The following is a 272993-nucleotide window of genomic DNA, read 5'->3' on the forward strand; positions in this document are numbered from 1 at the left end:
CCTGGCCTGCTTTGGCCTCTGCTCAAGGCTACAAAGTTTCAATTATAGAAGATAAATAAATCCCAGATACCAGGGCCTCTGCTTGGGTCACTGGGAGGCGGGGGTGTGTGGCCAGCCCACAAACCACCACAGGCTCCTCATCCAGGCCACCCCATGCCCCAAGGGAACCATCACCCTGATCTGGGACACCCTTCAGGGCAAATAAGCTGGCTGCCACCTGTGCACCAGGCCTCTATCCTAGCTAATAAAAGAATAATATGCAAATTGACCATCACTCCAACACACAAGATGGTTGCCCCATGTGGTCAAAGATGGCTGCCCCTATGTGGACACAAGATGGCCACCACTAGATGGCCAGCAAGGGAGGGCAGTTGGGAGGGACCAGGCCAGCAAGGGAGGGCAGTTGGGAGGGACCAGGCCTGCAAGGGAGGGCAGTTGGGGGACATCAAGCCTGCAGGGGAGGGCAGTTAGGGGTGACCAGGCCGGCAGAGGAGGGAAGTTGGGGTGACTGGGCCTGCAGGGAAGGGCAGTTAGGGAGGATCCAGGTCTGCATGGGAGAGCAATTGAGGGGGACCAGACCTGCAGGGGAGGGCAGTTAGGGGTGAACAGGCTGGCAGGGGAGCAGTTAGGCATCAATCAGGCTGGCAGGGGAGTGGTTAGGGGTGATCAGGCTGGCAGGCAGAAGCGGTTAGGGGCAATCAGGAAGGCAGGCAGGCTTGCAGTTGGGAGCCAGCAGTCCTGGATTGTGAGAGGGATGTCTGACTGCCCGTTTAGGCCCGATCCCTAAATGGGCAGTAGGACATCCCTCAAGGGGTCCTAGATTGGAGAGGGTGCAGGCTGGGCTGAGGGACACTCCTCCCCCATGCACGAATTTTGTGCACCGGGCCTCTAGTGTTAAATAACAGACCAGCATAAAGAAGTAGTGCATTAGAAAACATCATCCATTATGTGGAGTAGAGAAAACATGAATAATATGGAGAGGGAGTTAGCGAGGGGTGGGATGGGATGCTCTGGCCTTCCGCAGTTTTTGTGTAGAGCTGCCCTCACCTGCTCTGGTACAATGGCACCACCTTTAGCTCTGCCCAGTGGCATACGTGGGCATCTGGCATTGAGCAGCTCAGGGCTATCTGTTAGTCTATTTTTAAAAATATACATATATTTTTTTATTGATTTCAGAGAGGAAGGGAGAGGGAGAGATAGAAACATCAATGATGAGAGAGAATCATTGATTGGCTTCCTCCTATACTCCTGCCACTGGGGATGAAGCCTACAACCCAGGCCTGTGCCCTGACTAGGAATTGAACTGTGACCTCCTGGTTCATAGGTCGACACTCAACCACTGAGTCACACCATCTGGGCTCTGCTGACTCTTAAAATGTTAAACTGTATTGCCCTCAGTCAGGTGAGCCTCAGGTGGAAGAGGGTCACATTCTTGGCTGGCTATTGCCTGCCATTAAATCATTAAATTCTAAAGAATGTAGTGCAGATAGAAATGTCAGCCAATTATCCCCAGAGAAATGCTGATGTCAGGCAATAAACAGGGAGCTGTCTCTAAAGGCAACAGGGTGGGATACCCTGGATGGGGAGCCGCCCTCCCAGCAGAACATAGGAAGTGACTGCTCCCCCCTGGGTTGATTTCTCATAAAGGAGACTGAGCAAATACCATAAACAATTACTCTTCAGTGATTTTATTGTGAAACTTTTAAAACAGGAGAAGAGGTTCTTCCGTCTTCTGTGGCTCTGTGATCCCTCCGGTGGTGGGAGTTGCAGGCGGGACTCAGGGAGACCCAGGAAACCTAGAAATGGACTCAGTGGCCTTTGAGGATGTTAATGTGGAGTCCACCAAGGAGGAGTGGGCCTTCCTGGACCCAGCCCAGAAGACACTCTACACAGATGTGATACTGGAAACCTTCTGGAACCTGGCACCAGTAGTTTATGATGCTTTTTCTAGCAGGTATTTTAGAAGAAAAATGGAAAGACCATGACAGTGAGGATCAGTATGATCATCATGGGGTGAATCTTAGCAGGCATGTGGCAGAGAGACTGTACAAGGAAGCATGGTAGTCAATGCAGAGAAAAACTTCCACCAGATTCCAAATCACAATGAAAAGAAGGAAACTCCACCCTAACCAGTTTGGCTCAGTGGATAGAGCGTCGGCCTGCAGACTGAAGGGTCCCAGGTTCGATTTCGGTCAAGGGCATTTACCTTGGTTGCGGGCACATCCCCAGTAGGAGGTGTGCAGGAGGCAGCTGATTGATGTTTCTCTCTCATCGATGTTTCTAACTCTCTATCCCTCTCCCTTCTCTCTGTAAAAAAAAAATCAATAAAAATATATATTAAAAAAAAAAAAAAAGAAAGAAACTCCTACTGAAATAAAACAACCTAACTCCAGGTTGTGTAGGCAAATCTCCATGCGTTATTTATCCTTTAATAACCTCCTGAGCTCTCACATTGGACTCAAACTATACCTGTGTCAGGAATATGAAGAAAACCCTTATAAATGTAAGGAACCTGAGAAAGCTTTCAAGCATCACCAACATATTTGAAGACATGAAGGCAGCCCCAGTGGGAAAGCTTTCCACTATTCAACTTCCCTTAGAAATCATGAAAGAACGCATATTGGGGAGAAATCATATGAATGTAAGCAATGTGGGAAAGCCTTCAGTTCTCTCAGCTCTCTGGGAACACATGAAAGAAATCATGATGGAAAGAAGCCTCATGAATGTAAGGAATGTGGTAAAACTTTCCTTTATCCCTCTTTCCTTAGGATTCATGAAAGAATGCATACTGGGGAAAACCCTATGAATGTAGCCATTATGGTAAAGCTTTCTCTTATCCCACTTCCCTCCAATGTCATGAAAGAACTCATAATAAAGAAAAACCCTATCGATGTAAGCCGTGTGGGAAAGCCCTCCGTTGTCAAGTCTTATTGAGAGCATGAAAGAACACAATGTGGAGGAAAGTCCTCTGACTGTTAGCAAGGTGGGAAAGCTTTCGGATATTCCACTTCTCTTCGAAATCATGAAAGAGTGCACACTGGGGAGAAACCCTATGAGTGTAAGCAATGTGGGAAAACCTTCAGTCGGCTCACATCTTCAAAGACATGAAAGGACTCATGGTGGAAAGAAGCCTCGTGAAGAAGGAATGAGGTAAACCTTTTATCCCTTTTCTCTTAGATATCATGAAATGTATATGGGGAAGAAACCCTATGAATGAAAGCCACGTGGGAAAGCCTTTATTCATCCCGGTTTCCTTCAAATTCACAAAAACACTCATAGTGGAGAGAATCCATCTATACTAATAAAAGCCCAGGGCCATCACAAGTGGATGGATGACCGAACACCTGGGTCCCAGTGGCAGCGGCAGCGGCGACAGGAGTCAGGCCTGGGTCCCTCACCAGTGAGAAGGCATCTCAGGTGAGGACCACCACCTCAGCCAGAACTCAAGATGGTCATCTGGCCTGGCCTGGCCCCTCAGAGGCAGCCCTTTCCTCCATGTGCACTGCAGAGGACAGACAGGGGTGCCTAAGAGGCTGGGGCCATGGTGCCCCATCCCTACCCTCCTCCCCGGGCCGCCTCCACTGTGGCCCCCACAGGAGGGTGTGTCTGAGAGCCCTTCCCCGGCTACCTCTCACCTCTGTCTCCGCCATCCCTCAGCACACAGGCATATCGGCTTTCAAACGTGCCTACTCACTTCCTCTCACCCCCTTCCAGGCCTCTGCTCTGGATGGGGCCTTTGGAATCCAGGGCTCTGGGGTTTTACAATGGACCTGGGGTGGGGAAGGGTAAATGGCACCAAAGATGGCTGATATGGCCACCCACCTCTGCCTCAGCTGGACCAATTAGTTCAGCCTCAGAACGTGGCACTCAGAGGGGATCCCCACTTCCCCAGCAACGGCTCTAGGGCCTCGGCCCCAGTGCCAACCCCCTCTCCCCCTTGGCCCTCCCCACAGCTGGTGCTTGCTGCAGCTCCGTGTGCCTTACTTAACCACCCCGTCCTTCCCTGTTCCTACAAAGGAGGCTGCATCTCTGTATGTTATATTCATATAAACTTCGTAACGTTTTGGGAAAAAACAAAAACAAAACAATGACCAAGAGAATGCCTCAGTCAATGTCCGAAGTCCAGCTCAGGAGACGGAGAGAAGGAAGAATTCCATAAGTTGGCCGATGCCAAGGTATTTCTGAGTGACTGCCTGGTGTGTGACCGCAGAGCAAGGAGTCCGAGTTTCTCAGCAGAAGACCAAGGACTTCTTCCGCGTTCAGAACCTTTGCTTTGGTTTTCAGAATTCCCTGCTCCCCATCTGTCGGCTCCCTCCCTCTGAGGGGCGCTGTCATCGTCACATGGGTGCAACTGGAATATTGTATCTTGAGAGGATTGCCCGTACCTTTTATCCGACGATGAAAAAATCCCAAAGAACAAGAATGGAGACAGACTACTGTCCTTTAGGCTTAAAAACCCCCGGCAGTGTCCTGCGAAGAGCTGAGACTGGGTTCTGTCCACGCCTCAGAGAGATTGGATGAGGAAATGGCCCGGCTTGGCCCTGACTGTACCCACTTATGTTACTCTTGAAGGTGTCTTTGACACAATGTGAATACACTGCCACCTTTTGAATAGGGGCTCATACGAAAGTCTGCATTCCCAACTTTTCTTAAAACAGATCTATGTTCTGCAGCTGTGGCCACCATGCTGAGACCAGGTCCTGTCACTGGGAATCAGGGGGCACTGGAGTGGACCCCCCCCACCCCCGTGCCCTTTGACATTCAGGGATTGAGCTGAACTCACTTTGGGGGAGGCCTGGCCAGGGTGACAGGCGTCACAGATGGAAGGATGGAGAATGGAGAGGCGGACACCCTGCTCGGCCCCTCCCTGGTGGGGTCAGGCAGATGAAGACAATTGACCCGTGGGGTGAGATAGCGTCCTCTGTGTCCACCTCTCACCCCGTGGGCCCGGCCACTCCCCTCAGCTCCGGGCAGCCCTCTGCGTTCCACGACAGTGCGCTCTGCCCTCACATGCTGCCGCCCTAAGTGAGAAGGAAGAGAGCAGTTGGCCCACAGACAGCTGGCGAGCGCAGTGGCAGTGGCGGGAGCCTCTCCGGCCTCCGTGGCAGCGCTAAGGAGCAGTGAGCCGAGTGGTAAGGAGCAGCAAGCAGGTGGGCGGTAAGGAGCCAGGGGTCCCGGACTGGGAGAGGGATTTCCAACTGTTGACTTAGGTCCCTTCCCCTGGGGAACGGGCCTACGACAGCAGGCAGACATCCCCTGAGGGGTCCTGGACTGTGAGAGGGTGCAGGCCGGCTGAGGGATCCCCCCGCCCAGTGCACAAATTTCATGCATCGGACCTCTAGTAATAAATGAAAGAACTCACACTGAAAATAAGCCCTATCATGGAAAGGTTGTAGGAAAATCCTTTGACCGTCCTAGTTCTTCTTTTTTTAAATCCTCACCTGAAGATATTTTTCCATCAAGAGAGTGGAAGACAGAGAGGAAGACAGAGAGCAATATTGATTTGAGAGAAACACATCAATTGGTTGCCTCCTGCACGTGCCCAGACATGAAAGCACACACAGTTGAGAAAAGCTCTGTGAGTGTAAGGAATGTGGTAAAGCCTTCAGTTTTTCCAAGTTTCTTAGGAAGCATGGAAGAACACATACTGGGGGAAAACCTTATGAATGTAAGCAATGTGGGAAAACCTTCTGCTGTACCTCACATCTTCAAAGACATAAAAGAACTCATGATGGAAAGCAGCCTCATGGATAAGGAATGGGGTAAACCTTTTTGCCATCCCTTTCCTCTTAAATATCATGACATGCATACTGGAAAGAAACCCTATAAACGCAAGCCATGTAGGAAAGCCTTTATTCATCCCCGTTCCCTTCAAATTCACAAAAACACTCATAGTGGAGAGAAACCATATCAATGCAAGGAATGTGGCGAAGCCTTCAAGTTCCAACTAGTTTTTTCAGACACGTGAAAACAAAGTCTATCGGTAAACTGTTAATGTAAAGAATCGCGAAGAGCCTTCGTCTGTCTCTCAGCTGTGCCATCATGTATGATTACCCATATTGGGGGTGGACCCTAGAAATGTAACGGGTTAGAAAGCATCCACTTCTTCCCGTTCACTGTAAAGGATGAAGAACCCACTGAGAGAAGCCCCGCCAGGTAAAGATGGCCAAGGAGCCTTTGGCCATCCTAGTTCTTCACAAATCGTGAGGGACTCACAGCCAAGGGTAAGCGTATGAACCTCAGGATGTGGGAGAGCCTTTCTTGGACGTGTGCGCATGCCCCTGCAGAAACAGTGCCTACATGTAGCGAAGGGGGGAAAGCCTTCAGCTGTCCCTCTTCCTTGGAAAGGTCATGAAAAAACTCAAAGTGGAGAATTGTTTTGGATGTAAAAATGTAGGGAAACCTTCTTGTTGCCTCATATCCCTACAATACCATGTGAGGATGTACACTGTATAACTGACAATTAAAACAAACTTTAAAATCTTAACAAATACTTTCAAAGTAGCTTGAAAACTACACTTAAAAATCCTATTAGTGTAACTTACTGGTACATGTAAGCCTGTTGCAAATTAAGTCATATACTCCCCAAAACTCACAGCATTAAAGAAGTTCTATAAACTTTTGACAGATTTGTTCATTATCAGTACTCATTCTTTGTTTGTTATTTTATTTTAAATATATTTTATTGATTTTTTACAGAGAGGAAGGGAGAAGGATAGAGAGTTAGAAACATTGATGAGAGAGAAACATCGATCAGCTGCTTCTTGCACACCCCGCACTGGGAATGTGCCCACAACCAAGGTACATGCCCCTGATGGGAATCGAACCTGGGACCCTTGAGTTCGCAGGCTGACGCTCTATCCACTGAGCCAAACCGGTCAGGGCTTGTTAGTTTTTTAAAATCACTTTTTTGGAGTGAGGAAGGGCGAGAGAGAGGAGTAGAAATATCCATGTGAGAGAGAGTCATAGATGGGTTGTCTTCCCATGTACCTGACCAGGGATCGAACCTGCTACCCAGGAATGTGCCCTGACAGGTATTGAATGAATAGACCCTGCACACATATGTATTCTTTTTTAATTTTTCAATTGCACTTGAAAGTCACTATTATTTTAATTAATAAGTATTTTCCATATATTTGTATTTACACACAGTTCACTGTAGATTCCCATGAATTACTTTCATGTTTGGTTTTTGTGTTGCTTTTGGCTGGGAATTGTGCTATGCAGTAAGAAGAGAGCATTTTCGTTTGTGTTTCTCTCTCTCTCTCTTTTTTTTTAAAAAAATATATTTTATTGATTTTTTACAGAGAGGAAGGGAGAGGGAGAGAGAGCTAGAAACATCGATGAGAGAGAAACATCGACCAGCTGCCTCCTGCACACCCCCCACTGGGGATGTGCCCACAACCAAGGTACATGCCCTTGATCGAACCTGGGACCCTTCAGTCCGCAGGCCGACGCTCTATCCACTGAGCCACACCGGTTTCGGCTGGTTTGTGTTTCTCAATCCTTGTCCTGCCAGCTAAGAATATCCTCAAAACTGCCAGCCACTGCTCTCCTTCCTCGACGTCGGGCGGAAGCTTTCCAGTTGTTCAGAATTCAGCATTAAAGACCCAGCAAGGCTGTCTTTCCCCGCAAGCCCGCGGGCGCCCACCAGCCAACACAGGCGCCTGTCCTGGCTGAGGCTGTTTTCTGCAGGGTCCGCACTGCTCTCCAGCTTGCATTTGCATGAGCTCTAATTTGACTAGTAATCACCTTGTCCTGTTGGTACTACTGACTGTGACTCAGTCCCGCCGTGCCAGCTGCGACGGCGCGGTGCCAAGGAGCCCCGTGACAGTTGTTCTGTGCCACCCTGGGCCGGGAGGCTCTGAGCCAGTCCTTCCTGTGAGAATCGGCGCCTTCCTCATTCCAGGCAGACTCCGTGTCTGCTGTCACTCAGAGCTCAGCCTGATCGCTCAATGTTTTCGGTTATCTTTGGTTGTACGTGGTTAAAATTATGTGCACCTTTTCTCTCTCATCAATGCTTCTGTACTTTTTAAAGAAATAGTAACTGTTTGCCAAGCACTCTTATGCTAATAGCTTTTGCATTTTATTGTTTCCTAAGGATATATTGAAATATCCCATTGTAATTATGTATTTTCAGATCAACATGTAATCTTTTCCACTTAATCATACAATCTGAATCACAATTATCATGTGTGTATAAATTCAGACATGTTTTCTCAGGGAAATTATATTGTTTATATTTATTTGGAAAAAAAATGGGAGAAGAGTATAAAGAATACCCATATACCCACCACCTAAATCCAAGAATTGCCACAAATTTCCATATTTGAAAATATGGCAGCCTTGGCTCAGTGGTTAGAGCGCCGACCTCGCACTGAAGGGTCTCAAGTTCTATGCCTGTTCAAAGGCACATACCTGGGTTACCTGTGCTGCAGGTCCGATCTCCGGCCTCAGTCGGGGTGCCTGCCAGAGGCAACCAATCAATGTGTCTCTCTGACATCTCTTTCTCTGTCTCTCTCTTTCTCACTCCCTCTCTTTCTCTCTCTGCCTCCCTCCTCCCTTCCACTGTCTCTAAAAATCACTGGATCCAGAGACATAGAAGCATGGAACAGACTGTGGAATCTGAGGGAAGGTAGGGTGGGTGGGAAGAGATCAACCAAAGAATTTGTGTGCATATATACATACTAGAAGCCCGTTGCACGAAGTTTCGTGCAATAGACCTTCCTTCACCCGGCTGCCGGCACCAGTTTTCCACCAGCACCAGTTTTCCTCTGGCCACTGGCCGATTGGAGCGCCTCCCGCCAGCGCGATCGGCCACCCCGAGAGGAACTCCGATCGGGAGGCGCTCCGATCGGCGGGTGGCCAGAGGAAAACTACTGCTGGCGGAAAACTGGTGCGGGCAGCCACGCAATCGGCCACCCTGAGTTCCGCCACCTGTGCCTTTGCCACCTTTGCTGGCTCCATGGGTCCTCCCGCAGTGCCGTCTGTTGGTCCCTCCCCACCCTTCTCCCGCCAGCCCAATCAGCCACCCCGAGTCCCGCCCCCAGCCTCCCACCGGCCCAATCGTGGGCGTAGCGGAGTGATGGCTATTTGCATACTTCCCTTTTATTGGGTAGAATAATCCATGGGCACAGACAGTAGGTGGTGAAGGCCTGGGGTGGGGGATGGGGGTGGGCTAGAGGTGGTCAATGGGGGATAAGGGGGCACATGTAATACTTTCAACAATAAAGATTTAATTAAAAAAATGAAAATCGACCAGCTGGCATGGCTCGGTGGTTGGGTGTCCACTGAGCCAAACCAACTAGGGCATCTCTCTCTCTTTTTAAATGAGAAAGTAGCATTTAAAAATTTTGTTTTAGAGAGAGGAAGGGAGCGGAAGAGACAGGAGCATAGATGTGAAAGAGAAGCGTTGTCGGTTGCCTTATGTCCTCACCCCACTGGGGATAGAACCTGCAACCTGGGCATGTGCCCTGACCAGGAATCAAACCCGTGACCTTTGGGTGTTTGGGACGGCGCTCCAACCAGCTGAGCCACACCTTCTCTTTTTTTTTTTTTTTAAATACATTTTATTGTTTTTTTACAGAGAGGAAGGGAGAGGGATAGAGAGTCAGAAACATCGACGAGAGAGAAACATCGACCAGCCGCCTCCTGCACACCCCCCACCGGGGATGTGCCCGCAACCAAGGCACATGCCCTTGACCGGAATCGAACCTGGGACCCCTCAGTCTGCAGGCCGACGCTCTATCCACTGAGCCACACCGGTTTCGGCCACACCTTCTCTTGCCACAGGCTGGGAGACTTTGCTCCGGGCACCACCATCTTTGTGGCTCTGTGTTTGTCCAGTTAGTCAGCGTTCTCCATTTGCCTTTTCCCGCTGTGTTATTTGCTGTGAAGTCTGCAATGGCTACAAAGGTGTGTGTAAGAACTGGGTGCAATGTGAAGAGTAAACTGCATGTTCTCACCACTGAGCTAAAGACCTGGCACCACTAAACGCAGGGCCCGCAGATCGGAGGCCTCAGGAAATGTGACCTCTGGCCCCGTCCCTCAGGAGTGTGAACTTTTGTTCAGACACTTTTCTTCCTTTTCCTCCATCCAGAGCAAAGACGCAGGCCATCTCAGCCCCTGGAGATGTGACCTCTTGCTATTTCATTTTCCAAGAGAGGGGGACTCCTGCGACCTGCAGTTACTGTGGTCAGCGAAGGGCGCGGGAACAAATCTCACCAAAAGTAACCTCACAGGTGATCCCACCAGGAATTCCTAACTGAGCAGGTCCTGGTGGGCGGCCACACCCACGTCTGGAGATTCTTTAGTAAAAGGCTATCTTTGCCTTAAGCAAGCCTGCCCATCGTTTCTGTGCTTCTAGGTTAACACACCGTTGAAATGCATCTTTTCAGACCCTTCAAGAGAGCACAAAATTCTGTTAACTATTCTGTAATCCAGTCCCCATCCTGCTTTTAGCCCACCTTCACCTTCAGGTAATCTTCCTGATGCTTCCTCTTTAATTTCAAATGCATAAAGAAACTGCAGCCCTAGCCAGTTTGCTCAGTGGATAGAGCATCAGTCTGCACTGAAGGGTCCAGGTTTGATTCCAGTCAAGGGCACAAGCCTGGGTTGCAGGCTCCATCCCCAGTGTGGGGCGTGCAGGAGGCAGCCGGTCAATGGGCCTCTCTCACCATTGATGATTCTATCTCTCTCTCTCCGAAATCAATTAGAAAGGATTCACTATAGGTTTGGACATTCTTACGTTGACATGACCCACCTGGACTTGTCTTTCCTTCTGTATTAAGCACCTACCATGTACCAGGTGTGGTGGAGACATTCAAGATGCCCAAGGAGCTTGGCCAGCGTCTACCTATGAACCAGGAGGTCGTGATTCAATTCCCAGTCAGAGCACATGCCCGGGTTGCAGGCTCGATCCCCACTAGGGAGCATGCAGGAGGCAGCTGGTCAATGATTCTCATCACTGATATTTCTATCTCTCTCTCTCTCAAATCAATAAAAACATTAAAATAAAAGATGCCTGGGTAATAGGTAGGTTTGGTCCCTGCCAGCTATTATAGCTATTGTTTTATTTTATATTAGGGGCTCAGTGCACACATTTGTGCACCTTGAAAGGAACTGTGGGCTGCGAGGCTGCGATGGGCACAGGGGCGGGTCTCAGCCCATCCTCCGTGCTCCCACCCGGCACCTCCCGCCACAGCCCCTGGTCCCCTCTCTGCTGGCAGCCCCAGTCCTGCCGCTGCACCCACGCGCTGATGGCACCAGCCCCGCTTGCACCCACTTATGGCAGGAAGTGATTGGGGCTGGCGACGACAGTGGGTGCAAGCGGCGGTGCTGGGCAGGACTGTGGCACATGGGAGCAAAGAATTTTCAGTAACCACCAGAGGCTCATCCCCAGGACAGCGGCTGGCGCCCTGCCTTGGTCTGGTGCCCCCGCTCACCATCCTGCCGTGGCCAACGCCCGCCATGTTCCACGCGTGCTATGACGGGTTATTCGGTTGTTCCACTGTTTAGTCTATTTGCATATTAGGGTGTGTGTGTGTGTGTGTGTGTGTATATAATTATATTTTTGTTAATCCTCACACGAGGATCTATTTTTCCATGGATTTTTTAGAAAGAGTGGAAGAGAATGGGAAAGAGAGAGAAACATCGATGTGAGAGAAACACATCAATTGGTTGTCTCCTGCATGAGGTCAGGGAAGAGCCTGCAACCAAGGTACATGCCCTTGACTGAAAGTGAACCCTTTTTGGTCCTCAGGCTGATACTCTATCCACTGAGCAAAACTTGCTAGGGCAGCTATTGGTTTTTGTTTTTATTAATTGAATTTATTGGGTTGATAGTTATTGGTTCGTTTAGACAGATTTCTTCTGTAAAAAGTTCTTTTTAGTTTTTAAAAGTTAATTTATTTTTTTGTTAATACTCACCTGAGGATGTTTTCCCATTGATTTTTAGAGAAAGTGGAAGGAAGGGGAGAGACAGAGAGAGAGATACATCAATTGGTTGCCTCCCGCATGCCTGGGACCCACTGATCCAAACCAGCTAGGGCAAAAGTTTTTGTTTTTTTTAAATATGTTTTTATTGATTTCAGAGAGGAAGGGAGAGGGAGAGAGAGATAGAAACATCAATGATGAGAGAGGATCATTGATCAGCTGCCTTCTGCATGCCCCACACTGGGGATCAAGCCTGCAACCCGGGCATGTGCCCTGACTGGGAATCGAGCTGTGACCTCCTGGTTCATAGGTTGTCGCTCAACCACTGAGCCACGCCAGCCAGGTGAAAGTTTTTTTTACATATTTTATTGATTTTTTACAGAGAGGAAGGGAGAGGGAGAGAGAGTTAGAAACATCGATGAGAGAGAAACATCGATCAGCTGCCTCCTGCACACCCCCTTTTGGGGATGTGCCTGCAACTGAGTTACATGCCTTTGACCGGAATTGAACCTGGGACCCTTCAGTCCGCAGGCGTCGGCTCTATCCACTGAGCCAAATCGGTTAGGGTGAAAGTTTTTTTATTTTTTTTAATTCTGTTTAAAATTTATTTTCATCATGGTCCAGATATTTTTAAATACAAAGAAAATTAACTTTTCGTGATATGTCAGGGACTGGCACTAAAACAAATTTCCGACTGCAAATTAGTTATAGAAATGAAATATCAAATGGAGATCGAGTTGTCAAAAAGAAAGCACTCAACACGTAACGGCTCCCAGGGTTGTTTAGAGCGCGCGCGCGCGCGCATACACACACACACACACACACACACACACACACACGTCAGCTGGCGAACGCAGGGACCTCCCAGGGCAGATGCACAGGACGGCCAACCGTTTCTCTTCTGAGGTCTTTTCTTCGAATTTTGAAATCTCTTCTTCCTGCAGGCCCGGGGGCCTCCAAGGTGTCGCCTGTACGGTAACAGCGTGGCTTACTGCCGGGGCACAGTTAGGACAGGTTCACTCAGAGCTGGCAATTAAAGGGGGACGGTCAGCCCGCCGGCAGCTCAGTGGTTGAGCGTCGACCTATGAACCAGGAGGTCATGGGTCGATTCCCAGTCAGGCACAGGCTGGGCTTTGCGGGCTCGATCCCCAGGGCGTGTGCAGCAGGCAGCCGAGGAATGATTCTCATCGCTGATGTTTCTCTCTCTCCTCCCCTCTGAAATCAATAAAATACAAATAAAGGGAGACAGGCAGCATTTGTATGCCTCTCCCGTACAAACCCTGCTCAGGGTAACCCCAGCCGTGAGGAGGGGAAGCTGCCTCTTACTGAAGAATTCCAGCTAACAAATGAGGACGAAATCATGGAATTGGGAAATCAACATTTTTTTTTTTAGCAGCTAAATGTTACAATTTATTCCATCTTCATGATTACAGATATTACAGGGCAGGGTGGGTAAACAACGCAAATAAAGCAAATTCCTTTCTCCCCTAGCCAGATACAGTATTTTGGCATTTTCATGATATACAGGTTGACTTAATTCATTGACTTAGCTTGAAAGCTGGCCACAGCAGCAAATCTCTGCAATTTAGGATCTTCCTCCATAGCATACTCCAAGGATCTTAATGCCTGAACTACACTATGAACTCTGAAATGGTGTTCGGTCTAGCATTCTTGAAGCTTTCACATCTTAATCTGAGATCTGACACCTCTTGTTAAGGCCGGGAACTGTTAAAAGCTTCCTCTTGGCCAACCCAGTCCACCATTGAGCAAGCTTAACAGTTAAGTTACTATAAAAAGTAAAACTGCTCCCAGTCACTGACTGGAACAGTCGTGCTGGGGCCCTTCTCAGAGCGCTGGCTCCCCGCGGAGGAGCGGTCCTAACCAGCTGCTTCCTGAACAATGACCGCAGAACAGCGTCTCCAATGTCCTCGGAGGCGCAACTCAAGGGTCAGGCAACCATGATTATCCTGACAAGTTTGTCAGCCTTTAGATACAGGACATACAAAGCTGATCCCAGATGAAGTATCGCAACCATAATCCCCAGAAATCATTCCGTTTTAGCACAGCGAGTTCCTGCAGGATGTCAGAGCAAGTGAGAAATCATCCCAGCGTAAACAGCGGTGGCTCACAGTGAGAGGACACAGCTAGGAGGAAAGTAAGTCCTCATTAAAGTGGTGGCTATCCTCACAGCCTTCCCTGACAGAACCCACAGGGCTCAAATTTCCTGATTTGAGGAGTCAATTTTCAAGGTGACTGTCAAGGTCAAGAACCCTCAGGCTTGTCTCTGCCATGGCCCATGAACTCCAGTCCTTCAGTGGGATCTCCTTCTCCTTCATTGCTTTCTGAATGCACTGCTGGTAGCGCTTCAAGAGGTCCGTGCCCGGGTCCCGGAGCTCTCCCCGCAGGAACTTCTCGGCAAACCAGCTATTAAAATACTCGCGCTTCATGGGGTGCATCCCTCCTCCACGTGTTCATCTGGGAAATCAACATTTCACAGCCCTTCATGAAAGAACTGATTCAGGCAAAACTCATCTGTGGATGAAATTGTCAGCTGGCAGGGTGAGAGAGGGTCTGCACAAGGCGGGCGGGCCGTGGCCAGGGGGCCCCAGCCTGCGCTCCTCTCCGCTCTGCTCACCGAGGGGGGCAGCACTTGCCTCCTCAGGGGGCGCCACATGAAACCACAGCACCTGCCAAGGATCTTATCCCACAAACGGAATCTGAATCCAATCAAAACTTCAGGTGTGAAAGTGAAAATACAAGGGCTGGAGGAAGTTAAGTGGCACTCTGAGGAGGTAACTGACAAATGCAGAGTGGAGTGGTCCACGGGAGAATGCCTCCGTGTCTGTGTAGACGGTAATAAACAAAAAAGAGGAAGAGAACTACTGTCCCTTAAACTTAGGAGACTCACCATGCCATGTGTACCCAGCCGGCATGGCTCAACAGTTGAGTGTAGACCTATGAACCAGGATTCCCAGTCAGGGCACATGCCTAGGTTGCGGGCTCTATCCCGGTGCAGGAGGCAACCAATCAATGATTCTCTCTCATCACTGATGGTTCTATCTCTCTCACCTTCTCCCTCTCTGAAATCAATAAAAATATATGTTAAAAAAATAAAAGGGATGCAGCCGGGCCGATGTAGCTCAGTGGTTGAGCATCAGCCTATGAACCAGGATTCCTGGTGAGGGCACATGCCCAGGTTGCAGGCTCAATCTCCAGTGGGGGAGTGCAGAAGGCAGCAGATCAATGATTCTCATCATTGATGTTTCTAGCTCCCTCTCCCTTCCTCTCTGAAATAAAAATATGTTTTTTATTTTTTTTAATTTAATAAATCTTCATTGTTCAGATTATTACAATTGTTTCTCCTTTTCCCCCTATAGCTCCCCTCCACCCGGTTCCCACCCCACCCTCTGCCCTTACCCCCCCACACTATCCTCATCCATAGGTGTATGCTTTTTGTCCAGTCTCTTCCCACACCCCCCACACCCCTTTTCCCCTGAGAATTGTCAGTCCACTCCCTTTCTATGCCCCTGATTCTATTATATTCACCAGTTTATTCTGTTCCTCAGATTTTTAATTCACTTGATTTTTAGATTCACTTGTTGATAGATATGTATTTGTTGTTCATAATTTTTATCTTTACTTTTTTCTTCTTCTTCCTCTTCTTAAAGAATACCTTTCAGCATTTCATATAATACTGGTTTGGTGGTGATGAACTCCTTTAGCTTTTTCTTGTCTGTGAAGCTCTTTATCTGACATTCAATTCTGAATGATAACTTTGCTGGGTAGAGTAATCTTGGTTGTAGGTTCTTGCTATTCATCACTTTGAATATTTCTTGCCACTCCCGTCTGGCCTGCATAGTTTTTGTTGAGAAATCAGCTGACAATCGTATGGGTGCTCCCTTGTAGGTAATTAACTGTTTTTTCTCTTGCTGCTTTTAAGATTCTCTCTTTGTCTTTTGCTCTTGGCATTTTAATTATGATGTGTCTTGGTGTGGTGGTCCTCTTTGGATTCTTTTTGTTTGGGGTTCTGTGCACTTCCTGGACTTGTAAATCTATTTCTTTCACCAGGTGGGGAAGTTTTCAGTCATTATTTCTTCAAATAGGTTTTTAGTATCTTGCTCTCTCTCTTCTTCTGGCACCCCCATAATTCGGATGTTGGTATGCTTGAAGTTGTCCCAGAGGCTTCTTACACTATCTTCAAATTTTTGGATTCTTTTTTCTTTTTGCTTTCCCAGTTGAGTGTTTTTTGCTTCTTTGTATTTCAAATCTTTGACTTGATTCTTGCATTCCTCTGGTCTGCTGTTGGGTCTCTGTATAATATTTTTTATTTCAGTCAGTGTATGTTTAATTTCTAGTTGGTCCTTTTTCATATCCTCGAGGGTCTTGTTAAGTTTATCAGCCTTTTCTAGGAAATTCTTGAAAAACCTTATAACCATGGTTTTGAACTCTATATCCAGTACTTTGCTTTCCTCCATTTTTTCATTTGTGATCTGTTTCTTTGTCTCCTCATTTTCGCTGCTTCCCTGAGTTGGTAGGGTGGCTTTGTGTGCTAAGTGTCCTATATGGTCCAATGGGTCAGCCTCCCAGTTACCTGAGGTGGACACTCTTGGTGCACCCCTTTGTGGACCGTGTGTACAGCCTTATTGTAGTTAAGTCTTGATTGTTGTTGGTGTCACTGGGAGGAATTGACCTCCAGGCCAATTGGCTGTGAGGACCCGCTGTGTCTATAATGGAAGAATTGCTGTGCTGGCGACACGCTTATGGGGCAGGATTTGCTTCAGTGGGGCTTTGGTGCTCGCTGAGTCTGCCTCTTGAATGTGTCACTTATGAATGTGAGTAGTTGAAATCTGGTGTTGTCTCACACTGACCACTAGATACACTAGCTTCTGGATCTCCAATGGGGTGCAGGTCAGCTACTGTCTGAGGCCACCCAGCAGGAGCTACCGTGAGTATTACAGTTTTCTCCTTTGCTTGGGGTTTGGAGGTTTTGGAGCTGTCTGACCAGAGCTGCAGTTTGTTAGGTTAAGCTGCGATAGGGCAGGCCATTTATATGCAAAAGCCGCTGCGTGGAGCTTGAGTGGGTTTTTAGATTGTGCAGGGCGGGGTCTCAGGGAGTCACTAGGCTAGGGCGTGGCAAACAGCAATGGCTGCCAGTCAGCCGTCTCTGTGTCTCCGCGTTTACAATCCCCGCGCCTCGCTCCCCAGTGCAGTAAACAATGATTGCTGGGCGCACCTCTGCAAGAAAGCCACCCTCACTTCCCGACCCAATGGCAGACAGTCCAGCTCCTCCCCGTAGGAGTTTGGGTCCCTGGCATCTCCCCAGAAACTGGAGTTCAGTGTAATCGGGAGCTTGTCTCCCTTCAGGTTGAAAGAAGCAGCGTATCCAGACACCCGCCGCCAGCCCGATTCGCGCGCCTCCGTACCTCAGCTTTTCAGCGCTTGTGCACGTCTCAATGCTCTTTTCTCTTTCCTTCTAGTTGTAGAACTTCCACTCAGCCAGCTTTCCTGTGGCTTTGGGTGATAAACATTTTGTCTTTTAGTTGTAGTTTTGAAATTGTTGTGCGAGGCAGCAGTTTAGGTATTTACCTATGTCGCCATCTTGGTTTCTCCCAAAAATGTTTTTTTAAAAAGAATGCGATACATGCCTAAGAATGAAGGGGTGAGCGTAATGAGGTCTGGCATTTGCTTTAAGATACTTAGCAAAGGAAAGGAACAGAAAGGGATCAGAAGAAACAATGTGGAAATACCTTGGTAACTGCTGAAACGAGATGCTTGGTACATGGGGCTCATTAAGCTATGCACTTTTTTTTTAATCCTCACCTGAGGATATTTTTCCATTGATTTTAGAGAGAGTGGAAGAGAGAGGGAAAGACAGAAACATCAATGTGAGAGAAACACAGATTCGTTGCCTCTTGCACGTGCCTGAACAGGGCCCAGGTGTGGGAGGAGCCTGCAACCTGGGCATGTGCCCTTGCCCGGAATCGAACTCAGGACCCTTCAGTCCTCAGGCCGATGCTCTATCCACTGAGCCAAACCGTCTTGGGCTAAGCTATTCACTTTTGAGTTTTTGAAAATGTGTTCTAATAAAAAATTGAAGTATTACATTATTGAGCACAAATTCTGGATAAAATATAACAAAATTATACCATGTCTTCACACATTGCTATTTTCCCACCTCTTCCGTAAGGTAGGATAAATTAGCCTGACATTTGCTAGAGAAGCACTTGAAACAAACTTTATTTTTAAAATATATTTTTATTAAAAAAAAAAAATATTATATATATTTTTATTGATTTCAGAGAGAGAGCAATAGAAACATCAATGATGAGAATCACTGATGAGCTGCCTCCTGCACTCCGCTTACTGGAGATCGAGCCTGCAACCCCACCATGTATCCTGACTGGGAATTGAACTGTGACCTCCTGGTTCATAGGTCAATGTTCAACCACTGAGCCATGCTGGTCGGGAAAACACTTTTAACTGCAGATGAATGTGGCCCTCATCCCTTTATGTAAGTCATTCTTTCTCTTTTTTTAAATTAATTTGAGAGGAAAGGAGAGAAACATAGATATGAGAAAAACATGGATTGGTTGCCTCCTGCATGCACCTGGACCGGGGATTGAACCCTCAACCTGGGTATGTGCCCTGACCAGGAATCAAACCCACCACCCTTCCGTGTCCGGGCCAACCAACCGAGCCACACCGGCTAGGGAGTGTGAGACGTTCTTTCCACGTGTCTGGGTGTTGTCCTTTCTTTCCATCGGGAGGAAAGCGTGGCTTCCCACCACCTGCAGCCACCCGGGCTCTGTCCCCAGCATCTGCTAGGGAATGAAGATACCGTTTCTCCCCATGTCCGTGTTTGCTCCGCCAGCTGGCCCGGGGCAGGCCTGCCCTCCGCACTGTGGGCCCGGCTCCCTGCCTCCCGGAGGACAGGGCCCTCATCTTAGAAACACCAAACTTAGCGGGTTCAAGTAGCTTACAGGTGCCCTCCGACTGCGCGTTGCCCTGTGAGGGTCAATGTGCTCTCGGGTGAGAGGATGTGAAAGGGAAAGGAGTTGATTTGCCCACGTCGCATGTTCTCAGGCAGCACCCCAGCGCCCTCCGCAGACCCCATTCCCAGCCACGGTGTCTGCGAGGGACAGACATGCAGACGGGCACGGACATCAGACTCCACACATTCGTTCTCCTTCGCTAAGACAGTGCGCTAAACATTTTGATGCACAAATAGTCGAGGTCGGTGGTGCGTCTCGTCCCTTCCCCTGAAAGCAAGCATCCTGCCCGCCAGGCGCTTCAGCAACCCTCTCAGTCACCGTCCTGAGAGGAAGCGCAGCCTCCTCAAGTCCCTGAGTTCACGTTTATTCAGCCCACAGGCCCAAGGAGGGACCGAGCCAGGTCCCGGGGCAGGAAGGGCAGGGCCAGCCCAGCGCTAAGGAAAGGAAGCACTTCCAGGTGGGGCAGGACCGCCTGTGTGCGAGATGCCTATCGGAGCGATTTCCCTGTCAAAGAAAACTTGATTTTGCAAAAGGCTAGAGTCTAAAGGAAGGTGGAACTGTCCTTTGGGCGCCCGGCGACCCTCCACAGGCCATGGTCCTGAGGCCGCCGAGGCCAGGCCTTCTCGCGGTGGCAGGTGTGCAGCTCAGAGCGTCCCGTACACGCTGACTTTGGCCAGGGAGATGCTCTCTGTGCAGTAGCTGCGGCCTTTCTCATACAGGACGAAGAGCTGGGGGTCCTGGTCCGCCCCGCCCACACCGCCCTCCAGGGCTGCCAGCGATGAGTAGCCACTGGGCCCTGGCCAGAGCTGGACTGTCTCTTTCCTCCAGGAGGTGCCATTGCTGAAGCTCCAGCGCAGGGTCAAGTTCACTCCTGGGGAGAGCAGCAGAGTCAGGAAAGTAGGGTCTCAGCCCAGGCCTTCTCTAGACAACGGGCCCAGCCCCCACCCAGACACTCACGGGACTCCGGGTGGGCTGGGTTGGAGAAGAAGACAATGCCCGAGCTGGTGGCTACCGCTCCTGCGGCAACCACAGGGTCCACCAGCTCAGGGTCGAAGGTCACATCCCGGGGCCTCAGAGTATCACAGGCGTCGTAGCTGCGGAGGATGATTCGGCAGTGGCAGTGGTAGTTGTTCTGGTTCCGGGCGTTGATGACAACTGAGCCGTCCGGGAGCTCATAGGGCTGAGGAGAGAGAACAGGCTCAGGAAGACCCAGGGCGGGCTGCGCGAGGGGCTGTGCCTGAGCCCAGGCTGGCGCCTGGGAGGGGGCGGAGCCACGGACTCCTGACCTGGCACTCATCAGGGTTGAAGTCATTCTCCCGCTTGGGCTGGCCAAAGGGGATGCCGCTGACCCCACTGCCGTAGCGCCAGGAGGCGCCGTGGTCATCGCTGAGGAGGCAGAAGACCCCGTCCCGCTCCAGCGTCCCGTGGCCACACACGATGAGCCGACCCTTCCGTGGCTCTCGCTGTTTCTGTGGGGAAGGGAGTTGCGTGTCACAGAGAGACCCGAGGGGGGCTCAGAGGCGGGAAGGGGAACCACCCGGTCCTAAGTGTGGGGACACATGTGTTCCCCTTCAGTTCTGTCCTTGCTTGCTGGGGGTCCCCCGACGGATCTCACGCAGCCACCGCTGAATTACGCTCTTTTGCAGCATAAGCTCCTTTGGAACATCCCGGACCAGGGGCGGGCCCTGGGGGGTGGAGCTTGCTCTTCCCTTGGCGTGTCACTCACCACGCTGCGCCATGGCAGACGTGTGTCCGCCCAAGGAAGGGGTGTTTTGTTCTAATTTGCAGCCTGTTGACCACGACTGGGTGGGAGGTTCCGTCTTCCCTCTCCTCCCAGGAAGTCCTTTTCTTCCAAGGGACCCCACCCAAGACAGAAACTGACTTCGCAGGCACTTCTCCTGGGAAGGAGTCCATGTTGGGGCATCCCCCAGACTGTCCCCCAGGCACCCCCTCTACCCATCCCCGGACAGAGACCTGAATGCCAGAGCCCGGTCCAGGGGCAAACATCTCGGTGCCGATGTCCAGGGAGAGGTTCCGGGGTGGGCTCCAGGAGACCCCATCGTCCTTGCTCCACACCAACATGGTGGAGGCCACCTGGCAGCCGGCCTTGTGAGCACAGAGGCAGTAGAAAAGGAACACCACTCCCGTCTCCACATCGCTCACCACGGCCCCCAGGTTCAGCCCGTCAGGGGTCTCCCCGTCGTCCACGATGAATGCTGTAGGAGACCACGTGCTGCCTGAAGAAGAAAGAGACAATGGGACCACACGGAACTGAAGAGCTTCTGCACAGCAAGAAACCATTCCCAAGATGCAAAGGGCCCCCTGTGCGGAGGACACACCCACCGGTGAGACATCGGGTAAAGGCTGGTTTCCAAACGAGACATATAAAAAGTGCTCACAGCCACTGATCATCGGGGAGATGTCAATCAAAACAACAATGCGGTACCACCTCACACCTGTCAGAATGGCTGCCATCAACAAATCAACAAACGGCAAGTGCTGGCGGGGATGTGAAGAAAAGGGAGCCCTTGTGCACTGCGGGTGGGAATGCAGACTGGTGCAGCCACCGTGGAGAACAGTATGGAGTTTCCTTAAAAAATTAAAAATGGAACTGCCATCTGACCCAGTGACCCCACTTCTAGGAATATGTCCTAAGAAACCCGAAACACCAATCAGAAAGAATGTGTGCACCCCTATGTTCATAGCAGCACAACTTACAATAGCTAAGATCTGGGAACAGCCCACGTGCCCATCATAGATGAGTGGGTAAAAAGCTGTGGTACATTTACACCATGGAATACTATGCAGCAGTGAAAAAGAAGGATCTCTTACCCTGTGAGACAGCATGGAGGGACCTGGGGAGTATCATGCTAAGTGAAAGAAGTCAGTCAGAGAAAGACAAGTATCACATGATCTCACTCATGTGGAATCTAAGTAACAAAATAAACTGACGAACAAAATGGGCTCAGAGGGATGGAGGCATGGAACAGAGGGACAGATCTCAGAGGGAAGGGAGTGGGGGTGCGGGCAGAGAATAACCAAAGAACTTATATGCATGTATGCATGTATGCAAAATCCACGGACAGACAGTAGTGTGGTGAAGACCTGGGAGGGTGGGAACGAGGTGGAGAGGGGCAATGGGGGGAAGTGGGGGGCACCGGTAGTCCCCTCAACAGCACACATTTAACCATTAAGAAAGTAACAAAACGAGAGCTGAAACCCAGGGAGCGCAGCGCAGGAGCCCTTCCCACCAGGCCCTGCAACGGCCGCTCCTGCTCCTGCTCCAGCCCCAGCCCGGGCCGGGCCCACAGACCCGCTCCCTGACCTCCTGGACCCGCGTGTTCTCCGCGCTCACTCCCTCCGGCACACAGCCCTCCCGCCCTCGGACACTGCCACCCCAGGCCTTCCTCCGGCCACCGCCCCACACTGCTCCTTTAGCCTGCTTCTGTGCCCCCAGGAGAATGTAAGCCTGCCAGGCCGGGCTTTTGCTGATTTGTTCACAAGTGTATTCACAGAACCTACCGCAGTGCCGGGCATACAGTCGGCGCTGGATACATGTTTGAAGGAATGTTCACCTCCGTGGCGATCCCCGTTTCCAGATCACCGTCCGGAGCACCTCCTCTCCCCAGCGCCCTCTGCCCCGGGGCCTCGGCCGCCAGCCCCCAAGCTGCCGACCCCCGGGCCCTGGGGCAGGTCAGGCTGGACCGCCCCCCCTCCCGCCCCCACCCAGCCCGGGCTCTGACCCAGGAAGATGTGTACCCTGGTCTGTGGACCTCCGCAGAGCGATGAACTTGGCCCCCTCGTCCGACGTGGACATCTTTCTGGCCTCGGCAAAGGCAAGGAGAGTGCCCCGCGGGGTGGCCGTGATGAGCGGGATGCGGAAGGTGTCCACAGCCCCGATCTGCCGCCCGCTCACCCACAGCAGCTGCTCCATGGTCACCAGCGGCTGGACCTGCCGAGAGGGGGGGGGGGGGGGGGGCGGGGACGACGCGGACACACGTGACTGGGGGTTAGGACGGCCGGGCTGCGGCTCAGAGTCGGGCTCCCCTGGGAGAGGCAGGTGTGGGGTCTCCAGTGGGCGCGGGTCCCAGGACAAGGACGGGGAACCCCGGGGAGAGGGTGGGGGGAAGCGGGGGCTCGGAGCGGGGAGGGGCTGCGAGGAGAGAAGAGGGGCCTCAAAAGGGAAAGGAGCGTGAATGCGGAGGACAAGGGCCTGAAGACGGCGGGGCTGTGAGCGGATGGAGGGGCGGGGCGGGCAGTCCGCGGAGAGGGGCTCAGCAGCCCGCGCGGGCGCCGCCGGGCGTGGGCCGCTTGCGGGGTCGAGGTCGGGGTGGGCGGTGCGAGGGCCGCTCACCAGCCTGAAGTCGTTCTCGTCCCCCGCCGCGGTCACTGCCGCGGACAACAGCAGCGGGAAGATCGCGGCAAATACCCGAACCCCACAGACTCCCCGGAACCCCGGCCTCCGCGGCCTCTCGGGGCCGCCCAGGAGCACCGAGCCGGGCCGCTCGGCTATCATTTCTCCCCGCGGAGGCCGCGCCCCTGGCCCCCCGGACTGAACCGGCTGGAGTCAGTCAGCTGACCCTGGCCCTTTAAGCACTCAGGTGTCGCCTCCCGCCCCGCCCCACGCCCGCCGCTCCGCCGCGCTTCTGCGACTCTAATTGGCCCCAAACACTCGGACTCTTCACGTGACCCCTCAGCGCCTCTAAGCTAGCCCTCCTATTGGCCCGCTTTGAAGCGCCGCAGCTCGTGACCCGGGCGGGAGTGAGGAAGGGCCGGGAGGACTCCTCAGAGCCTTTTGATTGGTCGCAGCAGCGCGGCCTGGGGGCGGGGCCTACTTTGAAGTGCGGGGCGGGGAGGAAAGGGTCCCATTGTCAAGGACGAGTAAGGGCAGTACCAGACTTTTTGCGAAAACAAAATACGTATCCATCTTTAATAGCATCTTTTACTACAAAATCAGGACCTGAGCGGGAGGGGAGGCTGGGAGGCTGCGCGCGCGGGGCGGCGCCGGCTCAGGGCTTCTTCCTCGTGCCGCCCGGGGGCGCGTCGTTCTTCTTGCCGAGAATCTGCAGGAGCGCCTTGGACATGAAGTAGGGCCGGGCCGGGGAGCCGTCGTTCCGCTCCAGGTCTTCCACTGCGCCGCAAGCGGGCCGTTAGCGGACGGGGCGGACGGCGGCCCGCTCCGGGCTGCCCCCCGCCGGCGGCGTGGCGTGGCGTGGCGGTGCGGGGCCGGGTTTGGAACTCCAGGGGGGGTCGTGCAACTCCGTCCCCTCATTCAAGTGGGATCACGATAGCACGTCCCACCCCGTGGTCAGGTTCGCGGGGGCCGCACGCCCAGAGCCTGAGAGGTGCCCACAGCCGGGTGCGGGGATCCCGCTCCCCACAGCCCCGCGGGCAGCCCGCACTTCCCCGGCGTTTCCCGGGGGACCACAGGAGGCCTCTCCCCGGGGGAGCTCCTTGGAGCAGCCCCCCAGCTGGGCGCTCACTTCCCCTTCTCACCCAGCCTGTGCCCTGACGTTGGGTGCGGGTGCCACTCACGGAAGCAGAGGAAGAGCGTGTCCACACACATGCCAAAGACGCTGAAGAAGCCGCTGGCGATGACGTAGGCCCCCACGACGGAGATCTGCGGGACACAGCCTGTGAGGGTCTCTGGGGAGCCAGGGGGTGCGGCGGAGAGGGGAGTCACTCACCATGATGGGCAGCCAGTAATAGTTGAGGGGGCCGCTCTCAAAGTCTTTGCCCAGCCCCACGAGGCGACCGGTGAAGAAAAAGAAGGACAGGACCCCTGCGGGAGGTCAGCGTCACCCTGGGAGCCAGCTCTCCACTTCCCCGCACCCCGCCCGGTGCTGGCAGCTCGGCCTGGTCCTTACCGACACCTCCCACCACCAGCAGCTTCCCGAAGAGCAGCAGCAGGTCTGTGACCTTGTCCAGGACCACCACCCTGCACGGGGAGAGGCCCGGGCTGGACGGAACTGCCTCCATCACTTGCCGTGACAGAGGCAAATGGACATGGTTCCCACAGGGTGGAGGCCCTCTGAGCACAGCGCCCCCCGCAGGCCGCAGGCGGCGGGAGACCACGGGTGGGGCAGCCCGACCTGACAATGTTCCGCATGAGCAGCATGAAGGCGTCTCTGGCTGAGACACAGAAATTCTTCCCGTAGATGGCGATCTGGGTGAGATGGGAAGGTCAGAGTCACCAGTGAGCGCTCACCTGGGCCGGGCGGGTCGGCCGGGGCCCTGGAGCAGCTGCTCCTGCAATGGGCTCACCATGATGTATGCGTTGCGGTTCAGGAACTTGATAAACTTCTCCAGACACCAGAGGCAGCACTTGAAGCAGCACATGATGCAGCGGGCCATAGGGTTCTGGGCGCCTGGGGGCCAGGGACTTGGGTTTCAGAACCCGGGACACGGGTCCTGAGCCTCTCCCCAAGGACTCAGCTGCTCAGCTGGGCCTTCCCCAGCCCCTGACCTCGGCTCACCTCTCAGCTTGTGGTCAATGTACTCCAAGGTGACCCGCGCTATCTGCACAAGGGTCAGGATGAGGGCCCCGAAGGCCAGCGACCCGGTGTGGTAACTGCCCAGGGATTAGGCAGTCAGAGGCAGCCCGGACCCCTGGGCCTCCCAGGCTCCCAACCCCTCCCTCCCCAGGCTTACCGCAGTGTGCGGATGAAGGCGGCGCTCAGGGGGAAGGTGGGGATATCCTGGGGCTTGTGGAAGGCCCAGTAGAAGGAGGCAAAGGCCCCAGCCAGGACACACTGGCCCAGAGCCAGGACCCAGTTGAGGGTCCAGAATAGCCCCAGGACCCCGTAGATTTGCAAGTTGAAGAGAGAACGTTGCACCAGGCCTGTGGACAAGTAGCCCTGGAAGACGCACATCAGCCCTGGGCACGAGGAGTTCGTGGGCTGAGCCTGGGGAGCACAGACAGGTCCATTCCCAGCCAGCGCCTGCCACTCCCAGAGTGGAAAGAAGCAAAGCCTCCCCCGGCTGGGGAAGGGGCTCCTGCCGGGAGACTCACTGCCAGGTTCTAAGTGGGCTGGTCGCGCGTACTGTGTGAGCATCAATCTCTCCTTGTGGTGTGGGCCAGGCCTTAATGGTGTATGCGGAGCCGTGGGGCCAAGGCCGGGCTCTGGAGAGCCTGGCCCTCGATCAGCTCTCCCCTCCCAGAGCAGCCTCTGCAACTCCAACCAAAATACTTTCCAGCAAAAGTGAGGAGACTGGGTATCTGATGACATTAAGGAATTGTTAATTTTGTTGGGTTTGAAAATGGTTATAGTGGCTTTGCTTTTTTAAAGTCTTATCTGTTGCCCTAGCCAGTTTGGCTCAATGGATAGAGCATCGGCCCTCGGACTGAAGGGTCCCAGGTTTGATTCCGTCAAGGGCACATGCTCCGAGTTGCAGGCTTGATCCCCAGTAGGGGGTGTGCAGGAGGCAGCCAATCAATGATTCTCTCTCATCATCATTGATGTTTCTATCTTTCCCTGTCCCTTCCTCCCTGAAACCAATAAAAAAATACATTAAAAAAAAGTCCTTATCTGTTGAGATCCATCCTGATATGTTTACAAGTGAAATGGTATGATGTCCAAAATTTCCCTTAAACTCTAGAAAAAAAATTTGCACTTAGGGGGTGGGGGTGAGATAGATGAAATGAGAAAGTCAAAGGTGTGGAATCTGGGTATAGGAATTGTCTACTTAGCGTGTGTTTGAAAAATTTCCATAATAACAAATGAAAAGCACAGAAATAAAAAAAACCCTTTCCAGCCACTGTGACGGCCTTGATAACTGCTGGGACTGAGTGCCTGTCTGACATTTTATAACCAGAAGATGCACTTTCCCTTTGTGTGTACCTGCGGGCTGTGTCGGCCTCCACGGCTAGGTCCTGAGCGGGCTGAAGCCAGCCCAGGTCATCTGGGCTTTGCACACTCAGTGCCTGGCACACAGGGTCCTTCGCAAACGGAAGCCGGCCTCCCTCTCCTTTAGAGTGGGGGCCAATGCCTGTGGGCGGAGCCCGGTCCCGCTCAGAGCTGGTGGCCCCAGGAAAGCGTTGAGGACAGTCAATTCCCAGAGGTCCAGGCCACCCCCTGGGAACCTCAGGGGGAGCCTGGCAGCTTCCCTCCCAGACCCCGCAGGGCAGGGCAGGGCCGGGCGGCTCACCTGCCTATTGCCTAGGCCCTAGGGCAGTGTGTTCCCAGGAAGAAGATAAAAAAACTAAACAAAAGCCATAGCTACCCGTGCTAATCAGGTGCTGGGCTTGGTGCTAAGCACTGGATGTGCCCGAAGTCCCTGCACGGTCTGGCTCGCCCTGAGAGCCGGTATTCTGAGGGTATTGTGATTAGCTCCACTTTACAGAGGGGACTGGCTGGGGTTCATGGTCGGCGGAGGAATGTCCTGGGGCGGGCAGGGCCCTGGCACCCGGCTTCCTGAGGCCTGGCGCTGCCTCAGGCACAGCACACGGCCTCGGTGGCCCTCCCTGGCTCGGGCACGACTCCTGGCTCCGGAGTCCGCGGACTGGCTCCCTTTCGGGCTCCGCCGGGGCCTGTTGTGTGACCTTGAGTGAGCCTCTGTCCTCTCTAGTCCTCGGTTTCCACTGCACAAGGAGGCATTTGTCCCCTAAGGTGCCCTCAGCCCTATTGGTGCCCCTCCACGTTCACCCCCAAGCCCCTCACCATGGGGTCGCACGATGCATTCAGTGGCGCTGCCTCACAGCTGGGGAGGCTGGCGTTGGGTGCCCAGAAGACGTACTGAGGTTGTCCTGAGGTGGCCAGGTACCCAGAGGGACGTCAAGGAAAGCATGGCCACACGGGGTCTCTGCCGGCGCCTCCACAGGGCCTTCCCAGGTGCTGGTGCCCATGCTCCCTGGCGAGGCCGGACCTCTGCCTGGGCTCGTTCCTCCACTCTGTCCCCGGGCCGGGCTGGGCATGCCCAGAGGGACGGGCGCCTTCTCAGCACCAAGGTACCGAGTGGGCAAGTCCTGCCCTTCCTGCCCTCCGCCCCCACGTACACCGGAGGGCTGGCTGTGTGGGCAAAGGATACAGAGCAGTCATGGCCCAGTAGGCAATGCAGACGAGCAGGAGGACAAAGGTGACCAGCGGGTAGAACACAGTGGACATCATCTGTCCCACAGCCCTGCAGGGAAGTGAGCCCTGTCCGCCAGCAGGCCTGCCCCGGCCGCTCCACCCCGGGGCTGGGCACGCCTAGGAGCTCCCAGTGCACGGAATTCAATGGATGAGGCTCAGGGGGCCTTTAGGGGAAGTGAGTCTCAGAGAAGCCCCCTGGCAGCTTCAGGGAAAGTAAGGTGAGGGAGTCCTCACAGTGGTGTGTTGACCAACCTGGCAGGTGGGTCTTGGTTGGGAGCAAGCTGCTGCTGCCCCACCCTGCCTGGGTTCCCACCGTCCCACCCACCATCACCATGGCAACAGTGACTGCCAGGACTGCCCTCTGGAGGGCCTGCTTCATGCCTGAGGCCTTGATGAGATACTTCATCCTCAGGGCACCCTACAAGGTAGGTATGCTCTCACCCCCACTTCACAGATGGGACAACGGAGGCTCAGAAAGGCTGTCACAGCAGTATTAACCACTGCACTATTCTGCCCTTCTCCTGCAGGGCCCCGCACCTGCCCAGCCGCCCACCGGCCACACCCTGCCCCTGGCCCGCCTGTCTCGGGTAGGCCCTGACTTGCTGGCCTCCTTCAGGAGGGCGATGGCGATGCGGATCCGCTGCCGCAGGAAGATGAGCATGAGCAGCAGGAGGCCTTCCAGCACAGCCAGCACGATCACTGAGGGGGACAGGGCAGAGGGGCGGTCAGGCCAGGGCAGCCCTTGGCAGTTGGCATTGGGAGGGGCGGGGTACTCACGGGCCACCAGCCAGGTCTCCTGAACACTGCGGTAGGCGCTGAGGTTGGTGGTGAAGCCCAGCTGGGTGATGGAGGCACCCTGGTCCCGCAGCACCTGGTACTCCTTCCAGCAGTGGTAGATGCCATATGCCAGCACCCCCAGCACCCCTAGGATCAGGACCAGCACCAGGGGCCCGGCCACCAGGCGAAGAAGCAGGAGAAACAGCAGGCTCAGGACCAGAGCCACGCCGAGGGCACTGTAGGCAGGAGGAGGTAGGTGAGGGTCACCCCGGGCCCCCAAATGCCTTTCCTCACACCTCTAGTCTTCAGATTAGACCTCCTTTCTGTTATAAATCCTGTTGGCTTGGGGTCCATTCTGAGCTCTGGCTCCTCCTCCCTTGTCTACAGACTCAGTTTCAGACACTGGGCTGGAGGATGCGGATCAGGGAGGGAGAATGGAAGGAGAAAGCGGGCAATTTGGTGACTCACACAAGAATCCAGTACCAGGATTGGGCTAAATCTTCAAAGATCTTAACGCTGATGTCACGGGCATTGAGGCTGTCCAGAAGACCACTAGGGAGAGAGAGAGTCGGACGGGGCTGTGGTTGGAAGGGCAGAGGGCAGAGCTGTGGAGGCAGCGGTACCCACCTGATCCCCTGGTTGATGGAGGTGTTGCCAGAGATCCCTGGGAACTCGAACTGTGTACTATTGGGGTATGGAAAACAGCGCCCCAGAGCTGGAGGGAGAGAACAGCTACTGGGGGGTCGGGCACAGAGCTTTGCCTTGAAAGTCTCTGGCCGCACCTCAGCCACAGCCCTCAGGGGGGCAGGAGAGATGGTCTGCTCCCCTCTGAGAGCTGTTCTTGATTCCACAGCAAAAGGGAGCTCCGGCAGGGAGCCCAGGCCTCCCCGCCCGGGGCTGCCGCCCCACACCCTCCTTTGCTCTGGGCTGGCTCTTAGGAAACCTCCACTCCCTACCTTGCCGTCCACCAGCCCTCCTCTGCCTGGGTGCCAGGGAGCCATGCACAGCGTGGGCCTCGTCATCCCAGGGCCCGAGCCACTCTACTGCTCAGGCTGCTCCGAGGCTCGGCCCTGACCCTGCTCACCTCACAGCCAGGCTTCAGGCCTTCCGAGCCGTCGCTCTTGCTGCGCCCCTTTCCCTGTCAGGCTCCATCCTTGCCTCACCTTGCCTCCTGCAGGAGGCTTGTGCCTTCTCCTTGGCACCAATTACATGCCCACAGCATTTGTCGTCACCCTTACAATGTTGCCAGGTAAACTTGGCATTGACATTCTCAAGAGAAAATAAGGCTCAGAGAGGTTGAGCAATTAGCCCAAGACCACACAGCTAGAAAGTGCTGGAACTTAAGTCCAGATCTGACTTTGGAGCATTCATTTGAGGTACTTCCTATTATATTTATGGTGAGAACTGGGTATCTCTTCTCATGCTATAATGTAAATATTTTTTATTTAAAAAAATAACACTGACTGCCCCGGCAGGTGTAGCTTGGTTGGTTGAGCATTGTCCAGTATACTGAAAGGTCACTGGTTTGATTCCTGGTCAGCGCACATACCTGGGTTTTGTTTTTTAAAAAAATATATTTTATTGATTTTTTTTATAGAAAGGAAGGGAGAGGGAGAGAGAGTTAGAAACATCGATGAGAGAGAAACATCATTAGCAGGCTCCTGCACACCCCCTATTGGGGATGTGCCCGCAACCAAGGTGCATGCCCTTGACCGGAATTGAACCTGGGACCCTTGAGTCTGCAGGCCGACACTATCCAGTGAGCCAAACCGGTCAGGGCTGTTTTTTAAAAATATATATATATTTCTTTATTGATTTCAGAGAGAAAGGGAGGAGAGAGAGAAACAGCCTATCTAATAAAAGAGTAACATGCAAATTGACCATACCTCTGCTACACCTGCAAGCCACCCCAACCAGCCAATCAGGAGTGAGTATGCAAATTAACCCAACCAAGATGACTGTGGCCACTGAGCGAGCAGGAGGCTTGGGTTCCCCCAGTGATGGAGGAAGCCAAGCTTTGCACCCGCCCTGGTTTGCCCTAGCCTCCGCTCAAGGCTACAAAGTTTCAATTATAGAAGATAAATAAATCCCAACAAAAATGGCTGCAGCCACAAAGCTGGAGAGAGCAGGAGGCTTGGGTTTCCCCAGCAATGGAGGAAGCCAAGCTCATGCAGCCCTGGCCTCCGCTCCAGGCTACAAAGTTTCAATTGTAGAAGATAAATAAATCCCAGATACCAGGGCCTGCGCTTGGGTTGCTGGGGGACGTGGCTGGCCTGCAAACCTCCACAGGCCCCTCGCCCAGGCCACCCCATGCCCCAAGGGTACCCCCGCCCTGATCTGGGACACCCTTCAGGGCAAACCAGCTGGCCCCCACCAGTGCACCAGGCTTCTATACTATCGAATAAAAAGAGTAATATGCAAATTGACCGTCACTCCAACACACAAGATGGCTGCCCCCATGTGGACACAAGACGGCCGCCACAAGATGGCCAGCAGGGGAGGGACCAGGTCTGCAAGGGAGGGCAGTTGTGGGCGATCAGGACAGCAGGAGAGAGCAGTTGGGAGGGACCAGGCCTGCAAGGGAGGGCAGTTGGGGGCGATCAAGCCTGCAGGGGAGGGCAGTTAGGGGTGACCAGGCCGGCAGAGGAGGGAAGTTGGGGGTGACTGGGCCTGCAGGGAAGGGCAGTTGTGGGGGGACCCAGGCCTGCAGGGGAGAGCAGTTGGGGGGTAGCAGGCCTGCAGGGGAGGGCAGTTAGGGGTGACCAGGCCTGCAGGGGAGGGCAGTTAGGGGCAAACAGGCTGGCAGGGAAGCGGTTAAGGGGGTGATCAGGTTGGCCGGCAGAAGCGGTTAGGGGCAATCAGGAAGGCAGGCAGGCGAGCAGTTGGGAGCCAGCAGTCCTGGATTGTGAGAAGGATGTAGGGCCTAAACAGGCAGTCGGACATCCCTCAAGGGGTCCCAGATTGGAGAGGGTGCAGGCTGGGCTGAGGGACACGCCCCCCCACCTATGCACAAATTTCATGCACCAGGCCTCTAGTCAATGATGAGAGAGAATCATTGATCAGTTGCCTCCTGCACGCCCCCTACTGGGGATTGAGCCTGCAACCCAGGCATGTGCCCTTCACCGGAATTGAACCTGGGACCCTTCAGTCCACAGGCTGGCGCTCTATCCACTGAGCCAAGCCGGCTAGGGCCATACCTGGGTTTTGGGCTCGATCCCCAGTAGGGGTCATGCAGGAGGCGGCTGATGGATGTCTCTCACATTAATGTTTCTTTCTCCCTCCCCTTCCTCTCTCTCTCAAAGTCAATTAAAAAGTCATAAAAATAATTTGGTTGTTTAAAGAAAAATTTACTATTGGAAAGACGAGCATACAGAATTAAAATTAGTCAACTGCCACCCGCCGCCAGCCATCTTCATCTGGAGCACTGGGTGAACTTCTGGTCTGTCTTCTATGCACGCACCTAAAAGTGCGTGGTGCATTCGCCACGCATAGCCTTCGTGGTTGCCACGCACTCTCTGAACCTCTCTGATTCCCCACCAGCACCAGCTCCAGGGCAGCTGCACTTCCTGCCCAGCCACGCCCGCGCCCCAGGTGCAGGGCAACTGCGCTGTCCCACTGTGTGGCTTGGCTGTCCCTGGGCCTGGCTTCCTCATTTGAGCAATAAAGCACAGGCTACCTGACGCTGAGGAGGAGTGTGCTCACCTGGAGCGGAGGGGAGGAGGAAGCTGGGGCAGAGCTCTCGTTCCAGGCTTTGGAGTACTGGCTGGAGGGGGGGGACAGACACCAGTCACAGCAGGATGGAGTGACCCCCCCCCCCGCTCTCCCCTCCCCCCGCGCTACCACCACAGTCACCTTCCCAACTCCCCCTGCACCCCACCCATGTGGCCCCTCCTGATGACAGCGATGACGCTGGGGCAGCGCTCACCATATCCCAGGGCACCCCTGGCAGGCAGACAGTCCGGTTTGCAGCGTAGAAGACCTCCCCGACCGTCAGTGAGAGCTCACCCTGACTCACGACCCAGGGGGCCGCCGGACAGGAGGACACACACACCTGGGGCAGAGGGCGTGCTGTGGGGCTCTTTCCAGACCTGGGGGCGATCTGGGCAGAGGCAGGTCCCGGGCTCTGACCTGGGGCGTGGGGCACTGCAGGCCGTGCTCGGCGACTGTGATGATGTTGGTGGCCAGGATGCAGCTGAAGATGTTGAAGTACAGGAGATAGGGCTTCTCTCTGCAGGAGGGAGGACGGGCACGTGTCAGGGCCTGGCCAGGTGTAGGGGCAGGAGGGAGGGCGGGCCTCGCCTCCAGGCTGCACGCCTAGCTCCTGGCCTCAGTTGGGGGTCTGAGAGCCCAAAGATCTCCAGCCATTCAGCGCCGCAGACGGCTCAGACAGCGCTGAGCAAACCCACGCTCGCAAATGGTTAAAAGCATGAACTCTGGAGCCCGATCACCACCCAGCTTTATGACCTTGAGCAAGGCCCTCTATAGCTCACAGCCTCAGTCCGTAGTGTAACTACCAGTGCCCGCCATGCGAACGCCATGTAAATGCCGGCGGTTTGGTTGTGGATGGGCCACTCCCTGCCTGCGAGGACCAACAGCACCTGCTGCGGTCACCCCTGCGTCTCAGATGGCGAAGACGGAGCTCAGAGAGGCCGAGCACCTTGCAAGGCCACAACCAGGACCCCAGGCGGGGAGCCAAAGGCCATCTCCAAAGTCTGAAGCCTGTGCACCCGACCCTGGCTCTCCCTCCCTCACAAGCCAGCTGCCAGCCTGGGGGAGGCTGCTCCATGCGGCTGAGGGGGGCCCTGCCCATCCCCCCTCACCTCCCCTGGCCCGCTGGTGTACTCACTTGTTGGCCCCCATGCCGCAGTAGGCCCCGGTGGAGTTCCTGGGGTAGAGGACTTGCCGGGGGTCTCCATACACCCACGCTGGACACAGACACACAGAATCACCCGAGGGGCGGCACGGACGTCGTGGGGGGCAGCCCTGGGGGTCGTCTCTCCCTGGTCACTGCCCCCGCCGCCGCCGCCCGCCCCGCGCAGCCGGGAACTCACCCACGACGCCCAGCGCCGCGTAGCCCAGGAGGAAGAGGAGGAAGAGGACACAGCAGATGACGTCGGTGCAGCCCCTGCGGGAAGGGCCTGCTGAGCGCCGGCGCGGCCTCCGGCCTCCGTAGGAAGGCCTCTGGTGGGTGAGCTGCCTCCAGAGCCACCAGGAAGCTCACAGCTCCTGCTCTGCTGGTTTCCGAAGGGCACGGCCCCGAGCCGCAGCCCCTCCACCCCGGCAGCGCCCCCCTCTCCGGACACAAGCTTCTTACCAATTTTTAGCAAGTACACGGCCAAGGCGAGGCCCCCTGCCCCCAGCAGAGCTCACCTGCTCTTGATGGGGCCTCGGAAGGAAGGGTCGTGTTTGACGGGCTTCCCTGCGGGCAATGGGGAGCAGTGTGGAGAGCGAGGCACTCAGGGGACTCTCCCCATTTCCTGTCCCCACCAAGGGAAACGGACAGGGGCAGGCTGGCAGGAGGGGGATGGGGGGGTGGAAAGGTAGGATCAAGGCCCGCCAGCAGGTCTGCTGCTCACGGTGAACCCCCAGGAGGGGGAGGGGCCTTTATGGGTCATTTCCAGGACAGTGACTTCCCCTCCTGCCTCCACCCTGGCCCACCTCTCCTTCGTGCCCCTCACCCCGGTGAGGTGGACTCTGTGTCCACCACTTCCAGTGGCCCTCATGCTGCCATCCCGTCCCCCTCCTCTCCCAGGCGGGCAGATGGAGCCACAGGGAGGCCACAGCCCCTCTCCCGTCTGCCCCAGGCCGTGGGGAAACTACAGCCACCAGCCTCAACTCCTGCAGGGCCTGGGGAGGGAGGCAGCTCCCTGCACACCCACTCCCGAAGGGCCTGTCTCCCGGCCACCGCCAGTCGCCGGGCAAGCAATCCAAGCAGGTGACACCTGAGCTCGGCGGTTGAGATTGCGGCTGTCCGGTTCCTGGTCCTCCCTGAGCACACACAGGGAGGAAGTGGGGCAGCGCCAGGGTCCCTGTGGGCGCGGAGGGAGGCAGAGGGCCGGGCAGCGGGAAGAGGTGGGGTCCGTGCTCTGCAGACGCCTGGACTCTGTCCCTGCACGGCTCTCGGACATGAGATCAATGATTGACCCAAAGCTGCTCCAGGAAGTCCTCTCCTTCCGGCCCCCTTGGAACCCAGGCCTCCCCTCTGAGTCCCCTTCCCTCCAGAACAGGGGCCCAGATCCCCAAACCCGAGGGCCCTGTGCAGGCCGGCTCCCAGCCCCCACTGCTCACAGGGATCCGAGGCCGCCCCGTCCCTCTCCCTCCCCCTCCCCATCCCTAACCCTCAGGTCCTGGGCCGGCTCCCAGACCACACTGCTCAGATTCTGGACAGACACAGCTTCTTGCTGTCTCCCCTCAGGCCTTACCCTTCACCCTTCACGGGGACCCCAGGAGGCCCCGCCTCTATTCTTCAAGGTACTACCAGTACAGATCCGGAGACAGGCTCAGCCCCCCATAAAGACCCTGATCCCCAACTCCTCACTGGGGCCCCAGCACAACCCACTTCCCTGCCACTGCTCAGCAACCCCGTGGGAAGACCCCCAGCGCCCTCCCCTCAGCCCAGGGTCCGGGCTGAACCTCCTGGGGACCCAGCCTTCTGCTGGCTGGGCCTCACCCGGCAGCTGCAGGCTCCACAGCCCGCGCTCAGGACCACACCCTACCTCCTTCCACTCAGGCTCCCTTCCTTCCCAGGGCCATGCCCTGAGGGACCAGCGTCTGGGCCTGAAACCCCTGGTCCCAGGGGCTAAATAAAGCCCAAAACCCCAGCTTCACTCCCCAAAGTTTCCTTAGCAACGGCCCGAGCCCCTGCACCCCATCCTCCTCCCAGGACCCTGGCTCTGCCTTCTTCCATGAGCTCCCCAGGTCAGCCCAAGTGGCCCGCCAAGTCTCCCTCCCTCACAGACCCCTGGCCTCCCCCTAGCCTCACCGTAGGCCTCATCCCCAGCCGGCTTTCCCCCCATGGCTGTGTCTCCGGAGTGATTGGAGGAGCTGGAGTGATTGGGAGTCGGGAGACCTGGCAACTCACCTGCCGAGGCCCCGCCCTCCCACGTCACAGCCCCACCTCCGCCCGTGGTCCCCGACACACTCTAGTTCCTCCTCAAAGTGCCAAGGGAGGAGGGCGAGGCCAGAAGGCCCAGCCGGGGCCAGGGCTGTGACCTGAAGGACCTGGAATGCGCCAAGAATCCCTCTAACCTGCAAACACCTCACGCATGTCCATGCCCTCCAGCCAAGCTGATCATTTGCCTTTTAGGCCTCCGCGAGACCCTGCCCTCAGGTCCTCCCCTCCCCTCCCCGGGGCAGGTGTGCACACCAGTCCGGCAGCTTCCATCTGACTCTGCCCTTGGACCTACATTCCCTGTGTGCACTGTGCTTCCTCCACAGCACGCCCCCCGCCCCCCAAACCCAAATGTTGTTACCAAACCCAACCTTTATTGAGAACCAAGACACCAGCTGGCACAGAGGCCCATTTCAGTTCATCAAACATCAGCTGAGGACGGGGGACGGGGCGGCCAGCCCTGAAGTCACTCCCAGGGAGGAACCAGCCCTGGGCAAGGCGCTGTCAGACCTCCAGGGCCTGGCTGGGGTCTCTGGCCGGAATGTGTGAAGGGCTCGTGGGAGAGATGGCAGTGCCCCCAGCGTGGTGTGGATGTGAGCAGCGAGTGAGAGGCAGCTGCTGAGCTGGTGGCATGGGGGGCGGGGGGGGGGGGATGGTCCGCTCTCAGGGGTTGGCAGGGGGCAGGGAGCCCAGCTCAGGCAGCAGCTCGGGGTGGGGGTCCAGGCGGGCCAGGCGGCTCTGCTCTAGGGCGATGGCCTCGGCCGAGTGCTTGCACTTCTCCGAGCCACACTGGCAGGTGAAGTATTTGCTTTTGATGTCCCAGAAGCGGTCGCCATAGTCAAACCTATCAGAGGAGCACAGGAGGCTCGTGGGACCCAGAGCTGACTGCCCAGGCCACGCCAGGGCCTCCTCGGACCCTCTCCCGGAGGGCCCTGCCCCTCTCCCGACAGGCTGGCCCTCCGTGTGCTATGGACCGAGCACCAGCCTGCCTGGAACTTGTCTGAACGCAGGTGCCCGAGTCCCACCCCACACTTAGCGAAGCCGGACTCTCTGTGAGCTCAGGCCTATTTAGCACGCCCTCCAGGGACACTGCTGGACGCCACGCTGAGCTCAGCTCCAGGGCATGCTTGCATCCTGGGAGCTCTCCTCAGCTCCGAGGCCGGCCCGCCTCACCCCAGCTCCTCGCCCACCCCGGGCCGAGCCCGGCCTCACCCCAGCTCCTCCCCGGTGCGGATGTCCCGGGAACTGAAGAAGGCGATGCGTGGAAACCGCAGGTCTTGGTGCAGCATGAAGACCCGGACAGGGATGATGTTGGGGTCACACAGGTGGTTGATGAACCGGCTGATGTTGCCGTAGTAACGGGCATCGATGCAGTACACCTCTCCATCCTGAGGGGAGGGCGGCACTCTTCAGTGCCAGGCCACGGCCCCCCTGCCCCAGGTTTCCATGTGCGGACTGGGAGGAGGGGACAGCGGGACCTCCTGCCCACCTTGTTGTCTAAGTCGAAGAGATAAGAATCATCCTCTCTCACGTCAGCCTCGGCATCGGAGATCAGCTCCCCGACATACCTGTGGGCGGGGCGGGGCTTCTGAAGGTGGGCAGGGTGGTGGAGCCAGCCCAGCCGTGTCTCCCCACAACCCCACGGGCCCCCCTTCACTGTCAGACGCCCCGCACGAAGCTGGGACCTGCGTGGGACCCGAGGCCGCGTGGGCCGGAGGACGGGGCTTCACCTGGGAGGGAGGAGGTGGTGGCCCCTCGGGGCAGGATCAGGAGGACGCACATGGGACACTGGCATGGGAGGTCCCCACTGGAGAGTTGCAATAGGCAAGTGTGGGGTGGGGGGAGGTGAAGGGATGGACCCAGGCTCTGGGTTTGGGGTGAGCCTGTGGCAGCTGGCTTGGGTGGGACACTTCCGGTTTAGACACTGGGAGGTTTGTGGGCGTGGCTGATGGCAGGGGTGTCACGGCTGCAGGAGTGGATGAAGCTGCAGGAGCGGAGGGGTGGAGGGGAGAAGGGCGGCACTGGGAGAATCTGCCAGGGACCGAGGCCGAGGCCCAGGGAGCAGGGTGGGTGCAGAGGGGTGAGGGCAAAGGCAGGTGCAGGCAGGATGAGCAATGAGCGATGGTGGGGAAACTGAGGCCCAGGAAGAACGGCTGCTTGCTTGAGGAGTTGAGAGATGATATGACAGAAAACAGGTCGTGGGTTGGATCCCTGGCCCTGGTCAGGGCGCATGCAGGAGGCAACCAATCAATGTGTCTCTCTCATGTCAGTGTTTCTCTCTCTCTCCTCTCCCTCCCTCCCTTCCATTCTAAAAACCAACGGAAAAATATCTTTGGATGAACAACCACCGCACAAACGAAAGGCAGGGAGAGGGCCGTGAGGCTGGGAAGTGGGGATGTGGGCGGTGGTGACGGGCAGCCCTGTGGTCTGGGCAGAGTGGGGCCGGCGGGGCGCGTGGCTGCGGGATGGGAGCAGAGCCGCTGGCTGAGATGGGATGGCGAGAAGAGGGGGACCTGTCAGGGAGGAGGCAGGGAGGGCAGAAGAGGCAGCAGTGGCCCTGGGCCCACCCTCGGCCCTGCCCACTCACTCGCAGATGAAGGTTCCTTGGGGGATGGTGTGCAGGGCGCGGACCCCCCAGCCCATCTTGGCTGTTCGGTAGAGCTGCAGGCGAACCCTGGGGATGGGAGAGAGAGGGATGCTGGGTGCATGGGAGACAGTGCGTGTGTGTGCGTGTGCGTGTGCGTGTGCGCATGCAGGGCCAGGGCCTCACTTGATGCCGCTCTGCACCACCCGGTTCTTGCAGTTCCTCCAGCAGGAGCAGGCCTGGTTACACTCGAAGATCAGCGGGGGCTCGATCTTGTTAAATTCCTGGAGCAGCCGCCCGTCCTGGGGAGGGCGAGAGGGCGTGGTTTCTGTGTGGTCCCACCTCAGCTGCCCAGGTCCCCCGAGACCCCACAGAAAAATCCTCCCCTGGCCTCAACCCAGTCAGTAGACAGGGAGCCAGACTAGGGGACACCACATATGCTCTGAGGTCAGAGGACTGGACCCCAAGTCCCCGCCCCTTGATCTGCATGTGTCGGGCCAGGCCCCTCTGTCTTAGCAGCATCCCAGGAGTTCCAGGTCTGCCCTGCCCTCTGCCGGCCGCCCCAGGGTCGGAGGTGAGGGACAGGGCGAGGTGCGTACCTTGTCGTACCAGCAGCGAATGCTGAGCTGGCCGCACAGGCAGTTGGAGCTGGAGCAGTCGTCCACACAGGTGCAGTGCTGCGGGGAGGCAGGGTGAGCTCGGCCGGAATCAGCCCTGCCCAGCTCCCGGGCGCCTGCCCCACTGCTGCCCCTTCTCTAGGGCTCATGTTTTAGAATCAAGATGCTGCTGGAGGTTTGTCCCGGGGCTACCCTGAGCCTGAGACCCGGTGTGAGTCCTGGCGAGAGGACGTCTCCAGGGGACGGGGCCCAGGAGCCCCGGCCCTCACCTGCAGGTGGGTGATGTTGCGGTCAATGTTCATGGTGGAAGTCTCGCAGTTCTCCGAGATGTACTTGTAATCCTCGGGGCACGGCTCCCCGTCCACACCGTTGACGCAGGGAATGGGCACGTTCTCATAGCCCCGAGCCACGTCCCTGGCAAAGGGAGAGGGTGAGGGCTCCCTGGGTGCGAGGGGAGGGCTGGGCGGTCCCTGGGGCGGGACGAGGGCATGGGGAGTGAAGTTGCCAGATAAAATGCAGGGCGTCCAGTTAAATTCGGATTTTAGATAAACAAGAAATAACTGTCTGGTATAGGTATGTCCCAAATGCTGCATGGGATACTTTTACATTAAAAAAAAGTTATCAACTGTTCATCTGATATTCAGATTGGACTGGCTATCCTCTATTTTTATTTGCTATATTTGGCAGTCCTAGCAGGGAGACCCGAAGGTGGCCCTTGGGATTCTATGGGCCCTGGGGAGGGCTTTGGTGCAGGGGGCACGGGGAGGGCTAGGGTGCAGAGGGCACGGGGAGGCCTAGGGTACAGAGGGCTAGGGTGCAGGGGGCACGGGGAGGCCTAGGGTACAGGGGGCCGGGGGAGGGCTATGGTGCAGGGGGCCCGGGGAGGGCTAGGGGGCAGGGGTCTGGGGAGGCCTAGGGTGCAGGGGGCCTGGGGAGGGCTAGGGTGCAGGGGGCCCGGGGAGGGCTAGGGTGCAGGGGGCACGGGGAGGGCTAGGGGGCAGGGGGCACGGGGAGGCCTAGGGTGCAGGGGGCACGGGGAGGGCTAGGGGGCAGGGGGCACGGGGAGGGCTAGGGGGCAGGGGTCTGGGGAGGGCTAGGGTACAGGGGGCCTGGGGAGGGCTAGGGTGCAGGGGCCTGGGGAGGGCTAGGGTGCAGGGGGCACGGGGAGGCCTAGGGTGCAGAGGGCTAGGGTGCAGGGGGCACGGGGAGGCCTAGGGTACAGGGGGCCTGGGGAGGGCTAGGGTGCAGGGGGCCCGGGGAGGGCTAGGGTGCAGGGGGCACGGGGAGGGCTAGGGTGCAGGGGTCTGGGGAGGCCTAGGGTGCAGGGGGCCGGGGGAGGGCTAGGGTGCAGGGGGCCCGGGGAGGGCTAGGGTGCAGGGGGCACGGGGAAGGCTAGGGGGCAGGGGGCACGGGGAGGGCTAGGGGGCAGGGGGCACGGGGAAGGCTAGGGGGCAGGGGGCACGGGGAGGGCTAGGGGGCAGGGGTCTGGGGAGGGCTAGGGTGCAGGGGGCACGGGGAGGGCTAGGGGGCAGGGGGCTAGGGTGCAGGGGGCACGGGGAGGCCTAGGGTACAGGGGGCCGGGGGAGGGCTAGGGTGCAGGGGGCCCGGGGAGGGCTAGGGTGCAGAGGGCACGGGGAGGCCTAGGGTGCAGAGGGCTAGGGTGCAGGGGGCACGGGGAGGCCTAGGGTACAGGGGGCCGGGGGAGGGCTAGGGTGCAGGGGGCCCGGGGAGGGCTATGGTGCAGGGGGCACGGGGAGGGCTAGGGTGCAGGGGTCTGGGGAGGCCTAGGGTGCAGGGGGCCGGGGGAGGGCTAGGGTGCAGGGGGCCCGGGGAGGGCTAGGGTGCAGGGGGCACGGGGAAGGCTAGGGGGCAGGGGGCACGGGGAGGGCTAGGGGGCAGGGGGCACGGGGAAGGCTAGGGGGCAGGGGGCACGAGGAGGGCTAGGGGGCAGGGGTCTGGGGAGGGCTAGGGTGCAGGGGGCACGGGGAGGGCTAGGGTGCAGGGGGCACGGGGAGGGCTAGGGGGCAGGGGGCACGGGGAGGGCTAGGGGGCAGGGGTCTGGGGAGGGCTAGGGTACAGGGGGCCTGGGGAGGGCTAGGGTGCAGGGGGCACGGGGAAGGCTAGGGGGCAGGGGGCACGGGGAGGGCTAGGGTGCAGGGGTCTGGGGAGGGCTAGGGGGCAGGGGGCCTGGGGAGGGCTAGGGGGCAGGGGGCCTGGGGAGGGCTAGGGGGCAGGGCCGTTCGGGGATGGAGCCCGCACTCACCGGCAGATGATCTTCTCGGTGCGGATGGCCCGGTTGCCCACGCCGAGCCGCAGCTTGCGGTTGAGCTGGAGCGCGAACCACACGTCCGAGCGCTCGGGAGTCAGGTCCCACGCAGTGTCCCCCTCCTTGTTGCGCAGCTCAGGGTTCGCTCCACGCGACAGGAACAGCCTGGGAGGGAGAGGACGCCGTAGGCGGGGCTTCCGGAGGTGGGGGGGTCGGGGGGGTGGCAGGCGGGGCTCACAGCACACAGTCGTGGTAGCTCTCCCGGGCTGCGATGTGCAGGGGCGTGTCCCCGTGGTAGTTGACGGCGTGGAGGTCGCAGCGGGCGTTGAGGAGGACCTCGGCGATGGCGGCACTGCCGGTGAAGGAGGCCCAGTGCAGGCAGATGTTCTCCTCCTGGGGAGCCCGGCAGTGAGGCCCTGAACCCCACCTCACTCTGGCCAGGGTCTGGGCCAGCCCCAACTCCCCACCAACAGCCAAACTCCTGCTCACGTTGTCTGTGAGGGTGACGTCGGCGCCGCGCGTCAGCAGCATGCGGATCACCTCGATGTGCTTGTGCTCCGCGGCCCAGATGATGGGCGTCCACCCCCCGCTGTCCTGTGGGTGGGAGGGAGAGGGGGGGAGGGCTGGGGGCAGGCCACTGAGCCCAACCATCCAGAGCAGTACTTTTTCTCTTTTTTTAAAATTTGTATTTCCTAGGTCTGCTGACTCAGAAGTCCTAGATGCAGGAACCAGCAGCGACGGCCGCCCCGTGGCACAGACTGCAGTGTGCCAATGCCCGGGGGCCAGGACGCTCTGAGGCTGCTGGGCCACGCCGGAGGCCACGGGAGCCAACTCCAGGGGCTCCTTCCGACAAAGGATGACTCGAGAAGATAAGAGAGTGAAACATGTCTACCATGTGAAAAACGAAGCGTTCATAAAGAATCGCACTGAGCCCTAGCTGGTGTGGCTCAGTGGGTAAAGCATCGGCCTGTGGACTGAAAGGTTCCAGGTTCGATTCCGGTCAAAGACATGTGCCCAGGTTGCGGGCTCGATCCCCAGTGGGGGGTGTGCAGGAGGCAGCTGATCAATGATTCTCTCTCATCATTGATGTTTCTATCTCTCTCTCCCTCTCCCTTCCTCTGATTAAAAAATAATAAAAAAATTTTAAAAAATCGCACTGACACCTCAGAGATTAAGGCAGCAACTCAGTACTCAGTGATAAAGAGAAGAAGCAAGAAAGAGACGCAAATGAGGGAGAAAGGTGGGGACAGCTGGAGCAACACGGGTTGTGGGAGGGTCAGAGGGGAGCGAGTGGAAAGGGGCTGCAGCCCAAGGCTGAGCCTGGGACCCCGGGGCGGCGCCGGGCCTGACCTGGGCGTTCACGTCCACCTGCCCTGTGCTGAGCAGCAGGCTGACCATCTCCAAGTTCCCGATCTTAGCTGCGTGGTGGAGGCAGGTGGAGCCGTCCTCCTCCTGGGGAGACGGGCAGGTGAGTCCTCGGCGGCCCCTCTCACCCCCGCCCGCCCGGCCCGCGGCCCCTCTCACCCCCCCCCGCCCGCCCGGCCCGCGGCGCACCTTGCTGTAGACACACCCGCCGCGCTGCACCATGTAGCGGGCCACCTCCAGGTGGTTGTTCACCACGGCCTCCATCAGCGGCGTCCGCTGCTGCTTGTCCACGGCGTTGATGTTGGCTCCAGCCTGCAAGGAGGGGCATGTGGCTGGCACAGGGCGGGCGGGCAGGGGTCCGAGGCCTGGGGGGGGGGGGAAGGTGCGGGGGCGGCCGTGCTGACCTGCAGCAGCACGTGGCAGATCTCCACGGAGCCCTTCTGGGCGGCCGCGTGCAGGGGTGTGCGCTTGCTCTGCTGGTCGCTCTGGAAGTTGGGGTCCAGGTTGTCCACTGCGGGGAGAGCCCGCCATACGGGAGAAGGGGGGACACGTGTTGAGCGAGCGCGGGGCGGCACCTGCCCCAGGAAGGCTTCTAGGGCACGTGTCAGAGTAGGGAGCCAGGCACCAGCTCGGCCCCAGTCGAAGCGGCCCTCCCCCCCCCCCCCCCCCCCGCTCCCCCGCTCCGTGCTGCCGGCCTGAGGCACCTCGGCGAGGACGCAGGCTTCCCCGCACCCCTGGCCAGCCCGGCGCTGGGCGCAGTGGAGCTTTGCTCCCTGGGGGGGGTGCGCACATACTCACACAGCATCAGGACCACCTTCTGCAGCTCGCCCTGCTTCACGGACAGGTACAACTGCCGGGGGTGGAAGCGGAGCTTCTTCCGCCTGCCAAGGTGGGGCTCAGACTCCAGCAGCGGCCTCACCACCGACGGCCCCCCAGCCCCCCCAGCCCGTGCGGACAGCAGCGCCCACTCACCGCTCCGACTCCTGGATGACCAGGGCCTTTTCCAGGGCCTCCCGGCCTGGCCCAGGTGGCAGCCCCACGGCCGAGAGGCAGCCCCCACTGGGCAGGGGCAGGGAGGGCCCCGAGCTGTCGATGGTGTCAGCCACGGGGTCGCAGGGTGTACGCCGGGGCTCCCCCTGCCCGCGCATCCGGGCGCTGTGGGAGCAGGGGCTGATGTCACAGGGGCGACGGGGAGCGACAGGGAACAGACGGGGGAGGGGAGGCCAGTACCTGGGCTGGGAGGTATCCGCTCTCCCAGGGGCATCCTGGGCCAGGGGCGGGGGCGCGGGGGCCGCAGGGCCAGCCGGCGGGGTCACTCCGTCCCCGCGGGGGATGGTCACCTCCTGAGCCTCGGATGCATCCTCCCCACAGTGGGGACAGAAGACCATGCCGTTCATCTGGGACACACAGGCCTTGTGGAAGCGATGGGCCACACGGAAGTCGGGGTGGCACTCCAGGAAGGTGCCCTGGGGCAGGGAAACAGCGGGTGAGGCCATGGAGCCCCCGGGGGCGCTGCCCGCCCGCCCCACGCCCACTCACCACAGTGCAGAAGTAGCCGCAGCCCGGGCAGCAGTGGTGCTTGACCATGCGGGCCCGGTGCGCCTCGCAGAGCACCATCAGGGCCACGCGGCTCGAGGGCCTCATGGTCTCCCGCTTGAGGATGGCGGCGTTGCAGCCCGACAGCTGTGGGCAGGGAGGGTGGGCGAGAAGAGGTGAGGCTGGGCCCCGTAGCCCTCCTCCGCCCTCCCCACCTCCCCGCCCTCCCCACCTCCGCCCACCTCTCTGCCCTCCCCACCTCCCCGCCCTCCGCCCACCTCTCCACCCACCTCTCTGCCCACCTCTCCACCCACCTCTCTGCCCTCCCCACCCTCCGCCCACCTCTCCACCCACCTCCCCGCCCTCCCCACCTCCCCGCCCTCCGCCCACCTCTCTGCCCACCTCTCCACCCACCTCTCCGCCCACCTCTCCGCCCTCCGCCCACCTCCCCACCCACCTCTCCGCCCTCCCCACCTCCCCGCCCACCTCTCCACCCTCCACCCACCTCTCCGCCCACCTCTCCGCCCTCCTCCTACCTCTCCACCCTCCTCTCTGCCCTCCACCTACCTCTCCACCCTCCAACCCTCCTCTCCGCCCTCCGCCTACCTCTCCGCCCACCTCTCCACCCTCCAACCCTCCTCTCCGCCCTCCGCCCACCTCTCCACCCTCCACCCCGCCTACCTCTCCGCCCTCCACCCTCCACCCCACCTACCTCCCCGCCCTCCTCCCACCTCTCCGCCCTCCACCCTCCTCCTACCTCTCCACCCTCTTCTCTGCCCTCCCCTCCACCCTCCAACCCTCCTCTCCGCCCTCCACCCTCCTCTCCGCCCTCCGCCTACCTCTCCACCCACCTCTCCGCCCTCCGCCCACCTCTCCACCCTCCTCTCCGCCCTCCGCCCACCTCTCCGTCCACGCTCTCCGTGGCCATGCACTTGTGCCCCGCTCTTTCGCTGATGCGGTCGATCTTGGGCGCCTCCATGCGGCAGCTGCACAGCGGCAGCTCCTCCAGCCCGCGCTCCGTCTCCAGTGAAGATGTATCGTTGGACACCCCTTGGACAGAGGAGAAAGGGAGCTGAGGGAGGCCCTGCCCCTCACCCACCGGGACCCCTGGCGGGGCCGTTTGCCCCCCACCCTGCCTGCCTTCCCCTCCATGCTCCGGAACCCCCAAAGCCTGGCCATGAACACCCTGGCTCCAGTGGGGTCCCCCTCCTCCCCTTTCCCTCCAGTCCTGACGGTGCCCCCTAGCGGCTCCCTATCCCAGCAATTGGCAATTACCAGCGTGGTTGGGGGAGAGGGTCCCCTCGCTGGGCAGCTCCAGGGACCCCAGAGGGACCTCCATGTACTCACTGGGGCCTGAGGAGCCCACACCATTCACTCCTGACACAGAGACAGAGAGAGTGAGAGTGCGAGCTCACAGGCGCCTAGATGTGTGGGTACATGCGTGAGCGTGTGCTCGTGCACGCTCTCTGGGGCCGGGAGGGGGGCTGACGGAGGGCACCCCAAAGCAGAGGAGCCTCCTCACCTCGTGGCTCCTTGGCCCGTGGAGGCTCCCGCTTCCGCCGTTTCCGGGACGGCTTCACCCAGGGGCTGTCCTTCCGCCATTTCTTCTTGGCTTTCCTCCGGCCGCTGGAGCCACTCTGGGAGGAGGGAGCGTCAGCGGGCCCGGCCCCCCTGGGACACTCGGGCCTCGGGCCCCACAGCCTCCGGCTCTCACCTTGTCAGACTGATTGCCAGACTCCTCGTCTTCCTCCTCCTCCTCCTCCTCCTCTTCTTCTTCCTCCTCCTCTTCCTCCTCCTCCTCACTCAGTTGTTCAGCCAGAGCTTCAACCTCAGACTGGACCAGGGCAAAGTGGGGCTGAGGAAACAGTGACCCCGGGCCACACTCTCCCGTGGGGGGACATGGGAGAGGCGGAGCAGGCCATACCCAGCCACCGCCACCACCCAGGATGGCTCTCTCCTGGGGCGGGGCTTACAGGGAAGGAGTTAAAGAGCCGGATAAAGAGAAAGGATGTAGAATGTCACACAGCAACAAAAAGCAAGGTGCAGTGTTAGGTGCAACAACACGTGTGAATCTTGGCACAGAGGCGCCCAAGAAAATATTAAGTGAAACAAAAACAACAACAAATTAAAAATGGCAGCCGAGTAGGAGGATGCGGCATGGACATGCTCCCAGGAACAAGCTGGAATTAGAACTGAAATACGGAAAGGATTCCTGAATAGATCCCTGAATAATCAACGGAAAACTCGCAGGAGAGAACCCTGACACCCAAGGACTGAAGGTGGAGACGCAGATACTGGTAGGAGGGGTGGAGGCGGGAAAGGGCTGGCTGGGTTCCCACAGATGGCAACCGAAGTCCCGGAGAGATATCTCAGCTGTGGGGGTGCCACTGAGAACTCTGGAGTCTAATCCCCAAGCTGGGCCCCCCAGCAGAGAGCACCAAACTGAGGAGGGTACCCACATAACATCTGGCTGTGAAAAGCAGTGGGGTGCTGTCTGCCAGGGAGTGGCCTCTTAAAGGGCCAACGCACAAAATTCCCTGTGGAGCCACCCACCTTGTGCTCTGGCAGTGGGAGGGTGAAGTGGACTGGAGCTGTGAGAGCAGAACCCAGGACTGGGGACCCGGGGATGGAGCTCAGAAGGCAGACACCCCAAGTTTCCTGGGCTGAGTCATTCCCTCCTGCAGCGGAGGACATCTTTCCCACATAGATATCTGCCTTGCCTGGGGGAAGACAGGTGACACACTCTATTGGAAAACACCTTGCCCTGAGGCCACTTAAGAGACTAAAAATGACAATTAACCTCCAGGCAGAAGCAACCGCCCCACCCTGTTGAAAAAACTCTCGCCACACCTATGGACGATTGCCTGGGGCAATTCAAGTCAGAATCCTATTAGTCTATAGACAGAGGCGGTCTCTGGAGGCTTTGAGTCTTTGCCTGATCCAAATAGTCAGAAACAGCCTTTAACACTGTCCTGCAATAGAGATTGAGAGATATAGAGGATCTACCTAATACAGAGCACAAACCCAAACAGACAACAAAAATGAGGAAACAAAGAAACAACCCCCAAATGAAAGAACTAGGGAATTCTCCAGAAGAAGAGACAAATGACGCAGAAATAAGAAATTTACCTGACTTAGAGTTCAGAGTAATGATGGTAAAAATGCTCAACAGCATGAAAAAAGATATAATAACTATGAAAAAAGAACAGTCTGAGATAAAAAATGACATAATACTAATAAAGAATACATTGGGAGGAATACACAGCAGATTAGGGGAAGCTGAGGATGGAATCAGTGAATTAGAAGACAGAGTTGAAAATATCACTCAATCAGATAACCAAAAAGAAAAAACAATAAAAAAACAGGAGGACAGCTTAAGGGACCTGTGGGACAATGTGAAACATAACAATATTAGAATAACAGTGTGCCAGAAGAGGCAGAAAGAGAGAAAGGAATAGGGAAGGTTTTTGAAGAAATAATGGCAGAAAACTTCCCTAACTTGGTAAAGGAAAAAGTCACACAAGTTCAGGAGGCACAGAGAACCCAACACAAGAAGAACCCAAACAGACCCATGCCCAGACACATCATAGTTAAAATGCCAAAAATTAAAGACAAAGAGAGAATCTTAAAGGCAGCAAGAGAAAAGAAAAATGTTACCTACAAAGGAGTTCCCATAAGGCTGACACCTGATTTCTCATTAGAAACTCTACAGGCCAGAAGGAAATGGCATGAAGTACTCAAAGTAAAGGAAAGCAAGGATCTGAAAACAAGATTACGATATCCAGCAAGTCTATCATTCAAAATAGACTGTGAAATAAAGAGCTTCCCAGACAAAAAAAGGCTAAAGGAGTTCATCACCACCAAGCCAGCATTACAAGAAATGCTAAAGGGAATGCTGTAAGGGATGGCTGCGAAGAAGAAACAGAGAGAGAAACCTAGCCATACAGAATTAAAATGGCAATAAGTAATTACCTATCAATATTAACCCTAAATGTAAATGGATTAAATGCTCCAATCAAAAGGTGTAGGGTAGGATACAAAAACATGACCCAACTATATGCTGTCTACAAGAGACCCACCTCAAAACAAAAGACACACACAGGATCAGAGTGAAGGGATGGAAAAAATTTTTCCATGCAAACGGAAAAGAAAACAAAGCTGGAGTAGTAATTCTCCATATCTGACAAATTAGACTTCAAAGCAAAGGCCATAAGAAGAGACAAAAAGGGCACTTTATAATACTAAAGGGACCAATCCAACAAGAGGATGTAACCCTGGTAAACATATATGCACCAAATATAGGAGCACCTAAATATATAAAAAAAACTTCTAGAGGACTTTAACAGAGAGATAGACAACAATACAGTTATAGTAGGGACTTTTAACACCCCAATGACTTCACTGGACAGATCTTCCAGACAAAAACTTAACAAGGAAACAGAGACTCTAAAGAACACACTGGACCAGATGGATTTAATTGACATTTATAGAATATTTCATCCCAAAGCTGCAGAATATATATTCTTCTCAAGTGTACATGGATAATTCACAAAGATAGACCACATGTTAGGACACAAAACAAGTTGCTACAAGTTCAAGAAGATTGAAATCATATCAAGCATCTTCACAGATCACAGTGGAATGAAATTAGAAATCAACTACAAAAAAAAAAAAAAAGAAAAAAAGAAAAAAAAATCAACTACAGTAAACACACCCCAAAACATTCAAACACATGGAGGCTAAATAGCATGTTATTAAACAATGAATGGGTTACCAACAAGATCAAGAAAGAAATCGAAAACTTCCTGGAAACAAATGAAAATGAACACACAACAACCCAAAATCTCTGGGACACAGCAAAAGCAGTCCTGAGAGGGAAGTTCATAGCACTACAGGTCTACCTCAAAAAGTAAGAAAAATCAGCAATAAACTAACCCTACAACATAAAGAACTAGAAAGAGAACAAGAAAAGTCCAGAGTAAGTATAAGGAAGGAAATAATAAAGATTAGAGCAGAAATAAATGACATAGAGACTTAAAAAACAAAACAAAACACACACAAAAATCAATGAAACCAAGAGCTGGTTCTTTGAAAGGATAAACAAAACTGATAAACCATTAGCCACACTCATCAAGAAACAAAGAGAGAGGATAAATAAATAAAATCAGAAAGGAAAGTGGAGAAGTAACCACGGACACCACAGATATACAAAAGATTGTAAGAAAATACTATGAACAACTATATGCCAACAAGCTGGACAATGTGGATGAAATGGACAAATTCCTAGTAAAATGCAATATCCCAAAACTGAATCAGGAAGGATAAAAAAACCTGAATAGGCCAATAACAACCAATGAAATAGAAGCAGTAATCAAAAACTCCCACCAAACAAAAGCCCAGGTCCAGATGGCTTCACAGGGGAATTTTTCCAAACATTCCAAGAAGAACTAACACCTATCCTCCTCAAACTATTTCAGAAAATCCAAGAGAAAGGAACACTTCCATCCCTCTGGCAGCCCGGGAGTCCTCAGGGGATGTCCGACTGACGGCTTAGGCCTACTTCCCAAGCCCACTGCCCATGGGGAGTGGACCTAAGCCGCAGTTGGACATCCTTAGCGCTGCCGAGGAGGCGGGAGAAGCTCCTGCCACTGCCCCTGTGCAGCCGACAGCCCGGCTTGTGGCTGAGCTGAGCTCCCCCTATGGGAGCTTACTGACCAGCAGGGGGCAGCTCCTGTGTTGAGCACCTGCCCCCTGGTGGTCAGCGCACATCATAGCGACAGGTCGTTCCGCCTTAGGGTCAATTTGCATATTACCCTTTTATTACATAGGCTTTTTTTAACACCCATTTTGATAAAAACTCTCAACATGATAAAGGCCATATATGACAAACTTATAGCCAACATCATACTCAATGGGCAAAAACTAAAACCATTTCCCTAAAAACAGGAACAAGACAGGGATGCCCACTCTCACTACTCCTGTTTGACATAGTACTGGAAGTGCTAGCCCTAGTGATCAGACAAGAAGAAGAAATAAGAGGCATCCAAATTGGAAAAGAAGAAGTAAAATTGTCATTATTTGCAGATAACATGATATTGTACATAGAAAACCCCAAAGACTCCATCAAAAAACTACTAGACTTAATAAATGAATTCAGTAATGTAGCAGGATACAAAATTAACACCCAGAAATCTATGGCTTTTTTATACACCAATAATGAACTCACAGAAAGAGAAACTAAAAAAAAAAAAAAACCCAAACATTTACCATTGCACCAAAAAAATTATACCTAGGAATAAACTTAACTAAGGAGGTAAAAGACCTGTACTCGGAAAACTACAGGACGTTGAAAAAAGAGATAGAGGAAGACATAAAAAATGGAAGAATACATTGTGTTCATGGATTGGTAGAATCAACATCATTAAATGTCCATACTACCCAAAGTAATCTATAGATTTAATGCAATCCCCTTCATGATACCAACAGAATATTTCACAAACCTAGAAACAAACTCTCCAAAAATTCATCTGGAATAAAAAAAAAAGACCCCAAATAGCTGCAGCAATCCTGAGAAAGAAGAACAAAGTAGGAGGGATGACAATACCAGATATGCTCAATTAATATTTGACAAAGGAGGCAAGAGCATACAATGGAGTCAAGATAATCTTTTCAATAAACGGTGTTGGGAAAATTGGACAGATACATGCAAAAAAATGAAACTAGACCACCAACTTACACCATACACAAAAATAAACTCAAAATGGATCAAGGACTTAAACATAAGACAGGAAGCCATAAAAATCTTAGAAGAATCCATAGGCAGCAAAATAGCAGATACAGCTCCTAGGGCAATGGAAACTAAAGAGAAAATAAACAAATGGGACTACAGCAAAATAAAAAGCTTTTGCACAGCAAAGGAAACCATCAACAAAACAACAAGAGAGCCCACTTCCACTCCCTCTAAATATCAATGGAAAAAACATCCTCAGGTGAGGATTAACAAAAAAACACAGACATCCTACTGAATGGAAGAAGATATTTGCCAATGATACATCTGATAAGGGGTCAATATCCAAAATCTATAAAAAAATAACTGAACATCAAAAAAACAAAAAACAAAAAATCCCCAAACAATCCAATTAAAAATGGGTAAAGGACCTGAATAGACACTTATCCAAAGAGGACATACAGATGGCCAAGAGACACATGAAAAAATGCTCAGCATCACTAACCAGCAGGGAAATGCACATTAAGATCACAGTGCGATATGACCTCACACTTGATAGAATGGCTGCCATCAATAAATCAACAAGTTCTGGTGAGGATGTGGGGAAAGGGAACCTTCGCGGACTGTTTTGGGGAATGCAAATTGGTGAAACCACTGTGGAAAACAGTATGAAGTTTCCTCAAAAATTAAAAATAGAACTACCATATGACCCAGCAATTCCACTTCCGGGTATTTATCCAATGAAACCCAAAACACGAATTCCAATACATATATGTACCCCTATGTTCACTGGAATGTTATTTAGAACTAGAGGCCTGGTGCACGAATTTGTGCATGGATGGGGTCTGGCTGGTCCGCCCAATCGGGCTGGGCTGGGGGGTGGGGGAGAAGGGGATGCGGGAGGTTGGTGGGCCAGCCCCGCCCCCTGGTCGAAATCTGGTAGAACTCTCGGTCGAGGGGACAATTTGCACATTACCCTTTTATTATTTAGAATAGGCAAGATATGGAAGCAACCTAAGTGTCCACCAAGAGACAAGTGGAAAAGAAGACGTGGTACATATATACAATGGAATACCACTCAGCTGTAAAGAGTGAAATCTTGCCATCTACAGCATGGATGGACCTAGAGGGTATTATGCTGAGGAAAATAAGTTGGAGAAAGACAAATGCCATGATTTCACTTATATGTGATTTAACTAAAAAACAAAATAAATGAAGCAGAAACAAACTCAAAGATACAGAGAACATTTTGATGGTTGCCAGATGGGAGGGGGGTTTGGGGGGGAGGCTGGGTGAAAAAGGGGAAGGGATTAAGAAGTACAAGTTGCGTCCTTGCTGGTTTGGCTCAGTGGATAGAGCATCGACCTGCAGACTGAAGGGTCCTAGGTTCGATTCCGGTCAAGGGCATGTACCTCGGTTGCAGGCTCCTCCCCAGCCTGGGAGGCAACCAATCAATGTGTTTCTCTTACATCAATATTTCTCTCTGTTTTTCCCTCTCTCTCCTCACTCTCTCTAAAAATCAATGGAAAAATATTCTCAGGTGAGGATTAAAAAAAAGAAAAAGAAGTACAAATTACCAGTTATAAAAAGTCATGAGGGTGTAAAATACAGCACAGGGAACATAGTCAATAATATTGTAATAACTATGTATGGTGTGAGATGTGTAATAGACTTATTGGGTGATCACTTTGTAAGGTATATAAATGTTTAATCACTATGTTGCATACCCAAAACCAATATATTGTATGTCTACTGTTACTGAAAAATAAAATTAGTTTAAAAAATGAGCTGTGTTGCAACAGCAAAGATGGACCTAAAGGGTATTATCCTAAGTGAAATAAGTCAGAGAAATACCATAGGATTTCACCTGTACATGGAATCTAAAGAACAATAGAACCAAAACAGAAACAGACAGATACAGAAAGCTGATGGCTGCCAGAGGGGAGGTGTGGGGGGTGGGTGGGGGTGAGGGCCTGGGTGAAAAGCTGAAGGGATGGAGAAGTACAGATCTGTAGTTACAAAACAGTCATGGGGTGGGGGGCGGAGAGGGGGCTGCCCTGGCCAGTGCGCTCAGAGGTTAGAGTGCCCGACCACCGACCACCGAAGGGTCTTGGGTTCAATCCCCGGCCCCAGTTGGGCACATGAGGGAAGCGACCAATCGATGTGTCTCTCTCACATTGACGTTTCTCTCTCTCTCCCTCTTACTGTCTCTAAAAATCAATGGAAAAATATCCTCGGGTGAGGATTAACAACAATAACAGAGAGTCACAAGGGTGTCAAGTACAGCATAGGGAATCTAGTCAATAATATTGTGATGACTGAGTACGGGGCCAGGCGGGAACTGGAAGTATCAGGGGGGAACTCTTTGTAAAGTATATGATTGTCTAACCACTACTAATATTGGCCCTGACCAGCGTGACTCAGTTGGCTGGGTGTCGGGGCAGGTGACAGGGGGCGTTCAGGAGGCAGCCCATGTTGATGTTTCTCTCTCACATTCCCTTTCCCGTCCTCTCTCTAAAATTCAATAAAAACAAACAAAAACCCTAAATAATGTTGAATGTAAAAAAATTAATTAAAAAAAGAAAAAAGTCCGCTATATATTGATGGTTACATGGGGCTCACTCTTGTCTTCTTTCTTTCTTCATTATTATTATTTTTTAATCCTAACCTGAGGATATTATTCCATTGATTTTTAGAGAGAGTGGAAGAGAGAGGGAAAGACAGAGAAATATCGATGTGAGAGAAACAGCAATTGGTTGCCTCCTGCATGTGCCCCGACCATGGCCTGGGGGAGCCTACATGCCCTTGACCGGAATCGAACCCGGGACCCTTCAGTCCGAAGCTCTATCCACTGAGACAAACTGGTGAGGGCCACTCTTGTATTCTTTTATGTATACAGTTGGTTCTTGAACAACACTGGAATTAGGGGTGCAGTAAAAAAAAAATCTATGTATAACTTTGATTCCCCCCAAAATTAACTAATAGCCTACTGTTGAACAGAAGCCTTACCAGTAACATAAACAGCTGGTTAACACATATTTTGTATGTTATATGTAATACATATTGTATTCTTACCATCAAGTCTGCTGGAAAAAATAAGTCATAAGGAAACGAAAATACATTTATGGTATTTATTGGGGAAAAAAATCTGTGTATAAGAGGACCCATGAAGGTCAAACCTGTGTTGTTCAAGAACCATCTGTATTTGAAAGTTTCCATGATCAAACATTAAATAAAAAGCAAAACAGGTAAGATAAGAATGATAGTCACAGGCAAACGTAGGAGATAAACCAAAACAAGAGCAAAGGAATAAACACCCAAACAAACAACAAATAAATCATAACATGGACGTGGTCCCTGTGGGAGGGTCGGGTGGGAGGGGTGCAGCACACAGGGCAGTCAGTTATAGAGAGCACGGGGCAACGCATTAGTAGGTGCTAAAAAGGAAAGAGTGAAAAAGGGGGGGCAGGACTGACTGAAGAGCGAGCCCTGGACGCGGCGCCCTCACCTTGCTGTCCGAGTCCACGCGCTCGTCCACAGAGAAGGAGTCATAGTAGAGGCTGAAGTCGTCCCCCACCACCGTCTCCCACTCCTCCAGGGACCCCGCATTCGCCTTCTCCAGGGCCATCTCTCCTGAGCCCCGGGCAGACCCCAACTCCTCCAACTGGAAAAGGATGAGAGCGCCTGAAGCTGCCGGCACCCCCCAGCCCACTTCCCCAGGCTGGGACACAGCCCTCGTGTGGGGCTCCCCTGCAGCAGCCCCCGCAGGAGAGGCCTGTGCCCGCCTCGCCCTGCTCACCAGGCCGCCTCCGGAGTTCAGCTTCCTCCTTTTGGCCACATCTGGAAGGAGAGAAGACAGGGGCCAGGCTTGCACTCTGAACTCTCAGCACAGGCCTCGAGCCGCAGGTGGGCGGGCGGGACTGACCTGAGGCCACCGTCCCCAGGGGGTGCACGTCGTCACTCATGCGGAAATGCTGTACTTCAGGGGGCCGCTTCTCGGGGACGGGGGGCTGGGGACCGAGACGGAGCACACTTAGGGTCAGGAGCGGCTATGGTTTGGCCTGGACTAGTCTGGAGCCCCAAATGGGGGTGGGGCGGTAAGCCACACCCTCAAAAATGCCATCCACAGCTGCAGGAACCAGATGGGCTCTGAGGAGAACTGCTGTCTCCCGAGCACACCCCACACCCAACCCTCACTTGTTTCTTCGAGTGTGCAGCGGGCCCGCTTCCCATTTCACAGATGAGAAAACAAAGGTTAAGGCCTCGACCAAAGCTACTCTAACCACACGCAGAACTGAATGCTACCAACACCCTGAAAACCGCTGCCACAGGCTTGAGCGACTCCGGGGCCTGTCATTCCCGAGGCCAACGGGAGCACAAGCCTTACAATGGAGCAGGGGCAGTGTCTCTGGGAGGAGGATTCCCTGGCGCTTGCTCTGAGCTGAAGAGACAGAGGGGCTGAAGTTTCCTCACACCATCATTGTCTTAAGAGTAACTAGGACATTAACCACAGACATAAGTCTTGAACAGCTGTCTCTCCTACTCGGCCCAGGGCTGTAAACTGCAGGGACCGGTCGGTTCACACACAAGTCCCAGCCCAGAATGTGACACAAAACCGCAGGGGCAAAGCCGTAGGGCTGCGACCCCATCCGAAGCCCTGAGGCGACACAGAAGCCCTCCAGAGGCTGAGCTCTGCACCCCACAGCCCTCCCCGCCTCACCTGTCCATTTCCCGGCTTGGACATGGTTTTCCTGGCTCGGTGGACCTTGGGCTGCCCCTCGGGGCTGGTTGTAGCTGGAGCGGGTTCAGGCCCTGCTGCTGCCCCCTGGGCCCCAGGCATACTCAGCAGCCTCATCGCCAAACTCTGGACCGAGGGGGGTGATTTCCCCGCCCCGGTCATTGACATCTTGGCGCGGCTGGGACAGGCACCCCCTTTGCTGGGGGAAGAGGGGAATGACTTGGTGGCATGGCCTGGAAAACAGCAGGCAGGTAAGCAAGGCAAGATCAGAGGGAAGGCCGAGTCAGAGGATGCCCCACCTCAGCCCCAGCCTCCACCGCCTCTCACCCAGCAGGAGGCGCCCCCCTTGGAGGTCCCCATCGCCCTCAAGATTCTCAGGTTCATCCCCAATGAGTGGGGTGGCTCCTGCAGGGGTGTCGGCCCCCTCGTCGCCAACAGTCACGGTGACAGAGGCTGGGGATGAGGGGCCAGCAGGCTCCAGGGAGTCGGGGTTGGCCTTGGGCAGGGTCTCCTCACTGCGAGGGGTGTCCCCAAAAGAGCCATGAACTGTAAGGGAAGAGAGAAAGTTCGGGGCTACGGGCCAGGGGGCCTGTGCCTGGGGAGGTAATGGTCCGGCGGGGCCGTTTCCGCTTCACTCACCTCGCTCGATGGCTCCTCGGGGCTCCTTGTCCAGCACCAGAGCCCCCATCTCAGCAGGGCCCTCCCCCTGAGAGGCGACACAAGGGACAGGAGGGCTGGTCAGCCCGGTAGGAAGTTGGGGGGCCCAAGACGCCTGGGCCCTGGGAAGAGAGAGCAGGCTCCGGGGCCTACCTCTCCCTCTGTGGGCGCCCCCCCTCCCGCGGCCCCGGCTGCTCGGAGGGGCCGCACGGCCCCTGCCCCGGGCCCGCATCAGCCCCCGGCCTCTCGGCAGACCCCGCATCTCCGGGACGGAGAGGAGAGGAGGGGGAGGGGGCGGGGCCTCCGCGCACCGGCCCCGCCCCCTCCTCCCGGCGGCACGCGCCGCTCCCCCTTTGTCCCCCAGGCCGCGGGGACCCCGGGCACCAACCCCTCCAGCACCCGCTGCCCCCCAGCCCGGCGGACGGCCTCTCGCGCCCCTCGCGCGCGCTCCTGGGGCGCCGGGGCCAGCCGCCCACTCGGGGACGGCCAAAGGCTGCACGCGCGCCCCCGTGCCCACTCCCCCCACCTCCCACCCCCTGGTCCCCTCATCCGCCCCCGATGCTGGCCCTCCGGACGGCTGTAAGTCCCGCCCGGGCCCCCCGGCCCCGTTGCACCCCCGGAGCATTGCACGGGCGCGCGCTTCCCCCGGGCGCGCGCGCGGGCATGCACCCGCCTCTCCCCCTCCCCTTCCGCACCTCGGCGGCCGCCGCTGCAGCTCCCGCCGCCGCCGCCATCGCCGCTGCGCTGGGGCCCAGCCGGCGCGGCCGCCCCGGGTCACGTGGGCCGGGAGGGCGGGCCGGGAAGGGCCTTAAAGGAGCCACCGCGCGCTTTCTGGCCATTTTCCCCGGAGAGCGGCCTCGGCGGAGGCTGCGGGCAGAGGCCTGTGGTTCCTGCTTTCAGCTCCGCGGCGCTGGGGCGGGGAACCACGCGGGCGCGCGGGTCCAGGGGTGGCCTCCCCCGGTTTTGGGTACAAGCGGAGCGCCGGCCTCCGGACCGTGGCTGTATGTCCAACCTGGCCCGCGGTGCTGCTCCCACGTGTAGGTGCTTTCCAGTGTTGGGGTCTGCAGATAGCAGGTTGGGCCTCCGTTTGGGCCTGGCTTCTCTAGAGCACCAAGGGGCGATGGGGACTCGCTGTCCCTCCCCAGCAGGCGGGCGCCTTCCCCTCCCCCAGGCGCCGCGCCTTGGCCTTTGGTTCCCCTGAGCTCCAGGGGCCCTTCGAAGGCTGTGTAACCCGTTTCCTGCGCCTTCGCAGCCCGGCTGGCTCACGCCACCTCTGTAACTTTCTAAATAAACTTCCTTATAATTGGAAAAGAAGGGGGCTATGGGGCGCACAGACTCGGCTGGTTCTAGCGGGCTGCTTCATGTCCCCTTTGGCGGGGGAGAGGTGTCTCTTCCGTTTATATCAGACATCTCGCCCCAACACATGCACTAGGAATCTCCATAAGCCCCCCAGGGCCCCAGAGTCACTACTGTCCGGTGACACTCAAGTAAGTAACCTTTTTTGCCAAACACTTCACAAGCATAGCCAGGCGCTCCGTGCGTCCCAGCCCAGCAGAACGTGGAGTGTGAATATTAGGCCAAGACGGACAACCTCGATAGAACTAGTCAGGGTACCGTCCCTTTAGGTCAGGGGTCCTCAAACTTTTTAAACAGGGGGCCAGCTCACTGTCCCTCAGGCCGTTGGAGGGCCGGACTGTAGTTTAAAAAAAACTATGAACGAATTCCTATGCACACTGCACATATCGTATTTTGAAGTAAAAAAACAAAAGGGCAAAAACACCCGCATGTGGCCCGCGGGCCGTAGTTTGAGGAGGCCTGCTTTAGGTATTACATCTGGTCGAAGTTGGGAAACTGATTTCACAAACAGTATTTGACACAGACAGGTGGTTGGGATGTAGGCCAATTCAAGGCTTTCTGGGAACTGTAGTTGTTTTTGGTTAGGAACTATTCCAGTAGGGCTTTCTGGGAATTGTAGTTTCCGGGGACCTACACTTCCCACCTGGTGGTTTTTAGCTTTCCTTTCCCCAGACCAAACACAGGCTCCTGCTTGCAACTTCGGCGGGCACAGTGATCACACCTGTAGCCCACCCCGGCCTCGGTACCAAACGCCTGCGGAGCAGGTCACGGCTACCACCACCGCCAGTCACAGGCCACTCGTGCTCCAGGTACCTGGCAGGTGTTGAGGGTTAACTGGAAGGGCCCCGGCCAGAGAGCCCACTGGCGACACTCGCCTTCCCTGTCAGGCCTGTCTCGGGCCTGGGACCTGCATGAGTTGTGACCTCTGGGTATTGAGCACACAAGAGGCTGCTGAGGGCGGGAGAGTCATTTACAAGCAGTTGCCAGACAGAGTATAAAGAAAAAAAAAAGATTTTTTTTTTTATTTTGTGGAAAACAAAAGCAAAAAAAAAAACCTAAAACCCCAAACTCCAGAAAAAAATCCTAAAAAATACGTGTTTTTTAAAAAATACTGTATAAGTCTCTACTCCTCTCCCTCCCCCTAAACAGCTCTTCTTGTGTCCTTTCATCTAAGTGCCCTCTCCCCACCCCCTTATTCCCGTTCTTGCTATTGTACCCCACTTCCCGATACTACCCAGGATGCTCTCCCCATTTCTCTTACTGCCACCTTGTTCTTCCTAGAATTTTGGTGAGCCCTGTACCCACAGTCCCATTCCCCAGCATGCAAGACCTGTCCCCCTTCCTTTTCTGGGGTTCAATAATCCTTCCCCCTACCAGTCCCTCTCCCAAGAATCTATTCTAAGCAGGAGCATGTACGGAATCCCTGCCAAATCCCCTCCCCGTTCCCACCCACCCCACCTCAAGAAATGGCAGACCTCTCGCTGGGCAGCTTGGCCAGGAAAAACCCATTTCCAGTCCCTTTGCCTCCTCATTCCGGAGGGCCCGTTCCCTCCCTCCACAGACCATGCACCTCGAAGAGAAGTCCGTCTCTCTGGGGTCCCGTACTCCCTGGGCCTTCTCAAAGAACAACCCTCTCCCTCTCCCCCCTTTTCTTCTGGAGGCAGGCTCTTCTGTCCATGGGATCGTGGGCCCCTCCCTCAGGATGTGTGTGTCTGCTCAGGCTCCCCACCATCCCTGCGTGTCCTCGACCCCCAATTCTCCTGGGCCAGGGGACCCCTTCCCACCGACCCGGAGCCGGGCCAGCGCTAGCGGATGAGGACGTTGATCTCCGCCACGCTGGCCTCCAGCACGTTCTCGGCCGTGGTCTTGCCGTGCTGCTCCTTGAGGTGCCGCCGAATGGCAGGCTTGTGAGCAAAGCGCACGTCGCAGTAGGAGCAGCGGTAGGGCCTGGCTCCGGAGTGCAGGTTGAGGTGGTCGTGCAGCGTGGACTTCTGCGTGAAGCACTTGCCGCAGATGCCACAGGAGTGCGACTTGACGCCGCGGTGCACGTTCATGTGGCGGTTGAGGTTGCTGCTGTGGTTGAACTGCTTGCCGCAGCGCGGGCACATGAAGATGAAGTGCTGCGCCCGCATGTGGAAGACCAGCTTCTCCACGCCCTGGAACACCTCCGGGCACTTGGTGCACTTGATGTTCTTCAGGGAGCTGCCACTGGAGAAGCCCCCGGGCAGGGGCCCCCGGCTGCCCCCCGACCCGAGGCTGCCCCCCGCCCCCCGGGCAGCCATGGCCACTGCTGCTGCCTCCACCAGGCCAGAGGTGGCCCCCACGCTGGCCCGGCCTCCAGGGATCAACAGCAGGCCCTCCCCTTCCGCATCCTCGGACAGGCTGTAGCAAGCTTTCACCACGCCCTGCGGTGGGGCCATGGTGCTGGGGGGCACGCTGCTCTGGGCCAGCTCCCCCAGGTGGCTGCCCACGGCGCCTCCGATGCCCAGACCTCCTCCCAGGCCTCCGGGAGGTTTGAGGCGGTGTGCCACCTCCAGGGCAGACTCCACCTTGACGATGCAGATGTCGGACACATCCTCATCCTCATCCTCATCCTCTTCCTCAGCCTTCAGCTCCAGATCCTCATCCAGCGGGAACTCGAGCTTCACAGGCCGAAGGAGGGGAGGGGGCAGAGGGGGTGGGGGTGGGGGCTTGGGGGCTGGCTTTGGGGTCCTGGCAGGAGGGAGGAGGGATTTGGTGGCACTGACACTGCTCACAAGGCTGGCATCGCTGACCCCATCCTCTTTGAGGCCTATTTTGGGCTCGATGAACTGACTGAGGGCATTCCGGCATTTCTCCACCACATGCTCCATCTGCAGGTAGGAGGCGGCCGTCAGGTAGTTGACGATGTCCCTGACGGCGAATTCCAGGGCGCCCGTGTAGCAGGAGAGCAGCAGGTCGGCCACGATGCGTGCGCTGTGCATGAGCGAGACCTGCAGCTCGGAGCTGGGGTTCAGCAGGAACTGGTCCCGCAGGAAAGGGGAGCAGGCGGCCAGGATGACCTTGTGACCTCGGAACTTGAGGCTGTCGGCCACAATGGTCACGTCGCAGAACCGCTCCTCTGCGCGGAGCTGGTTCATGTTCCGCAGTGTAGCAGCCTCGTGGCCCGGCAGCTGGAAGCGCAGGACTTCCACCCCAGAGGCCATTGTGGCGGGGGGTGGGCAACCCTGGTTGGGAAGGAAACCGGTCAGAGACAAAGGTCTCTGGCTCTCCCCAGACGAGGCTCCAGGCCCCTCGTCCCCATCTTGCCCGGCCCCCCGGCATCACATCTCCCAGTCTTCAGTCCTCAGTTTCCCCAGCCCCGGGGTGGGGGTGGGGGCGCTGTCCCTCCCCGGAGAGGGAGGCGTGGTTCCCGGGGGCGGGGCAGCGGCGTCCATACCCCCAGTCCAACCGCCCGCGAGGATGGGGCGAGCCCGAGCGCCCACGGAAACAGGAGTAGAGGCCTGAGGCTCTGGGCTCCGGGGTGCCCGGGTTGCAGGATCTTCTCACCCCGCCCCCTTTACTCGCTGCCTCCTTCCTCCGCCCCCACTTTGCACGTTTGCACGCGCCTTTCACGTCCTCCCCCCCACCGCCTGCACGCATGGTGCACGCCCCCCCACCCCCCGCTCAGAGCTCCGTGGCACGCCCCGCCAGCCCCAAGACCCTGAGTGCACGCGCCTCTCACCTGGCCCTGGTCCGCGTGCTGTTTTTTTGCCCCCCTACTTCCCCACCCCCCCGGGGCCGCCGGCGCCCCCACACTTGGGCCGGGCCCGGGCAGCGCGCAGGCGCGGGGGTGCACGGGGCGCGCGCGCGGGGCTGGCTCCGCGTGGGCGTCAGGAGGGAGGGGCGGGGGCGGCTCGTGCCGAGTGTTCCAGGCTCCGCGCGCGGCGGCCGCGGCGAGAACTCTGGGAGGAGGAAGAGGGGAGGGAATTAAAGGAGCAGGAGTTCCCCCCTTTCCGACCCCGCTTTCAGCACCGGCCCCCCCACACGGTTAAAGGGCCGGAGGGCCTGGCCTCCCCTTTGGCCGGTATTATTTGTCCGCCAGAGCGGAAATACGCTCCACCCCCCTCGTCCCCGCTCCCCCTCCTCGGTGCCTCCGGGCGCGAAGGCCGGTCTGCGCGTGCGTGCCCACTGCCGCCACGGCCCCGCCGCCGCCCGCCCCGCCCCGCCGCCCGCTGGGCGCCCTCCAGTGCGCGTCCCCGCCCGCCGCGCCCCGTCCCGGGGCTGGTCTCCCGCGGGCGGCGCAGCCACCTGCTGCCAGGGCGGTACCGCTCGGGCCCAGCCGTGCCCAGCGGCGAGTTAGAGCCACGGCCCCAGGCCGCCCTCTCTGAGCGCTGGTCCCTGTGGCCACGCGCTCGTCCCCTGCTGATGGGTGGGCGCACTTCCAGATTCCCCCAACTCCTCTGAAGCTGGTAACCACCCGCCCTGCAGGCCCCACCACCCAGTGCCCTCAGCGTTCCCCCACCCCATGTGTAAAATCCACCATCCTCCCTCCTCTCCATTTGAAAAAATATATATATTTTTATTGATTTCAGAAAGGAAGGGAGAGGGAGAGAGAAACACCAACGATGAGAGAGAATCAACGATGAGAGAGAATCATTGATCGATGAGAGAGAATCATTGATCGGCTGCCTCCCGCACACGCCCTCCACTGGGGATGGAGCTGGCAGCCGGGCATGTGCCCTGACCAGGAACCTTCCCCGGGACCCTTCGGTCTGCAGGTCCGCGCTCTATCCACTGAGCCAAACGGGCTAAGGCTCCCCATTCTTATAGCTGAGCCCAGGCAATGGCCCTCCAGCCTTCCCCTTGAATTGGGGATGCCCTCCCCCATCCATTGCACCCTACTACACAAGTAGCCCTAGAATGTCTACTGCTAATTATGCGGTTACTTACGTTACTAAGATTCCACTATCTTTCATCTTCCCAACTGCAGCCAAATTGACAGGGTCAGAGCTCCACCGCCCTAAACAAGACCTCCCCTAACTCTCCACCGCTGCCTTCCCTTTCTCTGTCACTCCCACACCAGGCATCCCAGCCACAGCTTTTAGTAGCACCTGGAAGAATGGCCCTCCCCAGCTCTCATACCCACACTTCCCCACCCATCCAAGTCCAGTGCGAAGCCCCTGTCTCCTGCCAATTGGATTTACTACATATTCCAGAATACTATAGCATTTTCCTTACACGTCAATTAAAATATTTTTTATTGATTTCAGAGAGGAAGAGAGAAGGAGACAGAGGGAGAGAAACATCAATGATGGGAGAGAAATCATTGATCAGTTGCTTCTGGCACGCCCCCTACTGGAGATGGAGCTGGCAACCCAGGCATGTGTGCTGACTGGGAATCTAATTGTGAATGCTCAACCACTAAGCCACACCAGCCAGGCCTTACATATCAATTTTGATGAAACTGCTTGATATGTAATGCGTTTACAATCTGGTCTCCCCAAGTAAACACCCTGATTGCCAGAATTAGTCATGGATTATGTTTTGCAAATAAAAGTCATGCAATAAATGATTGACTGTTGAAGTCATTCCTCTTCAGCTCAGCCAGCAGCCACCCACAAAAAGTTTGTTCCTCACTTAGACTGAACTCCCGAACCCAAGGGACGCAGCAGTGTTTAGCTGGTGCCTGGATTCTGTGCCTTTCCCTTTTGAATTCTCTGACTTGTATGCCTCCACCCAGTTCTCTCTATTCTAAAAGCCCTCTGTAGAGATCTTTGTAGTCAGGCAGTGTGGATTGGAGGAAGGGCTGTGGCTTTGTGTGAAACACACCGGCTCAGAGTCACATTTGACTGCTTACTCCGCGAGGGCCCTTGGGAAGTTACTTAGTTCTCAGAATCTTTATCTTTGAACTGGAGACCCCGATTCCTTACAGGGCTAAGGTGAGGTTTAAGCAAGCCTGGCAGGCGGGTAAGTGCTGAGTCAGTGATGGGTCCCTTCTCATTTGCCTAACTGGGAGACTACAAATTTTTCAAAAGAACTTTAACTAAAAATGATGTTTTCCTATTTCATCCCTTCTTTTTCTCACTGCCAACCTTCTCAAAGACTAGTTCAGCCCTGGCCGGTGTGGCTTAGCTGGTTGGGCGTCATCCCATGCACCAAAAGGTTGCTGGTTTGATTCCTGGTCAGAGCGCATGCCCGGGTCGTGGGCTCCATCCCCAGGAGGGGGTGTGCAGGAGGCAGCTGATTGATGTTCCATTCACATCAATGTTTCTCTCTCTCCCTCTCTCTCTCTCTCTCTCTCCTTCTCCCCTTCTCTCCCTCTCTGAAAAATAAATTTAAAATCTTTTTTAAAAAGAGAAGAATAATTCACAGTCCAGTGAGAGCAGAAATATGAAAACCTGTCAAGGTAAGAATTTAAGTTTGTAAGGTTTTGTATCCTGTCCCTTCTGGCTACTTCTCTCTCCTGGGAGTGTGAAGGGGGCAGGTGGCCCAATCTCAGCTTAGAGCGTAAGACGGGTGATCCTCGGGGGCGGGTGGAGTAGAGTCTTCAGTGCACAGCCCACCTTGTCACAGTTTTATATGGAAACAAGTAGAAGCCCGATGCACAAAGATTCGTGCAGAATGGGCCTTCCTTCCCCTGGCTGCTGGCACTGCCTTCGCTCTGGCCAGAGCTGCCTTTTCGCCTTCCCACACTGCCCAGAGGCCCGGAGCGGCAGTGGTGGAGAGTTAAGTGTCCCGCTCAGCCCCAGCCGCTAGGGGTCTGTGCATGCAAATTAACCGACCATCTTTGTTAGGTTAATTTGCATACACACTCCTGATTGGCTGGTGGGCGTTGCGAAGGTATGGTCAATTAGCATGCTACTCTTTCATTAGGTAGATTTATTAGGTAGATAGTGCAGAAGGCAGTCTTTTCTGGTACAGGCGTGGGGAGATGTGGCTTTCCCATGGAGGGGTATCCAGATTCCTGATCCTTGGTCCCCAACTTCTGCCAGTGTGAGATGAGGGGCCCTCCTGGCCTTGGCTGACAGTACTAAAGACCCTAGTATAGCGGCAAATTCACAGATAAATTCAGGATTCCTAGTGGGCCTGAGAAATAAAATCTGACCAGGGATGTCAGGAATGAGTAGGAGACAGAAGGTCTAGGTTCTAGTCCCCCTTTTAAGTCCTGGGAGCCCCAGAGGTTTCAGTATTCTCTTCAGTGAAACGGAGGGTGGTCTTTTCCCGCCTGGTGAGCCTACGACAGCTCATTCTGGAAGGATGTGTATATTGTTATGTGTATCGGGGAGAAGTGGTCAAGGGTAGCGGCTCAAGGCTCAAAGCACCACTCTGGGTTACTGAGGGGCCAGCAGTGGCCTAGGACGTGCCACGCAGGCGGGAAGGCTGGCAATCCGGTGGCAGGCCAGGCAGCTTGGCCGTGGGTTTCCCTCTGCACTTGCGCGGAGCCCAGACGGGAGGAACTGTTCTCTGAGCACCCAGTGTGGAAGGAGCCGAGAAGTCAGCACGGGCTTTTTCATCTGTAGGCTGGAAAACTTTCCTGTTACAGCAAAACCTCCCCTCCTCCCCTTCTCCTTGGACTCACACTCAGCTCTGCCTCACGGAGGGGCCCTGGTGGAACGGCAGCGTGTTCGGCCAGGCTGACGGCTCACAGCCCAGGAAGAAACCGCCTAAAAACAAAGGGCCACACCTCTCCCAGCCATTCGCAAACCTCCTTTCCTGAGTGCCATCCGCCTCCGGCCCGGACTCCGCTCCCTGAGCATCCTTCCTCCTTTACACATTCTCCCAGCTCAGCCCCTGACTACTCCGCCCTCCTTCCCACTCCTCTGCGTCCTCACGCTCTCCCCACCCTGCTCACCCGAGGTCTGGGACGTGATGAGATGCTCCTAGCTCCTTGGCAGTCCCAGGAACAGGCCCTTGAGGCTAGATGCCTGTCCCGCCCATCCCGGAGGCCTGCCCCGCTGCTCCCTGCCTCTCCTTGTGGCCAGGAACAACTGACCCCAGGCCTGGGAACCTGGGAACCTGCGTTCCTGGCTCAGGCCTGCAAATGACCTAATCTACACCCCAATTTTCCTTTCTGCCAGGCTCCCACCTCCTCCCCCCACGCCCCCCTGTCCAGCCAGTACACCAGTCAGGATGTGGCACATCAGCTGCTCTGGGTGCTGCCGTGGGCACCTGGAGGAGCCGTGCTTCCTTCCAGCCTTGCCCACTGTCCTGCGTCCCCTCCCCCACTCCCAACCCCCTCTCTCCGAAGACAGCCTGTTTCTTGCCCGAGGCTCTGTGAGTCCCTCTCTCACCCCTGAACATACCTTCCTTTGCTCATCCTGTTTCCCTTGCCTTAACTTCAGAGCCTGTCGAAGCCAATCCTCCTTCTGACACTCCACTCCTAATCTTGCTTCAGCTCCCGCCTTCCTGAGTTTCACTCTGACTCCCTGTGCTAGAACCTAGACACATCTTTCTATGTTAAAAAAAAGAACTGCCCTCGCCGGTTTGGCTCAGTGGCTAGAGCGTGGGCCTGTGGACTTAAGCGTCCCGGGTTCGATTCCGATCAAGGACACATGCCTGGGTTATAGGCTCGATCCCCAGTGGGAGGCATGCAGGAGGCAGCCAGTCAATGATTCTCTCTCGTCATTGAGGTTTCTAGCTCTCTCTTCCTCTGCCTTCCTCTCTGAAATCAATAAAAATATATTTAAAAAAAAAACACAAAAACCTTCTTCAACCCAGTCCTTCTCCAGCTGCTGCCACAGCTTACTCCCCCTTCTCGGCACAGCCAGCACTGCGAGTGTTTGTCGTTTTCACTGTCTCTGCGGCACTCTCCCTAAAGGTATCTGTTGTGGATACATTAAACACTCAGAAGAGGTCTGAAATGACAATGAAACATTTGGGCCCTCACCGCGCTTCAGAAAGAAATGCCCAGCCCCCGAGACCTTTCCTGGCTCCACGCTGACCGCACCCTCACCTCCCCTCAGCGGCCTCTCCGGGAATACCTGCTTCCCGGTGCTTCCACTGTCTCTGCGTCTTGGAGGGCAAGCATGTCAAACTCGGGGCCCGCGGGCCGCATCCGGCCCACAGCCAATATAACGGTATGTAAGAAATGTTTTAATAAAATTTTCATGACTTAATTTTTACAATATCCTGTTATACATAATCATTAATAACAAAATACAACCTTCACTAATGACTGATTACTATAACCATGTTGCATTCATTCCCCTTACGGTCCTTACGCGCAGGCGCACCATTTCTCTCCACTAAACCAGCAGCGAATATTTTAGCAGCCGATCGCCATGTCATTAGTCTTGGACTGACTTGTTGGGTGTGCGCAACAGGAAATATTTTGCTTTTGGAGAACAAGAAAAATAGGTTTATTTGCGTTACGCTTGTTAATTTGTGCAGTTATTCAGTGTCTGGTAAGTTAATGTTCAAGAAAAATATTAATCTTTATTAAAATGTTCTATTTTATGTTAACGATGACTCACTTATTTCAGCCCTTTGTATTCAGCATGTCTCTATCGAAATAAACCTACGTTTCTATGAAAATTGAAGCTTTTGTTTTTTGCGGCCACATAAACTTCAACCTTGTTTATTTGGCCCATGTTAGCCTGTGAGTGTGACATGCATGTTGTAGGTATTCCTAAACAGCCTACTGTTGAGCTTTGCCTGTTCCATCTTCACATGAATGGAATCACACTCTGCACTTTTTCTTGTGCTGGCTTTTAAACTCAGCATTATGATTTTGTTAACTTGAATCGTTAAATTCATTCATTTACTTTCTGTCTGCTTGCTCACACACTATTTATTTATTTACTTTTATATGTTTTTATTTATTTTTAGAGAGAGAGGAAGGAAGAGGAATAGAGAGATAGAAACATCAATGATGAGAGAGAGACATTATCTATCGGCTGCCTCCTGCACACACACCCCCCCCCCCCCACCACTGGGGATGGAGCCTGAAACCCAGGCCTGTGTGCTGACCAGGAACCTAACTGGTGACCTTTTGGTTCCTGGGTCAACGCTCAACCACTGAGCCACACCAGCCGGGCCCACCACAATTTATGAGTCGCTGCCCTGTGGAGGGACATTTGTTCTGTTGAACAGGTGGCCATCACCAAGCTGCTGGACTCCCCTAGCCTCTTCTCTGGGTACCACCTGTAAGCTTGCCCAGGGCAGCGTCTGCACCGGCCATGGGTCCCTGCAGCGTGAGGACTGTCCTGGGGGCAGGGGGGGTGCACCTGAGAGATGGCAGGGAAGGGCTCTCAGCTCTGACACTCCCGTATGATGTGTGTGTGTGTGGGGGGGGGAGGGGGGAAGCTGGTGGGCCCGAGGGCCCAGGAGAAGGAGGAGCAGGTGCCCTCCCTCCTCCGTCACCTGACCCTCCCTGACCAAGGACACAGGCCCCCGGGGGAGTCACCTGACCCTCCCTGACCAAGGACACAGGCCCCCGGGGGAGTCACCTGACCCTCCCTGACCAAGGACACAGGCCCCCGGGGGAGTCACCTGACCCTCCCTGACCAAGGACACAGGCCCCCGGGGGAGTCCAGGAGCTCGGAATCCCAGGGCAACAAAGGGGCAGACAGTTCCAAAGGCGGTGTTGTTCTAAGAAAGTGAGTGACCTAGTGAGGCAGGTGCTCTCCCCTCCCTCCCTTCCTTCCTTGGTATAAATAATTCATTTATTTAAGGCCACACAGCTAATACAGACAGGTCTTTTTCATTAAATTGTACTTCCAGATTCTCCTATCTGATGAAACCAAAATGTGAGGTTTGAGTCCGAGTTCCTTGTCTGGAGAAATGGAAGAACGCAGTTGCGGACAGAAGCGGTGGGCGGAGCCAGTTCGTTGCGAGCAGCCAGTCCTGGAAAAGGAGCAGCCAGCGGCCAGCACTTCCTTCCCGCCTTCCGCCCTGCTCCCCTCTCCTCCCTCAGCCCCGCAGCCCCGCATGTGCTCCGTTCTGTGGGTTTGCCTATTCTGTATATTTTGTGTTTCTAATACAATTTGACTTTTTTATGCCTAATCATTACTTAGCAAAATTTATAATATATTCATGTTATTTTGATAAACTAATTATTATGGTAATCATAATTACTTAATCCAGTGGGGGAGTTTAACAATTAGAGCTTTAATGCCATAAGAAAAGTTTAAAATTCCATTTTTATTTATATACATATTTTATTTTTAAAAATAAATTCCACAGCTGCTCATCAGGCTAAGGAGAGCTACTTTTTTTTTTTTTTTACAAAATTTTAAAAATATATTATTATTGATTTCAGAGAGGAAGGAAGAGGGAGAGAGAGAGATAGAAACATCCATGATGAGAGAGAATCATTGATTGGCTTTCTCCTGCAAGTCTCCCACTGGGGATTGAGCCCACAACCTGGACATGTGCCCTTGACCGGAATCGAACCTGGGACCTTTCAGTTCACAGGCCGATGCTCTATCCACTGAGCCAAACTGGCTAGGGCAAGAGAGCTACTTTTTAAGAAAAAAATATTTTTTTATTGATTTTACAGAGAGGAAGGGAGAGGGATAGAGAGTTAGATACATCGATGAGAGAGAAACATTGATCAGCTGCCTCCTGCATGCCCCCTTCTGGGGATTGAGCCTACAACCAAGGTACATGCCCTTAACCAGAATCGAACCTGGGACCCTTCAGTTCGAGGGTCGATGCTCTATCCACTGAGCCAAACTGGTTAGGGCTACTAATATATACATACTCTTGTTGCAGAGAATAGAAGACTTTCTTTTTAAAAAATATTATTTATTTATTTTTATTTTTTAGAAATGGAGAAGAAGGAAGAGGTAGAGAGAAACATCGATGTGAGAGTGGGACATTGATTGGCTGTCTCCTGCCTGCCCCCTAACGGCAATCAAGGTCGCAACCTGGGCATGTGCCCTACCCAGAAATCAAACAGGCAACCTTCCAGTGTACAGGACGATGCCAACCAACTGAACCACACTGACCTCAGCATAGAAGACGTTCAAGCACCCTATCTAATGTAAGAGTAACATGCAAATTGACCATCACTCCAACACACAAGATGGCTGCCCCCATGTGGTCAAAGATGGCTGCCCCCATGTGGACACAAGATGGCCAGCAAGGGAAGGCAGTTGGGAGGGACCAGGCCTGCAAGGGAGGGCAGTTGGGGGTGACCAAGCCTGCAGGGGAGGGCAGTTAGGGGTGACCAGGCTGGCAGGGGAGCAGTTAGACACCAATCAGGTTGGCAGGGGAGTGGTTAGGGGGTGATCAGGCTGGCAGGCAGAAGCGGTTAGGGGCAATCAGGATGGCAGGCAGGCGAGCAGTTGGGAGCCAGCAGTCCTGAATTGTGAGAGGGATGTCCGACTGCCCATTTAGGCCCGATCCAGGTAGGATCAGGTCTAAACGGGCAATTGGACATCCGTTGAGGGGTCCCAGATTGGAGAGGGTGCAGGCTGGGCTGAGGGACACATACCCCCATGCATGAATTTTGTGCACTGGGCCTCTAGTAAAATATATTAGGATAATGAATTCAGAAGAAATGTAACAACATGTATTTTTTAATGAATCATAGAAGCTATTATTAAAAGAGTAAAATAACACTTTTTAAAAAGGTCAATGTTTACAACACACTGGAAATGGCATCTTTTTGTAATAACTGAAGCATTTGAGGAAAATTAGATAGCAGCATAAAAGTGTGCAAGAGAGTACATTGTTTGCAAAGTTCTTTTCTTTTTTCAAAACAGATGCATCTTTTTAAAAAAATATTTTTTTTATTGATTTCAGAGAGGAAGGGAGAGGGAGAGAGAGATAGAAACATCAATGATGAGAGAGAATCATCGATCTGCTGCCCCCTGTGCCCCACAGTGGGGATCAAGCCTGCAACATAGGCATGTGCCCTGACGGGGAATCGAACCGTGACCTCCTGGTTCATAGGTTGGTGCTCAACCACTGAGCCGCGCTGGCCAGGAGCAAAATTCTTTTAACATGAGAGGGGCAGTTTGAAGATTAACTGGCTCTCTGCCTTTCTTCACGTGCAGGCCCTGAGTCAGGGCCGGAGCGAGGCCTGAACGTCCACGTCCACCATCGCTGCCTGCGGACCACACGTTGAGCAGCGAGCACCAGTTTGTTCCTCAGAGTGGGATTGCTGGTGATGGAGTCTGCACGTGTTCCGCTCCCCTGACCGGTCCGGGGTGTTTTCTGAAGCAGGCGTCCAGATTTACCCCCACATCGGGGCTGCCGCCGCCTGCAGGTCACCAAAGGCTTCCCGATCACAGACCCTCGCCCACCTGAGCTTCCCGCACCTGTGGCCGAGCCACGCCTGTTTGACACCCTGCTTTCCCCTGGCTTCCGGCCACCCTTCTTCTGGTTCCCTTCCTTCTCAGCCTCCGTCTCTTCCACCCCCTCGCTCTCCTGTGCACACCTTCTAACTGCCCGTGTCCCTGGCCACCTTGGCCTGATCTCGTTCTCCCTGCGTGACATCACGTGCTTCCTCCGAAGGAGCCTTGTGACTGGAAAATAAAACAAAATGTTATCTTGCAATCCAAGAAGAAAGCATTTCCTACCCTCCAGAAGACTAGGTAAAGGGGCGATTACAGGTGAGTGCTGATATGGGGGGGTGGGGAGGAGCGCGCAGGGGAGGGCCAAGCGGGGGTGGGGGTGTGGGGCTGCTTCTCAGCACTTGTCCTGGTCGCTCGGTCCCCACCTCTCTGCTTGCTTTTAACCCCTGGTCTCTGCCAGGATAGAAAAGTCCCCCAACTGGTCTTCCAGCCCCTCCAATGCACCTTCCGCCCTGATTTCGGAAGAGTGCTTTTGAAATTCAAATGAAATCATGCCACTTCCTTATCTACAGTGTCACTTACAGTCGGCCTTACTCTCCTCCTGCCTCTCACAGAGGCCTCCCCTTCCCTCTCCCACCTTCAGACTTGGGGATCTACTTGTAAGGCCGGTGATGTTCTCTGGGGTCCCAGACACCAAGCCCTCGCTCCATGGGTCTCTGCCTGGAGGACCCTCCTCTTCCTTGTCAGGTGGCTGAGCAGTCACCTCTTAAAGCTGATCCCCAGCGCCCCGTGAACGTCCCGAACCCCTGGACAGGCCCGGTGCTCCCCTTTGCGCCCCGGGAACTTTACGTGCACCCACCTCAGCTGTGTCAGTCAATGGCTCAGTAAGGCCGCAGTGTCAGTAACCAGCAGCCGCGTCTCACCAGTGCTACCTGTGGGCAGTGGGCGTGGCGTCGGGGCTCTGCTGGCACAGTCACTGGGAGAGGAGAAAGGAGGCTCCACCAGAAGGGGCCTGCAGGGTCTCACCCACCGGCCAACCGGCAGCTCCTCTGCCGGAGGCAGCAGCCGGCGGGGCGGGGGAGAAGCCCTGGCCGGCTCACCCGCAGGAGGGCCTGGAAGGCAGGAGATGGGCAATTGGTGAAGGGCCGCAGTGACTGCCATAGTTTGGTGCCAGGCTGACGGCTTGCAGCTCTTCCCACTGGGGGATCCGACCAGTTTGTGCTCCAGGAAAGGGAGAGACTAGTACACCGACAGATCATCATTTTGTGTGTGAATGTTACAGTCCAGGCTTGGCTGGAGGGTTAGTGGGGCGAGTCCATGAAAGACGAAGAATGGATTATGGGAGTGGGGGATGGGAAACAGACCGCCTTACTTTGACTGTGAGCCTGAGACCTGGGTATGAGCGATTGGTTTAGGTGATTCCAGAAAGCTGAAGTGAGGCAGCAGGGAGCATGATATCGAAGGAGAAGAAGTCCGCCTAAGAGATAGCAATGTGGCCGATGTGCGGGGGTATTCGATCCACCGGAACCTCCTGAAGGGAGGAGCGAAGTCTCCAGGAACAAGCCCTGGATGGCCAGGCCAGGAGCACTGCCTACCATCTCCGTTCTCTGATGGGCCTCAGGTGAGTCTGGCCATCACTTTGCCTTTCCCTCTGTGCTTGCCCCCTGGGCACCGAGGCCGGGAGAAGGCCCAGGCTGGGACGAGCTGGCACACAGTGAGCCTGAGCGCCCACGGGCCCACCCGCCTCAGCCACAGCTGAAGTCAGAGGTCGGCAGAGGGGGTGTGGTGGCCACAGGGGCCTGATGTTTCCGGAATCACTGCCGCCTGCCCGTTGCTGTGCGAGCTGCGAGCGATGGACCTTGTCTCACTGCGTACAGCGGCTCTGGGAAGCAGCCTTCGAGGGTTTATAAAGAGACAGTGGCATGTCACCTGGCGAAGGAAACAGGTGGCTCTGACATGGCGGCTTTACCTGTATGTGGCCATATTTCAAACGGTCTGATTCTTCGCTTTTTGGACTGAGAAAGTGGGATTTTAAAAATACAGATATTACTGGGCTCCAAAGGATTGATGCATACTGATAAAACTCACAAAAGACTAATGTACAGCCCTGGCCGGTGGCTCAGTTGGTTGGAGCATCCCCCATACACCAAAAGGTTGCAGGTTCGATTCTCGGTCAGGACACATACCAAGGTTACAGGTTCCATCCTGGTTGGGGTGCGCTCAGGAGGCAACAGATCGATGTTTCTCTTTCAAATTGATGTTTCTCTCTCTCATCAATAAAAAAATGTTTAAAATCAAACATATCCTCAGGTCAGGATTTAAAAGAAGACTAATGTACAAATGTCTCATTTAATAATTTCAGTGGTTATGTAATTGGCAGGATGCTTCAATCCTTATGTTCCCTGAGCTTTATCACTCATTCATTTGATGCTTTTGACAGTGAATATTGTGTACCAAGGTCTCGGTGTCCTGTCTAGTCTTTTTATTTACTTGTTTAATCTTAATCACTTAATGGTCAAAGGGGTTGAGATGCTTTTAAAAACTGTTTATTATAGAAACTTTCAAACATACACCAAGATAGGGAGAAAAGGATGCAGAGTGGCCATGTGCAGATCCCAGCTTCAGCAGTTCTCACAGCTGGCCAGCCTTGCTTCATCTGCTCTCTCCCTCCCACTGCAGGACTTTTAACCAAATGCCAGGCATCAAATCCATCCATCTATAAATGCTGCTGTTTGTGCACCCAACTTCAAAGGAATTTTAAGACAATATCACAACTCCAGGATCACACCTAATAACATTAAACAGAATCATACCATCTGCTCCATGGTCTATGCTCAAATTGCCTTGACTGTCTCAGAAATTTCCTTTTACAGTGGTTTTTTAGAATTAGGATCCAAGCAAGGGCCACCTGTTGCATTTGGTGATTTTTAAAAATATATATTTTTTATTGATTTCAGAGAGGGAGGGAGAGGGAGAGAGAAACATTAATGATGAGCGAGAGTCATTGATTGGCTGCCTCCTGCATGCCCCCCACTGGGGATCAGGCCCATAACCGGGGCATGTGCCCTTGACTGGACTCGAACCCAGGATCCTTCAGTCCGAAGGCTGATGCTCTATCCACTGAGCCAAACCAGCTAAGGCTGGTCCATATGAGTCTTAATTAATTCACTCTATAATCATTCCTCTTCCTTTCGTTCATGACAATTATTTGTAGAAGAAGCCAGATCCTTTGTTTTGTTATTCTGTATACTTTGAAGATGGAAATAAAACTCTAATTAAGAGAACAACTAAACATTTTATATATTTGCTAGAGGCTCGGTGCATGGATTCGTGCACTGGTGGAATCTCAGCCTGGCCTGTGGGGATCAGGCTGAAACCGGCTTTCCGACATCCTCTGAGGGGTCCCAGATTGCGAGAGGGCGTTTCTCGGGTGATGCACCTTGGAATCGGGCTCCCTCCTCTCTTGTTGTGGATGCATCACCTGAGAACCCCAGCTGCCAAGTCACTGCAGCTTGGCAGCTCCTATGTTGAGCGTCTGCCCCCTGGTGGTATTTGCGCATCATAGCTACCAGTTGGTTGGTCGAACAGTTGGACAGTTGCTTAGGCATATATATATATGGTTCAAAAGAGGCATTTTATTTGGGAAAAGCAGAAAAGAACTACTTAGAAGTGAAAGATTTGAGCTTTCACATAAAAATTTATAATAAAATTACACTTTAACATTAAACTGGGGGGTAGGAGGGAAATTACTGGGAAGGGCACATGCCAGGGAATGTTCTGTCTTGATCTGGGCAGTGGTTACCTAGATGACAACCTATGTAAAAGGCAACGAGCTGTACACGTAGGACTTGTGCACTTTGTGTGTGTCATATCTCAATTTAAAAAAGAGAATGCAGGTTGATTGGTCAAAAGAGACATGTCACATCTTATTAAAAATAGATTGACCATTTCATCTGGGTTGTCCACTTTGTTGGCATGTAGTTGCTCATAGTACTCATTCAGAATCCTTTTCCTTTCTGTAGAATCAGGAGTCCCCACTTTCTTTTTTTTTTTTTCTTTTTTTTAAATATATTTTATTGATTTTTTACAGAGAGGAAAGGAGAGGGACAGAGAGCTAGAAACATCGATGAGAGAGAAACATCGACCAGTTGCCTCTTGCACACCCCCTACCGGGGATGTGCCCGCAACCAATTACATGCCCTTGACCGGAATCGAACCTGGGACCTTTCAGTCCACAGACCGATGCTCTATCCACTGAGCCAAACCGGCTTCGGCAGGAGTCCCCACTTTCATTTCTGATTCTAGTAAGTTGATTCTCTCTCTCTCTTCCTCTCTCTCTCTCTCTCTCTCTCTCTCTCTCTCTCTCTCTCAGCCCATCTACCTAAAGGTTTGTTGATTTTTTCAAAAAACTAAGTTTTGGTTTAATTGATGTTCTCTATTGTTCTTCTAGTCTCTATTTTGTTTTTTGTTTTTTTCTGCTCTGATCTTTATTATTTCCTTCCTTTTGCTAACTTTGGATTTAGTGTGTTCTTCTTTTTCTAGTTTCTTGGGTTGTAAAGTTAGATAGTTGATTTGAGAACTTTCTTGTTTTTTAAATGTATTTATAGTTGTAAATTTTCCTCTTTTTTAAAATACATTTTTATTGATTTCAGAGAGGAAGGGAGAGGAAGAGAGAGATAGAAACATCAATGATGAGAGTGAATCATTGATCGGCTGCCTCCTGCACAGCCCCTACTGGGCATCGAGCCCACAACCCTGGGCATGTGCCCTGACCAGGAATCGAACCGTGACCTCCTGGTTCATAGGTCAATGCTCAACCACTGAGCCACTATGGCTGGGCTATATTTCCCTCTTAACACTGCTTTTGTGGCATCCAATAAGTTTTGATATTTTGTATTTTCCTTCCCATTTGTCTTTAAGTATTTTCTAATTTCCCTTGTGATTTTCTCTTTGATTCACTGATTGATTAAGAGTCTATTGTTTGCCCTGGCTGGAGTGGCTCAGCTGGCTGCCTCCTGCACACGCCCTGAAAGCATGGTGTATCCTCTCATTTATTTGTATCTTCTTCAATTTCTTCCTTCGATATCTTACCATTTTCAGTGTACAGGTCTTTCACCTCTTGGGTTCTTTGATGCAATTGTAAATGGTATTGTTTTCTTAATTTCTCCTTCTAATTGGTCATTATTAGTGTATAGAAACACAACTCATTTCTGTATATTGATTCTGTGTCCTGCAACTTTCCTGAATTCGTTTATTAGTTCTAATAGTTTTTTTTGTGTGTGAAATCTTTAGGGTTTTTTAGATATGGTATCGTGTCATTTGCAAAAAAATGAGAGTTTTACTTCTTCCTCTTAGATTTGGATGCCTTTTGCTTCTTCTTCATGTCTGCTGTGGCAGGGACTGCCAATACTGTGTTGAATAGAAGTGGTGTTAGTGGCTCTTGTCTTGTTCCCCCTCTTAGAGCAAAAGCTATCAGCTTTTTTTTTTTTAATCCTCACCCGAGGATATTTTTCCATTTATTTTAGAGAGAGTGGAAAAGAGAGGGAAAAACAGAGAGAAATATTGATGTGAGAGAAACACATCAATTGGTTGCCTCCTGCATGTGCCCTGACCAGGGCCCAGGACGAGGAGAAGCCTATAACTGAGGTATGTGCCCTTGACAGGAATCGAACCCGGGGCCCTTCGGTCCACAGGCTGATGCTCTATCCACTGAGTCAAACTGGCTAGGGCTTTTTCTGTAATGTCTTTGTCTGGTTTTGGTATCAGGGTAATACTGGCTTCATAGAATGAGTTTGGAAGTGTTCTTTCCTCTTCAATTTCTTGAAATAGTTTAAGAAGGACAGGTGTTCATATGCTTTAAGAGAGGATACCATGCACCACTGGCCCACCAGCCCTGTGGAGACCCCAGAGGGATGGGGTGGACAGGGGTGAGGTAGGGGCGATGGTGTGGGCAAATGGACACACGGCTGCATCCAGGTCTGGCTGTCCCCAGGGACTGAGTTTCCATCTGAAAGAGATGTGGCCTTTAGGGGAGGCCAGGGACAGGCCTGTTTCTTGGAAGGTCCACTCTCTACCCTTAAAACATGTTTTTATTTATTTATTTATGTTTAATTTTTATCAACACATTGCAGTTTAATAGAAACATAGATTACACAGTTCATTCAAAAGTATGTCACTATAAGCATCACTGATGAACAAAATCAAATGATGTTGATATTTTCGTTCTAAAAAATTCATGATTTTTCTAAAACACTAAGATGCCACCTCAATAGTGATCGCTTCACATTTTCCAGTCTCTTGATCTGTGCACGTCACATGTAAAGATCCATCCTCCGCTGCCATTTTTAATCTGTAAAAAAATGTTTTTATTGATTTTTAGAGAGAGAGGAAGGGAGAGGGAGAGAGAGGGAAACATCGATGTGTGAGAGACACATCAATTGTTGCCTCCCGCATGCACCCTGACCAGGGCCGGGACCCCGCAATCAAGGTATGTGCCCTTGACTAGAATCAAACCCGGGACCCTTCAGTCCAAAGGCTGATGCTCTATCCACTGAGCAAAACCAGCCAGGGCAGGCATAACTCTGTTCTGAAGCTCTAAGGACGGTTTCTATAAACATCTCTCAAGGTTATACTTGGGCAATCAGTTCAAAGTAAGTAGGTCAGTGCATAATAGAATGGGGCTGTGTGGGTACCAAGCGCCTTAGCAGTGGCCTGTTAGGGGAAGTGGGTGGAGTCTGACCTAATGTAAATATTTTTATTAAAAAAGAAGTGGAAAGAATAGAAACCACAGCCGCTCTTGTTGCTGATCTAAAGGCTGCTATTTACTTGAAGTGAGGCTAGGCCAGGGGAGGGAGTTGGCTTTGAGCTTACTGAAGGAGCTCATTGTTTCAACAAAAACTCCTGGGCTCCTTCTTCTGGGGAGGCTGAGATAAGCACACAGATAACGCACAGGCAGGAAGTCCTCTGAGCAAGGTCCTGTAGGAATCCGGGAGATGGAGAGAGCTGCTTACAAGATGAGGGATTTGCGCCCTGGCTGGTTTGGCTCAGTGAATAGAGCGTCTGCCTTCGGACTGAAGGGTCCCAGGTTCGATTCCAGTCAAGGGCACATGCCCAGGGTTGCGGGCTCAATCCCCAGTAGGTGGCGTGCAGCAGGTAGCTGATCAATGATCCTCTCTCATCATTGATGTTTCTATCTCTTTCTCTCCTGTGAAGCCACAGCCCGCGTGGCCTCGGGCTCAATGACTTGGAGAAAGAGCTGACGCACTAATTAACCACACAAGACAAGAAATATAAATTTGGAAATTATGGGGGAAGCCAGTTGTGATCTTAGTACAAGGGACCAAGTTCCACTGAGTCTCCGTTCCCATCTGCTTTCATTTACTAGAATACACAATTGCCTTTTGGAATGCAAACAGACATATCAAAGGTGATGTTTGGTAAACAGTAAGATTATCAGGTTGGAGGAGTTTGCTTTAGGCCATTGAGTCAGCAGTAGGTAATGAAATGCAGATATTCATCCCTGTGAATATCAAAAAGCCCCATTCAGCCTTCTGACCAGACTTCTCGAATTTATATTAATTACTTGATCTTGGTTCCCAGCACTCTCCCTTTCTCTCTGAAATAAATTATATATATATATGAGGGATTTGAGAAGAATGGAGGATAAGGTGTTACAGGAGAGGGGGTGGAAAGAGGCAAGCATCTAGGGGAGAGAGGGCTTGGGAAGGCACAACGCAGAAGGGTGGGGTGGAACTGTGACTTGAGGGAAGTTCAGGGAGCTCAGAAGAGCCACTTCAGAGATGGTGGAAAGAGGCACCAAAGCATCCAGGTTATGAGCCACGCTGCCGGGTTTGAATCCCAGCTCTGCCACGCGGTACCTGTATGAATCTGGGGCAGGTCATTTAACATTTCTGTGCCTCGGTTTCCTCATCTGTCAAGTGGGGATAATGATAAAAACCTGTGTCATCAGCTTGTCATAAAGACTAAGTGGCACCTACATGTAAAGGGTTTGGGACGGTGTTTGGCACGTAGCCGTTCCTGTCATGTGGGTTCTTCTTCCCCCAGAAGCAGCCCTGAGACAGGATTCAAGTGCAAATAGTGCACCTGGGACGTGGTCCTGGGAAGGGGAGGTAGGAAAGGCGCCATCAGGTGAAGTGGCTGTGATGGGGGAGTGGAGGTTGTCCCAGTGAGGGTCCCTGGAGTGGTGCAGGACACGCACATCGGGATGACCCCGGGGGGGGGGGGAGTGAGGAGCTGGGTATCTATACCCCCATTCCACGCAGCCACAGGGAGAGGGCTGACTTCAGGGGCCGTAGTTCTCAGCATTTCCAGCTTTCTGGGCACAGGTAGAGGACGCAAGAGGAACCCTCAGGCAGACAGAGAGAGGGGCTCCTATTGGAAGTCAGTGACATAGATGGATGAGGCCCAATGGACGTCAGTGGGGCAAGGACAGATCCACTATGACCAGAAAGAGCCTCGCTCAGGGCCGCTGAAGCCTCCACTCGCATCACACCGAAGACTGGGGACCAGGCCTGGTTTCCTACGTGGTGTTGATCTGGAAATGGAGTCGGCTCCGCAGCTGCATTGGGAGGTTGAGGGAGGCAGACCCTAGTTGAGTCCATGTCTAAGTGTCCAGACTGGAAAAGGAGACCGTGGCCAAATGGAGACCACGTCCCCATGGCCCTGCCTGTCTTCTCTGCCAGACCCTTCTATGACATTTTCAGCAGCGAGGCCATGAGCTCCTTGTGGGAGTAGTAAGGCATCTCGAGAAGCCATCACACCATCCTTTCCTTCTTTTTTTTATTTTGTTTACTAGAGGCCTGATGCACGAAGATTTGTGCAAGAATGGGCCTTCCTTCCCCTGGCTGTCGGCACTGCCTTCGCTCTGGCCAGAGCCGCCTTTCTGCCTTTCTGCCTTCCCATGTTGCCCAGAGGCCTGGAGCAGCTGGGGTGTTATGGAACGCCTGCGTCGTTGCCATGGCGACGGCAAAAGTGTCCAGCTCTGCCCCTGGCCACTCTGCCCCTGTGTATGCAAATTAACCCTCCATTTTTTGTTGGGTTAATTTGCATACTCACTCCTGATTGGCTGGTGGGCATCGCGAAGGTATGGTCAATTAGCATGCTACTCTTTTATTAGTGTAGATTTTTAAAAATATGTTTTTACTGATTTTTTAGAGAGTGAGGAAGGGAGAAGGATAGAGTGATAGAAACATCAATGAGAGAGGAACATCATTGATTGACTGCCTCCTGCACGCACCCCCACTGGGGACTGAGCCCACAACCAACCGGGGCATGTGCCCTGACTGGGAATTGGACTGACGACCTCTCAGTTCCTGGGTCGACTCTCAACTGCTGAGCCACACTGGCTGGGCCATCTTTTCTTTTTCGAAGCCGGTCACTAGGGTGGATGAGGTGCAGATGGTGGGGTGTTGATTTCTTCTCTTTGGAATTAGTCCCTGAAAGTAAATATTAGGAACCTTGAACCGATGAGAAGAAATTTGGACAAGAGGGAAGAAGCTAGCAGGAGCGGAGGTCTGTCATTTTAGGCATCACTTACCTCCTCCCTTCCGTGGGAGGAAAACAAAGGCTGCATTTGTTTTGGTGATGCAAACACTGGACAAGCCAAGGTCACCTTCACCAAATGGGTCCACTGCACGTCTGTGTGGGAGCGTGGGAAGGTAAGTGAGGACCTGGTGACTGCAGGCCCAGGGTGCTCTGTTCGGTCCTTCCGCACTGGGCAGGTCCCCCGGGAGAACCGGAACCCGGACCAACGCCGGTGACGGCCGGTTTTCTGTCCGGCTTGCTCTGCCACCGTGTGATGCGGTGCTCCCCTGGGTAGCTTCGCAGAGTGGCCCTCTGCTTGCACATTGCTCCTCGTCTCCCCGAATCCATTCTCTGCCCATGCGGTATTGGAGTTCTAGCTTTGCACACGGTAGGCAAACTAGAGGCCGCATTCCCCAGCCTCTCAGATAGTCAAGTTTGTGCCAACCGAGCATGAGTGAGAGAGCTGGGTGAATTTCCACGTCGTTACTTGTCCCCTGTTTCTTCTTTCATTCCACATCCTGGGGACTGGGAGGCAGCCCCAATGGGGACCTGTTTCAGCCAAGTAGGCAAGAGCCAGCTCTCAGGGTGCCGCGAGCCAGATGGGAGCACCCTGCCTCCCCAAGGGCGCGCTGAGCGCTCCGCCCGCCGGCCACGGCCTTGCCCATCCGCTGCCTGCTGATGCGGAGGCCTTTGTTCGAGAGCAATGTCAAGGGCTCCCTTATTCCAGTGCCTGTGTTTGGGTCCTCTTGATCATGCGTGTAGGTAAAGCCTGGTGAACACGTGTCCCGGCCTTGGTTTCTGGTAAGCATCTTGGTTAGAGGCAGGTTTGGCCGCTAAGACCAGGCTAGAGTTAACAGCTTCTGGAATGGTCGGGCAGCTGTGGTCGCCTCAGGCTTGGGGAGCAGGGCTGCTGAAGTTAGCTGCTCTGTCGGTGCGGACATGTGACTTCCCCGTGTGGACTAGGTTGCACGCCAGCCAGGGGAAGCGGAGAAGAAAGGGTAGGAGCTCACCCCTTTCCTAGGAGCGCAGGCTGTGGGCGCAGCGAACAATGGGGCTTTATAGCTTAAGGAAGAGGGTGGAATGGGTTCGGACACACTCTGCCAAATTTATTTAGCTCAACAAATATTGGGAGAAACTCATGAAAGAAAGGTCCTTCCTTTTAAAGACTTTGTTAGACATGAATGGGCAGGTGTCTTAGTCGGCTTGAGTCCCAAAACGTGATGGCCCCGACAAGGCAGCCTAGACAGCAGACATTTATTCTCCCGTTCTGGAGGCTGGAAGTCGGAGATCAGGGCGTCGGGGGGGCAGTTTCTGGTGAGAGGCCCCTCCTCGCGGGGCCTTCCTCTGTGACACAGGGTGGGAGGGAGGTGTGGGGAGAGGGTGGGGCGAGCAGGACCCACCCTTATGACCTTGTTTAACCTTAATTACCTCCTTATAGGCTCGATGGTTTCCACATATAGTCACCTTGTGGGTCAGGGCGTCACGCAGGAATTCTGGGGGGTGCGATTGTCGGTAGCAGTCAGAGAGGCACCGAGAGCCAGTAGCTGAAGGACTCAGTGGGCTGCGGGCTCTGCCGGAGCAGACCAGCCCCAGGTCTGGTTGCTGCAGTGGTGTGCAGATTACGGACGTGAATGTCTCCTCTACACGGTGCGGGCCTCTTTGCAATGGGACTTTGCCACTCCTCCCATCAAGAGGTAAACTGTCCCCCATCTTTATTTATTTTTATTTTTTAGAATTATTTTTATTTTATTTTAATATATTAATTATTTTGATTTCAGAGAGGAAGGGAGAGGGAGAGAGAGAGAAACATCAATGATGATGAGAGAGAATCATTGATTGGCTGCCTCCTGCACGCCCCCTACGGGGGATGGAGCCTGTAACCTGGGCATGTGCCCTTGACCGGAATCAAACCTGGGACCCTTCCGTCCACAGGCCGATGCTCTACCCACTGAGCCAAACCGGCCAGGGCTCAGTGTCCCCACCTTTAAACTGGGGTGGCCTTGTGATGCGCTGTGACCAACAGAACACGGTGGGAGTGATGTCGTGTGGCTTCTGAGGATAGCGGCATGGGGCATGCCGCCCCGAGAGCCAGCCCCTGAGGGGCTCGGCCGGAGGCCCCGGAGGGCGAGCGGCAGCTGTCCCACCCCCACTGAACCGAGCCCTCGACCACTGCAGCTGCATGCGTGACCCAGGCAGGCCCCGCCCCAACCGCCTGGCCCACCGGAGTCAGCGCCCGAGAGAACAGCTGGTTCGGGGGCCCCTGCACTTCGGTCACGGCCACGCGCTGGTTCACGGCAGCAGCGGCCTGTGCGGGGCGCGGGCCCCTCCGCGAGGCGGGCAGGGCTCTGCTCCCGGTGCCCGGTGCCCGGGGCCAGGCTGGCGCCCGCTCAGACACGGCCCGGGAGGGAGGGAGGGGCGCGGGGGCACGTGATCTGTGGAGGGCGCCTGGAGCCGGGGCACCCACCCACAGCCAGGTCTCACTGCCAAGCGGGGGGCGGGGGAGGGGGGTTCTTCCTCCTGTGTGAGCGGGAGGAGGCAGAGCCGGTTACCGGGGAGCACCGCCTGCCCACCCCCAGGCAGTTTGTGTCTCTGCTCTGTCTGCTCTGTCCGCCCAGGGTGTTGTTCTCACATCACCATCAGGTTATTATTTATTTATTTATTTATTTATTTATTTATTTATTTATTTAAAAAAATATGTATTTTTATTGATTTCAGAGAGGAAGGGAGAAGGAGAGAGAGATAGAAACATCAACAGGCTGCCTCCTGCACACCCCACACTGGGGATCCAGCCCGCAACCTGGGCATGTGCCCTGACCAGGAATCGAACCCTGACCTCCTGGTTCATAGGTCGATGCTCAACCACTGAGCCACGCCGGCCGCACTAACGTCTCTTCATGCAGAAGAGGGGAACAGATGCTGGGTTTGGGGAGGAACCAGCAGCTCTGGGCCTCCCACAGCCAGGGGTGTCCCACCTTCCCACCTCCAGTCAGTGGGTCCAGGGGCCCCTCTTTTACATGTGGGTTTCTGAGGAGTTGTTTGTTTTGTTTGCTTTTTAAATTTCTTTATTGATTAAGGTATTACATATGTGTCCTTATCCCCCACACCCCCCCACACTCAGGCCCTCACCCCCTGGTGTCTGTGTCCATTGGTTAGGCTTATATGCATGCATACAAGTCCTTTGGTTGATCTCTCCCTTAACCCCACCCACCCCTACCTTCCCTCTGAGGTTTGACGGTCTGATTGATGCTTCTCTGTCTCTGGATGTATTTTTGTTGTTCATTATAGTCCACAAACGAGTGAGATAAATATCTTTATCTTTCTCTGATGGGCTTATTTAACTTAGCATAATGTTCTGCAGTTCCATTCATGCTGTTGCAAATGGTAGGAGTTCCTTCTTTTTTACAGCAGCGTAGTATTCCATTGTGTAGATGTACCACAGTTTTTTAATCCACTCATCTGCGGATGGGCACTTAGGCTGTTTCCAAATCTTAGCTATGGTGAATTGTGCTGCTATGAACATAGGGGTGCATATATCCTTTCTGATTGGTGTTTCTAGTTTCCTGGGATATATTCCTAGAAGTGAGATTACTGGGTCAAATGGCAGTTCCATTTTTAGTTTTTTGAGGAAACTCCATACTGTTCTCCACAGTGGCTGCACCAGTCTGCATTCCCACCAGCAGTGCACGAGGATTCTTTTTTCTCTGCATCCTCGCCAGCACTTGTCATTTGTTGATTTGTTGTTGATAGCCATTCTGACAGGTGTGAGATGGTACCACATTGTCATTTTGATTTGCATCTCTCGGATAACTAGTGACTTTGAGCATGTTTTCATATGTCTCTTGGCCTTCCTTCTGTCTTCTTTTGAAAAGTATCTATTTAGGTCAGTTGCCCATTTTTTTTTTTTTTAGAATTTGCTCTCGTTTTTATTTTTTTTATTTTTAGTTGCCCATTTTTTGATTGGGTTGTTTATCTTCCTTGTTAAGTTGTATGAGTTCCCTGTAAATGTTGGAGATTAAACCCTTATCGGTGATAACATTGGCAAATATGTTCTCCCATGCAGTGAGTGGGCTTTCTTGTTGTTTTGTTGATGGTTTCTTTTGCTGTGCAGAAGCTTTTTATTTTGATATAGTTCCATTTGTTTATTTTCTCTTTAGCTTCCATTGCCCTAGGATCGGTATCAGTGAAGAAATTGCTTCGGGATATGTCTGAGATTTTGCTGCCTGTGGATTCCTCTAGTATTTTTATGGTTTCCCGTCTTATGTTTAAGTCCTTGATCCATTTTGAGTTTATTTTTGTTTATGGTGTAAGTTGATGGTCTAGTTTCATTTTGTTGCATGTATCTGTCCAATTTTCCCAACACCATTTATTGAAGAGACTGTCTTGACTCCATTGTATGTTCTTGCCTCCTTTGTCGAATATTAATTGAGCATAGTGGTTTGGGTCGATTTCTGGGTTCTCTATTCTATTCCATTGGTCTATATGTCTGTTCTTGTGCCAGTACCAAGCTATTTTGAGAACAGTGGCTTTGTAATACAGCTTGAAATCTGGTATTGAGATCCCTCCTACTTTATTCTTCTTTCTCAGGGTTGCTGTGGCTATTCGGGGTCTTTTTTTATTCCAAATGAATTTTTGGAAAGTTCGTTTCTAGGTCTGTGAAATATGCCATTGGTATTTTAATGGGATGCATTGAATCTGTAGATTGCTTTGGGTAGTATGGACATTTTGATGATGTTGATTCTACCAATCCATGAACATGGTATGTTCTTCCATCTGTTTACGTCTTCCTCTATCTCTTTTTTTCAGTGTCCTGTAGTTTTCCGTGTATAGGTTTTTTTTACCTCCTTAGTTAAGTTTATTCCTAGGTATCTTAATTTTTTTCGTGTGATAGTAAATGGGATTGCTTTTTTAGTCTCTCTTTCTGTAAGTTCACTATTGGTGTATAGAAAGGCCATAGATTTCTTGGCGTTAATTTTGTATCCTGCTACAGTGCCAAATTCATTTATTAAGTCTAATAATTTTTTAAAAATATATTTTATTGATGTTTCACAGAGAAGAAGAGAGAGGAATAGAGAGTTAGAAACATCGATGAGAGAGAACATCGATCAACTGCCTCCTGCACACCCCCCATCGGGGATGTGCCCACAACCAAGGCACATGCCCCTGATCGGAATCGAACCTGGGACCCTTGAGTCTGCAGACTGACGCTCTATCCACTGAGCCAAACCGGTTTCGGCTAAGTCTAATAATTTTTTGATGGAGTCTTTAGAGTTTTCTATGTACAGTATCATGTCATCTGCAAATAAGGACAGTTTTACTTCCTCCTTTCCAATTTGGATGCCTTTTATTTTTTCTTCTTGTCTGATCGAAATGGCTAATATTTCCAGTACTATGTCAAACAGGAGTGGTGAGAGTGGGCATCCCTGTCTTGTTCCTGTTCTTAGGGGAAATGGGTCTAGTTTTTGCTCATTGAGTATGGTGTTGGCTGTGCATTTGTCATATATGGCCTTTATCATGTTGAGGTATGATCCTTCTATTCCCACCTTGCTGAGAGTTTTTATCAAGAAAGGGTGTTGGATTTTGTCAAATGCTTTTTCTGCATCTATTGATATGACTATGTGATTTTTATCTCTCAGTTTGTTCATGTGATGTATTATGTTTATTGATTTGCAGATATTGTACCATCCTTGCATCCCCAGGATAAATCCTACTTGGTCATGGTGTATGATCTTGCTGATGTACTGCTGGAGCCGATTTGCTAGAATTTTGTTGAGGATTTTGGCATCTATGTTCATGAGGGATATTGGCCTGTAATTCTCTTTCATTGTGTTGTCTTTACCTGGTTTTGGTATTAGGGTGATGCTGGCTTCATAGAAGGAGCCTGGAAGTGTTCCTTCCTCTTGAATTTTTTGGAATAGTCTGAGGATATGTTTTAGTTCTTCCTTGAATGTTGGGTAAAACTCTCCTGTGAAGCCGTCTGGCCCTGGGCTTTTTTTTGCTGGAAGCTTTTTGATGACTGCTTCAATTTCTTCCATAGTTACTGGCCTATTGAGCTGTTTAGATTCTTCCTGATTGAGTTTTGGAAGGTTGTATTTTTCTAGGAATATGTCCATTTCCTCCAGGTTGTCCAGTTTGTTGGAATAGAGTCGTTCATCTGAGGAGTTATTTGTAAATCAAAAGAGTTTTCACAAACTTAATTGATCCCTGAGAAATCTTTCCTCTTCCTCTGACTGATGCTCTGCATCTCTGCCTTCACAGCTTGACGGAGCAGGGGTTTCTGGGGGATGGAGGCCACGCACTGCTCGGGGCTCTTCGCTTCCTGCATTTCCTACAACGCAGGTTCTCATTCAACCCCGCCCCCAATACGTTTACTCCTTCGAGTGACCAATCCAACATTTATTTATAAGTTGGGAATTTTATCCACTGAACTTCCTGTAAAAATATTCTAAAAGTTTTTGCAGTCTCTAAAACGAAATTTTTTTCTTTTGTGTTTTAAAAAATATGTTTTATTACTACCAGCAGGAGCGGCCTGCCTGGAGTGGCAGGTACGCTGGGCTCAGGGTGTGTGTGGTCTGTGAGAAAATGATGATGACTGGGAAGCTTGAAGGAAAGGGGCTGGGGCTGAGGCCAGCTCCAAGGGTTCTTCAGACAAACTCCTGGGAACGCCGAAAGGTATCATGGCAAGCTACCGCCAAGCCGCCGACAAGATTAAGAAATTCTTGGAAATCTGGCTGCCCATCAGAGCTGAGGTCCAGTTTCTTCATCATGCGGTCAGGGACACGGGGGCCTTCTGGTTCTGTGAGGGCAGCCAGCTCCGTGCTCACGAAGGCGAGGAGCCCCGTCTTGGGGAGTGTGGCGCTGTTCCTGTCCTTTCCGGCGTACCCCTGGGAGACAGCAACCAGACTCGGTGCCGCTCGCTCTCTGCAGGGCTGGACATTCTTGCCACGTCGGAGTGGAGCGAGGCGCAGAGGCTGTGAGCGGGACGCGATGTGGCGATGGTTTCGTGTTTTTGTCCCCAGATTCTCTCTGGGAAAAAGATCGTGACTACCCGTATGTGTCAAGAAGTCCTGAGGTCTCACTCATTGTGGGACATAATGAACAACACAAACTGAAGAGCAAAAATGGATCCAGAGACAGAAGCATCGAACAGGCCGTCCAACCTCAGAGGGAAGGCGGGGGGGAGGATGGGGGGGCAAGAAAACGACCAAGGGACTTGTATGCATGCATATGAGCATAACCCATGGTCACAGACAGTAGGGGGTGAGGGCATGTGCGGGGGGGGGGGGGGGGCGGCTGGGGAGAGGTCAATGGGGGAACAAGGAGACATGTGTAATACTTTAAACAATAAACAATAATTAAAAAAGGAATAGTAGGGGGAAGTTCTGAGGCCCTGGCTGGTTTGGCTCAGTGGATAGTGTCGGCCTTCGGACTGAAGGGTCCTGTGTTTGATTCCGGCCAAGGGCCTGGGTTGTGGGTTTGATCCCCAGTAGGGGGCGTGCAGGAGACAGCCGATCAATGGTTCTCTCTCATCATCGATGTTCCTGTCTCTCTCTCTCCCTTCCTCTCTGAAATCAATAAAAATATATTTAGAAGAAAACAAAAGAAGAAGTTCTGAGAAAATGCGTCTCAGTGTCTTGGAGGTTATGTTCAAGAAGATGGCAGTAGCCCAGGCTCTCCAGAAGCCACGTGGCGGGCGAAGCCCAGAAGCAAACAGAAACTGAGTAAGTGGTTTTGCAACGGCTTGGATGGCCGCTGGGTTTGTGCACCTCAGACAGCTCCCGCCACAGTGTGTGCGCGTGGCCGTGCGCGTGGGGCGGTGGCGCGAAGCCAGGACCCTCCGGTGCGGAGGCCTCAGCTCGGTGCCCTGCCTGTTCCCTCCCACAGGAGGCCACCCCCCTGCCACTCCCTAGTGTTCTTGTCTGGCAGCAAAAGCAGCTGCTGAGCCAGCTCCGTTTTCGGGAAGTCAGGTGACCTTTCCCCTCTCCCGCTCACTGCCGCTGCGGCCGAAGGTGGACACCATGGGCTCCCTCAGGGCTCTGCTTTGCCTGCTGTCCCTGTGCCCAGGTAGGAGCCGGGAGCGGGGCGGGGCGGGAGGGTCCTGGGGTGGGGCCACCGCCCCCCCCCCCCCGCCCGGGTGTCCACGCTGGAAACAGCCTCTTTGCTTTCCTTTTCTGCCCCCGCTTTGGGCTCGTGCCTTCCTCCTTCCCCATGTCTGCGTCTTGTCCCCTTCCCACAGGCTGGGCTGCAGCGGCCCCCTCCTGCCCGCGGAACGTGAACATCTCGGGGGGCAACTTCACCCTCAGCCACGGCTGGGCCCCTGGGAGTGTCCTCGTCTACTCCTGCCCCCTGGGCCGGTACCCCGTGCCCACGTCCAGGCTGTGCCTGAGCAGCGGCCGCTGGCAGACCCCGCGATCCACCCCGCTGACAAGGGCGGTCTGCAAACGTGAGGGTCCCAGCTCGCCCAGGGGAACCTCTACTGCGGGTCTTAGCCCGCCCGGGGCGTGGGAGGGGGGAAAGCCTTTTCCGCAGGGCTTCGCGAAATAGCGGATCGCCACTCCCCTAGCAGGGTATTGGAGGCAAGCTTTAAAAAATATATACTTTTAAAAATATATTTTTATTGCTTTCAGAGAGGAAGGGAGAGGGAGAGATAGAAACATCAGTGATGAGAGAGAATCATTGATCGGCTGCCTCCTGCACGCCCCCCACTGGGGACCGAGCCCACAACCTGGGCCTGTGCCCTTGGCCGGAATCGAACCCAAGTCCCTAGGCCGACACTCTATCCACTGAGCCAAACCAGCTAGGGCGAGGCAGGCTTTGATGGCGACGGTGGGGTGCTACAGGCCAGACGCTTTCCAAAATACTTAACAGTTGACCGCATGGTACTGCCCACTCCTGGGGGGCGGGGGCCCGGGGTGGGGGCGGGGGCCCGGGGGTGGGGGGCGGGGGCCGGGGGTGGGGGCGGCAGCGGAGCGAAGGGCTCTCACCAGCGCTCCGGGTTGAAGGGCGTGAGACCGCCAGCGGCAGCAGCAGCACAGGCATCAGCCACGGGCTTCCCCCCGCGTCCGGGCGCGCGCCCCACTTGGTGCCAGCCAGGTGCTCCCGGTCCCCCCACATCCCCACCCCTCTCTCCGCAGCTGTTCGCTGTCCCGCCCCCGTTTCCTTTGAGAATGGCATGTACACCCCGCGGCTGGGGTCCCACCCCGTGGGCGGCAACCTGAGCTTCGAGTGCGAGGACGGCTTCGTGCTGCGGGGCTCGGCCGTGCGGCAGTGCCGCCCCAATGGCATGTGGGATGGGGAGACGGCCGTGTGTGACAGTGGCGGTGAGTGCCGGGCCGATGGCCGCGTGGGGCTGGGGACTCCCCGGGAGCCTCTGGGGGACAGGCCTGGCGTCCCGAGGGTCAAAGTGACGTTCCTGGATTTTGGTCAATTGGGCTCGGCAGGCCCCACATCACAGGCCCGGAGGGGGCCGGGGCCAAGGCCGCCGGCTCCAAGCTTCGGCTCCGACGTACGGGCTCCACACCGTCCGGCTTTCCCGAAGCCTCAAAGCCTGCCTGGTGTTCGACCCCACGGGGCTGAGGACGGACGATAGGCCGAGAGGGTCGTGCTGACGTGGCTCGCCTCTGGAACCGGGCTGAGTTCCAAGCTTGCCTTTGACCTTGACAGACCCGGGGCAGGTTATGTATCCTCTCTCTGGCTCAGTTTTCCCATCTGTAAAATGGGTTTGTAAGGGTGCTGGCTGTCCTCGTTTCCCAGGTGAAAGCTGAGAGGATAGACGGGGTGTCGTGGGGACGGGGTGAGCTGACGTTAGTGTGGGTCTAGAAAGCCTCGGCACGCAGAGGCCTCTGCTCGACAGAGTGGCGCTCCCGGGCGTCCTGGAGCCGCATTTGCCTGTGGGATTTGGGAGCTTCCTGGGCATAGTTCTGGGCGCAGAGTTCAGAGACAGTCCGTGAGACGGCAGGGCCGTTCCGCCCCCGGCCCGCTGTCGGCTCCGGCGCTGCCCTGGACTCTGCCAGCAGCCAGTCATTCAGACACAAGTTTAATCCATTTGAAAAGCGAGGCAGAATCTACCTGCAGAAAAGTCTACCAATCTGAAGTTGCAGCCCGATGAATTTTTACACACGGGTCACCCATGTGACCACCGCCGGAGAGAGGACCCGCCGCATCCCAGCAGGCCCGCCCTCCCGCTCGCTCCGGGTTAGGCAGCCTCTCCTCGGCCTGGAGGAGGCGTCACACGGGTGGCTCTTCCGCGCCTGCGCCTTCACCCAGCACCGTGCCGGGGTGCCAGCCTGGCGCCGCAGGCTGCTCTTCGTGGCTGTGGATCCCGGCGCCGTCTGTGCCAGGCCGTGCCTGCCCCGGTGCTGGGCCTCGGGCACTGCCAGTTGGCGGCCCGAGTGGCGCTCCGTGAGCGTTCCTGTGCCTCACTCCGCGCACGTGTCCTCGGCGCGTGTGGTCTGGGCGCGCATGACCGTCCCGGCGGCAGGGGCAGGGGTGTCACCGACATCGGCGATGCCGCGGGTGGGTGGCCACACCCTCCTGACACTTGGAATCGCCCACCTCGCTAGTGCTGGCTCCCGGGGCTTCGGCAGAGGGCGGCCCGAGAGGGACTTCTCTGCTGGCGCTGCCCGGTTCTGGGGTGGATGCAGCCGCTGAGCTCGAACATCTGGCCTCCGGAAGGCCCCCCCCACACCCACCGGAGACCACGGCCCCGAAGAGGCCCCCCCCACACCCACCGGAGACCCCGGCCCCGAAGAGGCCCCCCCCACACCCACCGGAGACCCCGGCCCCGAAGAGGCCCCCCCCACACCCACCGGAGACCCCGGCCCCGAAGAGGCCCCACCCACACCCACCGGAGACCACAGAGCGGGGGGCGCACGGGAGGGAGCGGGCAGTGAGCAGGGCCGGGCCGCGCAGGAGGGTCTCTGCTTACTCCTCTCCCTCTGCTCCCTCGCAGCCGGCCACTGCCCCAGCCCAGGCATCCCCGTGGGCTCGGTGCGGACGGGGTCCCGATTTGGCCTTGGGGACAAGGTCAGCTACCGCTGCTCCTCGAATCTGGTGCTGACAGGGTCGGCAGAGCGGGAGTGCCAGGGCAGTGGGGCCTGGAGCGGGAGCGAGCCCATCTGCCGCCGTGAGTAGCTGCCCTGCTCCTCCCGAGACTCTTGGGCACCGGCCCCCACGCTGACCCCGGTGGCTCTTCCCACAGAACCCTACTCTTACGACTTTCCTGAGGACGTGGCCCCTGCGCTGGGCACCTCTTTGTCCCACCTGCTTGGATCCACCAATCCCACCCAGAAGAAGAAGGGTGAGTGCTGGTGGCGGGCGGCGGGCGGCGGGCAGGCGGCTCTAGGCCGAGCCGCTTGGCAAGAGAGCAGGTCAGGAGTAGAAACGAGCCCCCTCCATATTTCTCCCAGAGGGCGTGGGCCGGAAAATCCAAATCCAGCGATCTGGTCACCTGAACCTCTACCTGCTCCTGGACGCCTCTCAGAGCGTGAAGGAAGAAGACTTCCGCATCTTCAAGGACAGCGCCGCCCTCATGGTGGACAGGGTGAGGGCCAGCGCGGCGGAGCTGCCCTGCTCGGACCCCCGCACAGCCCACCTCCTTCGAGGAGTCTTGCCCGTGCACGAGGAAGCCTGGGTTCACTCAGAGGGCCCCGTTTTTGTTCCACAAACACCGGCTATGTACCACGCACCTTGGTGGGTGCCGGGTGTGTGCTGGGGACACCAAAGAGGAGCCGCACGAGGTCCCCGTTTCCCGAGTTCCTCTCTGGAACAGGGTCTCCCCGGAGGGGCACCAGAGAGCCCACCGGGTGTGGCGGAAAAATACTGCTATCCCTGTTGAATAATTTTAATTTAAATCAATAGCTTAATATTTAATAATTTGAAAACATTTCAATAGTGTGTGTGTTTACCGTGATACACGGTATGAATACGTGTAGTTCACAAGCACATTTACCTTTATGTGTATCATGGCTACACACACAGAAGGGTTTGGAAGCCATGGTTTAGATCGTTGCCCACATTTTGCTTGGTATTTATGCTTCGCACAGTAGTTTATGTAGATATATGTGTCTCCTCCCCGCTACTCTTTAGAGAAGGAGTTTCGGTGTTCCTTAGAGTCTCTCTTAGGACCTAAACTTAAGTCACCTAGTCACGGGGCTGCAAAATAGGACCATTGGGTGCCTTGGGGCTGCACCGACAGGTTCAAATCCTCCTTCCAGTGGGTGGCCCGGGGGAAGGCAACAGCCTCGGTTTCCTCGTGTGAGAAGCAGGGACCTTCGTGCTCCCTCACCGAGTTCCTGGGAAAAGTAAATGAGGCCAGTGGCTCCGCGGGTCGGCGCGTCCTCCCAATGCCCAGGGCTGCGGGCTGGGTCTCCAGGCAGGGCGCAGACGGGAGGCAGCCAATGCATGTAGAAACGGCTGGTCAGCCTCTCCCCGCCCGCCCGCTGCCTCTAAAATAAAAAATGAAGAAGGTGAAAGAGGAGCGAGCCCATCAGAGAGAGCAGGTGTCCGGAGCTCTTCCAGGCAGCAGTGTCTTCCCGGTGATTTTGGTTGGTGTCAGAGAGGAAGGGAGGAGGAGAGAGACATCAGTGATGAGAGAATCATTGATCGGCCGCCTCCTGCCTCTCACTTCCCTTCACAGATCTTCAGCTTTGAGATCAACGTGAGTGTCGCCATCATCACCTTTGCGTCACAGCCCAAAATCATCATGTCGGTCCTGCATGACAACTCCCGGGACGCGACCGAAGTGATCTACAGTCTGGACAACATCAACTATAAAGGTGTGGCGACCTCCGACGAAGGTGGGCGCGGGAGGGGCGGCCTGCGGCAGGCCCATCAGGACGAGTTAGAGAGCGGGGGCTCTTGGTGGCAACCACGTCTCAGGCTCCAGGGCTCTGGGTCCTCAGGCTCGGATGGGGGTCCCAGCCCGCCAGCCCCTGCCTCCCTCCCGTGTGCTGCACAGCCAGGGCGTCGCGCAGGCCGGTCCCCGGTGCCAGAGCCACACGCCTGGCTTCGGCGGCTCAGTGCTGGTCTCCCAGGTCGCGGTAAGCTCCCTCCGGTAGGCCGCAGACGCGAACAACAGCCAAGTGTGCACCTGGAACCCCCATCTTTGCATCTGGGGACTTCAGCGGCCGAGGTTGAGGTTATGCAGTGAGCACTCAGGGGAACGGCTCGGAATGCCAGGGTCTGAGTTTACCAACAAGCGGGTACTTTCTCTCCAGCTGGCGGGGAAATAGGGTGATTTTCTCTCCCCTTTGCTTTGCATATTGCAGACCATGAGAATGGAACCGGGACCAACATCTACAAGGCGCTAGACAGTGTCTACATCATGATGAATAACCAAATGCATCGCCTGGGCATGAGCACCGCGGCCTGGGAGGAAATCCGACACGCCATCATCCTGCTGACAGATGGTGGGTGCCACCGTCTCTGTGGGGTCACCGTCTCTGGCACAGTAGCAGGAGCGTCATGGAGGGTCAGAGACCTGCGTGCTGACTCTCCCTGGCCACGTGGGCCTGTCTCTCAATGACCGAGTAGAAATAGTGACAGCAGGGATGACAGGTCAGCAGGGATGACGAGGAGAGCAGGGATGACAGGACAGCAGGGATGACAGGACAGCAGTGATGATGAGGACAGCAGGGATGACAGGACAGCAGGGATGACAGGACAGCAGGGATGACAGGACAGCAGGGATGACAGGACAGCAGGGATGACAGGTCAGCAGGGGTGACGAGGACAGCAGTGATGATAGGACAGCAGGGATGATGAGGACAGCAGGGATGTCGAGGACAGCAGTGATGACAGGACAGCAGGGATGACAGGACAGCAGGGATGACAGGACAGCAGGGATGACAGGTCAGCAGGGATGACGAGGACAGCAGGGATGACAGGACAGCAGGGATGACAGGACAGCAGGGATGACAGGACAGCAGGGATGACAGGTCAGCAGGGATGACAGGACAGCAGGGATGATGAGGACAGCAGGGATGTCGAGGACAGCAGTGATGTCAAGGACAGCAGGGATGACAGGACAGCAGGGATGACAGGTCAGCAGGGGTGACGAGGACAGCAGTGATGACAGGACAGCAGGGATGACAGGACAGCAGGGATGACAGGACAGCAGGGATGACAGGACAGCAGGGATGTCGAGGACAGCAGTGATGTCAAGGACAGCAGGGATGACAGGACAGCAGGGATGACAGGTCAGCAGGGGTGACGAGGACAGCAGGGATGACAGGTCAGCAGGGATGACAGGACAGCAGTGATGTCGAGGACAGCAGTGATGTCGAGGACAGCAGTGATGTCGAGGACAGCAGGGATGGCAGGACAGCAGGGATGACAGGTCAGCAGGGATGACAGGACAGCAGTGATGAAAACATTAGCTGCCTTCCGTTCCTTGCACAATTTTTGTGGAGAGAAGCAAGTCGTTTGCGTAAAGGTGCTTTGTGATTATAAATCTAGTTATTATCACCATCTGGAGGTCCCCTCGTGTGCGCTGGTAGGGGGCTCCGGACCGTGACGGCCAGGCGCCTCGGAAGGCGACCCTGCCGTGGATCTGGGCTCTGCCATCGAGCTCGTGATTTTGCCCACATTATGCCCTCCATCAGGACTGTGCTCTTGTCTATGAAATGAGGGTACCCACGCCCCCTGGGGCTTTGTGAGAATTAAAGGAGATAAGGGAACGAAGCTCGGGGCCCAGTGCTTTTCAGTAAACTCGGGTAGAAGCGCAGATGCTGCGGGTCCCAGGGGCTGCCTCCCACGCCTCCTGGGCCACGGGGTCCTGAGAGATCCACCCGACGAACAATTCTTTCCCTCCCGGTTCCAGGAAAGTCCAATACCGGGGGCTCTCCCAAGCTGGCTGTTGACAATATCAAAGAGGTCTTGAACATCAACCAGAGGAGGAGCGACTACCTGGGTGAGCCCCACCTGCCCCCAGCTGTACTGCCCCCAGGGGCCCGAGGCCCACAGCCTGGGTCCCAGCATCTCTCGGAGTGAAGGTGGCGAGTGTCCACCGTGGCGTCATCTTCGGTTGGCTGTGGCTGGCCGCAGTCTGCGCTGGGCAGAGGGGGCCCTCTAGGCCGACAGGGCAGATGCGCGCACAGAGAAACCGCGTGCTGGGGTCGCCGCCTTCCTCCTCCCCGTCCTTCCCCACGCTCTGCGGTGCCGGTGCCAGAGCCTCTCAGGAGGAAGAGCCGGGCCTGCGGGACTGTCCCGGGGCGCCCCTGGGCGCAGTGCAGATAAGCCAGGGAAGCCTTGGCAGCTGCAGGCGCTAACGGACAACTGCTCAGGTTCCGAGGAAATACAAATTGCACTGCCCTTTGGCCACAAAAGAATTCAGAGAGAAGCGCTCCAGATAAGGGAAGGCCTTGAGCCTCCAACGCCTCCCCCACCCCCCGCCCCCGCCCTGGCCGCGTGCCTCGCCCGACCTGGCCCTCAGTGGAGACTGGTTCCTCTTTGAAACTCTGGCCCGGGGAAGGCAGAGCCCAAACCCCACGCCTCATGCTGTAGCGCCGCTGGGCCAGGGTGAAATGCTCAAAGCACTTCACTGAAAAGAAGCAGGAGCTGACGGGAGAGAGAACTCGTGGGGCTAAGCGTGGCTGAGAGCAGGTGCTGCCGGAGGGGACCCTCTCCCGGTCTGAGCATCCCCCCACCGCCACAAACAGACACACACACACACACACACACACACACACACACAAACACACACAAACACACACACAAACACACATGCACACGCACACACACACAAAAACACATACACACCAACACACATACACACGCACACACAAACACACACACATGCACGCACGCTCCACCGCCCTCTGGGAGCAGAGGGCCAGGAAGCGTGGGAGGAGGGGGGCAGCGGTTCCAGAGGCGGCTCCCGGGAAGGGAGGGCTCCAGGCCCGGCCTCGGTGTGCGGAGGGGAGGAGCCCGGCCCTGGCTCCTGTCTGCCCAGCCGCAGGAAGGACTGCGAGGGCCGGAGGGAGAGGCGCTGAGCTGAGGGTGAGCCGGACACATGCCTCTGGCGGGCAGCGCTCCGGAGGAGACAGTGCGTGGGTTTGCCAGGACGGGTGCGGCCAAGCATACAGGCCTGGGGGCTCAAAACCACAGGGAGCGTTCTCGCACGCTGAAGAGCCTCGAAGTCCCAACGCAAGGTGTCCGCAGGCCAGGCTCCTCCGGGGCCCAGGAGGGTCCTTCCTCGCCTCCCAGCTCCGGGGGCCCAGGCCCTGCCCTGGGGCAGGGCCACCGGTCTCTGCTCTGTCTCCGCATCCCCTTCGCTCTTCTTACAAGGACCCAGCGCAGATCAGGGCCCACTCTAGTCCAGCGCGACCCCATCTTAACTAGATCGCATCTCTAAAGACCCTATTTCCTGACGAGGTCACACAAGTCCTGGGAGTTAGGACGTGAGCATCTCCTCTGGGGGACACAGTTTTCCCCACGGCGGGCATTAAACAAGAGGGGTAAGGAAGCCACAGGGCACGGCAGTGGTGACAGGGGCTCAGGACAGTGGCTGCAGGGCACAGCGTGCCTGGGGCACTGCGCCTTCAGACAGAAGGCGGGAAGGACGGCTGAGTAGTGATGTTTGAGTCAAGGCTTAAAAAGCTCAGGGAGTGAGCCCAGTGGGAAATCGGGGCGGAGCAGGCCCCTCGGAGGCACGGCCTATTCAGAGGCTGCAGCGGGAGAGCTGCAGCGTGAGGGCTTCACGGAGGCCCTGCGGCCGGAGGGCGAGCTGTGGAAAGAAATGCAGTCAGACAGGGCAGAGTTGGGGGGGGGGGGGGTGTCATGTAGGGCTTTGCAGGACAGTGAGCTCTGAATGCAGCCTCCCGCCTCGGCGGGCCCCCAGCCACAGATCTGGTGATTTCCTCCCCCATCAGACATCTACGCCATCGGGGTGGGCAAGCTGGATGTGGACTGGCGAGAACTGAACGAGCTGGCCTCCAAGAAGGATGGCGAGAGGCACGCCTTCATCCTGCAGGACGCACAGGCTCTGCGCCAGGTCTTCGAGCACATGCTGGGTGAGCGACTCCTTCACCCGCCGCGGGGAGGACGGGGAGGGGGGACGGTGGGAGGCGGCTGGGAACCGGCTCACAGTGCCCCTCCCTGTCTCCTGCCCCATCCGCTCCGCACCCCACAGACGTCTCCCAGCTCGTGGACACCATCTGCGGGGTGGGGAACCTGTCCGCTAATGCCTCTGCCCAGGAGCGGACGCCCTGGCACGTCACCATCAAGGTAGGGAAGGAGGGCCGGGCCGGGGCCAACAGGCGAAAGTGCCGTGGGCGAGGGTCCCTGAAGGCCCCCTGCTCCCCTGCAGCCCAAGAGCCGGGAGACCTGCCGGGGGGCCCTCATCTCGGACCAGTGGGTCCTGACAGCTGCTCACTGCTTCCGCCACGCTGACCAGGACCGGTCCCTGTGGAGGGTCACCGTGGGTACGGAAGGGCCGCCCTGTCCCAAGCCCCTGCCCCTCAGGAGCCCCGGCCCGGCCTAACCCGCCACACCGTTCCCAGGGGATCCCAGCTCCCACTTGGGCAAAGAGTTCCAAATCGAGCAGGTAGTGATCTCCGACGGCTTTGACGTCATTGCCAAGAGGCCGCAGGGCATCCGCGAGTTCTACGGGGACGACATCGCCCTGCTGAAGCTGGCCCAGCGGGTGAAGATGTCCACCCACGCCAGGTGCTGGCAGCGGGCAGCGCTCCGGAGCCCGGGGGGGTGGGCACCACGCACGGCCCGTGTGACCCCCGCTTCTCCCCAGGCCCATCTGCCTTCCCTGCACGGTGGGGGCCAACCTGGCCCTGCGGAGACCCCCGGGCAGCACCTGCCGGGACCACGGTGAGTGCTGGGGCGTCAGGTGTGAGGAGCTGGGGCCGGGCGAAGGGCCAGCACCAGCGCTCTCTCCTTCCTGTAGAGAGCGAGCTTCTGAGCAAGCTGAGCGTTCCTGCTCATTTTGTGGCCTTGAATGGGGACACACTGAACATTAACCTCAAGACAGGGTCGGAGGTGAGCGGCTCAGGTCTGGGCTGGTGGGGGGTCCCCGGGTCACCCGGAATGTCTGTCTGCCCCTGCAGCGCTGGCTGCTTTTCAGTCTGAGAGAGGCGCCCCGCTGCTCACCCCAGCCTTCCCTCGCTCCACTCCTACCACAGAGGACACGCTGTATTGAGGTCGTTTCCCAAGACAAAACCTGGTTCCCCAACTTGACAGACGTCAGAGAGGTGGTGACAGACCAGTTCCTGTGCAGTGGGATGGAGAACGATGACCATCCCTGCAGGGGTGAGCCCCCCGCCCCGTCCCGGCATTCTTGCAGGCAGGCCCCGGCCCAGTGGCCAGCATGCGGCCCGGACGCGCCCTGCCCTGCTGGTGCGAGCAGAGCAGCGTGAGACGGCGCCATCGCCTCTGTCCCTTCTTTCTGCAGGAGAATCTGGAGGCGCGGTTTTCCTTGAGCGGAGATTCAGGTTTTTTCAGGTGAGGAGAGAAGGGAGAAGCGCGTGGGCCTGGGTTACAGGGTCTGGGCCTCGTGGGGGGCACAGGGAGGCCTTTGCAGGGGCCGGGAGGATGGGCTTGGAGCTGGGGCTGGGGCCCCTCCTGTCCGTTCTCTCTCCCAGGTGGGCCTGGTGAGCTGGGGTCTCTACAACCCCTGTGGCAGTTCCGGTGGGAACTCCCGCAAGAAAGCCCCCCGAGACAAGGTCCCCCCGCCCCGCGACTTCCACATCAGCCTCTTCCGCCTGCAGCCCTGGCTGCGGCAGCACCTGGGGGGCGTGCTGCACTTCCTGCCCCTCTAGGCGTCCTCTCCCACGCCCTCCTCTGCCTCTGCCTTCAGACCCGGGACCTCCTCACTCCTCGCCCGGGCAGCGCCCACCCACCCTCGGCTTTACCCACTCACTCCTTTCACTTGCACGTGGAATTTCCCAGTTTTAGACTTTAATAAAAATCTGATTTCCACATTGTCTGTGCCTCTGCCTGGGGGCGGGGAAGGCAGGAGTGATTCCAGGAAGCGCAGGAGCAGGTCAGAGACCCTGCTGGACAAACAGGACTCTGCTCCGCACCGGGTCAACAGGGGGGCGGGCTGGGCTCTTTGGGGAGGAACTGTGGCAAGGGAGCTGTTGAAGGGAGAGTCCTGGATCCTGGGCAGCAAAGGGTGGGGCTTGCCGTTTCTAGTTCCTTGACTGGCAGCTCCGCGGGGCTCTCCCTCTTGGACGTTCCGGAAAGTGATGTGGGCAGGGTGGGCAGGGCGAGCGGCAGGTGCCAGCACTCCGATTGCATAAAAGGCCGGAGGTGTGGGGGGCAGGGGACGGGAGCGCGCCCTGCCCAGGTCTGCAGTCTCGGCCCGGACGCTGAGCCAAGTGGCCATGCAGCCCAAGCCGGGGAAGGCCGCGCCGCCTCCAGCACCAGCCCCGCGCCCGCCTCCCGGGGCCCTGGCCCTGCGGAGCAGCCCCGGGCCCTGGCTCTGCCTCGCAACCCTGGTCCTGGGTCTCCGGCCGGCAGGTAAGCCAGGGTCACTGCCCGGCTCCTGCTGCCCAGCCTCCCTCCGGGCCCGGCTTCACCAGCCTGTCTCTTTAGGTGTGGGCACCACGCCGTTGCCCGCGGCCGAGCCCCAACGCCCCTGCTCTCTGGAGGGCGTAGAGATCAAAGGTGGCTCCTTCCGGCTTCTCAAGGAGGGCCAGGCCCTGGAGTACGCGTGTCCCTCTGGCTTCTACCCATACCCTGTGCAGGCTCGCACCTGCAGGTCCACGGGGTCCTGGAGCGCCCTGCAGACCAAAGACCAAAAGATTGTCAAGAAGGCGGAATGCAGAGGTTGGAGGGCAGGGAGGGTGGCATGGCCAGCAGAGGGTTGGAGCCGGGCGGCCGAGGTCCCGACGAGGCTGAGAGCAGAGTGTGCGGCCAGGCGGGCTGAAAGTTGGGCTGAGCAGGTGTAGGAGCTGTCTGGGGCTGGAGCGGGGAAGGCGGAAGGAGGGAGGAGGACGGAGCCAGCCTGTCCTCAGCACCGGCCCCAGCACAGGGCCCAGGCGGCCCTGCGGCGGACAGACGCTCAGGGTGGGAGGGAAGAGCAGTGGCCCTCCGGGGGCCGGGGCAGACGCCGCTCCTGTGGGACCAAGAAGGCGCGTTCTCTCAGCGACGGGGCCTTGAGACCGGGAGGGAGGCTCCAAAGGGCAGCCCTTCCCTCTGGGTGACTTCTCCTCGTCCCTCCCCCAAGCGATTCGTTGTCCGCGACCACAGGACTTTGAGAATGGGGAGTACTGGCCCCGGGCTCCCTACTACAATCTGAGCGACGAGATCTCTTTCCACTGCTATGATGGCTACACCCTCCGGGGCTCCGCCAACCGCACCTGCCAAGTGACAGGCCGGTGGGACGGGCAAACGGCCATCTGTGACAACGGAGGTGAGGTGGCTCCCCGCGGCCTGTCCCCGCCCGCGCCGCAGCCCCAGGGACCCTCGTCGCTCCTGGGCGCTGCCTTGCCCGCGGGCCTCGGCCCTCACGCTCTCCTGCCTCTGCAGCGGGGTACTGCCCCAACCCAGGCATCCCCATTGGCACAAGGAAGGTGGGCGGCCAGTACCGCCTGGAAGACAGTGTCACCTACTACTGCAGCCGGGGGCTCACCCTGCGTGGCTCCCAGCGGCGAACCTGCCAGGAAGGTGGCTCTTGGAGTGGAACAGAGCCTTCTTGCCAAGGTGACCCTTGACCCATGCCTGCCCTCAGGTCAGGTCTTGCTCTCTTGGCCTCAAGTCCCCGTGCCAGGGCACTGTCTCCTTCCCTGCTAAACCTCCCTGTACAACTTACTGCCGAGCCCTTCCCGCTCTGGAAACCCACCACCCCGCGTTCCGGTCCCTGTGCGGCCGACCCTCCTGGACATCTGACCTGCTTTCTGACCCCTCCCAGACTCCTTCATGTACGACACCCCTGCCGAGGTGGCCGAAGCCTTCCTGTCCTCCCTGACGGAGACCATAGAGAGCGTGGACGCTGAGGACGGGCACAGCCCAGGTGTGAAGGCGGATGGGAGGGGGGCGGAGTCGGGAGGGCAGGGCAGGGGAGCCTGAGTGTCTCTGGGCGCACGCAGGGGAACAACAGAAGAGGAGGATTGTCCTGGACCCCTCGGGCTCCATGAACATCTACCTGGTGCTGGATGGGTCCGACAGCATCGGGGCGCGCAACTTCACAGGCGCCAAGAACTGCCTCCGGGACTTCATTGAGAAGGTGGAGCCCCTCCTTCAATGCGGGGACCCTGAATGGCCCTCACAGGACTAGCTCCCCGGTTTGCAGCCCCTCTGAGCCCCAGGGTTTCAGAAAATCCTCAAATCCTATTCCGTCCTCCCTCCCCTTCACTTGAAGCAGTTTCTTCACCTTTAACCCAGACGCCCCTGAAAACCCCAGAGTGACCAGTTGGCCCTTGAGTCTCTTACCAGGACCTGCCCTGTCTCAGCGAAGTATTCTACGTGCAATACCATTACCCTTGATTCCCTCAGGTGGCAAGTTACGGGGTGAAGCCAAAATATGGTCTAGTGACATATGCCACGGACACCAACATTTTGATCAGAGTGTCTGATGCAGAGAGCAGCAATGCAGCCTGGGTCACAGAGAAGCTCAATGGAATCAGCTACGAAGGTCAGAAGTCAGGGAAGTTCGCTCACTTTGGGGTCAGAGAGGTCAAAGGTTCAGGGGTGCTGTGTGAGACCCCCGGGGTCAGGGAGGACCACTGTGCAGGGCGTGGTTGGCAGCAGGCCCACGGGGGGTGAGTGGGAACCTGCTGGGGCTGAGAGTCACTTGCAAAGGGGAGTCAGTGGGATGACAACCAGCTAAAAGGCTGGGAAATGTGGGATGCTGACAGGCCTCAGGGTTCAGGGGTGGCCTGGAAGACGGAGGTGACAATCCCTTCCTGCCCACAGACCACAAACTGAAGACGGGCACGAACACCAAGAAGGCCCTGCTGGCGGTGTACAACATGATGAGCTGGGCGGGCGACACCCCTCCCGAGGGCTGGAACCGCACCCGCCACGTCATCATCCTCATGACTGATGGTCAGAAGGGCTCTCGCCGGCCCGACTCCCCACCCTCACTCGCGTGGCCCTTCAGTCCACATGTAACATTAGACTCATGGTGGGGCCCTGAGCAGCAACAGGCCTGAACCACGATCTTTTCTGTGACATTTTACAAGGGACTCTGTGATCTGTCACTTCCAAACCTGCCTCCCAGCCACCTGCCACTATCTGTCTGGGCCCTCCCTTGCCCCCCTCACGGTCTGTCTCTTCTGTAGGCTTGCACAACATGGGCGGGGACCCGGTCCCTGTCATCCATGACATCCGGTCTTTGCTGGACATCGGCAGAGATCGCAAAAACCCAAGGGAAGAGTACCTGGGTGAGTCCCATTGCCCAGGACCAGCACCGCCTTCTCAGCTCCTGCCCCCACCCCCCCGGGCGTGGACCCTCACCCTCCCCTTTCTCCCGCAGATGTCTACGTGTTTGGGGTTGGGCCTCTGGTGAACCAAGAGAACATCAATGCTTTGGCTTCCAAGAAAGATAAAGAGCAACATGTGTTCAAAGTCAAGGACATGGAAAACCTGGAGGATGTTTTCTTCCAAATGCTTGGTAGGCAGACGTCAGGCTGAAGGATGGCCAGGAAGCTCAGCTCTCCCAGGCCCCTCCTTCCCGCTCCCCCCACCGCCCCCCAGCCCTGGCAGCCGGGAAAGCCTCTCCTGGGCTCCACCGTAGTGTCACGATTGCTTCCTGGCACATCCACTTAGAATCAGAGCTGCCAGCGACGGAGCCCTTTGTCAAGTCCGTTTCACAGAGGCCACGGACAGCCCACTAGTGAGCTGGGCCTAAAACCAGCCAAGTCTCCGACCTCAGGCTCAAATTCTCTCCACTGTACCAGTGGTTTCAGGTCTTCAGTAAAAAGAAACGAATGCCCTTGCCTCTCCCTTCTCCTCACGGGCCTCGGCACCCGCCCGAGGTGCCGCCGTTGGGATGAGCGCCCCAGCTCTCAGCGCCCCCCTTTCTTGTAGATGAAAGCCGGACTCTGGGTCTTTGCGGCATGGTCTGGGAGCACAAGGACGGTACCGATTACCACAAGCAACCGTGGCAGGCCAAGATCTCCGTCACTGTAAGCATGCGTCCTGGGGGGTGGGGGTGGGAGGACTCTGGCAGGAGGGCAGCGTCCATGCTAGAACTGGGTGTCTGTGAGCGAGCGTGCCCCCTGCCATCATTGCCAGCGCCCTTCGAAGGGACACGAGAACTGCATGGGGGCCGTGGTGTCCGAGTACTTCGTGCTGACGGCGGCGCACTGCTTCACAGTGGAGGATCAGCTGCACTCAATCAAGGTCAACTTGGGTAAGGGTGACGCACCCCTTTGCACCAGGGGTGGGAAGGGCTGGCCCTGGCCCTGCCAAGGCATTAGGGAGGAGTTACATATTTGAGCAAATATAGCAAGCTTCTTTCCCCTTGTCAATCCTCACCTGAGGACACTTTTTAAGACAGAGTGGAAGGGAAGGGGAGCAGACATGGAAGTGAAAGACACCTTGATTGGTTGCCTCCCAGGGGCTGGGGATCAAGCCTGCAACCAAGGTACATGCCCTCGACCGGAACCCAACCTAGGACCCTTCATTTCGAAGGCCGATGCTCCAACCACTGAGCCAAACCAGCTGAAGTTGAGCAGGCTGATTTTTAATTTGATGGTTTTGTATGGGTCATGAACGATGTTATAAGTATCCAAACGGCCCTTGGCAGAAAAAGACCCCCGCCCGCTTTACACGCTGAACAGTAAGGGATGGCATGGGGCCAGAGGCAGGAGGCTGCCCACAGAGAAGTGGGTGGCCCAGAGGCCCTCTCCCCTCCGACCTTAGGAGGAATGAAGCAGGACTTGGACATAGAAGAAGTCCTATTTCACCCCAAGTACAACATCAATGGGAAAAAAGCAGAAGGAATTCCGGAATTTTATGACTATGACGTGGCCCTGATCAAGCTCAAGAAGAAGCTGCAGTTCAGCAAGACTCTCAGGTCAGGCGTCTGGCTCCCCGAGGAGTGTGAGGTGGGGCTGGAGGCCTCGGGGTGCCATGTGCCATCCGTGTCCTGCCTCTCCTGCAGGCCCATCTGTCTCCCTTGCACTGCGGGCACAAACCAAGCTTTGAGGCTTCCACTGTCAACCACTTGCCAGCAACAGAGTAAGACATGTCCAGGGAGAGGGGCACTAGGGTGAGAGTCCGGGACAGTGGGGCGCGAGGGAAGCTGGAGGCGCCTGCCTGAGCCCAGCCCTAGGGAGGGCGCGGGAGCTGCGGAGATGGTGGGGAGAGGAGTGCTGAAATGACCCAGGCCGTCCATCTGTCCAGTGGAAGAGCTGCTCCCTGCAAAGGATGTCAAAGCTCTGTTTGTGTCTGAGTTGTCCAACGACAGGAAGAAAAAGATGCTCACTCGGAAGGAGGTCTACATCAAGAATGGGGATAAGGTGAGAAATGTGGGACCCTAAGGAGGTCCTCGGCTCAGACTCTCCCTGAGCAAGTTTGTTCATCCTTCTCCCCACACTTTCCTCCCCACCTACAGAAAGCCGCATGTGAGAGAGATGCTCAGAAGGCCCCGGGCTATGAAAATATCAAGGCCATCTCCGAGGTGGTCACCCCCAGGTTCCTCTGCACTGGAGGGGTGGATCCCTACGCGGACCCCAACACCTGCAGAGGTGAGGAAAGGCTCTCTGGTGGAGCTGCTAGTTCGTGAGGCCCAGGAGTTTCGCTGCAGCTTCTCCTCCCTGTAGGTGATTCCGGTGGCCCCCTGATTATCCACAAGAGGAGTCGCTTCATTCAAGTAAGTCCCCTTTCCCAGCCTGGGGGAGACACCAAGTGCTCAGCACGGGCCCCAAGCAGGAAAGGCCAACCGGTGTGGCTAGAAAAGGGAGGGCAGAGCTGCCTCGCCTTAGGACTCCCCCTGAACCGGCAGGTCAGGCCCACGGGGCGGCCTGGCTGCTGCGGAGGACAGGACTGAGTGGGTCCCTAGTCTATTTCTCCCAGGTCAGTGCAGGTGCCATGGGGGCAGCTGTGCTTCCTGGGGTGCAGAGGAATTCTACCAAATGGTCCATGGCAACCCCGTGCCCGCTGCAGGTTGGTGTGATCAGCTGGGGAGTAGTGGACGTCTGCAAAGACAAGAAGCCGCAGCGTCCGGTACCTGCTCACGCCCGAGACTTTCACATCAACCTCTTCCAAGTGCTGCCCTGGCTCAAGGAGAAACTCCATGATGAGGACCTGGGTTTTCTATAGGGGTTTCCTGCTGGAAAGGGGCATGGGATCCAATTAAAACAGCTGTGACAACACCTGTGTTCAACATCCTTGGGGGTAAGGGAGTGGGAAGGTGCACTGGCCATCTTGCTACAAACGAGGTAAAATCTAACAGCTGTTGTAAAAGGCTCAACCCAATCCCAAGTGCTGAGAAACCAGAGGCTGAGGGAGATGTGTGAGCTTCCACCTCAGTGCTTTACTGAGACCAGTGTCGGGGCAGGCGGGGCACAAGCAGTTCAGCTCCGCCACCTAGAAACCATCCACCAGGTTTTCCTTGTAGACATCGTCGTTGTAGACAATCTGGGTCCTTTTGTCCCGATGGCAACCCTTAGGACTGTTCTGGACGGCTAGGGAGGGAGGAAAGGATTAGTTAAGGCCAGAAGGAGAGCACTGGTGAGACCCAGACGGAGTCTGACCACCTCACTTCTGGCCTCTGGTTCCTGGAAGCTGTTTCTATGCTGCCCTCTGGTGGCCGGGACGGCCTGTCTCCCTTTAGCCCCTTAGGCTGCCAAACCATCCCATCACCCCAGCAAGCAGTGAGTGGTATGCCGTTATCTTGGCACATCTGAATGGTGCTTACTACTGCTTTGAGTCAATACATCAAAAATTAAAAATTATCCTGGCCCGGTGTGCTCAGTGGTTGAACGTCGACCTATGAACCAGGAGGTCACAGTTCCGATTCCTGGTCAGGGCACATGCCTGGGTTGTGGGCTCGATCTCCAGTGCAGGGCGTGCGGGAGGCAGCCAATCAGTGATTCTCTCTCATCATTGATGTTTTTATCTCTCCCTCTCCCTTCCTCTATGAAATTAATATTTTTTTAAAAATTAAAAACCTCTATAGCCCTTTGTTGACATGCTGGTCTTTTCTGAATCCTTCCTTTTATCTGGAAGGCCACTCTTGCTCTGAACCCCCCATTCTGCCCCACTCCTTGGCCAGGAAAATCTACACTGAGTGGCCAGATTATGATGATCTCTGAACGCATAATCATCTGGCCACTCTGTGTGTGTGTGTCATCTGGCCAGTGTGTGTGTGTATTGAATTTGTGCATGGGTGGGGTCCAGCCAGCCTGGCCAGGGGAAGGGGACATGGGCGGTTGGCCGCCCTGCCTGCTGGTCGAACTCATGGTCGAGGGGACAATTTTCCTATTAGCCTTTTATTATATAGGATATACACTGAGTGGCCAGGTTATTATGCGTTCAGAGATCATCATAACCTGGCCACTCAGTGTATTTCCGCTAAAATGAGAAGCACTACGCTCCCCGACAGAACTCATTCTGGGGGTAGCTGTGGCTGGAGCATTCTCCCTTGAGCCTCGAGCTTTCCTTCTGTTCCCTTCCTCGTTCCTCCCTGTTCCCAGTGTGTCCCTCTCCTCACTCCAAGGATTTCATCCCCGCCACTCTGGGGCTACAGTGAACCCCCGACAGCAGCTCCCAATCTTTGGGGTCTCTGTACTCTGGCAATGCTGACCATGCCCCCTTTCTCAAAGCGGGTGGCCTCTGTAAAAGGCCCTGACCCCTCCTGCTGTCTCCTTTGCTGCATTCACCCTGGCCTAACATGTCGAGGACTGGGACGAGCGGGACACGGAGAACAGCGCCCTGCTCCCACCATATTCCCTGAATGTTACCCAAGCCCAGTCCTGTCATTTTTCCTCCAGAAGTCAGCCTCCCCAATGATACATCATTTTGTAGCCACCTGAGATACAGGTGACGATCTTTCTTCATTCTCACCTCATGCCGGAGGCCCAGTTCCTATTCCAAATATGTATTTTATAAAACCAACTACGCTTCACCTCAAAATGAACAAGGCCACGAGATGCTCATCTTCCTCATGAACCTGACCCTGCTCCAGTTAGTTATTTTCAACCATTTTCCCTTCTTTCTCCTGACAGAGGGCCTGACCACTCTCCTTCCCATTCCCAGAGCCTCCCAGACCCAGACCTCTAGGGAACCCAGGACACGCAGGGGAACAAGAAGGGGTGAGCGGTGGGGGACAGGATGAGGAAGAATCTCGTTCTTACCGAGGGAGCCCCAGACAGACTTGCCGGTGGCGGCATCCAGCATGGGCTGTTTGCGGGCAATGCTGACTTTGAGCTGCACGGACTCCACCTGGGTCCCATTGAGCTGGGGCAGAGGGGAGGGGCAGAGGATGGGGAACATTACAGACAAACCAAAGGAGACTTTCCATGAGCTGCCATCCTAGGGGGGGACTGAGCAGGGATTGAGAACAAGGTTTGCTGGGAGTGGGGAGGGACTCTCAGGAGGAAACGACTGCCTCTGGCTCCCAGGACTTTAGAGAAAACACGAGGACGGCAGGAGGGGGGGAGACCAGGAAGCCCACCTCAGCAACGGCCTGATCTGCTGACTCCATCTTTTCATAGGTGACGAAGGCACAGCTGGGAGGAGGAGACAGGGTCAGTAGAGGGACGTAGGCTCTTCTCAGCGGAGCCCGATGCTACAGGCTGCTGGGGACGGGCCGGCCGAGGCCGCACACCCGTTCCTCCCGGGACTGACCATTTTGCCCGACGTCCTCCTTACTTTCTGGGTGGGTCCATGGAGAGGTCAATGATGTTTCCAAAGGGGGAGAAGGCCCCTCGGAGGAGGGTGGGCGTCATGTCTTCCCCATACACGTAGAGCGTGTTCCCCTTCCGAGGGGCCCGGCGTTCAGGGAATGAGTCCGACCCTGTGGGATCGCAGACGTACCGTGTCACCCTCCACTTTAAGCGTCCACGTTAGTTGGAGCCACCTCAGTCCTCGCTGCAGCCACTTCCCCACCAGCCACGCTCACTCACTGCGGAAAGGGCCCTCTCGGTCTCGGTCTCGGTCTCGGTCCCGGTCTCGGTCCCGTTCGCGGTCCCGGTCCCGTTCGCGGTCTCTGTCCCGGTCTCGTTCTCTGTCCCGGTCCCGTTCTCTGTCCCGGTCCCGTTCTCTGTCCCGGTTCCGCTCACGACTGCGGTCCCGGCTGCGGCTTCGGGGAGGGGAGACTGAGGAGCGGGCGTTACCACGTTCTTCGTAGCCCCATTCAAAGCTTCGAGGAGGGCCATCACCAGCCCCGGGGCCTTCTGCCTCCTCCCCATCTGGCCCCAGGTCCCGAAGCCGGTCACTGGAAGACACAAAGCTAGGGAGGCAGACAGTGAGCATCAAAGGGGGCCTTGACCTTGTCTTCCGAGACCCTGTGGAGACTCAACACTCGCTCTGGAGCCCAGCTCCTTCCCCTCCAGCCCCATACCTCCCAAGGACCAGGCAGACCCCTCCACCCTCCGGGACCCGGTCCCATTTCTAACTTGCTAACCTCTCATATAGAGATTTCCTTTGGGGACGTCTGGACGACTGAAAGAGACCAAGTTTCAGTTAGGAGAATCCCGTTTCGGGCATGTGGACCCCTTAGGGACAAAGGAGTGGGAGCCGTTACCTCCTGCAGATCATCATCAGCAGAGATGCTCCTCTGGAATGGCTGGAAAGTGGGGACCGGCCCCTTCTCAGGGTCCTGGAAGGTGGTAGAGACCTACCTCAGAGTGGGAGCAGGAGGCGGCCAACCATGGGACAGAGGGAGGGGATTCCTCTTCCCTCACCCCTTCTCGCCTTCCGCTGGCCTATCTTTTTTTCCTTTTAATTCCTTTGTACTTTTCTTCTTTTTTAAAAAAAATATTTTATTGATTTTTTACAGAGAGGAAGAGAGAGGGATAGTTAGAAACATCGATCAGCTGCCTCCTGCACACCCCCTACTGGGAATGTGCCCGCAACCCAGGTACATGCCCTTGACCGGAATCGAACCTGGGACCTTTCAGTTCGCAGGTCGACGCTCTATTAACTGAGCCAAACTGGTCAGGGCTGTACTTTTCTTATTTGATTATGTGGTATTTTAAAATAAGTGACCCTAATATATCCGTAAAGTACTTAGTGTATCTCAACATTTCTTGAACCTGCTAACATTTCAGCCTGCTCACCTCATGAGAACACAGCCCAAGGGCTCCCACACATGGACTGGAGCCAGACTGTGCAAAGTGCAGAACTTAGGAGCCACCCACTGTCTTTACTTTCTGGGCAACAACCGAAGCTCGGAGTGGCAGACAATGTGCCCAGGACTGAGCAGGCATTCCCTTTCCCCTCAACCTGCCTCCATTCCAACACAGAGGGATGCCCCTGAAGTCAAGGGTCCCTGGACTAGCTTTCTGCTTGTGCTTACTTTTAACTTTCCCTCTAGGGTTCGGGAACGCTTGAAGCCCGAGTTCTTGGTCTCAGCCTTGATGGCACTGATGGCTCCTGACTTCACCAGCTGCTTCGCCTGCTCCGTTGCGGTGGCTGTGTCCACCACGGGCTGCTCCGACAGCGCTGGCGTGGGCGGGAAAGAGCGTTAGGTCGGCCAGGTGGGAGAGGCCAGCCCCCTGCTCCCGTTTCCCGTCACTCACAGCGTTTCACACCGCCTTGGCTGGCTATGCTGCTGCTACTTTGCTTCTTCAGAGCCAGCAATGCCTTTTTCTGGGAATAAGAATGAGAGAGGGTTGGTGAGGGCCACCCTGAGCAGATCCTTTCCCAAGGCCCCTGGCCACCTCACTCCAGGGGCTCCCTTTCTCAAAGAAAACAACGCAAATGGTGCTGCTGGAGGGCCGGCTGAGGCAGCCCTAGAGCATCTGCAGCGCCAGGGACAGCTGGGCTACCCAAACCACGGCATCCAGTGACTTCCCGAAGGATCACGTTTCTGAAGGTGAAGACGAGGGATTCAATCACGGGCCAGAGCTCCGGGTAAAAGCTGCACGCACAGGCCTACGTGCCTTTCTCGGGGGCTTCACCCACCATCCCCTGAGCACTTAACAAGAACACGCCTCCCACTACTTCATAGCAGGACATGCAAACGCACGCGACACGGTTCCTCCTGCACAAGAAGTTCACACTCTGAAAATTAGAATGTCTGCACTAAATTGTCAAGAATGTTTATGAGATGCAAGCTGCTTGAGAGCAAGTAAAATTTCCTGATGTCAAATGGCTATTAAACTGGACCCTGGGTAAAATCTGTACAACAGAGACTGAGAAAAAGAGCATTTTCCACAAAGAAAACAGTGTGGAAAAAATGCAGATATAAGAAGGCTTTGGGAATGCATGTTTTGGAACTAGGGAATAGTTCTATTTTACTAAAAAGCAACACCAACTTAAGATCTTGTTCCACAAACAATGTGAAACTACTTAAGGATTCTGAGAAAAAGGACAGTCTTGTGTTTCCAATGGATCATTTTAATAAGAGTGAGAAATCTGTTAAAAACACACACTAAGAGCCGAAACCGGTTTGGCTCAGTGGATAGAGCGTTGGCCTGCGGACTCAAAGGTCCCGGGTTCGATTCCGGTCAAGGGCATGTACCTTGGTTGCGGGCACATCCCCAGTGGGGGGTTTGCAAGAGGCAGCTGATCGATGTTTCTCTCTCATCGATGTTTCTAACTCTCTATCCCTCTCTCTTCCTCTCTGTAAAAAATCAATAAAATTAAAAAAAAAATGTCTGAAGAATTAAAACAATTCAATACTGGGTCTAAGTAATAATTTAAAAACAAAAAAAAAAAACACACACACTAAGAAACGTGTTTAGAGACCATTACAACAGTCTAAGTGAACATCAGCAAAGACCTGATTTATGGAATACGCAGGAAAGAAGAAATGGGAGAAATTATTTTCAAGAAAGAATCAAAGAGCTTGGCTGGTGTGGCTCAGTGGTTGGGCATTGACCTATGAACCTGGAGGTCATGATTCCATTCCCGGTCAGGGCACATGCCCAGGTTGCCGGCTCAATCCCCAGTAGGGGTTGTGCAGGAGGTAACAGATCAATGATTCCCTCTCATCATTGATATCCCCACTTCTCTCATTCTCTCTTCCTCTCTGAAATTAAAAAAAATATATATATATGTACTAGAGGCCCAGTGCATGAATTCATGCACCAGTGGGGTCCCTCGGCCTGGCCTGCAGGATCGGGCCAAAACTGGCTCTCCGACATCCCCCGAGGGGTCCCAGATTGCGAGGGTGCAGGCCAGGCCGAGGAATCCCACTGGTGCATGATTGGGGCCGGGGAGGGGCTTGGGAGGTTGGCCAGCTCGGGAAGGACCGTGGGAGGGCTCCAGGGTGTGTCTGGCCCATCTCGCTCTGTCCAGATCAGGTGGACCCCAGCAGCAAGCTAACCTACCAGTTGGAGCATCTGCCCCCTGGTGGTCAGTGTATGTCATAGTGAGCGGTTGAGTGGCCTTAGCATATCATTAGCATATTACACTTTGATTGGCTGAACAGCTGACTGGACACTTAGCATATTAGGCTTTTATTATATAGGATATTTAAAAAAAGACAGCATCTGTTTGTCTACGCAAATGGCAAAGTCAGAGATGAGATTTAAAAAAATTGATTTGAGAGGAAGAGAGAGAAACACTGATGTGTTGCTCCACTTACTGATTTGATTCTTGTCTGTGCCCTGACCGGGGATTGAACCTGCAACCTTGGTGTATCAGGACAATGTTCTAACCGGCCAGGAGCAGAGCTGAAATTTTTGATTACAAACACATGGAAGAACTGCATGTGCTCGGTCCGTATTTGGAAGACGAAGAAAAGGAACAAGGTTAGAATAGGAGGAAGATGACAGCTTTATTTTGGATAGGTGAAGGGTATCAGTAAGACACCAGACCGAACGGGAAAAACTACACTTGGGGATCACCAGCTTTTGGGGAGACAACTCCATGGCCAGCTGATAGGAGAGACATGCCCGCCTCTGAGCTACCCCTCAGGCTGAGCCAGAGCCCTCCATCCCGCACACCACGCCGGCGGCCGGGGGGAGCCTGCGCAAGTCGGGCCCTGCCCACACACTCCCTCACCTTTTTCTTCAGTTTGTTGAATTTCTTCTGCAGAGCCTCCTCCTCCTCGCTCAGTCCGGGGGGTATCACCAACATGGTGGTCCTGGTTCAGGGGCGGGCCCAAGACATCTTTCTCCACGTCACCGCCCAGGCCCGCTTACTCCTGGGGGCCGCCTCTCCCTAGCCCTGGCTTAGGCTCGGCCGCCGTCCAAGCCCGCTCGTCGGGGTCCCCCAGCAGCCCTCCTCGCGGGGAATCACGGACACCAGCGGCACCACGTGGACCGGGGAGAAAAACCCCTCCGTCGCCAAGACGATGGCACCGGAGCCCCCCTACCCCACGGGTTAGTAGGGCGACCGCGGGGTCCCCACTGCAGAGGCACCTGCGCAGCCTCTCAGGACTTGGGAAAAGGGAAGAGGAAGAAGGAGCTCGGGAAGAGGGCGAAGGGAGAGGGGGAGCTCCTTACCTGAGGGGCGTCAGCCCGGCCGCGGTCTCGGGCGACGGCCCGCGGGCACGGTCGGCGGCTCGGAACGATGACGTAGCGAGGGGCGGAAGCGCGGTACCCACGGCAGCCGCCGCGCAGGCACTTCCGCCCGGCCTTCCCGGGGGCCGAAGCGGGCGGCCCCTCGCAGGCACTCGTCCCCGCCCGCGGCGGGTGGGTGGCGGAAGTCGCCTTCACTTCCGCCCTTTCGGGGGCGGGGCTTACCCCGCGGCTCCCTGCTGCACTTCCGGCTGCGGGGCAGCTGCTGTGGCTCCCAGATGATGGAGACGGAGCGACTCGGTGAGGGGGAGGGGGTGGAACGAAGGAGTAGACAGGAATCTACCCTTGACCCCTGACCTCTGGTCTTTCTCCCGTAGTGCTACCTCCCCCAGACCCCCTGGACCTGCCTCTTCGGGCTGTGGAGCTGGGATGCACTGGGCGCTGGGAGCTGCGGAACGTGCCTGGGCCTCCAGAGAGCACAGTGAGTGACTTTTGACCCGCGGTGAGCTTAAAACCTTTTTGACCCGCTTTTCTGTCGACACCTGTCATCCGGGCCTGGCCTGGTGCCGGACAGACTCCAGCCTAGCGCTGCTCTGGGTCGGAGCCCCTTGGGGACCAGCAGGGAGCTCTGGGGATGTCTCAGCTCTGGGAGCTGCTCTTTGCAATGTGTCTTTTCTCAGTGCAGTCCCTTCTGTCTCCAAGCACTTGCTGGTGGCTGAGATGCCAGCCCACTCTTCATCTTTGGAAATTCTCAAACTTCAGTGTGCCTCATAATCAGTGGGGGAGCTTTAAAAAATACAGATTCCTAGGTCCAGCCCCAGCTTCTGAAATCCGTACTGTTAGCCAGCAGGTCCTTTGCCCTGTAAAGCATTACAGCCTTTGGAAAACACCGCTTCACTTTGATTGTCCTAGCCTGTCTGGGTCATCTGCCATTGCCAACACCAGTCCCAGCCCGCTCTCTCGTCTCGCCCTTGTTCCAGCTGCCCCACGGCCTCCCTCCCTGTGCCCCAGATCTGCAGCAAGAAGCAGAGCAGTGGTTCCTGTCGTCTCCGGCCTGGCTGCCTCTGCACGGCCTGGAGCACCCAGCGCGGTGAGGGTCGGAGGGGCCTGGACTAGGGAGATGGGCCATGAAGGAAGCGGAGACAGAGGAGAAAGAAGACTTGAAAATTACTTCCTTCTCTCTAGAAAATGGCAGAGGAAGATGGATCCTTGGTCTCTCCTCACTGTACTGGGGGCCCCAGTCCCCTCCGACCTGCAAGCCCAAAGACAACCCACCACGGGCCAGATGCTGGGCTTCAAGGAGGTAAGCACTCAGGGGCCACGAGCGGAGAGGTGGGGAAGGAGGGTCGGAGGCGAGCTCAGCCTCGGGCTCTGCTCTCTCACCTCAGGTCCTGCTGGAGAATACAGACCTGTCGGCCACGACCTCCTTATCTCTTCGCCGGCCACCGGGGCCCATCTCCCAGTCCCTGTGGGGGAATCCAACACAGTACCCTTTCTGGCCAGGTAATGGTTGTGGAAATGAGATTGTAGGGGAGGGAGCCCTCAGTCTCCAGGGAAGGGTTCCCGTGTCCCCCTCATGAATCCTCGTGTCCAACCTCTCCCCAGGTGGAATGGATGAGCCCACCGTGACAGAGCTGAGCGCTCGGGAGGAAGCTGAGGAGGAGATAGACTTTGAGAAAGGTGAGGTGGTGCCAGGATGGACCTTGGGAGGCGGGGCTCCAAGCCTGGGCCCTGAGGACGAGGGGCAGGGCCTAGCACTGAGCTGCTGCCCTCCTGTGCCTTTGACCGAGTGAGGAAGAGGCCCCCTTCCATAGCCAACGTCACTGTCACGTGTTGGAAACTATGACAACGGTCCCCAGCTACGACGCCTGTGCTGTGCAGGCATTCTTCAGTCGGTGTGACGGATGACTTGCCACGAGTGTGCAGTGGTCCTGACTCTCCCTGTCCCTGTCCTCCAGATCTCCTTACTGTTCCACCGGGCTTCGAGAAAGGCACGGACTTTGCAGCAGAGGGTGAGTTCTGAGGTGGGAGTGTAGGAGAAGCGGTGCCCTTCTCCTGTGGGACAGAGATGGATGGACTGGGTCTCCCTTTTTGCCTTGCTCCTCAGCTCACCCAGCTCCAGCTCCTGGGTTGCTCAGCCTCAGCCGTCTGCTCGAGCCCCTGGATCTGGGTGGGGGCGACGAAGACGAGAGGGCGGCAGTGGGACAGCCGGGAGGTAGCAGAGGAGACACTGTTCCAGCCTCTCCCTGCAGTGCTCCCTTGGCCCGAGCAAGCAGCTTGGAGGACCTCGTGTTGAAGGTGGGTGCTTCTGGGCCGTTGAAACAGGAAAGAAGGGGGCCCGGCCCCGGGAGGGCGGGCTGGCTGGCTTGGATCTCAGGGAGACTGGACATCTTTGGGAGGAGGGGGACGGGGAACTTCTGGCTGTATCTTTATCACTCCTCCCCCTTACTTTTCCAGGAAGCGTCCACAGTTGTGTCCCCTTCAGAGCCCCCCAAACCCCTTCCTCAGGAGCAGTGGGCCATTCCTGTGGACGTCACCTCCCCCGTTGGTGACTTCTACCGCCTCATTCCCCAGCCCGCCTTCCAGGTAGTGTGGCCCAGTCCTCACATCTCCCCCTCCTCCCAGCCCGCTGCCTGGTCTCTCTCCTCCCAGAGGCCAGACGCCTTCCAGGCCGGTCTTGGACCGCAGTCCCAGCCTAGCTCACTCTGGCCTTCCGCCCTGCGTGCCCCAGGAGCCAGAGGGAGGAAGGCCCCCTCCCTTCCTTAGCCCTCATCCGGTTCTCCCCCCCCACAGTGGCCGTTTGAGCCTGATGTGTTCCAGAAACAGGCCATCCTGCACTTGGAACGGCACGACTCGGTCTTCGTGGCGGCTCACACGTCTGCAGGGAAGACGGTTGTGGCCGAATACGCCATTGCCCTTGCCCAGAAGCACATGACGCGGTACGCCCTTCCCTTCCTCAGCCATCCCTGCTTTCTCCTGTGTCCTTTCTGTCTCCTCTCTTCCCATGTCTTTGCTTCATCTTTTACTCATTATTGAAAAATACATTTTTATTGATTTCAGAGAGGAAGGGAGAAGGAGAGAGAGAGAGAGATAGGAACATCAGTGATGAGAGAGACTCATTGAGCGGCTGCCTCCTGCATGCTCCACCCTGGGGTTGAGCCTGCAACCCGGGCATGTGCCCTGACTGGGAATCAAACCCTGACCTCCTGGTTCATAGGTCAGTGCTCAACCACTGAGCCACACCAGCCTGGCTTTACTTCATCTTTTCGATGGGAGATTTGGGGGAGGAATTGAGACGGGCCCGGGAGGAAATGAGAAGGAGTGGGGAGAGAGTGTAGAAGCGTGACCTGCATGCATTTCGTTCAGGAAGGGGTCGTGGGACAGAGTTTTTCTGAGATCACATCATGAAGGAGAATGTGGGCAGCTTGGGGGAAGAAAGGGGGGCACCTGAGCTCTGCGGCATGCTGCTGGGGGGGCTCAGGGCGGGAGAGGAGGTGCTGACCGCAGTCTGTGTGGAGTGACTGGCTAACCTCACACCCTCTTCCAGCACCATCTACACTTCCCCTATCAAGGCTCTGAGTAACCAGAAGTTCCGAGACTTCCGAAACACATTCGGGGACGTGGGGCTGCTCACGGGGGACGTGCAGCTGCACCCGGAGGCCTCCTGCCTCATCATGACGACAGAGATCCTTCGGTGAGAGATGGGCCTCAACTCGGGTGGGTTCTGGGTCAGGAAGGTGAGGCTGCTCTGGAGCTGTGGGCTGGGTTGGTGGACACAGGAGCCACTGGGGAGTCAGCCTGCGGTCTCCCCCAGCTCCATGCTGTACAGCGGCTCGGACGTCATCCGGGACCTGGAGTGGGTCATCTTTGATGAGGTTCACTACATCAACGATGCCGAGGTGAGGAGCAGGAGGCCCGGGGGCCCCAGACCAGCAGTTCTCTCCTGGGGGCGAGCTCGGCAGCTCCCTCCACACACCCTGAGCCGCCCTGCCTTTGCCTCCGGTGGGAGCTGGGAGCAGGACAGCCCTGAGCCCCCTGACTTGTCTTCCCTCTGCCCAGCGTGGCGTCGTGTGGGAGGAGGTGCTCATCATGCTCCCTGACCATGTCTCCATCATCCTTCTGAGCGCCACTGTCCCCAACGCCCTTGAATTTGCTGACTGGATTGGGTGAGATGTGTGTCCCGGCTGCTGGGTCCTCCGTTGGTTGGGGTTGGGGGTGAGGACGGCCACAGCAGGGAGTGGCCAGACCGTTGGGGGGAGGGGAGGGTCGGAGTGGGGCTGGGGACATGGCCCACACCCATTTGAATGTTGGGAGATACGATGACGGGGACAGCCTTCCAGTCCGGCTCCCAGGAAAGACTGGGGAGGCCAGAGGGCGGAGGTGGTGGGGATGTGGGCTGACCCCACCCCTGACCTGTTTCCTTCCCGCTCAGTCGACTGAAGCGCCGCCAGATCTACGTGGTCAGCACTGCCGCCCGCCCCGTGCCGCTGGAGCATTATCTCTTCACGGGGAACAGCCCCAAGACCCAGGGGGAGCTCTTCCTCTTGCTGGACTCCCGAGGCGCCTTCCACACGAAGGGGTAAGCTGGGGCGGGGGGGGGCGGTGGTCAGTGCTGGGCCCAGCAGGCGGGACTGATGGCCACCCTCTGCACACCCAGGTACTATGCAGCTGTGGAGGCCAAGAAGGAGAGGATGAGCAAACACGCCCAGACCTTTGGGGCCAAGCAGCCCACGCATCAGGGGGGGCCTGCACAGGTGAGGACCAGCAGGCTCCAGACCTCTCACCACCTGCTTCTTCCCTCGTCCCCCGGGATCGGACTTGCGCTGTGAGCACTGCCCCAGCGACACTTCCTTCTCCCCGTGACTCCCCAGGACCGCGGTGTGTACCTGTCCCTCCTGGCCTCCCTCCGCACCCGTGCGCAGCTGCCCGTGGTGGTGTTCACCTTCTCCCGGGGCCGCTGTGACGAGCAGGCTTCGGGCCTCACCTCCCTGGACCTCACCACGAGTTCAGAGAAGAGCGAGATTCACCTCTTCCTGCAGCGCTGCCTGGCTCGCCTCCGCGGCTCTGACCGGCAGCTGCCCCAGGTGTGGAGGGCCCTGGGCTCGGAGGCTGGTGGGGTGGGTGCTTGACGCCCCCTGACCACGGCCTCGGTCCCCGCAGGTGCTGCACATGTCGGAGCTCCTGCACCGAGGCCTGGGCGTGCACCACAGCGGCATCCTGCCCATCCTCAAGGAAATTGTGGAGATGCTCTTCAGCCGCGGCCTGGTCAAGGTGCACGCCGCCGCCGCCTCCCTGCGGCCCTTCTGTAGCTTCTTCATCTCCCAACTTCACGTTCCTCTTCTTAAATGGGGATGCATTCAGGAGAGAAACCCAAAAAGCTAGCAAGCAGAGAGGTCATCAGAAAAATGCAAATTGAAACTCATGAGATAAGACTTCAGTGCTTAGACGGTGGAACTTAGGAAACTGGCTGATCCAAAAGCGGCCGTAGCCGCGGGCAGACCTCGGGCTCATGGCGGCTGGGTCCCGGGCCACCGCAGTGAGTGTCGCGTTATGGCGAGGCCCACGGAGTTTCTGGCTTCTCAGTGCGTGTAAAAGTTAAACTCACACCACACTGTGCTCTGTTAAGTCTACACAAGGGTTATGTCTGAAAACAAGGCACGGACTTTAAAGAATATGAACGCTCACCATCTTCTGAGCCTCCAGTGAATTGTAATCTTTTCGCTGGTGGAGGGTCTTGCCCCCATGTTGGTGGACGCGCAGTATCTGCGAATTGCAGTCAGGCGAGGTCTGCCTGCATAGGACTACACGAGCCTCCGTCAGGGTGGCCAGTCTGGCGTGTGCCCTGGCATTCCTTAGGCCAGAGTAGGTATAACATACTTGACCCTCAATTCCATTCCTGAATGTAAACCACAGAGAAGTCCTCACCCTGGTCCCGGGGAAAACGAGTCTGCTCTTTCTTTGTTGGCCAGTCTGGCCGGGACTGGTCCCTGCCCCTCAGGGGAGAGCAGGTGGGTAGCTGTAGGGATGCTCCCCAGTGTCCTGCCGCCGTTGGGAGCGAGGGGTTAGGTGCAACCACAGGAACGTGGGTGGGTGCTGAGAACACCATGTGGAGGAAAAGAAGTGAGGAAACAGGATACACACAACTGCTTTCCATGTGAATTGCAGATTACACGCACACAAGACAACATGCAAGAACATGTTCACACAAAACGATACTCATTAAAGACATCGGACGACTGACGGTGGGGGGTGGGGTGGACATGGGGCACAAAGAAAGGAATAGGTAGCTACGTAAGTAAATGCGGGAGGTGGTGGTCCCCACTCGATCCATTAGCCCGGAGTGGAATGGGCTCCTGGACCGCGCAGCTGCCTACGTGCCTCGCTGGGTGAGGCGTGGGCGGCTGCGGGCCTGTGCTGATCCTCTTCCCGTGTCCCAGGTCTTGTTTGCCACAGAGACCTTTGCCATGGGCGTCAACATGCCGGCCCGGACGGTGGTGTTCGACTCCATGCGAAAGCACGATGGCAACGCCTTCCGGGACCTGCTCCCGGGGGAGTACGTGCAGATGGCGGGCCGGGCGGGCCGCAGGGGCCTGGACCCCACGGGCACCGTCATCCTGCTCTGCAAGGGCCGCGTGCCCGAGATGGTGGACCTGCACCGCATGATGACGGTGAGGCGGCCAGGCCCGGCCCTCCCCCCGCCCCCCCCCTTCTTTCTGTTACTTCCTTTTGCCTGGGGATGCCCAGGTGGGAGTGAGCAGATCCAAGGGCCAGACCGGTCTCCTCTGGTTCCACCCTGAGTGCGGAGCTAGCAGGACCTTTGTGAACCTGTCTGTTTTGCTCCCTTATTTGGCACAAGAGGGGGGCGGGCAGGGTGGTCCACAGAGGGCTGGCCGGGGAGCAGCGGGCCCAGCCTGGTCTCCCCGCCCCCGCAGGGTAAGCCATCGCAGCTGCAGTCTCAGTTCCGCCTCACGTACACCATGATCCTCAACCTGCTGCGGGTAGACGCCCTCAGGGTGGAGGACATGATGAAGAGGAGCTTCTCCGAGTTTCCGTCCCGCAAGGACAGCAAGGTGAGGGGTCGGTGACCAGTACCCTGGCCTGGACGGACGGGGGAAGCCAGGCTGGGAAGAGGTGGCATGCGGAGGCCAGTGGGTGCAGGTGGGATGTAGCGACTGAGCCTGGAGACTCAGCTCACACCTGCCCTTGCTCCTGCCCAGGCCCACGAACAGGCTCTGGCTGAATTAACCAAGAAGCTGGGGGCCTTGGAGGAGCCTGACCTGACTGGCCAACTGGCGGACCTGCCCGAGTATTACAGCTGGGGAGAGGAACTGACAGAAACCCGCAGCCTGATCCAGGTCAGCAAGGGTGTGCTGGGGGGACGGACAGGGAGGAAGACAGGTGGCACTCGGGGCGCGCCTGAACTGGTCCCTGCATCCCTGACACTTCCTCCTCCATCCCGTGTGCACATCCCCGCTCTTCAGCGACGTGTCATGGAGTCTGTCAGCGGGCTGAAGGCTCTCTCGGCCGGAAGGGTGGTGGTTGTGAAGAGTCAGGAGCATCACAACGCACTGGGTGTGGTCCTGCAGGTGATGCAGGGGGTCTGGGCCCCAGAGGGAGGAGCAGGTTACACTTGGCAGTGCCCTCATCTTCCCTCTGCCTTCCTTTCCCTCCCATCACCACCACTTAGTGCCCTCTGCCCTCCCCTGCACCCCAACCTGCCTGCTGCCTGCTTGACTTGGTCTCTATTGGTGGGCTCTGCGTGGCTACTCCACGGTCCCTGCCTGAAGGCGGGACCTGCTCTCGACCTTGTTCACGCCTCACATTGCCCCGTCCTGGCCTCCCCTCCCCCAGGTCTCCTCGAACTCCACCAGCAGAGTCTTCACCACTCTGGTCTTGTGTGATAAACCCGGGTCTGAGGAGCCACAGGAGAGGCGCTCGGCCGCCCCAGGTGTGCCCTACCCAGAGGACCTGGTGGGATTCAAACTGTTCCTGCCTGAAGGTGAGAGGCAGACGCCCGGGTCCCTAGGGCAGTGAAGGCAGGGTTCAGGGCGAAGTCTGACCCGCTCGTCCCTGTTCCCAGGGCCCTGTGACCACACTGTGGCCAGGCTGCAGCCCGGAGACGTGGCTGCCATCACCACCAGAGTGCTCCGGGTGAACGGGGAGAAGGTCTTGGAGGACTTCAGCAAGAGGCAGCAGCTGAAATTCAAGTCCGATGCCGGGGAGGCCCTTCCCGGGAGGGACCCCGTGGCGGGGAGTGGGAGGGGTGGTTGGGAGGCCCGCAGCCTGAGGGGTGCTCTTACGGACCTGCTCCTTCCTCAGGAAGGACCCTCCCCTCGCTGCTGTGACCGCTGCTGCCCAGGAATTGCTGCGCCTGGCGCAGGCCCACCCGGCAGGACCCCCTACCCTTGACCCTGTCAACGACTTGCAGCTTAAGGATGTGTCAGTGGTTGAGGGGGGACTCCGGGCCCGGAAGCTAGAGGAGCTGATCTGGGGGGCTCAGTGCGTGCACAGCCCCCGTTTCCCTGCTCAGGTAGGGCCGTGGATGCCAGCTTCTAAGCCTTGTCTCTGGTCCCCTGTAGGCTGCCTGCCCCCATGTCAGCCCTGGTCCTCAAGCCCCGTGGAGGGCGAGGGAGGCGCTGACCCGCCCCTGCCTTGGCTCTCCACAGTACCTGAAGCTGCAGGAGCGAAGGCAGGTACAGAAGGAGATAGAGCGGCTGCGCTTCCTGCTGTCAGACCAGTCGCTACTGCTGCTCCCCGAGTACCACCAGCGAGTAGAGGTGAGAGCAGTGTGGGGGGCTAGTGAGGGAGAACGGCAGGCTTCCGACACCCGCCATCTTCCGGCCAGGTGCTCCGGACTCTGGGCTACGTGGACCAGGCGGGCACGGTGAAGCTGGCGGGGCGCGTGGCTTGTGCCATGAGCAGCCACGAGCTGCTCCTCACCGAGCTCATGTTCGACAACGCGCTGAGTGCCCTGCGGCCGGAGGAGATCGCAGCCCTGCTCTCCGGCCTGGTCTGCCAGAGCCCCGGGGACACTGGGGAGCAGCTCCCAAGTACCCTCAAACAGGTACTGCCCCCCCCCCCCTCCGCTGCAGCATTCCCAGGCCCCGCCCCCAGGCCCCCCAGTGACCTCTCCAACCCTGTAAGCGCCCCTAAGAGCTGGAATGGCTTCTTCCCTGACCTGAGCCTCCCTAGTCCTGGAGCAGGAAGGGGGTCTTAACTCGTCCCTCCCCCTGCAGGGAGTGGAACGTGTCCGCGCTGTGGCCAAGCGCATTGGTGAGGTGCAGGTGGCCTGCGGCCTGAACCAGACAGTGGAAGAATTTGTAGGGGAGCTGAATTTCGGGCTGGTCGGGGTTGTGTACGAGTGGGCCCGGGGCATGGTGAGTAACTGGATTTGGGGTTTTGCGGGTGGTTGGGAAGAGCCTGCCCAGGTCTATCAAACTGAGTCCCCACCTGCCTCCCCACAGCCCTTCTCGGAGCTGGCAGGGCTCTCGGGGACGCCCGAGGGCCTGGTGGTCCGCTGCATCCAGCGCCTGGCCGAGATGTGTCGCTCACTGCGAGGGGCGGCCCGCCTGGTAGGCGAGCCTGTGCTGGGTGCCAAGATGGAGACGGCAGCTACCCTGCTGCGGAGGGACATCGTCTTTGCAGCCAGCCTCTACACTCAGTGACGGAGCCCCGGGGACAATAATAAACCAGTAAACCGCCTCTGTGTACTTGAAGTGCTGGGCAGGGGGACAGCTCAAAGACACAGCAGGGAGAACCACCTGGAAGTCTGCCTTTAACTGCACAGAGACAGGACCAGCCCCCCGAAGTAGAAGTCCTTAGGGGACGGTGTCTTGGGGGGGCGATGGGAGCTCCTGAGTCATGGCTTCCACGTACCACGTGGGCAGGAAGACGTGGGGTGCATCCCGGTGTACAGACACGGTGACTGGGCCGCCAGGCTCCCAGGAGAAGAGGTGGACAAGCCTGCGGGGAGGACGGGGAAACCAGCTGAGGGCTGGAGCCGGGCTCCCGGGGCCCAGAGGGGAGGGCAGGGCCGAATGCCTCACCTGGGGTCGTCCTGGACGACTGTGTTCTGGGCAAAGCTGAGGAAGGCGGCACAGAAGTTCATGCACACGGAAGGGTTCCAGCCGTCACGGTCATTCTGGAGAGGGCCGAGGAGGAGGCAGAGACGAGTGAGGGCAGGCGTGGGAGAGGGGACGCTACAGCCCTGGACACGGGACCTGGGGTGCTGGCGGGGGGGTGAGGTACCACTGCCTTACCCTGACGTGTTCAAACATCTGCATGGTGGGAAAGGTCTTGAGGGAACAGACAAAACCCTCCGGGTTGCGGAAGCCAGCGACAACATTTGGGACGCCCAGGAGGAATGACTGAGCCCACCATTTCAGGAGCTTGTGTCTGTGAGGAAAGACGGGCTCAGGGGGGCGCCGCCTCCTCTGCCCCCAAGTCCCTTTCCCAGCTGTCAGTTCTCAGCCCTGGCCCCAGCCCACCCGCTCCTGAACCTGTAGAAGCTCCTCCATTGGCCCGGGCTGTGCATCTCCTTGGAGGTCTTGAGCTCCACATAGCAGGCGGGGGGCTGCGGAGAGGGGGCCTGGGGGTCTGTGCAGTCCACCTCCCCCGAGAAGAGCAGAGGGTGGCTTCCCAGGCGGCTGCGTAGCACAGAGCAGAAGGCCACGTTGGTGTTAACCTCCCCAGAGGGGTCGGGGGAGCCTCCAGGTTTGTCTGTACAGAGAGAAGCAGCAACAGGATGGGGCTCTCAGTCTCTGGGGGCGCAGGGGGGGGGGGGAAGGGGGACGACTGCAGAGCAGGGGCAACTCTCACCTGCACACATGTACTGCTCGAACTTGTACCCCATGTACATCAGCTCCCGGAGGAGGGGCGGCCGGGCGAGCCTCTGCGCCCGGGCGGCCGGCGTCTCCACCTCACTCAGGTACAGTGTCCCCTGGAACCTGGAGGCCGCCAGCTGCCAGCCCTCCTGCCGCTCGTACGGCGTCGTCAGCAGTTTTGTCAGGTGCCCCCGCCACGTCACGATGGCTCCTGCCAGCCAGCCGGGACCCCTGGGAGGAGGGAGAGGCTGAAGGCCACCCGGCACTGGCTCGGAAGGCTCCCGAGAGTTCCCGCCAAGGACCGGCGCCCTCCATCTCCGCGCGCGCTCACCCCTCCAGCCCGCCTCGGTGCTCCAGGAGCCAGCGCAGCAGGTGGTCCAGGCCCTCTCGCACCTCCTCGTCCCGCGGCTGGTATCGGTCGGGGTACCCCTCTCTGAGGTCGAAGTTGGGGCCCTGACCCTCGGCGGGCGGGCTGTAGTAGCGCAAGGCTTGGGCATCTCCGTGGTACCGGCGCTGGGCGTCCAGGGAGAAGCAGCCCATCTGGGAGGGGCGCCGGTAGAACGGGAAGGGCCCGGAGTAGAGGGCGGGGTCCGTGGGCAGCGAGGGCGCGGGGTGCGGGAGTTTGCTCCGCGGCTCAGCTACTTCTATCTTCCCAGCTCCCCGCTTGGTCCCTCGGGGCTCCATGAGCAGAGGAGGCGGAGAAGGCGCGGGCCTCCCGACGGCCGGCTCCGGCCTGGAACCGCGGGGGGCGGGGGGCGCGCCCGGCAGCAGGTCCCGCCCGGGCTCCCCGCGGAGACGGCGGCAGGTGCGCCGGCGGAGCCCAGGCCGGTCCCCGCGAGCCGGACGCCGCGCAGGACCGCGGAGAGCGAGCGGGTTTCCGGCTCGATGACGCGATCATTTTGCGCCAGCGGAGGGCCCAGCCCGCGCTCCCGGGGCGGCCGCTCGTCCGCGGCGTCGCCCACGCGCGCGGGTCGCCGGCGTCACCGCGGCGCCGGAGCCTCCGTTCGCGGCCGCGGCGCCGGGTCCGCGACATGAGCCGGAAGAGGCCGCGCCTGGGCGCGGAGCCGCTGGGGCTGAGGCGGCGGCGCGGAGGCGGGCCCGCCGAGGCCGACCCCCCGAGGGGCGCGGCCGGTGCCCGGGTGTTGGGGGGCGGCGCCCCGCCGGGCAGCCCTCCCCGCCCGGGGTCGGCGCGCGCGGCGGTCGCGGAGCTGGGGCGGCTGTTCCCGCGAGGCCTGTTCGGAGACGCGCTGCCGCCCATCGCGCTGCGGAGCCAGGTGTACAGCCTCGTGCCCGACCGGACGGCGGCGGACCGGCAGCTGGTGAGGGCGCGGCGGCGGCTCGCGGGCCTCCGATCGGCACGCCGGGGGCCGGGGGTGCCCCCGCCCTGGAAAGCACCCGCAGCGGGGAGCGAGCCAGGCCCCCGCAGGGGGAGCCCACCGGCGTGACGTGTGTGGAATGGGGAACGTGGCCTTTCCTTGCTCTGCGTTGGCTGGCTGCTTCCCTAGGTTTCTCCCCTCGGTCAGGCTCACCAGTGGCTTATCAATGTTAATGTCTTTCAGAGAACTCACATTTAGCCTGTTTCTCTCTTGTTTGCATGTTTTCTGCTTCATTAATCGGTTTCCCCTCTACTGTGGGGTTTATTTTACTTTTCCCCACTAACTTTTATCCTTTTTTCTAATAAATGCATGGCAGGCTGTAGTTCTCCGCTAAGTATTGAGATTCATCTATCTATCCTCCCAAGTTTTGGTATATGTTTTCATTATCATTTATTTCCAAATGTCTTCTAATTTTCCCCGTGTTTTCCCCCTTTGATTTATTGGGTTGATTAGTAAGTATGCCTTAATTTCTAAGAGTTTTCTTATTCCCTTACTAGAGGCCCGGTGCACGATGGATTGGGGAGAGACACGGGAGGTTGGCCAGCCAGGGAGGGAAGGGGAGGGCTCCAGGGCCTGTGGGGCCCATCTCGCTCAGTCCCTCTCCCCCACCCCAGCAGCAAGCTAACCTACAGGTAGTAGAGTCTGCCCCCTGATGGTCAGTGCATGGCATAGCGAGTGGTTGAGCGGCCTTAGCATATCATTAGCATATTAAGCTTTGATTGGTTGAACGGCTGACCGGTTTACTGGACACTTAGCATATTAGGCTTTTATTATATAGGATAGGATTATATAGGATAGGATTGTTACTTATTTCTGGCATAAGTGATATAGTGGCCAGAGAGTGTTCAATATGATTTTCTTCATTTGAAACTTGTTGAGACTTGCTTCATGCTATGTGGTCAGTTTCGCTAAATATTGTATGTGTAGTTGAAAAGAATATGCGGAGAAACCAAGATGGCGGCATAGGTTAAACACCTAACCTGCAGCCGGGCACAACAATTTCAAAGGCACAACTAGAGGTCAGAACGGACATCGTCCAGAACCACAGGAGAGCTGGCGGACTGAAATGCCCACAGCTGGGGGGAAGGAGAAGGCCACGGGGACAATCGGGGGAGCCGTAAAAGCCTGAGGTATGGAGAAACTGGCGGAGACACGAGCACGCGCGCCTGCGGGGAGGATGGAGCCGGAGAGGAAGGGGCGGCTGACGGCCTGGCCGGCGTTCACTGGCAGGAAGGAGATAAAGGCTCCGGAGTGCGCTAAGCGCCGGCTCCGACTGCACTGAGCGCCAGTTCCGGGCAAAACCCTGGGAAGCCAGGCGCAGGCTTGGGGAATGAATCTGGGCTGTGGGGCGCAGGCACAGAGGAGCGGTGGAAGGCAGAGTTCCAGAGGCGCGCACGGGAAGGGGCGCAAAGGACGGACTGTTGCCTGCGCCACTGAACTGCCCTAGCGGGAAGGAGACATAAGCTCAGGACCGTGCTGAACCCCAGTTCCGACTGCACTGAACCCCAGTTCCGGGCGAAACCCTGGGAAGCCAGGCGCACGCTGGGGGAATGAATTTGGGCTGTGGTGGCGGAGGCACAGAGAAGCGGCGGCTCCAGACGCGCGCACTGGAAGGTGCGCAGAGGACGGACTTTTGCCTGCGCCACTGGGTGGCCCTGCTGGGAAGGAGACAGGGACGCCAGACTGCGCTGAGACCCAGTTCCAACTACACTGAAACCCAGTTCCAGGCGAGAATCTGGGAGTCCAGATTCATTAGGGGAGGGACTGGACTGTTTGGCAGTGGGTGAAACTCCAGGGCGCGTTTCTCTCAGAGGTGTTTGCAAGGAATACAGAGGGACACAGACGCAGGAGCCTCATAGGGCGGGGCTGACAGGAAGCCAAGGTTGTAGGCTCCACCCTGTAGCTCCGCCCCAGCCAAGCTGAGCAGAAGCTTTTTCCTGCTGAGTGCCTCAGGTAGTGGCTGACCCACACTACATTGGAGACCCAGAAACGAGGGCATCTAGTGGTTGGTGTGAGATGACACCAGATTTCAATCACTTGCATAAGGGAAGCATTCTAGAGGCAGACTCAGTGAGCGCCAAGGCATTGCTGCATCAAGACCCGGCCCACAAACATGTCTCCTGCACAGCAACTCTTCCTATATAGACAAAGAGGGTCCTCACGGCCAATTGGCCTGGAGGACAATTCCTCCCAGTGACACCAACAACAATCAAGACTTAACTGTACAAAGGAGGACCAAGATGGAGACATAGGGCGGCAGCCTGATCGTTGCCTACCACAACAATATTGAGACTACGACGGGAGAGCAGAGCAGACACCAGCCAGAAAGACCGGGGGGCTGGCTGAGCAGATGCTCTACAACTAGAATAAAAGAGAGGGGTACGCAGGATGATGCTGATGCCGGTGACCCAAAGTCCACACTTTAAGAACTATGGCTCAGGCGACACAATGGCGGCCTGGAACGTGCTCGGCGCAGTTCCCCCGGCGGTCTCCGGCTGAGGGGACGGCTCCACTCGCTGCCGAGCACGGACAGACGAGCCCCTGGGAGACATGGGGTGGGAGACTCCGTGCTTGCTGACCTCCGAGTCCTTCAAGAATCTCAATGCCCCGAAGTGGCCAGGTGCGCACGCTCAGCGACCGGCCACCGTTGCAGACCCAAGGGCCGACGCAGCGACACCGGACCAGCCCACCGCCGTGCACCGGGCACACCGGAGCCTTGCCGAGCCCGCCGCCCAACGAGTTCTGCGGCAGCCGCCCTGGAGCTCTGAGAAAATGACCGAAGGAATTGCTGAGAGGGAATTGACCAACAGGAATTGGGATCAAGAAGACGAAACCCCGCTGAGACCCGAGTCCAGGCGAGCCTGCGAGCCTCTGGGCTCAGATGTGGTCACACGCCTCTGGGTCTAGGTGAGGCCTCACGCCCCTGGGTTTGGGTGAGGCCACGCGCCCCTGGGTCCAGGTGAAGCTGGATTCCGGGTTCGGGTGAGGCCATGTGCCCCTGGGTCCGGGCGAATCTGAACCCTGGGTCCGGGTGAGGCCGTGGGCCCCTGGATCCGGGTAAGGCTGGGTCCCGAGTCCGGGTGAGGCCGTGCGCCCCTGGATCCGGGCGAGACCACATGACCAGGCGTCTGAGAGAGGTAACGTCCCCCTGGGTCCGGGTGAAGCTGAACCCTGGGTCCGGGTGAGGCCGTGGGCCCCTGGATCCGGGTAAGGCTGGGTCCCGAGTCCGGGTGAGGCCGTGCGCCCCTGGATCCGGGTGAAACCACGCGACCAGGGGTCTGAGAGAGGTAACGCGCCCCTGGGTCCGGGTGGCTTCGTGCACCTAGGTCCGGGTGAGGCCACGTGCCCCTGGGTCTGAGAGAGGCCACGCACCCCTAGGTCCGGGCGAGACCATGTGTCCCTGGATCCGGGTGGGGCCTCGTGCACCTAGGCCCGGGTGGGGCCGCGTGCCCCTGGGTCTGGGGGAGGCCAGGCGTCCCTGGGTCCGGGAGAGACCGTGTGTCCCTGGATCCGGGTGAGGCCTCGTGCGCCTAGGCCCGGGTGAGGCCACGTGCCCCTGGGTCTGGGGGAGGCCAGGCGTCCCTGGGTCTGGGAGAGACCGTGTGTCCCTGGATCCGGGTGAGGCCTCGTGCGCCTAGGCCCGGGTGAGGCCACGTGCCCCTGGGTCTGGGAGAGGCCGGGTGTCCCTGGGTCCGGGTGAGACCATGTGTCCCTGGATCTGGGTGAGGCCTCGTGCACCTAGGCCCGGGTGAGGCCACGTGCCCCTGGGTCTGGGAGAGGCCAAGTGTCCCTGGGTCCGGGTGAGACCATGTGTCCCTGGATCCAGGTGAGGCCTCGTACACCCAGGCCCGGGTGAGGCCACGTGCCCCTGGGTCTGGGAGAGGCCAAGCGTCCCTGGGTCCGGGTGAGACCATGTGTCCCTGGATCTGGGTGAGGCCTCGTGTACCTAGGCCCGGGTGAGGCCACGTGCCCCTGGGTCTGGGAGAGGCCACGCGCCCCTGGGTCCGGGCGAGACCATGTGTCCCTGGATCCGGGTGAGGCCTCGTGCACCTAGGCCCGGGTGAGGCCACGTGCCCCTGGGTCTGGGAGAGGCCAAGCGTCCCTGGGTCCGGGTGAGACCATGTGTCCCTGGATCTGGGTGAGGCCTCATGCACCTAGGCCCGGGTGAGGTCACGTGCCCCTGGGTCTGGAGGAGGCCAAGCGCGCCTGGGTCCGGGTGAGACCATGTGTCCCTGGATCTGGGTGAGGCCTCATGCACCTAGGCCCGGGTGAGGTCACGTGCCCCTGGGTCTGGAGGAGGCCAAGCGCGCCTGGGTCCGGGTGAGACCATGTGTCCCTGGATCCGGGTGAGGCCTCGTGCACCTAGGTCCGGGTGAGGCCATGTGCCCCTGGGTCTGGGAGAGAACAAGCATCCCTGGGTCCGGGTGAGACCATGTGTCCCTGGATCCGGGGGAGGCCTCGTGCACCTAGGCCCGGGTGAGGCCACGTGCCCCTGGGTCTGGGGGAGGCCAAGCACGCCTGGGTCCGGGTGAGACCATGTGTCCCTGGATCCGGGTGAGGCCTCGTGCACCTAGGTCCAGGTGAGGCCACGTGCCCCTGGGTCTGAGAGAGGACACGCACCCCTGGGTCCGGGCGAGACCATGTGTCCCTGGATCCGGGTGAGGCCTCGTGCACCTAGGCCTGGGTGAGGCCACGTGCCCCTGGGTCTGGGAGAGGACAAGCGTCCCTGGGTCCGGGTGAGACCATGTGTCCCTGGATTCGGGGGAGGCCTCGTGCACCTAGGCCCGGGTGAGGCCACGTGCCCCTGGGTCTGGGGGAGGCCAAGCACGCCTGGGTCCGGGTGAGACCATGTGTCCCTGGATCCGGGTGAGGCCTCGTGCACCTAGGTCCAGGTGAGGCCACGTGCCCCTGGGTCTGAGAGAGGCCACGCACCCCTGGGTCCGGGCGAGACCATGTGTCCCTGGATCTGGGTGAGGTCTCATGCACCTAGGCCCGGGTGAGGTCACGTGCCCCTGGGTCTGGAGGAGGCCAAACGCGCCTGGGTCCGGGTGAGACCATGTGTCCCTGGATCCGGGTGAGGCCTCGTGCACCTAGGCCCGGGTGAGGCCATGTGCCCCTGGGTCTGGGAGAGGACAAGCGTCCCTGGGTCCGGGCGAGACCATGTGTCCCTGGATCCGGGGGAGGCCTCGTGCACCTAGGCCCGGGTGAGGCCACGTGCCCCTGGGTCTGAGAGAGGCCACGTACCCCTGGGTCCGGGCGAGACCATGTGTCCCTGGATCCGGGTGAGGCCTCGTGCACCTAGGCCCGGGTGAGGCCACGTGCCCCTGGGTCTGGGAGAGGCCAAGCGTCCCTGGGTCCGGGTGAGACCATGTGTCCCTGGATCCGGGGGAGGCCTCGTGCACCTAGGCCCGGGTGAGGCCACGTGCCCCTGGGTCTGGGGGAGGCCAAGCACGCCTGGGTCCGGGTGAGACCATGTGTCCCTGGATCCGGGTGAGGCCTCGTGCACCTAGGTCCTGGTGAGGCCACGTGCCCCTGGGTCTGAGAGAGGCCACGCACCCCTGGGTCCGGGCGAGACCATGTGTCCCTGGATCCGGGTGAGGCCTCGTGCACCTAGGCCCGGGTGAGGCCATGTGCCCCTAGGTCTGGGAGAGGCCAAGTGTCCCTGGGTCCGGGTGAGACCATGTGTCCCTGGATCCGGGTGAGGCCTCGTGCACCTAGGCCCGGGTGAGGCCACGTGCCCCTGGGTCTGGGAGAGGCCAAGCGTCCCTAGGTCCGGGTGAGACCATGTGTCCCTGGATCCGGGTGAGGCCTCGTGCACCGAGGCCCGGGTGAGGCCACGTGCCCCTGGGTCTGGGAGAGGCCAAGCGTCCCTGGGTCCGGGTGAGACCTTGTGTCCCTAGATCCGGGTGAGGCCACGTGCCCCTTAGTCCGGGTGAAGCCATGCCCCTGGGTCCGGCCGAGACCAAACCAGAGGGAGTCGGACCTCCGTTACCACCATTTGTCCACCATCCAGAGCTGAGGGGTCAGTGCTGACATGTACACATAAGGAACTGGTGGACATTGAAATTGGGTCTCAAAAGAACTGTTGGTCCAGAAAGAAACTCACTACAGACTGATTCATTTGCCTGTCAGCATAACTATTATTGCTTGTCTCACATTCAGTTCTCATAAGTATATATCTAGTGACATATGATCTCGCTCATCTAGGGGAAATGATGAACAACATAGACTGAGGAACAAGAACAGAACCAGAAGCAAGGAGGCATCGATCGGACTATCGGGCCTCAGAGGGAGGATAGGGGAGGGTGGGGGGAGGGGGAGAGTTCAACCAAAGGACTTGTATGCATGCATATGATCCTATCCAACGGTTAAGTTCAACAGGGAGTTGGGGCATGCGTGGGGAGGGGGGGGGATGGGAATGGGGGGATGAGGACAAATATGTGACACCTTAATCAATAAAGAAATTTAAAAAGAAAAAAAAAAAAGAAAAAAAAAAAGAAAAGAATATGCATTATTCAGTTATTAATTTCTCAGTAACTAGAGTTGAAGTCTTCTTTTTTTTTTTAATATATTTTATTGATTTTTTACAGAGAGGAAGGGAGAGGGATAGAGAGTTAGAAACATCGATGAGAGAGAAACATCGATCAGCTGCCTCCTGCACACCCCCCCACTGGGGATGTGCCTGCAACCAAGGTACATGCCCTTGACCGGAATCAAACCCGGGACCCTTCAGTCCACAGGCCAACGCTCTATCCACTGAGCCAAACCGGTTTCGGCAGAAGTCTTCTGATTCCTCACTGGTTATTTTGTCTGTTCTATGAGCTAATGAAAGTTGGATTAATATACTTTTGTGATTGTGGATATGTTATTGTCTTTTCAAATATTTCCCCTACCTTATCTCTTTTCATTCCTCCCCAGACTTCAATTACACATACATTGGATCTTCTCTTTGTATCCTTTACGTCTTTTAGCTTCTTGTCTGCATTTTCAATCTTTTTGACTGTATTATATTTTGGTTAGTTTTTTAGAATCTGTTTTACAGGCTAGTAGCTTTTTATTTAGTTGTGCCTTAATACATTAAACCCATCCATTGAGTCCTTAATTGCACTTGCCAGTTCTAGAATTTCTATTTGATTATTTTTAACATATTATGTCAGTTCATATAATTTCTTGCTAAAAAATTCTATCTTGACTGTTGTTATTTAAGCATTATAAACATAGGGTTTTTTAGTAGTCAGTTTTTGATAATTCCCTGACAACATGTCTTTTGGGGTCTGTTTCTATTGTCTGTTTCTTTTGAATTTTGTTTTCTTGTGTGTCCATATATTTATTTATGCCCAGTTATTATTATTTTTTTAAATATATTGTTAAGATTTCAGAGAGGAAGAGAGAGAGATAGAAACATCAACAATGAGAATCATTGATCGGCTGCCTCCTGCATGCCCCCTACTGGGGATTGAGCCTGCAACCCGAACATGTGCCCTTGACCATAATTGAACCTGGGACCCTTCAGTCCACAGGCCGATGCTTTATCCACTGAGCCAAACCGGTTAGGGTGTGCCCAGTTATTTTTGACTGTGGTGGACAGATTTGCCTATGGTTGGCAAACTGCGGCTTGCGAGCCACATGCGGCTCTTTGGCCCCTTGAGTTTTTAGCAAAGGCCAGCTTAGGAGTACCCTAATTAAGTTAATAACAATGTACCTACCTATATAGTTTAAGTTTAAAAAATGTGGCTCTCAAAAGAAATTTCAATCGTTGTACTGTTGATATTTGGCTCTGTTGACTAATGAGTTTGCCGATCGATCACTGGCCTAAATCATCAAATGCCCTCCATCTTCCAATTACATCTTTGTTGTTGTTAATCCTCACCCGAGGATATTTTTTTCTCCATTGATTTTTAGAGAGAGTGGAAGGGAGAAACATTGATGTGAGAGACACATCGATTAGTTGCCTCCACCGGGGATCGATCCTGCAACCCAGGGATGTGCTCTTGACGAGGAATGGAATCTGCGCCTTTCAGTGCTCAGGCCAATGCTCTAACCACCTAGCCACACCGGCCACAGAGCCCAATTATTTCGATGAATTCTTTTGTTGACGTATTATTTGTGAGCTCTTTTAATTTTAAAAATATTTTATCCAGCATTTTAATTAATTTTCAGCAGGTGAGTTGGTTCTTGCTATATTCTTAGAAACACTAGTCCTGGTGGATTTTTATTTGTTTTAAACATTTTATCCCATATTCTTCCCTATTTTCTCTGCCCACAGTCTAGACTGTTAATTCCTTGAGGGCAGGGTCTGTGTCTTTTTAAAATATACATATATTTTTATTGACTTCAGAGAAGAAGGGAGAAGCAGAGAGAGATAGAAGCATCAATGATTGGCTGCCTCCTGCACGCCCCCCGCCTCCTGGGGATTGAGCCCGCAACCCGAGCATGTGCCCTGACTGGGAATCAACCGGTGACCTCCTGGTTCATAGGTTGACGCTCAACCACTGAGCCACACCAGCCGGGCAGAGTCTGTGCCTTAATCACTATTTTATCTTACTTAGTGTCTGGCGTATGATTAGTCTTAGAAAAGGTGTACTGATAGTTTCACGTAAGAGATGAGGTGGGTGGGTACCCAACTGGGAAATACTATTTGGTGATTCACCTGATTCTCTCTCCACAGTTTTCCTTTACTTGGAGAAAAACTCCCCAGCATGGGCATGTACCAGGGTATGGTAGAGCCTCTCACCTGACACCCTTCTTCTCACCCCATCTTTCTGGAAACAGAAAGAACTTCAGGAACAGGGGGAGATCAGAGTCATCCAGCTGGGCTTCGACCTGGATGCCCATGGGATTGTTCTCACCGAGGACTACAGGACCAGGGTGCGTGTGCTCGGGGCGCGGGCGGCCGGCGGCTCTCCCACGCCACACCTCCACCTCCCAGGGCACAGGGCTCTGGTTGGTCGTGACGGGAGGGACGGGAAGGAGGGGGAGGAAGGGTGTGAGAGGTGGAAAGAACGGAGCAGAAGGGGATCCCCAGCCTCTCTCCCTGGTTCCAGGTCCTCAGGGCCTGCGACGGCCGGTCCTATGCTGGGGCCGTGCAGAAGTTTCTGGCTTTGGTGCTCCCAGCCTGCGGGGACCTTAGCTTCCAGCAGGACCAAATGACGCAGACCTTTGGCTTCAGGGACACAGAGATCACGTGAGACTTGGGGGGACCAATCACATCCGGCATCTGGCACCTCCCTGCCTCCCTCCTTCCAGCCTGGCCCTTTTCCTTTTGCTGAACCTGCCCAAAAGGTTGACTTTTTTTTTTTTTTTTAGTAAAATCTAAATTTGTATCCTTCCCCCAAGAGAGAGGCCATCTCACTGGAGCCTTGGACTTAAATTCAGGCTGCCTGGGTGGCCAGTGAGATGCATGTGGAGGCCTGGCAGGGACCACATGCCTGATGTGACTCACCTGAGACAGAACCGAGTGGCAGGCACAAGGCACTCATATTCCAAAGCAGCACCCAGGCGCGGCGCGGCGCGAGGGAAGCGTCCGGCGGGCTGTGCCTGACTCCGGTCCCTGCTGGGCACCATGGGCCATGGGGAGGCATTTCAGGAGCTTCTGCTCAGTAGACGTGGGAGGAGCTGTGTGAGGCCGGCCTCGGCAGTGGCAGGGACACAGGAAAAGACCCTTATTGCTCCCCTGCGGCGGGACTGAGCGTGCGTCAGGGCTTGTGGTCAGGGAGGTATCCAGACTGGTTTTAGGAAACAAGTAGCAGGAAGAGAGAGTGCGGGAGGGCAGCTGGGTAGGCGAATGGGACCAGAGACCTGCCGGGCAGGGGCGGGGAGGAGGTGTCTGTTACCCGGTCCCTCTGCCTGGTTGCCCATGTTTCCAACATTAGCAGCGAGGAGAGAGGATTCTCAGAGCCACGGCCTCATCTCTCCTGGCTTCCCACCCGCTTAGGCAGCTGGTCAACGCCGGAGTCCTCACTGTCCGAGATGCCGGGAGTTGGTGGCTGGCTGTGCCCGGAGCTGGGAGATTCGTTAAGTGTTTTGTGAAAGGTATTCTGTCTGCAGCTTAGCCCCCAGCCCTCCAGAGCACCTTTCCGGGGCTCCTCTGGCCGCAGGCCTTACCCCGCTCCTGTCCACCCTCCAGGGCGCCAGGCTGTCCTCGGCATGGTCCGGAAGGCCAAGTACCGGGAGCTACTCCTGTCGGAGCTCCTGGGCCGGCGGGCGCCTGCCTCGGTGAGACTCGGCCTTGCCTACCATGTACACGACCTCATCGGGGCCCAGCTGGTGGACTGGTGAGTCTTGCCCCCAGCCGCTGGCAGTTAGAGCAACGACCCAAAGCAGAGGTGGGTTTCCTTCACTAGGGAAGCCCAGCTCCTCTCTCCTGCGGAACCCGGGAATGTTCCTGGCCAAGTTCTGAGTTCTCCCCAGACCTTGGGCCCACGTGTCTGGATCCAACCGTGTCTTTCTCTTGCAGTGTCTCCACCACTTCTGGGACCCTTCTGCGCCTGCCAGAGACGTGAGGGTCTGCTCACCGCGGCAAGCCTGCCGGAGCCGGCCTGGGGCCAGGCGCGCTGCCCAGTGGTGGCTGAGCCAGGGTCACCTTGGGAAAGCTCGGCCAGGAGGATGCGCGATGGACCCGAGGGCGTGCAGTGCCAGGCGTCACCGCTGCTGTTGACCTGGGCTCCGGGCCAGGGCGGGCTTTGGGCAGCGTCTCGGGGGCCTGTGGGCGTGGAGCCAGACCCCATGCCGGGGCCATGGCCGCTGCCTCTGGGGCAGCACGGTGCTGCTGTTACTGTCGGGGGAGGAAGGCGGGTGTTCGAGGGGCAGGTGGGGGCGGGTTCTTTGCCCTTCATGTTGGATTGAAATAAAGGACTTGTGCTGGTGCTCCCTCCTGCTGTCTGGTGTGATGTGGGGGGTGGCGCCTCGCTCGGGGGGAGGTAAAGCCACAATTGGGCCTAAACTTGGCCTCATTGTTCAGAGGAAGAGGGTGCTGAGGTCAGTTTTCCTTGTGGGTGGTGAGGGTGCCCGTCTAACCACGGGTTCTGTCGGCCTGTGAGAAGCAAAGGCCTCACCAGGCCCCGCTGTGGGGGTTTTAGTGGGAGGCCCGCGTCCCACCGCCTTGTTTTGTCGGCCTGGCAAAGGAGCCTTGAACCTCCGCTGGTGCCCCGCCCAGGTACACAGACACCACATTCCCAGTAGGGGAGGTGCCCAGGCACTGGCATGGGGTTAACAGGGGGGCGGAGGGGGAGGGGAAGGGGGAGAACAGGACCTCTGGGCCATGATTTCCTCAGTGACCCAGGTGTCCGGGGTGCCCCCCGCCCCCAACACTGGGCCTGGGGCCAGTTGCATTTCTTGGTTGTCACGTGGTTTCCCGGCTTTAGCTGGCCCAGGGGAGGAGCAAGGTCCAGAGTCTACTCTGCTCCGAGCACGAGGCCGGCCAGAGAGGAGCAGACAGACAGACGGGTCTGATCGCTCCTGGTCTTGCAGCCATGCGGCTCCTCTGGGGGCTGATCTGGGCGTCCAGCTTCGCCTTGTCTCTGCAGGAGCCCAGGTCCTGGCGCGGCGCGGGGGCTGCTGGGCGGGCGGGCTGGGGGCCGGTGGGGCCGCTGCTGACCTGCCTGTTCTCCCAGGTTGCTCCTGTTTTCTCCTTCCGTGGTTCACCTGGGGGCCCCCCTGTCGGTGGGGCTCCAGCTCCAGGACGCTCCTCGGGGACTGGAAGTGAGAGGGTCCGTGTTCCTGAGAAACCCTTCCCATCACAATGCCCCCTGCTCCCCGAAGGTGGACTTCCTCCTCACCTCCCAGGAGGACTTCGTTCTCCGCAGCCTCCAGGTAGCTGGCCGCCCCGTCCTGCTGCGCTGAGCCCGCTCCGTCGTCCCACCTCGGGGTCGGTCTGCTGGCGGCCTCCTTCCCTGGCTGTCTCAGCCTCTGGCTTTCTCCTGCTCTGTCTCTCACCCGCTCCCTTTCCCTCCCCCTCGCCTGACAGATACTCCCCAACGGTGCCAACAGCTGTGGCCTCAAAAGCCTCCTCGGAGGCCCCAAGATCCAGCTGGTGGCCCAGTCACCGTGGCTGAAGCGCTCTCTGTCCAAAGAGGTGGACACTCAGGGCGTCAACCTGCTCTTTTCCTCGCGCCGCGGGCACCTTTTCCTGCAGACCGACCAGCCCGTTTATAACCCTGGCCAGCGGGGTGAGTCTCAGCCCCAGGGCCCCCCCCACCCCTACCCCCCATCCCCTTACGTGCAATAGCCGGAAAGGGCCGCACGGAAGGCTGCCTGGCAAATGTCTGTCTCCCCCCACTCCCTCCCACGTCCCTCACTGCTGCTCACCCCGCCCTCCGCTCCAGTTCGGTACCGGGTCTTCGCTCTGGACCAAAAGATGCGCCCGACCACAGACAGCCTCACGGTCACCGTGGAGGTGAGTCCCTGACCTCTGACCTTCCTGATCAGCTAGGGCTACTGATGTGCCCCCCCCCCACGGCCACTTTTCCTCCCGTCGCAGAACTCGCATGGCCTCCGCGTGCGGAAGAGGCAGGTGTACGCTCCCTCCTCCATCTTCCAGGATGACTTTGTGATCCCGGACATCTCAGAGTGAGCTCTTGCCCCCAGTTCCCGGTTCCCCTGCTCCCCACGCCAACACAGTGTCAGACCCGAGCTCCCTGAGCCTGTGGTTACCCCGCATCCTCCCCCAGGGAGCGTGGCTGGCTCTCCCAGGCCCTCTGGCACCCGAGGGCTGAGCCCCTCCCTGTCTGTCCTCAGGCCAGGGACCTGGAAGATCTCGGCCAGATTCTTGGACAGCCCGGACTCCAACTACAGCACCCAGTTCGAGGTGAAGAAGTACGGTGAGAGCCCGGCCGGTGTGGATCAGTGGATACAGCGTCGGCCTGCAGACCAAAGGGTCCCGGGTTCGATTCTGGTCAAGGGCAGGTACCTCAGTTGCAGGCTCCTCCCCCGCCAGCTCTGGTCAGGGCGGTGCAGGAGGCCACCAATCGGTGTGTTTTTCTCACATTGATGTTTCTCGCCGTCTTTCCCTCTCCCACTCTCCCTAAAAATCACTGGAAAAATGTCCTCAGGTGAGGATTAACCAAACAAAAAGAAGTACAGTGAGAGCTGGACCACAGGCCCAGAAGGGCAGGAGAGGTGGTGGGAGCAGTGTGGGGTGGGGGGACCTGGGTGCCGCCACCCTGCGGGGAGGGAGTCCTCAGAGGCCCTTCCCCTGGAGTCTGACCAGCCTACCCCTTTGCTTGGGTCAGTCCTTCCCAACTTTGAGGTGAAGATCATCCCCGGGGAGCCCTACATCCTGACAGCACCTGGCGTTCTTGGGGACATCCAGTTAGACATCCAGGCCAGGTAACTGCTGCCAGGGCTGCCCTCAGTGTGAACATCACTTCCCTCCCCCCCCCCCCCGCCCCCGCCGCCCAGGCCACGCCCTCATCCCCTTCCCTGTTGCTCTGTGGCCGCAGGTACATCTACGGGAAGCCGGTGCAGGGGGTGGCGTACGTGCGCTTTGGGCTCCTGGATGAGCGTGGTGTCAAGACTTTCCTTCGGGGACTGGAGAATCAGACCAAGGTGGGAAGGAGGGTGAGGTGGCGGCGGTGACCATGAGGCGGAGGGGTGGGGGGACAGGTGTCACCTGGCCGTTGTCTTCTCTGCCCAGCTGGTGGAGGGCCAGTGCCACGTCTCCCTCGCCAAGGCTGAGGTCCAGGGCGCCCTGGAGAAGGTTGGCGTGCAGCCGGCAGACCTCCCAGGGCTGCGCCTCTACGTGGCGGCGTCCGTCATCGAGTCTCCAGGTGAGTGCTTTGCCGGGTTGTGACTCCAGACCCAGCCTCTGACCTCTGAGCTGACCCTCTGTCCTCCAGCACCGCCCCGCCCCCTTCTGACCCGCATGTGGGACCCGAAGCCAGGAAAGAGCCGGAAGCCTCTCTCCAACTGGGCTGCCGGGAAGCCCCTCTGTTTATTGTTCTCGCTCATCCGCCCATCCGTCTGTCCTCCCACCCATCCCCTCGCAGGCATGTTAGTGTGTGCTGGCCTTGGGTCGCTCAGCAAACTGATGAGGGAGGGACGGCCTGTGCCCCCGAGCTCGCGCCTGGTGGGCGGAAACACGAGCGCCCCCTTGCTCTCCTGCCCCTTCTGGGTCTGCCTCCTCCCCTCGTCTGCCATGTCTTGCAGGGGGAGAGCTGGAGGAGGCCGAGCTCACATCCTGGCGTTTTGTGTCATCTCCCTTCTCCTTGGATCTTAGCCACACCAAGCGACACCTCGTGCCTGGGGCCCCCTTTCTGCTGCAGGTTTCCTCTGCAGGGGAGGGGCGTGGCGGGAGGGCGCGGAGGGTGCCCCGCAGGAGGGCCATGGCCCCTCTTCTCTCTTTGACCTGCCCCTCCACCCACCCAGGCACTGGTCCGCGACATGTCAGGCTCCCCCGCCTCTGACATTCCCGTCAAAGTTGCTGCCACGTTCTCTCCGGGATCTGCTTCTGAAACACATGATAAGCGAAACACAGATGAGCGCGGCCAAGTCCTTGTCTCCATCAACGTCCCTCCCACCACCTCGGAAGTGCAGCTCTCGGTAGGACTCCGACCACCACGGGGGCACAGGGCGGGCAGGAAGGGCAGGGGGAGGGGCTGGTGCCTGGGTCCTGGCCACTGACCCTGCTGCTCCCGCCCCACCCCTTTCTCCAGGTGTCTGCAGGCTCCCTCCATCCAGCCACAGCCAAGCTCACCGTGAGGGCCCCACCCTCCGGAAGCTACGGGTTCCTGTCCCTTGAACGGCTGGATCCTCAACCCCCTCGAGTTGGGGACACTTTCCGCCTGAACCTGCGAGCCGTGGGCGTCCGTGGGGCCAGCTTCTCCCACTTCTACTACATGGTGTGCAGGAGGGCGGGTGCAGGGAGGGCTCGGCGGGAGGGAGCCCTGGGGGCGGTGGTTTCAGGCTGGGCACCGGCAGTGAAGAGGGAACCACTCTCGCCCCAGGTCCTGTCCCGGGGACAGATCGTGTCTGTGGGCCGAGAGCCCAGGGGGGCCCTGACCTCGGTCTCCGTGTTTGTGGACCACCGCCTGGCACCCGCCTTCCACTTTGTGGCCTTCTACTACCACGGGGGCCTCCCCGTGGCCAACTCCCTGCGGGTGGACGTCCAGGCTGGGGCCTGTGAGGGCAAGGTAACGCATGGGGGTGGGGGAGGGGCAGGAAAGGACGAGAAGAAGCTCTCCCATCTGACCCCTCCCCCCCCCGCCCGCCGTGCAGCTGGAGCTGAGTGTGGACAGTCACAAGGACTATCACCCTGGGGAGGTGCTGAAGCTCCAGCTGCACACGGACTCCGCGGCCCTGGTGGCCCTGGGGGCTGTGGACACGGCTCTGTACGCCGTGGGCGGCAGGGCCCACAAGCCCCTGGACATGGGCAAGGTTTGTGAAGACCCTCTCCCAGCCCTCCCTCGTCCTCTCGGACGCATCCCAGCTGCCCGCCCGCTCCGCCCAGCCTCCCTCAAGCTGTGGGGCTTGGGCCTTATTTCCCCAGTGTCTGTGTCTCACATCTGTCCATCCCGCCCTCGCCCACAGCCAGCCCTGCCCCTCAGCCATCTTGTCTCTGCAACAGCCCTGCCTTCTCTGGCCAGGTCTTCGAAGTCATGAACAGCTACGACCTCGGGTGTGGTCCTGGGGGTGGGGACAGCGCCCTGCAGGTGTTCGAGGCGGCCGGTCTGGCCTTTTCTGATGGACACCGATTGACTTCGACCCGAAATAGTGAGACCAGAGGAGGAAGTGGGATGGGTGGTGGGAGGCGGAGTGAGGAGGGAGGGCCCTGAGGGGTAAGGTGGGAGGAGGGGAGCAGGCAAGGGAGGCCACCCACCAGGGCTTGGCTGCAGCCCTGCTCTCTCCCAGGCCTGAGCTGTCCCAAGGAGCAGAAAACCCGGAAAAAGAGAAACGTGAACTTCCAGAAAGCAATTAGCGATAAGTGTGAGTTGTGGGTGCCGATGAAGCTGCCTGCGCCCGGGGTCAGGAGGAGGGGCCTGCCTCCCGGCTCCTCTGCTCCCGAGGGGCCAGGCTGTGGGACTCGGGGCCAGAGGGCCAAGCCTGGGTGGGCGGTGGGTGGGCAGGAGGCTCTGCGCGGCCTCCTGAGCTCCTCGCTCCCAGTGGGCCTCCGTACCTGGAGGTGCGTCCCGTGCTCACCCCCGGCCCTGCAGTGGGCCAGTACGCTTCCCCAGAGGCCAGGCGCTGCTGCCAGGACGGGCTGACGCGGCTGCCCATGACGCGCTCCTGCGAGCAGCGGGCGGCCCGGGTGCCGCAGCCGGCCTGCCGAGAGCCCTTCCTGTCCTGCTGCCAGTTTGCCGAGGGCCTGCGCAAGAAGACCCGGGCCCAGGGCCGCGTGGGCCTCGCCCGAGGTGAGCCAGGGGGCGGGGCTCGGCCGGGCCGGGAGCCTGGGCGGGCGGAGCCCTCCTCACCTTCCTGTGGCCCCCAGCCCTGGAGATCCTGCAGGAGGAGGACCTGATGGAGGAAGACGACATTCCTGTGCGCAGCTTCTTCCCCGAGAACTGGCTCTGGAGGGTGGAGTCCGTGGACCGCTTCCTCCAGTGAGGGCGCCTGGGGGCCGGCCTTGGGTCTGGGCAGGGTCGGGCCAGCCCAGCCTGTGACGGCTGCTCACCTTTCCCACCACAGGTTGTCACCGCTGCCGCTCCCTGACTCTCTGACCACCTGGGAGATCCACGGTGTGAGCCTGTCCAAAACCACAGGTGCAGCTGCCCGCCGGCTCCGCCCTGCCCGCCGCCACCCCTCCACCCAGCTCCCTCTTCCTTCACTGCAAGGAACGGGGTGGGGACAGCGGGGCAGAGATGGTCACCCTGCCCCCCAGTGGCTGAGATGCCCCCAGGCCTCTGATGTCTCCCCCTTCCCCACACCTTGCTCCACAGGCCTGTGTGTGGCCAGACCAGTCCAGCTCCGAGTGTTCCGTGAGTTTCACCTGCACCTCCGCCTGCCCATCTCCGTTCGCCGCTTTGAGCAGCTCGAGCTGCGGCCTGTTCTGTACAACTACCTGGACACAGATCTGCATGTGAGGCCTGGGTGTACAGTGGACACAGGTCTGCCCGTGAGGCCTGGGTGTACAGTGGACACAGGTCTGCCCGTGAGGCCTGGGTGTACAGTGGACACAGGTCTGCCCGTGAGGCCTGGGTGTACAGTGGACACAGGTCTGCCCGTGAGGCCTGGGTGTACAGTGGACACAGGTCTGCCCGTGAGGCCTGGGTGTACAGTGGACACAGGTCTGCCCGTGAGGCCTGGGTGTACAGTGGACACAGATCTGCATGTGAGGCCTGGGTGTACAGTGGACACAGGTCTGCCCGTGAGGCCTGGGTGTACAGTGGACACAGGTCTGCATGTGAGGCCTGGGTGTACAGTGGACACAGGTCTGCATGTGAGGCCTGGGTGTACAGTGGACACAGGTCTGCCCGTGAGGCCTGGGTGTACAGTGGACACAGGTCTGCCCGTGAGGCCTGGGTGTACAGTGGACACAGGTCTGCCCGTGAGGCCTGGGTGTACAGTGGACACAGGTCTGCATGTGAGGCCTGGGTGTACAGTGGACACAGGTCTGCCCGTGAGGCCTGGGTGTACAGTGGACACAGGTCTGCCCGTGAGGCCTGGGTGTACAGTGGACACAGGTCTGCCCGTGAGGCCTGCGGGGGCCTGGGTCACAGCGGGTGGGAGTGTGGCGGGGGAGGGATGAAGAGCCTGACGACCTGACTCTGGCCCTCCCCGCTTCCTCCCCAGATGAGCGTCCACGTGGCCCCGGTGGACGGGCTGTGCCTGGCTGGGGGCGGAGGGCTGGCCCAGCAGGTGCTGGTGCCTGCACACTCTGCCCGGCCCGTTGGCTTCTCTGTGGTGCCCACGGCGGCCGCTGATGTGTCCCTGAAGGTGGTGGCTCGAGGGTCCTTGGAGTTCCCTATAGGGGACGCAGTGTCTAAGATTCTAAAAATCGAGGTGAATGGAGGACCCCTGAAGCCAGATCCCCAGGCTCCCAGATTTACCCCCTGACCCCAGCACCCTCTCTGCTGGCCAGGCCAGAGGCCCACCACCCAAACCCAACTCCTTGGTCAGTTTGCCTTCTACAAGTCTGATCCCACTCTGCCTCCGAAGTTAAAATCCAAGTCCGGGGAGTCTGCACGGGGCGGGGGGCGGGGGCGGGGGCAGCTGCAGCCAGGCGGTGGGTGACCTCAGAGCTGTTTCCCCCGAGACAGAAGGAAGGCGCCGTCCACATGGAGGAGCTGGTCTATGAGCTCAACCCCCTGGGTGAGTGGCCTGGCCGCCGCAGTGTCCTGTGAGGGTTGTAGGTGGAGGAGATGGACTCCAGCAGACTGACAACTTCCCATCTCCCCAGACCACCGAGGCCGGACCCTGGAAATTCCCGGCAGCTCTGATCCCAATATTATCCCCGATGGAGACCACAGCAGCTTTGTCAGGGTCACAGGTGGGCGTGTCCTCCAGGCCCTTCCCAGCGGCCACCCTCAGATGCATGTGAAACCTGTTTGGTGTCATGACCCTCTGACCCTGGGTCCCAGAGCTGCTCTCTGTCCTTAACCCCCTCTTTCCCCTGCAGCCTCAAGTCCACTGGACACCCTGGGCTCCGGGGGGGCCTTGTCAGCAGGAGGCGTGGCCTCCCTCCTGAGGCTGCCGCAGGGCTGCGGGGAGCAAACCATGGTCCTCTTGGCTCCGACCCTGGCTGCTTCCCGCTACCTGGACAAGACGGAGCAGTGGAGCAAACTGCCCCCAGAGACCAAGGACCGCGCGGTGGACCTGATCCAGAAAGGTTCCGGCGCAGGGCGAGCGGAGTGGGCAGGCCATTAAGGGCGACGGGCACCCCAGGCGGCTGGTGGGGGAAGGGGGTACCCAACGGGAATGGGGAGCATGGCCTCGGGCACAAATAGCAGCCGCCGCTCCTCTCCAAGGGTACATGCGGATCCAGCAGTTCCGGAAAACGGACGGCTCCTATGGGGCGTGGCTAAGTCGGGACAGCAGCACCTGGTGAGCCTGGGGGAGTGCTTCTGGGTCCGAGAGCTGGTGGGGCGGCTGGAGGGTGACTACCCAGGTGTCGGGGGAGTGGCCTGTGTTTCCTCTAGGGACCGGCCCCACCCCAGCTGTCACTCCCTCCTCTAGGCTCACAGCCTTTGTGTTGAAGGTACTGAGTTTGGCCCAGGAACAGGTGGCCGACTCACCTGAAAAGCTGCAGGAGACGGCCAAGTGGCTGCTGTCCCAGCAGCAGGCCGACGGCTCCTTCCGGGACCCCTGTCCCGTTATCCACAGGGGCATGCAGGTGCGGCCGGGGGCGGGGCCCAGGGCTGCCGGAGGGCGCTCTCCCGGCCCCGCCCCTCCTGGCTGACGGCTTCTCTGCCTGCACTGACCAGGGCGGCTTGGTAGGAAATGACGAGACGGTGGCCCTGACGGCCTTCGTGGTCATCGCCCTTCATCACGGGCTGGCCGTCTTCCAGGACGGGCGTGCGGAGCAGCTGAAGCAGAGAGTGGTAAGGCCGCCGCGCCTCCTGTGCCGCCCGCTCTCCCTGCTGCTCCTCAGGCCCCGGGTCCGCCCACAGACCTCCCTCCACGTCTTCTAGGAAACGTCCATCTCAAATGCAAACTCATTTCTGGGGGCAAAAGCGAGTGCTGGGCTCCTGGGTGCCCACGCCGCCGCCATCACGGCCTACGCCCTGACGCTGAGCAAGGCCCCTGAGGACCTGCGGGACGTGGCCCACAACAACCTCATGGCCATGGCCCAGGAGACAGGCGGTGAGTCCAGGGGCCTCGGACCTCTGAGTGTGCCCCAGCCGAGAAGGGATGGAAGCACCTGCGGGGGCGCGGGGCAGGCAGGAGAGCGGGCGGGAGCAGGGCCGGGCGGCCGGCCTCCGCTCACGGCTGGCGCCCTCCCTCCCAGATAAGCTGTACTGGGGCTCGGTCATCAGTTCTCAGAGCAACGTGGTGTCGCCCACGCCGGCTCCTCGCAGCCCGGCAGACCCCGTGCCCCAGGCGCCGGCCCTGTGGATCGAAACCACAGCCTACGGCCTGCTGCACCTGCTGCTCCGGGAGGGCCGGGCGGAGATGGCGGACCAGGTTGCAGCCTGGCTCACCCACCAGGGCAGCTTCCAGGGGGGATTCCGCAGCACCCAGGTAGGCGCTGCCTTGGGGATCGGGGTGGGCGGCCCTGGGACCAAGCGCCTGAGTCCCCGTCCAACCTCCCCAGGACACGGTGATCGCCCTGGACGCGCTGTCTGCGTACTGGATCGCTTCCCACACCTCCGAGAACGGGGTGCTCAACGTGAGCCTCAGCTCCCTGGGCCGCAATGGGCTCAAGACCCACGTGCTGCAGCTGAGCAACCACCAAGCTCAGGGGCTGGAGGAGGAGCTGCAGGTGAACCGCCCTCACCTGGGCCTAGTGTGTGAGGCCGGACTTCCTGGCCCGGCCCATCCCTCGCTCCCCTGGTGCCGAGTGGCTGGAGAGCCACCTGGCCTCAGCCGCAGGTTCCTCCCGGCAGTAATGTGCAGGGCCCCCAGCAGTAATGCACGGGGGGGGGGGGGGGGCTCCCAGTAATGCTTGTGCTGGGCCTCCTGGCAGCGGGGGAGGCTGAGTGGAGTAGTGTGCGTGAAGGTGAAGGTGTCAGCTCAGGACGTGAGGGGAGAGGAGGAGCAGGGCTGTTTTTAGGGAGGAGGGCGGTTGGAACAAACAGGTGCCCTCCTGTGCCCCTCTGACATCACGTTCCCTTTTCTCCCCGGGAAGTTTTCCTTGGGCAGCAAGATTGACGTGAAGGTGGGAGGAAACAGCAAAGGAACCTTGAAGGTGAGAGCCCGCAGCACGGCCAGGCCAGCAGGGGGCGCTGGGCTGGGTGCACTCGCTCACTCTGGTCTGCACCTCCCTGGGCCCCTGCGGCCCCTCCCGCATCGAGCCACAGGCCCTGCTTCCTCCCTCTCCCCCTTGTCTGCGTGACACAACCCCTTCGCCAGCTGGCCAGCTGCCACTCCCCCCTGAGCCCCTCTGTCCCCTAATGCCCGGGCCCTTGTCACTTGGTCACTGACGGGGCTAAGACAGCCCTGGAGCTCCTCCCGCCCAAGCCCCACGCTCTGAGCCGTCAGACGAGCCTTCGGACTCTTCCCCGCCACCACGGTTGGGTCCCTGTACCTCCCTGGCCAGACGGGGACCCGTCACACAGGTCTCCTGGCCTAGAATGTCCTCCCCCTGCTTCTCTTCCCATGAGGCAAACTCCTCCTCCGCACGCCTCGGCCCGAAGCCTTTCCCCAGCTTCCCTGCGGCCTCTGCAGGTGCAGAGCGCTGCCTCCGCCTCACCGTCCAACCCGGCCCGGCCGTTCATGTTCTCCACTGGTGGGGGGGTGACGGGAAGGGGCCCAGGCCTCACAGCCCTCCGCCGGGCGGTGCCCTGAGCTATGCTCTGGAGAGAGGCCTGGGGCCCAGGTGCCATGTTCCCTCCGCGCCCCTTGCTGAGCCAGGTCCTTCGCACCTACAACGTCCTGGACATGCAGAACACCACCTGCCAGGATCTTCAGATCGAGGTGACGGTCCTGGGCCACGTGGAGTACACAAGTGAGTGCTGGGGACTGGGGACGGGCCCGGGGCCCCAGGGGCTGGGGCAGGGGCGGAGTCTCAGTGCCCACCGCCCTGCAGTGGAGGCCAAGGAGGACTACGAGGACTACGAGGACTACGAGAACCAGGAGGGCTTCGCGGGAGACGACCCGGGGGCCCTTCCCCAGCCCGTGACGCCCCTGCAGCTGTTTGAGGGGCGGAGGAGCCGCCGCAGAAGGGAGGCGCCCAAGGTGGCCGAGGAGCAGGAGGCCCGAGTGCAGTACACCGTGTGCATCTGGTGAGCGGGCGGCGGCGGGAGGCGGGCGGCGGGCGGCGGGCGGCGGTGGGCGGGCGGGAGGCAGGCGGTGGGCGGCGGCGGGCAGGCGGGAGGCGGCAGGCAGCGGGTGGCGGCGGGCGACTGTGCCCGCCGGCAGGGCACCCAGACCTCGGGCTCCTCTCCGCAGGCGGAACGGCAAGGTGGGGCTGTCGGGCATGGCCATCGCGGACATCACCCTCCTGAGCGGGTTCCACGCCCTGCGGGCTGACCTGGAGAAGGTGGGTCGTGCCCTCAGGAGCCGGCTCCGCCCCTGCAGCCCCTGCCCGTGGCCCTCGGTGGCTGCCTCCCTGTGACCCTCTCCTTCTTTGCAGCTCACTTCCCTCTCTGACCGTTATGTGAGTCACTTTGAGACCTCTGGGCCCCACGTCCTGCTGTACTTCGACTCGGTGAGCGGGGGCGGCCTCACCGAGCACGTCTCTGTGGCTGGGGCGGGGGGTGGGGGCACTGCGGGCGGCCAGCGCTCCCAGGGAGGCAGGACGGGCAGGGGCCGAGCCCCTAATGTGGTTTGGGGCATCGGCAGGGGGAGCGGAGAGTGAGTCTGTCATAAAGCCGAATGTATTCCACCTGAGGGGTCCCTTTTATTGACCGTCTAGGAAAGTGCACCTTCTTTTAGGAAGTGATGTTGGTCACAGATGAGTCGTCTCTGTGGCCTCGTTGGCTAAAACATAGCTTTCAACCCTCTGATGGCCCTCAACATGTTCTGGATGTTTACTGAGGGAGCTGGGGGAGGGGAGGGGAGGGGGCAGGGGAGGGCAGGTGCCGGCTTCGCCGCTCGCTCGCGTGGGCCTGCGGGTCCCAGGGGTGGGCATAGCGGCCGCAGCTGCCCTAGGGCCGAGGAAGGAGGCCTGGTTGTAGCAGTGGTGAAGCGAGGCTGCCAGGAGCGGGTGTGTGTGTGTGTGTGTGTGTGTGTGTGTGTGTGGCAGGAGGCAGAGTGGCTTTGGAGAATTTGTGCATCCTGCCCAAGTCCTGATGGGGGGGCAAGGCTGACCGTTCTGCTTGGCAATCAGCCGGGAAGGGAAGGGGTTGGTGAAAGCGGGCGGGGGGAGGCCGTGGTAGAGGGGCGCGAGGCCGGCAGGCGAGGGGCGGTCAGAAACAGCCCGTCAGCAGCAGAGAGGCGGGAAGCTAACCCTGAGCTGAGGGGAGCTTCGTGGTGTGTCCGAGGCGACACCACACAGGCGCTGGGCCGGGCGGGCGGGGCGTCACCATCTGGGCAGTGAGGTCACCAGGGACCTTGGGAGCAGTTCTGAGTGTCTGCGGCCGGAAGGTGACAGAATGTGAAGGACACAAGATGAGACAGATGAGACAGCGGACACCAGAGACAGGCCAAGGAAGTGGCGCACAGGCCTGCGGGGCCCAGAGAGCGGGTCCCTGACCTCCCCCCCCCCCCCCCCCCCGCCGCAGGTCCCCACCTCCCGGGAGTGCGTGGGCTTTGGAGCTGTGCAGGAGGTGGCCGTGGGGCTGGTGCAGCCGGCCAGCGCCACCCTGTACGACTACTACAACCCTGGCGAGTACCCGGGGCACCGGGAGGTTGGGGAGCCAGGACTGGGCCTAGGGGGGCAGGGAGGTCCTGGGGCTCCAGAGGACTGGCTGGCAGGAGGGCAGGTGCCCTAACGCCCCTCTCTGCTCTCCTCCAGAGCACAAGTGTGCTGTGTTTTACGGGGCACCAACTAAGAGCAAACTCGTGTCCACGCTGTGCTCCGCCGACGTCTGCCAGTGTGCAGAGGGTGAGGCCCGGGCTGCGGGTGGGGGTGGGGGGGGGTGGGGGGAAGGGGCCGGGGGCCGGGGGGGGGGGGGGGGGGAGAAGGGGCCGGGCCGGTGGGGGGGGAGGGGCTAGGGGTCGGGGAAGGGGCGGGTGGGGGTGGGGAAGGGGTCGGGGGTGGGGGAAGGGGCCGGGGGCCGGGGGTCAGGGAAAGGGGCTGGGGGTGGGGGAGTGGGGTGGAGGGGGGTGGGGAAGGGGTCAGGGGCCGGTGGGGGGTGGGGAAGGCGCCGGGGGCAGGGGTCGGGGAAAGGGGCTGGGGGTGGGGAAGGGGCCGGGGCTGGCCTTGCCTCACCTGGGCCCTGGCTTCAGGGAAGTGCCCCCGACAGCGGCGTGCCCTGGAGCGGGGGCTGGTGGAGGAGGATGGCTACCGGATGAAGTTCGCCTGCTACTACCCCCGCGTGGACTACGGTCAGTCCCCCGCCCTCGGGGCCTGGGGGGGCGCCCGCAGGCGGCCCGGAGCTCACCTTCCTCCTGTCCCCGAACTCCTCACAGGCTTCCACGTTAAGGTTCTCCGAGAAGATGCCAGAGCTGCCTTCCGCCTCTTTGAGACGAGTGTCATCCGAGTGCTGCACGTCTGTACGCGGGGCGGCTGCGGGTGGAGGGAGCCGCGGGGGCCTGGCGCCTGGAGCAGTAAACACTCAGAGGCCGAGCTTCCCCCTCGGCCTCTTAGGAGCTCAGGCTTGTCACCGGAAGGCAGCGCCCATGGGGGGTGCAAGGCCTGGCCGTGCCGTCCCCTCTGACAGCTCTTGTCCCGCCCCCCTCAGCCAAGGATGCCCAGGCCGCTGCTGGTCAGACCCGGAACTTCCTGGTTCGAGCCTCTTGCCGCCTTCACTTGGAACCCGGGAAAGAATATCTGATCATGGGACTGGACGGGACCACCCGTGACCTCAAGGGACAGTGAGTTCGCTGGGCCCTGGGTCTCTTGCTGCCCTCACCTGTCCTGAGGGCGAGGATCCCCAGCACCGGGCCCTGCCCCTCAGGTGCCAGGCGCCAGGTGCCGCGGGCTCGCTCCCGTCTGCCCGTCCTGACCCCGCTGATGGCCCTGTGCCCCGCAGACCCCAGTACCTGCTGGACTCGAACAGCTGGATCGAGGAGATGCCCTCGGAGCGCCTGTGCCGGAGCACCCGCCAGCGCGCCGCCTGCGCCCAGCTCCGCGGCTTCCTGCAGGAGTACGGCACGCAGGGCTGCCAGGTGTAGGCTGCCCTCCCGGGAGGAGCCCCGGGCTGGCCCGGCTCAATAAACACCTTCCACAGCCAAGCGTCAGTGTGTGTCTCAGCCCGTGCCTCTGGGTCCTGGCCAGGCCAGGGTTGGCATCATCTCCGGCTCTCGGAGCCTGGACGGCCCTGGGGTGCCTGACCTTCCCAGGTGACTCACCAGGAGCTCAGTCCCTCATCGGACCACCGAGCAGACTTGTGACCCGCAGCCCGGCCTCCACACCAAGGCCTGCCTTCGCCCTGCCTGCAGGCCTCCGCCGCCGGGGTCGCCAGTCTTGCCTTCTGTCCTGGCACAGTTGGCAGGCTGGGCTGATGTTTCCACTGAGGCCTGGTCTGTGGAAAGCCTGAGGTCGTGCATTGGGAGCGCCCCAGGGTTGCACAGCCCCCAGGTCCGGGTCTCTTCCAGGGCCTGACCTCAGCCAAGCCAAAAGGCTGCCTTTGGTGTTTGCTAATACTCCAGGAGACTCTTCTACTGGGGTCAACCCCCCGCCCCCCCCCCCCGTCTGCCTCGCTCCCCTGCATTTGGGGACGCCCTTGGGTCTGAAGGGCTGACCTAGAAATCCATCGAGAGATTTGCTGACGTCCCGCAGCCTGCCATTCAGCCAACAGAAACGGGGGCGCCTCTCTCCGGGCCCCGCGTGCAGTCCCCGTCCCCGAGGAGTGCTGCTGGGCATGCGGTCCTGTGGGGACTGGGTGGGGCATCTGACCGCCTGGGGGAGGGGTGGGAGGGCGCCGGAGGAGGTGACATCTAAGAGGCTCTGAAGGCCGAGGACTTGGGAAGAGAGCGAGGCTCGATGAGGGGTTTGAGGCAGGAGAAAGGGTATGAAAGGCCAGGCAGGGAGCAGGGCAGGGCCCGGCGTGGGACGCATGAGGCCGGAATTTGGATTTGGTGGGCGGTGGAAGAGATGGGGCTGGAGTCGACTTAGGAAGGGCTGTTTGCCCGCCCTCTGGGTCGCCCCCTCCCACCCCCGATTCCGTGCGACTTAAAGTCCTGGACTTCCCAGCACTGCAGAGGCCGCCCAGGCTGTGGTGTGTGCCCCAGGCTGGCCCATCAGGCCTCGCTTCCCACAGCCGTCACCATGCTGACGGCATAAGCCCATGGGTGAGAGCCGGGGGTTCAGCTGCAGCTGTGGTCCCGTTTGCTGCCCACCCCAGCAGCCCCGGCCCATGTCTCCCACCGGCTCTGCCACCGGGACCCGCAGTTAATTCTCCAGGCCAGTGGGTGGGACAGCTGGGACCTCAACCCAGGCTCTCAGCCACACAGCCTGTGCTCGGCACAGCTCTGAGCGGGGGGACCCTCCACCCCGGTGCTGGGGTCAGATTGGAGCCAGGGCTGAGGAATCGGGATGGCGTGGGCCTCGGGTCACCTCTAACCTTTAACCCCAGGAGGCCTACCCTCTCCCTGAACCATGCCCTCCTCTTTGGCAGGGCCTCTCCTCTGAGTCCCCCAACCGACACCTCATCCCTAAAGTTGGTCCCTGATAGTCCTACTTGGTCCAGGGGACCTCTTATGGCCCCTGCTCCCAGGATGAGGTGGCCCCTGACCCCAGCTGTGGCTATTGAGCTCCTTCCTGGGGACTTTGGGGGCACGGGGGGCGCGTTGAGTTGTGCTGGGAAGCCCAGTGCCCTTGGCTGGACCTTAACCTGTGGACTGTGACCCCAAAGGCGGTCCTGTTCGGCCGACCTGGGAGTAGGTGCCGCGGCCGCAGAGCAGGAGGAGGAGGGGGCCGGCCCCAGGGCCTCGCTCTCCCTGCCCTGGCTCCTGCCCTCAGGGCCTCAGATACCCCTGGCATTTATAAAGCAGTTCCTATTTCTGGCTTAAGTTCCTCAAGGTGGTCTCTTTCTTGCAACCAAAAAGCATCAGGCACACGGTAAGAGCTCCAAATTGGGGACCATACAGTTCTTCGTCTTCAACTTTTGAGAGTGAAATGGGCAATGATAACAATCACACGGACCAACGCGGGAACCCAGCAAGCCCGCCACGCGGTCTCCCGCCTGTGCACGGGGAGAGCAGCACACACACCGCTCAGCTCGTCTTGTTTCCAGAGGGTCCTGGGGCACGTGAGGCCGGGACGCCATTTCCCGGAGAGACAGACTCTGCAGCATCGGCAGAGGGAGAGGGCGGGGCCAGGGCGGGCCACTCTCCCGAGTGGAGTGGCTGGTGCGGGCCGGAGGCTGATGCCGCCTGTGCAAGGTCAGGGTCGCGCCCTCCTTCCGCTCTTCTTGATGGATCACCGGAGAAAGGCCGGTTCTTTGAAATATGGACTCCCCAAGGCCAACGGGCCTGCTGCCCTCCCAAGAATGTGCCATCCTGTGGGCGGGCCCGTGGCCGGGGCGAGGCAAGGAGTCAAGGGCCCCAGAGCAGCCCCGGCAGCAAGATGTATGGGGGGCCCAGAGCTATAAGTGCCGCCGGGCTCGGCCGGGCCTCCAGCCATGCTGCTCCTCGGCCTGCTGCTGCTGACCGCGCTGGCCGGCGCCCGCCTGCTCTGGGGCCAGTGGCAGCGCAGGAGCCTCCACCTCCCACCTCTTGCCCCTGGCTTCCTGCACCTGCTGCAGCCCAACCTCCCCACCCACCTGCTGCGCCTGGCTCAGACCCTCGGGCCTGTGTACAGGCTCCGCCTCGGGCTGCAAGGTGAGCGCCCCCTCCCGCCTGCCTGCCCTCCACGGAGGGGCAGGGGACTCTGCTGACCTCGCGTTGCGCTCCCCAGATGTGGTGGTGCTGAACTCTAAGAAGACCATTGAGGAGGCCATGGTCAAGAAGTGGGTGGACTTTGCCGGCAGACCCCAGATACCATCCTGTAAGGGGTGGGCAGAAGCGGGCTGGGGCCGGCGGGGAAGGCAGGCCGTGCTTCCTGGCCCCCCTGACCCCACCCCGACTCGCAGACCAACTGGTGTCCCGGCACAACCAGGACCTCTCCCTCGGGGACTACTCCCCGCTCTGGAAGGCGCACAAGAAGCTCACGCGCTCCGCCCTGCTGCTGGGCATGCGCGGCTCCGTGGAGCCCCTGGTGGAGCAGCTGACCCAGGGGTTCTGTGAGGTAGGCCGCCCCCCCACAGTCCGCTGCCCCCCGCCCCCCAGCCGCCCTGCAGCCCGCGCTTCCTCCACAGCGCCTGCGGGCCCGGGCCGGCGCCCCGGTGGCCATCCAGGAGGAGTTCTCTCTCCTCACCTGCAGCATCATCTGTCACCTCACCTTTGGAGACCAGGTAAAGGCCCTCACCTCACGCGGGCCCCGCCCAGCCTCCGCCCTCCGGCCCTCACCTGGCTGCACGCCCCCCCCCCCGCCCCCGCAGGAGGACGCCGTGGTGCGTGCCCTTCACGACTGTGTGCAGGACTTGATGAGGACCTGGGACCACTGGTCCATCCACATTTTGGACATCCTTCCCTTTCTCAGGGTGAGGCGGGGGCCGGGCCCGGGCCCGGCGGGGGGGGGGGGGGCGGGGGCGGGCGTCCTTCCCGCAGCCACTCTCTCCTGCTCCCTGCCCAGTTCTTCCCCAGCCCCGGCCTCCGGCGGCTGCAGCAGGCCATGGAGAACAGGGACCGCATGGTGGAGGGGCAGCTGAGGCGGCACAAGGTGGGCACCGCGCGCGGCCGGCCCGGAGCCCGGGCGTGGGGCTGCCCAGGGCAGGCGGCTCTCGGCAGCCGGGCGCTCAGGGGCCTCCCTCCCCAGGAGAGCATGGTGGCCGGCCGCTGGCGGGACGCCACGGACTACATGCTGCAGGGGGTGGGGAAGCCACCGGCCGAGCGGGGCTCCGGGCAGCTCCTCGAGGGGCACGTGCACATGTCCGTGGTGGACCTTTTCATCGGCGGCACCGAGACCACCTCGACCACCCTGTCCTGGGCTGTGGCGTTTCTGCTTCACCACCCTGAGGTGCGCCCCTCCCTCCACCGGGTGCAGGCGGTGCTGGCCGGGCCGGGCCGCCTCCGAACGGGCACAGGGGCGCCCGCCGGGGCTCCAGGGCAGGCTGGCCCGCACTAGGCTGGCCCCATTTCCCAGGTCCAGAGGCGACTGCAGGAGGAGTTGGACCGCGAGCTGGGCCCCGGGGCCTGGCGCTCCCGAGTCCCCTACAAGGACCGCGCGCGGCTGCCCCTGCTCAACGCCACCATCGCGGAGGTGCTGCGCCTGCGGCCCGTCGTGCCCCTGGCCCTGCCACACCGCACCACGCGGCCCAGCAGGTGACTCCCGAGCGGTGGGTGCCTGGATGGCAGGCGGGTCCTGGCGGGCCTCTGACTCCACCCTGCCCTCAGCATCTCCGGCTACGACATCCCCGAGGGCACGGTTGTCATCCCCAACCTCCAAGGTGCCCACCTGGACGAGACGGTCTGGGAGCGGCCACACGAGTTCTGGCCTGGTGCGTGTGGTGTGGGGCGGGTGCCCGTGGCGGGAGGGTGCGGGCCGGTGCCCGCTGCTGACCGGGTCTGTCCTCCCTCTCCCCCGCCTCCCCGCCCCGCAGACCGCTTCCTGGCCCCGGGCGGGAGCCCCGGCGCGCTGGCCTTTGGCTGTGGGGCGCGGGTGTGCCTGGGCGAGCCGCTGGCGCGCCTGGAGCTGTTCGTGGTGCTGAGGCGCCTGCTGCAGGCCTTCACGCTGCTGCCGCCCGCCGGCGCCCTGCCCTCCCTGCAGCCCCCGCCCCACGGCGGCGTCAACCTCACGGTGCAGCCTTTCCAGGTGTGGCTGCAGCCCCGGGGAGCGGACGCCCAGGGCCAGGGCCCCGGCCAGTGACGGGCAGGATGCGTGCCAAGCTCGTGCCTCAGTTTCTCCTTTTATTGCTTCTGTACACCCCCACCCCCCTGTAAACAAAGTGCTGTGAGAGCGCGGTGGAGGAAGCCTCCTCTGGGGCGGGCGGTGGCGGGCCCTGGCTCTCCTCGCGGCCCCTCAGTGCTCGGCGGGCACGCCTGGCTGCGGAGAGGGAGCTGCTCAGCCTCCCCCGGCGGGCGCCCGGTAGCCTCTGGGTCTCAGCTTCATCTCCGTGAAGGGCACGGAGAACTCGAAGCCCTTCCAGTGGTACCAGCTCACTCCCTGGAAGGGAGGTGGGGTCAGAGCACACCCCCATCCGCTGCTCCCCCCGCCCCGCGCCCTGGTTCCCAGAAACCCCTCAACCGCCTGCCCTCCCCGCTGCCTCCCAACCCCACAGCAGAGCTGGCCCTTCCCACCCAATAAACGACCTCATCCCCAAAGCACGCGAGGGCGCTGTTCCACCCACGGAGGAGGCGGGGGCGGGGGCGGGGGGGGACCCTCAGTAACCCGCCCGCCCTGCGGTCAGCCAGGCAGCGGCGCACCTGGTGGTCCACTGTGCTCCCGTAGAGCCCGTTGAGGTTGGCATAGTGGCAGTTCCTGTACCACCAGGCCCCTCGGTAGGAGACGGCGCAGGAGATGAGCAAGTTGTTGGGGTCTCGGTCTCGGGCAGAGAAGACACTGCCACTGTGGTAGCTCATGGAGTCCCCTGCGGGTGGGCAAGGTGCCCAGTGAGGGCCTCCCCCGCGCGGCCCGCCCCAGGCCCGGCCCTCACCTGCCCCGCCCCAGGCCCGGCCCTCACCTGCCCCGCCCCAGGCCCCGCCCTCACCTGCCCCGCGCCAGGCCCGGCCCTCACCTGCCCCGCCCCAGGCCCGGCCCTCACCCGCCCCGCCCCAGGCCCGGCCCTCACCTGCCCCGCCCCAGGCCCGGCCCTCACCTGCCCCGCCCCAGGCCCCGCCCTCACCTGCCCCGCCCCAGGCCCCGCCCTCACCTGCCCCGCCCCAGGCCCCGCCCTCACCTGCCCCGCCCCAGGCCCGGCCCTCACCTGCCGTGCCGTGGTAGCCCTCCAGGTGGAGGCGGTAGTAGTCAGCAGCTGAGTTTACCCGGAAGGAGTCGTACTGGGCAAACGCCACCTCGCCCCCGGCCCGCAGGTCCACACGCATGGAGTAGTCCCCGGCGCTCGTCAGGCTGTGCAGGGCCTCGTTGCCTGGGGGCGGGACCCTGCTCTCACCGGGGCTCTGCTGTGCACCGGGCGCCGTCCCTTCCCCGTCCCCCAATCCCTGTGGGGCACTGACCCAGCCAGAACTCCCCGGAGATGTTCCCAAAACCATGGGCGTAGTCCTCCCAGTCCCTCCAGAAGTCCGTGCGTCCGTCCATGCGGCGCTGGAACACCTGGGAAGCAGGTGGCACCTCAGCTGTGAGCCCTGGGCAGCAGCCCGCCCGCCCCGGCCGGCCCAGCTCCGGCTGCACCCACCAGCCAGCCGCCCCCGTCCGTCTCCATGTCACAAAACACGTCCAGCGGGCGCGCTCGGTCTCCATTGAGGAAGATGGTGGTGGTTCTGGAGGTGCCCGCCCCGTTCTGCATCTCCTCCCCACAGTCCCGGGGGAAGGGGACCTGCAGTCCACCTGGGGGGGGGGGGGCACGGAGGGTCAGTCCTGCTTCCAAACCCTAGACCCCTGCTGCCCACGCAGCCCCGGCCCAGGCCCCGCCCCGGCACCGGTGGTGAAGGAGGTGGACATGGGCGGCGTGAGGCCCTCGCCCCACACGGCCCGGAGCCAGGCTCTGTAGGTGGTGGCGGGAAAGAGGCCCAGGAGCTGGTGAGAGGTGGCGCTTCCTGGGAGCAGGATCTCCTGTGGGACAGAGAAGGGCAGGTCGGGGACACGGAGGCGGAGCCCCACGGGGGGGGGGGGCAGCGGCAGCCCCTGGAATGGAACCAGGGAGGGGCGTGGCCAGTGGGCAGGGCGGGCACCTGGGTCTGTCCATCAGGGGTGTCGTAGGTGAGCAGGTAGCCAGTGGGCAGGACTTGGGGCTCAGTCCAAGTAAGCAGGGCCGTGCGGGGGGTCACTTCTTTGGCCTCCAAGTCCCGGGGGCCCTCCAAACCTGGCAGGGGAATGGGAAGAGAAGATGGAGAGGAGGCCCTTTGCACCTGCCCTCCCCGCCCCACCCCTCACAGGAGGTACCTGTGGTGAAGGTGATGCTGGCTGCAGACGTGAGGTTGGGGCCCCGAAGGCCATGCACGGTGGCTGTGTAGTTGGTGTGGAGCTCCAGGCCCTGCAGGGGGTAGTCCACAGCGCTGCCCGGGGCCGAGGCCTGTAGAGGGGGGGCTGGGCATGGGAGGGGGGCATCAGAGGCTGCCCGCAGCCCTGCCGCAGCCCAGGCCGCCTCAGCTCTTCCTCCCCACCCTCGTCCCCCCGGGAGCCGGCGCCGCTCACCGCCGGGGGCTGTGACCCTGACCGCGTAGGTGTCCACCGGAGCCTGGGGCGGCTTCCAGTGCAGCTGGGCGGTTCCCTCCGTCAAGTTCAGCGCACGCAGCTGGGTGGGGCCGTCTGGAACTGGGGGGAGGGAGGCTCAGGGCGGACCTCCCTTCCCAAACCCTGCCGGGCCTCTGGTCCACGACTGGACCCTCCGACACCCCTCCCCTCTCTGGCCACTCAGCCAACTCCCGCCGTGGCCCCCCGCCCCGCCCCGCCGCCCCGCCTCTCACCCGTGGTGAGGAAGCCGGTAAGCGGCTCGCTCTCCTCGAAGCCTCGGACGGACACCACGGTCACCTCATAGTGAGCGCCTGGGACCAGCCCCCCGAGCTGCTGGGTCCGGGCTCCGCCGCCCACCTGCACGCTCCGGGGCTCCCCTGGAAACACAGTGGGCTCGGGAGCTGCGGGGAAGCCAGGAGGGCTGCGGGGGGGGGGGGGGGGGGCGCAGAGTGGAGGGCGCAGGGGACACGAGACCAGCGCGGACATGGGCAAAGGGGGTCACCTCCGTCCACCAGCTGGTAGGACACTTTGAAGCTGTCGGCTCTGGATGGTGGGGGCGTCCAGCTGACCTTGACGGAGGTCTCCCCAATTTCGCTGAACTGTAGGTCCCGGGGGCTCTCCAGAACTGAGGGAGAGGTGTGCCGAGTAACGGGGGTGAGGACCTGGGGCGGGGCTCCTGTTCGGGATGCCCCCTCCCGCCCTGGGCCCGCTGACGCCAAGCAGGGCACGCACTCCGCAGCCCTGCGCACCAGCTCCGGCGGGGCTCACCTGGGCTGAGGGTCCGGGCAGTGCCCTGCACGCTGTCGGCCTGGTGGGGCCCGCGCAGCCCGTACAGCGTGAGGCTGTACAGCGTCCCGGGGCGCAGGTCCCGGAGCACGGCCGAGAGCCGCGTCCCCGGCACGGTCACCTCCCGCTGCAGCAGGGGACGCGGGTGCGGCTCCAGCGTGCTGGCCGCTGGGACCCCGTAGCGGAGCAGGAAGGAGTCGAAGGCCCCAGGGGGGGCCTCCCAGCTGAGCCGCATGGAGCTGGTGGTCACGTCCGTCACGGACAGCTGGGACAGCCGGGGCCCTGGCTCCCCCGGCGTCCGCCCGGCAGGAGCCGACCCTGCACGGGGCGGGGGGGAGGAGGTTGAGGCAGAAGCGTGCCGGCTGGGAGACTCGGGGCAGGTTCCCTGCCACCCCGGCCCAGTCCCTCCTCTGTGGATGGCGCTGAGGAGGGCTGGGTCCCCAGCACGTGCAGAGCCAGGGCTGTTGGCCCAGCGCTTCCTTCCGACGGCCCCCCTCATGTTCTTTCCCTGCTCGCCACTCTGGGCACCCTCCCTCCCCTCCCCCCGGGCCGCCTGACGCTACCTGTGGTGCCCTCCGCGGAGACGGGCCCCAGGCGCTTCCCTTGGTGGAGGCCGTAGAGGAAGAACTTGTAGGGGGTGCTGGCCTCCAGGCCTGACACGCGCACCTCGTCCTGGTCCCCACCCACGAGCAAGGCCTGGGGCTGCCTGTCGGCGTCCCAATACTGCACCACGAAGGAGTCGAAGGGGCCCCGGGCCACCGTCCATGCGAGGCGCAGGGAGTCCGGGGTGCTGTCGGTCACGGCCAGCTCCCCCAGGCGGGGCCCTCCAGGGGTCTCGGGGGCCGCTGTGGCAGCTTGCCAGGGGGCGGGTGTGTCCTCTTCCGGGGCTGGGGGAGAAGCCCAGGGGAGAAGCTGTGTGTGTATGAGCATGTCTGTGTGCATGTGAGTGCATTCGAGTGTGTGCACGTCTCGTGCGTGTGTGCGTGTGTGTGTGCACACAGCAGGCCCTCCCGACTCCATTGCATCGGCTCCTGAGTGGCCCAGGGCTGAGGGGGGACCTGGCATGGAAGCCAGGTGGGGGGAGGGAGGGCCTGAGGCCCTTCCAGCATCTTTCTTCTCTGGAATCTGCCACATCCCTGCTCTGGCCGAGAGGCCTGCCACCCTGGTCTCCCTGGGCACCAGCTCTGTGGCCACGACTGCTCTGTGGGCTCCTTCGCCAGGTCTGAATTGGAGCTGCCGACCGCCTCCACCCGTGTCTCCCCCACCCCCACTCTGTGCTGAGGGCCTGGGGTGGAGGCGGCTGGTGAAGAAGGGGCAAGCCTGGGGGCTGCTGCTGCTCCGGGGGCTGTGGGGAGAGGGGCGATTCTTAGAGCTGCCTACACCTCAGCCCTGGCAACTTCCGGGTCGTGGGCGTCTGGGAAAGGGTCCCTGAAGCGTGGCTCCAAGGACAGCGCCCGAGGGGACAGACCACGCTGCAGGAGGCAGGCCCAGACCCACCCACTTCCCATCCCTGCGCACCCCTGGCCGCACAGCTGGGAGGAGCGGCGGGAGGAGCGGGGCAGAGCCGGGAGACCTCCCGCGTTGGGTGCGGGCAGGGCTCGTGGAGAAGTCTGTCTCCGGTCCCCTTGGGACGGTCCAGCGAAGAGAATCATGGAGTCCGAGAGCCCCTGGCCCCAACGGGCCATGCACCCCACCCTTGTCTGTGGCTTGTGGTCCTGGGAGTGGGTGAGGGTCAGAGACCCCCTCCGCCCCTCCCGGTGACACCAGCCGCTCCCGTACGCCCACCTCTTGCTCCTGGGCTGGGCAGAGGGAGGGGATGCGGGCGCTTCCTGACTCCAGGAGCTTGTTCATGACCTCTGTGCAGGTGCGGAGACAGGGCAGGGGGACGCTTGCCCTGGGCCACACAGCTGGCACTGGGACGTGAACACAGGTCTGCGGGCCGAGGCCGGGCTCTTACTGCATCGCCAGCAGGGACTGGACGACGCGCGCACGCCCAGTGCTCAGAGCAGGCCGGCAGGGCAGGGCCCGGGTGTTTGCTTTCGGTGCCGTGGCTGCCGCGCCCGGGCCAGCTCTGGGGAAGGTGGGGGCAGGGCTGGGCTCACCTGTGGTGCCCTCAGCAGAGACGGGGCCCAGCTGCTTCCCGCCTGCCAGCCCGTAGAGCAGGAACCTGTACTTCCTGTGGGGCTCCAGGCCGCCGACGGTGGCCTCGCGCTGGTCTGCGGCCACAGGCACCGCCCGGGGCTGCCCGTCCCCGTCCTTGTACTGGACCACGAAGGAGTCGAATGTGCCCTGGGGGACCGTCCACGAGAGGCCCACGGAGTCGGGCGTCACACCTGTCACGGTCAGCTGCCCCAGGCGCGGCGGTTCTGTGTCTGGAACTGGAAAGGAGAGAGGTGCGTGGAGAGGACAGAAAAGGTGACCGAAGCAGACAGAGCTTCCTCGGGCCACGTGTCAGGAAGGGGAAGCAGAGGCGGGACAAGAGCAGCCGGGAAGCCCAGCCGGCACGCACCAGAAGGTCACCGGTTCGATCCCGGCCAGGGCACAGGCCCGGGCTGCGGGCTCCATCCCCAGTGGGGGGCGTGCAGGAGGCAGCTGGTTGATGTTTCTCTCTCATCATTGATGTTTCTATCTCTCTCCCTCGCCCTTCCTCTCTTTCTAAAATCAATAAAAACACTGGGGATGGACCTTGCAATCCGGGCATGTGCCCTGACCAGAATCAAACCACGACCATTCAGTCCTCAGACCGACGCTCTAGCCCAGTGGTCAGCAAACTGTGGCTCGAGAGCCACATGCGGCTCTTTGGCCCCTTGAGTTTTTAGCAAAGGCCAGCTTAGGAGTATCCTAATTAAGTTAATAACAATGTATCTACCTATAGAGTTTAAGTTTAAAAAATTTGGCTCTCAAAAGAAATTTCAATCGTTGTACTGTTGATATTGGCTCTGTTGACTAATGAGTTTGCCGACCACTGCTCTAGCCACTGAGCAAACCAGCTGGGGCAATAAAAATATATTTTAAAAAAAGAGGAGCCAGGGAAGAAGCGGGTGTCCCTCGGGATAAGAGGACAGGGAGAAGGACGGGGTGAGGGATAGGGAGAGCACAGGACTGGATTTCACAGGACCCGGAAAGACGTGGGTCTGGAGGCCCACGGTCAGCAGTGTGGAGCACAGAACATGACCTTCCCATTGTTGCCACAAGGGGGCGAAGGACGGCCACAGGCTCCAGGGTGAAGGTGGCCTTTGGCCCGCACTCACGGGTCTTAGCGTCCGCAGAGAGTGGGCCGTGCCTTTTCTTTTTTTTTTTTTTTTTTTTTTTTTTTTTTTTTTAATATTTTTATTGAGGTATTATATGTGTACATATCTTACTGTTACCCCCCCCCCACCCCACACCCACACATGCCCTCCCCCCCCAGAGTTTTGCGTCCATTGTTTATGCTTATATGCATGCATACAAGTCCTTCGTTTGATTTCATAACTCCCCCACCTTTCCCAAACTTTCCCCCTGTACTTTGAAAGTCTGTTTGATGCTTTACTGTCTCTGTATCTATCTTTTTGTTCACCACTTTATAATGTTCTTTACTATCCCTAAATGAGTGAGATCATGTGGTATTTTTCTTTCATTGACTGGCTTATTTCACTTAGCATAATGTTCTCCAATTCCATCCAGGTTGCTGCAAATGATGAGAATTCCTTCTTTTTTATGGCAGCATAGTATTCCATTGTGTAGATGTACCACAGTTTTCCGATCCAGTCATCTGCCGATGGGCACCTAGGCTGTTTCCAAATCTTAGCTATTGTAAATTGTGCTGCTATGAACATAGTGGTGCATATATCCTTTCTGATTGGTGTTTCTAGTTTCTTTGGATATATTCCCAGGAGTGGGATTACTGGGTCAAATGGGAGTTCCATTTTCAGTTTTTTTAGGAAACTCCATACTGTTCTCCACAGTGGCTGCACCAGTCTGCATTCCCACCAGCAGTGCACGAGGGTTCCTTTTTCTCCGCATCCTCGCCAACACTTGTTGTTTGTTGATTTGTTGATGATAGCCATTCTGACAGGTGTGAGATGGTACCTCATTGTTGTTTTGATTTGCATCTCTCGGATAATAAGTGACTTTGAACATGTTTTCATGTGTCTCTTGGCCTTCCTTCTGTCTTCTTTTGAAAATATTCTGTTTAGGTCTGTTGCCCATTTTTTTATTGGATCATTTATCTTCCTCTTATTGAGTTGCATAAGCTGCCTGTAGATGTTGGAGATTAAACCTTTGTCAGTGATAGCATTTGCAAATATGTTTTCCCATGCAGTGGGCTTTCTTGTTGTTTTGTTGATGGTTTCTTTTGCTGTAAAAAAGCTTTTTATTTTGATGTAGTCCCATTTGTTAATTTTCTCTTTAGCTTCCATTGCCCTAGGGGCAGTATCAGTGAAGAAGTTCTTGTGGCATATGTCTGAGATTTTGTTGCCTGTGGATTCCTCTAGTATTTTTATGGTTTCCCGTCTTATGTTTAAGTCCTGTATCCATTTTGAGTTTATTTTTGTGTATGGTGTAAGTTGGTGATCTAGTTTCATTTTTTTGCATGTATCTGTCCAGTTTTCCCAACACCATTTATTGAAGAGACTTGTATGTTCATGCCTCCTTTGTATGTTCATGCCTCCTTTGTCAAATATTAATTGAGCATAGTGGTTTGGGTCGATATCTGGGTTCTCTATTCTGTTCCATTGATCAATATGTCTGTTCTTGTGCCAGTACCAGGCTGTTTTGAGAACAGTGGCTTTGTAATACAGCTTGAAATCTGGTATTGAGATCCCACCTACTTTATTCTTCTTTCTGAGGATTGCTGAGGCTAGTCGGGGTCTTTTTTTATTCCAGATGAATTTTTGGAGAGTTCTTTCTAGGTCTGTGAAATATGCTGTTGGTATTTTGATGGGGAGTGCATTGAATCTGTAGATTGCTTTGGGTAGTATGGACATTTTAATGATGTTGATTCTACCAATCCAGGAACATGGTATGTTCTTCCATCTGTTTACGTCTTCCTCTATCTCTTTTTTCAGTGTCCTGTAGTTTTCTGCGTATAGGTCTTTTACCTCCTTAGTTAAGTTTATTCCTAGGTATCTTAATTTTTTTGGTGCGATGGTAAATGGGATTGCTTTTTTAGTCTCTCTTTCTGTAAGTTCATTATTGGTGTATAGAAAAGCCATAGATTTCTTGGCGTTAATTTTGTATCCCGCTACATTGCCGAATTCATTTATTAAGTCTATTAGTTTTTTGATGGAATCTTTTGGGTTTTTTATGTACAATATCATGTCATCTGCAAATAAGGACAGCTTCACTTCTTCTTTTCCAATTTGGATGCCTCTTATTTCTTCTTCTTGCCTAATTGCGATAGCTAATACTTCCAGTACTATGTCAAACAGGAGTGGTGAGAGTGGGCATCCCTGTCTTGTTCCTGTTCTTAGGGGAAATGGTTTTAGTTTTTGCCCATTGAGTATGATGTTTGCTGTGGGTTTATCATAAATAGCTTTTATTATGTTGAGGTATGAGCCTTCTATTCCCACCTTGTTGACAAGCCTACTTCAAAAAACAAGAAACAATGGTAATAAATTACCTAACCCAACAACTCAAAGAGTTAGAGAGAGAGCAACAAGATAAGCCCAGTGTAAGCAGAAGGAAAGAAATAATAAAGATCAGAGCGGAGATAAACGACATAGAGACCAAAGAAACAATACAAAAGATCAACAAAACCAAGAGCTGGTTCTTTGAAAGGATAAACAAGATTGATGGACCTCTAGCCAGGCTCACCAAGAAGCAAAGAGAGAGGACCCAAATAAACAAAATCAGAAATGAAAGAGGTGAAATAACAACAGACCCCGACGAAATACAAAGGATTGTTACAAAATACTACGAACAACTCTATTCCAACAAACTGGACAACCTAGAGGAAATCGACATATTCCTAGAAAAATACAACCTTCCAAAACTCAATCAGGAAGATTCTAAACAGCTCAACATGCCAGTAACTATGGAAGAAATTGAAGCAGTCATCAAAAAGCTTCCGGCAAACAAAAGCCCGGGGCCAGATGGCTTCACAGGAGAGTTTTATCAAACTTTCAAGGAAGAACTAAAACCTATCCTCCTCAGACTATTCCAAAAAATTCAAGAGGAAGGAACACTTCCAGGCTCCTTCTATGAAGCCAGCATCACCCTAATACCAAAACCAGATAAAGACAACTCAATGAAAGAGAATTACAGGCCAATATCCCTCATGAACATTGATGCCAAAATCCTCAACAAAATTCTAGCAAATCGGCTCCAGCAGTACATCAGAAAGATCATACACCATGACCAAGTAGGATTTATTCCAGGAATGCAAGGATGGTACAATATCCGCAAATCAATAAACGTGATACATCACATAAACAAATTGAGAGATAAAAATCACATAGTCATATCAATAGATGCAGAAAAAGCATTTGACAAAATCCAACACCCTTCCTTTTCCCATCCTGCACTCCGAAGAGGAGGAACTTGTACTTGCGGGCCGGGGCCAGGCCCGAGACGGTGACCTCCCGGAGGTCTCCGCCCACGGGCACTGCCTGGGGCTGCCCCTGCGCGTCCCTGTACTGGACCAGGAAGGAGTCGAAAGGGCCCTGGGCCGCCGTCCAGGACAGGTGCACCGAGTCCGAGGTCACGGCGGCCACAGCCAGCCCCTCCAGGCGGGGTGCCACCGGGGGCTCCGAGGGCAGGGCGGCTGGAACAGAGCAGAGGAGGCTCAGGGTTCAGTGGCCCGAGACAGGGGTCCTTTCTGGCTACGAAACAAACATCGGAGCAAACTGCTCTCAGGGGATCACGGGGCCCGGCAGGGCAGGTGCCGCTCCCCGGCAGCCCCCCTGTGGGGACGGACGGCTGCAGAGGGAGCACCTCTGCTCACAAAGGGCCAGTGCATTCAGAGCAGGAGCCGGGCCCAGGCGCAGACACAGACGGCCTGGCTCCACCCACCCGGGGGCCACCACGTGGCCCAGCCAGGGGCCTAGGAGGCCGCACAGCAACACAGCAGCAGCCAGAGGCTCCCACCCAGGGAAGGAACAAAGCTACTGGATGAGGCCGGGTTCCAGGACACTGACCGACTGACAACAATCACCACCATCCTCGCACGTCCGAGGACCAGGGGCCGGGGCGCCGTGGGGAAGGGAGAGGGCCAGGCCCTGTGTGAGGGGGGGGGGGGGCCGAGAGGAGCAGAGCGACCGCCGCCCGCCCCACTCACCGGTGAGGCCCAGGGTGGACGCGGGGCCCACGCGCCGCCCCCCGTGCAGGCCGTACAGGTGCATCTTGTACTTGCGCCCCGGCTCCAGGCCCCGCACGGTGACCTCGCTCTCCTCACCCCCGACACGCACCACCTGGGGCCGCCCGTCCCTGTCCTTGTACTGGACGGTGAAGGCGTCGAAGTGGCCCCGGGGGACGGTCCAGGACAGGCTCAGCGAGTCCGGGGAGGACCCCGTCACCGTCAGCTCCCCCAGCAGGGGCTCCTGGGGGGGCTCTGGGGCCTCCGTGCTGGGCTCTGTGGGGCTGGGGGTCTCCTCCTCTGCAGCTGAGGAGGACAGACACGGGGAGGGTGAGGCAGGCCCCATGGGGATGCCCGGTCTTCTCCCAAGCCCTGGTCACGACCGGGCCCCGGTCACTGCAGGGAGCCCGTCCGGGGCAGCCTCGCTGACAGGCCCAGAGCCTCGGGGTCCCCTGTGGGCCGGCAGCCCCCGCACAGCCCAGGGGCCCTTCTCCGCCCGGGGGCCCCGCTGGTCCTCAGGGAGCCCAGGGGAGGCACCAAGGGCGCCACGGCTCAGCCTGGAGCAGAGGGGCCCCTGCACCCACTCAGCCATCACGAGTGTGACCCCCTGCGGGCTCCCCGGGGGCCCACCTCCCACTCACCCGTCACCCCGGTGGCAGAGGCGGGGCCCTGGCGCTGGCCGTCGTGGAAGCCGTACAGGTGCATCTTGTACTTGTGGTCCGGCTCCAGGCCCGAGATGGTGACCCCGTCCTCGTGGCCCGGCACCCGCACCGCCTTGGGCTGCCCGTCCCCGTTCTTGTACTGGACCAGGAAGTGGTCAAACTGGCCCTCGGGGACGGTCCAGGAGAGGCTCAGCGAGTCCGGGGAGGACCCCGTCACCGTCAGCGCCCCCAGGCGAGGCTTGACGGGGGGCCCGACAGGGGGCTCAGCTTCGGGGGCTGGAAGAGAGGCAAACAAGCTCTCCTGTTGCTGGAAGAGCTGCTGAGACCCCCACCCTCCTGGTCAGACCAGAAGGGGGCGGCTCTGGCCCGACTAGACCCCTTTCTGGTTAGATCACCCATGTCTTTCCTTACGGGTCCGCCCGACCGGCCACCTCCTGCTCGCGGCCTGCCTGTTCCCTCTGTGCACATGCTCCTTCCCCAGATGCCTTCACGGCTCATGTTGACGCTCCTCTAAGTCCTGTTCAAATGTCACTTTCTCTTCAGGACCTCCCTCGCGTCCCCCACCTATTTAAAGTTTCAATCCTCCCAACTGGAACCTACCTTCTTTAAAAAAATATATATATATATTTTAAAAATAATTCTTTATTATTGAAAGTATTACATATGTCCCCTTTTCCCCTCATTGACCCCTCCAGCCTGCCCTCAATCCCCACCCCAGGCCCTCACCACCCTACTGTCCGTGCCCATGGGCTATACATATATGCACACAAGGTCCTGGGTGATTACCTCCCACCCACCCACCCTCCCCCGCCTTCCCTCTGAGATTCCACAGTCTGTTCCAGGCTTCCATGCCTCTAGATCCATTCCGTTCATCAGTTTATTTTGTTCCTTAGATTCCACATATGAGAGAGATCATGGGATACTTGTCTTTCTCTGACTGGCTTATTTCACTTAGCACAATACTCTACAGGTTCCGCCATGCTGTCTCACAGGGTAAGAGATCCTTCTTTTTTACGGCTGCATAGTATTCCATGGTGTAAATGTACCACAGGTTTTTTATCCACTCATCTATGATGGGCACGTGGGCTGTTTCCAGATCTTAGCTATGGTAAATTGTGCTGCTATGAACATAGGGGTGCATATATTCTTTCTGATTGTTGTTTTGGGTTTCTTAGGACATATTCCTAGAAGTGGGATCACTGGTTCAAATGGCAGTTCCATATTTAGGAAATTCTATACTGTTTTCCATAATGGCTGCACCAGTCTGCATTCCCACCAGCAGTACAAGGGTTCCCTTTTCTCCACGTCCTCGCCAGCACTTGTCATTTATTGATTTGTTGATGGCAGCCATTCTGACAGGTGTGAGGTGATACCTCATTGTCATTTTAATTTGCATGTCCCTGGTGATCAGGGACTATGAGCATCTTTTCATATGTCTCTTGGCCATCTGTATGTTCACTTTGGAGAAGTGTCTGTTCAGGTTCTTTGCCCATTTTTTAATTGCATTGTTTGTCTTCCTTTTGTTAAGTTGTATGAGTTCCTTATTTATTTTGGATATTAACCCTTTATCAGATGTATCATTACCAAATATATTCTCCCATACAGTGGGCTCCCTTTTCATTTTGTTGATGGTTTTGTGTTTTTTTTTTTTTTTGCTGTACAGAAGCTTTTTATTTTGATGTAGTCCCATTTGTTTATTTTCTCTTTAGTTTCCTTTGCCCCAGGAGATGTATCTATAAACATATTGCTACAAGCGATGTCTGAGATTTTGCTGCCTATGATTTCTTCTAGTATTTTTATGGTTTCCTGTTCTATGTTTAAGTCCTTTATTCATTTTTAGTTTATTCTTGTGTATGGTGTAAGTTGGTGATCTAGTTTATTTTTTTTTTTTGCATGTATCTGTCCAATTTTCCCAGTAGCATTTATTGAAGAGACTATCTTGACTCCATTGTATGCTCTTGCCTCCTTTGTCAAATATTAATTGATCATAATGGCTTGGGTCAATTTCTGGGGTCTCTGTTCTGTTCCATTGGTCTACAGGCCTGTTCTTGTGCCAGTACCAGGCTGTCTTGATTACGGGGCTTTGTAGTATAACTTGAGATCTGGATAGCGATTCCTCCAATTTCGTTCTGCTTTCTCAAGATTGCTACGGCGCCCTTACCGGTTTGGCTCAGTGGATAGAGCGTCGGCCTGCGGACTGAAGGGTCCCAGGTTTGATCCCGGTCAAGGGTATGTACCTTGGTTGTGGGCACATCCCCAGTAGGGAGTGTGCAGGAGGCAGCTGATCAATGTTTCTCTCTCATCGATGTTTCTAACTCTCTATCCCTCTCCCTTCCTCTTTGTAAAAAATCAATAAAATATATATATTTTTAAAAAAAGATTGCTGCAGCTATTCGGGGTCTTTTTAGGTTCCATATAAATTTTTGGAGTATTTTTTCTAGATCTGTGTAATATGCTGTTGGTATTTTAATAGGGATTGCATTGAATCTGTAGATTGCCTTGGGTAGCATGACATTTTAATGATGTTACTTCTACCAATCCATGAACACGGTATATTCTTTCACTTGTTTATGTCTTCTTCTATCTCTTTTTTAAAATTTCTATCATTTTCTGAGTACAAGTCTTTTACCTCCTTGGTTCAGTTTATTCCTAAGTATCTTAATTTTTTTGTTGCAATGGTAAATGGGATAGTTTGTTTAGTTTCTCTTTCTGGGAATTCATTATTGGTGTATAAAACAGCCATTGATTTTTGGGTGTTGATTTTGTATCCTGCTACATTGCCAAATTCATTTATTAAATCTAGGAGTTTTTTGGTGGAGGCTTTAGAGTTTTCTATGTATAATATCATGTGATCTGCGAATAGTGACAGTTTTAGTTCCTCTTTTCCAATTGGATGCCTTTTATTTCTTCTTCTTGTCTGATCACTGTGGCTAGGACTTCCAGTACTATGTTGAATAAGAGTGGTGAAAACAGACATCCCTGTCTTGTCCCTGTTCTTAGGGGAAGTGGTTTTAGTTTTTGTCCATTGAGTATGATGTTCGCTATAGGTTTGTCATATACGGCCTTTGTCATCCCCACTTTGTTGAGAGTTTTTATCAAAATGGGTGTTGGGCCGAAACCGGTTTGGCTCAGTGGATAGAGCATCGGTCTGCGGACTGAAAGGTCCCAGGTTCGATTCCGGTCAAGGGCATGTACATTGGTTGTGGGCACATTCCCGGTGGGGGGGTGTGCAGGAGGCAGCTGGTCGATGTTTCTAGCTCTCTGTCCCTCTCCCTTCCTCTCTGTAAAAAATCAATAACATATATTTAAAAAAAAATGAGTGTTGGGCCGCCGAAACCGGTTTGGCTCAGTGGATAGAGCATCGGCCTGCAGACTGAAGGGTCCCAGGTTCGATTCTGGTCAAGGGCATGTACCTTGGTTGTGGGCACATCCCCAGTAGGGGTTGTGCAGGAGGCGGCTGATTGATGTTTCTCTCTCATCGATGTTTCTAGCTCTCTATCCCTCTCCCTTCCTCTCTGTAAAAAAATCAATAAAATATATTTTAAAAAATGGGTGTTGGATTTTGTCCAATGCTCTTTCTGCGTCTATTGATATGATCATGTGATTTTTGTCTTTCATTTTTTTATGTAATATATCATGTTTATTGATTTGCAAATATTGTACCAGCCTTGCATCCCTGGAAGAATTTCCACTTGGTCATGGTGTATGATCTTTTTAATATATTGCTGAACCCAATTTGCTAATATTTTGTTGAGGATTTTAGCATCTGTGTTCATCAGGGATATTGGCCTGCAATTCTCTGTCTTTGTAGTGTTTTTATCTGGTTTTGGAATTAGGGTAATGCTGGCCTCATAAAAAGAGCTTGGAAGTGTTCCCTCCTCTTGGGTTTTCGGAGTGGTGTGAGGAGGATAGGTGTTAGTTGTTCTTTGAAGGTTTGGTAAAACTCCCCTGTGAAGCCGTCTGGACCTGGGCTTTTGTTTGCTGGGAGTTTTTAAATTACTGCTTCTATTTCCTTAGTTGTTATTGGCCTATTCAGGTTTTCTGATTCTTTCTGATTCAGTTTTGGAAGACTGTATTTTTTCTAGGAATCTGTCCATTTCATCCACATTGTCCAGCTTGTTGGCATATATAGTTGTTCATAGTATTTTCTTACAATCCTTTGTATTTATGTGGTGTCAGTGGTTAATTCGCCACTTTCGTTTCTGATTTTATTTGGGTCTTCTCTCTTTGTTTCTTTTTTTAAAAAAATATTTTTTATTGACTTCAGAGAGGAAGAGAGAGGTAGAAACATCAATGATGAGAAAGAGTCGTTGATCAGCTGCCTCCTGTATGCCCGCCTTCTCCCCCCCCCCCCCCGCCCCAATGGGAGATCAAGCCCGCAACCCAGGCATGTGCCCTTGACTGGAATTGAACCTGGGACCCTTCAGTCCACAGGCCAATGCCCTATCCACTGAGAAAAACCACCTAGGGCTCTCTTTGTTTCTTGATGAGTTTGGCTAATGATTCATCAATGTTGTTTATCCTTTCAAAGAACCAGCTCTTGGTGTCATTTTTTTTTTTTTTTTTTTTTGGTATTTTTTTTTAGTCTCGATGTCATTTATTTCTGCTCTGATCTTTATTATTTCCTTCCTTCTACTTACTCTGGGCTTTTCTTGTTCTCTTTCTAGTTCTTTAAGTTGTAGGGTTAAATAGTTTATTAATTTTTTTTGAGGCAATCCTGTAGTGCTATGAATTTCCCTCTCAGAACTGCTTTTGCTGTCCCAGAGATCTCAAGTTGTTGTGGTTCATTTTCATTTATTTCCAGGAATTTTTTTATTTCTTTCTTGAACTCATTGGTAGCCCATTCATTGCTTAATAACATGCTATTCAGCTTCCATGTGTTTGAGTGTTTTGGGTTGTTTTTACTGTAGTTGATGTCTAATTTCATTCCACTGTGATCTGAGAAGATGCTTGATATGATTTCAGTCATCTTGAACTTGTAGAGACTTGCTTTGTATCATAACATGTGATCTATCTTTGTGAATGACCCATGTGCACTTGAGAAGAATGTATATTCTGCAGCTTTGGGGGTGAATCCTATATAATAAAGAGGTAATATGCAAATTGACCCTCATGCCATCACAAGATGGCTGTCTACAACCAGGCCGGCAGCAGGGTTAGTGAGGGATGACCAAACGACTGAACAGCAGGCTGCATGGAGTGATCAGGCCGGCAGGGGGCCGTGAGGGGCGACCAGGCTGACAGCAGGGGGCAGTTGGGGGCAACCAGGCCTGTGGAGGCAGTGCAGTTGGGGGCAACCAGGCCAGCAGGGGGGGCAGTTGGGGGCAACCAGGTTGGCGGGGGGACAGTTAGGGGTGACCAGGCCAGTGGGGGGTTCAGTTGGGGGCAACCAGGCCAGCCAGGGGGGCAGTGAGGGGTGACCAGGCCAGCAGAGGGGAGCAGTTGGGGGCAATTAGGCTGGTGGGGGGGGCAGTGAGGGGCGACTAGGCTGGTGGGGGGGGGGAGTTGGGGGTGACCTGGCCAGCAGTAGGGGGCAGTTAGAGGTGACCAGACTGGCAGGGGGGGCAGTTAGGGGCGATCAGGCTGGCAGGTAGGTGAGTTATTAGGAGCCAGTGGTCCAGGATTGTGAGAAGGATGTCCGACTGCTGGTTTAGGCCCAATCCCAACTGGGCCTAAACTGGCAGTCGGACATCCCCCAAGGGGTCCCAGATTGGAGAGGGTGCAGTCTGGGCTGAGGGGACCCCCCACCCCCATGCATGAATTTTGTGCACCAGGCTTCTGGTTGTTCTATAAATGTCTATTAAATCCATCAGATCCATTGTGTCCTTTAGAGTCACTGTTGACTTTTTGCCTGGAAGATCTATCCAGTGAAGTCAGTGGGGTGTTAAAGTTCCCCTACTATTTTTGTATTGTTATCGATGTCTCCCTTAAAGTCCTCTAGAAGATCTTTTTTGCATATTTCAGTGCTCCTATATTTGGTGCATATATGTTTACCAGGATTATATCCTTTTGTTGTATCAATCCCTTTAGTATTATGTAGTGACCTTTGTTGTCTCTTGTGATGGTCTTCATTTTGAAGTCAATTTTGTCAGATATGAGTATTGCTACCCCAACTTTTTTTCATTTCCATTTGCATCGAAAACATTTTCCATCCCTTCACTCTCATCCTGTGTGTGTCTTTTGTTCTGAGGTGGGTCCCTTGTAGACAGCATATAGTTGGGTCATGTTTTGATGGCCACATTTAATCCATTTACATTTAAGATTATTATTGATAGGTGCTTATTTATGCCATTCTGTTTCTGTATGCCTAGCGTTCTCTATTTCTTCTCATTACAGTAGTCCTTTTAGCATTTCTTTTAATGCTGGCTTGGTGGTGATGAACTCCTTTAGCCAATTTTTGTCTGAGAAGCTCTGTATTTGACTATTTTGAATGATAGCCTTGCTGGATATCGTAATCTTGGTCTCAGATCCTTGCTTTCCATTACCTTGAGTACTCCATGCCATTCCCTTCTGGCCTGTAGAGTTTCTGATGAGAAATCAGGTGTCAGCCTTATGGGAACTCCTTTGTAAGTAACAGTTTACTTTTCTCTTGCTGCCTTTAAGATTCTCTCTTTGTCTTTAATTTTTGGCATTTTAATTATGATGTGTCTGGGCGTGGACCTTTTTGAGTTCTTCTTACTTGCGACTCTCTGTGCCTCCTGAACTTGTGTGACTTTTTCCTTTACCAGGTTAGGAAAATTTTCTGCCATTATTTCTTCAGACATGTTCTCCCTTTCTGCCTCTTCTGGCACACCTACTCTTCAAATATTGTTATGTTTCATGTTGTCCCACAGTTCCCTTAAGCTGTCCTCCTTTTTTTTTTTTATTGTTTTTCCTTTTTGGTTCTCTGATTTAGTGATTTTTAAAAAACCCTATCTTCTAATTCTCTGATTCGATTCTCAGCTTCCCCTAATCTGCTGTGTATTCCTTCCAATGTGTTCTTTATTTGTGCTATGTTATTCTTTGTGTTTTCATAGTTACTATATCTTTTCTCATGCTTTTGAGCATCTTTACCATCATTATTCTGAACTTTATATCAGATAAATTTCTTATCTCCATTTCATTTCTCTCTTCTCTGGAGAAGTCTCTTGTTCTTTCATTTGGGGGTTGTTTCTTTGTCTCTTCATTTTGGCTACCTGTTTGGGTTTGTGACTATGTATTAGGTAGATCTGTAAATCTCAATCTCTAGTGCAGGATGGTGTCAAGCTGTTTCTGACTAATTATCTTAGGCAAAGACTCAAAGCTTCCAGAGATCGCCTCTGGCTACAGACTGATAGGATTTGGTCTTGAATTGCCCTCAGGCAATTGTCCACAGGTGTGGCAAGAGTTTTTTTCAACAGGATGGGGCAATTGCTTCTGACTGGAGGCTAATTGTTATTCTCAGTCTCTTAATGGGCTTTCCAATAGGATGGGTCAACTGTCTTCCCCCCAGTCAAGGCTGCCTGTATAGCAAATGTCTGCAAGAGAAAGATCACCTCTACATAGTGAGGGAATGACTCAGCACAGGAAACCAGGGTGTCTGCCTTCTGAGCTCTAACCCCTGAGCCCCAACCCTGGCTTCTGCTCACACAGCTCCAGTCCACTCTGCCCTCCCTCTGCCAGAGCACAAGGTGAGTGGCTCCACAGGGAATTTTGTGCATTGGCCTTTAAAGAGGGTGCTTGAATTTCCAGCCGTATCTCCCTGGCAGACAGCAACCCTGGTGATTTTCCCAGCTAGATATTATGTGGGTACCCTTCTCAGTTCTGGTGCTTTCTGCTGGGGGGCCCAGCTTGGGGATTTGACCCCAGAGTTCTCAGTGGCACCCCCACAGCTGAGATATCTCTCCAGGACTTCAGTTGCCGTCTGTGGGAGCCCAGCCAGCCCTTTTTCGCCTTGGCCTTTCCAACCAGTCTCTTCGGTCTCCACTTTCCGTCCTCTATTATCAGGGTTTTCTCCAGTGAATCTTCCATTAATTATTCTGGAGGTTTTTCTGTATTTCAGTTGTAATTCCAGTTTGGTCCTGGGAGCATGTCTATGCAACATCCACTTACTCCACCGCCATTTAAAATCCGCCTACCTACCTTCTTTATTTAGACCAAATTTCAGCAACAAATTTGGAAAACAACAAATATGATACAACCAGGCAACTGTAGCAGTGACTGATACGTGAGGACACTAAGGAATGACTGTTCATTTTTAAGGTACAATCATTATCATATGGTCATTTTTAAACAGCCTTCTTAAAGAGAGGACTTAAATATGGTGAGGAAGTGCAGTGTCTGGGATGAGTGTAAAAACACAGCAGTGGCCTACACTATAAGGTATACTACTTGGCTGTACAAAGGAATAAAGTACTGCCTGATGCTACAACATGGGTGGACCTCAAACACGTGCTCAGTGAAGAAGTCAGCATGGAACATGTACTGCATGCTTCCACTGGTGTGGTGTTCAGCCAGTTCAGACACAGAACACAGACTAGGTGGCCTGGGCCTGGCATCGAAGTGGTAGAGAGGAGGCTTTTGCTTGGGGGGGTGGAAAGTTCTAGAACAAGACAGCGGTGAAGCATGCACACAGGAAACACACTACAGATCCACAAGTTGAATACTGAAACAGATGACTTTTCTGTTATGTGAATTACATCAATAAAGTGGTTAATAAAGAGGCATTCTAGGACGAGCCTTCTGGCAGGAGTTGACATATGGTGGAAGCAGGTGATGACCCTGGGCCTTCATTATCCGCTCTTCCTGCTTGTTTGAAATTGTATCTATAAATGCTTGTTGATTGCATTCAATTTCAAGGCCTATATCCTAGCCGCCCAAGAGAGCTCTTTGCAGAGCTCCAGGCCCAGCGGAGAGCCACACGGCCATGACGGTTTTAGATGGAAGCCTCAGTACCCAAGGGCATCTCAGATGGCTGGGCCCCTCCCTGAGACCTGCTTCCTGCCCCTGGACCACACCTGTGCTGAGCTGCCCGGTGGACAGGGTGTGGGTCAGAGGTCAAGAGGTTATGGTCTGAACTGGAAAAGACTCTGAGACCCCAAAACTGAGACCTTTCCTAAGCCCAACCCTGGGGCCCTTCAGTCGCCACTCACCGGTGAGGCCCAGGGTGGACGCGGGGCCCACGCGCCGCCCCCCGTGCAGGCCGTACAGGTGCATCTTGTACTTGCGCCCCGGCTCCAGGCCCCGCACGGTGACCTCGCTCTCCTCACCCCCGACACGCACCACCTGGGGCCGCCCGTCCCTGTCCTTGTACTGGACGGTGAAGGCGTCGAAGTGGCCCCGGGGGACGGTCCAGGACAGGCTCAGCGAGTCCGGGGAGGACCCCGTCACCGTCAGCTCCCCCAGCAGGGGCTCCTGGGGGGGCTCTGGGGCCTCCGTGCTGGGTTCTGTGGGGCTGGGGGTCTCCTCCTCTGCAGCTGAGAAGGACAGACACGGGGAGGGTGAGGCAGGCCCCATGGGGATGCCCGGTCTTCTCCCAAGCCCTGGTCACGACCGGGCCCCGGTCACTGCAGGGAGCCCGTCCGGGGCAGCCTCGCTGACAGGCCCAGAGCCTCGGGGTCCCCTGTGGGCCGGCAGCCCCCGCACAGCCCAGGGGCCCTTCTCCGCCCGGGGGCCCCGCTGGTCCTCGGGGAGCCCAGGGGAGGCACCAAGGGCGCCACGGCTCAGCCTGGAGCAGAGGGGCCCCTGCACCCACTCAGCCATCACGGGTGTGACCCCCTGCGGGCTCCCCGGGGGCCCACCACCCACTCACCCGTCACCCCGGTGGCAGAGGCGGGGCCCTGGCGCTGGCCGTCGTGGAAGCCGTACAGGTGCATCTTGTACTTGTGGTCCGGCTCCAGGCCCGAGATGGTGACCCCGTCCTCGTGGCCCGGCACCCGCACCGCCTTGGGCTGCCCGTCCCCGTTCTTGTACTGGACCAGGAAGTGGTCAAACTGGCCCTCGGGGACGGTCCAGGAGAGGCTCAGCGAGTCCGGGGAGGACCCCGTCACCGTCAGCGCCCCCAGGCGAGGCTTGACGGGGGGCCCGACAGGGGGCTCAGCTTCGGGGGCTGGAAGAGAGGCAAACAAGCTCTCCTGTTGCTGGAAGAGCTGCTGAGACCCCCACCCTCCTGGTCAGACCAGAAGGGGGCGGCTCTGGCCCGACAAGAGCCCTTTCTGGTTAGATCACCCACGTCTTTCCTTACGGGTCCGCCCGACCGGCCACCTCCTGCTCGCGGCCTGCCTGTTCCCTCTGTGCACATGCTCCTTCCCCAGATGCCTTCACAGCTCATGTCGACGCTCCTCTAAGTCCTGTTCAAATGTCACTTTCTCTTCAGGACCTCCCTCGCGTCCCCCACCTATTTAAAGTTTCAATCCTCCCAACTGGAACCTACCTTCTTTAAAAAAAAATATATATATATATTTTAAAAATAATTCTTTATTATTGAAAGTATTACATATGTCCCCTTTTCCCCTCATTGACCCCTCCAGCCTGCCCTCAATCCCCACCCCAGGCCCTCACCACCCTACTGTCCGTGCCCATGGGTTATACATATATGCACACAAGGTCCTGGGTGATTACCTCCCACCCACCCACCCTCCCCCGCCTTCCCTCTGAGATTCCGCACTCTGTTCCAGGCTTCCATGCCTCTAGATCCATTCCGTTCATCAGTTTATTTTGTTCCTTAGATTCCACATATGCGTCAGATCATGGGATACTTGTCTTTCTCTGACTGGCTTCTTTCACTTAGCACAATACTCTACAGGTTCCGCCATGCTGTCTCACAGGGTAAGAGATCCTTCTTTTTTACGGCTGCATAGTATTCCATGGTGTAAATGTACCACAGCTTTTTTATCCACTCATCTATGATGGGCACGTGGGCTGTTTCCAGATCTTAACTATTGTAAGTTGTGCTGCTATGAACAAAGGGGTGCATACATTCTTTCTGATTCGTGTTTCAGATTTCTTAGATTATATTCCTAGAAGTGGGATCACTGGGTCAAATGGCAGTTCCATATTTAATTTTTTGAGGAAACTCTATAATATTTTCCTCAGTGGCTGCACCAGTCTGCATTCCCACCAGCAGTACAAGGGTTCCCTTTTCTCCACGTCCTCGCCAGCACTTGTCATTTATTGATTTGTTGATGGCAGCCATTCTGACAGGTGTGAGGTGATACCTCATTGTCATTTTAATTTGCATGTCCCTGGTGATCAGGGACTATGAGCATCTTTTCATATGTCTCTTGGCCTTCTGTATGTTCTCTTTGGAGAAGTGTCTGTTCAGGTTCTTTGCCCATTTTTTAATTGCATTGTTTGTCTTCCTTTTGTTAAGTTGTATGAGTTCCTTATTTATTTTGGATATTAACCCTTTATCAGATGTATCATTACCAAATATATTCTCCCATACAGTGGGCTCCCTTTTCATTTTGTTGATGCTTTTGTGTTGTTGTTTTTTTTTTTTTTGCTGTACAGAAGCTTTTTATTTTGATGTAGTCCCATTTCTTTATTTTCTCTTTAGTTTCCTTTGCCCCAGGAGATGTATCTATAAACATATTGCTACAAGCGATGTCTGAGATTTTGCTGCCTATGATTTCTTCTAGTATTTTTATGGTTTCCTGTCTTATGTTTAAGTCCTTTATTCATTTTTAGTTTATTCTTGTGTATGGTGTAAGTTGGTGATCTAGTTTATTTATTTTTTTTTGCATGTATCTGTCCAATTTTCCCAGTAGCGTTTATTGAAGAGACTATCTTGACTCCATTGTATGCTCTTGCCTCCTTTGTCAAATATTAATTGATCATAATGGCTTGCATCAATTTCTGGGGTCTCTGTTCTGTTCCATTGGTCTACAGGCCTGTTCTTGTGCCAGTACCAGGCTGTCTTGATTACGGGGCTTTGTAGTATAACTTGAGATCTGGATAGCGATTCCTCCAATTTCGTTCTGCTTTCTCAAGATTGCTACGGCGCCCTTACCGGTTTGGCTCAGTGGATAGAGCATTGGCCTGCGGACTGAAGGGTCCCAGGTTTGATCCCGGTCAAGGGTATGTACCTTGGTTGTGGGCACATCCCCAGTAGGGAGTGTGCAGGAGGCAGCTGATCGATGTTTCTCTCTCATCGATGTTTCTAACTCTCTATCCCTCTCCCTTCCTCTTTGTAAAAAATCAATAAAATATATATATATTATATATTTTAAAAAAGATTGCTGCGGCTATTCGGGGTCTTTTTAGGTTCCATATAAATTTTTGGAGTATTTTTTCTAGATCTGTGTAATATGCTGTTGGTATTTTAATAGGGATTGCATTGAATCTGTAGATTGCCTTGGGTAGCATGACATTTTAATGATGTTACTTCTACCAATCCATGAACACGGTATATTCTTTCACTTGTTTATGTCTTCTTCTATCTCTTTTTTAAAATTCCTATCATTTTCTGAGTACAAGTCTTTTACCTCCTTGGTTCAGTTTATTCCTAAGTATCTTAATTTTTTTGTTGCAATGGTAAATGGGATAGTTTGTTTAGTTTCTCTTTCTGGGAATTCATTATTGGTGTATAAAACAGCCATTGATTTTTGGGTGTTGACTTTGTATCCTGCTACATTGCCAAATTCATTTATTAAATCTAGGAGTTTTTTGGTGGAGGCTTTAGAGTTTTCTATGTATAATATCATGTGATCTGCGAATAGTGACAGTTTTAGTTCCTCTTTTCCAATTGGATGCCTTTTATTTCTTCTTCTTGTCTGATCACTGTGGCTAGGACTTCCAGTACTATGTTGAATAAGAGTGGTGAAAACAGACATCCCTGTCTTGTCCCTGTTCTTAGGGGAAGTGGTTTTAGTTTTTGTCCATTGAGTATGATGTTCGCTATAGGTTTGTCATATACGGCCTTTGTCATCCCCACTTTGTTGAGAGTTTTTATCAAAATGGGTGTTGGGCCGAAACCGGTTTGGCTCAGTGGATAGAGCATCGGTCTGCGGACTGAAAGGTCCCAGGTTCGATTCCGGTCAAGGGCATGTACATTGGTTGTGGGCACATTCCCGGTGGGGGGTGTGCAGGAGGCAGCTGGTCGATGTTTCTAGCTCTCTATCCCTCTCCCTTCCTCTCTGTAAAAAAATCAATAAAATATATTTTAAAAAATGGGTGTTGGATTTTGTCCAATGCTCTCTCTGCGTCTATTGATATGATCATGTGATTTTTGTCTTTCATTTTTTTATGTAATATATCATGTTTATTGATTTGCAAATATTGTACTAGCCTTGCATCCCTGGAAGAATTTCCACTTGGTCATGGTGTATGATCTTTTTAATATATTGCTGAACCCAATTTGCTAATATTTTGTTGAGGATTTTAGCATCTGTGTTCATCAGGGATATTGGCCTGCAATTCTCTGTCTTTGTAGTGTTTTTATCTGGTTTTGGAATTAGGGTAATGCTGGCCTCATAAAAAGAGCTTGGAAGTGTTCCCTCCTCTTGCGTTTTTGGAGTGGTGTGAGGAGGATAGGTGTTAGTTGTTCTTTGAAGGTTTGGTAAAACTCCCCTGTGAAGCCATCTGGACCTGGGCTTTTGTTTGCTGGGAGTTTTTAAATTACTGCTTCTATTTCCTTAGTTGTTATTGGCCTATTCAGGTTTTCTGATTCTTTCTGATTCAGTTTTGGAAGACTGTATTTTTTCTAGGAATCTGTCCATTTCATCCACATTGTCCAGCTTGTTGGCATATATAGTTGTTCATAGTATTTTCTTACAATCCTTTGTATTTATGTGGTGTCAGTGGTTAATTCGCCACTTTCGTTTCTGATTTTATTTGGGTCTTCTCTCTTTGTTTCTTTTTTTAAAAAAATATTTTTTATTGACTTCAGAGAGGAAGAGAGAGGTAGAAACATCAATGATGAGAAAGAGTCGTTGATCAGCTGCCTCCTGCACGCCCGCCTTCCCCGCCCCCCCTGCCCCAATGGGAGATCAAGCCCGCAACCCAGGCATGTGCCCTTGACTGGAATTGAACCTGGGACCCTTCAGTCCACAGGCCAATGCCCTATCCACTGAGAAAAACCACCTAGGGCTCTCTTTGTTTCTTGATGAGTTTGGCTAATGATTCATCAATGTTGTTTATCCTTTCAAAGAACCAGCTCTTGGTGTCATTTATTTTTTTTTTTTTTGGTATTTTTTTTTAGTCTCGATGTCATTTATTTCTGCTCTGATCTTTATTATTTCCTTCCTTCTACTTACTCTAGGCTTTTCTTGTTCTCTTTCTAGTTCTTTAAGTTGTAGGGTTAAATAGTTTATTAAATTTTTTTGAGGCAATCCTATAGTGCTATGAATTTCCCTCTCAGAACTGCTTTTGCTGTCCCAGAGATCTCAAGTTGTTGTGGTTCATTTTCATTTATTTCCAGGAATTTTTTTATTTCTTTCTTGAACTCATTGGTAGCCCATTCATTGCTTAATAACATGCTATTCAGCTTCCATGTGTTTGAGTGTTTTGGGTTGTTTTTACTGTAGTTGATGTCTAATTTCATTCCACTGTGATCTGAGAAGATGCTTGATATGATTTCAGTCATCTTGAACTTGTAGAGACTTGCTTTGTATCATAACATGTGATCTATCTTTGTGAATGACCCATGTGCACTTGAGAAGAATGTATATTCTGCAGCTTTGGGGGTGAATCCTATATAATAAAGAGGTAATATGCAAATTGACCCTCATGCCATCACAAGATGGCTGTCTACAACCAGGCCGGCAGCAGGGTTAGTGAGGGATGACCAAACGACTGAACAGCAGGCTGCATGGAGTGATCAGGCCGGCAGGGGGCCGTGAGGGGCGACCAGGCTGACAGCAGGGGGCAGTTGGGGGCAACCAGGCCTGTGGAGGCAGTGCAGTTGGGGGCAACCAGGCCAGCAGGGGGGGCAGTTGGGGGCAACCAGGTTGGCGGGGGGACAGTTAGGGGTGACCAGGCCAGTGGGGGGTTCAGTTGGGGGCAACCAGGCCAGCCAGGGGGGCAGTGAGGGGTGACCAGGCCAGCAGAGGGGAGCAGTTGGGGGCAATTAGGCTGGTGGGGGGGGCAGTGAGGGGCGACTAGGCTGGTGGGGGGGGAGTTGGGGGTGACCTGGCCAGCAGTAGGGGGCAGTTAGAGGTGACCAGACTGGCAGGGGGGGCAGTTAGGGGCGATCAGGCTGGCAGGTAGGTGAGTTATTAGGAGCCAGTGGTCCAGGATTGTGAGAAGGATGTCCGACTGCTGGTTTAGGCCCAATCCCAATCGGGCCTAAACTGGCAGTCGGACATCCCCCAAGGGGTCCCAGATTGGAGAGGGTGCAGTCTGGGCTGAGGGGACCCCCCACCCCCATGCATGAATTTTGTGCACCAGGCTTCTGGTTGTTCTATAAATGTCTATTAAATCCATCAGATCCATTGTGTCCTTTAGAGTCACTGTTGACTTTTTGCCTGGAAGATCTATCCAGTGAAGTCAGTGGGGTGTTAAAGTTCCCCTACTATTTTTGTATTGTTATCGATCTCTCCCTTAAAGTCCTCTAGAAGATCTTTTTTGCATATTTCAGTGCTCCTATATTTGGTGCATATATGTTTACCAGGATTATATCCTTTTGTTGTATCAATCCCTTTAGTATTATGTAGTGACCTTTGTTGTCTCTTATGATGGTCTTCATTTTGAAGTCAATTTTGTCAGATATGAGTATTGCTACCCCAACTTTTTTTCATTTCCATTTGCATTGAAAAAATTTTCCATCCCTTCACTCTCATCCTGTGTGTGTCTTTTGTTCTGAGGTGGGTCCCTTGTAGACAGCATATAGTTGGGTCATGTTTTGATGGCCACATTTAATCCATTTACATTTAAGATTATTATTGATAGGTGCTTATTTATGCCATTCTGTTTCTGTATGCCTAGCGTTCTCTATTTCTTCTCATTACAGTAGTCCTTTTAGCATTTCTTTTAATGCTGGCTTGGTGGTGATGAACTCCTTTAGCCAATTTTTGTCTGAGAAGCTCTGTATTTGACTATTTTGAATGATAGCCTTGCTGGATATCGTAATCTTGGTCTCAGATCCTTGCTTTCCATTACCTTGAGTACTCCATGCCATTCCCTTCTGGCCTGTAGAGTTTCTGATGAGAAATCAGGTGTCAGCCTTATGGGAACTCCTTTGTAAGTAACAGTTTACTTTTCTCTTGCTGCCTTTAAGATTCTCTCTTTGTCTTTAATTTTTGGCATTTTAATTATGATGTGTCTGGGCGTGGACCTTTTTGAGTTCTTCTTACTTGGGACTCTCTGTGCCTCCTGAACTTGTGTGACTTTTTCCTTTACCAGGTTAGGAAAATTTTCTGCCATTATTTCTTCAGACATGTCCTCCCTTTCTGCCTCTTCTGGCACACCTACTCTTCAAATATTGTTATGTTTCATGTTGTCCCACAGTTCCCTTAAGCTGTCCTCCTTTTTTTTTTTATTGTTTTTCCTTTTTGGTTCTCTGATTTAGTGATTTTTTAAAAACCCTATCTTCTAATTCTCTGATTCGATTCTCAGCTTCCCCTAATCTGCTGTGTATTCCTTCCAATGTGTTCTTTATTTGTGCTATGTTATTCTTTGTGTTTTCATAGTTACTATATCTTTTCTCATGCTTTTGAGCATCTTTACCATCATTATTCTGAACTTTATATCAGATAAATTTCTTATCTCCATTTCATTTCTCTCTTCTCTGGAGAATTCTCTTGTTCTTTCATTTGGGGGTTGTTTCTTTGTCTCTTCATTTTGGCTACCTGTTTGGGTTTGTGACTATGTATTAGGTAGATCTGTACATCTCTCAATCTCTAGTGCAGGATGGTGTCAAGCTGTTTCTGACTAATTATCTTAGGCAAAGACTCAAAGCTTCCAGAGACTGCCTCTGGCTACAGACTGATAGGATTTGGTCTTGAATTGCCCTCAGGCAATTGTCCACAGGTGTGGCAAGAGTTTTTTTCAACAGGATGGGGCAATTGCTTCTGACTGGAGGCTAATTGTTATTCTCAGTCTCTTAATGGGCTTTCCAATAGGATGGGTCAACTGTCTTCCCCCCAGTCAAGGCTGCCTGTATAGCAAATGTCTGCAAGAGAAAGATCACCTCCGCATAGTGAGGGAATGACTCAGCACAGGAAACCAGGGTGTCTGCCTTCTGAGCTCTAACCCCTGAGCCCCAACCCTGGCTTCTGCTCACACAGCTCCAGTCCACTCTGCCCTCCCTCTGCCAGAGCACAAGGTCAGTGGCTCCACAGGGAATTTTGTGCATTGGCCTTTAAAGAGGGTGCTTGAATTTCCAGCCGTATCTCCCTGGCAGACAGCAACCCTGGTGATTTTCCCAGCTAGATATTATGTGGGTATCCTTCTCAGTTCTGGTGCTTTCTGCTGGGGGGCCCAGCTTGGGGATTTGACCCCAGAGTTCTCAGTGGCACCCCCACAGCTGAGATATCTCTCCAGGACTTCAGTTGCCGTCTGTGGGAGCCCAGCCAGCCCTTTTCCGCCTTGGCCCTTCCAACCAGTCTCTGTGGTCTCCACTTTCCATCCTCTATTATCAGGGTTTTCTCCAGTGAATCTTCCATTAATTATTCTGGAGGTTTTTCCGAATTTCAGTTGTAATTCCAGTTTGGTCCTGGGAGCATGTCTATGCAACATCCACTTACTCCACCGCCATTTAAAATCCGCCTACCTACCTTCTTTATTTAGACCAAATTTCAGCAACAAATTTGGAAAACAACAAATATGATACAACCAGGCAACTGTAGCAGTGACTGATACTTGAGGACACTAAGGAATGACTGTTCATTTTTAAGGTACAATCATTATCATATGGTCATTTTTAAACAGCCTTCTTAAAGAGAGGACTTAAATATGGTGAGGAAGTGCAGTGTCTGGGATGAGTGTAAAAACACAGCAGTGGCCTACACTATAAGGTATACTACTTGGCTGTACAAAGGAATAAAGTACTGCCTGATGCTACAACATGGGTGGACCTCAAACACGTGCTCAGTGAAGAAGCCAGCATGGAACATGTACTGCATGCTTCCACTGGTGTGGTGTTCAGCCAGTTCAGACACAGAACACAGACTAGGTGGCCTGGGCCTGGCATCGAAGTGGTAGAGAGGAGGCTTTTGCTTGGGGGGGTGGAAAGTTCTAGAACAAGACAGCGGTGAAGCATGCACACAGGAAACACACTACAGATCCACAAGTTGAATACTGAAACAGATGACTTTTCTGGCACGTGAATTACGTCAATAAAGTGGTTAATAAAGAGGCATTCTAGGACGAGCCTTCTGGCAGGAGTTGACATATGGTGGAAGCAGGTGATGACCCTGGGCCTTCATTATCCGCTCTTCCTGCTTGTTTGAAATTGTATCTATAAATGCTTGTTGATTGCATTCATATTTCAAGGCCTATATCCTAGCCGCCCCAAGAGAGCTCTTTGCAGAGCTCCAGGCCCAGCGGAGAGCCACACGGCCATGGCGGTTTTAGATGGAAGCCTCAGTACCCAAGGGCATCTCAGATGGCTGGGCCCCTCCCTGAGACCTGCTTCCTGCCCCTGGACCACACCTGTGCTGAGCTGCCCGGTGGACAGGGTGTGGGTCAGAGGTCAAGAGGTTATGGTCTGAACTGGAAAAGGATCTGAGACCCCAAAACTGAGACCTTTCTTAAGCCCAACCCAGGGGCGCTTCAGTCGCCACTCACCGGTGAGGCCCAGGGTGGACGCGGGGCCCACGCGCCGCCCCCCGTGCAGGCCGTACAGGTGCATCTTGTACTTGCGCCCCGGCTCCAGGCCCCGCACGGTGACCTCGCTCTCCTCACCCCCGACACGCACCACCTGGGGCCGCCCGTCCCTGTCCTTGTACTGGACGGTGAAGGCGTCGAAGTGGCCCCGGGGGACGGTCCAGGACAGGCTCAGCGAGTCCGGGGAGGACCCCGTCACCGTCAGCTCCCCCAGCAGGGGCTCCTGGGGGGGCTCTGGGGCCTCCGTGCTGGGCTCTGTGGGGCTGGGGGTCTCCTCCTCTGCAGCTGAGAAGGACAGACACGGGGAGGGTGAGGCAGGCCCCATGGAGATGCCCGGTCTCCTCCCAAGCCCTCGTCACGACCGGGCCCCGGTCACTGCAGGGAGCCCGTCCGGGGCAGCCTCGCTGACAGGCCCAGAGCCTCGGGGTCCCCTGTGGGCCGGCAGCCCCCGCACAGCCCAGGGGCCCTTCTCCGCCCGGGGGCCCCGCTGGTCCTCGGGGAGCCCAGGGGAGGCACCAAGGGCGCCACGGCTCAGCCTGGAGCAGAGGGGCCCCTGCACCCACTCAGCCATCACGGGTGTGACCCCCTGCGGGCTCCCCGGGGCCCACCTCCCACTCACCCGTCACCCCGGTGGCAGAGGCGGGGCCCTGGCGCTGGCCGTCGTGGAAGCCGTACAGGTGCATCTTGTACTTGTGGTCCGGCTCCAGGCCCGAGATGGTGACCCCGTCCTCGTGGCCCGGCACCCGCACCGCCTTGGGCTGCCCGTCCCCGTTCTTGTACTGGACCAGGAAGTGGTCAAACTGGCCCTCGGGGACGGTCCAGGAGAGGCTCAGCGAGTCCGGGGAGGACCCCGTCACCGTCAGCGCCCCCAGGCGAGGCTTGACGGGGGGCTCGGGGGTCGTGGCGGGCGGGACTTGGGTGGTCACAGCTTCGTAGTCGGGAGCTGGACGAGCTGGACGGAGACATGGGGGACAGGTGAGGTCTCCTCAGCCCTCAGCGGAGGATCCATTGAAAAATAAGATAGTAAGGAACAGAATCTGCCATCCACAGTGGCTCTAACTCCAGTTCTTTCTGGTCCTCTAATGTCTCCTTCAACCCCTCACAGTCAGCCTTCCTCCCCCAACTCCCCCCTACCAGCACCCCTGGGACCCCCTCCTCCAGCACCCGCCTCCCTCACCCCACCAGCACCCCTGGGACCCCCTCCTCCAGCACCCGCCTCCCTCACCCCACCAGCACCCCTGGGACCCCCTCCTCCAGCACCCGCCTCCCTCACACCCAGCAGCACCCCTGGGACCCCCTCCTCCAGCACCTGCCTCCCTCACCCCACCAGCACCCCTGGGACCCCCTCCTCCAGGTCCTGTCTCCCCTACACCCAGCAGCACCCCTGGGACCCCCACTCCAGCACCCGCCTCCCTCACCCCACCAGCACCCCTGGGACCCCCTCATCCAGCACCCACCTCCCTCACCCCACCAGCACCCCTGGGACCCCCTCATCCAGCACCCGCCTCCCTCACCCCACCAGCACCCCTGGGACCCCCACTCCAGCACCCGCCTCCCTCACCCCACCAGCACCCCTGGGACCCCCACTCCAGCACCCGCCTCCCCGACCCCACCAGCACCCCTGGGACCCCCTCCTCCAGGTCCTGCCTCCCTCACACCCAGCAGCACCCCTGGGACCCCCACTCCAGCACCCGCCTCCCCGACCCCAGCAGCACCCCTGGGACCCCCTCCTCCAGCACCCGCCTCCCTCACCCCAGCAGCACCCTGGGACCCCCTCCTCCAGCACCCGCCTCCCTCACCCCACCAGCACCCCTGGGACCCCCACTCTAGCACCTGCCTCCCCCACCCCACCAGCACCCCTGGGACCCCCTCCTCCAGCACCCGCCTACCTCACCCCACCAGCACCCCTGGGACCCCCACACCAGCACCCGCCTCCCTCACCCCAGCAGCACCCCTGGGACCCCCATTCCAGCACCCGCCTCCCTCACCCCAGCAGCACCCCTGGGACCCCCACTCCAGCACCCGCCTCCCCCACCCCACCAGCACCCCTGGGACCCCCACTCTAGCACCCGCCTCCCCCAGCCCACCAGCACCCCTGGGACCCCCCTCGGCACAGGCTCTGCTCTCCTCTGAACAGAGGCCCGGGGCCCCTGTGCCCTGGGCGCCCTCCACTGGGGCTGGGTGGCATCTCACTCGCTTTGGCTCAGGACTTGCTCCCAAACAGCTCAGACCCGACCAGAAACCTGCAGTCTCCCTGGCCCTGCTCCCTCCTCAGTCCTCAGCTGCCCCCGGGCCTCACTCTCTCTGAACTTCTCTCCCATCTCCCACCCACACACCTGCAGCCCCAACATCCTGGCCTGGGCCACCCCACCTCTCCCCTGTGCTCCCCCCTCCCCCCTGCTGTCCCCGCCTCCCTCCCATCCCTCTGCGCAGGTCCAGAATGGGAGCGGAAACGCACGGCGATGGAGTCGGTCTGACTTACAACCCTCTGTGTGCCCGGAGGAGCCCCGCTGCCCGAGCTGCCGACCTCTGCACCCCTTCTCCGGACTGTCCCCCACTCCGAGCACTTCACCCAAAGCCTCTCGGTGCCCCCGTGCTCCCCGTCCCCAGCCTTTGCACCAGCCGTGCCACCGTGGATGTGACACACTCTCCGTCCTATCGTGCTGTCACCATGCCGACGCCTGCCTGACCGCAGCCTCAGCTGTCCCGGGGGAGCTGGATGGCTGCCTAGGCCTCGCAGCCGGGCCTGGCCTGCCCCAGGACTTCCTGTCATACCCCCCCCCCCCCCGCCTGTTCTGTCGGTTCACAGCCTGTCTTCCCACGACCGGGAGCCCCATTAGGATAAGGCCTTGTCTCTGCCAAGTTCAAGGTCGACCCGTGAACTCCCGCGGCTAGGCCCAGGGCTCCCCATGTTGGCTGACCCCCCGCAGCCCCAAGTCTGGTGATGTCTGAACCGGGAGGTGGGGCGCTGCGGCTAGAGGCTGCTCTCTGAGCACCTCCAAGCCTGTCAGGGCCTCCAGTCGCCAGCGAGGCCGAGCGGGCGGGAAGGACCAGGGGCACGGGTGGGACTCCCTCCCACGAGTTCTCAGAAAGTGTCCGACCCCTGGGCTGTGAGGCGGCCAGAGCGGGTGGAGACCAGCATCAGCTGCCGGGGCCCCTGTGGGGGAAGCCACTCTGCGGCCCCAGCCCACCTGCCGCAGGCACCGCCCTCCACCAGGACCCAGGCCAGCGGCGGAGCCCGCGGGGGCGCGGGGGGCACCGGAATTCCCACGAAGATGGTGCCGAAGGGAGAGTCTCCCAGGGCCCTCCTCCCCGCCCTGCCCCTCCCACTCACCGGTCAGGCCCAGGGTGGACGCGGGGCCCACGCGCCGCCCCCCGTGCAGGCCGTACAGGTGCATCTTGTACTTGCGCCCCGGCTCCAGGCCCCGCACGGTGACCTCGCTCTCCTCACCCCCGACACGCACCACCTGGGGCCGCCCGTCCCTGTCCTTGTACTGGACGGTGAAGGCGTCGAAGTGGCCCCGGGGGACGGTCCAGGACAGGCTCAGCGAGTCCGGGGAGGACCCCGTCACCGTCAGCTCCCCCAGCAGGGGCTCCTGGGGGGGCTCTGGGGCCTCCGTGCTGGGTTCTGTGGGGCTGGGGGTCTCCTCCTCTGCAGCTGAGAAGGACAGACACGGGGAGGGTGAGGCAGGCCCCATGGGGATGCCCGGTCTTCTCCCAAGCCCTGGTCACGACCGGGCCCCGGTCACTGCAGGGAGCCCGTCCGGGGCAGCCTCGCTGACAGGCCCAGAGCCTCGGGGTCCCCTGTGGGCCGGCAGCCCCCGCACAGCCCAGGGGCCCTTCTCCGCCCGGGGGCCCCGCTGGTCCTCAGGGAGCCCAGGGGAGGCACCAAGGGCGCCACGGCTCAGCCTGGAGCAGAGGGGCCCCTGCACCCACTCAGCCATCACGGGTGTGACCCCCTGCGGGCTCCCCGGGGGCCCACCACCCACTCACCCGTCACCCCGGTGGCAGAGGCGGGGCCCTGGCGCTGGCCGTCGTGGAAGCCGTACAGGTGCATCTTGTACTTGTGGTCCGGCTCCAGGCCCGAGATGGTGACCCCGTCCTCGTGGCCCGGCACCCGCACCGCCTTGGGCTGCCCGTCCCCGTTCTTGTACTGGACCAGGAAGTGGTCAAACTGGCCCTCGGGGACGGTCCAGGAGAGGCTCAGCGAGTCCGGGGAGGACCCCGTCACCGTCAGCGCCCCCAGGCGAGGCTTGACGGGAGGCTCGGGGGTGGTGGGGGGCGGTTCTGAAGGTTCCTCCTCCTCGTCCCTTGGGGCTGAACAGAGACCAGGAGGGAGCAGCCCCTGAGAGAGAGTCCCGGGCCCGCGCTCCTCGGGGCCCTGCGGCGTGCGGGACGCCGGGTGGCAGCTCCTCTCGCTCACCTGTCAGGGCCTCCACCTGGACGGGACCCAGGCGCCGCGGGCCACGGAAGCCGTACACGCTCACCCGGTACCTGTGGTTGGCTTCCAGGCCCGAGAGGGTGATGGCCCTCTCGTCGCCCCCTAAACTGACAGCTTGGAGTTGCCCATCCTGGTCTGTGTACTGGACCTCAAGAGAGTCCAGGTGCCCCTCCGTGACCGTCCAGGACAGGTGCAGGGTGTGCGGGGTGGCCTCGGCCACGGTCAGCTCCCCGAGCTGGGGCTCCGCCTCTGGAGGGCTCGGGGCTGTGGCCCCAGCTCCGACGTCCTCCCTGGGGGCTGGTTCAGAGAGACAGGTAGAGGCGGGTGATGGGTCCGTCGCCATCCCAGGTCTCAAAGGGGAGGGCAGCGGGGAAGGTAAGTGGTGACCAGGAGGGCCAACTACTGCTACGCAGCGAGGCCCTTCCCAGACACGATGCTAAATGCAAGCCTGTGTCGGGATTCTGCAGGTGAAACCTCCGAAAGGCACCTGCCGCCGTGGCCGCGCGGGGCTGGCTTACACACGTGCCCAAACGTACTGACTGATTCCCTTTGAGTGGGAGAACGTCACTGTGTGTAAATTTATCTCCATATAGCAGATCCCTTTCCCCAAAAAGGGTCACGGAAAGTTCAGGAACGGCGAGGCGGGGAGAGGCGGGAGAGCCCGGGGGAAGGCGGGACGGTCTGTGCCGCAGCCGCGCACTCACCTGTCACGGCGAGGGCCGAGAGGGGCCCCACGCGCCTGCCCTGGTGCAGCCCGTAGAGCAGCAGCTTGTACCTGCGGGCGGCGTCCAGGCCCCCGACCGTGGCCTCCCTGAGGCCGCCCCCCACGGGCAGCACCTGGGGCCGCCCCTCCCTGTCCTTGTACTGGATCACGAAGGAGTCAAACTGGCCCTCGGGGACGGTCCAGGCCAGGCCCACGGAGTCCGGTGTCACGCTGGTCACCTGCAGCTCCGCCCCCAGTCGGGGTTTGGGGGGACGCTTTGTTCCCGCATCGCCGGCAGCGCTCTGCGCCCCTGAGGGAGATACAGAGGGAAGGCTGGGCCACCCCCAAGGGCAGGGTCCAGAGGCCTGGAGACCGGCTCTGCCAGGGCTGAGTCGCGAAGGGCCGGTGCCATGGGCTGAGGCCAGGAGAAGGCGGGACTGGATCCAGCCCCAGCGGCTGGGACCAGGTCACAAGGGGGACGGCGGCGGCCTGCAGGGAGCCAGACCCCTTCCCGCCGCCAGGGCAGAGGCGGCGGCCTCACCTGTGGCGCCGTCCGCGCTGAGGGGGCCGTGGCGTCTCTTGCCCAGGAGGCCATAGAGGAGAAACCTGTACGTGCGGCCGCTGTCCAGGGGGGTGATGGTGACCGAGCGCTCGCGGCCCCCCACAGGCACCGTCCGGGGTCCATCCCTGTCCTTGAACTGGACCACGAAGGAGTCGAAGTGGCCCTCGGGGACCGTCCAGGAGAGGCGCAGCGAGTCCGGGCTGGGCTCTGTCACCCACAGCTCCCCGAGGCGGGGCGGGGCCTGCGGGCTGGCGTCCCCGGGGGCAGCTGGCAGAGAGGAACGGTTCTGTTTATTTTCCAGAGCGACTCCTTCACGGCCTCTCACTGGAGTTGGAAAACCCAGAACCGCCCAGATGAGCAGTGCCCCCCTCATCTTCCCCGCCCTCCCACACCAGCCCGGGGCCGGCGCCTCTGTCCACTTGCGCCCGGAGGGGCCTCTGTCCTGAGGCAGCTCTGGGGCAAGGTCCCGGGCCGCTGCCCATCTGACTCCTCGTGCTGCCCGGCTCTTCCCGCCGATCCGACTGGCCCCCGCCTGCAGGGGCAGCTGGCAGGCGTGCGTTTCTCTCCTGTTACCCAGGGCCCGCTCTTGCTGATCTGACGGGCCTCTGGGGACATCAAAGGGGCCCGGGATCCCTGACAGCGGGGGGCCGGGGGCGCACGATGTGATGTGAGGATGGAGGTGATCCCCCAGGCCCTGGTGGAGGGGCTGCTTTGAGTGAGGGTCGGGGAGAAGACGGGGAGCTCAGACGGGGACGATCTCGTGTGGGAGCAGGAAGCCACCCTGAGGCCTGGGAGGAGCTGGCGTGCTGCCTCCCAGATGGCGAGGACGCTGGCCGCATTGTTGCTGTTGGAGTTTTCTGGCAACAGAGAGCCCCTGGGCAAGGGGGCCGACCGAAACCCGGGAAAGGGGCAGCAGGCCGCCAGCCCTGGGCTCCGGGGGTCCCATCGCCAAGGCCCCGAGCGGACGGGAGGAAAGAGGTCCCTGGGGCAGACAGGGGACCCGATGGGCCTGAGCCAACAGGGTGAGAACTCGGGTGAGAGTCGGAGGGGAGACGGCAAGACCACAGGACTGAGGACCCCGGGCCAGGGAGGGGGGCTCTGCTCCTTTCTCCCCCTCCCAGCACCTGCCCCCAGGCCCCACGTCCTGGAGGGGGTTAGGGGCCTCCCCCTTCACAGGAGTAGGGTTGTGAGAAGACGGGGAAGTCCGGCCTGGCTCTCAGGGGCCTGGGCGGGTGGGGGGCTTGTCCAGTGAAACAGGAGCACAAAGGGGGCCTGGGGGCAGGACAGGAGACCGGGCTGCAGGAGCGGGGCCTCCGGCTAGTTTCGGGGGCCCTCTCACCTGTCTTTGCCTCCACAGAAACGGGGCTGCGTCGTTTCCCTTCCTGGATCCCGTAGAGCAGGAACCTGTACTTCCTGTGGGGCTCCAGGCCGCCGACGGTGGCCTCGCGCTGGTCTGCGGCCACAGGCACCGCCCGGGGCTGCCCGTCCCTGTCCTTGTACTGGACCACGAAGGAGTCGAATTCACCCTCAGGAACCGTCCACGAGAGGCCCACCGAGTTCGGGGTCACATCTGTCACGGTCAGCTCCCCCAGGCGCGGCTCTTGGGGGGACTCTGTGGCTGGAGCTGGCGGGAGGGGAGCTGGGTGGGGGAGGACAGAGGACAGGGCTGAGCGCGCTGAGGGACAGCTGTCCCCCGCCCCCCCGGGCTCCGGGCTCCGGGCTCCCAGGGCCGGGGCCTGGCCTGAGGCGGAAGCAGCCCGCCGCACTGGGACTGCCCTCTGTCTGACGGTGCGCTTCCTTCCCCCGGACACAGGAAGCAGCCTCGTGGGGACAAACGGGGCCGCGTGCTGACCTGCGAGCGCGTGGTGGGCGGGCACGTCCTAGGTCGGCGTCTCCCGGACATAAGTCCATCTGCCCCTAACTGAGCGCCTATTGTCCTCCCGCTCCTGGGCTAGCACGCTGACAAGCACGCCTTGGCAGTCACAAAGCAACCTCCCTGCTTCCCTCGGACCCCTCGGAGCACAGCCCGCACCGGCTGCCTGCCCTGCCCTGCCCCACCCAAGTGAGGCAGCGTGCCCACCACTTCACTCCTTACCCGCCCGCCCCCTTCGCTCTCCCCCTCCCGCCCCCAGCACCAGGGGGTTTCGGGTAGCCCACTTATCGCTTCTCCTTTGACCCTAATGTATAAAGCAGGGCGCAGAGGTGCCACTTTCCAGGGCATTTTCTCAATTTGTTGAGATTCTGCTTCCCAGCAATTGTCATCTGTTGGGTTCAAATAAACTCACAAAAATTCTCAACAGGTTTGAACATCTCTTACGTGGACAGCGGTGTTCTAGCACAGTGGTCGGCAAACTCATTAGCCCACAGAGCCAAACATCAACAGCACAACGATTGACATTTCTTCTGAGAGCCGAAAACCGACTTCTGCGCATGGGCCACGAAGTTTCAATTGCACTGTACGTGCGCGCCCGCACGTGGTATTTTGTGGAAGAGCCACACTCAAGGGACCAAAGAGCCGCATGTGGCTCGCGAGCCGCGGTTTGCCGACCACGGTTCTAGCAGCACCTGTGACTTCAGATGTCTTCCCATCACCTTAGAATTGCTGCGACGCCCAGCCGCTTCTACAGGTGCCACACGCCGTCTTACTTAACGGCGGGGACCGAAGTCCCTGCATTCCTAAACCTCACGTGTGCATTTAAAAACACTTTGATAACTGTATATCGACATTATTGTTTTCCTTTGTAATCCCATGCATTTTATGTTACAGTTTTTACTTTTACTTATTTCTTAATCCTCACTCGAGGATATGTTTTCCATTTATTCAAGAGAGAGAGGAAGGGAGAGGGAGAAACATTGATGTGAGAGAGAAACATCGATGGGCTGCCTCCTGCTTGCGCCCGATGAGGGATCGAACCCACAGCCTGGGCATGTGCCCTGACTAGGAATTGAACCCACGACCCTGCAGTGCACAGGACGCTGACAACCAGCGGAGCCATACCGGCCAGGGCTTATTTTACAGTTTTTAAAAAATATATTCTTATTGCTTTAAGAGAAGAAGGGAGAGGGAGAGAGAGTTAGAAACATCAATGAGGAGAGAGAACCATTGATTGGCTGCCTCCTGCACACTCCCTACTGGGGATCGAGCCCGAAACCCGGGCATGTGCCCTGACCTGAATCGAACCCAGGACCCTTCAGTCCGCAGGCCGATGCTCTATCCACTGAGCCAAACTGGCCAGGGCTATTTTACGGTTTTTAAAACACTGCACACACATTGCAGACACCCTGGCACACACGGTGGAAACCAGTCCGGGAAGCCACGAGGGCAGGAGGCCTGGGAGCCAAGCACGGGCCACTGCCAGAGGGGCCGGGCGCCTGCGACAGGCTTCTCGGGGTGACCGCCACCTAACGCCACCAAAGTGGGCGGCAGGGGCGGTGGCAGCCATGTCCACACACAGCGGGCGTGTGGAGTGGAGGAGCCGGCTAGACAGTGAGAGGGAGCGAGGGCGAGGCATCTGCACTGGAAGTGGGGCGGGCGAGAGGGAGACAGTGGGGCGGGGCGGGGGGGGTGTGCCAAGGTCCAGCCTGGGGAGGGGGCAGGGCAGGACCGGAGAGATGGCGTGGGGGCTCCGGAAAGCCATGGCTGGGCCCCGCCTGGCCTCACTCACCCGTCACAGCTCCCACGGAGAGCGGGCCCAGGCGCTGCCCGCCGTGGAGCCCGTAGAGGAGCATCCTGTATCCGCGAGCGGGCTCCAGGCCGGGCACGGCGACCTCGCGCTGGGCTGCGGCCACAGGCACCGCCTGCAGCTGCCCGTCCCTGTCCTCGTACTGGACCACGAAGGAGTCAAACTGGCCCTCGGGGACGGTCCACGCCAGGCCCACAGAGCGGGGGGTCACGCCGGTCACAGTCAGCTCCCCCAGGCGCGGGCCCCGGGGCGGCTCGGTGGCTGCAGGAGCGGCTCCCGGGGGTGGAGCTGAGGGAGGGAGGCGGCTGTTAGGAAAGCCCTCCTCCCCTGGGCGCTGGGCACGTCCTTTGTCCTCGTGGCGCCCGCGAGGGGGTCGGACATCTAACTCCGATGGGCCCGAGCCCTTCCCTCATTCTTCCAGGCCCCGGGGCTGTGGGGGGGCTGCCGCTGCTCACCCACTCCGCCGCCTTCGCCAGGCAGCGCCAGCTCTACGGACCACCGGACCGTCCCCCAAATCGCCTGCCTCGCCCTCACCCTCCTCTGCGCCCCACTGTTAGCAGGTGGTCAGGGGCGTCCATCTCATCCAGAGCAAAGCCACGCCTTGACGGTGCCCCGAGGCCTGTACGTCCATCTCGCATTCCCCCCCCCCCCCCAATTCCGGAACATTCCTCGCCAGTCCACAGATGTCGGGGCACCTCCCCTCTGCCCCAAGCTGTCTCCAAGGGCCTGGGTGGCATGTGCTCGTCCTCCTTCCTCAGCGGCCCTTCCCACCTCCTTCCCATCACTCGCCTACCGGGCTCGGCTGCCTCCCGTGCCATGTCATGTGGCACCGCTGACGGGCCTGTGCCGGGGTGCCGCCTCCCCCGCTAGCACGGGAGCTCAGCAGCAGGAGCCCTGGCTGTGCCCCCGCACCAGTGGGTCACCACACGCTGGCTAAGGTAATGCGTGGTTGAGCGTCAACCAATGAACCAGGAGGTCAGGTCGATCCCCAGTAGAGACGTGCAGGGGGCAGCCAATCAATGATGCTCCCTCATCATGATGTTCTGTCTCTCCCTCCCGCTCCCTTCCTCTCTGAAATCAGTAAAAATAGATTAAAAGTAAAATAAAAACAGGCTGCTGACGAGGCCTCAGGGAGAGACGAGTCTGCGTGGGGAGGGCAGGGACGCGCTACATTTCACGGCCTCGGCTCTGCTCGCTTCTCTCCCTACTTCCTGCCACGAGAAAGGGACTGGCCCTCGCCTCAAGCCTCAGGGTTGGCGGCTTGGCTCACCTGGGAAGGCGGGGTTATACCCACCGCGGGCACGGCAGGCCCGAGGCTGCACTTGGCAAAACATGTTTCCAATTTAGAGATGTTTCTAACTCGCTACCCGCCTTGCTCCTGGCTGCACGGCCGGCACCCTGCTTGCTCTGTGCAGGACGGTAACTCAGGCCGCTTCCCCCCCCCCCCACCCCCCCCTCAGTGCCGACTAAAGAAAAGAAACCGGAGTGGAAGGTTCTGGAAACTAAGCCAACCACGTCATGGTGAGGGCGGGCTCTGTGGACATCAGCCTCGCTCAAACCTCTCCGTTCCTCTGCTGTCAACTCTGTGCTCGTTCCCGATAGTAAAGTGGTTTTACAAAACTGTGTATCGTTCCTGCAGCGAACTGGAGGCCAGGGACGCTCCTCGCTGGACCCACGGGGGGCAGGTCAGCAGGAGGCCCAGCGGCCGCCTGGCCCGGCCTCTGGCCGCGGCTCGGAGAGGAGGTGCCCCGGCCGGGTCCTGCGCTGCGGCCGGGCAGCCAGGCGGGAGGCTTCTCCTGGCTGCAAGGCGCTCACGGGGGGAGAGCTTCCGCCCACCGGCGGGGCCCGGGCCTCACGCACACTGACCAGCCACGCAGCCAGGGGCAGAGGAGGTTGCAGCAGCCCAGAGGCAGCCGCGGACAGCACGCCCTCCATGTGCCAGGCCTCCTGCAGGCTTTCTGCTGCCAGCGCCCTGGACCCTGTGAGGGGGCACGGTCCCCGTTTTACAGGCGAGGAAACAGGCGCCGATGCTTAAAACCGGTCCAGCCGTGCAGTGGTGGCAGTCAGTCCTGTGACCTGCTCCTCCTCGTCTACCCCAAGGTGGTGGGGCCCCGGCGCCCACGGCAAGGACAGCCACCGCCACAGAGAGGCTGGGCACCGGGGGGAGGAAACTCAACCCGCCCCACTCACCGGTCAGGCCCAGGGTGGACGCGGGGCCCACGCGCCGCCCCCCGTGCAGGCCGTACAGGTGCATCTTGTACTTGCGCCCCGGCTCCAGGCCCCGCACGGTGACCTCGCTCTCCTCACCCCCGACACGCACCACCTGGGGCCGCCCGTCCCTGTCCTTGTACTGGACGGTGAAGGCGTCGAAGTGGCCCCGGGGGACGGTCCAGGACAGGCTCAGCGAGTCCGGGGAGGACCCCGTCACCGTCAGCTCCCCCAGCAGGGGCTCCTGGGGGGGCTCTGGGGCCTCCGTGCCGGGTTCTGTGGGGCTGGGGGTCTCCTCCTCTGCAGCTGAGAAGGACAGACACGGGGTGGGTGAGGCAGGCCCCATGGGGATGCCCGGTCTTCTCCCAAGCCCTGGTCACGACCGGGCCCCGGTCACTGCAGGGAGCCCGTCCGGGGCAGCCTCGCTGACAGGCCCAGAGCCTCGGGGTCCCCTGTGGGCCGGCAGCCCCCGCACAGCCCAGGGGCCCTTCTCCGCCCGGGGGCCCCGCTGGTCCTCGGGGAGCCCAGGGGAGGCACCAAGGGCGCCACGGCTCAGCCTGGAGCAGAGGGGCCCCTGCACCCACTCAGCCATCACGGGTGTGACCCCCTGCGGGCTCCCCGGGGGCCCACCACCCACTCACCCGTCACCCCGGTGGCAGAGGCGGGGCCCTGGCGCTGGCCGTCGTGGAAGCCGTACAGGTGCATCTTGTACTTGTGGTCCGGCTCCAGGCCCGAGATGGTGACCCCGTCCTCGTGGCCCGGCACCCGCACCGCCTTGGGCTGCCCGTCCCCGTTCTTGTACTGGACCAGGAAGTGGTCAAACTGGCCCTCGGGGACGGTCCAGGAGAGGCTCAGCGAGTCCGGGGAGGACCCCGTCACCGTCAGCGCCCCCAGCAGGGGCTTCTCGGGGGGCTGTGGGGCCTCTGTGCTGGGTTCTGTGGGGCTCGGGGTCTCCTCCTCTACCTCCCGGGCGGCTGAGAAAACAGATGGGGTACAGGCTTGAAGGGCGACTTGCTTTGCTGCTGAGGTTAAACGTGGTGACCGGCCCAGCCGGCAAACACTCTCTGGAGCTGTAGACTAGTGGTTTGTGCAGCCTTGTGTGAGCCCCCCGTGGCTGAGCCCTGCGACAGGCTGAGGTCCCCCAGCTCCCACCCGCCGTGCGGACGCCTGGGCCGGTGGGGCAGGGCTGGGTCCCTCGTGTCTGAGAAAAGAGCTGGTCGGGAAGCCGCCCTCGGAGGTCTATCCCCGAGGTCACCGCCGGTGCTGCCCTCGTGCCCAAGGGGCAGTGAGCCTCTCCCACCGCCATCTCCCTTCAGCTCCTGCGGCCCCAGCGCTGCCAGGCCCTCTGAGGAGCGGGCAAGAGACGGACCGTGGCCTGGCTGAGGGCTCCCAGGGGCCCTGCCCGCCCTCCCCTTTGACCCTCAGGAATGAGCTGCTGGGCAGGACTTCAGGCAAAAGTGGGCGAGAGATTTGGGGCTGGGGGTGGGGTTGGGGACCCCCCGCCCTTCCCTGGTTGTCTAGAATCGCAGCCCCAGGGCACCTACGCAGGTCAGCTGCCCTTCGGTCTTTGCTGGGGCTCCACGGACTGGGGAGACTGGACAAGGGCAGCCAGCCCTTCTGTGACCCCCTCCCAGTCCAGGGGAGCCACGAAGGGGAAGCAGATGGAGGAGGGAGGAGGCAAGAATGGTACCCAGGTGAGGACGGGGAAGGCAGGGACGAGGAGCGGAAAAGGATACTGGCAAGCCAGGGCGTCAGGGAGACAGAGCAGCTGCCCTGAGACTCGGTCTCAGTTGCCCGGGACTGTTCTGACCACTGTGAGCAGTTCCCGTTAGTGTCCCCATTTGACAGATGGAAAAGCTGAGGCACAGACAGGCTCAGTAACCTGCACATGGCCCCATAGGTCATACGGGAGACCTGGATCCAAAGCCATGCCCCAACCATGGGGCTCCCAACCACAGAAATGCGCTGGCTGGGGAGGCGGGGACGAGGAACCTGCTGGGGGCTGGCGTGACCCTCCCCGGCGCCACGCTGGCGGGGTCAGGGAGTGGGGCGGGCAGGAGGCGTCCTCCCATGCTGGCAGGCAGGGCAGGCGGGGCGGGGCTCTCGTCCCTTGGATCTGCCCGCTCTGAACGGGGCAGCAGGGGCATCAGGGTGTGGGCAGAGTGAAAGCTCAGAGACGCGGCCCAAGCAGGTCCCGGAAGGGTGAGACCCCGCACAAACCCTGGGCAAGAACACAGTGGCTGAGGACCACACGGGCAGGAGCAGGAGGAGGGCGGTGCTGGGCTGGGGAGGGGGCTGTTCTTGAGGTGGAGAAGCACGGCCACGCCAGGGGGCAGGGCTGGTGGCGGGGGGGGGGGCGCCCTGGGACACGGGAGGGAAGAGGCAGAGGCGTTGGCAGAACTGGAGCGGAGAAAAAGAAGGTGGGGGGAGGTGTGGAGGGGCCCTGGGCCAGATCCCTGGTTCCGCTCAGAGGACGGGGCCCGGGCGGGCGGGCTGGGGGCTGCAGGCCTGACTCACCCGTGGCGGCCACCACAGACACGGGCCCCGCACGCTGCCGGCCGTGGAGGCCGTAGAGGGTCATTTTATACTTCCGGCCGGGTTCCAGGCCGGGGATGGTGACCGCACTCTCCTCCCCCTGGACAGGCACCGCGCGGGGCTGCCCCTGGGCGTCCTTGTACTGGATCACGAAGGAGGCGAAGCGGCCCCGGGCCACGGTCCAGGACAGGCCCAGGGAGTCGGGGGTGGCGCCCGTCACTGTCAGCTCCCCCAGCAGCGGCTGCTCGGGGGCCTCGGGGCGGGGCTCCGCTCCCCTCTCTGGGGCTGTAAATGAGAGAGCCAGCGGGCTGAAGGGGCAGCCTGGGGTGCGGACGGCCGTCACCCCTGAGGGTCAGACTGGGTTAGTGGAGTGCTGACCTCCTGGCGCGTCCGTCCGGTAAGCCAGGGTCTGACACACCTCCTGGGCCCGGCAGGGCGGGGAGGCTGGGGCCCTAGGGCGGGAGCCGGCCTTCTCGGGGAGGCCCAGCGGGTGCCCGGCTGAGGACAAGTGTGTGGAAGGGGGGCTGGGGGTCGCCTGGGCGTAGGTGCTGCCACTCACCAGTGGTGCCCTCAGCTGAGAGGGGGCCGTGCCGCTTCTTGTTGGCAATGCCAAACAGACTGAATCTGTACTTGTGGTCGGCGTCCAGGGGGGCCACAGTGACCGAGCGCTCCGGCCCTTCCACGGGCACCACCTGGGGCCGTCCATCCCTGTCCCGGTACTGGACCACGAAGGAGTCGAAGTGGCCCTCGGGGACCGTCCAGGAGAGGCGCAGCGAGTGTGGGGTGGGCTCTGTCACCCTCAGCGCGCCCAGGCGGGGCGGGGCCTCTGGGCCGGGATCGCGCCGAGGCCCTGGGGAGGGAGCACAGGGACCGGGGACAGGAGAGGCCGTGTGAGGCGGGCGGAGGCTCACTGCCGGGCCGCTGAGGCGCACAGCGGGCAGGCCCAGCCCACCCCGCTGGCCCAGCTGTGTGCCCGCCACGGGCTGTGCCCGCCTGCAGGAAGGGCACCGTCTTCTGAACTAGGGCCGGTGTGGCCCAGCTGGGGAGGGGCCTCAGAGGCGAGGGGCCCAGGAGCCCTTTGCCCGTCTCCATGGCCAGGGTGCTGCAGGGCTGCCCCCTGACTCCAGCTTCACTCCTACTCACCAGCTGGTTTCTCCGGGGGCGGGGCGGGGGGGTGAGGCACCGTTCGTGGAGTGAATGGATGTGGGAGAGCCTCCCACACGCGTGCCCTGGGCCCCACATCCTCCCCTCCTGCCCTCCTCCACTCGTCTGCCCCCCACTCCCACCCCACGCTCTAGTCCCAGCACAGATTCCAGAAAGAGAGGTCTACCCTGGTGGTAGCCCTGCCTGCATCCCAGCCCCACCCCACCTCTCCCAGGGCAGTGCTGAGCCCCCCCAGCTCTCCCAGGACAGTGCTGAGTCCCCCCAGCTCTCCCAGGACAGTGCTGAGCCCCCCCAGCTCTCCCAGGACAGTGCTGAGCCCCCCCAGCTCTCCCAGGACAGTGCTAAGTCCCCCCAGCTCTCCCCAGGACAGTGCTGAGTCCCCCCAGCTCTCCCCAGGACAGTGCTGAGTCCCCCCAGCTCTCCCCAGGGCAGTGCTGAGCCCCCCCCCCCCAGCTCTCCCCAGGGCAGTGCTGAGTCCCCCCAGCTCTCCCCAGGGCAGTGCTGAGCCCCCCCAGCTCTCCCAGGACAGTGCTAAGTCCCCCCAGCTCTCCCAGGGCAGTGCTAAGTCCCCCCCCCCAGCTCTCCCAGGACAGTGCTAAGTCCCCCCAGCTCTCCCAGGACAGTGCTGAGCCCCCCCAGCTCTCCCAGGACAGTGCTAAGTCCCCCCAGCTCTCCCCAGGACAGTGCTGAGTCCCCCCAGCTCTCCCAGGACAGTGCTGAGTCCCCCCAGCTCTCCCAGGACAGTGCTAAGTCCCCCCAGCTCTCCCCAGGACAGTGCTGAGCCCCGCCCCAGCTCTCCCCAGGACAGTGCTGAGTCCTCCCAGCTCTCCTCAGGGCAGTGCTGAGCCCCCCCAGCTCTCCCAGGACAGTGCTGAGTCTCCCCAGCTCTCCCCAGGACAGTGCTGAGCCCCCCTCAGCTCTCCCAGGACAGTGCTGAGTCCCCCCAGCTCTCCCAGGGCAGTGCTGAGTCCCCGCCCCAGCTCTCCCAGGACAGTGCTGAGCCCCCCCAGCTCTCCCAGGACAGTGCTGAGCCCCCCCAGCTCTCCCAGGACAGTGCTGAGCCCCCCAGCTCTCCCAGGACAGTGCTGAGTCCCCCCAGCTCTCCCCAGGACAGTGCTGAGCCCCCCCAGCTCTCCCAGGACAGTGCTGAGCCCCCCCAGCTCTCCCAGGACAGTGCTGAGTCCCCCCAGCTCTCCCAGGACAGTGCTGAGCCCCCCCAGCTCTCCCAGGACAGTGCTGAGCCCCCCCAGCTCTCCCCAGGACAGTGCTGAGCCCCCCCAGCTCTCCCAGGACAGTGCTGAGCCCCCCCCAACTCTCCCCAGGACAGTGCTGAGCCCCCACCCCAGCTCTCCCAGGACAGTGCTGAGCCCCCCCAGCTCTCCCAGGACAGTGCTGAGCCCCCCCAGCTCTCCCAGGACAGTGCTGAGCCCCCCCAGCTCTCCCAGGACAGTGCTGAGCCCCCCCAGCTCTCCCAGGACAGTGCTGAGCCCCCCCAGCTCTCCCCAGGACAGTGCTGAGCCCCGCCCCAGCTCTCCCAGGACAGTGCTGAGCCCCCCCAGCTCTCCCCAGGACAGTGCTGAGTCCCCCCAGCTCTCCCAGGACAGTGCTGAGCCCCCCCAGCTCTCCCAGGACAGTGCTGAGCCCCCCCAGCTCTCCCAGGACAGTGCTGAGCCCCCCCAGCTCTCCCAGGACAGTGCTGAGCCCCCCCAGCTCTCCCAGGACAGTGCTGAGTCCCCCCAGCTCTCCCCAGGACAGTGCTGAGCCCCCCCCAGCTCTCCCAGGACAGTGCTGAGCCCCCCCCAGCTCTCCCAGGACAGTGCTGAGCCCCCCCCCCCAGCTCTCCCCAGGACAGTGCTGAGCCCCCCCAGCTCTCCCCAGGACAGTGCTGAGCCCCCTACAGCCCTTCCCAGGGCAGTGCTGAGCCCCCCACCCCAGCTCTCCCCAGGACAGTGCTGAGCCCCCCCAGCTCTCCCAGGACAGTGCTAAGTCCCCCCAGCTCTCCCAGGACAGTGCTGAGCCCCCCCAGCTCTCCCAGGACAGTGCTAAGTCCCCCCAGCTCTCCCAGGACAGTGCTGAGCCCCCCCCCCCCAGCTCTCCCCAGGACAGTGCTGAGCCAGCCCAGCTCTCCCCAGGACAGTGCTAAGTCCCCCCAGCTCTCCCAGGACAGTGCTAAGTCCCCCCCAGCTCTCCCAGGACAGTGCTGAGCCCCCCCCCAGCTCTCCCCAGGACAGTGCTGAGCTTGAACTGCTAAGTCCTGTGGACACTGTAGCTCTGCATCTGACAGGTCTGGCCACACCCTCATTTGGACATCTAGGGCGCCAGTTTCGGGGGCAGAGCCCCTCTTCCAAGCCACCCCTCAGGCTACCCTGTGGGCTCTTCCTTCTCTGTGGGGCCCGCATGTTGGCCATCCCCAGGGTTCTCACCGGCTCACCCTCACTCCTGTGCGCTGGCACTGATGACCCCACACCCCTCCACAGGTCTCCCCTCCACCGCCCACGGCCGTGAGGCAGCAGTTCAGCCGCAGGGCTCTCGCTCTCTGCTGGCGTGGCCTCTGTGCCCGCTCGGCGCCGGTAGCCGGGCACGCCTCCCAGGGGCCTGATGGGTGCGAGGCGCCCGGAGCCCGGAGCACATGCGTCTTAGCAAATGCTCGGAGACCAAGCGCCCGCTGCGCTGCTCCTCGCTCTGGGACTGTCTGATCCAGAAAAGCCGGCGCCTGAGCCCCTCGCTCTCCGTCACCTCCCACATCCAGACTCACTGCCCGCCCACCAGGCCACTGCCATTTCTTGCCGGCTCCCACGGAACTCACTTCTCCTGGTACCCGCCCCAGGGCCTCGGTGTACCTTGTAGGATAAATAGAATCGTGTCCCTCCCCACGGAAAACCCCTCAGAGGCCCCCAGGGCCCTCAGGTAAGGTCCAAGCCCCTGTCAGACAGGAGACCAGTGCCCGCAGCTGCCCAGGCGCCCTGCTGCCCAGAGGGAAATCAGACACGGGCCTCCTACAGACTCTCCCCCGCCTTGCTCTCCGCGGCTCCGTCTGCACTGCCCTCCTCAGCCTCTCTGCCTGCCTGTTTCCCTTCAGGGTTCCTCTCAGGGTCCCCTGCCTCCGGGAAGCCCTCCTGGAGTTTCCAAAGCACCGAGAACCCGGAGGACACGCAAAGGGCAGGGCAGGGCGGGTGGGTGAGGTGCGCGGCGCCCACTTACCCATCTTGGCTTCAGCCACCAGGGGGCCGTGCCTCTTCTTGCCCACAAACCCATAGAGGACGAATTTGTACTTGCGGCCCACATCCAAGTCGGTGATGAGGGCCGAGCGCTGGGGCCCCTCCGCAGGCACCACCCGGGGCTGGTCCCTGTCTTTGTACTGGATCACGAAGGAGTCGAACTCGCCCTCCGGGACCGTCCAGTGCAGGCGCAGGGAGCTGCCCGTCACAGCCGTCGCCGTCAGCTCGCCCAGGCGCGGCGGGGCCGAGGGCTGCCCGGGCTCTTCCCCGTCGCTGTCTAGAGGGGCGGGGAGGAGAGCAACGCGGGCGGCTCAGCCACGGCCTCGTCTCCTCCCTCCACCTCCCACCGGCCCGCTCCAGGCCGACGGCTCCGCCCTCCCTCCAAGACTCGCTCCTCACCCGAGCCGCTGTGACCAGCCTTCCCGGGAAGGGGCATGGCCCCCTCAAGCCCCCCCCCCCCCCCCCCCGCCGAGGTCCCAGTTTCTCTCCACACCGAGGTTCATGGGGACGTTTCAGGCCCCCATGCTTCCTCCTGTCAGTTTGGAAACTCCCCTCAGCCCACCTGGCCGGCTCTCTCCCTGTCTCCCTCTCTGGTGAGCGTGGCCTGGAGCTTTGGGGAGAATCAGCGTTCCTGTCTCCTAAGCAGGGAATGTGAGAGCCGGGGACCCCCGGCGCCGGCCTTCCCTGGCTCTGCAGACCTCACCCATCTCTGCAGGCCTGTTGGCTACGGTGCTTCCTGCCCCAAGGAACCTCCACCCCCGGGAACCTGGCCGGTGGGACCACAGGGAAGGTGCCGCCATCCTAGCCTGCCCAGCGAGGGGCGGCAGGGGCTGTGGGGAAGAGCAGGGGAGGTGGAGGTTGAGGGTCACATCATCAGAGGCCTCCCCACACCCACCAGGGAGATCTATGGGGCGGGGGCAGAGGAGTGACCAGGATGTGGGGGCTGGACTCAGGGCAAAGAAAGCTGCAGGGAGAACCCCGCCCCACCCTCCGACTTTCCCCTCCCATTTCTCTTCCCGGAGAACTCCCCTCCCCGCCACGCTGCCATTGTTCGCAGACCTCACCCATCCCTCCTGCCTCCGGTCCCTCAACTCCTTTCTCTGCTTGTTTTCTCCCACCACTCCCACCAGACAGCCCTGCCTTCCACCCCACCCACCGAGAGTCCCACGGCCCGCCCTCCCCCATCCTCAGGACCCAGGTCTGAGCAGAAGCCCGAATGTACCCATAATGCCTTGGTAGATGAGAGGGGCAGAGGGCTCGCCCTCAGGGGGAACCCCACGAAGTGACAGCTCATAGGGGGCTCCAGGAGGGGGTGCGGGCAGCAGTGCCTGGCGGGCATCCCCGGGCAGCAGTTGGTCATGCGACCCCGGCCCGTCGGGCACCCGGAGGCGCAGCTGGAAGTGGGCGAAGGTGTCAGGCTGGGCCATCCAGGCCACGCGGAGGCGCCCCGTCTTGTCTCTGCCCAGCACTCTCAACTCCCCCAGCTCCTGGGGGCGCTGCTGCAGGCCCGGCGCCTGGGCTCCTTGAGTTGTTGACGGGCCAGAGGGAGGAGGCTCATCAGTGGCCCCCAAGAGGCCGGAGGGGGAGGACCCTGGGAAGGGCAGGGCAGAAAAACAGGAGAGCCAGTGTGAGAGCCGGGAAGGAAGCCCCGCCTGCAGGCCTGCCCTCCGGCCTTTAAGAGCCTACACACCTTCCCCGCCGCCTCATCCTCCCAGAGGTCGGCCAGCCCCCAGACAGGCCTGCAGGTAACAACTGAATGGAGCAAAGCATCCCCCCAAGACTCCTGTGACCTCCAGCCCCACACGCCCAAGCCCCGCCCACGGCAGCCCCCCACTGGGTGGGGCGGTGGCTTCCAGGAGTGCGGCAGCAGAAGCCTGGAAGAAAGGAGGGAGGGGTGTGAGGAGGGAGGGGGCCGAGGAGAACGGGCTGAGTGAGAGGCTTCAGCTCGGCGGCATCTGGGCCCTAAGGGGAGAAAAGGTCCGCCACCCTCCCCGCAGCCGCGGGCGCCGGCCCACACCGCTCCTGTGGAGAGACCAGCAGAGGGGAGCCAGGGCGCGGACGGGTCCCTCCCCAGACACGGCTGCGATGGCTTAAGGCACCCCAGCAGGTCCCCTGTGTCCCTTTGAGGTCAAGGCCAAATTGTGGAAAATAGCAACCACTGACCACAGTCAGACACCCTCACCACGTGCGTCAGAGCCGGGAGCCTCTGCGCACTCCTGCCCGCCCGCCCGCCCTCGGTGAGCCTGCAGCCCCGGGCCCACCAACTGGCCCTGTCGCCTGAACAGCAGTCCTGCCAGCCGCCCCGAGGCCCCCGAAGACTGGGTCTCCTTGGCCTTGGGTGTCTTCCAGGACCCTGGGAGTGGAGGTGGTTTTAGGGACACAGGAGGGCTGTGCTTTGCTGGGGTGGCGGGGGGGACCCCTGGACCTGGGCAGAAGGGGGTGGGGTGGCAGCCTGAGCAGTGAGCAGGAGGAACTGAGGGAAGCGGACTCCAAAGGCAGGCAGCCTGGGCAGGGGCCCGCCCGCCCACGCTACCTGTGGTGGTGATGAAGGCGTAGGACTTGGAGGTCTGCCCTGCCCGCACCCCGTGGACCTCCACGTGGTAGGTGGTGCCGGGCAGGAGGCGGGGCAGGCTGACGGTGCGCGTGGCGCCGGGCACACTCAGCTCCCCGCGGGGGCCTTCCGCCGGCGGCTGCGGCTGCCAGCGCAGCACCACGCGCTCGAAGTGGCCGCGGAGCCCATCGAGGGACACGAGCAGGGAGCCGTCGGCGGAACTGCCCAGCACCTCGGGCTTGGGGTGGCGCGGCCCAGCCACCCCGTCGACGCCTTCGGGCGAGAGGCCGTAGATGCCCAGGTGGGAGTCTGGCTTCCAGGGGCCGGCGTCGGGGCCGGCGGTGGGGTGGGGGCGACGGGCCGGCGGTGCGGGGGAGCCGGCGGGCGCCCGACGCCGCTGCAGGTAGTCGTGGATGTGGCGCGCGGCCGACGCGTAGGTCTGGTTGGCCCGCAGCGGGTAGCCGCGCGCCCGCAGGTGGCGCTCCAGGTCCTGCGCGGAGCCGCGGAAGCGGCTCAGCTCGGCCGTCAGGTTGCCCCACGGCCGCCGGGAGGGCTGGGGCGGGCCGGGCCCGGGCCGGGGCTCCTTCTGCCCCTCCTCCGTGGGCCGGGGCGGCCGAGTGGGCCGCGGGGGGCGCGGGGGCGCGGCGGGCCGGGGCCGGGGCCGCGGGGGCGGGGCGGGGGGCCGCACCTCCGGGTAGCTGTAGTGGCCAGGTGCTGCCGGGGGCAAAAAGGGGAAGCGGGAGAGCCGTCAGGGGCAGCCCCCTCCCCGCCCTGCCCTCCTCCCGCGGCTGCCTCCTTCCGCCCCTCCCACCGGAGCCGGCGGCCGGGTCCTGGGCCCCAGCCCCACCTGGAAAGAGCACCGAGAGGAGGCGTTAGTGGCCCGGCCCTCCCCCTCGCCCTCCAGCGGCCACTGCGGCGCCCTAGAAAGAAGAGAAGCGGGCGGGCGGGCGGGCCGTGTCCGAAGGAGAGACGGGAGCGGGAGGAGGGTGGGAGCCACGGCAAGGTGGTGTCCCCCTGTCACAGGGAGAGAAAGATCCAGGCGTCTGTCAGGAGACCTTCAGGTTAGTGGGAAATTGCTGCCGTGAGACCTAACCCCCAACGCGACCCTAAAGCCAACCGGAGCGCCGGTCTCCGCTGCCTAATGCCAGTGCCCACGAGGTCTGGCCGCTGCAGGGGCTCCCCCATCTCAGGGTGGCCGCCGCTCCTGCTCACTGCTGTCTCCAGGGGGCGCCCCCCCCCCAGGGCTGCAGCCTGCTTCCGGGGCCTGGCCCTCGGGGGCCTTGGTACCAGCACTTGCCAGGTGCATTCAGAGGAGCTGCGAGCCTTAGGGGGGGGGGGGGTGGCTTCAGGAAGGGGCTCACACTCGGAAAGCAGGCCCGCCCCGAGGCCCGGGGAGCCATACCTGTGTTGGCCCTGACAGAAGCCGGGTAGCTCACGGCCCGGCCCCGCTCCGCGGTGACCGTCACCACGTACTCCACGCCTGGCATCAGGTCAGTCAGCAGTGTCCCGTCTGCTCCGGCGGGCACTTCCAGCCGCACCCTCTGGTTGCCGGCACTGACGTAGGACACCACGAATCGGTCCACCTCGGCCTGGGGGCGTAGCCAGCTGAGCGCCAGCGTGGTCGGAGTCACGGCCACCACCCGGAGGTCCTGGGGGCCATCGATCACTGGCCAGGTAAGAGAGAGGAGGGGTCAGGCGGGGTCTGGTTCCTGTCACCAGCTTTCCTGCTCAGAGCGTTGTCCCTCCTGAGCCCCCCCTACCCCGTCCAAACCCTCCTGGAGGGAGCGCTGGCTGCCCCTCTCATCGCAGCTCTCCACTCAGGGCCCGCCCCAGCCCCTGCTCTCACTGGTGGTGATGGTCTTGGAGGCAGGAGGGCCCCAGTTGGTCCCTCGAAGGGCGCGGACAGTGACCTGGTACTCCTGACCGGGGGCCAGTCCTCTCTGGTCGTAGGCCGAGGCAGAGCTGGGCACCCGCGCAGTGAACGGCGGGCCCGCGCCCTCTGGCTGCAGGAGACAAAGCACCGGTGGGTCGGGGCTGGCACGCTGCCCTGCCACGCAATCCCCCTTCTGACTCCAGCTCCCAGCGGTGTCGGCTGGGACTGTGCAGAACCGGGCCCGGACAGCAGGTGGCCGGTGACAGCTACACGCCCAGGACACCTTCTCCAGGCATCTCCTGTCCAAGGCCCTGGATGTGCGTGAGCTCACTGGACCCCGGGCCGCGGCCTCAGAGGCCCTCTCCTGGCACCACCTTTCAGCCTGCCCATCAGCTGTCTGCCAGAATGCCACCCACACGACCCTGCAGCCCTGACTTCCTGGCGGACGGGCTTCCAAGCTCACTCTGGTCGGGACAGATGAAGGAGACAGGGATGCCCCTTCAGGCCTCACTTCTCCTTAACCATCTGCCCAGCCTGAGCCTCCCGCAGACGCCCGCCCCGCTGTGTGATGTGGGCGTGACCCCCGGCCTGACGTTTCCCTTCAGGCACCTTTCTTGTCTCCTCACAAATAAGGCCCATCCGCTCAGAGTTCCACAAACGTCCCCCGTTTCACACCTGCACCGTGCTGGGCACGGAGACACAGAAACAAGCTGTCCGCAGACAGCTCGTGCTCTGGAGGTGAAACGCATGGCCAGCGTTAAGTTTTATTGGAGCCTAAACCAAATCTACGTGTGGTACATGCCTGTGAGGAACGGCCCTCCAAGTGTACACCTGAGGTCTTTTACGATCCATGGGGAGCCCTCAGGAGAGCTGCCGGCCCCTGCTCCAGACAGGGTGTCCTGGAGTGCCAGCCACAGGGGGACAGAAGGGACTGCACGTCTGTGAGCAGCCCAACCGCCCCAGGCCTCCCGGGCCGCCCAGCGTGGACCGCTGAGAGGACGCTGTGTTCCGCTGAGCTGTGTGGGCTGTAGCGGGGACGCCGCCAGTCAGCCACGTCGGAGTGGAAGTTTCTAAAGGTGCTCTCCCAACCAACAGCTGGCGGGAACCAGCACGGAAAACAGCAAAGCATCAAACCGGGCGAGAGGCCACTGGAGACGTCTAAGCTGAGGGTGAACAAAGCTTTGTCAGCGCTCTCTCGGCTGAAAAGGTGTCCTGGGCACATAGGACCCCAGACCCTCTCCTGCTCACCCCGCCTGGGACACCCCAGCCTAGGGACCCGGGGGTGGACCTCAACTAAAGGCCTATGAAATCCTCATCCTTCCCATGACTTAACTCTGTCACCCTTTATTCCCCCAACCCACCTCACACACATGTTCACACTTACACACTCACACCCTCACACACACTCACACACACATTCACACTCATATACACACACTCATACACCCTCACACACACACATTCACACTCATATACACACACACATACACCCTCATACTACACACCCTCACACACACACATTCACACTCATATACACACACTCATACACACACACATACACCCTCACACACACACATTCACACTCATATACACACACACATACATCCTCATACTACACACCCTCAAACACACATTCACACTCATATACACACACTCATACACACACATACTCACACCCTCACATACTCTCTCACACACATTCACACTCATATACACACATTCACACCCTCACACTTACACACCCTCACACATACATTCACACTCATATACACACACTCATACACACACACATACACCCTCACACACACACATTCACACTCATATATACACACACACATACATCCTCATACTACACACCCTCAAACACACATTCACACTCATATACACACACTCATACACACACATACTCACACCCTCACACACACACATTCACACTCATATACACACACATCACACACACATACACACTCACACCCTCACATACTCTCTCACATTCACACTCATATACACACATATTCACACTCATATACACACATTCACACCCTCACACTTACACACCCTCACACATACATTCACACTCATATACACGCACTCACACTCATACACACACACACACACACACACACACACACACACCTGGGGTGCTCCCTGATGACGTCTATGATGGATTGTCCTTTCAGCGAGACAGGCCCATCCCAACATCTTCTCCCTTCAAATCATCTACACGAGCCTGTTTACACCTCTTAGCCCCTCCCGAGACCACTTGGGAACAGTGCCCCGACTGTCCCACCATCAGCACCTCGGCCCCTCCGAGGCGGGCTCTCTGCCAGACGCTGGCAGGTGGCTCTGCCCCTCAGTAACAGCGTGGCTGCTTCACTGCTCGTGCGGGGCTAGTTTCTAACCCTGTTCTTGAAATCAACCTTGTAGCCCCAGGTGGGGGCTCCACCTTGGCTGGTCTTGGAGCTTACGTCCCCCTCCTCCCCCTCTTCACACCAAACTCAAATACAAACTTTCCTGACCCTGCAAGTCTGTGTCCCAGTGACAGCTGGCGTAGCCCTGGTCCCCGGGCGGCAGAATACACCCAGACAAGGGGTACATGGACCTCTTCCTGTTCCGGGTCACCGCCCTCAGCTTCCTCGAACTTTCTCTCACGTTCATAGAGGAGCCAGCATTTTTCAAAATAGCAACATTCCTTAAGTTAGTGGTCCTCAGGTTTGGGGTGCATCAGAACCACCTGGAGGGCTTGTTGCAACACGGGTTGTGGGGCTCCACCTGCAGAGCTTCTGAGTCAGTAGATCTGGCACCACTGTCAGATCCAACACTTGGCACGTCTAACCAGCTCCCAGGCGGTGCGGACGCTGCAAATCCAGGGAGCACACTTTGAGAACCACTGCGTCAGCGGAACATGCACCGTACAGAGAGAAGGACTGCTCCTCTCTGGTGCTCGGAAAAGCATCCCAAAGCGAGGCGTGTCCTTGGCCAGGATTAGCAGAGTCTGAGCTCCGAGGAGAAGTGTTTCTGAGAAGGCAGAGACAGGCAGGCCTCCAGGAAGATGGCAGTGGCCAGAATATATCCTGTGCCAACAGCAATGGACAGAGAGCACTGGCCAAGGCAGGAGGCGCGATTCCAGGGGCCAGCCTCAGGGAGTGCAGAAATATGGTGTGAGGGCCAGCAGCGCAGGCTCTGGGGCGTCCAATAGGAGCGCTTGGGGACCAAGTGTACAGGCGCGTTCTCTCTGAGCCCGGGATGTGACAGAGGACCATCCCCAGAGCAGAGCGATGAGCTGGCAGCGTGGCCACGCCGGGCACAGCCACTCAGCGCCACCCAGCGCCACCCAGCCCCGTGGTGAGGGAGTAAGCCAAGGGCTTCGCTGGGAAGCCCCGCCTCTCGAGAACACCCAGGGGTGGGCTGTATCTGCCGAGATCGGGGGACTGTGCTGCCCTGCACGCTCCTTCCATCTCAAGTGCTTATTTTAATTCCACTTTCCCTCAAGTCTCTTTGGAAAGTTCCTTTTAAAAGTCCCACCCTCTCAAGATGAGAACTATGTAAATAATACACACAGAGAAGAGAGAGGGAGAAACACTTAAAAATGTTAACAGTGTTATTTTAGTGTGAAGCAGCCAGGAATTATTTGTGTTTTTTTCTAGTTGCCAAATTCTTGTCTTGTGATTAAATTATTTTCATACCAAGTAAAAAATTGCCTAAAACAGGAGGAAAAAAAGTCCAAGCTATCCTGGTTACACAGCAAAGGGTTTCTCAGGGCGTGAGGAGAGACAGAACACGGCGGGGGCTGGCTTGGGGGTAAGAAGAACCAGGCCAGTTGGGGTGGGATGACACGGCACCTCGGAGCTGCCCCTGCTGTCCCCACGCCTTCCTCGGGTTTCGGCCCTGGGAGTTATTTATGCTCCCAGAGTCCCGGCTGGGCAGGGATGAGGGTGACATGGCCTACCCACCACGACATTTGTGGGATGGTGCAGGAAGACATGAGCTGGACAGTAGAAATGTCGGATGATTTGGGGCTGGGAGACCAAACACATCATAAAAGGGCATGAAGGCATGGAGGGAGGTGCCTAATAGACGAGGCCAAAAGGCGCTGTCCGTAGGGTGCCCCCCAAATACTTTAAGAGCGAGTTGGAAGGAGACAGACAAAGGATGCTTTGCAAGGCACTCAGGCGGGAACCACTTCATAGACTCAAAGTCATGCAACAGCCTGGGCAGCTTGGCCCAAACCGAAAAAGATAACATTGAACAGAGCCAACTGCCAAGCCCTATATTTAGGCTAAAAAAGTGTATATAGTTCAATGCTGGTTTTTTCCCCTTTCTTCTTTTCTCCTTATTTATCTACTAGAGGCCTGGTGCACGAGATTCATGCACTGGGGGGGAGGGAGGGGGTCCTTCAGCTCCGGCCTGCACCCTCTTGTAGTCCGGGAGCCCTGGTGGGGGGGGGGGTCCAACTGATGGCCGACAGTCAGACATCCTTAACGCTGCCGCGAAGCTGCTCCCACCACCACCACTGTGCACTGACCACCAGGGGGCAGCTCCTGTGTTGAATGTCTGCCCCCTGGTGGTCAGTGCATGTCATAGCGACCGGTCATTCCCCGTTCGGTCAATTTGCATATTAGCCTTTTATTATATAGGATGTTTTCTAAAGTTCCTACACTAAGTCTATATACGTTTTATAACAAAAAGTTATTTTAAAAAACAAATATGATCAAAACAGCTGACAGTTTGTGTGACCACAGTTAACACATGCCCACTCTGAGAAGAACACCTGGTCTCAGTTAGCCAGTGAGCGGCTGGGCTCTTCTCTGCACTCATGTTTCGGAAACAAAAGCACAGAGCAAGAGGCACTAGAAGAGGGAACTCTGGGAGTGAAGAATTCAAGACCAGAGTCCTGGGAACCAGTGGGATTTGCCTGTGAGAACAAAGGGCAACGTGATACCCCCCCCCCCCCCCCCCCGTGGCGCAGGGCCAGTGGGACAGGCCCCTGCCTGCTGGTGGACGTGGACGTGGGGCCGGTTTGGACTCGGCAACAGCAGGGAGACTGCCTACAGTGATGACCCACGAGGCACTGGGCAGCCCAGAGAACTGAGTCATGGCGCCAGAGGTCCCAGCAGCAGCGGGCCAGCGCCGGTGGAGGTGCTGGAAGGCCTTGGCGCCCCCTGAGGGGCAGGACCAGACTTCACCGCAGCTTCAGGGACCCGGCCCTCTGCGCTCATCCACTGATGACCTGGAAGGCCCTGCACGTGAGCCCCCTCCCGGCCTCCCCTCAGCCCCGCCTGGCGTGGCTCTCACCGTGGGGATGAACTGAATCTCATAGGCGTCCACCGGGCCCGGAGCCCGGGTCCACTCTGTCCGAACCGTCGTCTCCTCCAGGAGATGCATCCTCATGCCCTCAATGGCTGGCACCTCTGCCCACGAGAATGGGATATAGAAGCTGGTTAGCCCAACGCAGCCAGCCCACCTGACGCCCGCCATCACAGGCCACCCTACTCAGGGCTGCACTAAGAGATCCGTCCCAGCTCACACTCCCCCCTGGGGAGGGGCAGTTAGCAGAGGTCAGAACAGGCCCTGGCTCTAACTTCAGCTTCCCCAGCGCCAGGAGCACAGAAGCTCCCTGCTAGTAAAAGCGACCCGAGAGGCCCGGCCTGCTCCTCAGGTATCTGAACGCAGGTCCTGCTGCCGGCATGCACCCTGGCTCCCTGGCCTCTGGCTGCCGGCTCCCGCACATAAGACCTTCCTCCATTCTTCCTCCAGCCCTTGGGCTCCTAGGCCCGGGGTCCCGCCTTCCCGCTGGCTCAGGTCCCCATCCCTGAGGAGCAAATGGAAAGGCCCGCTCACCTTCCCCGCAGTCCTCCCCTGCATAGCCCTCCAGGCAGACGCAGCTGCCCTCACGACACTCTCCACGCCCCCGGCAGTCCCCGGGGCACGTCTGGATGGCGCAGTCGGGACCTCGGAAGCCCTCCACGCATACACACTGGCCGGCCCGGCACAGCTCCCGGGGCCCACAGCCCCCGGGGCAGGCACCGGCAGGAGGCTCTTCCTGCCCACAGTCCTCGCCGCTGTAGCCCGCGTGGCACACGCATGCTCCCTGCACACAGCGCCCATGGCCCCGGCAGTCGTCCGGGCAGATGCGGGTGGAGCAGGAGGGGCCGGTGTAACCGGAGTCGCACACGCAGCGCCCATCCTCACAGCGGCCACGCCGGTGGCAGTCGGAGGGGCAGGTCCGGAGGCCGCAGTCTTCTCCCGCGAAGCCCTCCCAGCAGGTGCACACACCATCCTGGCACACGCCGCGCTGGCTGCAGTCCTGCGGGCACCTCCGCGAGCCGCAGTCGTCGCCCGAGTAGCCGTCGTCGCACACACAGCGTCCGTCTAGGCACTGCCCGCGGCCTCGGCACCCTCCGGGGCAGCTCCGTGCGCCGCAGTCCTCTCCCTCGTAGCCCACGTCGCACGCGCACACGCCATCCTCGCAGCGGCCGCGGCCGCGGCAGTCCCCGGGGCACCGACGGCTCCCGCAGTCCTCGCCCGTGAAGCCCGGGTTGCACACGCAGCGGCCGTCCACGCAGCGCCCTCGCCCACGACAGTCGCCAGGGCAGGCGCGTAGGCTGCAGTCCCGGCCCGTGTACCCGGGCCAGCACACGCAGCGGCCGCTCTCGCAACGACCCCGGCCGCGACAGTCCCCAGGACAGCTGCGCACGCCGCAGTCCTCGCCGCTGTAGCCCGCGTTGCACACGCACACGCCGTTCTCGCAGCGCCCGCGGCCCCGGCAGTCGCGCGGGCAGGCGCGCGCGCCGCAGTCGGGGCCCGTGTACCCGGGCCAGCACACGCAGCGGCCGTCCTCACAGCGGCCCCGTTGGTTGCAGTCGCCCGGGCAGCTGCGCACGCCGCAGTCGTCCCCGCTGTAGCCCGCGTCGCAGATGCATTCGCCATCCTCGCAGCGCCCGCGGCCCCGGCAGTCGCGCGGGCACGTCCGCGTGCCGCAGTCCTCGCCCGCGTACCCGGGCCAGCACACGCAGCGGCCGTCCACGCAGCGCCCACCTTCGCCACAGTCCCAAGGGCAGGTCCGCGAGCCGCAGTCTTCGCCGGCGTAGCCAGGGTCGCAGACGCAGCGCCCGTCCTCACAGCGCCCCTTCTGGCTGCAGCCCCGGGGGCAGCTCCGAGCCGCACAGTCCTCGCCGGTGTAGCCGGGGTTGCACACGCAGCGCCCATTTTCGCAGCGCCCCCTCTGGCTGCAGCCTCGAGGGCAGGAGCGCTGGCTGCAGTCGGCGCCGGAGAAGCCCGGCCGGCACACGCACACGCCCTGCACGCAGCGCCCGTGGCCCTGGCAGTCCCCGGGGCAGGAGGGCCAGCCACAGCTGGGGCCCGTGTAGCCAGAGAAGCACACGCAGCGCCCACGGACACAGCGCCCCTGATCGTTGCAGTCCTCTGGGCAGGACCCGGAAGCAGAGGGTGGGGAGGAAGGGGACACTTGGGAGTCCGTAGGGTCGGAGCAGGTGGGCCCGCCCCAGCCAAGCTCGCAGGAGCAGGCGCAGCGGTTCAAGTCAAAGACGCCATGGCGGCTGCAGAGGCTACGAACGTCTGTCTGGCCTGGAATAAGAGCGAGAGGAGGGCCTCAGTCTCTCTGGGCAAGAGGCCCAGCCCATACAGTGCCCCCCTGAGCCTTCCCCTCCAGCAGGGCCAGCCTCAGTTCACAAGGCCACCTTAGCTCCCAGCGGCTCCTTATCAATATGTGGGGGAGGGGAGCTGACACCTAGCCAGCTGGCTCCCCTCTCCAAGCTGTGCCCTGGGCTGCACTCCCCACCCCAAGTGCTGAGGAAGAGCTGCCTTTTTCCAATTCATACCCAGGTCTTCCATAGGCTGGCGATACCCACCCAACTTCTCCACCTGCTCTTTTTCTGTGCCCCCGCCTGTGGTCACCTGCTCACCTGTGCCAGCCTGGGCAGCAGCAGGGCAACACCCCCCAGTGCACTGTTCCTTGAGCCCCTTCACCAACTCCTCCAGGATCTCTAGCCGGACCCTCAAGGCCTGCACCTCTGAAGCAGGGACTGGGGGCTCAGTGCCTGGGGGACAGCCACAGACAGCTGAAGGGGGCAGGTTAATGCGGTGGGTGAATACCACCTGCTTTTCCCCTCCTTCTACGGTGTGCTCATAAAGCTGAGAAGAGGGGTTCCCCCCTCTTGGCTCCGCTGTGCGGCCCCCTGGCTGAGGAGGGGGCCGTGGGGCTGGGAGTGTCATATTGGAGGGGGGAGAGAAAGGGCCTGCTCGGACTGTGCCCAACAGCAGCAGGAGGGCCAGGCTGGAGGCGAGGGAACATTGGGCTGGCATCATTCAGGAGGCTGCAGGGAGAGAGGGCAAGTGTGAGAGCAGTTTCACAGAGACAAGATGCCGCCCAACACATACATTAACCACAGTCCCTCCACCCACAACTAATCCACCCAACTCACATGTACTAACAATCCACATCTAACCAACCCTAAGGAATACCCTCCTTGCAGATTTGTTTGGTCTCTAACTCGCTTTCTGATGTCATTTGGTTACCCTGCTCCCCATCTCTTTTCACTGTTACACCCACACTAGTCCTTTGTTCCACAGACACCACAAGCTTGCATTAGCCCAAGGGACTTTGCACTGTCTGTTCCCTCTGTCTGGGCTGCTCTTCACTCAGCTCTTAAAGGTGGGCTCTTGCTTGTTCAGATCATAACTTCTGTGTCATTGACACCCAGAGGCCTTCCTTGCTGCCCAGTTGGAGCAGTCTTCCATTACTGTCCACCACAATATCCCACTTGTGTTCTTCGTGGCATTCACTGCTGCCTGAACCATCTGTTGAGCTCCAGTGTGGGAGCTCCATGAGAAGGGCACGGCTGTATGCATGGCTGTGAGCCTGTGCCTGGCACACAGGAGCTGTCCAAACCATTTATGTTGAACGGATTAGTAGATGAGCGTCTAAGGCCAATCCTCCCACTAGCACCTGGATCCCAGGTCCTCCTGTCTTCTCAGGAAATTTCAGGTGTAGACTGTCCTCTCTCTTTTTTATTCAACTGCTCACTCTCAACTAGATCCTTCCATTGGATTTTACATGAGCTCAAATATATCCCATTTTTTGAAAAGCCCTTTTCCTCAGGACTTATATTACCAAGTATCAAAACCTCTTACAAAGATGCATGGATAGACAGAACAGAATAGGGTCCAGAAACAGACCCACAACATATATGGTCACCTGATTAATGGCAAAGGTGTTACTAAAATTAAGAGGAGACAAATGGTCTTTTTGATAAGTTGTGCTTGGCCAACTGAAATTCCATATGGAAAACACACCTATCTCCACCTTTTGCCCACACATAAAAGTTACTTTGAAATGAATCTAATGGACCTAATAGTGAAAGGTAAAGCAATAACTTTCAGAACAGTGTTTTACAGAAGGAAATATAGGAGAATATCTTTATGACCTTGGAGTAAGCAAAGATTTCTTAAAAGCTAACAACACAAAATTTAACCATAAAATATATCACACAAAACTTAACCAGAAGGATTAAAAATGGTGGCAGAGTAAGTGGATGCTGCATGGGTATGCTCTCAGGGCCAAACTGGAATTACAGAAAAACTTCCTGAATAATCAACAGGAGACTCACTGGAGAGAACCCTGGTCACTGAGGGATGGAAAGTGGAGATTGCATAGATACTAGGAGGAGGGGCAGAGGCACAAAGGGCTGGCTGGGCTCCCACAGACGGCAACTGAAGTTCCAGAGAGATATCTCAGCTGTGGGGGGTTGCCACTGAGAACTCTGGAGTCTAATCCCCAAGACGGGTCTTCCAGCAGAAAGCACCAGAAGGGTACCCACATAACATCTGGCTGGGAAAAGCACCAGGGATGCTGTCTGCCAGGGAGAGACAGCTGGAAATTCAGGCACGCTCTTGAAGGGCCAATGCACAAAATTCCCTGTGGAGCCACCCACATTGTGCCCCGGCTGGAGCTGTGTGAGCAGAAGCCAGGATTGGGGGCTCTGAGGTTAGAGCTTAGAAGGCAGACACCCTGGTTTCCTGTGCTGAGTCATTCCCTCATGCTGCAGAGGCCATCTTTCTCATGCAGACATTTGCTATACAGGTGGCCTTATCTGTGGGGAAGACAGTTGACCCACCCTATTGGAAAACACCTTGCCCCATGGTGCAGAATTTCCAGATGGCCATTAAGAGACTGAGAATAACAATGAGCATCCAGGCAGAAGCAATTGCCCCACCCTGTTGGGGGGAAAAAAACTATTGCCACACCTGAGGACAATTGCCTGAGGGCAATTCAAGATGGAATTCTATCAGTCTGTAGACAGAGGCGATTTCTGGAGGCTTTGTATCTTTGCCTGATCTAATTAGTCAGAAACAGTGTTTGACACTGTCTTGCACTACAGCTTGAAAGGCGTAGCATATCTACCTAATATAGAATAAAACACCAAAACAGGCAGGCAAAATGAGACACAAAGAAACAATCCCAAATGAAAGAACAAGAGAATTCTCCAAAAGAAGAGACAAAAGAGCCCTAACCAGTTTGGCTCAGTGGGTAGAGCATCGGCCTGTGGACTGAAAGGTCCCAGGTTCGATTCTGGTCAAGGGCATGTACCTTGGTTGCGGGCACATCCCCAGTAGAAGGTGTGCAGGAGGCAGCTGATCCATGTTTCTCTCTCATTGATGTTTCTAACTCTCTATTCCTCTCCCTTCCTCTGTAAAAAAATCAATAAAATATATATATATTTTAAAGTCCTTTAAAAAAAAAGAGAGAGAGAGAAAAGAATGGAGATAAGAAATTTATCTGATATAGAGTTCAGAATAATAATGGTAAAGATGCTCAAAAGCATGAGAAAAGATACAGTAACTATGGAAACACAAGAATGACATAGCACAAGTAAAGAAAACATTGGAAGGAACACACAGCAGATTAAGGGAAGCTAAGGATCCAATCAGTGAATTAGAAGATAGGGTTAAAAAAGTCAGTCAATCAGAGAGAATAGCTTAAGGGGTTCTCATGATTTTAATGGACACTTATAGAACAACTAGAGGCCCAGTGCATGATTGAATCATGCACGTGTAGGGTCCCCTACACGCGTTTGCTTTCGATCATGGGGGAGCTGGGTGCCTGTCCGCTGGTGCACCAGGCACCAGAGGCTTTTGAAAGGCCTGCTGCCTGAGTGGACAGGCACCCAGCTCTCACACTTTTGCTTTTGATCGCGGGGAGCTGGGTGCCTGTACGCTGGTGCACCAGGCCTTTCAGAAGCCTCTGGCATGGCAGAGGCTTCTGAAAGGCCTGCTGCCTGAGCAGACAGGCACCCAGCTCCCACACTTTTGCTTTTGATTGCGGGAGAGCTGGGTGCCTGTCCGCTGGTGCACCAGGCCTTTCAGAAGCCTCCAGTGTGGCGGAGGCTTCTGAAAGGCCTGCTGCCTGAGCGGATAGGCACTCAGCTCCCCCGCTTTTAATGGTCTGCGTGGTGGGACGTGAGCTTGCTGCCCCAGAGGCCGCTTCTGTGCCGCAGCACAGCCATGGCGCAAACGCTGAGCTTGCGCCGCTGCTGGCGATGCAGCTCAGCGTCCCACTGGCCCAATCAGCTACCCCGGCCACCCCAAGTCCCGCCCCCCACGCCTCCTGGCCAATCATGGGCATAGTGAAGGTATGGTCAATTTGCATATTTGTCTATTATTAGGTAGGATTCACTTCTAAGCTACAGAATATAGATTCTTCTCAAGTGCACATGGGTCATTCACAAAGATAGATCACATGTTACGATACAAAACAAGTCTCTACAAGTTCAAGAAGATTGAAATCATATCAAACATCTTCTCAGATCACAGTGGAATGAAACTAAAAATCAACTACAGTAAAAACAACCCAAAACACTCAAACACATGGAGGCTAAATAGCATGCTATTAAACAATGAATGGGTTACCAATAAGATCAAGAAAGAAATAAAAAACTTCCTGGAAACAAATGAAAATGAACACAGAACACCAGAAATCTCTGGGACATAGCAAATGCAGTCCTGAGAGGGAAGTTCATAGCACTACAGGTCTACCTAAAAAAATATGAAAAATCAGAGGAGAAACCAAGATGGTGGCATAGGTTAACATCTGAAATTGCTGCCGTGCACAACCACTTCAAAACTACAACTAAAAGACAAAACAAACATCATCCAGAACCACAGGAAGGCTGGCTGAGTGGAAATTCTACAACTAGAAGGAAAGAGAAAAGCACACTGAGACTCAGAGGAAGTGCAGAAGTAATGTGCAGAGGTACGGAGGCACGTGTGTGGAAAGGGCTGGCAACTGAGGATGCGGTTGTCTTTTTCAATCGGGAGGGAGACACAAGCTCCTGACTGCTCTGAACTCCAGTTCCGAGCAAGACTCTGGGTACCCAGACTCATGCGGGGAGAAACTGGACCGTCTGGCTTCGGGCAGAACTCTAGGGCGGCTTTCTCTCAGAGGTGCTTGCAGTGATTACTGAGAGATACTGAGAGCCGGGGGCCTCTTAGGGCAGGGCTGAGGATCAGCCATAGCTGTTTTCTGTGCCCTGTTGATTCCCTGAGACCCTGCCCCACCCAAGCTGTGTGCAGAAGCTTTTGCATATGAATGGCCTGGCCCTTTGCAATTTAAAATTACCTAACATTCTGCAGCTGGGTCAGAGAGTACCAGAAGTTCCAAAAGAAGGCCCAAGGCTCCACAGCAGTTTGCATTGCTTCACAGTTGGGCCTCATCTGGGCACCTCCAAACCCCAAACAGAAGAGGAATCTGCAGATCTCTCTGTAGCTCCTACTGGGTGGCCTCAGGCAGAGGCTAAATTTGCACCTCCTTGAAGACCCAAGAGCCAGTGAACCCAATGGTCACAGTGGGACCATACCTGATTACAACTCCTCAGATCCATAGGGACACACTCAAGGGGCAGACTCAGTGAGCACTGAAGCCCCACTGAAGCAAGTCTTGCCCCATAAGGGTGTCTCCAGCACAGAAGTTCTCCCAGCATAGACACAGCTGATCCTCACAGCTAATTGGCCTGGAGGTCAATTCTCCTAGTGATACCAACAACAATCAAGGCTTACCTACAACAAGACTGTGCACACAGCCCACAAAGGGGTACACCAAGAGTGTCCACCTCAGGTAATTGGGGAGGCTGAGCCACTGGACCCTGTAAGACACCTAGCACACAAAGCTACTCTATCAACACAGGGAAGCAGCCAAAATGTGGAGACAAAGAAAGAGGTCACCAATGACAGAAATGGAGGAAAGCAAACGACTGGATATAGAGTTCAAAACCACAGTTATAAGGTTTTCCAAGAATCTTCTAGAAACCGCTGGTAAATTTAGTGAGATCCTCGAGGATATGAAAAAGGACTAACTAGAAATTAAGCATACACTGACTGAAATAAAGAATAATATACAGCGACCCAACAGCAGACTAGAAGAACGCAAGAATCAAGGCAAAGATTTGAAATACGAAGAAGCAAAAAATACCCAACTGGAAAAGAAAAAAGAATCCAAAAATATGAAGATAGTGTAAGGAGCCTCTGGGACAACTTCAAGGTACCAACATCAGAATTATGGGGGTGCCAGAAAAAGAGAGAGAGCAAGATATTGAAAACCTATTTGAAGAAATAATGACAGAAAACTTCCCCCACCTGGTGAAAGAAATAGATTTACAAGTCCAGGAAGCACAGAGAACCCCAAACAAAAGGAATCCAAAGAGGAACGCACCAAGACACATCATAATTAAAATACCAAGATCAAAAGACAAAGAGAATATTAAAAGCAGCAAGAGAAAAACAGTTGGTTACCTACAAGGGAGTACCCATACAATTGTCAGCTGATTTCTCAACAAAAACTATGCAGGCCAGACGGGAGTGGCAAGAAATATTCAAAGTAATGAATAGCAAGAACCTACAACCAAGATTACTCTACCCAGCAGTTATCATTCAGAATTGAAGGTCAGATAAAGAGCTTCACAGATAAGAAAAAGCTAAAGGAGTTCATCACCACCAAACCAGTATTATATGAAATGCTGAAAAGTATTCTTTGAAAAGAGGAAAAAGAAGAAAAAGGTAAAGATAAAAATTATGAACAACAAATACATATCTATCAACAAGTGAATCTAAAAATAAAGTGAATAAAAAAATCTGATGTACAGAATAAACTGGTGAACATAATAGAATCAGGGGTATAGAAAGGGAGTGGACTGACAATTCTCAGGGGGAAAAGGGGAGTGGGGCGTGCAGGAAGAGACTGGACAAAAATCGTATACCTATGGATGAGGACAGTGGGCGGGGGTAAGGGCAGAGGGTGGGGTGGGAACCAGGTGGAGGGGAGCTATGGGGGGAAAGAGAGGAACAACTATAATAATCTGAACAATAAAGATTTATTTTTAAAAATAAGAAAAATCAACAATAAACTATTTAACTCTATAACTTAAAGAACTAGAAAGAGAACAATAAGAAAAGCACATATAAATAGAAGGAAGGAAATAATAAATATTAGAGTGGAAATAAATGACATAGTGACTAAAAAAAAACACAATAAATTAAAAAAATCAATGAAACCAAGAACTGGTTTTCTTGAAAGGATGAACAACATTGATAAACCATTAGCCAGACTCATCAAGAAACAAACACAGAGAAGCCAAATAAATAAAATAAGGAACAAAATTGGAGAAGTAACCACTGACGCCACAGAAATACAAAGAATTGTAAAGAAATTCTATGAATAACTATTTGCCAACAAGCTGGACAATGTGGATGAAATCTCTCCACAAACAAAAGCCCGGGTCTGGGGGCTTCATAGGGGAGTTTTACCAAACATTCAAAGAACAACTAACGCCTATCCTCCTCACACCACTCCAAAAAATCCAAGAGGAAGGAACACTTCCAAGCTCTTTTTATGAGGCCAGCATTATCCTAATTCTAAAACCAGAAAATGACACTACAAAGAAAGAGAATTACAGGCCAATATCCCTGATGAACATAGATGCTAAATTCCTCAACAAAATATTAGCAAATCACATCCAGCAATATATTATAAAGATCATACACCATGATCAAGTAGGATTTATTCCAGGGATTCAAGGCTGGTAAAATATTTGCAAATCATTAAACATGGATACATCACATAAACAAATTAAAAGACAAAAATCACATAATCATATCGATAGATGCAGAAAGAGCAGTGGAAAAAATCTAACACCCATTTTGATAAAAACTCTCAACAAAGTGGGAATAGAGGAAGCATATCTCAAAATGATAAAGGCCATTTATGACAAACCTACAGCGAACATCATACTCTGTGGGCAAAAACTAAAGCCATTTCCCCTAAGAACAGGAACAAGACAGGGATGTCTGTTTTCACCACTCTTATTCAACATGGTACTAGAAGTTCTAGCCACAGTGATGAGACAAGAAGAAATAAAAGGCAACCAAATTGGAAAGGAAGAAGTAAAACTGTCATTATTTGCAGATGACATGATATTTTACATAGAAAACCCTAAAGACTCCACCAAAAAACTACTAGATTTAATCAATGAATTTGGCAATGTAGCAGGATACAAAGTCAACATCCAAAAATCAATGGCTTTTCTATACACCAATAATAAATTCCCAGAAAGAAAAACTAAACAATCCCATTTACCAATGCAACAAAAAAATTAATATATTTAGGAATACACTTAACCAAGGTGGCAAAAGACCTGTACTTGGAAAACTACAGGATGTTGAAAAAAAAGAGATAGAAGAAGATATAAACAAGTGAAAGAATATACTGTGTTCATGGATTGGTAGAATCAACATCATTAAAATACCCATACTACCCAAGGCAATCGACAGATTCAATGCAATCCCTATTAAAATACCAACAGCATAATTCACAGGTCTAGAAGAAATACTCCAAAAATTTATATGGAATCAAAAAAGACCCCGAATAGCTGCAACAATCTTGAGAAAGAAAAATAAAGTTGGAGGAATCATAATACCAGATTTCAAGTTATACTACAAAGCCACTGTAATTAAAACAGCCTGGTACTGGCACAAAAATGGGCATATAGACCAATGGAACAGAACAGAGACCCCAGAAATTGACCCAAGCCATTATGCTCAATTAATATTTGACAAAGGAGGCAAGAGCATACAATGGAGTCAAGACAGTCTCTTCAATAAATGGTGTTGGGAAAACTGGGCAGATACATGCAAAAAAATGAAACTAGACCACCAACTTGCAGCATACACAAGAATAAACTCAAAATGGATAAAAGACTGAAATGTACATCGTGAAACCATAGAAATCCTAGAAGAAACCACAGGCAGCAAAATCGCAGACATCTCTTGTAGTAATATGTTTTTAGATACATCTTCTAAGGCAAAGGATATTAATGAGAAATTAAACAAATGGGACTACATCAAAATAAAAAGCTTCTGCACAGCAAAAGAAACCATCAACAAAACGAAAGGGGAGCCCACTGTATGGGAGAGCATATTGGACAATGATACATCTGATAAAGGGTTAATATCCAAAATATATAAGGAACTCACACAACTTAATAAAAGGAAGACAAATAAAAAATCCGATTAAAAAATGGGCAAAGGACCTAAATAGACATTTCTCCCAAGTGGACACACAGATGGTCAAGAGACATATGACAAAATGCTCAAAGTCACTGATCATCAGAGAGATGCAAATTAAAATGACAATGAGGTATCACCTCACACCTGTCAGAATGGCTACCATCAACAAAACCACAAACGACAAGTGCTGGGGAGGATGTGGCGAAAGGGAACCCTAGTGCACAGCCTGTGGAATGCAGACTGGTGCAGCCACTGTGGAGAACAGTATGGAGTTTCCTCAAAAAACTGAAAATGGAATTCCCATTTGACCCAGTGATCCCACTTCTAGGAATATGTCCCAAGAAACCCAAAACACCAATCAGAAAGAATGCATGCACCCCTATGTTCATAACAGCACAGTTCACAATAGCTAAGATCTGGAAACAGCCCACGTGCCCATCAGCAGATGAGTGGGTAAAAAGCTGTGGTACATTTATACCATGGAATACTATGCAGCAGTGAAAAAGAAGAATCTCTTACCCTGTGAGACAGCATGGAGGGACCTGGAGAGTATCATGCTAAGTGAAATAAGCCAGTCAGAGAAAGACAAGTATCACATGATCTCACTCATGTGAAATCTAAGGAACAAAATAAACTGATGAACAGAGTGGATCCAGAGACGTGGAAGCCTGGAACAGAGTGCGGAATCTCAGAGGGAAGGCGGGGAGGGTGGGTGGGTGGGAGCTATCAACCAGGGGCCCTGTATGCATATATGCATGACACACAGACAATGGGCAGTGAGAGCCTGGGGCCGGGGGTGGGGACGGCTGGAGGGGGCAATGGTGAAAAAAGGGGGACATATGTAATACTTTCAATAATAAAGAATTAAAACAAAACAAAACAAAAAAACAAAAAAAAAAAAACTTAACCATAAAACTGAGATTGATACATTGGGCCTCATTGAAATTGGTAACTTCTGGACCTCAAAAGACACCATTCGCAGAATGCGAAGGTGAGCTGCACACTGGGCGGAGGTGCCATGAGCCCTGGACGGAGTGGGCTCACTTACAAGCAGATTTTCTCAGTTGGCCCATGCTGCTCAGCCCCACATCGCTCCGGGCTCAGCTGGTGTTTGGAATTTTGAGTTCGCAGAGGGACGATGATGGTTATACTAAGATTCTCAACTAAGCAGGCCGTGGGCACCACTAACCCCCATTGTATGTGATATGTCAGAAAAATTAGAGGAGGGGTTAAAGTCTAAACTAAAACACTTCCACACTAAGACAACAAATAAAGGGCCAGCAACCCAGTTTTTTTTTAAGTTGGCAGGAGACTTAAACAGTTACTCCAGATAGGAATACAGCATATCCACATGACTAACGGACATGAGACGGTGTATAACTTCACTAGTATTCAGGGAAATGCACATTAAAACCACAACGAGACGCCGTCAAGTATCCACCAGAATGGCTGCCATGAAAGGAGCTGCCATTGCTTGACATTGGAAAGCATGTGAAGCAACGGGAACTCTCATCTGCTGCAAAGAAGGAGCATGAATTAGAGCAACCACTTGAGAAAAACTGGCAGTATGAGCACACGGCCTATAACCTAGCAATTCTACTTCTTGGTAAATATCCAAAAGGAATGACTGCACATCTCCTCCAAAATCATGTACAAGAATGCTCATGAGCCCTGGCCGGTTTGGCTCAGTGGACAGAGCGTCAGCCAATCTACCAGGGGTCCCGGGTTCGATTCCGGCCAAGGGCACATGCCTGGGTTGCAGGTTCGATTCCCAGTAGGGGGCATGCAGGAGGCAGCTGATCAATGATTCTCTCTCATCATTGATGTTTCTAGCTCTCCATCTCCCTTCCTCTCTGAAATCAATTTAAAAAAAAAAAAGAACGCTCATGAGATTTATTCATATTAGCCCAAACTGGAAACTCAAGTGTCCATTAATAGTAGAATGGAGAAATAAGTGGGGGCACTGTAATACGATGAAATATTATACAGCAATGAAAAACACCCTCTTGTTACATGGGTCAACATGAACAAATTTCACACACATACTAGTAATGCTGAGCAAAAGAAACCTCACACACACACACACACACACACACACACACACACACACACCATTTTAAACGATGCTATTTATATGAGGGTTTGATTCCAGTCAGGGGCACATACTTAGGTTGCATGCTCAATCCTGGCCCTGGTCGAGGGGTGTGTGGGAGGCAATCAAACATCTCTTTCACTTCGATGTTTCTCTCTCTCTGTCTGTCCCCTCCCCTCCACTCTCTCTGAAAGTCAATGGAAAATATCCTCTAGTGCGGATTAGAAAAGAGGATAGGATTGCTTTCAGGGGTAGTATTGACTGGGAGGAGCCACAAGGGGGGAGTTCTGAAAAAGCTTTGCACCTTGGTCTGGACGGTGGTTAAACAGATGCATGCATATCCAAAAATTAATTGAGCGACATGCTTACAATGTGTGAAAGTTGTACCCTAAACTAAAAACACCTTCCCCAATCTCATCCTCCCTCCAGCCACCACTCCCTCTAACCCCTACTTCCTGGCCACAGTTGTCAGATTTAACTGCACTGCTGCTGTTTCCCTGTGTCCAGCGCATGCCCCCCTCCACTCTCACCTGGCTGCTCCAGCACAGCCTCCCCACCGCCTCCCAATGACCTGTGTCACAAAATCTAGGAGACATTCATCTTCATCTTACTTGATCTCTCTCAAAATCACTAAACACTATTGATCACATCTTCCACTTTAAAGCCTTCTAGATCTGTGCTGTCCATATGGTAGCCAGGAGGAATGTGTGGCTTGAACACCTGAAATGCAGCAAGAATGATGGAGGCACTGAGTTTTACTCAGTAGTGGTTTTTTTCTAGATATATTTTATTGATTTTTTACAGAGAGGAAGGGAGAGGGATAGAGAGTTAGAAACATCGATGAGAGAGAAACATTGATCAGCTGCCTCCTGTACACCCCCCACTGGGGATGTGCCCGCAACCAAGGTACATGCCCTTGACCGGAATCGAACCTGAGACCCTCCAGTCCGCAGGCCGACGCTCTATCCACTGAGCCAAACCGGTTAGGGCTACTCAGTAGTTTTTAAAAGCTCCCCACGTGGTTGCTGAGACCTACTGCTCTCATCACCGCCCCGGGTGCCATCACCCAGACCCACGGCTTTAATATCCAACACATACGCCAATTTCTAACACCAGCCTAGTCACCTCTCAACTCTGAGCCATATATCCAACTGCCTACTTGGCATCTCCTCGTGGGCACCCCGAAGTCAGGACGTCTGGAACGGAACGCACGATCGTCCCTCCGGTACCCAGCCCCCTTCCACTTCTGTAGCTCAGGGCCCACCATGCATCCAGCTTCACAAGCCAGAACCTAGCTGCCCATCAACAGCAGGCCATCTCATCGCATTTGCCCGCGTTTTCTCATAAACGTCGCTTCAGTTTGCTTATTTCTCTCCCTCTCACCAACATGGTAGTCCAACCTCCCATCTACCTTTGGCTTGACAGCTGCAGTGGCCTCCTAGCTGGTCCCCCTGCTCCCCCTCTTGCCCCTCACAATCTTGAAAAGGCAACTAGGATGTCCCTCTCCCCCTAAAGACTCTCTCGGTGTCTCCCTCCTGAATTTTCTTCCAACACTGACAGACCTCTCCTGCCTCGTCGCCCACAGCGCTCGCCTCCCTCTCGCCACTCCAGGCCCACCGGCCGAGGTAAGTCCCTCAGACTCTCGCTGATGCCAGGCTTTTGTACATGCGGTTCCCTCTCTGTGGCCCACTCTTCCCTTTTCTCTTGCCTCGTCACCCTTCAGGGCTCAGCCCACATCACTTCCTCAGGAAGCTTTCCTCCCAGGTCAGGCCCCCTATCCTGTGACATCACAGCACCAGGCCCTGTGATCTGTAGCACTCAGAACATGTTTTCATCACATGTTTGTGAGATTGATTGATTACTTCTCACCCACGTTTGGTCTTGCCTGCTAGCCTGCAGGCCCGTGGTGGCAGCGTGCCCCGTGTTTATTTCTTGGCTGCTGTATTCTCACATCTGTGCTCAATAAATATTTATTGACTGTACGATTGAATGAAAAGTTCAATGTAACCCCAGGACTAGCTTCAGAGCTGAAACCAAGGACAGGACCAAGGTCAGGGCTAGGACCACAGACAGTGTCTGGGACTGGAAATTGGTTAGAAACAGCAACTGGGGCAGCGAGCGGGCCAGGTGTGGAGCCTGGAAGGGCCAGACGGCACGGTGTGGCCGAATCTGCCACCGCTGTGACCCCTAGGAACGTACCACCAGAGCAGTGCTACTCGTGACGGCTGCAAACCGGGACCCCGATGGCTCAGGCCAGTAGACTGGATTAAATCAAGTGGCTTATTCACAGCGGGATGAAATAAAGCAATGAGAGCAGATGCAATGGCATGGACGCTCTCCCTAGATGGATGGGGCTGACAAACGCAGCCAGACACGGAAGAGGACATGCTCAAAAGCCTGTTTGTGCGAAGTGTGAGGCGCAGGAGGCTACACTGTAGAGTTCCAAGTCAGAAGGTGGCACTCTTTGGGGCGCGGTGGGAAATCTGGGGTGCTAAGACTGCCCTGTTTCTGGACCCAGGTGCCGGCTGTCTGTGGAATTCACTGAGGCCAGGACTGGGGAGCACAGGGGGAGGAGGTTTAGGGGCGAGCTGGTGGGGTGGGGCGCCTGCGCTGAGCCGGGAGGGGCCCTGGTGAACACAGGGGTGTGCAGGGCAGGGGTGGCCCACGTTCTGTTTGGGACAAGGATCCGGAGAGGCGAGGGCTGTGGCTCCTGCAGAGCAGAGGGGCTGCGGAGGAGGGCCGGGAGGGGAAATGCTGCCTGGGGAGGAGAAGGGGCAGTGACTGTGCCCCCCCCCCATTTCCTGGCTCCCCACTTCCACTTCTCCTCTGGGCCTGAGGAAAGGGGTTTGCGGCCTTGCACACGGCCACCAGCCCCCAAAAGATGAGGGAGCTGGACAACGGGACGGAGCGGGCAGACCGGCCCTGCCCGAGAAAGCCAGGCAGATAGCTGTCCTTCCGGGGCCTGCAGCCGGCCTCTCGGCTTGGGGTGTAGCCTCGGGTAAAAGGGGGTGTACCTACCCTCAAATCCGTCACCCTGTATCTAAGGCCGTGCAAATCACAGGGTGCATGCACACATAAATACAGGCACACATACACTTGTGTGTGTTCATCCACAAATACCGATAAAGCGTGCTTGTACACATGCACACATCCATCCGAATAAGCCCGCATCTTTGCGTACACACACACACACACACACACACACACACACACACACACACACCCCTCCCCTCCCCTCGTGCTCCTCACGCAGGCATCAGCGCTGCCCGGCTGGTGTCCCCAGGGCTCCGAGGGCAGCGCTGTGACACAGAGGACTTTACCGGGAGGGAGGGGCCCAAACGGGAGGCCTTCTCCTGGGGGAAGAGGCTCCCTGGCCCCCTCCCCTGGAGGCCTCCCTCCGTGGTGGGGAGGGGAGGGGAGTCTGCAGCAGGAAGAGGCTGGTGGGACCCAGAGGAGGGGCCCCCACAGCCACTCCCCGCCTCCTCCCCAGTCTCCTCTCCCGCGGCCACCACCCTGTCCGCACTTCCACTCCGGGAGGCCTATTCTCTGCGGGAGGAAAGCGAGCGACATGGGTGTCTCGTGTCCCCCCTTTGAGCCCCACTGCACGCCTGGACGCCTCTCTGCAGCGGGGAGGGGGACGCAGCTTCACCCTCTTGGCACCCTCCCCTGGCTGGAGGGCTGGCGGGTGGGGCCTCCCCAAGCTGTGACTCAGCGTGCTGGGTATTCTATCGCCGCTGTGGCCAACTCTGACACTTCGCTCATCGGGGACTGTGGGTCCCAAGAGGTGGGGAGAGGGGTGATGCTCCCCGAGAGCTGCCCCTGCCTCCCTCCGCCACTCGTGCCCCTCCAGGGGCGAAGGTAGAGGGGAAGGTGAGGGGGGCCAGATATTGGGTTGGACCCAGATGGCAAAGAGGTGCCGGCGGGGATGCGTTGGGGGACCCGCTGTCCCACATTCTGGGGAGCTATGGGCAGCGGGATGGAAACATTAAGACAGGATCTCCCACCCCCAGGTGGGGTCAGTGAGAGACAGGAAGGCAGGTGCTGGTCCTGCACCGAGTGACCAGGACTCAAGGGCAAGAAAGTTTGAGGAGTTGAGGTGCCGGATCCCCAGGAATTTGGAGGCTGAACTGGGAAAGGGGGGCGGAGACTGGACCCCGACAGGCGGCCGCTGCGGGGTTTCCCACTTGCTTCCCAGTAGTTCCTCTCCGTTCACTTCCAGTTGTTTCCAAGCCATGACATTCTTTCCAGGCAAGATAAGGGGCCCGCCCGCCCCACCCGGGGTGTGTCACGTGTATGGGGGCGGGGGTCAGACGGACAGAAGCGGGGGGGGGGCCTGGAGGGGGGGCGGGAGACGGAGCCCCTGTGCCCCTGGAGGCATCTCTGCCACCCCAGCCCCCCGAGCCGTGAGTCACGGGGCAGAGCCCTCGGCCAAGAACGAGTTTTAGGGTCCTCTCTGCCGCCGGAGCCCTGGCCGCTCCCCAGGTTCCCGCAGGCTCCCTCCGGCCCGCCCCATGCTGTCACCTGGCAGTGCCCATCTGGATGCCCGCTGGCCGCTCCCCAGCGCCGCTCCGGCCGGAGCACGTGGGCTCCCCGGCCGCTTCCCCGGGGCCTCCAGGGCCCCGAGCCTCGCCTCAGCGGTGCCGCCACCCGGTCCATCCACCCCGTGCCCCCCGCGCGGGCCACAGAGCCCAGCCCCGGCGCCCCCACAGAAAGGGCCATGAGCTGACAAGGCATTTGAGGGAGTCTGGGGAGGGGGGGATTCCCGAGAGAGCGGCCCTGCCGACCCCCGGCCCCAGCGCTGCCCCTTACCCGGCGGTGCGCGCGGCCTCCGCACCTGTGCTCCCACCTCCGGCTCCGTGCGCCCGGCGCCCTGCACCCTGCACAGGGGCTCGCTGAGCCCGGTCTCGGCAGCCGGCGCAGTGAGGCGGAGGGAGGCTGCGGGGCAGGGGAGGAGAGGGGAGGACCGGGAGGGCAGGGAGGGAGCGGAGATAGGGCCGGCCTGCCGCCCCTCCCACCCCGCCCGGCCCTCCGTCACCACACGCCCCTCCTCTCCCCACTCTCCCCTGACCCCTCTCCGGCTGGGAGGACTGAGTCCCACTGTAACCTCATCCTGCCCTCCACCCTGGTCCCTCCCGTGTCCTTTCCCCACCCCACCCCTAGCCTCCCCCCCAGCCTGACATCTTCCCGCCCCACTATTTCTCCACCTGTTGCTCCTGCTCTCTCCGCTACCGACACCCTTCCCCACCGCCACCCTTTCCCTACGCCTCCCTTCCCAGCTGCCACTGCTCCGCCTGGGGTGCCAGCTCCAAGGTCCCCCACCAATTCTCGCCTGGGGTGTGGGGCAGGAAACCTCCTTCTAAGCCCAGATCCTTCCCAGCGTGAGGCCTCCTCGGGACGCCGTGTCCCCCCCTGCCCCCGGCCTGCTCGGCTCAGAGCACTGCTCTTCCAGCTCCAATCACTGCCCCTTCCACGCTCCCACCCCAGCAAATTCCTCCAGAAAAGGCAGCGGAGGCTTGGGCACAGGCTGAACACCAGGACATAAAAGCCTGGAAGGCAGTAGGGGTGTGGGGGGACAGGGAGGGAAGCCTGGAAGTTAGGTGGCCGTTTAGCTGCAGAGCCAGAGACAGGTCTGGGTGAAGCTGCGGGGGGCAGTGCAGGGCGGGAGTGGGGGCTGGAGGTGGGCATCACACCCCCGCCTGGGCTGCTGGCTGCTTCTCTGGCCTCGGCTCCCATGTGCGGCTGCCCTGGAGGGGCTGAGCGAGGCCCCACCCGTTTCACAGAGGACAGTTCTTGCTGCCCTGCTACCCCTCACCGAGCTGGCCGGCCAGCCACCTGCGAAAGGGAGCGCAGGAGCCGGTCTGTGCCCGACTGCCGCTTGGGCTGGGGCACAGGTGTCCTGGTCAGGGCACGCGGGCGGCACGAAGCTGGGCCAGGTGCCCATGCGCTCCCTGGGGCCGGGACAGGCTCGCATGGCTCTCGCGTGGGTGTCCCCGTGTCTGGGTGTGTGTGTTTTCCTGGCTTTGATGGGGAAGATGAAGTCAGAATCTGGGATGAAGCCGGGTGCAGCTTCCTTCCGCTGCCTTGGCCCGAAGCCCCCACAGCTTCCCAAGATCTCTGGGTGGGGGTCTGAGACACACGGCGTGGGGAGGGCTGACACCCCAGGTTTCAGCACTGGCGTCCCATGGTCATATCCGTTTTGGGGGTCCCCTGCCTTAGGATTTCCTATGTAGGCAGTATGGCTGCCATATGTAGAGCTGGCCTGGGAGCAGCCGGAGCTGGAGCGTGGCGGTGGCTGAAGTCCAGGCCAGGGGCTCTGCACACCTCGGGGCTGAGAAGGCCCACGAGGCCTCTCCAGGTTGAGACAATCGCCGTCTGAGGCTCGCTCGATGCCCGGGTTGAAGCCCACGGGAGCCTGGTGACAGCCCCGCGCCAGGCCGCTGGCATCTCAGAAAAGCACCAGGCCTCTCGCCAGGGCAGTGCCTGTCACCGGGACCGTGAAGGGACCCGCAGGGAAGAGGGGTGTGGCAGGGAACCCCAGGCCGAGTCACCAAGGTGCCCGGTGACAGGCAGAAAGGGGTGCTGTGGAGAACTGCCTGCACGCTCTGCTGCGCTCTGAACCCTCAGTCGTCTTCAGCTCCGGGCCCCCACCCTCGAATGAACCTCCCGGTCCTTGTCCTGGTCAAGGACAGGGGATAAAAGACAGAAAGGGAGGCCAGGGAGAGAGAAGGCAGGGAGGCCAGGAAGAGTCGGGGCAATTCAGGGCAAGGACCTGAAGGGGAAGGAGGGAGCAGGGCTGTGGTCCAAGCAGGTCCCGAGAGGGGGAGGCGTTCGGACCGAGCTTCCCAGCACAAAGCGCTTTCCCACGGCGGGGCCGCTGTGAACGGAGGCTCGGAGCCGACAGTGACCTGGCCAAGGGTCTCCCGGGTGGGAGTGAGGTGGCCTCAGTGCAGGCTCTCTGGTCCCAAATGTGCCCTCCCGCCCCAGAGGAGCCCTGGGAAGATGAGGACAGGCAGACACAAGGGAAGGGCCCGGAAGGACTCCTCTGAGGAGGATGTGGATCTGGCTTTCTGAACCTTCTTTCTGCATCAGTGTTTCGTAGACTCAGAAGAAATTGCCAAGACGGGTCAACATTTCATCAGTGAGAAGTGGGGCTGGGAGGTGGAGAGGAAGGGGAACATGGAGAGAAGAGACGAGTCTGAGGTGAAGATGGAGAGAACTAAGAGGCTGGGGGTAGGGGAGCCACAGGAAGAGAGTTTGGGCCCTCAGAACTTCCTTTGCCTGGAGACAAGGGTGTGGAGAGAAGGGAGGAGGGAGGACATTTCTATCTCGTGACAAAAGAAAGTCACACAGTTGTTTTGTTCTCTGCTCTCGGGCGGGTGGGCGCCTGTATTTACCAGAGGGACTGAGGTCGCTGTGGCAACCACACATCTGGGCCCCGGAATCCAGATGTGCTGTATCCAGGGCCATAGCAGAACGATGAGGCAAACATTAGGCTCTCCAGTCCTGGCCCCACAGCTGGGGAGAACACAGCAGCTGGAGTGGGACATGAAGGGGAGGAGGGCTGAGCGGGGAGAAGAGGAAGTCATGGAGAGTGACGGGAATGTGGACAAGCAGTGGGAAGGGAGATGGGACAGGCAGGATGGCGTGAAAGGCGGAGGCAGCACAGGTTCAGCAGCAGGAGGAGTGAGAAGAGGAAGAACAAGAAGGAAAGGGAAAGAGTGAAGCAGAGGGGAGGAAGGGAAACACCAAAGAAGCCAGAAACAAGATGAACCAAGAATAATGGGTCCAAAGGTGATGGCTCCTGGCAGGCGGAGGGCAAAGGCAAGACGGAAACCTAGAGAGAGTGGAGAGACGCTGGGGCTGCGGTGTAAGAACCAGGCAGGATCCCGAGGAAGGAAAGCAGCTGACCAAAGACAAAGCGGGCCTGGGACAGGGCCCACGGGGTGCGCAGTGACGGGCCAGGGGCCTCGCGGGGGCTGTGGCTGCAGATCCACTTGGACCCGAGCATGCCCTCTGCACCCTTCCTACCACCACTCTCCCAGCCAAGGTGCAGCTGGCCCTGGCCACTCAGCCAGGAGCTGCGTGCCGCCCCGAGCCCGTCAGGATAACAGCGGACCAGAGCAGAGGACAATGCAAACGGACAAGGGGCAGGGAGGAGGGAAAGGTGTCCACTACGGACCAGACCCCGTGCACGGCATCTCGCCCCCACACACCAACCCTGAGAAGTGGGCACAGGCATCCTACTTAGCAGATGAGGAGACCACGCTTAGCGTGCCACAGCAGGACATCGCTGAGAAAAGCCAGCTCAGGTGGCCCTTGTGCCGCCGCCTGGATCAGGCTGCACAGGCTCGAGGGGCCCCGGGGCAGGAAGTGCTGGCTGAGGAGCAGGGCTGCCCTCGAGGGGGAGAGCCTAGTTCCAGGTTGCCACAGTTACTCTGTTTTCTCCCCAAACACAGTAATGGGGGGGCTGCTGGCTGGACACGTGAGGTTCTTCCTCCCCCTTCAGGCCTGGGCTTGTGGCCCAGGAGGCCCCTGTCCAGTCATCTGGGCGTGGAGCCCAGGCCCAGCCCACACCCTCCTGCTGACCCAGGGCACTCCTGCAGGCGGCAGAGGCACGGTGGAAGGAGCCGCTGACGGGGATCCCCACAATTTGGGTGAGCCTCGCCCCTCACCCTTTGCCCTGCTCCCCTCCCTCCTATTAGAAAGCACAGCCTTTTCTGCACCCCCACCCCTGGTCCTTTTCTGTCAACTGGCCCCTCATGTCTCAGGCTCCTCCAGCTCAGGGCCAAGACCATGCTCCTCAACATGCCCTCCCTCCTCCGGCCCAGCCCTTCTCCCTGGGGCCTCCTTTCTGGGCACAGCCCTGGGCCCAGCTCAGTTGTTTGTCCTGGAAAGTGAGGGGAGGGAGGGGAACCTGCTAGAATGCAGGGGACCCAGGGAGGCGCTCACCCCAAAGGGCGTGGGGCCCTGTCCTTCCTGTTTACTCAGACACATTCCAGGATCTGTGTCCTCTGGGCTGTGACACCACAGGGCATCCCTCCCACCCCCCCACCCCCCCACCCCCCCGCCCACAGACAGACCTGCCTGTCGCAGGGCAAGGGGGTGACACGAGGCCTGTGACCCACCAGGCCCACTCAGAGCCAGCTGTCGCCAGCGCTTGACTTGGGTACCCTGGCCTGGAGGAGCCTTTCCCCCAAACACTTGTCACGAGCCAGGAAAGCAGCCACAATTCCTTTAACTCCCTCCAAGTTGTTTATTTAATAATAATAATAATAATTAAAAAAAGATGCACACACATACATAAATCTGATCTTCCTCACCACCCTTCCTTTATACCCAGAAACAAGCTCCTAATGTAAAAATGGCCTCTGTCCCGCCCTCGAACTACAGTCCCACCTCTTCCCCCAAAAGGAGTGAAAGAGTCAAGAGCCCACCCACTCCAAGCCTCACCCTCGCTCAGCCCCCTCGAGAGAGAAGCAGGGGCTGCGGGCTTAGGGAAATGAGAGGAGCCCTATATTGCAAAAAGGGGTGAGGAGAGGTGAGCCCCTCACATCCAAATAAGTGCTTAACCCCACACCCTGTCCTTCCGTTACCAACTGCCCAAGCCCAGGGATCAGGAAAATAAGAAACGGTCCCACGTGGTGACTCCTCCCCCGCCCCCCAGTCCTAAGTCAGTGTGAGAGGCAGAGGTCAGGGGTGATTGAGGTAGAGGGGCCGATGGGTGGCCTGGCCGGCTGCAGAAGCTGGCAAGGGGCCACCTGTGGCGTTGCCTGGGGTGGAAGGCTGTTTTCGGAGCGAGGGGGGCACCGTGGAGGTCTTGATGTGAATCACCCTGGTGTCCATGACCTCACACTCGATCTGCATCATCTCCTCATAGTCCCCAGGGGCGCCCCGCCCCGACAGGGTCTCTGTGAGAAGGGCGTCCGGAAGAGAAGGGGGAGGCGAACAGGAGGGTGGGGACAGCAGCAGTGGCCAGGGAGGAGAGGGATCGGTGGCCAGGCGGGTCCAGCGCGGGAGTTGACGAGTCAGTGCGGGGGGGGGTGGGGGGAGGAAAAGAAGGCCGTTGTGAGTGTGAGGTCATAGAGGGAAGGCATCGAGAGAAAACGGAGGTGAGAGGCCAGCAGGTTCCCAGCCACCCCTTCTGCCCGGCACCTACCCACGCCCCGTCTCCCTCCCTTCAGTCTCCTGCATCTTGTCCAGCTCTGCACCCATTCCGCTTCTTCTCACCCAGGACCTAGCATCTCTCCGGATCGCCCCACTCCCCTCTGACCCCCCCCCCCCCCCGCAGCTCCTCATGCTGGCTATCCCTATCAGAATGTCCCCCCCTCAATCCCAGGACCCTCCCCACAACGGGAAGGGCTTACCATTGGGGGCCATGGCGGGCATCACCAGGGACATCTTGGGCCGAGAGGTCTTGTTGTGGCTGATGGCGGGGAGCAGCAGGTGGTCCTGGGAAACAGGGGGCAGGCCCGAGGGTGGAGGTGCTGCTCCCCAGCCTGGACCTGAACACACACTGCTGGGACCCCAGGGGGATGGGGATGGGCCGGAAGGAGGCGCTCACCCGCCGGAAGGAGACGACATAAAATGTGTCTTCCCGTCGGTCAATTGCATCCAGGAACTCCGGCTGTGAACGGTCTGGGTGGCGATACAGCTGCAGCTGGCCCGCAGAATCCCTAGGCAGGTGGGAAACAGGATGTGGGAGGCACTGGGGGAAGCGGGGAGAAGATGAGAGAAAAAAGACAGGAGACCCCAGTAGCTGAGGGAGGCGAAAGGCCACTGGTGGCAGTGCAGGCCAGCTCTTGGGGGTATAGCTCTTCAGAATGGAACCCCACTTCATAAGGAAGCACATCCCCCAGACTCACCTTCCTGGGGGTCCGGGGGGCTGAGTGGGGACTGCCTTAACTGGAGGCAACTTCTTCCGTCGCTGAGACTTCTGGAAGGAGAAGTGTCTAAGGATTTGAAGAGGGTGAAGGGAGCAGGGAGAGAGAGACGCCCCGGAAGCTGGTACCAGCTCACACCACCCTGCCACCTCCTCAGCACTCCCTCAAACCTCCACAAGGACATGCCCCTCAGAACCCGGACACGCAGCCCTGCCCACCTGTCTCTCCTGGGCCCTGCGGGGCGCCTTCCGCCGGCCTCTCTGGTGGCGCTGCACCCAGCCGCTCAGCTCGTCAGCAAGCCTGGGAAGCGGAGCAGGAAGGAGAGTCAGGGCTCCAGAACACACGCTGCACGATCGGCAGGGGAGGCGCCCCAGCCCTGGGCCCCCCGCACCTGAGGGACTCGGTTCGGTTGAAGTGCCGGCAATCCGAGGAGAGGAAGAGCTGGTCCAGGTCTGGCAGCAGCAGCTCCCCGGAGCCCCCGGGGAGCGCCGTCAGGTTCCTGGAGCGCGGCAGGGAGGAGGCAGTGGTCGCAGCTGCCCAGCCCGCCACCACTGAAGGCCCTGATGGCGGAGCAACTGTGGCTTCCCTCAAAAAACAAAGGTGAACCGGGGGAAGGAGACACACAGCACCCCTGAGAGAGAGAGGGCCCTCTCACCTGAAACTCGGCCGGCCCTCGAGGCTGGGCTGGGGCTCCTGGGGGCCCTGGGAGGGGTCCTGGAGGGACTGGACTCCACGGACGGGCAGCTGCGCTGAGAACTCCAGCAGGTGTCTCCGGGGCCGAGGCTCCTCTCCGCTCATGCTCATCCGAGGAGAGACGGGAGCCGGAGGAGGCTCACTGATGCTGTGGGCGGGAAGGCAGGGCGCAGGGAGAAGCCCAGCTTACTGAGGGCAGGTGAGGGCAAGGGCTGTGACACATGACTGACGCCCTTCACCAGTGACATGGAATGAGAACAGTCCCTACGTCACGGGGCCAGGAAACGAGAGAAAAGGGCGGCCTAACCTAGAGCCCAGATCTCGGGAAACACCTGCGTCTGTTTTCATCCCCGCTGCCAGCACCACCTGCCCCGGCACTGCCGTTCGTCGGATGAATGACGAGCAAGAAGGGGGAGCTGGGCACATGCTGCACCCGGACACCACAGCTGTCTGTGTGAGTGGGGTGATGGGGGCGAGGGCGCCACAGCAGCAACCAGGTGGCCGAGGGGGAGCTCCACTCAAAGGTTCTGGGGGGCAAGGAGGGCCTCACCTGACAGGCCCGAAGTTGAAGGCAATGAAGAGAAGGAAGACCACGATGCAGACCACCTTCCTGTTCCCAGACCCTAACTTGAGCTCGCTGTTCTGAAGCGCAGAGGAGACAGAGGGTGGGTGAGTCCTCCCCAGGAGCCTGTATTTCATTCCCCAAGGACAGAAGTCTCACCTCAGCCCACAGGGCCTCCAGCCGCCGCCGGAGGGCAGCGTTCTCCCGGCGCAGCTGCTGGTTGTCCGCCAGCACGGCCTGCAGCCGCGCCTCCAGCCCCTGCAGGTACTCCTTCTTCTTCCTCCGGGACTGGCAAGCCGATTCCCGGTTCTTGATCATTCGCTGCTGCCGCTTCAGCAGCTTTGCCTAGGCACCCAGAGGGTCCGCAGAAAATGAAAGAGGGGAGGGGAGGGGAGCCCTGGCCCCCAATCCAGGGGCTGCCCTCCTGACCTGACTTGCAGCACCAGAGAGGGGAGGGGCTCCCCTCTCTATAAAACACTCCCGGCTCCTGCTCCTCAGAGCGGAGAGAGTTAGACTTAGGAAGCGTCCTCCACCCGGTCCTCGTGGAAGCTCGGTCCCTCTCCTTGGCGGCTGGTTCTCCTCACAAGTCTCCTTCTTAGGGCCCCAAGTTAACCTTGCTAACTGGGCTCCCCAGGAGGAAGGGCCTGCCTCTTCCAACTACTGCCACAGCCGTAGCAGAATGACCCCTGCCTTTGGATTACTGAGACACCCCCACTTCTCCACCTGCAGTCTGATAAAAAACCTAAGGGCCCTATAACTACATAGAGTTGATACTCATATATAAGCAGGAGTGCACTCTGACCTTCAGGATCATCTTAAGGGTCTGCTCCCTCACTTTCTGCTGTCCCCTCATTCCACAGTTCTCTCCCGCGACAGACCTTCCTCTTCCGTTCCCACTAGCAGCCCCGCCCCGCTCCCCAGTACTCACGTCCACTTCAGGTGGGCAGGCGTTCCCCGGCACAGGAGCTGGAACAATGCTCTTCCTCTCAGGCCGCGGAGCAGGGGCGGCTGGCCCCTCGGGCTGGACTCGAATGGCACCTTGGATAAGGACAACTGGGGACACTGGGGCAAGTGAGCAGGAGAAGCGGTCAGAGCTGAGTCAGGCGGGGACTGTGCCCACACCTGAGCACCCAAGGGCTCAGTGGCTGTGGCTCCCTCGGGTCAGCAGACGCAGTACCTGGGGGGGGCTGGGCCAGGGGCTGCAGGAGGACGGCGGTGCTGGGAGGCACAGCGCTGGGCGGCACTGGGACCGTGGTTATCACCACAGGTTTCGGCTGCAGTGGTGGCTTCCGGGCAGGCAGGGCTTTGCCTGAAGGAGGGTGAAAGGAATGAAGGAATGTCAGGACTGCAGGCCTTTTGCCAGGGACCCCAGTGTCAGGAGCAGGCGTCCTCAAACTACGGCCCGCGGGCCACATGCGGGTGTTTTTGCCGTTTTGTTTTTTTACTTCAAAATAAGGTATGTGCAGTGTGCATAGGAATTTGTTCATAGTTTTTTTAAACTCTAGTCCGGCCCTTCAATGGTCTGAGGGACAGTGAACTGGCCCCTGTTTAAAAAGTTTGAGGACCCCTGGTCAGGAGGCCCCATTACCTGAGGAGCCCTCGGGGGGTGGGCCCATGCTGATCTGGACAGCTCCAAGTGGCGGGCCAGGGACATCCCGTAGGAGGCATCCTTGAGGGGCTGGGGACTCTGTCTTCACTTCCAGTGCCTCCTTTCCTATAAAAGCCTATGGGGCATTCCAGAAAATGTGAGTCAGGAGTGTCAAGGAGAGGGAGCTGAAGAAGAAAAGCTCTCCTTCCTCGGAGAACAAGAAGGAACTCGCTGCGGTGCCTGGAGGGGCGGCACGTTGATGCTCACCTGGTTGGGGGACTCTGTGGAGAGCAAGGAAGCCTCCGAGTTGATGGAGGAAGGAGAGACAGGTTCTATCTTCGTCTGGACCCCTGTGGGTGGCAGGAGGAGGCAAAGAGCTGGATATCAGATAAACACTGAAGGAGGAGAAAGTTAAGATGGGGACTGGGGACAGGGTCATTTCTCCTGGTACCCACAGATAAAGCTGCTCTGGCCCTAGGCCCGTGGTCGGCAAACGCGGCTCACGAGCCACATTCGGCTCTTTGGCCCCTTGAGTGTGGCTCTTCCACAAAATACCACGGCCTGGGCGAGTCTATTTTGAAGAAGTGGCATTAGAAGAATTTAACTTTAAAAAATGTGGCTCTCAAAAGAAATTTCAATCGTTGGGCTGTTGATATTTGGCTCTGCTGACTAATGAGTTTGCCGACCACTGCCCTAGGCAATCGAGGTGCAGGTGCCCTGGGGCTGAGGTTGCATGCGCTCCTCCCAACTGCACCCAGCACTGCCTCCCCTCTGCGGTTTTCCTCAAGGCCATCCTTGAACTCCCGCTTTCCCTGTCTGCCTCAGGCCCGGTCCACCCATGCAGAGGTCCAAGCAGCGAGAGGCAGCATTCCTACGGGCCACTCTCCAGTCTGCCTGGACTTTCCTCTCTCCCTGGCCTAATGCTATCACACATCTCCATGCTGACCACCGCCAAGCCCGGATCTCTGCCCATGCCGGCTCCCCGTGCCAACCCTGACTCCCAAGCTCCTTGCTCGTCACTTCCATTCTCATGCCCCACCATTTACCCAAATTCACTGCTTGTCCTTCCGCACAAATTCCCGCCCTACGTCTGGCAGCCTCCCAGACACATCACTAAGCCGCAGTCACCTCTGCGCCTTCGCGGCCTGTTAAATCTGTAAGACCTGCTGACTGCCCCCGTAGGTGGACTAAAACCCTTCCGAGGGCCAGATGCAGCCCCAAGGTCACCAGTCTGCCTCCACCTCTGGTCCACACCACTCACGGGGAGACTCTGACTCCAGTAACATTCCTGTTTGTAAAGTCATCAACACTATTTTTGCTGTTCGAGGCTTTTCGACCTTTACTTTGTCCTCTTTGTAACTTTTAATAATGTGCTGGATACGAGGCACTCTGAAATGAACCATCAGCCTGGCCAACCCTGGGTTCCTCGTGCCCCCTGAGCAGGCTCCTGCTCTCACACGCTCCCAGGGGACAGCACCATCACCCGCTGGACCGCTGCCCCAGCCAGAAGCCCAGCTTCCTCTTCGACTCCTGCTCTGCCCAGGAGTCACTGCAGCTCATCCATCCTACTGGATTCCTGTTGCTTTCCTCTCGGCATCCAATACCTTACTTAACTGCGTGAGCCTCCTTCTTGGTTCTCCTGCCTCTAGACCTGCCTCTGCAGCCCACCCTCTCCACCAGAGCTGCCTTCCCAGTCACACTGCTCTCCTGCTTAATTCCTCAGAGGGTCCCAACTGCCCACGGGGTAAGAACCGAGTCCCTCAGCAGGGTTCCCACCTGGCCCTGCCATCCCCACTCCCTGCTCATGTGCACTCTGAGGACGTCGTGCCAGTCCCCTAGCCTCCTTCTGGCTAACTTCCATGCGTCCTTCAAACTCAGCCGGGAAAGCCTTCCTCCGGGAAAGCCTTCCTCTGCAGCGCCGCCCTGAGGCAGCCGCCGGTGCAGGGCCAGGCACTCCCTGCGAGTGTCCCACAGCGACCACACCTGTGTGGACTGCCCCTCCACTCCACAGGGTTCTCCTGTCAGGGTGTTGACGTGGCTTTTCCATCTTTGCCTACCCAGCACCCCGTCCAGTATCTGGTACGGAGTAGGTGCTCAATGAATGTTTACTGAATAAACACAAAAGGGTACCTAAACTTGGTAACACTTAAAAACAGCACAAATGTTGGTTATAGGATCTAGGAGTTGGGTCTATATTCCAACTTTTCTGTATGTTTAAGGTTTTTTTATAATAAAACGTTAGAGTGAAAAAGTAATATAATTATGCCATTAGCTGTCCAAAGTCTTTAAAACATGCAAAGCAACAGGAAGTTAAATCACAGAGCAGGATACTAGGAACAAGAAACAGAAAGGAAATCACACCCATCTCTCAGTGCTGTCCTTGCTATGTTTCCTAAAACTCTCCCTGCCCCTCCCGGCCTTTCTCCCGATTATCTGTCACTTCCCCCCACCTTCTCCTCCTTGTCCTGTCCCCCACCACACATACCCGTCCTACCTGGTAAAGCCTGGGGGGTGGGGGGGCTGTCATTACCTGAGGGATCATCAGAGGTGGGGCCCACATTGATCTGGACAGTTTCAATCGGGGATGATGGATCCTCTCCCAGGAGGCAGAGTGGTGGCGCCAAGGACTCGATCTTCACAACCAGCACCTCCCCTACACCAGGGGCCTGAGTGAAAGCAAAGGTGGGGGGGGGGGGGTGCGCGCAGAAAGAAGAAAACAAACAAGGGGGGGTGTTGAGAGTAAGAGCAGAGCAAAAGCTTTACAGCTGACAAACACCAATGATCTGACATTCGGTTTGAATGGCACAGCAGCTCCCTAAGCTGCCTCTGGCCCGGGTTCTCCTCTTTATTCCTGGGAGGTTGATGACATCTCATGATTTCAAACACCGCCTTCGAGTGGGAACCTGGGCAGGAAGCTCCAGGAGCCTCAGCCCCCGCACCGCTGCCAGGTACCTCTATACATTAAATAGGTTCCCCTTTCACTTCTGGAAACCCAAACGGAGATGTAGCAAATAAGGATGTCAAAGAAATGACAGGGCGGGAAAGAAGCTCCCCACCCACACACTTCCGCCCTCAGCACCTAGGGAGCCGGGACTGGAGCAGAGTCCTCCCCCCCCCCCCGCCAGTCCCAGTGGGAGGGCCTTCTCACCTGGCGGGAGGGCTCTGTGGAAAGACCCGACGATTCGGAGCTGAGAGAGGAGGAAGAGCAGGGAGAAGACGGCTCAGACTTCACCTGAAGATCTAAGGAAAGGGGTTAGAAAACAACCAGGACGCAGAGCCTGAGAAGAGTCCCAAAAACGTCCACGGACACGTGGGTGAGGGCTCTTCACTGGGGCAAGGCGGGAGGAACGCAGCTAAGGTGTCAGGTGTGAGGACACGGGGGCTTGCGGCAATGGGGAAGATAAGGGATGCTGGAAGGATGCGGAATCACAAATGATCTCTTACCTGGAAAGAGAGGCAGGGGGTCCCATGGAGGCTCGGGGGGGCTGACGTCCATCCCCACATCCAGCATGCTGCTGCCGAACTGAATGAGGGAGGGTATTAGGGGGCGGGGCAGTGAGAAAGAACGGCTGGGGCGGAGTCCGGGCTCTGGGGCCACTGCCACCCGCCCAGGGGGGGACAGGGAGCTGGGAGCAATACCGGGACATCCTGCTCGGGGCAGCGGAAGAGCTGCGCCTGCTCCTCGGCCACCTGGTCCAGGCCGGCGTACAGCGTGCAGTCTGCAAGAGGCGCGGCGTGGGCGCGGGCGGGGCGGGGCGGAGGCAGCCGGCGCACAGCCCGCGTCCAGCCTCATTGGGCCCGCCGGCCAGACCCACCGCCCGCCCACCACAAAGGCGATGCCGCCGGGCTGCAGCGCCTCCTCCCCGACCCCGGAACAACTCGACGCTCCTGCGGCGAGCAGAGGTCTCCCCAGCTCCCGCGCCCCGAAGCACCACCGGACCCCTGCTCCGCCCTCCTTCGGAAGGTGGGTTCCGTGTTGGCCCGGCCTTCCCCCTTGGGGCTCGCTTCCTCGCGGCGTGCGCAGGGGTACCGCCTGCCGCAGCCCTCTCCCGCCCCCAGGCCGCCCTCCACGCACCCCAGTCCTCCGGGCCCAGCAAGTTGTCGGTGAAAAACCGCGTCGGGTCCGCAATCTCGCTGAGGAGCATTAGCTCCGCCATCTTTCCCCCGCCCCCCAACCACGAGCCGGTTCCGAGGCCCGCCTCTCTCCTCAGCAACTAATGAGTTGACGCTTCAAAAAAGGGGGCCGTCCCGGAAGCTATTCCGACCAGTAAGACACCTGCGTGCTGAGCGCAGGCCTCCGTGAGGAGGCGGCCCCACGGGCCGGGCCAATGGGAGCTCGGCAGGAGGTGCCGCCCGCGCACTAGCACTTGCGCATGCGCGGACGGGGACCCAGCGCGAAAGCGCCTGGGAGACGTAGTTCCCCGCGTTTAAAGGTCCGCCAGCTCCCGCAGCCAGTACTAAATTTAGAATTTAGCTTCTACTCTTCTTCGGAAATGGGTAAGCCCCCTAAAATATAGGACACGTGGCCATAACTTTTTAGTGGTAAGAGAGGGAAAGAGGTGCACTGAGACCACTGCTACCTCCCTTAGGAAGGCAAAAGCTGGGAATGGGAAATGGGCGGAAACCCTCCCTCAGGGTCCCACGCCCCCAAGTCTCACAGCACAGACCACGATTCACAGGTTTCTGTCTCTTTTAAGGGTTCACTTTAATCAGCCAAACATCTTGCGGAGACCCTGAGCCAGTCCTGCATCTTGTTTCTTCCCCTGAAAGATCACCTTTCCCAGCTCCTCCTGGGCTGCCCGGTTTTTTGGGTCCACTGCCAGCACCTTCTTGAGGTCAGCAGTTGCTTTTTCCACGTTTCCAAGGGCAGCCTGAGCAACCCCCCTTCGGTACAAGGCCTTTAAATGTCCAGGCTCCCGCTCCAGCACCCGGTCACAACTCTGGGCTGCCAAATGGGGCTGTCCCAGCAGCAACTGACAGGCAGCCAGGTTGGCATGAAGGGCAGTTCGTTCTGGAGAGCCAGGTGGAGGTAAAGTCAGCAGCAGCCGAAGAGCCCGTCCATAGCATCGGGCAGCCCCTTCTGGGTTCCCAGCTCGAAATAATTCTGTTCCCCGCGCACGTTCTTGCCGAGCCAGGGCCTCCTTCTCGCTGGCCTCCAGCTCCCAGGAGTCCTGGCCCTGAGTGAAGGAAGCCAGTGTGAGCCTGACAGGAGGTCCCGAGTGCCCAGGGAGCTGAAGCTCTGCCTCCTCACCTTGACACATGGACTCCAAACATTTCTCTGTGAGTTCCCCCCAGGTTCCCTCCCTCCATGAGCCTAAGCCCATAGTTAGCTCTGTCCAGCCCTCTGGCAGCCCTGACCCAAAAGGAAACCCAAAAGCCAGCACGCGGCAGCGGGAGCCCAGCTTGGGTTTGTCCAAGCCATGGCCACGGATTATGATCTTCTTGACAAAGCTCCCATCCGGACAGGCCCAGAGATCGGAAGCGCGGAGGGGCTCTGGCATCTCACCAGCTGATCCATGAGACTCCTCCGCGTCTTCAAGCACAGCAGCCAGTTTCCCAGCCCCTTGAGGAATCTCTAGAATTTGGCTGGCTAGAGCTGGGCTCACTCTCAGCTCAAGAACTTCAGGCTCTTGGGGCTGCTGCCTAGTTTGAGTAGTTGAATTAAGGCTCTTCTTGGGGTTCCTTCCCCATTGTTGTTGCGGTTCAGAGATGTTTTTCTCTCCCACTGGATTGATTGGTAGCGTCTCCATTTCGCTGAATGCGCCCTTCCCCCGTGGGTAAACAGCTTGGGTCGGAAAGGGATGGACCAGGTTCAGGTCGGCACCTGAAAAAAAAATCAAAACAATGCTAATGGCACATTCTTATTTAGACTCCTTTCCTGTCCTTCTGGCACCTGGGCCTCAGAGTTCTTGTTTCCTCCAAAAATCCCTGTGGGGCTCCAGCCTGGATTCCACCCAGAGCTAATCCGGAACTATAAAGTCCACAATTCCCTGCGGTCCTGTGGCCACCCCACTACGGACACCCATCGAGTCCAAAAGTCCGTGGGCAGCCGAAGCGTCCAGCCGGGTGGCGCTGGCCGGATCACTCGGGTCACCTGTGCTTCCGACGCTACGAGCTTACGGAGTGCCGTCCTCCGAGTCTCGCCGCGGGCGGAGAGGCGGCCCGGGGCCAGGGGCCGAGGAAGGACACCCACAGCTAACCCCGGAGCCCGCGAGGCGGCGAGGCCGGTGACGTCGCGCCCAGAAGGCGGGCAACCAGACTTCTTCCGCCTCCCGATTGGCTGCCAGCAATCGGACCCACCCCGCTCCTGGGAAGCTCCAGGCCTTAGCAGCCGAACTAGGCCAGTCGAACCCAACTGGGCAAGGCCGGTGGCCGGCCTGAAGTCCCGCAATGGCAGATTGGGGCGAATGCGCAGAGAAGGGATGGTGCATGCCAGCAGCGGCAGACCAGGCGCCCTTTATTCTGGCGACCTCAAACCCTGTGCTGTTGATTTCATCCCTTTGTTTGGGGCTGCCAGGCAGAGGCCACCTTCTGCTCCTTGGCCCGTTCTGTCCAGGGTGCTCCAAGAGAAATCCTCAGGCCCTTTTCTCCTCGTCCGGCCCTACTCCCTTGAGGCTTCCCCTTACCTTTCCCCTCATATTCATAATGGCCTTCAAGCTTGTCTTCCTCAAGAAATCTTAGTGCTTTTCAAATGTTGATGTTCATATAAAGCACCTGGGAAACTTGAATTTCAGGTTCTGCTTTAGGAAGCCTGGGATGGGGCCTGCCATTCTGCATTGCTAACAAGCTGCTGCTGCTGCTAGTCCAAGGACCACACTTTGTTTTTGTATTTGTTTTTATATATATATTTGTTATCGATTCAGAGATAAAGGGAGAGGGAGAGAGAGAGAAATATCAATGAGAATCATTCATCAGCTGCCTCCTGCATGCCCCACACTGGGAATCAAGCCCATCACCTGGGCAAGTGCCCTGATGGGGAATCAGACCGTGTCCTCCTGGTTCATAGGTGGATGTTCAACCATTGAGCCACGCCAGCTGGGCCATGGATCACACTTTGAATAGCATGATTCTACAATAACCTCACCCCTTTCCCTTCATCCCTTGCTCTGTGCCCCTTTAGTGTGTCCTATATTTTGTACATATAACTAGTATAACCTGCTCCACTGGATGTATCAGTGGAAAACTGGGCCTCTTCCTCCTGATAGAAGATGTAGGTCCCTTTGTGGTTCAGTCTTGCTTGTCCAGCAACCTGCACAGGTTGGGCCACCAGAGCTCTTCAGGAAAGGAGAATTGCACCATACCTCACCTTGGCTCATTTACTTGCTTTTTAACACCCTACCATTGTGCCTCTTCTACAAGGATCATGCCAGGACAGCCAGGAGAGAAAACTTTCATCATTATCCACAGGTGTGTGTCCAAACAGTCCACTTCCTGTTTTGTGTTGAAACTCACTAACCTAGCCTTTTTTTTTTTTTTTAAAGTTTTATTCCTGGGTTCTGTGCCAGAGTGACCTTAGTACACTGCCACCTCCTTCCCTCTATGGCTACATACTCTTGATTCTTGGAATCCCTGGGCTCTTGTTGAAAATTAATCTATTTTTTCTTCCTCCCTCTTCCTCTTTCTATTTCAGAGACTTCTGGGAAAGGCATGAAGTCTAGAATGAGTCACAAAATGTTTTATTAGACCATAATCCCTGTACAAAGGCTGCTAATTTGCAGTGTGTGCCTTAATTGAGAGGGCCACTCCAATGACCCTTCAAAGAGCAGCTTCTTTCAATAAAAAGAAACTATGCTCTACTAAAAAGGTATTGCTTTGTAATGTTCTCTTATTGGTACATGTGTGTATATATTTATCAAGCTATGTTCCAGGCAGCATGCTAAGAACTGGGGATAGATACATAGGTGAATGAGCCAGACATAGTCCTGTTCTTATGGAATTTAAGTCTGGCCAAGGAGAATAAGCAATGACATTGCTATAAAGAAGCATGAGGTGCTATGAGAGTAAATGAGGGATGAGAGAATATTCCTTGAGGGTGAGACATTTTTGCTGGCATCTAAAGAATTAGTTATTTTTCTAAAGCCTGAACAGGGAGAATAAAAATGACAGTGGAGTAAGAAGAGCTACACAGACACACTCCCAGGACCAAAATAAATTACAACTAAAATACAAAAAGCATCCTGAATAATCAACTGACGGATAGCTGGAAAGCATCCTGATAACCAAGGATGGAAAGTAGAGACAACATAGAGACGAGTAGGAAGGGTGGAGGCACGAAAGGGCTGGATGGGCTCCTTCAGACATAACTGAAGTTCTGGAGAGATATCTCAGCTGTGGGGGGTGCCACTGAGAACTTTGGGGTCTAATCCCCAAGCTGGACCCCCAGGCAAAGAACACCAGAACTGAGAAAGGTGCCTACATAACATCTGGCTGTGAAAAGCAGCAGGGTTGCTGTCTGCCAGGGACAGGCAGGCGGAAGATTCAGGCACCCACTTAATGGGCCAATGCACAAAATTGCATGTAGAGCCACTCACCTTGTGCTCTGGCAGAGGAAGGGCAGAGTGGACTGGAGCTGTGTGAGCAGAAGTCAGGATCGGGGGCTCTGTGGTTAGAGCTCAGAAGGCAGACACCCCAGTTTCCAATGCTGAATCATTCCCTCATGCTGCAAGGTCATCTTTCTCAGGCAGACATTTGCTATACAGATGGTTTTGACAGTTGACCAACCCTATTGGAAAACACCTTGCTCCACACTGTGGAATTTCTGAGGCTCATTAAGAGATTGAGAATAGCCATTAGCCTCCTGGCAAAAGCAATTGCCCCACCCTGTTGAAAAAACTCTTGCCACACCTGTGGACCATTGCCTGAAGGCAATTGAAGATGGAATCTTATCAGTCTGTAGACAGAGATGGTCTTTGGAGGCTTTGAGTCTTTTCCAGATCTAATTAGAAACAGCTTTTGACACTGTCCTGCACTAGAGAGTGAGAGGCATAGCAGATCTACCTAATACAGAGTCACAAACCCAAATGGGCAACCAAAGTGAGGAGACAAAAAAACAACCCCCAAATAAAAGAACAAGAGAATTCTCCAGAAGATGAGATAAAAGAAATGGAGATAAATTATCTGGCCCTGACTGGTTTGGCTCTGGATAGAGCGTCAGCCTGCGGACTGAAAGGTCCCGGGTTCAATTCTAGTCAAGGGCATGTACCTTGGTTGCAGGCACATTCCCAGTGGGAGGTGTGCAAGAGGCAGCTGATTGATGTTTCTCTCTCATTGATGTTTCTAGCTCTCTATCCCTCTCCCTTTCTCTCTGTAAAAAATCAATAAAATATATTTTTAAGAGAAATTTATCTGATATAGAGTTCAGAATAATGATGGTAAAGATGCTCAACAGCATGAGGAAAGGTATTTATATAAATCAAAGCCTAAGTGACTGAACAATTGAACGACCAGTCGACTGGTCCCTATGACGTGCACTGACCACCAGGGGACAGATGCTCAATGCACAGGATTGGGTTCCCTCCTGTCTGGATTGGGCCTGTGGGGATTGGGCCGAAACTGGCTATCGGGCATCACCTGAGGGGTCCTGGATTGCGAAAGCGTGCAGGCCAGGCCTAAGGACTCCAACAGTGCATGAAGCCATGCACCAGGCCCCTAGTAATAACTATAAAAATGGAAATAAAGAATGACATAGCACAAATAAAGAACACATTAGAAGGAATACACAGCAGATTAGAGGAAGCTGAGGATCAAGTCAGTGAATTAGAAGACAGGGTTGAAAAAATCAGAGAACCAAAAAGAAAAAACAATTAAAAAACAGGAGGAAAGCTTAAGGGAGCTGTGGGACAATATGAAATGTAACAATATTCACACAGTAGCCAGGCCAGAAGAGGCAGAAAGGGAGCAAGAAATAGAGAACATATATGAAGAAATAATGGCAGAAAACATCCCTAACCAGATGAAAGAAAAAGTCAAAAAGTTCAGGAGGCACAGAGAACCCAAGCAAGAAGAACCCAAACAGGCCCATGCCAAGACACATCATAATTAAAATGCCAAAAATTAAAGACAAAGGGAGAATCTTAAAGCCAGCAAGAGAAAAGCAAACTGTTACCTACAACGGAGCTCCCATAAGGCTAAAATTCATCAGAAACTCTACAGGACAGAAGGAAATGGTATGAAGTACTCAGGTAATGGAAACCAAGGATCTGAAGCCAAGATATATCGAGCAAGGCTTTCATTCAAAATAGATGGAGAAATAGCTTGCCAGACAAAAAAAAAGCTAAAGAAGTTCATCACCACCAACCCAGCACTACAAGAAATGCTAAAGGGGCTGCTGTAATGAGAAGAAATAGGGAGAGAAACCTAGGCATACAGAATCAAAATGGCAATAAATAAGTACTTATCAATAATAACCTTAAATGTAAATATTAAATGCTCCTATCAAAAGACATAGGGTAGCTGAATAGATACAAAAACACGACCCACCTATATGCTGTCTACAAGAGACCCACCTCAGCCCTAACCGGTTTGGCTCAGTGGATAGAGCGTCAGCCTGCAGACTCAAGGGTCCCAGGTTCGATTCCGGTCAAGGGTATGTACCTTGGTTGCGGGCACATACCCAGTGCAGGAGGCAGCTGATCGATGTTTCTCTCTCATCAATGTTTCTAACTCTCTATCCCTCTCCCTTCCTCTCTGTAAAAAATCAATAATATATATATATATATATATATATATATATATATATATATATTAAAAAGAGAGAGAGAGAGTGAGAGCCACCTCAGAACAAAAGACTCACACAGGGTGAGAGTGAAGGGATGGAAAAAATTTTCCATGGAAATGGAAAAGGAAAAAAAAAAGAAAAGCTGGGGTAGCAATAGTCATATCTGACTAAATAGACTTCAAAATGAAGGCCATCACAAGAGACAACAAAGGTCACTACATAATACTAAAAGGATCAATCCAACAAGAAAATATAACCGTGGTAAACATATATGCACCCAATATAGGAACACCTAAATATATAAAAAAAACTTTTAGAGGACTTTAAGGGAGAGATCAACAACAATACAGTCATAGTAATGGACTTTGACTTCACTGGATAGATCTTCCAGACAAAAAATTAACAAGGAAACAGTAACACACTGTATCACATGGTTTTAATGGATATTTATAGGACACTTCACCACAAAGCTGCAGAATATACATTCTTTTCAAGTGCACATGGGTCATTCACAAAGATAGTCCTATATTCACAAAGATAGACCACACGTAGGACACAAAATAAGTCTCTACAAGTTCAAGAAGATTGAAATCATATCAAGCATCTTTTCAGATCATAATGGAATGAAATTAGAAATCAACACCCTAAAATATTTAAACACATGGATGCTGAATAACATCTTATTAAACAATAAATGAGTTACCAATGTGATCAAGAAAGATAGAAAACACTTCCTGGATAAAATGAAAATGAACATACAACAACCCAAAGTCTCTAGGACACAGAAAAAGCAGTCTTGAGCGGGAAATTCATAGCACTACAGGCATACCTCAAAAAACAAGAAAAATTAATAATAAATGATTTAAGCTTACAACTTAAAGAATTAGAAAGAGAACAAGAAAAGCCCAGAGTAAGTAGAAGGAAGGAAATAATAAAGATTAAAGCAGAAATAAATGACACAGAGACTTAAAAAATAGTACAAAAAATCAATAAAACCAAGATCTGGTTCTTTGAAAGGATAAACAACATTGATGAACCTTTAGCCAGCCTCATCAAGAAACAAAAAGAGAGGACCCAGGGAACCAAGATGGCGCCATAGGATAAACACCTAACCTGCAGCCGGGCACAACAATTACAAAAATACAACTAGAGGTCAGAACGGACATCGTCCAGAACCACAGGAAAGTTGGTGGACTGAAATGCCCACAGCTGGGGGGAAGGAGAAGGCCACGGGGACAGTCGGGGAAGCCGTAAAAGCCTGAGGTATGGAGAAACGGGCGGAGACACGAGCACACGCGCCTGCGGGGAGGATGGAACCGGAGAGGAAGGGGCGGCTGATGACCTGGCCGGCGTTCACTGGCAGGAAGGAGATAAAGGCTCCGGAGTGCGCTGAGCGCCGGCTCCGATTGCACTGAACCCCATTCCGGGCGAAACCCTGGGAAACTCACTCACTTTCGCAACTCCGCCGCCCCCGCAGGCCGCCCGGCCCGGGACGCTGGGGACGCCGCCGCAACGGCGGCGCCTGGAGCCCGGCGGCCTCCCAGCACCCGTCCCCGCCGCGCAGCCCCCGCGTGCCTGGTGCCGCGGGCCTCGCGCCCCGCACACCGGACGGAGGCCCGGGCGCCCTCTCCGTGCACCTCCCGGCGGCGCTAGACTTCAGTAGAGTTGACTGAATTCAAGGGATTAAGAAGTACAAATTGGGGGGACGCCGCGGCGGCGACGCCCGGAACGCGGCGATGGCGGTGCCTGGAGCTCGGCGGCCGCCCAGCGCCCGTCCCCGCCGCGCGGCCCTCGCGCGCCTGGTTCCGCGGGACGCGCGCACCGCGCACCGGTCGGTGGCCCGGGCGCCCTTTCCGTGCACCTCCCGGCGGCGCTAGACTTCAGTAGAGTTGACTGAAATGAAGGGATTAAGAAGTACAAATTGGGAAGTTTGAAAAAGATGGCGGCGGAGGTTAAAGGCTGTTCTGTTGCCTCGCACCCAGCGAAATTGGAGGGGATGAGGTGTGGAGGCGCGTGGGTCTGGCTGGTGGCGGGGGAAAGGGGCTTTTGTTCCAAACCTAGGGGAGATTAGCTCTCCATCACCCTGAAATCCATCTTCTGGCGAACTGCGGGAGACCCAGATGCCTGCGGGGAGAGGCGGGACTCTTGCGGAGGTGCGCCCAGCAATCAGTGTTTGCTGCGCTGGAGTGCGGAACGAGGGGACTTAGATACGTGGAAGGCAGAAGGACCAGACTCACAGCCATCGCGGCTCGCCGCACCATGGCCTGTTGGCGCCCTGAGACCCCGCCCCGCCCAGGGACCCGCCCCGCATGTTTGGAAGACCTGCCCCGCAAGTCTTGCAGGCACACCTGCGCCCCAAGCAATGGCTTATGCATGTGGGTGGCCTGCCCTCTGGCAGCGGACCAGATGAACTGCTGTTCTAGTCGGACTGCTCCAGGGCCACTCAGACAGGAGGAAGAAACTACAGTTTTTGCTGTAATCCTTGCTGAGTGCCTAAGGCAGTAGCTGATCTACACCCCATTGGAGACCCAGAAACGAGGGCATCTAGTGGTCTGTGGGAGATGACACCAGATTTCAACCACGTGCATAAGGGACACATTCAACAGGAATATTCAGTGAGCGCCAAAGCTTTGCTGCACCAAGACCCGGCCCATAAACGTGTCTCCTGCACAGCAACTCTTCCTTTATAAACAAAGAGAGCCCTCCCAGTGACACCAACAACAATCAAGACTTAACTATACAAAGGAGGACCAAGATGGAGGCATAGGGCGGAAGCCTGATTGTTGCCTACCACAACAACTTTGAGACTACGACAAGAGAGCAGAGCAGACACCATCCAAGACCACCATAGGGCTGGCTGAGTAGATGCTCTACAACTAGAAAAAAAGAGGGGTATGTGGGATGATGCTGATGCCAGTGACCCAAAGACCACACTTTAAGAACTACGGCTCAGGCGACACAAAAGAACTATGGCTCAGGCGATACAACAGCGGCCTAGAACGTGCTCGGCGCAGTTCCCCCGGCGGTCTCCGGCTGAGGGGACGGCTCCACTGGCAGCCAAGCACGGACAGACGAGCCCCTATGAGACATGGGGTGGGAGACTCCGCGCTTGCTGACCTCCGAGTCTGTCAAGAATCTCAACGCCCCGGAAGCGGCCAGGTGCGCATGCTCGGCGACCGGCCACCGATGCAGACCCAAGGGCCGACGCAGCGACGCCAGACCGGCCCACCACCCTGCACCGGGCGCACCGGAGCTTCGCCGAGCCGCCGCCCGACGAGTTCTGCAGCAGCCATACTGGAGCTCTGGAAGGATGGCCAGGGGAATTGCTGAGGGGGGATTGACCGGCAGGAATTGGGATCGGGAAGACGGGGCTCCGCTGAGACCCGGGTGCGGGCGGGGTTGCGCGCCTCTGGGCTCGGGTGTGGTCACACGCCTCTGGGTATAAGTGAGGCCTCACGTCCCTGGGTCTAGGTGAGGCCACATGCCCCTGGGTCCAGGTGAGGCCGGACTCCGGGTCCGGATGAGGCCATGTGCCCCTGGACCCGGATGACGCTGGATCCCGTGCCCGGGCGAGGCCAAGCGCCCCTGGGTCTGGGAGAGCCCACACACCCCTGGGTCCAGGCGAGACCATGTGTCCCTGGATCCGGGTGAGACCTCGTGCACCTAGGCCTGGGTGAGGTCACGTGCCCTTGGGTCTGAGAGGCCAAGCGTCCCTGGGTCCGGGTGCGACCATGTGTCCCTGGAGCCGGATGAGGCCTCGTGCACCTAGGCCCAGGTGAGGCCACGTGCCCCTGGGTCTGGGAGAGGCCAAGCGTCCCTGGGTCCGGGTGAGACCATGTGTCCCTGGATCCGGGTGAGGCCTCGTGCACCTAGGCCCGGGTGAGCCCAAGTGGCCCTGGGTCTGGAAGAGGCCAAGCGTCCCTGGGTCCGGGTGAGACCATGTGTCCCTGGATCCGGGTGAGGCCTCGTGCACCTAGGCCCGGGTGAGGCCACGTGCCCCTGGGTCTGGGAGAGGCCAAGCGTCCCTGGGTCCGGGTGAGACCATGTGTCCCTGGATCCGGGTGAGGCCTCGTGCACCTAGGCCCGGGTGAGGCCACGTGCCCCTGGGTCTGGGAGAGGCCAAGCATCCCTGGGTCCGGGTGAGACCATGTGTCCCTGGATCCGGGTGAGGCCTCGTGCACCTAGGCCCGGGTGAGCCCAAGTGGCCCTGGGTCTGGGAGAGGCCAAGCGGCCCTGGGTCCGGGTGAGACCATGTGTCCCAGGATCCGGGTGAGGCCTCGTGCACCTAGGCCCGGGTGAGCCCAAGTGGCCCTGGGTCTGGGAGAGGCCAAGCGTCCCTGGGTCCGGGTGAGACCATGTGTCCCTGGATCCGGGTGAGGCCTCGTGCACCTAGGCCCGGGTGAGCCCAAGTGGCCCTGGGTCTGGGAGAGGCCAAGCGTCCCTGGGTCCGGGTGAGACCATGTGTCCCAGGATCCGGGTGAGGCCTCGTGCACCTAGGCCCGGGTGAGCCCAAGTGGCCCTGGGTCTGGGAGAGGCCAAGCGTCCCTGGGTCCGGGTGAGACCATGTGTCCCTGGATCCGGGTGAGGCCTCGTGCACCTAGGCCCGGGTGAGCCCAAGTGGCCCTGGGTCTGGGAGAGGCCAAGCGTCCCTGGGTCCGGGTGAGACTATGTGTCCCTGGATCCGGGTGAGGCCTCGTGCACCTAGGCCCGGGTGAGGCCACGTGCCCCTGGGTCTGGAAGAGGCCAAGCGTCCCTGGGTCCGGGTGAGACCATGCGTCCCTGGATCCGGATGAGGCCTCGTGCACCTAGGCCCGGGTGAGCCCAAGTGGCCCTGGGTCTGGGAGAGGCCAAGCGTCCCTGGATCCGGGTGAGACCATGTGTCCCTGGATCCGGGTGAGGCCTCGTACACCTAGGCCCGGGTGAGCCCAAGTGGCCCTGGGTCTGGGAGAGGCCAAGCGTCCCTGGGTCCGGGTGCGACCATGTGTCCCTGGATCCGGATGAGGCCTCGTGCACCTAGGCCCGGGTGAGGCCACGTGCCCCTGGGTCTGGGAGAGGCTAAGCGTCCCTGGGTCCGGGTGAGACCATGTGTCCCTGGATCCGGGTGAGGTCTCGTGCACCTAGGCCCGGGTGAGCCCAAGTGGCCCTGGGTCTGGGAGAGGCCAAGCATTCCTGGGTCTGGGTGAGACCATGTGTCCCTGGATCCGGGTGAGGCCTCGTGCACCTAGGCCCGGGTGAGGCCACGTGCCTCTGGGTCTGGGAGTGGCCAAGCGTCCCTGGGTCCAGGTGAGACCATGCGTCCCTGGATCCGGATGAGGCCTCGTGCACCTAGGCCCGGGTGAGCCCAAGTGGCCCTGGGTCTGGGAGAGGCCAAGCGTCCCTGGGTCCGGGAGAGACCATGTGTCCCTGGATCCAGGTGAGGCCTTCTGCAACTAAGCCCGGGTGAGGCCACGTGCCCCTGGGTCTGGGAGAGGCCAAGCGTCCCTGGGTACGGGTGAAGCCAGATCCTGGGTCCGGGTGAGGCCGTGCGCCCCTGGATCCATCCGGGTGAGGCTGGGTCCCAGGCCCGGGTGAGACCACGCGCCCCTTGGGTATGGGTGAGGCCACGTGCCCCTTAGTCCGGGTGACGCCATGCCCCTGGGTTCGGCCGAGACCAAACCAGAGGGAGTCGGACCTCCATTACCACCATTTGTCCACCATCCAGAGCTGAGGGGTCAGTGCTGACATGTACACATAAGGAACTACTGGACATTGAAATTGGGTCTCAAAAGAACTGTTGGTCCAGGGGGGAGCTCGCTACAGATTGATTCATTTGCCTGTCAGCATAACTATTATTGCTCGTCTCACATTCAGTTCTTATTAGTATATATCTAGTGACATATGATCTCGCTCATCTAGGGGAAATGATGAACAACATAGACTGAGGAACAAGAACAGAACCAGAAGCAAGGAGGCATCGATCGGACTATCGGGCCTCAGAGGGAGGATAGGGGAGGGTAGGGGGAGGGTGGGGGGAGGGGGAGAGCTCAACCAAAGGACCTGTATGCATGCATATAAGCCTATCCAACGGTTAAGTTCAACAGTGGATTGGGGCATGCGTGGTGAGAGGGGTGGAATGGGAATGGGGGGATGAGGACAAATATGTGACACCTTAATCAATAAAGAAATTAAAAAAAAAAAAAAAAAAAAGAGAGGACCCAAATAAATAAAATCAGAAATGAAAGAAGATAAGTAACCACTGACACCACAGAAATACAAAGGATTGTAAGAAAATACTATGAACAACTATATACCAACAAGCTGGACAATGTGGATGAAATGGACAAATTCCTAGAAAAATACAATCTCCCAAAACTGAATCAGGAAGAATCAGAAAACCTGAATAGGCCAATAACAACTGAGGAAATAGAAGAAGTAATATAAACAAAGCAAAACAAACAAACAAAAACTCCCAGCAAACAAAAGCTGGGTCAGGACGGCTTCACTGGGAGTTCTACCAACCATTTAAAGAAGAACACCTATACTCCTCAAACTATTGGAAAAATCCAAGAGGAGGGAACACTTCCAAGCTCTTTTTATGAGGCCAGCATTATCTTAATTCCAAAACCAGATAAAGACACTACAAAGAAAGAGAATTACAGGCCAATATCCCTGATGAACATAGATGCTAACATCCTCAACAAAATATTAGCAAATCACATCCAGCAATATATTAAAAAGATCATACACCTTGATCAAGTAGGATTTATTCCAGGGATTCAAGGCTGGTACAATATTTGCAAATCAATAAACATGATACATCACATAAACAAATTGAAAGACAAAAAACACATGATCATATTAATAAACATAGAAAAAACATTAGACAAAATCCAACACCTATTTTTTATAAAAACTCTCAGCACAGTGGGAATACAGGGAGCATATTTCAACATAATAAAGACCATATCTGACAAACCTACAACGAACATCTTACTCAATGGGCAAAAACTAAAACCATTCCCTCTAAGAACAGGAACAAGACAGGAAAGTCCACTTTCACCACTCTTATTCAACATAGTACTGGAAGTCCTAGCCGCAGCGATCAGACAAGAAGAAGAAACAAAAGGCATTCAAATTGAAAAGGAGGAAGTAAAACTCATTCGCAGATCACATGATATTGTACATAGAAAAATCCTAAAGACTCCACCAAAAATCTATTAGATTTAATAAATGAATTTGGCAAAGTTGCAGGATACAAAATTGACACCCAAAAATCGATGGCTTTTTTATACACCAATAATGAATTCCCAGGAAAAGAAACTAAACAAACTATTCCATTTACCATTGCAACAACAACAAAAATTAAGATACTTAGGAATAAACTGAACCAAGGAGGCAAAAGACTTGTGCTCAGAAAACTATAGGATGTTTAAAAAAGAGATAGAAGAAGATATAAACAAGTGGAAGAATCTAATGTGTTAATAGAATTGTAGAGTCAACATTAGTAAAATATCCATACAACCCAAGGCAATCTACAGATTCAATGCAATCCCTATTAAAATACCAACAGCATAATTCAGGTATAGAAGAAATACTCCAAAAATTTATATGGAATCAAAAAAGACCCTGAATAGCTGCAACAATCTTGAGAAAGAAAAACAAATTTGTAGGATTCACAATACCAGATTTCAAGTTATACTACAAAGCCACTGTAGTCAAAACAGCCTGGTACTGGCACAAGAACAGGCATATAGACCAATGGAACAGAACAGAGACCCCAGATATTGACCCAAGCCATTACACTCAATTAATATTTGACAAAGGAGGCAAGACCATACAATGGAGTTAAGACGGTCTCTTCAATAAATGGTGTTGGGAAAATTGGACAGATACATGCAAAAAAATGAAAATAGACCACCAACTTACACAAGAATAAACTCAAAATGGATAAAAGATTTATATGTAAGTCGGGAAACTATAAATATCATAGGCATCAAAATCTCAGACATCTCAAGTAGGAATATGTTTACTGATATAGCTCAGTAAAAAGAAACTAAGGAGAAAATAAACAAATGGGAATACATCAAAATAAAAGGCTTCTGCACAGCAAAAGAAACCATCAACAAAATGAAAAGGGAGCCCACTGTAAGGGAGAATATATTTAGCAATGATACATCTGATAAAGGTTGATACCCAAAATATATAAGGAACTCATACAACTTTAAAAAAGTAAGACAAACAATCCAATTTAAAAATGGGCAAAGGACCTAAATAGACACTTTTCCAAAGTAGACATACAGATGACCAAGAGACATATGAAAAAAATGCTCAAAGTCACTGATCATCAGAGAGGTGCGAATTAAAATGACAATGAGGTATCACCTCACACCTGTCAGAATGGCTACCATCAATAAATCCACAAATGACAAGTGCTGGCCAGGATGTGGAGAAAAGGGAACCCTAGTACACTGCTGGTGGGAATGCAGACTTGTGCAGCCATTATGGAAAAGAGTATAGAATTTCCTAAATATGGAACTGCCATTTGAACCAGTGATCCCACTTCTAGGAATATGTCCTAAGAAACCCAAAACACCAATCAGAAAGAATGTATGCTCCTCTATGTTCATAGCAGCACAATTTACAATGACTAAGATCTGGAAACAGCCCAAGTGCCCATCAGTAGATGAGTGGATAAAAAAGCTGTGGTACATTAATACCATGGAATACTATGCAGCCGTAAAAAGAAGACTCTCTTACCTTGTGAGACAGCATGGAGGGACCTAGAGAGTATCATGCTAAGTGAAAGAAGTCAGTCAGAGAATGACAAGTATCACATGATCTCACTCATATGTGGAATCTAAATAACAAAATAAACTGATGAATGGAGTGGATGCAAAGACATGGAAGCATGGAACAAAGTGGGGAATCTCAGAGGGAAGACAGGGGATGGTGGGTGGGTGCATACTAGTATATACATAACCTTGTATGCATATATACATAACCCATGGAAGCAGATAGTAGGGTGGTGAGGGTCTGGGGAGGGCTGGAGAGGGTTGATCGGGGGGAAATGGGGACATATGTAATACTTTCAATAATAAAGATTTTAAAAAAAAGAACTGAAGTTTCTGTGAACATATCTATAGACCTCCATATTGAGAAACACTAAATTAATGGGGCAACTCTCTCTCTTCAGGTCCTCTCTTATCACCATTGTGACTATAAAACCCAATACAAATATAGGTGCTGAAACTTCTTTAAAAAGTAATGCAAATTATCCCAAATGAATATTATTTTTTATTTTTTAAAATATATTTTTATTGATTTCAGACAGGAAGGGAAGAGAGGGAGAGAGAGAGAGAGAGAGAGAGAGAGAGAGAGAGAGAGAGAGAAAGAGAGAGAGAGAGAGAGAAGAGAGAGAGAGAAATATTAATCATAAGAGAGAACCATTGATTGGCTGCCTCCTGCATGCCCCCTACTGGGGATCAAGCCTGCAACCCAGGCATGTGCCCTTGACCATAATCGAACCTGGGACCCTTCAGTCGTAGGCCTATGCTCTATCCACCGAGCAAAACAAGCTAGGGCTGACTTTTATTTTTTAAAAGATGACCCATCAAAATGAAAACACAAAATTTAAGTTTTGTAAGAGGCCTCAGAAGTTCCCAGAGAGAAATCTGTGGATATGTAGATTCCCCCGGGTCTCAGCTTGAGGAAAACACAGGACCCAGAAGGAGTCAAGGAGTGAAAACTCAGAAAAGGGAAGGAGCAGAGGCATCTCCCAAAGTGTCACTGCGTGAATGTTGACTGACTCAGAAAGAATGTATTGCTCTTTCCCAGCTCCTCCCCACTTGCTGCTGGGGCTCAGCTCTCTGAGAATAGTCACCAGGGGATTGGGAAGAAGACATGAAATAAGCCAGGAGTATTATATCCCCAGACCTAGCTAAAGAATATGGGATCTGTGAGGCCGTGCGCCCCTGGATCTGGGTGAGGCCACACGCCCCTGGGTCTGGGTGAGGCCACGCGCCCCTGGGTCCGGGTGAAGCCGGATCCCGGGTCCGGGTGAGGCCGTGTGCCCCTGGATCCAGGTGAGGCTGGGTCCCGGGCCCGGGTGAGGCCGTGCGCCCCTGGGTCTGGGAGAGGCCACTCGCCCCTGGGTCCGGGTGAAGCTGAATCCTGGGTCTGGGTGAGGCCCTGTGCCCCTGGATTCGGGTGAGGCTGGGTCCCGGGTCCGGGTGAGGCCGTGCGCCCCTGGGTCTGGGAGAGGCCACGCGCCCCTGGGTCCGGGTGAGGCCACGTGCCCCTGGGTCCGGGTGAAGCTGAATCGTGGGTCCGGGCGAGGCCGTGTGCCCCTGGATCCGGGTGAGGCCACGTGACCCTGGGTCTGGGAGAGGCCACGCGCCCCTGGGTCCGGGTGAGGCCATGCGCCCCTGGGTCTGGGAGAGGCCATGCACCCCTGGGTCCGGGTGAAGCCAGATCCCGGGTCCGGGTGAGGCCGTGTGCCCCTGGATCCGGGTGAGGCTGGGTCCCGGGCCCGGGTGAGGCCGTGCGCCCCTGGGTCTGGGAGAGGCCACGCGCCCCTGGGTCCGGGTGAAGCTGGATCCCGGGTCCGGGTGAGGCCGTGTGCCCCTGGATCCAGGTGAGGCTGGGTCCCGGGCCCGGGTGAGGCCGTGCGCCCCTGGGTCTGGGAGAGGCCACGCGCCCCTGGGTCCGGGTGAGGCCATGTGCCCCTGGGTCCGGGGGAAGCTGAATCCTGGGTCCGGGCGAGGCCGTGTGCCCCTGGATCCGGGTGAGGCCACGTGACCCTGGGTCTGGGAGAGGCCACGCGCCCCTGGGTCCGGGTGAGGCCATGCGCCCCTGGGTCTGGGAGAGGCCATGCGCCCCTGGGTCCGGGTGAGGCCACGCGCCCCTGGGTCCGGGTGAAGCTAGATCCCGGGTCCAGGTGAGGCCGTGTGCCCCTGGATCCGGGTGAAGCTGGATCCCGGGTCCGGGTGAGGCCGTGTGCCCCTGGATCCGGGTGAGGCTGGGTCCCGGGTCCCGGGTCCGGGTGAGGCCACGTGCACCTGGGTCCAGGTGAGGCCACGCGCCCCCTGGGTCCAGGTGAGGCCACATGCCCCTGAGTCCGGGTGAAGCCGTGCCCCTGGGTCCGCCCGAGACCAAACCAGAGGGAGTCGGACCTGCATTACCACCATTTGTCCACCATCCAGAGCTGAGGGGTCAGTGCCGACATGTACACATAAGGAACTGGTGGACATTGATATTGGGTCTCAAAAGAACTGTTGGTCCAGAAAGAAACTCACTACAGACTGATTCATTTGCCTGTCAGCATAACTATTATTGCTCGTCTCACATTCAGTTCTTATAAGTATATCTCTAGTGACACATGATCTCGCTCATCTAGGGGAAATGATGAACAACATAGACTGATGAACAAGAACAGACCCAGAAACAAGGAGGCATCGACCGGACTGTCGGGCCTCAGAGGGAGGGTAGGGGAGGGTGGAGGTAGGGGGGAGAGATCAACCAAAGGACTTGTGTGCATGCATACGAGCCTAACCAATGGTTAAGGACAACAGGGGGGTGGGGGCATCCGTGGGGAGGGGTGTGGGATGGGAATGGGGGGATGAGGACAAATATGTGACACCTTAATCAATAAAGAAATTAAAAAATATAAAAATAAATAAATATTTACAGAGTAAATGAAAAAAAAATTACTTACAATACAAAAAAAAAAAAAAAAGAATATGGGATCTGAAGAAGACACAAAAAGAGGTTGACAAATAAAAAATTGCTTACCTTTTGGGATAGAGGTGTGGACTGGGGAGTGAGGAAGGAGCAATGTCTCTCTCCTCTTTTCTGTAAAGATCCTAATATATAAAAGCCCTGGGTCCATCAGGACCGGAGGCTCAACCAACCGGAAGTCAGTCCTGCGGGCAGCACTGGGTTGCCGTGGTGACCCAGCACTGACTGCTGAGGGGACTGCAAATTAGGCCCAGAGAGAGGCCTGAAGAGAGAAGCAGGGTCTGATCCATGGCCTCTGTGGCAACTGTTGATCAGCACTTGTCTCTGTTTCTCTCCAGGCCTCCACTGGGGCTGCTGATCAGCCCCGCCTTTCTGATCAGACCCCATTGATAGGCCCAGAGATGCTGACTGACATAGAAACCGACCAATCAGACCCAAATCTGGGTCAACTGTGAGGAGCCAATGGCTGCCTGGGAGGCAGAGCTTTTTTTTTTTTTTTTAAATATATTTTATTGATTTTCCACAGAGAGGAAGGGAGAGGGACAGAGAGCTAGAACCATCGATGAGAGAGAAACATCGACCAGCTGCCTCCTGCACATCCCCTACCGGGGATGTGCCCGCAACCAAGGTACATGCCCTTGACCGGAATCGAACCTGGGACCCTTCAGTCCGCAGACAGACGCTCTATCCATTGAGCCAAACCGGCTTCGGCGAGGCAGAGCTTTTAACGCTGACTGGCAAAGATACCGACCAATCAGAACCAAATCCCGGTGAACTGTGAGGAGCCAATGGCTACCTAGGAGGCAGCGTTTTTGATGCTGACTGGCATAGAAACCGACCAATCAGAACCAAATTGGCTGGCAGAGGAGGACAGTTGGGGGCCATCAGGCCAGCAGGGGAGGGCAGTTGGGGGAGAGATCAGGCTGGCAGGGGAGGGCAGTTGGGGGCAAGATCAGGTCAGCAGGGGAGGGCATTTGGGGGCGATTGGACTGACAGGGGAGCAGTTAGGTGTTAATCAAGCCGGCAGGGGAGCAGTTAGGGGGTGATCAGGCTGGCAGGCAAAAGCAGTTAGGGCAATCAGGCAGGCAGGCAGGCGAGCGTTTAGGAGACAGCAGTCCTGGGTTGTGGGAGGGATCCCAGATTGGAGAGGTTGAAGGCTGGGTTGAGGGACAAACCCCCACCAGTGCATAAATTTCATGCACTGGGCCTCTAGTTGGAGAATAAAATAGAAGAGCAGACTTGAGGGGGAGAGATGAAAGGAAACTTCTTCCCCAAGTGGCTGGATTCAATCCCACCCTCTCACTACAAGTGTCCTCTGCTTTCTTTTTTTCTTCAATGGACCCATGGACTAACCTCACAGCATCAAAGTATATGGCTGCAACTAAGACATCTCCCCAGGGTCAGGTAAGAAGGACAAGAAGGAGGAACACACAGGAACCTCCCAAAAGAGAGTAAGATTATGGGAGACTCTGGGTTAAGAAAGTCAAAGACTTTTTTCCTCTCCGGCAGCTTGAAGATTGGCCACCATCATGAACAACACAGTAACTATCTGGACTGCGAAGTTCATGACCAACAAACTATTTCAGAGGAAACAAATGCTCACTGACGTGCTTCATCCTGGGAGGGCAACAGCACCTAAGACAGAGATTAGGAAAAACTAGCCAAAACAGACAAGACCAACCAGGTGCCATCTTTGTGTTTGGATCCAGCACCCATCTTGGTGGTGGCAAAACCCCTGGCTCTGGCATGATGTGTGACTCCTGAATCACCCAAAGGAAAGTGAGCCCAAACATAGACTTGAAAGACATGGCCTGTATGAGATGAGAAAGGCCTCAAGGAAACAGAGAAAAGAACGTAAGAACAGAATGAGGAAAGTCAGGGGGCTGCAAGGCCAGTGTTGGTGCTGCAGAGAGTGAGCTGGAGATGGGACGACAGAAGGAGTAAAGATTCTTCAGGGACTCGATTTGTGGTGACTGTGCAGATTTTTCATGAGAGGGTTATTTAAGAACTTTAACAAAAGAAAGCCAAAGATACAACTGGGAAAAGGGAAGGACTTGCGAGGGAGGGGGTCACTGGTTCTGCTAGCTGTGATTAAGGAAGATGAACCCCATTCTGGAACAATTCTTCCCTCTTCCAAGGGGGCCTTACTGAAGATTGGGCTGGGTGAAAAAGCCATAGCTGACAAGTTTCTGAGGATTTACCTGAAATAACTGTTTTACACCCACCTGGAGTCACTTCTTTCCGAGACCCCTCCTGCCAAGGTGGCTCAGAGGGTCTGGTGTATGCTGCCACTCTCTGCCTTCTCCCAGAAGGGTTTTTGCCTTCATTGAAGTTTTAACCTGATGGCATAACCAAGGTGAGGTCCAGGAGCTGGTGGAGGTCATTTGTGAGCTGGTGATTGTTCTGTGTTGTCTCCACACAGAGTATAGGATACCTGCCTTCTCCATGAGTGAAGTAAGGTTCTTCTCTTATTCATTCAATAGCCTTTGCTGATACGCAGAATTCACCAAAGAAACATGGAGATACACAGAGATCTCCACCAGTAGTCTAATAAGGGTAAAGAGTCATTTAACCAAAGCTCCAGGTGCAAGGGCAAAAGTGGTAAGTGGCAGGGAAGTTATGTCCAACTGGGGGTGATCGGAAAAGGAGTCCAGAGGGTTGAGCCTTGGAAGAGGACCATCACTTTGACACGCCATGTTGAAGGGGTGCACTGCTGGTGGAGAAAGCAGGCAAGGCAGGAGCCATAAGAAAGGATGCCCCTTTACACCCAGCATTACTCACCTCCAGCTTTGCCCTCCCGCCTTCCCAGAAGAGTACTCCCAACACCTGCTCATGCTGCCCTGTCCCAGGCATCGAGCCAGCTGGAAGTCTTGACAATCTTACGTCCCACTGTGTTCCATACTCACCACATGGGACCATATGCTGCACTTGCTTTCTGCCATTTAGCCTCAGCATGCGCACACATATTCTAGCTTTCCAAAGGATAAATAAATTCCCTTCTGTTTAGCTTTGGTGGTTTCTGTGGTTTCTAGTTCTGCTGGGATTTATGTCAAAATTGTTCCTCCTGTTCGCTCCCAAAGCATTTGGCTTGTGCTTGTCTTCTAGGTGGGGCTTTGGGGCAGAGTGAGGCAGCCTTACCATGGTGAAATGTTTAGTGATGAGAGCTGCTCTTTACCAAGCCCTGACCACATGGTGACCACAGCAGCAGGCCTTGTGCTGAGTCTCATGTAGACCACTTCTTTTCTCCTCACACAACTCCAGAAGCTACCTATCTAGTCACTCAGCAGGCCCTTCTCTGGGCCAGGCACTGCATTGTGAATAAGGCAGTGGGAAAAGCCCCACATCTGCCCTGGCTGGTGTGCCTCAGTGGATAGAGTGTCAGCCTGTGGACTGAAGGGTCCCAGGTTCGATTCTGGTCAAGGGCACGTACCTTGGTTGTGGGCACATCCCCAGTAGGGGGTGTGCAGGAGGCAGCTGATCGATATTTCTCTCTCATCGATGTTTTTAACTCTCTCTCCCTCTCCTTTTCTCTCTGTAAAAAATCAATAAAATATATTTTTTTTAAAAAGAAGAAGAAAGAAAAGCCCCACATCTCTTGTAGCTTATATTCAAGTGAAGATAATCTATATATATAAAAGGCTAATATGCAAAGTTTCCCCTTGGGAGTTCGACTGGAGACCGGGAGTTTGATCGTTCACTGTGACGTGTGCTGACCACAGGAGCGGAACGAAGGAAGGCCCCGGCCAGCAGCTGGAAGGAAGGCCCCCGCTGGCAGCGGGAAGGCCCCAATGACCCTGATTGCCAGCCAGGCTAGGGACCCTACCCATGCACAAATTTCGTGTGCTGGGTCTCTAGTAGTCTATAAAAATCCACCAGGAAAATGTGATGTCAATTCTGTACAACCAGGTGGTATTAGATAAATGAGCACAGTGAAGCAGGGTGCGGGAATGGCTGGGACATGCTCCCAGGTGTGTGTAAGGCTGCTTTTAATCAAGTGACAAGCAAAGCCCCCTCGTGGCGGGGACATTGGTGCAGACATGAATGAAGGAAGGGAGCACACAGGCAGGCGTCTGAAGGAATGTATCCAGAGAGAGAACACAGGAGTGCCAAGGCCCTGAGGCAGGAAGGAATTGGATTTTTATGCTAAATTCATAGCATCTAGATAGAAGAGCAGCAAGGGGCCCAGAGTGGGTTGAGCAGAGGAAGGAATGAAAAAAGTAGGAGGGATGAAGTCAGAGATGTGGGGAGGAACAAGACTAGGAAGGCTTTACAGGCCAAAGTAAGGGTTGGAGTTTTTTTTTGTTTTTTTTTTTACTAAATAAAAAAAATCTTAATGTTTTTATTTGATGTTTTTTTTTTTTTTTTTCGAGAGAGAAACATTGATTTGTTGTTCCACTTATTTATGCATCATTGGTTGTTTCTTGTATGTGCCCTGACCACGGATGGAAACCACAACCTTGGCATGTCGGGAGGATGCTCTAACCAACTGAGCTACCAGCCACGGCAGGCTTCGTTCTAAGTGGATTGAGAACCATCCGAGGGTTTAAGCAAGGTGAGTGACGTCATTTGGTAATTTGAAAGCTCACCCTGGTTTCTGCATGGAGAAAGGGTTATATCAGTCAAAAAGAGGCAGAAAATCACAGGAGCTTGACTAGGGTAGAGGAGAGGGCTGAGGGTAGCGTCCCAGGACCCTCTGAGACTTAGGAGTCCAGAGGAGCAATAGGAGCTGTCAGGGGAGACAAGGAGGAGCAGCAATTTGGAAGGAGGGAAGACTTTCTTTAGGTGGATCCAGAAAGAGTATTTGAAGTGAAGAAAGCAACATTCCAAGGAGGAGGGAGTGACCCATTTTCAAATGCTGCTGATGGGTTTAGTCCAGGGGTCTCAACCTTGGCACGTGTATAGCATATGTTACAAAGGAGCGGAACATCCTGCAGCTTAAGAAATAAAGCCTTCCTGAGGTTGTTGGAGCTCCCCCTGTGTCCCTCTCCATCAGAATTCCCCTCCCACCAAGGGGTAACCACTCTTCTGAATGCCATGCTTTTACTACTGAGGCCAGTAGCAAGTGAGGTTTTTTCTTCTCGGATTATTATAGTACTAGAGGTCCGGTGCACAAAATTTGTGCACCCTGGGGGGTCCCTCAGACCGGCCTGCACCCTCTCACAGTCCGGGAGACCTTGAGGGATGTTCAACTCCCGCCACCGCTGCTGCACTCACCAGCCGTAAGCCGGGCTTCTGGCTGAGTGGTGCTCCCCCTGTGGGAGCACACTGATCACCAGGGGGCAGCTCCTGCGTTGAGTGTCTGCCCCCTGGTGGTCAGTGTGCATCATAGCGACCAGTCGTTCTGCCATTGGGCTGAAACCGGCTCTCCGACATCTCCGTAGGGCTCCTAGATTGTGAGAGGGCGCAGGTCAGGCCAAGGGACCCCACTGGTGCACAATTGGGGCTGGGGAGGGACGTGGGAGGTTGGCCAGCTGGGGAGGGACTGCGGGAGGACTCCAGGGCATGTCCTGCCTGTCTTACTCAGTCCCGAGCAGCCGGACCCCAGCAGCAAGCTAACCTACCAGTTGGAGCATCTGCCCCCCTGCTGGTCAGTGCATGTCATAGCGAGTGGTTGAGTAGCCTTAGCATATCATTAGCATATTACACTTTGATTGGCTGAACGGCCAACCAGACAATCGGACACTTAGCATATTAGGCTTTTATTATATAGGATGTTTGTATGATGAAGAGAATGTTTCAGTCAAGAGGGGGAAACTGATTATGTGGAAGAGACAGGAGCTACTTTCAAGAGTCTGTTCCTGAGCAGGTGAAAGGGGAAGTGCCCGTGTGTCTCTGCAGTAATAAGGGGAAGCAGTGAATATGGTGGAGATACAATGGCCTGGCAGATTTGGGACCATGAGGAAGTTTGAAGTTTCTATTTTTTTACTGAAATAAGAAGGTAGGTTGTCATCTTGTGAAATTGTGGTCTCAGATTTGGGGAATATGAACCGACTGGGGTAATGTGGGCTGGCGGCCATGCTGAGGCCCACAGGAAATGAGGCCAGGCAGTCTGACTGTTTTTCCCCCATGATTCAGCTGTCAGGGGCTAGTGTGGAGCAGGCAGAGTCGGATTTAACAGAAATAAAATGTTGGAGGAAGAGGGGCAAAGGCTGAGAGGTGATTATGCTGTTGAACCTGGGGACCTACACTTGGTAATGCAAGAAGTGAGAAGTTGAGGGGATCAGACATCAAAGAAGAGTGAGAGAGTCCATGGCTGGGAGGTCTGATGGGGCCAAAGAATTTTTGGGATGGGCGTTCTGGGCAGAGGAGGGGGTGACAGGAAAGACTGAAGGATTTGGAAAGGGTGGCAGTTATTGGTGACAACCAAGGGAAAGCTTTGGCCCAGAGAGTGAGTGGCTGGGGAGATGGGGGAACGTCATTGTAGGTACTTATCTTCATAAAGGAAGAGCAGCGGTGACCCTGAATGGAATCATGGGGGAATCAGAGCTCCAAGTAGAAGCCAGAGTGGTCAGAACCTCTCTGAGGGGGCAGAATTGTCGATGATGGGGTGCAAAGTCAAGGGCGCCATGTTGAGAGGGAGTGGAGGATGGCAGAAGGAGAAGCAAATTGGAAGAGGCTGAGGGAAGAGTTTCGAGGTGAGATCTGGGGAAGTCATTTTTAGTCACTTCTTTCTCAGCCTAATTCCTTTCCATTCAATTGAGTTCAAAGAGGTTTTATCTGAGAAGAATCTGAAAACCAGTGATAAACCAGATGTGGCTCCTGAAGCCACAAGGTAAGGTGAGCACATCAAGCTCTCAGGTGGGGAGAGGGGGAACAGTGCAGATACATCAGCAATGGCCAAGTGTTAGACCTGGCACCTTTCTCCTAGAGAAGATTACTCTGGTTGAAGCTGCACACCTTTTGACCTCTCCCCTCCCCACCCCCCATGGGTGGTCCCTGAAGTGATTCCCAGCCTTGGCTGGCCATGGAAATCACCTGAGGATATCTGAAAAAATATTGGTGCCTGAGTACCACCCGCAGAGATCCGGATTTAATTGGTCTAGATGCAAGCAGGGCTTTGGGATTTTTAAAGCTCCCCAGATGACTAGCATGTAGCCAGGCTGAGAAGCATTGCTCCAAGGAGTGCCGCAGCCCTGGTTAGGAGCCCACTGCTGCGGTCCAGCCTGTAGGGGAGAGAGGTTCTCTCTTGCTGAAGCGAGGGGTACATTGACCTGAGTCTGGAAGAATAGGTAAATTTTGGCCAAGTGGAGAAGCAGATATGAAGTAAACACCTGAGTAATGGCTTACATGTGATCTGAAACACATGTCAAGCGGCAAATGAATTGGTTTATAGCAGTAGAGATTGGAGAAGGAGGTCTAAGATTCGACGACAGCTGGGTAAAGACCTGGAGGTGGAATGATGAGTAATTCAGTTTGATTAAAGATTAGGTTGAAGAGAAAAGATGGATGATTTTAAATTATGGGAAGGGTTAAAGGCCTGATTAAAGGTTTGTAAGTAATTGAGAGAGCAATAGGGAATCTTGTAGGCCCTTCAGCCATGGGGTTATCTGTGTGTTTAGGGATAACTTGACAGTAGTGTCAGGGGAGACTTGGAGTGGGGAGATGTAGGAAGTAAGGAGGCCTGTTAGGGGAACTGCTGCAATAATCCCAATGAGATCATTTTTTCCAGCAAAGGCTGGGGAAGTTACAGATTCAAAGATATTGTGATGGTAGCACTGACAGCTTCACAGCACAGCGCAAGTAAGGCAGGAGGGGAATGGAGGTGGCATTGTGAAGGATAGCAAGAAGCTAGGACAATTCCTGGGCAAGTGGAAGGGGAAACTGAGACAAGAAAATGAAACAAGGCCAACCAGTTCGGGCAGCTTGCAGCTAATGTGTGAGTCATGACCTTATCTTCCCCAACCAAGGACACTTCAGAGCAAATGGTTTCTACCTCTGCTCCCTAACCAGGCAATACTGGTACAGGAAAGGATGGGGGAAGAAGGGGGAGTTTTTGTTTGTTTGTTTGTTTGTTTGTATTTTTTTGTTAATCCTCACCTGAGGATATTTTTTTTCCATTGATTTTTTTACAGAGAGTGGAAGGGAGGGGGCAAGACCGAGAGAAACATCGGTGTGAGAGAGACACATCAATGGGTTGCCTCTGCATACACCTGGACCTGGGCTGGGGATCGAGTCTGCAACCAATGTACATACCCTTGATCAGAATCAAACCTGAGGAGAAAACCAAGATGGAGGCACAGGTAAGCACCTAAACTGCTGCCTCGCACAACAATTTCAAAACTACAACTAAAAGACAGAACGGACATCATCCAGAACCACAGGAAAGCTGGCTGAGTGGAAATTCTACAACTAGAAGGAAAGAGAAAATCTCATGGAGAATCAGAGGAGCTGCAAAGGACTGAGGTACGGAGACACGCGTGCAGAGAGGAAGGGCAGCCGAGTGCCTGGCTGGCTTTCTCTGGTGGGAGGGGGAAGGAAGTCCCTGACTACACTGAACCCCAGTTCTGACTGCACTGAACCCCAGTTCCGGCCTAAACCCCGTGGACCCAGGCTCATATGGGGGGAGTCTGGACTGTCAGGCAGAGAGAAAGGCACATGGAGACTCAGAGACTCGGGGGAGCCGCGGTGGGCAGGGGTCTGGAGGCGTGCACGCACAAGTGCGCGCAGAGAAGACTGACTGCTGAGGTTGCCGCAGGCTTTCCCTAGTGGAAGGGAGTCAGAAGCTCCTGACTGCACTGAACCCCAGTTCCGACTGCACTGAACCCCACACTCTTACGGGGGGAATCTGGACTGTCAGGCGGAAACTCAGGGGAGCCTTGGAAGGCAGGGGTCTGGAGGCGCACGCGCAAGGGCAGGGCTGACGGGAAGCCAAGACTGTCTGCTCAGCCCTGAGACTCCGCCCCATACAAACTGAGCACAGAGGCTTTTGCAATTTTGCAAGCCTGGTCCTATAAGGCTGTCTCCAGCACAGAAGGTCTCCTGGCTTAGACACAGCTGATACTCACAGCCAATTGGCCTGGAGGTCAATTCTTCCCAGTGATACCAACAAAAATCAAGACTTAACTACAACAAGGCTGTACACACAGTACACAAAGGGGTTCACCAAGAGTGTCCACCTCAGGTGACTGGGGAGGCTGACCACTGGGCCATATAGGAAACCTAGCACACAAAGCTACCCTACCAATCCAGGGAAGCAGCGAAAATGCGGAGCCAAAGAAACAGATCACAAATGAAAGAAATGGAGGAAAACAAAAGACTGGATATAGAATTCAAAACCATGGTTATAAGCTTTTTCAAGAATTTCCTAAAAAAGGCCGATAAATTTAGTGAGACCCTCGAGGATATGAAAAAGGACCAACTATAAATTAAACAAACACTGACTGAAATAAAAAATATTATACAGAGACCCAACAGCAGACTAGAGGAACACAAGAATCAAGTCAAAGATTTGAAATACAAAGAAGCAAAAAACACTCAACTGGAAAAGCAAAAAGAAAAAAGAATCCAAAAAGTTGAAGATAGTGTAAGAAGCCTCTGGGACAACTTAAAGCGTACCAACATCAGAATTATGGGAGTCCCAGAAGAAGAGAGAGAGCAAGATACTGAAAACCTATCTGAAGAAATAGTGACCGAAAACTTCCCCCACCTGGTGAAAGAAATAGACTTACAAGTCCAGGAAGCACACAGAACCCCAAACAAAAGGAATCCAAAGAGGACCACACCAAGACACATCATAATTAAAATGCCAAGAGCAAAAGACAAAGAGAGAATCTTAAAAGCAGCAAGAGAAAAACAGTTAATTACCTACAAGGGAGCACCCATACGATTGTCAGCTGATTTCTCAACAGAAACTATGCAGGCCAGATGGGAGTGGCAAGAAATATTCAAAATGATGAATAGCAAGAATCTACAACCAAGATTACTCTACCCAGCAAAGTTATTATTCAGAATGGAAGGTCAGATAAAGAGCTTCACAGATAAGAAAAAGCTAAAGGAGTTCATCACCACCAAACCAGTATTATATGAAATGCTGAAAGGTATTCTTTAAGAAGAGGAAGAAGAAAAAAGTAAAGATAAAAATTATGAACAACAAATACATATCTATCAACAAGTGAACTTAAAAATCAAGTGAATTCATGATCTCACTCATTTAGGGGAAATGATGAACAACATAGACTGATGAACAAGAACAGACCCAGAAACAAGGAGGCATCGATCGGACTGTCGGGCCTCAGAGGGAGGGTAGGGGAGGGTGGAGGTAGGGGGGAGAGATCAACCAAAGGACTTGTGTGCATGCATATGAGCCTAACCAATGGTTAAGGACAACAGGGGGGTGGGGGCATCCGTGGGGAGGGGTGTGGGATGGGAATGGGGGGATGAGGACAAATATGTGACACCTTAATCAATAAAGAAATTTTTAAAAAATCAAGTGAATTAAAAATCTGAGGAACAGAATAAACTGGTGAATATAATAGAATCAGGGGCATAGAAAGGGAGTGGTCTGATAATTCTCAGGGGTAAAGGGGTATGGGGGGAGCTGGAAGAGAC

General features: G+C 56.7%; 15 protein-coding genes and 1 long non-coding RNA gene across 31 annotated transcripts; 7 read left to right on the forward strand and 9 right to left on the reverse strand.

Annotated features, from left to right (window-relative positions):
* Window positions 1-19274: 19274 nt before the first annotated feature.
* Window positions 19275-23521, reverse strand: NEU1 (neuraminidase 1). Its single transcript, XM_008157335.3, has 6 exons — window positions 23281-23521; window positions 22686-22878; window positions 20901-21163; window positions 20213-20395; window positions 19884-20106; window positions 19275-19797 (listed from the first exon to the last, which is right to left on the reverse strand). Exons 1-6 carry the CDS (start codon window positions 23440-23442, stop codon window positions 19571-19573), a joined length of 1251 nt encoding a protein of 416 aa, XP_008155557.1. The 5' UTR covers window positions 23443-23521; the 3' UTR covers window positions 19275-19570.
* A 310-nt stretch (window positions 23522-23831) lies between these two features.
* On the reverse strand, window positions 23832-35790 carry SLC44A4 (solute carrier family 44 member 4). Of its 2 annotated transcripts, XM_008157414.3 has the most exons (21): window positions 35757-35790; window positions 34145-34193; window positions 33826-33899; window positions 33621-33699; window positions 32903-33002; window positions 32700-32825; window positions 32477-32537; window positions 29402-29489; window positions 29243-29326; window positions 28775-29010; window positions 28597-28696; window positions 27954-28046; window positions 27587-27689; window positions 25578-25831; window positions 25403-25497; window positions 25191-25294; window positions 25019-25092; window positions 24794-24864; window positions 24614-24708; window positions 24462-24546; window positions 23832-24057 (listed from the first exon to the last, which is right to left on the reverse strand). In XM_008157414.3, exons 1-21 carry the CDS (start codon window positions 35788-35790, stop codon window positions 23936-23938), a joined length of 2127 nt encoding a protein of 708 aa, XP_008155636.2. In that variant the 3' UTR covers window positions 23832-23935. The 2 variants fall into 2 exon arrangements, with proteins under 2 accessions (XP_008155636.2, XP_054578457.1); XM_054722482.1 differs by lacking the exon at window positions 32700-32825.
* Window positions 35791-36245: 455 nt separating this feature from the next.
* EHMT2 (euchromatic histone lysine methyltransferase 2) lies at window positions 36246-57125 on the reverse strand. Of its 6 annotated transcripts, none has more exons than XM_054722076.1 (28): window positions 57071-57125; window positions 56358-56424; window positions 56046-56264; window positions 55701-55951; window positions 54906-54990; window positions 54780-54820; window positions 54489-54644; window positions 45968-46087; window positions 45776-45890; window positions 45529-45630; window positions 45155-45303; window positions 44257-44400; window positions 43948-44183; window positions 43690-43872; window positions 43516-43598; window positions 43122-43228; window positions 42907-43029; window positions 42703-42804; window positions 41842-41946; window positions 41591-41745; window positions 41350-41517; window positions 39356-39500; window positions 39069-39146; window positions 38656-38771; window positions 38473-38559; window positions 37375-37453; window positions 37098-37273; window positions 36246-36729 (listed from the first exon to the last, which is right to left on the reverse strand). In XM_054722076.1, exons 1-28 carry the CDS (start codon window positions 57107-57109, stop codon window positions 36549-36551), a joined length of 3612 nt encoding a protein of 1203 aa, XP_054578051.1. In that variant the 5' UTR covers window positions 57110-57125; the 3' UTR covers window positions 36246-36548. The 6 variants fall into 6 exon arrangements, with proteins under 6 accessions (XP_054578051.1, XP_054578050.1, XP_054578052.1 ...); XM_054722075.1 differs by having other exon boundaries at window positions 45968-46108; XM_054722077.1 differs by lacking the exon at window positions 45529-45630.
* Window positions 57126-59152: 2027 nt separating this feature from the next.
* On the reverse strand, window positions 59153-61665 carry ZBTB12 (zinc finger and BTB domain containing 12). The gene is made up of 2 exons (XM_028133789.2): window positions 61435-61665; window positions 59153-60937 (listed from the first exon to the last, which is right to left on the reverse strand). Exon 2 carries the CDS (start codon window positions 60914-60916, stop codon window positions 59537-59539), a length of 1380 nt encoding a protein of 459 aa, XP_027989590.1. The 5' UTR covers window positions 60917-60937; window positions 61435-61665; the 3' UTR covers window positions 59153-59536.
* A 26780-nt stretch (window positions 61666-88445) lies between these two features.
* On the forward strand, window positions 88446-99406 carry C2 (complement C2). Of its 3 annotated transcripts, XM_028133785.2 has the most exons (18): window positions 88446-88540; window positions 88713-88919; window positions 89611-89796; window positions 91428-91601; window positions 91677-91775; window positions 91885-92018; window positions 93114-93252; window positions 93745-93885; window positions 95298-95387; window positions 97348-97488; window positions 97608-97702; window positions 97785-97899; window positions 97978-98143; window positions 98223-98299; window positions 98376-98467; window positions 98611-98737; window positions 98880-98929; window positions 99070-99406. In XM_028133785.2, the coding sequence occupies exons 1-18, from the start codon at window positions 88495-88497 to the stop codon at window positions 99244-99246; spliced, it is 2256 nt and encodes a 751-aa protein (XP_027989586.1). In that variant the 5' UTR covers window positions 88446-88494; the 3' UTR covers window positions 99247-99406. The 3 variants fall into 3 exon arrangements, with proteins under 3 accessions (XP_027989586.1, XP_054578054.1, XP_054578055.1); XM_054722079.1 differs by lacking the exon at window positions 91428-91601 and having other exon boundaries at window positions 88447-88540; XM_054722080.1 differs by lacking the exon at window positions 88713-88919 and having other exon boundaries at window positions 88447-88540.
* Window positions 99407-99675: 269 nt separating this feature from the next.
* Window positions 99676-105744, forward strand: CFB (complement factor B). The gene is made up of 19 exons (XM_008157333.3): window positions 99676-99686; window positions 99753-99949; window positions 100025-100258; window positions 100659-100844; window positions 100961-101134; window positions 101343-101444; window positions 101521-101657; window positions 101927-102065; window positions 102347-102478; window positions 102715-102816; window positions 102909-103046; window positions 103463-103560; window positions 103670-103787; window positions 104300-104453; window positions 104541-104617; window positions 104783-104898; window positions 104994-105126; window positions 105202-105251; window positions 105545-105744. Exons 1-19 carry the CDS (start codon window positions 99676-99678, stop codon window positions 105698-105700), a joined length of 2454 nt encoding a protein of 817 aa, XP_008155555.2. The 3' UTR covers window positions 105701-105744.
* Window positions 104102-113183, reverse strand: NELFE (negative elongation factor complex member E). Of its 3 annotated transcripts, XR_008557203.1 has the most exons (12): window positions 112999-113183; window positions 112556-112637; window positions 110125-110194; window positions 109902-110047; window positions 109128-109202; window positions 109008-109045; window positions 108508-108833; window positions 108254-108398; window positions 108057-108111; window positions 107737-107839; window positions 105906-106065; window positions 104102-104797 (listed from the first exon to the last, which is right to left on the reverse strand). XR_008557203.1 is itself a non-coding variant. In XM_054721870.1 (11 exons), exons 2-11 carry the CDS (start codon window positions 112628-112630, stop codon window positions 105968-105970), a joined length of 1116 nt encoding a protein of 371 aa, XP_054577845.1. In that variant the 5' UTR covers window positions 112631-112637; window positions 112999-113183; the 3' UTR covers window positions 105895-105967. The 3 variants fall into 3 exon arrangements, 2 of the variants coding, with proteins under 2 accessions (XP_054577845.1, XP_008155553.2); XM_054721870.1 differs by lacking the exon at window positions 104102-104797 and having other exon boundaries at window positions 105895-106065; window positions 108508-108818; XM_008157331.3 differs by lacking the exon at window positions 104102-104797 and having other exon boundaries at window positions 105895-106065.
* Window positions 113184-113255: 72 nt separating this feature from the next.
* SKIC2 (SKI2 subunit of superkiller complex) lies at window positions 113256-122710 on the forward strand. Of its 2 annotated transcripts, XM_054722609.1 has the most exons (28): window positions 113256-113313; window positions 113391-113494; window positions 113994-114103; window positions 114199-114316; window positions 114402-114516; window positions 114619-114693; window positions 114972-115025; window positions 115121-115311; window positions 115471-115599; window positions 115807-115952; window positions 116561-116707; window positions 116828-116912; window positions 117073-117179; window positions 117446-117592; window positions 117671-117767; window positions 117885-118097; window positions 118174-118284; window positions 119451-119681; window positions 119946-120083; window positions 120231-120368; window positions 120495-120599; window positions 120865-121012; window positions 121094-121220; window positions 121333-121543; window positions 121680-121790; window positions 121859-122077; window positions 122250-122390; window positions 122478-122710. In XM_054722609.1, exons 1-28 carry the CDS (start codon window positions 113292-113294, stop codon window positions 122676-122678), a joined length of 3741 nt encoding a protein of 1246 aa, XP_054578584.1. In that variant the 5' UTR covers window positions 113256-113291; the 3' UTR covers window positions 122679-122710. The 2 variants fall into 2 exon arrangements, with proteins under 2 accessions (XP_054578584.1, XP_054578583.1); XM_054722608.1 differs by having other exon boundaries at window positions 120231-120599.
* A 65-nt stretch (window positions 122711-122775) lies between these two features.
* DXO (decapping exoribonuclease) lies at window positions 122776-124735 on the reverse strand. Its single transcript, XM_008157329.3, is given in 7 exon segments — window positions 122776-122854; window positions 122856-122976; window positions 123060-123154; window positions 123273-123408; window positions 123513-123732; window positions 123832-124067; window positions 124168-124735. Coding segments are annotated over 7 exon segments (1227 nt in total). The 5' UTR covers window positions 124521-124735; the 3' UTR covers window positions 122776-122788.
* Window positions 124736-124787: 52 nt separating this feature from the next.
* Window positions 124788-136029, forward strand: STK19 (serine/threonine kinase 19). The gene is made up of 6 exons (XM_028133793.2): window positions 124788-125155; window positions 133985-134080; window positions 134257-134396; window positions 135147-135244; window positions 135339-135486; window positions 135669-136029. Exons 1-6 carry the CDS (start codon window positions 124868-124870, stop codon window positions 135712-135714), a joined length of 816 nt encoding a protein of 271 aa, XP_027989594.2. The 5' UTR covers window positions 124788-124867; the 3' UTR covers window positions 135715-136029.
* Window positions 136030-136660: 631 nt separating this feature from the next.
* Window positions 136661-150082, forward strand: LOC103300520 (complement C4-A). Its single transcript, XM_054722342.1, has 41 exons — window positions 136661-136745; window positions 136825-137023; window positions 137178-137379; window positions 137536-137606; window positions 137691-137779; window positions 137948-138030; window positions 138442-138538; window positions 138652-138757; window positions 138846-138978; window positions 139358-139473; window positions 139577-139750; window positions 139864-140049; window positions 140155-140340; window positions 140426-140584; window positions 140794-140920; window positions 141059-141133; window positions 141361-141558; window positions 141636-141747; window positions 141833-141906; window positions 142084-142223; window positions 142937-143146; window positions 143404-143455; window positions 143544-143633; window positions 143763-143972; window positions 144112-144187; window positions 144320-144476; window positions 144568-144684; window positions 144775-144946; window positions 145092-145324; window positions 145398-145565; window positions 145932-145991; window positions 146657-146750; window positions 146832-147027; window positions 147194-147284; window positions 147378-147452; window positions 148468-148570; window positions 148701-148790; window positions 149135-149233; window positions 149318-149401; window positions 149590-149722; window positions 149881-150082. Exons 1-41 carry the CDS (start codon window positions 136684-136686, stop codon window positions 150020-150022), a joined length of 5241 nt encoding a protein of 1746 aa, XP_054578317.1. The 5' UTR covers window positions 136661-136683; the 3' UTR covers window positions 150023-150082.
* A 2390-nt stretch (window positions 150083-152472) lies between these two features.
* Window positions 152473-154757, forward strand: LOC103300519 (steroid 21-hydroxylase). The gene is made up of 10 exons (XM_008157409.3): window positions 152473-152671; window positions 152748-152837; window positions 152923-153077; window positions 153148-153243; window positions 153331-153432; window positions 153525-153611; window positions 153708-153908; window positions 154035-154213; window positions 154286-154389; window positions 154492-154757. Exons 1-10 carry the CDS (start codon window positions 152473-152475, stop codon window positions 154755-154757), a joined length of 1479 nt encoding a protein of 492 aa, XP_008155631.1.
* A 21-nt stretch (window positions 154758-154778) lies between these two features.
* TNXB (tenascin XB) lies at window positions 154779-231188 on the reverse strand. Its single transcript, XM_054721939.1, has 42 exons — window positions 231100-231188; window positions 215549-215959; window positions 213465-215210; window positions 212919-213034; window positions 207597-207753; window positions 207153-207416; window positions 205733-206464; window positions 204422-204790; window positions 203183-203476; window positions 199377-199667; window positions 198800-199102; window positions 196924-197256; window positions 196265-196588; window positions 194057-194362; window positions 191731-192030; window positions 190371-190658; window positions 189831-190139; window positions 189109-189423; window positions 188679-189002; window positions 188020-188343; window positions 185305-185637; window positions 184647-184970; window positions 175732-176028; window positions 175073-175396; window positions 165942-166238; window positions 165283-165606; window positions 164521-164769; window positions 161279-161317; window positions 160130-160405; window positions 158591-158914; window positions 158010-158345; window positions 157744-157866; window positions 157475-157618; window positions 157203-157322; window positions 156951-157094; window positions 156740-156870; window positions 156488-156620; window positions 156244-156395; window positions 156065-156161; window positions 155815-155976; window positions 155315-155478; window positions 154779-155054 (listed from the first exon to the last, which is right to left on the reverse strand). The coding sequence occupies exons 2-42, from the start codon at window positions 215949-215951 to the stop codon at window positions 154953-154955; spliced, it is 12093 nt and encodes a 4030-aa protein (XP_054577914.1). The 5' UTR covers window positions 215952-215959; window positions 231100-231188; the 3' UTR covers window positions 154779-154952.
* A 4341-nt stretch (window positions 231189-235529) lies between these two features.
* ATF6B (activating transcription factor 6 beta) lies at window positions 235530-244182 on the reverse strand. The gene is made up of 18 exons (XM_008157328.3): window positions 244089-244182; window positions 243653-243732; window positions 243458-243536; window positions 243162-243253; window positions 242544-242679; window positions 240281-240363; window positions 240014-240149; window positions 239603-239734; window positions 239354-239487; window positions 238585-238770; window positions 238414-238505; window positions 237826-238011; window positions 237562-237669; window positions 237389-237470; window positions 237153-237223; window positions 236852-236963; window positions 236655-236739; window positions 235530-236198 (listed from the first exon to the last, which is right to left on the reverse strand). The coding sequence occupies exons 1-18, from the start codon at window positions 244168-244170 to the stop codon at window positions 235981-235983; spliced, it is 2094 nt and encodes a 697-aa protein (XP_008155550.1). The 5' UTR covers window positions 244171-244182; the 3' UTR covers window positions 235530-235980.
* A 225-nt stretch (window positions 244183-244407) lies between these two features.
* On the forward strand, window positions 244408-247810 carry LOC114228288 (uncharacterized). 2 transcript variants are annotated; one of them, XR_008557364.1, is made up of 3 exons: window positions 244408-244510; window positions 247219-247420; window positions 247644-247810. It is a non-coding gene; the product is annotated as an uncharacterized LOC114228288 (long non-coding RNA). The 2 variants fall into 2 exon arrangements; XR_008557365.1 differs by lacking the exon at window positions 244408-244510 and adding an exon at window positions 245242-245293.
* FKBPL (FKBP prolyl isomerase like) lies at window positions 244669-246650 on the reverse strand. Of its 4 annotated transcripts, none has more exons than XM_054722641.1 (2): window positions 246640-246650; window positions 244669-245837 (listed from the first exon to the last, which is right to left on the reverse strand). In XM_054722641.1, the coding sequence occupies exon 2, from the start codon at window positions 245761-245763 to the stop codon at window positions 244723-244725; it is 1041 nt and encodes a 346-aa protein (XP_054578616.1). In that variant the 5' UTR covers window positions 245764-245837; window positions 246640-246650; the 3' UTR covers window positions 244669-244722. The 4 variants fall into 4 exon arrangements, with proteins under 4 accessions (XP_054578616.1, XP_054578615.1, XP_054578614.1 ...); XM_054722640.1 differs by lacking the exon at window positions 246640-246650 and adding an exon at window positions 246134-246242; XM_054722639.1 differs by lacking the exon at window positions 246640-246650 and adding an exon at window positions 246108-246242.
* Window positions 247811-272993: the final 25183 nt, after the last annotated feature.

The sequence above is a fragment of the Eptesicus fuscus genome, chromosome 10, assembly GCF_027574615.1.
Source record: "Eptesicus fuscus isolate TK198812 chromosome 10, DD_ASM_mEF_20220401, whole genome shotgun sequence".
NCBI classification, from domain to species: domain Eukaryota; kingdom Metazoa; phylum Chordata; class Mammalia; order Chiroptera; family Vespertilionidae; genus Eptesicus; species Eptesicus fuscus.

Coding starts and splice junctions, on each gene's coding strand:
- TNXB (XM_054721939.1), bottom strand. CDS start 215,951: ATGATGCCAGCCCAATGTTCCCTCGCCTCCAGCCTGGCCCTCCTGCTG. Junction 189,003..189,108: donor CCAGGTGGAGGCCCTGACAG/GTGAGCGAGAGG, acceptor GTCTCTGTTCAG/CCCCAAGGGACGAGGAGGAG. Junction 157,323..157,474: donor TACCGGCTTCCTCACCACGG/GTGAGAGGCGGG, acceptor CCCTCCCCCCAG/TTCCAGACGGCCCCACCCAG.
- ATF6B (XM_008157328.3), bottom strand. CDS start 244,170: ATGGCGGAGCTAATGCTCCTCAGCGAGATTGCGGACCCGACGCGGTTT. Junction 239,735..240,013: donor ACCCCCCGAGGGCTCCTCAG/GTAATGGGGCCT, acceptor ACCCTCCTTCAG/GCAAAGCCCTGCCTGCCCGG. Junction 236,964..237,152: donor CCCCCCGGACCCCCAGGAAG/GTGAGTCTGGGG, acceptor CCACCTGCCTAG/GGATTCTGCGGGCCAGCTGC.
- LOC103300520 (XM_054722342.1), top strand. CDS start 136,684: ATGCGGCTCCTCTGGGGGCTGATCTGGGCGTCCAGCTTCGCCTTGTCT. Junction 137,024..137,177: donor TCGTTCTCCGCAGCCTCCAG/GTAGCTGGCCGC, acceptor CTCGCCTGACAG/ATACTCCCCAACGGTGCCAA. Junction 137,607..137,690: donor GCCTCACGGTCACCGTGGAG/GTGAGTCCCTGA, acceptor CTCCCGTCGCAG/AACTCGCATGGCCTCCGCGT.
- SLC44A4 (XM_008157414.3), bottom strand. CDS start 35,790: ATGGGGGGAAAGCCGGCTGGGGATGAGGCCTACG. Junction 33,900..34,144: donor CGAGGCCCCATCAAGAGCAG/GTGAGCTCTGCT, acceptor CCCTTCCCGCAG/GGGCTGCACCGACGTCATCT. Junction 25,498..25,577: donor GCCTTCATCCGCACACTGCG/GTAAGCCTGGGG, acceptor ATCCCTGGGCAG/TTACCACACCGGGTCGCTGG.
- CFB (XM_008157333.3), top strand. Junction 102,479..102,714: donor CATCATCCTCATGACTGATG/GTCAGAAGGGCT, acceptor TCTCTTCTGTAG/GCTTGCACAACATGGGCGGG. Junction 105,252..105,544: donor AGAGGAGTCGCTTCATTCAA/GTAAGTCCCCTT, acceptor TGCCCGCTGCAG/GTTGGTGTGATCAGCTGGGG.
- C2 (XM_028133785.2), top strand. CDS start 88,495: ATGGGCTCCCTCAGGGCTCTGCTTTGCCTGCTGTCCCTGTGCCCAG. Junction 88,920..89,610: donor GACAAGGGCGGTCTGCAAAC/GTGAGGGTCCCA, acceptor CTCTCTCCGCAG/CTGTTCGCTGTCCCGCCCCC. Junction 97,489..97,607: donor GGTCTTCGAGCACATGCTGG/GTGAGCGACTCC, acceptor CGCACCCCACAG/ACGTCTCCCAGCTCGTGGAC.
- EHMT2 (XM_054722072.1), bottom strand. CDS start 56,637: ATGCGGGGTCTGCCGAGAGGCCGGGGGCTGATGCGGGCCCGGGGCAGG. Junction 55,952..56,045: donor AGGGGGGCGCCTCCTGCTGG/GTGAGAGGCGGT, acceptor GCTGTTTTCCAG/GCCATGCCACCAAGTCATTC. Junction 37,274..37,374: donor TCTTCGACTTAGACAACAAG/GTGGGCAGGAGG, acceptor CCCTCCCCTCAG/GATGGAGAGGTGTACTGCAT.
- STK19 (XM_028133793.2), top strand. CDS start 124,868: ATGAGCCGGAAGAGGCCGCGCCTGGGCGCGGAGCCGCTGGGGCTGAGG. Junction 134,081..134,256: donor CCGAGGACTACAGGACCAGG/GTGCGTGTGCTC, acceptor CCCTGGTTCCAG/GTCCTCAGGGCCTGCGACGG. Junction 134,397..135,146: donor TTCAGGGACACAGAGATCAC/GTGAGACTTGGG, acceptor CCACCCGCTTAG/GCAGCTGGTCAACGCCGGAG.
- ZBTB12 (XM_028133789.2), bottom strand. CDS start 60,916: ATGGCCTCTGGGGTGGAAGTCCTGCGCTTCCAGCTGCCGGGCCACGAG.
- NELFE (XM_008157331.3), bottom strand. CDS start 112,630: ATGTTGGTGATACCCCCCGGACTGAGCGAGGAGGAGGAGGCTCTGCAG. Junction 110,195..112,555: donor TCAACAAACTGAAGAAAAAG/GTGAGGGAGTGT, acceptor TCTTATTCCCAG/AAAAAGGCATTGCTGGCTCT. Junction 109,203..109,901: donor CCCTAGAGGGAAAGTTAAAA/GTAAGCACAAGC, acceptor ACCACCTTCCAG/GACCCTGAGAAGGGGCCGGT.
- LOC103300519 (XM_008157409.3), top strand. CDS start 152,473: ATGCTGCTCCTCGGCCTGCTGCTGCTGACCGCGCTGGCCGGCGCCCGC. Junction 152,838..152,922: donor CAGACCCCAGATACCATCCT/GTAAGGGGTGGG, acceptor CCCGACTCGCAG/ACCAACTGGTGTCCCGGCAC. Junction 153,612..153,707: donor GGCAGCTGAGGCGGCACAAG/GTGGGCACCGCG, acceptor CTCCCTCCCCAG/GAGAGCATGGTGGCCGGCCG.
- SKIC2 (XM_054722608.1), top strand. CDS start 113,292: ATGATGGAGACGGAGCGACTCG. Junction 118,098..118,173: donor CTGACCGGCAGCTGCCCCAG/GTGTGGAGGGCC, acceptor CGGTCCCCGCAG/GTGCTGCACATGTCGGAGCT. Junction 121,221..121,332: donor AGGCAGCAGCTGAAATTCAA/GTCCGATGCCGG, acceptor CTCCTTCCTCAG/GAAGGACCCTCCCCTCGCTG.
- FKBPL (XM_054722641.1), bottom strand. CDS start 245,763: ATGGAGACGCTACCAATCAATCCAGTGGGAGAGAAAAACATCTCTGAA.
- NEU1 (XM_008157335.3), bottom strand. CDS start 23,442: ATGATAGCCGAGCGGCCCGGCTCGGTGCTCCTGGGCGGCCCCGAGAGG. Junction 22,879..23,280: donor ACGAGAACGACTTCAGGCTG/GTGAGCGGCCCT, acceptor CCCTCTCGGCAG/GTCCAGCCGCTGGTGACCAT. Junction 21,164..22,685: donor GCGGAGGTCCACAGACCAGG/GTACACATCTTC, acceptor TTTCTTCTTCAG/GCAGCACGTGGTCTCCTACA.